The 288358-nt window shown below is 40.2% G+C and overlaps 2 protein-coding genes across 4 annotated transcripts; one reads left to right on the top strand and one right to left on the bottom strand.

Annotated features, from left to right (window-relative positions):
- Window positions 1–13705: 13705 nt before the first annotated feature.
- Window positions 13706–243350, top strand: GRIA4 (glutamate ionotropic receptor AMPA type subunit 4; the record flags this gene model as incomplete). 3 transcript variants are annotated; one of them, XM_084274676.1, is made up of 16 exons in its annotated part: window positions 13706–13793; window positions 14991–15149; window positions 87320–87559; window positions 143711–143895; window positions 161584–161637; window positions 163618–163776; window positions 165587–165754; window positions 169527–169631; window positions 179487–179597; window positions 187951–188157; window positions 195258–195628; window positions 196976–197174; window positions 202253–202500; window positions 227160–227274; window positions 236546–236680; window positions 243186–243350. In XM_084274676.1, 16 exons carry the CDS (start codon window positions 13706–13708, stop codon window positions 243348–243350), a joined length of 2709 nt encoding a protein of 902 aa, XP_084130802.1. The 3 variants fall into 3 exon arrangements, with proteins under 3 accessions (XP_084130802.1, XP_084130801.1, XP_084130803.1); XM_084274675.1 differs by lacking the exon at window positions 227160–227274 and adding an exon at window positions 234196–234310; XM_084274677.1 differs by lacking the exons at window positions 187951–188157; window positions 195258–195628; window positions 196976–197174; ... (2 more) ...; window positions 236546–236680; window positions 243186–243350 and adding an exon at window positions 180841–180873.
- Window positions 243351–273557: 30207 nt separating this feature from the next.
- On the bottom strand, window positions 273558–276632 carry MSANTD4 (Myb/SANT DNA binding domain containing 4 with coiled-coils). The gene is made up of 2 exons (XM_084269188.1): window positions 276167–276632; window positions 273558–274529 (listed from the first exon to the last, which is right to left on the bottom strand). Exons 1-2 carry the CDS (start codon window positions 276626–276628, stop codon window positions 273954–273956), a joined length of 1038 nt encoding a protein of 345 aa, XP_084125314.1. The 5' UTR covers window positions 276629–276632; the 3' UTR covers window positions 273558–273953.
- Window positions 276633–288358: the final 11726 nt, after the last annotated feature.

Genomic DNA, 288358 nt, shown 5'->3' on the forward strand with positions numbered 1-288358 from the left:
TAAGGTAACACCATTTCCCTACTCAGAAATCATCCTCAAAAATCTATTTCTTTAGTTTAGTCAGGACTCACCATGTCCTACAAAAACTGGGTTTCTGAGCCTTTTCATAAGTTCCCATTAGCAGAGCAAATTTCATCTTCAGTAAAAATTTCCAAAGATTTTGTGTGAGAACCTGTTAATTCGTGAGTTTGCTCTTACTAGACACTGAGTTTTCAAGCAGCTTTCCATAGAAATGCATTTGTGCATGCCAAAAAAAGGAACATACATTTCTTATGTCAGGTCTCACACTTAAAGATAAACCTGTTTATAAGATCAGAAGTTTCTTGTCTTAAAAAAAAAGTGTTTGTTTTAGGGGGTTTTATTGTTGTTTTTACTGTTTTGTTAAACATTAATTGTGTTACCGGTTTTGGTTGATATTGAAAGATATGTTTTCCCACACCAGTAGATATAAATGTGTTCAAAAGGCACTATGAGGAAAATTTAAGAAAATACAAATACCATTTCTAATACAATTTTGCAGTAAGCAATAATGAGGCTTGAGATACGTTTTTTCTCAGTTTGACAGTCTGCAGTTACCCTGTTGGAGCAGCTTTTTTACTTCCATCTAAGCATTATGCTATACGAGAAGAAAAAGCCCTACAATAGTAAGCAGCTAAAATAGTAAAATCAAGTACTTAGGACTATGAAAATCAAGGAACTGGTACTGCACTTGTCATTTTAAATTTGTTCCTTTTCAGGCATATATTATTTAGCATAAACTGTGATTACACAACTACTTTGAACATTTTCCACATAACTCTGACTCAGTATGCATTTATTACTCAAGTGAGTAAATATTTAGTGGCCAACTTCAACTTATGTTTACTTACAAGAACCTTTATGGAAATGGAGAGATCTGAAGAATATACTAAAACGACACATTGGCTAATAACATTAGGAAAGACTGAATTTTAAATGTTCCCCTGCATTAATTCCTTCCAAGTACATATTACACTTTTTTATGTGACCAATCAAGCATCTTTTCTATAGGGCTGCCATTTCTCCTTATAGATTGTAGCCGAAATTGCAAAGATGTCAAAAAATATTGAACACAGAAGTCAGCACTGCTCGGTGCTCCTGGTAGCCTTAGGACTGTGAGGCAGTCTGTTATGGATGGAAATGAAGGAGGCATTTCATCTTGTGCACATGGAATGGCAGTAATTGTCGTGATGGATGAGGAAAAGAAGTGAAAAAACAGCCCTGTAGACACCAAGGTCAGTGAAGAAGGAGCGGAAGAGGTGCTCCAGGCACCAGAGCAGGGATTCTCCTGCAGCCCCTAGAGAAGACCATTGTGGAGAATACTCCCATGCTGCAGCCATACAGTACCCCCTGCCACAGCAGACGGACATTTCCTGAAGAAAGCTGACACCATGAAAAGCCCACATGGAAAAGTGTGAGGATGACACTCCTCTCCCCCCCCCATTCCTCTAAAAAAAGTAACATTTTAAAACTTAGACAAAAAGGAAATCAAAAAGCAAATAATTTTTTGAAACTTTGGCACATTCTTGCCTTTCTTGATTATCTCTCAAGACACGATTATGAAGAAAACCATGTAAGTCTCAATCTGTCTACACTGCTATCATAGAAACTTCTGATCTGGGCTGGATGCTACAGTGAACTACTCTTGGCACCTTTGATTTAGTAAATCCTGCTTTTCTTATCCCATTCAAAGCTCTCCCTGTGCTTCATGCTAAGTATCAGGCTACTTACACTGTATTTTAAAATTAACTGGTATCTCTCACCTACACCAGCATCGCAGAAATAACTGTCACCTAGACCTACTTACAGATGATTTGGTTGCATACAACATGACAGCTGCTGTTGATTTCATCTTAATATCATTAACCTATGAGAATACATTCAACATAACTGCAGCCTGCCATGCTGAACTTCATAAAGTAGTTCAAATCATTGTTTGCTGCAGGTCATTAAGAAACTAGTAAACAGACTATTTAACAATGATGCTAATGTAAATTTTCCATGACAGCAGTCACTGGTATCCTGCTGACAAATGATAATGTCATTGCAACGTGTCCTTAGAGCTCAGTAATTACTTCTGTATTCATAAGTGTATTTGGCTGGAAGTTTACCTGATCTGAATGTAAAAACTCTCAGTAAAGTTTACACATGCTAGGTATATTGGGTGCATGTACGACATGAATGTGTTCAAAATACCTCTAAAGAAAGAATTTGTTCACCTGGGGCATTATACTGTCTTCTTCCCACTATTCAAGATTCCTCCTGAAATACTGCATTATTAAACTATTTCTTTAGCTCCTTACTAACCTTACTAACATCATTTGAAAAATAGTTTTATGATGGTGATTCCGTCAAGCTACTTTTCAGCCTTCTAAACTATTTGAAGGACATCCGAATTTTGGTAGCTACAATATGTAATATTTCTAAATTAGTTTTATCTATTAAAATGTCCACAACATGATTAAATTTACCTCTGAGTGCATAAAGTCATAAATTACACTGTATTGGAAGCATCAGTGATTACATGTAAAAAGTCACATTAGATGGGGATAGTCTCAGAAAATGAGAAACCATCTATCTTTAAAAAAGGAGTAATGGCGAATTCAAAGAAAATAGAACACTCTGCCTAACTACAGACTACAGAGAAATGGAACAGATGTGTAAATGCTGAACTTACAAGCACCTGAAGAGTAATAAAAACAGTGAATATGGATTTTTCAAGAACAAACTATGTCAAGCCAAGCTAATCTCCTTCTTGGACAGAATAACTATAATGCTGGTTAAGAAGAGCAATTTTGCAGTACCCTGAGTACAGTAAGACTTTAACTATTTTTTCCATATTAAATACTCACAGGAAAATGAAGAAATATTATCCAAAAGAAAAAAATAACCCAACCATAAAGACACTGTGCAACTTCTTGAAAAATTCTTGTCAAAGAATTTATCAGTATCTGAACCAAACAGGGATTTCCTTTCAGTCTGGTTCCCTCAGAGATTCCAGGCCCAACTGTGTTCAATATTTTCATTACAAATATGCACTATAAAGTAAATTGATAGAATTTGTAGATAAAACTAGGATGTATTAGGGTTACAGAAGACTGGGGAGGAACTTCAGATTCAAAATTTCCATAATAAAGGGATAATTTGGAATGTAAATAAATAAATAAATCTCAAAGCACAGTAACTAGTAAGGAGAAACAAACACCCAAAATTCCAAATAAGGAAAAAGGATTTTGGAGTTTAAAGGCATTACAAATGACCAGTACAGAAATTAACAATGCAGTATTACTGCAAAGGAAGGAAAGGGAAAATCTCCTGCTGTGAACAACTTTGCAGGTAATATATGGGTGGGGATCTTTTTCTTCTACTTGTTTCCAGAGAGAATGCAGCTGAAGTAGTGCAAGCAGTCTTCAGCGCCATACTCCAAAACACGTGTAGTCACTCTGGAAAGAATGCAGCAGAAAACAGCAAGAGAGAGATGAGGGCTGAGAACACATCCATCTGAAACGGGCTGCCCAGAGAGGGGTGGTTGATGCCCCATCCCTGGAGGTGTTCAAGGCCAGGTTGGATGGGACTCTGAGCAACCTTGTCTTTGTCATGCCTGGAGGTTGGAGGCCTTGCCTGTGGTGGGGGGGCTGCAACTCTATGATCCTTGGGGTCCCTTCCAACCTAGACCACTTTATGATTCTATGATTCAGGAAGCCTGCAGGAAAAGAGTTCTTTTAGTCTAGGCAGGCAAAGATAAATCTCCCAAGATATGGAAGTTTGTTAATAGGGAAGACAGTGATCGATTGTTACCAAGTAATTGTTCACCAGAAAGGAAGACAAAAAGAAAACAGTGTAACTTGCAGTAAAGACTATATAGGTCATAGATTTAGGAAAAAAAAAAATATCAGAGGAAACAAAGCTTGAACAGGACACTCTCAGAAAGTCTTTTGGCAGAAATTCTAAAAAAACCTACCAGATAAAAATCTCTGTGGGAAGCCATAGCTTATTTGATCCTTCCGCAGCACCAGAGGACTGGACTATGTAACCTTTGGAAATCTATTCCATCCCTGCATTTCTAATTCAATGACCACATGATGTGCTTTAGCAAGGACCATTTATGGATTTTTTTTAAAAGAGGTCTCTAAGTGACATAAGGTTAGATAATTTCACCCTTTTGCAGAGCAGTATTTTCTTCTCCAAAAGGCACTCTTGTTTCCCTTGCAGTTACTCACAGATTACAGTGCTATTCGGCAGAGAGTGGAAGTTGCTATAAGATGTATTTTGGATAATTTTTATAAATACATGAACAGGAATGATTAGGAAAACACCTGATCTCTTTTAAAAGGTGCTTCACAAATAAAATTTCTGTGAATAATCACAAGCTTCTCAGAGTATGAATCACTGTGTATTAAATATTAAAATAATCAGCAGCTTTAAAATTAATTGCTTTTAAGGGATGTTAGAGTTAGATGACATCATTACAGCACTAATTTGCTTCATGTCGCTACACCTAGTAATGTAGCAGACAAACCCACCTGGATGTTGGCTAAGATAACTCATCTTCACTATACATTTTCAAAAGACGAAATAACTGGAGAAAACCAGACGTGTCTTGACTACCAGAACACTTGTAGGAACATACACTTTTGAATAAATAGCAGGCATGCTTACAGCACTTAAGGCATCAAAGACTGAGCTGGTTTTCTAGGAAAACAGATTCTAGTTCTACAAACACATAGCACGCGGCTACAGCTGAACGGCAGCAATTATCCCATTTGCCGCCTTTGCAGTGTGGGGGACGGGCGCTGGAAGTGAGCTGAGCTGAGGCAAACAGACAGATTTATTTGAGATAAACTTTAACCCCCACGGCAGAGATAATAATACAAGCTTGAATACAAAAAGGCCAAAACTGTGGGCTGAAGAAGCATCTTCTAATGTAGGCAATACTGTATAAGCTCTAATTAATGTGAAAATTAAGCAGAAAATAGAGTGTCTGTGTGTGTGATAAGCAAAGCATTAGATTGCTTGATTCATTCCTTTTTTTTCCCAGATCTGAGAAATAGTTTCACTTAAGTAACTAGCGCTTTGATATAAAAGCATAGGCATTATGCAGGCAGCAGATTTATAACAGAGAGATGCAGATACAGGTCTGGCATTAACTGGGAAAGGTAAGATCAGCTCACAGGACTCAATGAAAGGAATTGTTAACACTGGCAATAAACCTCTCTAAAACTAATTTTTACAAACAATTCAGAGCATCAAACCAGAGTTTCTTTCATTAATTACGATTTTGTAGAAACAGGATCGAAAGTTTCTTGGTGATTATGTTTGAAATATTTTTTTATCGAATTCTCTTCACTTCATGAGTTAAAAAGACAAAGTGGAGGTTTCTTCTCAGAAATTTCATCATCTCCTCTCTCCCCCTGGATCTAGAGTTCAGACTTGACCTTTTTGCTCAGCCAGCGTCACTGAGGCTTCTGCAGCTGGAGCTGATGTGGTGATTCTGTGATGGTGATGTGCACAAGCCCCAGAGAAACCAGCTCACCCCTTCCACACGGGTGGCAGAGAGAGGGCAGTGAACAACAGAAATGAGCTAAAAAAGTGACAGCTTCAGGCAAAAGTGAACTTTGGGGTTTTTTACAGGAAATGACAATTAGGTCAATCCAGCAAACTGCTCTGGGTAGTGAACAGATGCCATTCTTTATACTGTTCTGACATCTTCCTTACTCTGCTTCTTCGATTATGTCACAGAGGTTATGGCAAAACATTTTAATGAGAACTAGTAAGAAAATGAAAAATATTTTCCATCAACTGTTGAAAAAAAAAAACCCAAGCAACAAAGCAGTTTGGGGAGAAATCTTTCACTTTTTTCATGGAAATAGTGGGCTGTTTTGACATGTTTTGGTTTTTTCCCTCAGTAGAACCCAAGGAAACTTTTTCATTCAGAGGAAACCAATTTTATTCATAATCATTCACATTCCAAATATCTGTAATTATCTACCCTGAGTTTCTGTCTCCTGATGATTTTCTTCTGTTTTCTTCACGTTATTCCACACTGAAAGTTTTTGACTGCTTGGGGGCAGTTTTGTTGTTACTGTGGCTGTTGTTTGCTTAGACAATGTAGAATCAACATCCTACTCCCAGTTTAAAAAGGCAATATTTATGTACTGCATGATTCAGAAGGGCCATATGCATGTATGCAATGCATAGTAAAGGGACATATGGGTAAATAGCCCTCATTGCCTAACCTGTACCCTCCCCTTCAGGGAATGACCATGTTGGCCAGACTTTGCAGTGTGGGTGATTTCCAGCCAGAGGCCTCAGATACACCCAGGGGTGTATCTTCCTTTGCTATTTTAGAAAATTACTCAAATGAGTAAGTACAAAACAAGGAACAAAATACACTTACTTTAAATACTATTTCATGTAACCTTACTGACAGTTGGTCTAACTCATACCATCAATAACTCACTTCGAAGTCAGGAATTGCGATAAGTGACAGGGAGAAGAAAGCACTAGCAAAAGATGATCTTTTTTTCACTCTATAACAAAGACCAGATGGGCTCAGGTGGAATGCATTGAAGCTGGTGCACTTCCCCCACATGCACATGTCTAATTGATGAGGAAATTGCCCCATCCTTCAGAATTGTCTGGCATTTACTACTGCAATAACCTGTACTTAGGAAAGAAACATTGCTTCAAACTTTCATACTTTCTCAGGTACATCCCATGATGCAGCCCAGGTTATAAATCTAGGCCAGAAGAAACGTATTACACCATTAAAAATGTAACGAAGATGAGATCGAATTTAAAGGGCATAGATTCCAATTTTGCTCTTGTATCGAATTCTCAGGGACTTAGGCTGTCTGGGAAGTATTGCAGAAGAATCTCACAATACTAATTGATTGAGCAATAAAATGGCAGATGAAATTTTGTATCAAAAAATGCTAAGCAGTGCACATGGGAAAGATAATCTTAGCTATACATACACAGTGGTACGCTATTACCTCTCAGGAAAGAGATCTTGAGGGCTTTGTGGATAGTTTCCTGAAAACATTGTCTGCATGCTCAGAGGGAAATGGCATTTTAGGAATGATTAGGAAAGGAAATGAGTAAAAAACAAGCCAGTTTTACACCTGGGAAAATGCATCGTATTCTGTGCATCCTATTTTTCAGAAAGCCATGAGAAGCAGCAGAGAATAGTGAGAAAGAGTACTGATATATAATATAGATAGAGGACAACAGACTAGGTGGAGTAGGATTCTTCACATCTGAAGAGGTGACTGAAGGGTGATATTATAAAAGTATACAAAACTATGGATGATATGGTAAACGATTTTTACTGCTTTTTTCCTCAGAGAAGTGTCAGGCATAATTCAATATAAAATAAGGTTTAAAAGAAACTAAATAAACTACTTTGAATGGGATTATAGATCTCATTTGCATAGGATGCTGCGGATGCTGGAAGTAGATGTATGGAAATTAAAACTGTAGGCAATTCTTCAACACAAGGATCTCAATGAAACCTTCAGTTTAGAAACCTTAAAGCCCTGGCTCTCCAGAAGTAAGAGCACTCAGCAAGGAAGAACCTCTCCAAAGTCCCTTCAAATTTAAATGAAGGACTGCTCCGTTTTCTCAATACTCTTCCTTAATAAAACACTATCAGTTAATGTTAGACATATGATACTGTTCTAAATGGATATTAAGTCTAACTTAATATGGCAGTTCTTAATTTTATTGGTGTTACTACATTTTCTTTAAACTGAAATAGTCCTCACCAATGATACACCGCACAAGCTTTCTTCGGGATGACCACAATAACCTCTCCTTTCGTGGTCAAGGGCTCGTACCATATCGCTTTAATTTCTGAAGGTCAGTAAGTCTGCAAAGACTGATGTCAGCATACAGCATGGTGGAAAGGAGTAGGATGAATTTACTCAAAGTTAAATGCAGTGTACCACACTTGCTTCAGTATCAACATAACACTTTTAATGAGAAGCACTATTAAAAAGTCACCTGCTCTGCCTGCCCTCGAATGGAGATGAATGGAAAATAGGTCGGTAAGAACAAAAGTGCAAGAAAACGCTGTAAAGCATTTTCCTGAGAAGGAGTTCTGCTACTGAACGGAAACTCTGTTTTGTTCTGGTGCCCTCCTAATCTTTTCAGTACTGCTGGTATCACTTCAAAAGGTGATGTGAGACCATGCCAAAGGGTAAGAAATTCTACATAGATGATTTGTATTTTATTTACTTTTTATCGCCGAGAAGTGCTAAGCACTTCACAAAAGACATAGCCTTGTCCCAGAGTTTACAGTCTAATGGATCTATTTGACAGATATGTGAGCTACAACATTTCATAAGGCACAAAAGGACTAAGAAAGGACAGGGTGTTGAGTCAATCGTTTTCTCCCATCATTCACTTATTGCTGAAGGATTTCCAGTGACCACACAGTAAAAGCTGCGATGAGAACTGCATTCGAAGCAAGACTAATCTAAATGTTTGGATCCACTTTTGTGACAGAACTCTGAGCCCAGGCAGTTGTGCCATGGGGAGCTTTCATGGTGCTGATGTTTGCTTAATTCAAAGGAGCTCATTTAGCAGCACTGTCACACAGACCAGGGTGAGGATGTTGTGTGTTTTCGTGTTGTTACTGCCTTGGTGCACCCAGAACCTGGCAGGCAGGGCTGGTGGTGGATCATAAGTTGGGTTTCAATTGTGAAATTGCCCTTCTCTTCGCATCTCCTCTCTGCACTCCTAATTGTCTCAGCCAATGCTTGATAATGAGCACAGCTTTACTTTCCCCCTTCCTCAGTAAAGTCCACTTCTCCCTGAAAAAGCTACACGTCTCCAGAAACATAATGGCACGCCTTTTAGATTATGTAGCCAGGAATTGCATTTTGGATGGAAGAACAGACAAATATGAATCAAAGTTGTTACTTCAGCATGTGGGTATTTACCAGTACTTACACATCACAAACTCTGTCCCTGCTGCAAAGTGTCTGTCTCCTTCATATCCTTCTCATCCCCTGGGATTCCCATAAGGTGAATGCCTCTGGTATCTTCCCCGCAGTTTCATTCCTTCTGGCTAACATGCAGCCTTCATTTCTTCTTAGCACACATCTTCTCATATTTCTCCTGTTCCTGCAGGGTCTTTTCATAAATGTATTTAGACCCAGTACAGGACTATCTGATCAAGAAAATAGCCAAAAGTTTCCAATTCTTGCCAGGGGGAGAAGCAGCATCATATTCGTGCATCCTCTGCAGCAGGATTCGTTCAGGTGCTGCAGCAAACCACCAGCCTCTCAGCTGATGCTCTAAAGAGTGATTTTCCTCTTGTGGTGGCCTCCAGGCAAAGCCAAGATGAGTGGCTATGTTCCCCAAGGCAAAGCAAGCGTTCACCACTGACAACCAGTAGTCCCTCTCCAGACTCTCCCTAATCTGTCCCCTTCATACTCCACAAATTCAATGAAACACTTTTCAATTATCTCTTGATTTTGCTGATATTTTATCGCAGAACTCAGAGATCTGTCCATCTTTCTCTTCATTACCTACCACAACCTTCACAGTCTGCCTGAGGGGAACTGGGGGGAGGCAGGGACCCCAGTTCAGAAGTGACTCCGTGCAGCACCTCTCTGGCAGCCACCAGGAAAACACACAAGGTCTCCCTTCTGGTCTCCTCTTGCTTGGCAGTGTACAGCTGTGTTGGGTTTACGTAGCATGTTTTGGGGGGTGAGGGGCTGCAGGGTTGGCCTCTGTGAGAAGACACCCTCACAGAGGGTGCCTCCTTGTCAGACAGAGCCAGTTTCATCCAGCTCCAAAACTGACCCACTGCTGCCCAAAGCTGAGCCCATCAGTGATGCTGGTAGCACTCCTGTGATGACACAGTTAAGAAAGGGTAAAAAAACACTGCACAGCGACTGCATGAGAGAGGAGTGAGAGAAATGGGAAACAGCCCTGCAGACACCAAGGTCAGTGAAGGAGGAGGGGGAGGAGCTGGTCCAGGTGCTGGATCAGAGATTTCCCTGCAGCCCCTGGAGAAGACTCTGGTGGAGTAGGTATGACACTGCAGGCTGTGGGCGACCCCACCTTGCAGCAGGTGGAGATGCCTGAAGGAAGCTGCAGCCCCCGGAGAGCCCACACAGGAGCTTTCTGTCAGGAACTGCAGCGTGTAGACCACCTACGCTGGGGCAGTGTGGTCTGCTACTGAAGGACTTGTACCCCTTGGGAAGGACACACACTGGAGCGGGGGAAACGTTACAGGACAAAGGAAGAGCAGAGATAAAGTGTTATGGGCTGACCAGAACTCCCATTCCTCACGCCCCCGGCATTCCTTGAGGGGAGGAGGGAGAAGAGTTGTGAAGGGTGAAGTGAAGTTGAGCCCGGTAAGAGGTGTGTGTGGAAAGAGTTTCAGAGTTTTGTCTTTGCTTCTTACCACCATACTCTATTCTTAATTGGCAAAAAAATTGAATTAATTTTTCCCAAGTCTGTTTTGCCTGTGATAGTGACTGGTGAGTGATTTCTCTGTCCTTATCACAACCCATGAGCTTTATCATCTTATTTTCTCATCCTGTCCTGTCAGGAGTGAGAGAGCAGCTTGGTGGGCACTTGGCAGCCAGCCAAGTTAACCCCCCTGAGCAACAGTGAGTCTGTAAACTTGTCTTTTGCTCCTTCCAGCCTTAATCTTGATTAAATTCCTGTTACTTTCCCATTTCAGGTTTTCTGTAAAATAAATTGTGTAATCAATTACTTGATCATCTGCCACTCACTTCTCGCAACTTACCAAAACAGGATTTTGATACTGCAACTTTCTTTTCTCCTTGTGTCTTTTAGACAAAACCACTATGGTGGCTCCTTCTCTTCTCTTTCCTCTGCCTTCCATAGCTGCAAAAATGATCCTGAGATGTCTAAGCAGGGGAGTGTCAAGCAGAGGATGGGATTATTCCAGGAACAGCACTGAGTAGTACCATTACAGGAATACTGGATTCATCTTTGATAATCAACACTAGAAACCAAAGCTAGACAAATGCAGGTTTTAACAAATGAGAGCAGGTAACAACTTACACAGGAAAGTGATGGATTTCCTGTCTCTTGAAGTATTTAAATCAAGGTTGGATGTTTTACTAAAGTCTCTGTTCCAACTCCAACAGAAATTACAGACTTGATGGAGGAACTGCTGGGTGAGACTCTTGGTCAGATCAAAGCAGACCACCATGAAATGGTGCCTTGTGGACTCCAAAGTTAAATTTAAGATCTCTTACTACCATTCCATTTGAAAAAGACCAAAGCATATTCCTTAGCTTAGCTGGTAGGCAGTAACTTGCTGTGGCACTGTAATGAACATATATCTAAACTCTTAATCATTTATGCACATTTGGCATGAATTCACAAGAGTATGTGTCACAAATTAACTAAATGTTTCACCTGTTTCAATGTTCACTTGCTCCTCGTGGTGAAGGACCACCCAACCATTAAGGAATGGAAATATTATTCCATTTTCATTACGTTTTACTTTGATTTACAAGGTCAAAAAAGTTAAATGCTAAAGGGCGGAAGAAAGGAGGAACACAAATTTGGGAAGGATTTAAAGAGATGAAGGAGGCAAGGGCAGGAAGAGGAAAAGAAAGACAAGTAAGAGCAAAAGCAGAGGTCACAAAAAGCCACGGGTAAATAAGGTGAAGCACAAGTCTCTAGATTCAGAGGAAGGATGGGAATACGTGGAGGGAAAGTAAAGGGAAGTAGCAGACAGGAAAAAAAAAGAAGAAATGAGTATTCTGAAATGCAGGCGAAGTCTGTTTGCAAAGAAACCTCTCAAAGAGTCATTTATTTACAGAACTCCACACTCTCAAACACACACACACACACAGAGTCATGCAGTCACACATGCCCATGCAGATAAGTATATATATATCTATCTATCTGTTTTCACAGTTCTTTGCTTGCTCTTCGGGGTATGTGGTTGGTGCTAGGGAACTCAGATGCTTCAGAAATCACTGTCATCCTCTGCAGCAATTAAAGGTGATGCCTTCATCCCAAAACAAGAGAGCTTGGGGACACAGGGTATAGTAATAAATTAAGAATGCAAACCTGAGTCAGACGAGGTGAAACTCTGGTCTTGGAGAAATGTGTGCGTTTGAACACAGAGCCACACGGTTCACCTTAAAAATCAATATTCTTTCATATTACCAATTAATATTTTATAATTAATTTATTGGATCTCCAATCATTCCCTGTGACTGACAGAAATCTCACTGCAAAGCCACATATAAAACTAGAAGCTGCCTTCTCTGACATACAGCTATTGTTGGATGATTTCATTAGCTATCATTTATTATATATATCTTTTAAATATTAACTGCAATATCCCCAGACCTCTGGCAGCCGCTCTGGGGAACCTCCAAGGATTGGGAGGAAAAATCCAAAGACACTAAAAGGAAGGGGCTAGACAGAAAAAAAGCACCGTTATTATTCTCACTTTAAAAAAATATATCTATAAAGGGAAAAAAATAAAAAAGGCGGCATAGGGGCCCGAAGTTTTCCTTTCATTTGCTGTCATTCCTTTTGGCGTGAGTGCCCACAAGCGCTGAGCGCTTCCCTGCGCTCGTCCCTTTGCTCTATCCTCTGCCGCAAACCCCGGCGGCGAGAAGGGAGTCCCGCTCCTCCCGTGTGGAGCGGAGCGCGCAGGGCGCGCAGCCCTCCGCCTTGCCCGTCCACCGGAGCGTTCCCTCCGCTCCATTCCCGGGATGGGGGGCGGGCAGGCATGCCCAGCCGCGTCCCCCCGCTCCGCAGCTGCTCCGCACATGCAGATACGCCCTGCCACCTTCATTAATAATAATTGGTACTTAACAGCAGCAGCCCCGGCCGCGCAATGGGGACTGCAGCGGCCGCGGCTCCCCCGCTTCGCGCAAAGCCCGGGGCAGTGACCTTGCCTGGCCTTCTCACCCTACGCACAAACTTCCGCGCCCGCGGATGTGGGAACGGCAGGGGAACAAAAACCAAAGCCATGACACCACCACCACCACCACACACACAAACCCCACAAGCGTCTCTCGCAGCGGCTGTGCCCGCCGGCGCTGCAGCGCTCGCCCGAAGCCGCGGGCGGTTCCGCGGAGCGGCGCGGAACGGGAGAACGCGCTGGCGCTCCCCGCCCGTAGCGGTGCGGGCGGCGGCGACGGGGTGGGGGGGGGAGAGAGGGGGGAAGAGGGAGGGAGGGATGGGATGAGGGGGGGGGGGCGCACGGCGCATGTCCGCCCGCGCCGCGCCGCGCCGCCACTAGACGTTCCCCCCCGCCGCCAAACTCACCACCATCTTCTGCATGTGCAACATTTGCAGCCGGACAGAAACCGCTCCCCGGCGATGGAGACTGCGGGAAAAATCCGGCGCGGCGGGATGGCTTGCTGAAACGGCAGCGGCACCGGGAGAGCGGCGGGGCGCGGGCGGGAGAGAATAGCCAGCTAACGCTACAGCAAAGCCAACCGCGAAAAAACAAAAGAGAAAAAGAAAAATTAAAAAAAAAAAGAAAAAGAAAGGAGGAAACCTCTCTTTTTCTTACCTTTCCCTCTTTTTGCTCTTTTTTTTTTTGTTTGGTTTTTTTTTTTTTTTAATTCTTGATTTTGTTTGTAGCCCCCTCGTCCTCAATGCCTCTCTGAGCAGCATCGAGCGAGCGAGCGGAAGAAGGCGAGACAGAGAGGCAAAAGAGAAGATGAGGATAATTTGCAGACAGCTTGTCTTGTTGTTTTCTGGCTTTTGGGGACTAGCGATGGGAGCTTTTCCTAGCAGCGTGCAAATAGGTAAGCGCTGCATTGGGCTGTGTGCGTGTGTCCAGGGGTTCAATCCTGTGCGAAGTGAGTTGGAAAGGAGGCTTGGAAGGCAGTTTGCAGATTCCTTCTCCGCCACTCATCCCATTTCCCTGCCTTCAGGAAAAATCCGCGTGTATTTGTGTACGTATGGCTCCGTGTGTGTGTGTGTGTGTATCCATACATATCCCTGTGTGTTCGCGTGTGGTAGGGAAGATGCTGGTCTTTTGCGGAACCCGTCCCAGCTCCGGGGTGTATAGGATCAGTAGGGGATGAAGGGGCTCGGGGCTGATGCCCGTGGGCTGCTTCGTCCCCCTCCGGCACCCCCCGCTTTTGCCTGGCTCCCGAAGGGATGGCGAGTTACGGGCACCGGAGGTTGCGGTAGCCGGCAGGGGTGGGGGGTGAAAGGTAGCGCTGCCCTTCTTTCCCTTCTCACAGTTGGAAAGTTTGGGATTTTGTAGGGCTCTCCGTGTGGTCCTGTGCCCCCTCCTCACCCCTTTCCCATTGCCTCCAGCTTCCCTCCTTTCGGACGTGTTTCAGATGGGACGCAGCTATCTGAATTCTTTCCAGCTCAGCTCCATCACTGCATCATTTCTCGTGGACTTGTAAAGATGCTGCTAATAAGGCTGAGCTGCTCCCTGCCTGCACATGTCTGCAGAGGAGCAAAGTTCATTATATTCCTGGTCAGTGCAGATTATCCTGCACTGAGTTGGTATTTTCTCTCTTTCTGGTGGTTTCATTTTTTGGGGGGTGGTGGGTTTTGGTTGGGTTGGTTTTTTTTGTTTAATCCGGAAAGCATCGTTCCCCTTAATCAGCCCACCACTTAATGTAAGAGGCTGTTGAGTAGCTGATTTACCAGTGTGTTCAGTATCAGGGAGATGGAGGCAAAACACTTTCAAAGGTCACTGTAATCATGACAAATCTAGGTATTTATGTATGAAAGGCTGGAAACTGAGAAGTCAGAAAAGAAGCGTGAATGCATCAGGGAGGTTAAAATCGATTGAGGACAGTGATTTAAAGGCAGCGGTTGTGATTACGAATATGATTAGTTCCTTATCCATTAAAGTCTTAGGACTTGCCTTGCTGTGCAGCTTTGGGAGAGACAGTTGCTTAGTGTTGCAAGATAGTAAGTAGCTTACAAATAATTCATCCTCCTTCCTTTGCTTTTTGCTTTTCTTCTGTTTTTTGTAGGTGGTCTCTTCATCAGGAACACAGATCAGGAATATACTGCTTTTCGATTAGCAATTTTTCTTCATAACACCAGCCCCAATGCATCCGAAGCACCTTTTAATTTGGTTCCTCATGTAGACAACATTGAAACAGCTAACAGCTTCGCTGTAACAAATGCCTGTAAGTAAACATGCCATTGATCTGACCACCTTTACGAGTAAATTGCAGTGGAAATAGCAGGAACCCAGGTCATTATCTTGCATTGGAGATACATCAGTAAGTCTGCCTTCAGTGTAGATACCCTTTGCAGAAGAGTGAAAGGGGCAACAGTCCTCATTAGTTCCTAACTGGAGCAAAAACCCCACTCCTGCCTTCTGCTGACTAACCTGATGTGACATTTACTTTAGTGTTATTACTGTAGTTTCTTGCTTCTCGGTTTCTATGGAGATGAATTTTGTTGTTGTAAAAAAAAATTATGAATGTCTCGATCGGTCCGTAAACCCCACAGTTACTCTTGTTCGCTTTGGGTATGGCGTGCCTGGTGTGTATTTGAAAATATATGATGATTATTTGTGCTCACAATTGCTTTTCTCATGGCTGGAAAGGAGATAGGGAAGCAGTGGTGTGCAGGATAATATATCTGAGTTGGTTGACGCTGCAGTTGATCTGGTGATGTCACTTGAGGCAGCCCTGCTCTTATATTCTAGGTTGTAAATGTCTCTTATCATCTCGCAATGCATACATCCTGTGGATATGTCTCTATGCATCCATACATTGGTGCCAAATCAAGTTAGTATCTGATCTACTTGATTTCACAGACCACCTCAACTGGAACAAATACTCACATTCTACTATATATTTTATACACACACACGCGTGCGTGCACACACACACACACGCACACACGCACACACACACACACTCAAGCACATACACCAGGAGAGGAAATCAGAGAAAGAAATGCCCTAACCAAAGGAGGTAATTTTTTTTGTTTGTTTGTTTTTAAAGCAGAGTATAATTAGTTGAACTTCTGACATTTAGAACATGTCAGGGTCTTCAGCCTTGGTTAAAACACATGCTGCGTTCTGCTTAATCTCTGCAAGTGGCAAAGTGTTATTTCTATTTATCTTCATGTATGTCAGGCTTAGAAAAAAGAATTCATGTTATTATATAAGACACTGGGATACCGTGTGGCAAAGCTGAAGACTGTAGTAGCATTACTACTTTGATGTCCGTATTTCAGGATTCTATAGGTTTTCCTCTGTGGCCTTTAAGTTTCCTAATCCCTCCTCTTCATTCAAGAGTGAATTGCCTCTGGAAGTAGATGCCCTAAGCAACATTGCTGAGCGAGTTTAAAATAGAAACATGCTGGAGAAGGTCTTACTCTTCATCGTGCCTTTGAAATAAGTACTACATTTCTCTCCACTTTCTCACAGCCATCTCTGTGGCAGTTTTAAAATATGTAAACGTACGATGTACCACGCAGTTCTGTTGTATAATTTATTGAATGATCATTACATTTATTTTTACAAGTCTTTGGTACTTCCAAGTTTCAGATGACCTTGCCACCTTATTTACCAGGAAAAGCTGCTGAGCTGCCAAAATGGCTCCATTCATTTTATGCAGGAAAGATTGATGTCCCATTAAGTGTGAATTCTATATTAAGCAATGTATTAGTTGTGTTTAGTGTGAAAATCGATATCAAATTGCATGAGGAGAAAACATTTCAAATGGTGCTTTGAAACTGGAAGGAATCAGCTCTATGCAGGTGTAGTTCATTGAGAAGATATTACAATGCATGTCAACTTTTGCAGGCACTGATTATATATTCCATGAAGACAAATGACATGGTAGCTTTTTTAAACTTTCAATTTTTTTTTGTGAAAGAGGACGGGACTAAAATTTTTATGTGTCACAATCAGTAATTTTAGGTGAAGTCAATTATTTTAGATTCTGCCTGCGCATCCACTTGTACCAAATAATTTCTGAGGCTATTGTCACTTTTTGGATTAAGGGTACCACACGGTATTTCCGTTCAAACACAAGTGAATTAATTCTGATTTGCATAAATTTAAACTTGTCTAAAATTGAGCCACTTCTCTTGTGTAACACCAACACTGTAGATTCAAAAAGATTTTGCCCAAAACTTTTCTGTTCGCATCAGATTCTTCTCTGTCATGCCAGCCACCTTAAGTTATGTTTACCTTGCTTTGTTTACAGTGAGGAAAACCTGTCCCCTTGCATTTGCTGTTTTATAGAAAGAACGATTCATAACCTGATCCTTTTGGTTTTTTAAACTGAACCCAGTTATAGTTCCAAAGAGTTTAATGACTCAGAGGTGATGAATCTTTACAGTATGGGGAGGGGAGGACCACAGAGAGAGAGGGGCAAAGTAAGTCTGTATGTTTACATGTGTATATGCTCTTATAATTCTGTACCTGTCTGTAGTAAACAGGCATAATCCTACAGGCCTTATTTACATCTGTAATTCCCACTTAAACCAACATGTATTTTTGCATTAGTCCAGGTTTGGATTTATTTCACGTTTCGGAGTCCTGTGCCAGCAATCCGACTGCTTCTTCTCTTTTAAACATTTTAAAACCAAAGAATATTTTTTAAACAAGAAACCTCCTAATGAAACGTAGGCAAACTGACTGACAACTGAATGAACATACTGCATGTCCCTTAAGCTAAATATGAGCAGAATCCTGCAAAAATCAATTGTCTGATAGCTGGAGGACACCGGCTTCCATGTGATTGAATTTGCTGGCTTGACAGAGGCTTCTAAAGCGCAGATGTGTGAGATTTTCTAACCTAATTAAAGAACCCCCACCATCAGCTCTGAATTAAGTGATTTCGTGGCAATATGAAATGATAACTCTTTGCTGAACCGCTGTGAAACAGTGGCTTTAGATCTTGCTATTTGTGTCGAAATTACTCAGCACCCGTGTCCTCAAATATACAGTACAAAAGCCTTAGAGCTGCTGGACTGAAATGAATATTCATGTGAGTTCAAGCATAAAGCTCTGAGGCATGACCGGTTACCTCTATTTATGTTTCCGTGTGCTGCAGAGGTTACTTGCAAAGAGCCAGGGCCTGGCCCCGTCCATGTGCTAGGAACAGCAAACAGACTATATTTCAAAGGGTAACGGATGACATACCAGTAGGTAACTCACTGCAACATCAAGAAAACTTGGATATTTTTTCCTTTCTTTTCACTGCATAGTAGCACACAGTCAAACGTTTGCCCAGGAGTACTTTTGGTACCGGAATAATTTTGTACATTCGGTTTAATATCTACCTTCTAGTGGTTATCTTAGGCATTTTTGTTGTCTTCAAACAAGCCCAGAACATCAGCCTTTCTGTTCCAAATTGGGAATGCATATGAAACAGGTTACCTACCCAGACAGACTCTGTTGTAAGTTTGCAAAATTGATCCAATCTGTATCAGGTTGGAGATAGCCCCTCATCCTTCCCCCTTCTCATTTGGGTATTTTATTTAAACTCTGTTCATTTCTTTTGCTCTACATCCATTATTCAGAGAATCTCTCTTACTGACAGAGAGAGATTAAATTATTGCAAAACATGAATAGTACAAGATCCTTACTCATCAGAACACAATACACCAGAGCTGAACCATTTGAGTATTGCCATACGTCGCTTTGCACGTTACAAGCAGGAAATTTTGCTCGTGATTGGAAATCTACCTGCAGCTTGATTTCAGATGTTAGAGCAATGCACTGATTTTTGTAGAGGATTTTATGTATTTATTCTTTAGCAAAATAATTTTCTCCACTGTGCACCATGTATATTACATTAGTATATCAGCAACACAGTCAACTTTAAATCTGCTTGCAGGCTTTCGAGAGGTAGCTCTGTAATTTTACAACGAACCATTTGCCTTCCAGCTCGTGTCTTGTGATTATGAATTTCTGTTGAAGTTTCAAAAATCCTTAACGTATAACCAGTCTTGCAGTTCTTGTACAGGACTAGGGTAAATGGGGAAGAAAAGAGAGCAATTGAAGCCTTTCATCAGTGCTTTGTGCTAGAAGTAAAGCCTTTCCCCTAGACTCTGACTTCATAGGTATTCTGAGATTAATATATTCCTAATAAGTGTAATTTGGGGTAAATCAGGCACCTATCATGTTTCATCTTTTGTACAATTCAGTTTTTAAGAGATTTTAATCCCAATAGATACAAAACCTAGAAAAAATTATACCTTTGTTTATTATGTGCCACATGGATCAGAAGAAGAAAGCCCACTGGAATTAAAAACCTTGTATCTTGGAATAACTTTCCTCTTTTTCCAGGAGTTAGTATGTTTGACTTTTATGCCCTCTGGACTAACACAGGGTTGATGACCTGAAATTGGAGGGGCTGATTCTGCCTCACCAGATGAATGCAATTTCTGGATGAGATCCAGTGAGGTCGAAGGCAGCCCTGAGGACAGACAGGGACCTCCCTCATCACCCTGTCCTCTCTACGGGTCTGTCCCTGTGCTTGTCCCAGCTAGTGAGGGAAAGGCAATGTCATTTTGGGGTTAATTTTTCTGCTGAGATATCCCTGAAGGTGAGGAAATAGTCTGAAGTGTAGTATTGCCTTTATATTGCAACTATCTGTCATCTTACAGCAGTTTCATCTTTGATTTGCTAAGCTGCATCATTATGGGATTTTCATTAAATTTGGTTATTAATTCTACTTTATAATTATGACTTAATTTAGCAATAGGACTATGACCTTAGTTTAATAATCAGTGTTATTTAAAACCATGGTGTTCTTTATTTAGAAAGTGAGGTTTCATACAGCTAAACGGTATTTTGCTGTCAAGAGCAGTACAGTATTTCCAGGGATGCAGCTTGGAGTATACTGAGAGTTACCATAAAGGGTACCATACGGTCAGGTTTGAACTGCAAAAGTAAATAGTGTGCCAGTTGGCTAGAAGAATGGATCTGGATTAGATTGTACCCTTCTAAAATAGGATCAATTACAAAAACCCATTTGAAGTGAGTGTTTTGCTTTAATACACAGAGTTCAGCTCAAGCTAGACTCCAGTTATTGAAAACAATTTCTCTTAACATTTCTATTATTAGCACTTGCTGATGGAATCAAAGAATATATAGGTACTTGGTTGTCATTTGCTCTAAGGGGGCTTCTGTATATTTTTAAGATATAAGATACATATTCAAAGAGTTTGATAGCTCTAAATGTGATACTTGTAAATAGCTGTGCAGCAGAGAGAAAACCAACCATCAATAGCTCCAATCCATCAGAGTCTGGATTTAATTTTCAAGGTTATTGCTGGGAAAATAAATGATGGGCCTTTGCTGAAATATAGGCAAGTTTCTTCAGTGAAAATTCAGAACATGCATTTCCCTGGCATGAAATAAGACTTCCGTCCTAGCATGTTGCTGGACTGGCTTAAACTGTAAACTCAAGAGCTTTATTTTAGGCTACAGAAATAATTTAATCTTCATTTCAGAGGATTAATAGCAGCAATTGTGTTCCTTCATTCCTCCTGCAGAAGCCAACACAATGCAGTACTTCTTGTGCAGGACAAAGTACTTAAGCAAGTAAATTAAATTGATTAACTTCAGCTTTATCATTGCAGTCTAAGTTTGTATGCTAGTCAAAATAGCTCATGCATTTCATTTTTAGGTCTTGATTGTTTTGAGACCTGCTTGTTCATGAGAGAGGAAGCCGTCTGCTTTGATTTCTTAATGATTTTAGATCCTACGATGAATTGTGCAAATTCAGATTTTGAGCAGGTGAAGTTCTTTGGGTTTAAATGTGTTGGACCAAATAATCTTTTCTCATACTTCTTATTCCCTAACATATGACTGATTTAAAGGGGATGAAATTTGTTCTATCGCAGAAGTGAAGAACTCTGTATGATTGCACGAGTCAAATTAAAAGGAAAAATTGAAAAATTTGCCCCTTCTCTGGATTTCCATTCCTTTGGGTAGTTGGCTTGAGGTAAGATTTTGGACTAGTATAGCACCAAATCTGCTTGTGCAACTTAGGGGGGCATGCCCATACTGACATTATATGTCAGGACATAAAGTCAAACTAGGTAATTTAGTCATGAGTAAATCCAGAATTGTCCTGAATTTGGGAAAATACATTTGCTCGAGTACCTGATCACAGCATCTTGCTTGAAAATTTAGGTGTTGCTTTACTTTTAGCCATTTCTCAGAGGTTTTGCTATCTTTCTCTATCTAGTTCAGGTTCTTACATAGCTTTTTATTTTTATATTATTTTATTTTTTAAGATCTTACTGGCTTTTAACAATGCTGGTATGGATTCATTTGTTTGTCAGTGGAATTACAGGATGAGTACTCTTAAATATTCTATATCAGCAATGTCGCTTTTCAGGGACTCACATTCAAATGGAGAGGTTATCTTACATTTTGGCACTCTGAGACCTTCTAGTATTTTCCAGAGTGTTCAGTATCACCTACCTTCCCAATAGGAAATACTTACTGCTGAGGACTTTGGAAAATCTGTCCTTGTCTGTGTGGTAACACTCAGGTCAGCTGTCTTGTCTCTTCTTCTTGTGAGGACTTTGTTTATTCCGGGTTCTTTTTCCCATGGTGCTGATGAAACATCCACCTGCCTTGTTCAGATAATTCCAGCTGTTTCTTGGAACCAGAGGATCACATACACATCACGTTTGTCTTGGCAATGCCAGCCCATCCTTCCTCTTTACCGGGTTCCTCAGAAGCTGTTTATAGATGAGCTTTCTTTGGACTCAAGGGGGAATACCTGGATACTTATAAACAGGCTACTGTTCTTGCTGGGTTTGGGGCGGCTATGCTAACATTAACAAATTCCAGTTCAAATATTGTCCCTTGTCCTGCAGTTCTTTCCCTGGGCAGAGCTGTCTGTGCTTTAAGCAGGGGCTCTGCCTGAGCAGGAATTGCAGACTGAAGCCTTTTATACAGAAGGAACAATAGGAATCAGGTTTTCTGCAAAGTGAAAGCTTATTCCTCAGCTTGATTTTTATAAAGGTGTGAAATCGATTAATTCTTGTTACTTAAAAAAAACCCACCCCACAACACTTGTTGAGGGATGGGACGCCTGGCACATAATTGCCTATTTTAAAAGAATGTCATTTCGGCTACTGTTTTGTTGTGTTCTACTGGCTATTTTGGTGGTGCTTTTATAGGCAACCATTGCTCCTGAAAAATGTGGTTTTGTGCAATACCTTTCTATATTCTAATGTCCTGGACAATATGGGCATGACTACAGTTTTTTTTTTTTCTGTAAATACAAATGGAGCACAAGAGCAAAAAATATGCACTGAAAATTTAAACAGCTTATTTATTAGATTTATTGGAAGGAAAGGCTTTAAACACATTTTGAAGACTGATATTAAAATCAGCTTTTAGGTATCCATAACAATTCATCTGTTTCTCACTTGCAGACCCTCTGTGGAATAGACACTGTGCCTTTTCTGCACGTGCACTCTTCCAGCGGCTTTTGTGATATATTTGCATAGTACTTTCTCAATCTCATACAATTTGAACTTCATTCTTATTTGCACATCACCTTTTTGTATAATTCAGGTATGCCCAATGAATACCCATCAAAGAGGTGTTTCAGGAAAAAGTTCACAGGTAGTGAGAGTTAATTGCTGAAAAGAATCAACACTTTTATGCTTTGTTTGCCTCAGTTTTCAAATCCATTTCTAAATGGATGTAGAATTTACATTTTCACACTGTAGTGCAAAAGGCAATGCATTTGTTTGTATTTGAAGTTACTGTGCAAAATCATTAGGAATTATTGTAGGAGATATTCTGGTTTTGTTACTTTCTTTCACAGCTATCTATTATGCTTCATTTCCTTTTGTTAATGTTTTCACTGATACCACCTGGTTGGTTTTTTTCGTTTCAGTGTCAGGGTCAGATCGCTTTCCTCAGTGGGTAAAATGATTTGTGTAATACATATTCAAGGTAGAGGCAGGGGAAAGAGAGAAAATTCCCATAGAGCAAAGAGAGTACAAAATGTACCAAATTTGTCTGTAAAAGCTTCCTGTTCTTCTTTAATATTCCTGAGGTACAGTAGCCGTATTTCACACTACTGGGTGATGTGAGGTATGGGTCTGGATGGTGCTGTGTTCAGGTCTGGAAAATGTTATTGAGTATAAGTGAAAAATACTTCCTAAAGCATGGATACGTTCATGTAAAATTCAGGAGTAAAAAGCTATTATATTTTTAAAAAAGAGCATGCACAGCAGCACACTTAGTCTTTTACTTCCTCACCTAAGCTGATGGGGGAAAGAGGATCAAAACTTCACAGACCCACAGTCCCATCAGAGTTGTGTGGGACCTTATAGTAATGATTTCCTCTAGGTTTACTCTGTGGATTTGTCCTGGAGGGGCTTGCTAATGAAGGCCTTCTGCCTTGGTCATTTCCATCTGTTTAATCTGAGAAGAGTGTTTAAGAACGGACTTTTCAAAAACACTGCCGCTGGGAGGATCATTTCCTTTGAAAATCAATAGTCATGTGCTCCTGACTGACTGAAGGGTTTTTTTCCTTTCTACTCCAAGTAGAAAGCCCAAGCCAGGTAAAAAGCTGGCTCTTGGGGGTCTAGCTGTTTGTGTGGCCTCTGGTTGAGAGGATTTTTTTCCTTTCTTAGGTTCATTTTTTTTTTAAAGTCGGTATCTTTCTTCAGTGCTTCTCTAGAGTGGTAAAAGCAATGGGGTAATACTTTAAAGTGAAAGATGATTATATAGAAACATGAGTATATAGATTTCCAGGGGAAATCATGCTTGACCTGTTTGATAGCCTTCTATAATGGCATGATTGGCTGTGTGGGTGTGAGGAAGCAGTAGATGTTGTCTATCTTGACTTCAGCAAGGCTTTTAACAGTCTTCTCTCACAATATCCTTCTAAGCAAACTTGGGAAGTGTGGGTTGGATGAATGGACAGTGAGGTGGGCTGAGAACTGGCTGAGTTTAGCCCAGAGGGTTGTGGTAAGGGGCACAGAGTCCAGTTGGAGGCCTGTAGCCAGTGGTGACTAAGGGTCAGTGCTTGGTCCAGTCTTATTGAGCATATTCACCAATGACCGGTACGAGGGAACAGAGTTTACCATCAGCAGATTTGCTGATGAAGGAAAACTGGGACAAGTGGCTGACAGGCCAGCCAGAAGGCTGTGCTGCCATTCAGAGAGGTCTGGAAAGACCAGAGAACTGAGGAAAGAGGAATCTAAGGGAACTCGATAAGGGCAAGAGTAGGTTCCTGCACCTAGGGAAGAGCAGCCCCATGAACCAGTATAGGTTAGGGCTGACTTGCTGGGAAGCAGTGCTGCAGTAAAGGACCTGGGAGTCCTGGTGGACAACAAACTCTCCATGAGCCAGCAATGTGTCCCTCTGGCCAGTAATAGATTCAATTGTATCCTGGGGTGCATTAAGAAAACCATGGCCAGCAGGTTGAGGGAGGTTCTCCTCCCCCTCTGCTCTGCCAGCAGGTCAAGGGAGATTATCCTCCCCCTTTACTCTGCCCTGGTGAGGCTACATTTGAAGTTCTGTGTCCAATTTTGGGCTCCCAAGTTCACGGCAGACTATAGAGAGTCCAGAGGAGGGCTACAAAATGACGTGGGGACTGGAGCATCTCTTATGAGGAAAGGCTGAGAGACCTGGGTTTGTTTAGCCTGGAGAAGGCAGAGGGGATCTGATCAACACTTACAAATTCCTCAAGGGTGGATGTTAAGAGAATGGGACCAGACTCTTTTCAGTGGTGTCCAGTGACAGTAGAAGGTTCAATGGGCACAAACTGGAACATTTCTCAACATGAGAAAAAACTTCTTTACTGTGAAGGTGACAGAGCCATGGACCAGGCTGTCCAGAGAGGTTGTGGAATCTCCTTCTCTGGAGATATTCAAAACCTGCCTGGATGTAATCCTGTGCAACCTGCTGTAGATGATGCTGCTTTAGCAGAAGGATTGGACTAGATGATTTCCAGAGGTCCCTTCCAACCCTTTTCCTGTCATTCTGTGAATCTGTGAATTGGACTTGCTGTCTGGAGGCACTAAGAAATGTCCAAGCAAAAGTGCACAAGGGGACATTGGTGTATTTTGAGGACATACTTCTGCATCTGTTTCAGGTTTACATATGCCCCATGAAAGTGTCTGGCTGACAGGTCAGGAGCAGTGCCATAAGTAAGGGAGCTGTGTTACAAATCCTTATGTATGATACAGAATAGATGTGAAAGCAGTCTGGCAGATGAAATGATGTCTAATGGCTATGAACATCAGTGCTTCAAAGAAGAAAACATAAAGAGGGTTACCAAAATAAATGGGAGAGTGGACAGCATGTAATAGTGTTCACCAATTACTGTGTTTCAAGGCTGGATGGGACCATTTTGATCACCCATTCTGACCAGAGATCTGACAGTCAGCCAGCCTCAATTAATTTTGCTATCAAACCCATAATTCTTTACTTGTTGGCTATCTGCTTTTTCTAAATAAATTCATTGTTGAATTAATGACTGAAAGAATTGTAAGTAAATGTACATGTCATCAACACATGATTTGAACATGCCACTTGCTGTCTTTGTCTATGTTGAATGTAAGAGTCATACAGAGTAGGCAAGCAGAAAAAAATAAATAATAATTGCCTACTGGATTTGTTGTTGGCCTTTCATTTAGAGCTACCATAAGCAGCATGATTTGCATCCAGTCATCACAGCTCCCTGAGGTTTGTTCTGGCAGCTTGGTACCGTGTCTTGCCTGTGCAGAAGGGCAGTGTGGGACACCCTTAGTAGCAAGGCTTATGCCACGGCAGGACACCTAAGGACCTACTGGGGACTATTTCAACTTCCCTTGAAAAATGATTGCAGTGGACACAAACAGGGGGCTGTTTTCCTCTCCTGAGGAAGAACATCTTCTAACCCCACAGCAGGGAGTATAGCTTGAAGCAATAGCAATATAAGCCTGGTAAATATGTTCAAAGCCCATATGGTCTGTTTTTGCTAGCAAATGTAGGGTAACCCCTGTTATTTGTATTCCCATATTCGTCTACCTACAAATATAACTTAATAGTCATGTATGTTACATATATTTCACTTCCTATGAGCCATGGAGGATGTGAATCTATTATTGCTTTCACCTGGAGGATTTGGGCTGTTAGCTTACAATACCAAGAGTTATCAATTTAGCTTTGGAAGTCCCTGGTTTCATCTGCTTTGTCTGTCAGAGGAGATGGCAGCCCAAACACAAACATGATGATGAATGAGATTTAATGCACAGGAATATTTGCAGAAAGCAAAAGCCTGAATAAAGAAATACAAGAAGCATTCCCATAGCTGTCTTTGATGATCTTTTTTGCTGTTCTGAATAGAAAATGTATATGGAAGGAGGAAAAAAAAGGACAAACCTTTTATTTTCTTATACCACAAGTCATTAAAACAGGGAGAAAGACTAACAGGAGACCTTAGCAATTAATTATGGTATACTAATAGCTGTACTTGCGGCGTCCTGTTTACCACCATTTCATCCGTTAAATGGTTTGCTTAAATGATTTATTATACAGTTATTATTAAAATCAGCTGGAAAATGACAAGGTGTTTTTAGATAACTAACTTAGAAAAAGAACAGGCACGGTTAATGTCTGTGTTAATGTGCAGTGTATAATTGGTGAGGTTAGGCCAGGCGTCGTGTGCAGTGATTTGAGCCCAGGCAGGAGGTGGATCTGCCCCTGTCCTTTGGGGACCCTTGTGGGCTCAGAAGCGACATATTTCTTAGAGCAAGGAGTCAAACAAGATTGAGACTTCGCACCCGAAGTTGCCCTTTGCCCTCCGTTCAACTTCAGTTGGGTGAGAGAAGGGGTTCAAGATAAGCAGGAGCATTATTCAGTGTTGGGATAAAGGTTTCTGAGAGCAGATGATGGACTGATGTGCAGTGCTGCTCGCTGTGTGGGGCATTCTCTGCTTCTGAAGACAGAGCAGGAAGGTGTGGCTGATGCTGCGAGCTGACATGACTTTGAAAAACTTTTAAGGTCAACATGTGGTTGTGCCAAGCAGAAAACAGTACAGAGGGGGAAGTAACCAATAGTCCATGTGCCCAGTGGCATACAATAGGAGTTAACAGACATGGAAGACTGTAAGACTAAAAAATACTCTTCAAAGACTCAGAGGTAGAATTCTGTTCTCTCCTGTCAGCCATCCTCCTCTCCCTCTGTGCTTTTCATAGTTACGTCTCCCATTGTTTCACAATGAAATGGGAACAGTCTGCAAGAAGCACCTCCAGTGGAAATGGTGCTTCCCAAGCTCTGCAGCGCTGGAGGAGCGCTCCTGGACCACAGGCAGTGGCCAGCATCCCAGGCATGTCACCCATCTCCATCCTGCCTCAAGCCGCTACAGCTTCTGGATTCAGCAGGTGTTACTACCTCCTGTAACATATCGATTACAAATAGCCACCAGCTTAACCACTGCAGGGAAAGGAAGGGAAGGGATAGAGCATAAAACATTTGTTTCTTGGTTATGAGCAGAAAAGACACTGTATCCTTATACAACCTCAGGAAAACCGTGCCTGTTTCAGTCTCTGTGCTACTCCCCGCAACCTGCCATAGACTCCATCATGGTCAATACTTTAATATTTTAAGGGAGTGAATGGAAGGAGGGAGTGGTGGAGTTGTACCACAAAAGACAGTTTATACAGATGAATTGGATTGCTTTCCTCCATTCTTCTCTGGGCCTCTGACAGATGTTGGACTCCTGTATTTTTATTTCCTGGTGAAAGCCCCAGAAAGCCCATCATTCTTTCAGTTACTGTTTATGATGGGAATCTTTTGCACTTCAGTACAGCTGGCAGGCACCAGAGCTTCACACCTTAATCACATTTTCTTTGTCAGCCTTTCACATACTATGCTAAATGGGAGACTAGCAGAAAATCCTTTGAGCAATTACAATAATAGGATAATAATAATTATTGCAGTTCCCTGCTCTTATATAGTGTCTGTGAGATTAAAGTGAGATTCAGCATAAAATTACCCCTTTTGAAAAGGTGTGGATATCCCCTGCCAGTGGCATTGCCTTGGGAAACTGTTCTCCATGCCCTCACCTTCTTGCTCCCTTAGGCTTGGTATGGTCAAGCAAGGCTGCAACCTTCCTGTTCACATCTTGAGCAACTGATGGCACAAATAAAGTCATTAACGAGAACCTGAATGAGGGGAATCAGCAGTGTGGAGGAGGTTTTTTTCCCTGCATGTGACTAGAAAACCCATGAGAATGTTAAAGGGTAAAGTCTGTCCAGTTCAGAGGCATTTTCCTTTCTTGACTGCACATGATGTAGATCATAGGAGTGTCAGTGAGAGTTAAATGTGTGCAAACAAAAATGTAACACAAGGGTGTAGCTTTAAGTCTGTTGGTTTCTTAAGCTATGTATTAAGATACTTAAGGAAGGTACTTACACTACCTTCCAATCTGGTCCTGTCTGTAAATGTGTTGTCTGCAAACTGTTGGATTATTGGTACGGTGAGATAGCAGGTTCTATCTACTGAAATAAAATCCGTTGGGGCCTTTTCCTGGCCCAAAAAAAATGTGTTTCACACTTAATTAAAATTAAGACGTTCAACGTCAATCTTTCCAAATGTTATACCTATTGTTAGTGCTGTGATGATAAGTTCCTTAAGGATGTATGTGACCATAATAAGCTGGTGCCATAGTTTTTTCACTGAGACAAAAATAGCGAAGTGATTTAAAATCCTAGATATTTTTTTTTAGTGGTGCTGCCTGTAACTTTCCGTGTTAAGAATATAGAACAACTCCAGCATTTCGTGGGAGTCTGCCCCTTTTTCTCACTTGTCACAGTAGGTCCAAACAGAGATGGAAGCATCCAAAACCATCAGAAGATGGTAACGCAGCAGACTATCTCCCTGCATCTGTGACATGGGTGACTGAAGAAGCTTTGTTCATCACCTCGGTTGATGTGCCTGTCCTGATGCTTGACTTCAAGAGAGCAAATAATGGCTCAGACTTCCTAAAATCCGTGGTGTGCCACAATTCTGTCATCATGTACAACCAGTTGTAACCTATGGTAGATCTCCATGGAGGCCAGCCTGGATGTGACCATTCCCAGTATCCTTACTGGGTGAAATGCCTTTATCTGCAGCCAGTCATTCCTCATGCAAGAAGACAAACCTCAGAGGGTTTACTGTAATACTTATCACTCTTTTCTGTGGTCATCTTGACCAGCCCAATATGCTTTGGTTCCTGATGTCTGGATTCAGTCCCCTGAAAGTGGTAACACTTCACAGTTGTCCCAAAATACTGCAGGCAGAGGTTTGATGGAATTATGTTTCAGCCACTCCACCATCTACCTTGGTAATTCCAACTCTGGCTGTGCTGAGGGCATGAGGAGTAAACAGATGATGGCTGACAGTCCTCACCTTCCTAGGGCCTTTTTGTCCTACATCTACAGCCCACCCAGGAGAGCTCCTACCCAGAAAGGGCACTGATCTTTGCTCCCTTTTGCCAAATGAGGAAAACATGGGTGAGACTTACATTCTTGTCCTTTGGGAAGCTCCTGTACATATTTATGACTTATGTCTTGCCCTGGCTTTTTCACACATATCTGCAAGAGAATTTGAGCAACAGTTTAATTTCTGGAGCTCAAACGTTTTAATTCCTGGGATTGCTACAAATTATGCACTTGGTTGACATTTCCACCAAGAAGGGAAGATTGGGATGATAGGGACAGGTCACGGAGGCTGCGCTACAGCATGTAGAGGTGGTGTCTTAGGTTGAGCTGTAGAGTCAGAAATATGTGAAAACAAACATCTTTCTTCCATGTGTGTGTAAAGAAAGCTTAACAAAACATTTAAATACCTTTAAAACTCTGTATTTTGGCTTCACATTAGACAAATGTAATCATTTATGAGATGCTTTCCAGGAGAGATTTTAAGAGACTTGATGTATCGCACATCCTGGCAGGGCAAATGCCACTACTCCATTGGAAACACGGGTGGGAGTTAACGTACTTGAACCAAGTTTTCATTTCTGGTTGAAACTGTTGCCCAGAAGTCTGTGTAAATGTGTACAGCTAACAGAGACCTGTCCTTCTGTATGTGTTTTTAGATTTCTTTCAGCTAATTCAGTGATTGAAATCCTAAATCTAGCACTTGGGCAGCTTTTGGATTTATGACAGTCCCTGAAGGACTTTGACTTACAGTTATTCATATAGGTAGTTTTTAAAATTTATGACAGAAATAATAACTCTGTGATAATATTCGTCCTATAGCTTATGTAGAGCACCGTGTGTGAGAACAAAAAAAAATGAGCAGCAGGAAATTCCTGGGGCGAAGCTTTGACTCAGTGCTCTGCTGTCCCTCACAGGGTGTGGAGGCCAGAGACATTTCAGAGACTTTAGATACTTCTCAGAATTTTCAGAAGTGTAAAATAGAAGTGAAATTTGGCCCAGAGCAGCAACTGGTATATGTAACTGTATTTTAGATGCTCTGCTTATTTCTTTCCACTTAATTATTGTTTTCTGCTCTTCAGGGATGTGGGTGTGCACTGTAGAAGCATTTAACAGGTCATCTCTGTCCCACTGCACATCCTCACAGGATGATGGTGACCTTCAGCAGTTTGTTCTGCCCCTCTTGCTGCTCTGTTGTCAGCCAAGGTATTTCCCAGAGCATGCTCTGGGTCTTGAAAGGTTACAGCAGATCTCAAGGGTCTAGGCAGTAACTAGGGCATCCTGGAAAAATGAGACTGGACAGCTGGAGACGAGCAGAGTCATCTCAACCGCCTCATATGGTGTTGCCCTGCCTGCTCCCTTCCTCTGTGACCGTCACATTCACCAAGCTTTATGAGGGGAACTTAACAGTACTGTTTAATCTATTGATACCAGGATGATTTGGGTTTTGTTTGAGGATTTTTGGCGTACCCGCAATCTGTGTTTTCCATATTCCTGTGATTATCTACTGGAAGTGTGATTTCTTCCAGTACCTGGGAATGGGGAGAAGTATTTCCTGGGAGGAAGTGGGAAATGAAAACCAGGTCTCTTCTGCACCTGTCCTGAGGGGGAACAGAAATTAATTGAGGCTGAGGTCATGTTTTCACTGGAAATGTGTGAAAAATGAAACTTTTCCAAGAAACAAACTTTGGTGTAAACCTGTGACACCAAAGGGCTTTCTCATAAGGGGAAGGGCTGCCATAGTTACCAGGGTTTGTTTTAATTTGTGACTAGGGAAATCTTTGTTCAGATAGACAAAGTGTGACTTGAAGGAAGCCCTTCTGTAGTGGGGCAGAAAATGTCTTTAAAATACTGTTGTTCTAACATTTGTGCCTATGTAAGAAGAGGGTTAGTGATGTGATCAGGTGTTAGCGTGTTGACTGGTTTTCAGATAAGGATCATGGCTTTGCTTTCTTGCTGTTTGTTATTGTTTCTTGTTTTGTTTCGGTTTCTCTCACACATAAACCCAAGACCTCAAATATAAATTCTACAAATCTTAAAAATGTAAAACTCCAAAGTGGGTGAAGATGGGCACAGATGGTGCTTTCCACTTCAGCAAGGCATACCAAGGTGGCTGTTGTGTTGGATTAATGCTGTTTCATGGGCCATTAACAACCTGCGGAGCTGCTGCCACCTCACTGTCACCCTGAAAATGTGGCAGTGCTCCTGTTCAGGGCGTGTGGCATCCCTCGCTGCAGGGTGCCAGTGTCCCCACCACCACCATCCCAGCCCAGCTTGGCCGCAGGAAGGGACTTGCACCACCCTGGGTAACAGACAGGACTGCTTTTAGGATGGGGACAGGGTTGAGCTGGCAGGTTGAGCCACGGGAGGGCTGCAGCTGTTTGAGAACATTGGAGCAAACTTGCATTAAGCACAAGGACATGCCGCTGCTGCCCATGCTGAGCAGTGCCCACCTCTGGCTGGCCACAGGGGCTGGGGTCCAGACGAGTTGCTGCCTGGTGCCTGGACACCCGTGTCCGGGCAGGGGAGGGGGTTGAGCAGCCAGCCTGGAGAGGACATCAGCTGTTCTTCCATAGAGGTAGGAGCCTATAAACACTGATTATCAGCCTCGGGCTTACTGCAGTGAGCACTGTCATTAAAAGCTCAATTACAACCCCTAAGGTGAATATAAGTGACTCCAAAAATAGTTGCTTTCAGAGGGAAACTTTTAGACCTTTTAATAAGCAAAACAGCTAGTGCTTGTTTGTATGCTTTGAAATTATGTGGGGATTTTTTCTTGCTCCTTAGGGTTAATACACTGTGATCATGTCGTAAGAGCATGTCTGCTAAGTGTTTCTAGCAAGCCTTCTTGAAATGCTGCCAGAAGACCTGGAGAGCTGCATACCTTGTTTTTAACACAGAGCGACAGCTTTGCATCACACATCGTGCCACTGCATAGCCGGGACTGTAAATACCGAATTTTAATTATCAAGTGTATTTATAATTCATTATTAGGAGATAGACAAATAGACTGGGCTGGCTTTGTGGTGCAAGAAAGACAAATGGAAGATGATGCGTAGATAATAGATGCTGGAGTAAGATGTGTGGAATTTTTCTTTTCTCCATTTTGCTTTGCTGCAGTTATTGTGCTTGAGCTCTCAAAGTTGTTCCAGGAAGAGGGACTGGAAATAGGACAAATGTACATCCATCACAAATGTTCAGAATTGTGAAACTGAGCCTGAAGTACAATGTGAACTGCTGAACACAAAACCTGAAGGAACAGCTATAACGTTTTCTTATATTCTGGGGCAAATACCTCTCTAGTTATTTTAATGGCTCCCATTTAAACTTTGTGTGTATTGAACAATATATTTCTTAACCATGTCCTTTCCAGTTGTTCTTGAATATAAAAGTTTACTTGACTTGATGCTAAATATTACAGAAACTGAGCTGCTTATCAATTTGGGTGGTATGATAGATGATATGTCATTGATTTAATGACATAAAACCTTGCTTAGGTAATGAACTTTTCAGTCTTTCTCTTGTAAACATGTAATTATCTACTTCAACAATTCTTTTTCAGGATAAATTAAAAGTAGCATGTGAGAACTGTAATGTATATACAATATATCACATACTCAGCTGTAACGTGAGCAGAGTATGCTATTGCCTAACCATCAGGCTGGCTTCAGAGGAGTAATCAGATGTATGAAAATGATGAGTTCCTAATTCGGTACCATCGGAGATAATTATTATAACTGGGAATGCTTTTAACCTAAAGGTGAATAAATTGCACCTGTACAATATATATGTCCATAGTTTGAAATACCAGTTTAAATGAGAGGTGTAGTGAGACATAGAAAATGGAAATTTTCAGTTTGTTCCTGATGTCATTTTATTCTTGTCAAGGTGTCTTTTAATACAACGTCAAATTTATATTGTGTAGGCTTAGTTGGAGACGTTTTAGTGGGCTTCTACATGTGGTGGTTCTCTGACTGTCTGGACCAGGTCTTGACCAGAAGGCGCCTTGGCCTCACCAGACTGTGCCTGGGCATTGAGAGGGTCTAAGAGAGCATGAACCTTTGTGGGGGAGTTTAAATACACACACACACACACACACACACACACACACACACACACACACACACACACTGGTTTGTTTTACTTAATCTACATCACTGTACACACTTACTCTACACTGTAGATGGGAACATAATTCATGAATGGGAAGGGGCATTTTTGCATGGAAAAGGTTCTTGTCATTTTAAATAGTCAAAGCCATAAGATACCTGGTTCCTAGTGGAAGCTGGACACCCTATTGCCTACTGTGAACACAGCTGCCTATAGAATGATGTTCAGAAGCTTTGCTTAGTCTTTTCCTTACAGCTGATGCTTCCCCCCCTGCCTCCACTTCCCAACCCCCCACCCCTCCCAGATGAGAAAGAAAAAAAAAGCAAAAGAAGCTTTTGGCTTCCTCAGTGTCTTTCAGCTGGGAATTTCAGATGTCAGATTGCCCATTAATTTCCTGAATGTTTCATGATTTATGTGGAATACGTAAAGATTATTTCAGTTGCTGTTCAGATACCTTTGATTTCTGTGTGCTGTAATGGGTCAGGAGAACTGAGCAGAGAAGAGATCCGGAGCAAGGCTGGTGTCCTCCATCACGGGTGGTCCGTGTAGGCAGTGGGAAGAGGAAAGTCTCTAATTCTTAACACCAGGCAAAGTTCAGCAGTTAGAGTCCGTGAGGAGAGCCCCCCATCGCTGCTGCCACAGAGAACAGAAATGATCTGGGCGATTTTCTACTGATCAGGCATTTGGGACGTGATTTCCAGCAGTGGTGTTCCGAGGACACCCACTGCTCCAGCAGCCGGAAAGCTAATGGAAGATGCTGTTGCTCACTTTTCTAAAAAATAGGGCTCAATTTTTCTCCTGATTGAGTCACTGTATGTCAAAGGTAGTTTATTTTGTCTGGAGAAAAAAGTCAGAAGGATTTCTGCTGGAGCATATACGTGGCTTCACCCAATTACAGTTTCAGTAATTACGTGAAGTGACTTTAACTATCAACTTCTGTTTCAATTTCAGTTTGCAAAATGAATAGAATCAGCCAAAATCCCCTTCTTTTTTAGTTTCTAGGACAGCTGGAAATTTCAGAAAGATTCAGTGCCCAGCTATATATGCTGTGTGTGCAATAGCATCTCCTACATACATATGTATGACAAAGTGATTCTAGGTCCAGCTTCTGATAGTTTGATCATCTATGTTCCAGAGACAGGAATTTAATTCTATTTAGATGTCCTTATCAGCAATGATATTTTAATAGCTGTAAACACACAAAAAGCTGAAGAAAAGGGAATCAATGGTATAAACTATTCAGTGCCAAATTATTTCAGGGCATGTTTCTACTCCCCATTTTCACGAGTGTAAGGGGACATCTTTATACCTCAGATTAGCTGAAGAATACCTTCAAAGCATTTCAGGGCTCTTCAGGCCAAAGCACACATATTTTACAAATGCGGAAACAAAAGTGAATTTTTTCCTTGAGGCCAGGGAACAAGTTAAGAGCTGGATTGGAAGGAAATAAATTCCCTGACTAGCTTCTTGACAGCTGGAGCACAATTTAAGAGCCATTTACATATTTAGATGTAGGTGTAAGGAACTTCATGATGGTTGTGTTTTATGGTTGTCTTTATTCTCTGGAAATGCTCTGTCTGAAAAATAGAAATTCTTTTAAATAGCAAATAAACTATTACATGACAATATATTACTAGTATAAAAATAAATAGAAATTTATGCATATTTTCTTGGTTTTGTCTTATAGTGTTGTCATGATCAAGTTTATAGCCTTAGCAATATGTTTCATTTTCCCTAGTACCATTAAAGCTGTCATTTAATTTTAGTGTGTGGTGTGCAATTGCTTCTCAGTTTATCATCAAGTTTAAGATGGTATATTCCTGGAGCATGGAGAACACTTTTTACTAGCCAAATTAATTCCCTGATTGTAAAGGGCAAGAACAGTCGCTGAGCTATTGTTTTACTATTCCGTTTTTAATTTTTGCTTTAATAATTTATTAAATATGTAGTCTAAGCTTCTCACACATTAGTTTTTGCCTGAAAAAAACTATGAAAATAATTCCTCTGTTGTTATGCTGTTGTTTAAAGGAAATTTATATGCATGCTGGCTTTTTAATAACAACTGAAGTATGGTAACAATTGTTTCCTGAGAAGAGGGATGACATTTCTAGGGGTTTAGAAATACTAGTGTGAATTAAAAGTAATTTATTATTTCATACATTTTTACTGTATTTCCCCAACAACGTTTCCACGCAGCAGGTTCAAAACAAACAAACAGATGTGATTTTTGCATGTTGAGTGGCAGACCTGTTGGACTCTTCTCTGAATAAAACTGGTGATGCAAGGATTGCATGGATTCAGGTACAGATTAGCTGTGTACTGGGGGAAGAGATACATGAGGCCAAACCACTTTGAGAACACCCAGGAGCTGTAAAAAGTTGAATGCCTGGAGAATATCCAGGGGAAATACTCACTTCTAGCCACTGCTGGAGATAGGTAGACCCATTGCCTGAGTTACCTTTCCTATTTTGGGGCATATTTCTGAAGCCCTTAGAGTTATACACTCTTTATGTAATACTCTGCTGACGTATAAACAGGCTGGACGTGATGGCAAACTGATACCTTTGGACTGGTGAAACTGAGGCTGAGTGTGGTTTGCCAGAGGCATGGACCCTGCAGAGTGCTGCTTATGCTGCTCAGCGTCAGCCTTGTGAAGGCGTAAGCGGCGGCACGAGATGCAAAGGCAGGAGAGGCTCAGACCCAGCAAAGCAATTATGTGTTCGGGGCACACGCTAGCGCTAACGAAAGCCTCACAGGTATTTCCAGAGGAGAATGTACTCTCTAGCTACTCTGAAACATCAAAGGATCTGTAGGGTTACTGATTAGGAACTGCGGCTTCTTTTACTTAAGGAAGGCATGGATAATTAATGATTTTGCGTTCTGATTAGAAAATTAACATTGCTAATGCTGTTACTAGATAACTGAAGTTTGGTATTATAAAAGCCTTTTGAAATGCAATTTGACAGAGCATATATCAGATTAAATCGGATTGATTATGGGAGTTTTGAAGTTGTTGATTTCTTTGAGAGCTCCGTTAAGGAAGCTGTACCTTGTAACAGAACCCATTAACAGCACTGTTCTACTTAGCTAACAGCCCATCACCCTCCATAGGTAATAAAGCACGTTCACGAGGTGCCACAGCGAGCAGGGTTGGATGGGGTTCTCCACTAAGCCCACCCACTATTGATCTGAAGGTACAGTTCTAATTTCTGTATTGAGGGGTCTTGTTTTCACCATAAGCTTGGGCTGGTAATAGGGAGTCCCACAAACCACTGTCATGAAGCAAGACCATAGGTTTGCATTTTCTGTTGACATCAGAGACTACTGGGAACTAGCGAAAAGAACTGACACACTGCGACATGCACGGTCTCTCTCTCAAAGTGGCAAGGAGATAATTACCTGCATGTGATTTCCCTCAGTTTCTTTCAGGCGAGGTACTTTTCTGCTTAGAGGCCACCGTGTTGTTGTCTGGGGTAGCTTGCAAAAAAATGAAAATGTCTGTTCAATAATGAAATACAGAAGCTGGCCTCAAAACTAGAAGTAACTAGAAATTTCCATTGCCTACCAGAAGCTCTTTCTAATTCTTTTACAAAATTCCTTGCTTTGAATCTTGGCCAAAACAAAGAGGAAAAACCTTGGCATCTCATGTTGGTGCAGTATCTGTGGAGTTCATTGTCACCTTCCCCTGTGTTACTCTAATGGTCCCATTAAAGGCAATGGGCAGTGCCGACATGCGACTCAAGAATATAATCCAAAGTACAACAGTGCATAGATACGAAAAAGTTATTTTTCATCTTCTGAGCTTTTTGATAATAATGGTGATGCAGAAAAAGATATTTGCACAGCTGGCAGCTGAAAACTGCACCTTCTGAGGTCAGAAAGATAGGAGGTCAAAGAATAATAAAACCCGCGGTGCTATCTGTTGTTACTTTTTGCAGTGAAATTGCCCTTAATGTGGACTGTTGCAAGTCCCACAGATACCTTCTGTGGTTGTCCAAGAGCCCTGAAAAAGAACCATTGTGCAGGGCAAACAACTAATATTGGAGATATATCTATTATACTACAGTTCTGTGGCTGCTTTAGCATGTGAGCCGTACTTCCTTGTGCTTAGGAGAAAAGATCAATTTTTTATTCTGTGGGGAGATTTTTTAGGGTGGCAGGAAGAGTAGGGATATGAGAAATGTACTTTCTGGAGGTTTCTCTTTATTTACTTGCTCCAGGCATCCCTGTGTGATCTTGACTGTAAGAGGCAAAATCAGGGCTCAGTAGAGGTTAACAGGTCTGAGAGTAATAACCCAAGTAAACCTGAACACTCCTGTCAAACACTGATAAGAGTGTGGGTCTATTGGCTGCCCTTATTGAAAGAATCTGCATTTCTCAAGTTCCGCAATTGTGTCAGCCCAATTTCCTCTCTATTTTATTACTTTGCAGCAACACAAAATTCTTAGGAGTGGCTGGTGACTTACAACTCCCTCTAAATATAATCCAGATTATTTGCCACCGGAACTGCCTTCACAGCCTGGGACATTAAAATTCTGCTTGCACTGCAGAGTGGAGGCAGTAGCTAATTTTTAATTTATTTTTTTAAAGCCCCAATAAAAACAAAAGAAACAAGATGCAACACTGCTCGCCTTTGATGTTAGACTCCTCTTTTTTAGACTAAGGGGTTTTTGGAATGAAAAAGGCTTTACATGGATGTAATTAGACTGAGTTCATTTGCATTCATCTGAATTTACATTCACTCTTGTCTCCTTTCTCTTACCAAGTTTTCATTTTCAGTAGTTTGTATTTCATTTTAAAAAGTGGTCGCAATGCCCAAGTTGAAGGGTGGTGGAGCAGAGCCTAGAATCAAGTAATATTTTAGTTTCATTTTGAGGAAAATACCTCAAAGCCAAAATGAAAACAGGTTTCTTAATAAAGAAGGCATTTGTACTGCTCCAGTTAAAAATTAAAAAGAAAAAATTAATTTGGGGCAAGTGAAACACGGAGATGAAAAAATGGTTTAAAGGAAAGGGCCAGCAGATGTTGGTGAGGGTGAAAAACACGTTTTTAGTGTGGTCTCTTTCAATCAAGAAAACAAAAGAGAACAAAAAAGCAGATGGAAAGGATTCACTGTCAGGAGTCAAATTGGAAAATGTGAAAAGCAATTCTAGAGCCCTGCGATGTGAGAATACTTGTGCAACATGGACCAAACTCCCTCTAAGTGCCATTCTGCCTCTACCAATTGCTACTGGAGAATATTTATAGAAAAACAAAAGGCCTGTGCAGGACAATCATTGCTCTGTGACCTGTGCAATTTCTGGCAGAGCGTAGAGATTTCTGGAGCCAGTGTATATATCCATGCCATGGTAACTTATTCTGCCAGTTTATCTATCCTTCATGACTTTGACTAATCCCTTTCTGAATTTGTGCACCTTCCTGAAACTCACAGCATCCTGGGGTGTGAAAGGGGTAGAGGGACATCATATTCCTGACCTACAGTGTTATTCCTTCTCTGAGTTACCAAATGAGTGGGAAGGAGACAAGTCTTCAGCTACTGGCAGTTGCTTTTCCAGAATTTATGCAGACAGAGATGTCAAGCTGACTGATTAAACTAGACAAAATGTTTTCTCCAAAATATCATTTATCCAAACACACAGATTTGTTGATATTGAGACATTTCATTAATCCATTTAGATTTTGCGCATACGTTTGGCAGCTTGCTCTCTCCCTGTCTTTCTTTTCCCATCTCCTTAGGAATTGTAATAGTCAACTCAGATATACTTAAATACCAATTTTCAGTTTTAGTTTTTGATTTTTTTAATTGACATTCAGTGTAAAACTCTGAACCTTCAAAATTACTCAAACCCAAAAGGAGATTTTTTCAATTTCAGATATATTTCTGACTTCCATTGTCAAAAAAAAAAAAAAAGATTTTCATCTCCATCTACAACAAATGTTGATTTTATTTTCTGAATTGTGAGCACACTGAAAAATAAGTTATTCAGACATTTTTTCCTCCTGCATCTTCAGAAGTTAGCTTAAGTTTTATTTTGTTTCAGAAGTCTCAGATGACAACATTTATCTTGTAGTACTCATTGGTCTATTCCAGTCTTGAAAATAATCAAAATATGAAGCACATATGCTGTTGTTACATGGAATGGAGTGATCCAAGCAGTAGCAGTACAAGACTTAGTCATACTAAATTAAAAATAAAAAAACAACATAAAACCAGTTTGGTATTAAAAATTATATTCTTTACCAGCTATGAAGTTGCTGCAGTACTCTTTGTCTCCATATGATGTTTGTGACTTCTTGGTCAAGCAAAAACAACTAGTTCTTGAGAAGACTCTGGAGTTGTCAGAGTCCTTTGGAGATCTTTTTAAGAATAAGATCAAAATGATACAGTAAAATAATCTGCAATTTCTGTGACTTCTTGAAACCACCACACTAAAATTTTGAAACATAAGAAGAGGTTGAGGACTTCCTTTTGGAAACTATACTTTTATGATGAGGAAGCCCAGAACAATTTTAAAGGATATTACCATGTCTGCATGAATGTTCAAAAAATGTGAATGATGATTTAATAAATGGGCACAGTATTTTATGGTATGTCAGCGAAGCGAGACAGCACAGTAAACAGGGACAGCACTGAGATGTGGAAGTCTACCCTGTACTGTGAACTAGTTAGCTGATCTCTACCAGAGTTACTAGGACTCTACTTTTCTTGAGAAATAGCAGAAATCCCTTTAATCTCAACCTTATAAGACACTTAATAGAGAACAAGAAATAATTCTGATGACAGTATAATTAGATCATTTAGATTTTATTTCTCTACATTTTATTTCACTCTGTATTTTATCACTGTCTTCTTCATTAGGAAGATATCTGTGATAGGTGAGAAAATTGCTTGGATACGGGGGACCTTTTGTTGGTTTATTTTGAAGCCGCAGTGAACAACTAGCATGACCATGAATGTTCATATTCAGTACTAAATATCAAGCTAATTAATGTTTAACAGTAATTTATTTTGTAAAAACCATTTAGAAAAAAAAAAAGCCCCACAACCATACCAAATAAGACAAGGAGAGAACTTCTGCTAATGTAAATCAGTACAAAGCCAACTCTTAGGTTTTAAAGGTGTTATGTATGTCATATAAGAAAATCTACTAGGATGTGCAGTTCTTTCTCTCTTTCCCTCCTCTTTTTTCTCTTTACCAAGCTAGCACACATCCCTTAGTGGAGTTTTAGTTTTCAGAATTACATGTGGCAATCGAGGTATTGAATTACCACTACAGATTACAAATATGGCACAACAGACCACTCGCATCCTTTCCTCATTACCAACTAGGATCTTTCAAAACAGGATTTGTTTTCCCGATTGGACTGCCTTTCTGGTTGTGCAGGCAGTGGGTGAGCCTGATTTCACATCAATATTCTCAGTAAAATTAGACAGATGTATTAGTAATCTTGCTCCAGTCTGTGTGCTGACAAGCAGTGCATGAGTAATGAAGAGGTCTTTCCAATGTGACCCTACTGCAGAGCACTAATGAACAGGGATGTGCGTTATTAGTTGATAGTACATACCAGAATTAGAACAAAGAAGTGTAGTTTAAGGTGCTGCTTACATATGTAATCTTCTTGCTGCTTTATTTTAGGGAACAGTAAAGGAGTGAGACTTCTGTGCTGAACCTGTATAGCTGATGTTTTCCTTGTTTTTTGAAGAAATTAATGTTTTTACACGAAAAAAGTGGAAAGCCTCAAAAAATTATTTTTCCTAGCTTTACAGTCAAAAAATGGACTATATGACCTGTAAAAATATTCCATTTACATTACTGTGTGGTTGAACAGATAAATGTGTAAAAAATGAACAACCACGTTCAGTTAAAGGGAATGAGCATTTTACCTAAAAATGCAAATACATTTTTGATTTAGGTTCTGTCATCTGCTGCTACCTCAGAATTAACAGGCAAACAAACAAACTGGTTTTTGTCATCTTCTCTAACCTATGCTAGCAGACCCTATGTGCTTCCTTTTTGGTGATTTGGTGATAGTGAGCTATAGTGCTTTATAAAATGAATTTTATTTTTGCATATTTTAGACTTCAAATCCTTCTTATGTTTTAAAATTTCAATCAGTTCCATAAAAAGAGGTTATGGGATAAAATATCAGCTGAGACACTGCAATCCATAGGAAGTCATTCAGCAAGATGATTGTCATGGGAAGCTGTCATAGGTCTGTGGATTCAAATTATGATGGTATATTGCACTAGTTTGGCAGTACTGACAGGGACACTTATGTCTGCAAAGTTAACGTCCACGACACAGCCATGAGCTCGTTGGAGGTGCTGCTCACTGCCCAATGCAGACACAATTGTTTCCTGCAGTATAGTGTCTGATGAGATGGATTTCCCACTCTACTCCTACGGACATCCTGCACACAGGTTTTCACCACGTGGTCACCCAGAGAATAGGTGAGAAAGGAGAGGTGAGAGGAGATGACAGCTGGAAGTGGTGTGTGGCAGGGGAAATAGTTGGTGCCATGTTCACTCAAGGAGTCTTTGGCCCTTGGAGCAAAGCTGTGTAAAGACAGAGCTCAAATGACATCTAAAGAGATTGCAAAGTATGTCGTAAGCCATGCTATTGTGGACAGAAGTTCATCCCTCTCAAATTTTAAATTAAAAATAGGTGAGAATAATAGTTTAAAGGATGGTGCTTACTGCTCTTTTGAGCTGTCAACTTTATTCTAAATATTTCTTTGCCCCAGAACAACTGGAAACTTTGGGGCAGTTCAATAAACCTTTCTGGATTAAATTTCTAGTGCTTATTGTTTCACTTTCCAAAGAGAAAACGCAAATTTCTGTCTGTAAATGCTGGCTTCATAATTCATTTAATCACCAACATAGGGCTTTCCATGTTACAGTTTTATTGGTTTAGAGTTTTATAAGTTTCCAAATAAGTTACAATGGTTTGTTAAGTTTCTTCAAAGAAATACTATTTTAAAAATCACTTTATAAAATGAATTTATTTTTTGCTGTTATTGAATGATATATGTTTAGGATAAGGGACACCTAGTTACTAAGAGAGCGTGAAATCATCAATCAATTTCAGTTGACCAGCTAATTTGAAGAAACATCTGGTCTGTGGTCTGCATGTCCCTCAGATGACTGAGAAAGCCAAGAAAAAGTGCTTGGAAGACAAGCAGTCTTCCCAGTCCAGTACAGGCCAAAGGCATGTGCTTTGTTCCATTGAGAACAACAGCAGCTTGGTCTACCAGATTGCGTCCAAAGTAGTTATGTTCAGGTTGCACAGGTATGTGAGGAAGCTCAGGGCTTATATTTGGACACAGAACAGTCTCAAATCTAATCCTCACAACAAAATAGTATATTTAAATGCCTTTCATTAAGAATAAACAAATCCTGTGAAGGTGTGGAAATATTATTTAAGGCAAGTCATTCTTTTTCTTGCTGTGCTTTTTAATTTATGTGTTCTGATTTCAGTGAGAATTGGCTTGATTATTTGCTGTTATATTCCAGTGAGACTAGTGCTAAGGAATGGATACATTCTGGATGTGTTGAGGTTTCTTCCAATTTATGTAAGAGTTTATCTCATATTTCTGCCTGTATTTTTACAGGGTTTGTATTTGATGCTTCAAGAGTTCAATTTCAGACAAGTATTTCTGTGTTTTTTCTCAGATATTTAGAGGAATTCATTATTTATACTACTGCAGTGTAGAGAACAGTCAATAGGTGGAAAAGTCATCTAGCTGAGACACACTGGATACCCTTTTTCACTACTTTGGCAATGTCTTTTCGGAGTAATGTCCCTCTCTGTCTATTGAAAATCTTCATGAATTACAGCAACATGTGCATATACATCTATATCTATACACATGCATATGTGAATACGTTACATTTAAGTTCTTAAGCAAGTCTGGCACATTCAGTGGTCTCTTTGGGAAAACAAAGACTCCTAAGGTTAATAAAGGCCATGTGCAGGGTGTACTCCTTTTGTTTATGCTCACAAAGGTCAGCATGTTTGTGGGAACATTTACACAGACCAAAATAGCCAGGCATGAATCTCCTCTGGCCTTAAACCATTTACTTGTGGCCAGGTAGATGTGCTAGAGCTGGGGAGCTGTGGGACTGTAGGTCCCTTTGCCCTTAAAAGTTCTGGGCACTGGAGGAGTTAATCCATGCTCTGATCCAGAAGTCAAAGACAGAAGAATGAAAGAAGTAGCCCCTTGGTGTGGACAGTACCTTTCTTTGAGATACACAACCTCACGCCATGCAGAGTATTCTGGACATCCAAAGTGTGGATGGAAATTAAAGGATTCTCCTGGATCTCTCCATATCGTAGCACCGCCAGGACTAAGGAGCTTGTGCAAAGTGAATGCCTTCGGCTCTTTGCGATAGGAAATTTTCATGCTAGGAGGGGTTGTGTTACTGCTGCTGGTTGGTACTCCTGGACTGGCTTCGAGATATGTAACACTCAGGATACGCCCTCGTGAGGCCCCATCTGGAGTCCTGTGTCCAGATCTGGGGCTCTCAGTACAAGAAGGATGTGGAACTGTTGGAGAGGGTTCAGAGGAGGGCCACAAGGATGATTAGAGGGCTGGAGCACCTGCCCTACAAAGAGAGGCTGAGAGAGCTGGGCTTGTTCAGCCTGGAGAAGAGAAGGCTGCGGGGGGACCTCATTGCAGCCTTCCAGTACCTGAAGGGAGCTTATAGGCAGGAGGGGATTTGACTTTTTAAAAGAGCAGATAATGGCAGGACAAGGGGGAATGGACTAAAGCTAAAGGAGGGAAGGTTTAGATTAGATATTAGGGGGAAGTTTTTTACGGAAAGAGTGGTGAGGTGCTGGAACAGGCTGCCCAGAGAGGTAGTGGATTCCCCGTCCCTGGAAGTGTTCAAGGCCAGGTTGGATGGGGCCCTGGGCAACCTTGTGTAGATCCAGGCCTGGAGGTTGGTGTCGCTGCCTGTGGCAGGGGGGTTGGAGCTCTATGATCCTTGGGGTCCCTTCCAACCCAGACCATTCTATGATTCTATGATAAAGCCACACTTCCCCTGTACTTTCCGGACCTGTAATCCTGAGTGTCAGTCAGGAAACATACCCCCTCACAGTAAAATGGTGAGGAAATTCCACCTCCTGTTTCATACATACTTTTCCTTGTTTTGATTCATTATGTTTGACACACATACATCTGACATGCTCCAGGACATGTCCCCGGGAAACACAGATTTTCTGCTGTTTTGAAAGTCCCTCAGAGTTTCTGGATGGTCTCTGCTTGGACCCCATAACACAGCTAATAAGAACAGTGGAAGTCTCTCTGGAAAAGTCATCTTTTGACGTAGGAAAATTAATGGGAAAACCTTAAGGCTTCTCTGATGGGAAACGTAGCACGTTGTCTCTCTGACCCTGCCCAAGTACCAGCTCCCACCTGTGGCAGCTGAGCAAGTTGTCAGTCCTGCTCTTTGACTGAACTATTCATGTGCTTAAAGTAATTCAGGGTCTTGAAATATGTATGCAAAAAGTATGTTTTCATGGTAGAAAACCAATGCAAATATATTTGTGTTTTAGTTGAACAGACTTTGTATAGGTTTTCCCGTGTGATTGTGATATGTGATTGAGCTCTATAAATATTTTGACAGTAATCTGAACAAGTGACGTCTTTAATTAGTAGGCATTGTTTAAAAGAACAAATAAAACTGTAGTATCTTATATTTTCGTTTCGCAGACTGGAAAACATCAACAATGTTTTTAGAGCGTTATGAACTGATTGTGATTGCTGACTGCACACAAGCAGTTTCAACAGTCAAGAGTGCTCTACTATCCCACATGCTGAGTTTCATGTAATTTACCATTATGCATCGTGAGTTTTGTAGGATGGACATTAAAGCTTTGCCTCATGCTTTGTTAGAGTCACAGTGGTTATACACTAAGGATTTGTCATGCCTGACAAATCAACTCACAAGTCAAATAATAGGTTCTCATGGACTGGGACCAGTGCCGACCAATATACTGCAAATTAAGCCATGAGGGGCATGCTTAATCATATTGATTAGGTGAGTATCGTTAGACATAAGGAAGAAATTCAAGTTGAGTAAAACTCACAGGAAAAAAAAATAGCTGAAAAAGGGCAGTTTTGAACTGCAAATGTTGTGTCTGGTAAATGCCTCTGCAAAGCTCTGATCCCTGTGTTTGCAGAAAGGGCAGCGTTAGGGTATATGGTGGAGATGCGTGTCTGTCTCTGTCCTGCCAGCATAGCCCAGCTCTGTGCTGATGGAGCTTCTGGGTGCAGTGACTGTGGCTTATGTGAGCTCCTACCACTGCACTAGAGTCAGTGCAAAGCAATGCTGCAGCTCATAGAATCACAGACTGGTTTGGGTTGGAAGGGAACTCAAAGACCACCTAGCTCCAGCCCCCTTGCCATGGGTAGGGACACCCTCCACTAGACCACATTGCCCAAGGTCCCATCCAACCTGGCCTTGAACACTGACAGGGATTGATCAGCCACAGCTTCTCTGGGCAGCCTGTGCCAGGGCCTCACAGCCCTCACAGGGAAGGATTTCTTCCTTATACCTAATTTAAACCTGCACTGTTTTAGTTAAAATCCATTACCTCTTGTCCTGTCACTACACTCTCTGATAAACAGCCTCTCTCCAGCTTTCCTGTAGGCCCTTTAAGGTATTTGAAGGCTGCTCTAAGGTCTCCCTGGAGCCTGTCTTCATAGGAAAGGTGCTCCTGCCCACTGATCATCTTTGTGACCTTTCTCTGGACTCACTCCAATAGCTCCATGTCCTTATGTTGGGCCACCCACAGCTGGATGCAGTACTCCAGATGGGGTCTCACCAGATCAGAATAGAGGGGCAGAATCGCCTCCCTTGACCAGCTGGTCATGCTCCTTCTGATGCAGTCCAGCATACAGTTGGTTTTCTGGGCTGCAAGAGCACATTGCTTGCTCATGTTGAGCTTTACATCAATCAACACCCCCAAGGCTGTTCTCTGCCCAGCCTGTAGCAATGCTTGGGTTTGCCCTGACCCATGTGCAGGATCTTGCACTTGGCCATGTCGAGCTTCTTAAAATTAGAATTATTCTGTAACTCATACAGGACCTTTTTAAAAGGTGGTTGTCATATGCTATTAAAGATTGCATCTCTTTGTGCTCTATTGGCTAAAAATTATAATTTAAACCTCTAAAATATACATCACAGTGTCTGTAGACTACAACGGTAACAAGCTTGTACTATGCCAGGTTGACTGACAAGATAATATATATTTAAATAAAAAATGACAGTGGGGCCCCACCAGATTTCCCTGGAATTCAAGCAGCAATTAAACATTAGTCAGTCTTCTTTGTACCACAAATTAATGAAGAGATACAACAATCAGCGAGGAAGCTCACAGCCAGAAAATACCATTTCCGTAGAGTGATCATTAATAGGAAGTCAACATTTACTGCACCGTAAACACACAGTCCTTTCTTTTTTAAAAAAGTCAGATACAGGGCTGTGGTACGTGTAATTTCTCTACAGTGATGACTACTGTAGCTGCAAACAGCTATCAAATAAATATACTGCCAAACGCTATTAGTACTTGTGCTTGCCATGGAAATTAGAAAAGCTTACATACAGTTCTTAAATGAGGGCAGCATAAGTAGCTCTGGGCAATAATTCAGACTGTCCGATCGTGTCAGTTTTACAAGAGGACCATGACTAACAATAGCTCTCAAGTACCAGGAATAGTGAGAGCAGTTTGGGACGGAATGCTGGATGTGGAAATTCAGGGTATGGACTATCTCAGTGCTGCTACGTCAGGCGGAAGCGTCTTGCTTTTTATAGTATTAATTGCAGACGCAGGATCCCGTTGGAGGCAGCTAAGCCTAGGCAGGGGCGTGGAGCTCAGTGTAATGTTTAAGAATAAAGACCTGAATATGCATACAAGTGTTTCTTGCGTGTAGTGACATAACTGCAAGGGCTCAGACCTTGCGGACTCTTGAAAGGAATCTGTTACTTCAGGATGCTGGGTTAGATTTGCAGGATGCAGTGAAGACCACATACGACAATGGTAACCAGCGTAGGTGGCAGTAAGTGTGGCATTGCTGCTGAATAATGCCAAGAATTCACCATTGAAGGAAAGTCATACCTCAGAATTAAAATTGATGATGGATTTTAAATAGCATGAAATTAGTTGAATAAAATAACAACTTTAATGACAGTATTTTTAAAAAAACAATTGTGTTCCTATCAATATACTGGAACAAGGACAAAATCTCATTAACATAAAATATAACAGAACTTTTTCATTCAGTTCCAAGGTGGAACTGTTTGACAGCTTGTTTCCTCAGTCCAGTAAAACACATGGTGGACTTTGCAAAGGCTAATCTAAATAAATCACTGTCTAAACCTAAATTCATTAAACTCTTGGAGTGGTAGCCATGTACTTAAGGTTTCATTGCCAGATTCAGACTCATAAAATATTGTTATAGCCAAGTAGTAATGCTGAAATGCCAGTCATGTTTTTATTCAGGCAATGTTAAAAGCAATTAATGCATTGATTCATTATAATCAATATAAACTGGGTTACGATTTCAGATATCCTAGCATTTGCCTGAACCGGAGGTGGCTTCTTTTTGAAGTTCGAATAAACTCTTGACAACCTTGAGGTTTCCAAGTGTGGAAACAGTGGGAGGTTTTCACTTAGAATAATGGATGGAAACGTTTTTTTTACAGATACCGCTAAACGAGAGCTTAATTTTCAGTCTTTATATTTAACATGCATAGTATATTCTTGAATGAAGAAATATGTGAGCTGGCTTGCTTGGAGAGTATTTTAATTAATACAAGTACTGTTTAAACCAGATGGAAGTCAGAAGGTGATCTGTGAATTCAGGGTTATCACAGAATCACAGAATTACAAGGTTGGAAAAGACCTTTAAGATCATTGAGTCCAACCGTTCCCATCCTATGCTAAACCATATCCCTAAATGCCTCATCTACCCTTTTTTTAAACACACCCAGGGATAGTGACTCAACCACCTCCCTGGGCAGCCTGTTCCAAGTCCCGACAATTCTTTGAGTGAAAATTTTTTTTCTACCATCTAATCTGAACCTGCCCTGGTGCAGCTTAGTGCCATTTCCCCTTGGCCTATCTCCTGTCATCTGCCTGAAGAGATCACCTCCCACTTCTCTACAACCTCCTGTGGTAAGGGTTCTAGTGTTGCTGCTGAAAGAAGTGTGCATGTGTTTCAAAGTGAACAAATTTACATTTTATATAATTAGCTTTGCAGTAGAGGTTTCAAGGGAGTATTAATTAATATGTAATTAATATGTGTCAGGTTTTTTTGTAATGAGAGTTTCTAGAAAAGGGAGATACTTTTCCAAATACTTTATTTTTGACAGGAGACCTTTAGAACAAAATGCATATTTTTTCAAGGAATTTCTGTGGACTGTTTTGAAAAAATGAACAAAATTAAAACCTTCAACTAAAATTGATGGATTTTATTTTGGATTAATAAAATGGGGTTTCACTTTCATCCTTTGGAGCTGAAAAATATATTTTCAAATACTATTTTAAAGAAAGAAGGAAAAGGAAATGCATGTTTCTCTACTGAACTCAGCAAGATTTTCTTCCAAATTTTTTTTTTAAATATCTGCTTTTTCTAACCTGCTTTATGCTCTTTATGTCCTAGTAGGAGAATCACTTTAAGATAGCACAGCTAGACTCTAATAACAATTTTCTCAGTATCACTCTCATAAAGATTAATATTTTCTTGTGGCAAGGGAAGGTAATCATATTTGCAATTAAATAAAATCCATGTTCAGGCTGGAGAAACAAATGCATTATCAAAGAAAATGCCTTTATGAGTTGGGTAAAACCAAGATACTATTAAAGTTCCTTTGCCTTTTGAAATTTCTATTATATATACTCTGCAGAGAGACAGTCACAGGTTCCCGGGCACACTATTCAGCAATATGCCTAGGCTTTTCAATATCTTTTGTCCTCCTCTGTATTTTGAATAGATGCGATGTTGGGTTGTTTGGTGTTAGGGAACCATCATTATTTAGTTACAGAAAGTAGGGATAATATTAAAAGTGGAATATTATGTCCTCTGAAGGTACATAAAAGTGACACTGTGCTGTAGTTTTTGAGGAATGATACAAACTGGATGACTCTTGTGTCCACTATTGATTTGATTTAATCTAATTAAAAGCTAAATGAAATGGTCTCTGCTGAAATGCAGATGAGCAAGGACTCGCTGTTTTGGCCTCACAGTTCTTTGTCAGCAATGGCTTGCTTAGCAGTTAGGAGAGTTCGAAAATCTTCTTAATACCTGATGTGCTCCCTCGTCTCCTGGTAGAAGCCACTTACAATGTGTTTGCAGGTGCCAGCCCCAGGCCTTGCTGGGTTGGGTTGTCTGGCTTCAGTGTGAGCCAGAAATGTACTTTCCCAGTTCAAGTCCTAAAATATCCTGATGTGCCATCTTGGCACGTCACCTCAGATCCTCATCAGGCTGTACTGCTTTCATTGCCATACACAGACATGAAGGGCAAGCTTCTGCACTGCTCTGTACAAGGCGGCTATAAAGCACTGTCAGAGCCACTTCAGTGGTATGCAATACTTTCTAATAGCAGTTGGTTGTTTTGGGTTGTTTTGTTGGGGTTTTTTTTGCCAAATACGAGTGCCTGTAAGAAGTGTGAGGCAGAGGGCTGCCAGTTGAATTTCTGGTATAGAGACTGTATGATGAGACCTTGGTCCTTACTGTTTTGACAGAGAGCCTGTCCGGGTGCTGGTAAATGTATCTGAGTAAGCTTATGTGGTTCAAATTGTTATATAGTTTGATTAGTTATATTTATTGCAGTAGTAGCCATCAACACTTACTTTGCATGCAGCAAGCAAGATTTTTATTGGGGGGAGGGGAATGGAGAAACTGATGCTTGGTTTGGGTTTTTTTTTTGCTAGATCCCAACAGAGTCTTGAGAGCTAGAGGATTAATTCCTAGAAATCAAATCTGTGTGGTAGTGAACTGGAAGGAAAATCTTTCTTATACTGGGATTTCTGTTTTGTTTATACCGTCTTTGTGAGTATTGCTGTGACTGTACTTGGTAGCTCTTGGTCTGTGTGTGCTTTGGAGTTTTGGTAGCATGGATGCATTGTGCAAATCATTATCCTAAAAAAACATTAACGTATGTAAGGAGATTTTACTTCTTCATTGTCTGTTTGCCTTGTGTATTTTTCTCTTTGGATACTAAGGAACTGGAACCATCACATAGATTTATGACTGACTTGGAGGATTTAGAACAGCTCAACAAGTTTTTTTATGTGCCCATTCACCATCTATTTTAAGTGGACTTGGTAGATACCTTTTATACCTGAGTTAGTGTGTAAATTCCTGATGATTATTCATACATAAATTCTGCTTTGAAAGAATACAATTTATCATGCATTCAACTTTTGTGTCAAACAGAAGTGTAAAGTTAATATTAAGTGTTGATTTAGTATAAAAATACTGAACATTGAGTATATAAAATACTGAGTTTAGAATATGAAGTATACAGAAAAGTAAATAGCTGAGAGCTGCTCATGTGAGTCATCAAAGAAGATTTAGACTGCGAGGTGTGATTTCATGATTTTGTCACACTCTCATTTTCTTGTTCAGTTGTTCACTACCAAAAATTCAGTCTGATGGAAGCATTTCATTTCAGCAAACCACAGTTCGTGGTCACCGTGTGTACTGTTCATTATTACTGTCTGTGTTTATAATTTGAAGGTGGTAAGATCTGAGACACACTGTGCTAAGCACTATAGCAGTATAAAGAAGCCAGTCTCTGCCCATGGCAAGTTGTAAGCTATAACATGAGATGATTGATGAAGAGATTAGGAGTTCCAAAAAGAAGGAATAAATCAACAGTGCTCATGTGGGCAGGTATTGGTAAGGTGGTAGTAGCACCATACTGTATGGTATTTATGGATGCAACAGTCATACTAGTATGAGAAAGGAAGAAAATAAGAAATATTTTAAACTAAATTTTCAACTGCAGGTGTCAGGTATCAACTATTTAAATTAATAGCTTGGGAAATGTGAGAATTTCTTACCATTCCTACTGAAATTAACTGGTGTAGAGGCCTGAGGGCAGCTCTGACAAGGAAACCTGACTTTATGAATTCATATTTGGACTTGTTGGCCTTTCTATCCTTATCTGTAAGCATTTTTCTTAGTAGTTTGCATTCAGAAATTTCTTGGAAAACTTTATTTACTACATAATGATAATTTTAGCAATTTCTCATGTTTCTAAGGGTGTAGTAGGAAGGCCATGTAGGATGAATGAGATCATGGAGGACAGACCTGTACAAATCCACAAATAGAAGTTAAACAGCTCAGCTTTGCCAGAGGCATGAATACGTAAACCCTACACAAAAATCTGCAACATACTCTGTCATTGTGTTCTTGTTTAAGGGCAAAAACCTTGGTTTCTAGGAACTGACCTAAAGACCAGCTTTCTGGTATTTCTGATGTAGTTGTGTTGAGGACTTGATGCTCTCAGGAATGAAAACCTGTCGGCTGTCCATTTTTCTGAAGGATGCACTGGGAATTGCTCTATAGCACCTACAGAGAAGGCAAATCAAGACAGACATAAGTATACTTGGATAGAAACTGCTTTCAATACTGTTAGCAAAGCTGCACCCTTCTCATTTTTTTGTGTGTCCTCTTTCTTTCTGCCTCTCCACACAGCTTTCTTTCATGCATTGATTAAATATTAATTAGATGGTAATGTACTCTATTAAATTACAGGAAACATTCCTATGATTTTATCCTTTGAGTTTTACAAAATCAGTAAGGAAATACATTAAAACACTAGTACGGCTCTGGTGTAGATATAGTCACTTCTGCCATGTAAGTCTGAACTGGATTTGCATCATTGTCATAAAATCCCTAGAAAATTGACATTTTTGCACAATTGCAACAATAAACAACAGAGTTGTGACAAAATGGAAGCACTTGTTCTTTCTGCCTTCTTAAGTAAGTCACCATTGGAGGGTGTGAAATATCTCAGCAATTGAAAGATAAATGTAAACAAAATAAAATAATATAAATAAAGTTTCAAGGTTGAGTACATGTTTACAGATCTAATCTAGCCACCTTGGCACCTCCCATGTGCCTGAGGGTGGTAGATCACTGGAACAGGTTGCCCAGAGACATGGTGGACGCCCCAACCCTGGAAGTAGTAAAGGTCAGGCTTGATGTGGCTCTGAGCAACCTGATCTAGTGAAGATGACCCTTCTAACAGCAGAGGGGTTGGACTAGATGACCTCTAAAGGTCCCTTCCAACCTTACACATTCTATGGTTTTATGATTCTGTGATTCTGTGATAAGCTGTCTGCATCAGAACTTGCTGAAAAACAGCTGGAAACACTTCAGCTTTGTGCTGACGTGTGCTGATGCGTAATATGTGATAATGTTCTGGAAAGTCCTTAGATGGTTTCTTATGCTGTGGTTGATATTTGTGCCAGCTACAATGACTGTGTCTGGGTTGTTGGACCTCAAGATGTTTACTACTTCTAAGGTCTGGCTGTATATCCCACCTCTGCCTCAAATCCATACTCCAACACAAACTCATTTGTAAAATTGTATGCTTGTGTGTTCCTGACTTTAATTTCTAACCATAATTGCAGATAGCATTCAAGTCAGATGATAGGTAGGTTGAACTCACTCTAGGTAAACAGTGAGATACAGAATGGTGCAAACACGCTGAGAATTTTCATGTTCCTTAGCAAGTCTTTGGTAATGGCAGATAGGTAAATCAGCTAATTGATAGCTCAGTGGAACAAGATTTCGAAGACTTGGCATTCAGTAGAGAATAGAAACAGACACTCTTTCAGAGTGCCTTCTGTGCACCACACTTTTTTCCATGCCAGTGCTCTGAAGGCAGTCTCAACCTCTTACCTTGTCATCTGGATTATGTGCTTCCTTAGGTCATTCTCCCCACAGGACAGTCCTTCCTTCTGTATTCCCTTCCTTGGCAGTTTGAAATTTTTGAGTTGTTTGCACAGGTCTTTCATTTCATATCTTCAGTACGTCTTTGCGCCCTCTGAGGCCTCCTGCCTTCTTTACCTACATCAGTAGATCTTCACCTTCCTGAGTAGTTTTATAGAGAACTTGTGGCATAAAGAGATTCTGGCAAATCCGCTGCCTTGCAGGTTTGGCATCCTGTCTGTTCTGTCTGTAGAAGATACTTATATGAAGACAGCTGCAAGAGTGTGTCCCATTCTCAGATGTTTCACAACTTATTTAGGAAAGTGCCCATAGAGAATAAAGTGCTTATATTTGTTGTGGCATTGTTGCTGTTTTATCCATTGTTAATTTAGAGGATGCTTGCCATAAAAACTATGCTCATTTGAAGCATAAGGGCATATTATTTGCTTGAACAGTTACAATATCCCTTCTGTCATATATACAGGTTACTAAAAATGTTAGTTCAGTTTTTCATTACTTACTCGTTGTGCAGCTGCTAAAGCAAAAGCATTGTCATAATGCTGCCTACACAAGTTTCTGACATAGAAGAGAATGAGTAAAGGTATTGTTAGGATGCCAAAAAAAAAAGAGTCCAGTGTCCGTTTTGGACTGCCTTAATCATAAACTCTAAATCCAGAACACAGACCCTTCTTCATGAACTCAGTTCTGTAGCCCCCTACGAAGTTGTTTTCTCTGTAGCCTTGCATAAATGTGTTTTCTTTTGTGTACAGCTTTTTTTCTGCTTATTTTAAGGGTTAGTGTAATGTGTGTGCAATCTGAAAGAAAAAATGCTGTCCTGCACTTACAAGCTGAACGTGATACAGAATTGGGGAGCAACAGTTCTGCAGAAAACAGAAATACTACTGAGTTGCATTATATCCTGTGTGACATTAGTGAGCATATAAATTGGTCTGATATTACTTTTTCTCCTCATTGTCACCAGATGGATCACCACATTTATATCACACCAGTCATCTGTCTTATTTCTGGTTTATATTATCCAGTGTGAAGTAAACAGCACTAAATAAACAGCAGAATGGTTCAATACCCTGTGCTGATTTATGAACTCATGCAATACAGCAATGAAATTAGAAGCAATTGCAGTATAAAAGAAAAAATATACGTAATTTTTGTGTACACCAGGAAACCTGAAATTGTGTGGCCAGTTTGGAGTACATGTTCAGTGAAGCACTTTCTCACAAGAGGACTTTAGTATCTAATTAACAGCACCATTTCATGCTCTGATTTGGACTCCTACCCCAAATGAAATAGTAGGTATGCTACGTGCTTGCTTGAGGGAGCAAAGACTGGTCTTGTCAGCGGTTCACCAGCATCACTTTTACACTTCCCTGACGGAGTGTGCGGGGCCCATTTCGTCTCTTGCCTTCTGTAAGGGGAAAGGCATGGAGTATCTCCTGCTTAGGATGCACGTACTTAACTCCTGTTAATCCTTTTGGGAGTTACACTGTAGTATCAAAGTAAGTATATACTTTTAATCTCTAAAGCAGCCCTCTAAGAGGTAACGGGAATTTATAGGTCTTATCAATTTGCAGCAGTGCAGGTGAATAGAGTCTTTAAAATAAAGCAACTGCTGACTCAGCTTGGGAGTAAAACTGAAAATTCAGCAGTGCTAGTCCCTCCTCATCTATCAGCTGACTGAAAGTATTACCCTTTTCCTGCTAATCCTCAGAGACTGGTGTAATGTAAAGAATTGGAGATATGGGTGTCTAAATAACAGGAGATCACTAGAGTTTGGAGACCCGTTAAAGGGTAGCTCCTCAGGGTATCCTCCCACAGCTGACGGGGAGAAACTGAAAATACTGAGGTGTACTTTAGATCTGAAAGCTAACAAAACTGAGTAAATTCAGTAGAGCTCACTAACATGGAGACGGTTCAGCTAGACTTCCTTCGCTATCAGAAAGTGATAGGAGCATCTGCACTTGCTCACTTTTATATTTTGATTACTTGAGACAATTAAGGTTCGATAGTCATCCTAATTGGAGTACTGGCTATCCAAATAGCTTGCTGCCAATATGTGTTGAATAACAGTATCATTGTGTAACATCAGATTTATGTAATATGCTATTGTCAGATGACAGATAATAGAAATGCAAGTTTGTTGTATGGTATTGGGATGAGCACATTTTTAATCCACATTTGAGGGCCAACCTTAATTAAATGAAAGATCACTTCAACCCACAAATAATTATGTTACCCTTACGATCGTCCAAATGGCTCAAATGTCTGCTTAATGATTGTGAATATGTTGAAATATAGATCCAAACATGCAATTTCAGAATGAACAACAATCTCGGAGATGATGTTCCTGCTGATAATTTAAAATCAACATACTTTCGGACAGTTGTGTTTATTCCCTTAGATTCTGGTGATACGATGAGTACTAGGAAAAAGTACAATGGAGTAAGAGGATTGATAGATAGATAATGAATATTATTTCATTACAGTTAATAAAAAAGAACAATGGTGTCTTTAAAAGCTGGAAGTGTTCAGTGGGGTTTCTGATATCACGTCGTCAATTAATTCCTAATATCTGGTGCTTGACTATTTCTAGCAAATAATGGTATTATAGTTGTGTCATTTAATATTTTTTCTTTCTAGTGGTCTAAAACCGTTCTCAGTGTCAGACATTGCTCACGGTGCTTTAAGAACCAGAAGCTTGTTCTTAGTTGTGAGGCAAGGCTTTTTTCAGCTACCAGAAGTGTTACTCCCTGGGTGAAACGAACTACTTTGTATGACCACATTGCAACCAACTTCTTAGTTTTAAAATTATAAAGAACATTTAATGTTATATTTTAAGGATGCAGACATTCCAGTATTTCAGGGTTTTATTCTCGTAGTGCGTTACACGTTGCTTTTGAATAAAATGTATGCCTTCCTAATAAATGCTTACTTCACCATGTAGAATGCAAGGAACAAGCACTATGAACAGAATTCCACAAAGTAAGTATCGCCTGTAGTTGGAGATAGGGATGCATTTTGAAATTGCAAAGGCAGCGAAGAAAAATGCAAATAAAAAAACTTCGTACTTGCTGATATTTATGGAGAAATTTCCTGGATCATTCAATGCCTCTTTTCATTCATAATATGGAAACGTAGCAAGATGCACCTGGCATTTCTGATGAAAGAAATCACACTCAATTTTTTAAACTTCCTGAAATTTAACATATCCACGTTCTGAATAACAGCTTTTACAACAAAAAGCTTTATGGGTTTGTACTGAAGGCTGATAACATGAGACAAAATACCACAACAGAAATCCGGATAACAACAGGAGAGAAGACTTTAAAAATCTTGATGAACCAGGGACACATTTTGATTACTGTTCAATATACAGAGAAAATACTGTTGTAAGAACTCATGATTTCTGCAGTTAAATTAGAAAAAAAGATGACATTACACAAAATGAAGAAACGTAAATCTGAGGTTTATGTTCATGACTTCAAAGTCTGTGTTTCATTTCAGAACTGAAACAAAAGCTGAACCTTAAATCAGCTGCTACTTGTTCTAAGTTACACACATGTATTTAATTAGAAGTGAATTAAATGGTAGAAAAAGATGACAGTTTAGTGTCCTTTCTGAAAGAATTGTCTGTAAACATTTTGTGTCTTAACTTACGGTTGATATCTTTCAAGGACTAGAAATTGCAAAGTAGGTCCTGGCATGGGTCAGGAAGCCTCACTAGAACATTGCTCATGTGTAGCTTTGGAAAGTTTTGGACTCTGATTGGAGTTAAGTGAATTCCCCAGCAACAGCAGCTGTTTTTTGGTGGAGCTAGCTGCCAGTGTTTTTAATACTCGGAACCCAACTCCAGACTGCTGCCATACAGTCAGGGGATGACTGCTGCCTTCCCAATTCCCCTGACCTTTTCCTTGTTTGAGTGTGGAGTCAACCATTTTAGATTGAAATGCCGTCACTGTTGATTTAAGATTAAAAAAAAGACGATTTTGCACTGGGGCATTGAGTTTAGGAAGCACTCGTGGGCTCCATTTAGTTCGCTTCACTGTTGTCATGGTGATCTCCAACATGGAGGTGGTAAAAAATGGCCTGAGGTAATAACATTTGCAGCTCTTCCAGCTGCCTGCAAAGTAAATGTGTGTCTGTGACCTTAGATTTTAGGATGTAGTTTTTTAATAAGTAGTGGATTTCAGTTCCTAAAATAAATGTAAATTTTAAAAAATTAACCCTTTGAAATGTATATTTATTTAAGCCTCTGGGACCATATTTTAGTTCTGGTGTAGGTAATGGTATTAAATGCAATTGCATGTTCATGCTTTGACTAGTTCTCAGTTCTTAACTAATATGTCAGTTCTTAACTTTCCACAGGCAGACTCTAAGATTCTGTAATCCTCCCAGGTCCAGAAGTAGAGGCCGTCTTGTAAACATGAGAGTTGTCTCCATAAAACTCTTCTTGAAAAATAAATGTGTGCAATTAGCCTCCTGTCCCTCTGTTCAGCACTTATTCCTGCAAACATAATGTTTCACTATTCAGTGGGTCTAATTTAGATAAGTCTTCAGATCAGGGATGTAATTCTCTGTTTATATCTCTGGTGCTATTTAAAGATGTCATATTATTGACCTAAATCATAAGTTACCAGACAATTATTTGTCACATAGGGATCAGCAAGGCTGATTGCAAGGTGAATGGAATGGGGAGAAAAAAGTACGTTGCAGGGGGAGCAAGAGAGCTTTTTCCAGTCGTTGCATTTTCTGAGATGCTGTGTGAGGAAACTGAAGGGTAAAGGAATCATGTAGTGTGTCCAGGTCCTCCATTTTCTTTTGGAATGCCTTAAAAAAGTGTGAAAAAAATGGACCATTTCCCAAGGTCCCTTCTGTTTTAGAGCTATGCTGAAGGGCTCTTGGAAGAATCTTCTGTTTGTATCCAGGTACCCAGACAGCAGGGGACTCCTCCAACAGGTCCCTGATTTCCTTTGTGCCTGCTTATGTTGCTACTTAGGCACATGAAATGACCTAGGAGTGTGCATGGCAAACAAGATGCCTTGTGGCAACGTCCACTGGGATCTAGAGTCATATCTGGCACTGTGCATTGCACTGCAGCTCAGAAAAATCTCCTCTTGCAGCTCAGAATAATGAGGTGATATTTCTATCTTTATCTAGCTGTTCCTACATGACTTCACTCTTCTTATACTATGAAATATGTTCCTTCAGCACTAGAAGACGACCTGCAAATGTATCTTATCACTGGCCCCAATGCAACCTGTGGGAAGGCAGCAGGCAGGTTGCTGCAGAACTGTCCCAGCAGTTAAATCTGCATGTGTCAAAGCTGATGTTCCATTTTTCTACACATTTCTCCATCCAGATCTCCAAACTTGGAAGCTGACTCTTAGAGTTACACAAGTCTGTGATCACAGTTTCATACTTCAGGCCTGAAAGCTTGGGACAATTCTGGACTAGGCTTTCATCTAGGCAGGCTGTATCCAAGTCTTAGCCTGCATGTCTAGGTGTGACTCCTATCTATAGTGCTCGCACAGCCAGCAAAGCTGGAACACGTTCTAGTTAGTGATCACTGAGTAGATTTACGTACAGAACTTCCTATACAGACAAGAAGTAGGTTTTAGCTATACTCATACATATATGTAAGTAAGCTGAAATTTTATCACTTATGAACTGAGCCAACTTAATTGAAGAAGTTATATGGGAAGATACAACATAGCTGCTGTCATTTGATTTTGATGCAAGACAGAGGCTCTCAGCATGCATAGCATTTGTGTGGTAAAGATGGAAGTTTGTTGAGTGCAATATGTGGAATTTCGTGGCAAGAGATGTTCCTGAAGTTATGCTCAAAGGGTTCCCGTAGAGCATACGAGTGTGAGGGTGGGTAGGTGAGCTAGTCTTGGTATACATAGCTCAGAGAGCTAAAAAGCCAATGGAAGTGCTTTAGAATAATACAGAGGGAAATAGAATTAATTAAGGTATATAGCTTAAGATGCCTTACAAGCATTTAAATATCTTCCTGCAAAAAACATCACCGAGCAGAGTTTTGGAGTTTCTCTTGTTTGTTTGAGAAAGCCATAACAGCATCTGTGGACTTCTATGACTTGAACTCACACGGGAGGACTAGAGGGCAGAGCCAGGCAGTTGTTTGGTATGCATTTACAAGCTCAGTTCCAGGCTGGTCTTAAAATAAAGATGCAGCTAGGCGCACTTAACCATACATCAGTGCCTCTATGGGCAATAAACAGGATGGCAGAGATCTGGCATTTAACAAAATACCTTTTTTTCAGCAGAGCCTTTCTGGGCGAAGGCTTGTGTTTGAAATATCTGCTGCCGTTTTATTCATACTTTCCCCTGGTGTGAAAATTGTGAAGGGGGGAGGTGGGAGAAGCTACATTTTTAATTGTCCCAAACAAAATTGAAGCGTTAACCAGATTAAACTATTTCATCATTATAACCGGTGCAAACATGTAAGAAGTTTGTTTTCCACTATTTTTTGTACCTTGGTAATTATAAAACCAATATTATTGATGATGGCTTTAAATCAGGAATGTACACTAGTTTATTTAGCATCTCTTCCTTTTTCTTTAAGATGCCTTAAGCTACTAGAAAAATTATTTATTATGTCACAAAATTTCCTGCCTTATTAGTTAAAGGAAAATACTTCCCTACAGATATTTTCAGATGTAATGCTATTTCCCATATTTCACAAGCTGTTTGCAGTTTAAACTTAATCATATCTGCCTCTCCATCACTAAGGCTTTTTAGAATTACCTTAGAGATCTAGATCTTATTTGGATATTTATAGCGTAATTAGGTTTGACGTATCATACTTTGTTTATCTCAGTTAATGCCTAAAGGCTTGATTCTGATCTGAGATCTGCAGCATAGCACCAAAATTGGAATAAAGTGTGTATCAGAGATGCTAATAGCAGCCCCTGTCCAAAACAGTTACTCTGCTCTCCTCTTGTCTCCTGAAATGTGTTAGGCTGGAAAGATGTATTTGTGTTCGGTTTAGAATGAGGTAATGGCGGCAAGCAGAGCGCCTCTGCAGGATTTTAGTCTTTTGTCCTGGTGCTCTCCAGATATATTTTTTATACCTAACATATGAACATGTTTGATTTACTGGAGTACATATGGTTTTGAGGCTTCAAGTATATTCTCCCACAAAAAGACTTGATCACTTGTAATTTTGCTTTGTAATTTTTGTCTCTATTTTTATTAATCCAGAGATCTAGATAAAAAATTCAGTGTTCCTGGAAAGTCACTCTTGTCCCCAGAGAACTCGATTCTCATGAATTAATGAATTAATCATCACCCAGTATTTGTAGTTTACCCCCGGTAAATGAAAAATTTTTTTTGTTATCTTTCTTAAAATGCATTCTCCAAGGATAACCCTAGGCATGTGACTGCAATGAATTCACCTTTCTTTGCTTTAAAATAGTTTGGTATGGTCATACCAGGTTGTAGATAGTCCCCGTAGCACTATGGTTAGTGCTGTGGTACTAGAAGGAGTCTTGCAGTATGTATCAATTTGTGTATATTGCGATATGCATCACTTCTTATTTGTGTTTTGGAGAGCACATATTTTCATCAAGGTATTTGGTAATGTGCTACTGTCACCAAGCTGGTTTACCACGTTGGATGTGAAAGAAGGAACACTTAGTTGACTTACTATGGTTTTCCCACATTGAGTAAAAAGCCAGGGGAACCTTCCTGTGTTCTCAGCTCTTGGAATAGAGTATCCAACAGGAAAACCCTGGTGTAAATAGGTTCACTTATGTACTGCTCTTGGTAGAAACCCTGAAGTATATTTGCCAGAAAATCAGAGCTGGTACTCCAGCTCAGAGCTGGGCTGCTTTGTACTCTAGACAGGCTTTACTCTCCCCTGATTTGGGTGTTGTGCAGTGCAACCTTGTTCTGGTTCTCGCCAGGCCAGAGTTAACCTTCCCAAGCAGTCAGCACAGGTGAGCTGACCTGCAGACTTCAGTTGTTAGGAAATCTATTTCAACTTCCTAAGCATCCATTTGTGGCACTTGAACCCTCATCAAAGTAAATTAAACTCAGTGGCCATGTTCAGAGTTCACGGGTGCTAGCACTTTTGGGAAAGTCGACTTCCAAAAATGTGTCAGACTCACCAAATGTTTATGTATAGACAGATTCTTTAAAGGCACATAATACTGCTGTGGATTTCCTGAATGAGATAAAGTAAGGGAGAGGTGTTTGTGAATTACCTGTTTTAACAAATCGAAATTTTGCGATTGTGCTTCAAAGGTTATTTATACTGTTGTGGGTTTTATGGAAAAACAATATGCTAAATTAAAGTTTGCTGACATGCAATAATGCTTTTGGTTACACAGAAAAAGAACAATATACATAAAATATCGTGCAATTCTCATAAAAATACAGGCACACAGACTGATTTTTCTGGCCTAACCTTTGGATGCGGAATGGTGGTTTAGTATTCATAAGGCAGAGGGTAATGTCTTGCTTTTTGAGTTTGGGTGCACTGTAGAAAAAATGGATAGTGCTGAAGATTACTGTTTGTACAGAATTTAATTTCTTACTGGACTGTTTGTATGATTGCAGAGAAATACGGCTTTGTTAAGAAAAGACAAATTAATATCCTTTACTCATTATTCAGTTGTTCTGCTTACACTAATTAGTACTGTGTTATTTCGTGGATTTTCAAATTATAGTGTACAAATAAATTTTAATTGCTAATTATTTATACAAAAGTTATTAATTTCATTATTACTGAATGTTGATACTGTGGAAAAATATTAATGCAGTAAGTATTTTAGACAGGACTAGGGCAATAATTATTGTTACCGCTAGTATTCCAGTATTATCCAAAATTTACTGACCCCTTTAGAAATGCAGAAGACAGCGCAGCCTGCATCTTAAAAAATGCATAAAGCACTGAGAACAGATGTAATATGCAGAGAGTCAGATCCATGCTAGGCAAATGTCTCATTATTTACAGGTTTGCTCCTTTCTCAGTCTAAATTTAACATGCATGGTATTTACACTGTTGCTGTCTGCCCCAATCCATCTAAGTCAGGAGTGACCAACCTGTGGTTCCTGGGTAGCCTACACAGAGCCCCCTGCCAAGGTTGTATGCAGGACCGTGGTGAGGCTGCCTGTCACACACGTCGCTGGGTAAATAAACCCCATGGCTGCGGGAGCTAGAGGATGATGCCAAGGCCAGCCGGGCACCCCAGGGCCATGCTCACACCCAGCCCCGGAAGGTCTGGGATTGGTAACATTCCTATGCTGTCCTTTGGGTATGAACTTTACACCTGCTTCTCTGCTCTGCTGCCTCCTAGCCCCATGCTGCCTTCCTCTTTGACCCTCATGAAGCTCCGGTTACGTTACACATAGCGTTAAGGTCTTGGACTGCTTCTAGCCTTTTTCCTTCAACAGTTCTGGCTTAGGTGAATGTGGACTTTGTACCTGTGCCCCTACCAAGCCTATTGAGAGCTGCCTTAGGGAAGAGGAGTGCCTCCAGGAGAGACCTGCCAGGGCCTGAAGAGCTTTTCCAAACATTTCAGAGTGGGTGATCTCACTGGAGGGAAGTGAGGGTATTATCAGTGAGAAATTTAACAAATGAGGTGTGAATAATGCCTTCATGAACATTTTGCTTTTAGTTTCCTGCAGCTGGAGATCTCAGAAATAAGGCTGATGAGAGCTCAGAGGTGAGGCTGTGAGGAAAAGCAAGGAAGACCCTATCAGAGATGACTCTTGTGTGGAGCAGAAGGGAACGAGTGCGATCTGTGTTAGGCCAGTGTGCAAGCATCTCTGTGAATCGCATCGGTGAAGGTGCCATGAGAGGGTAAAGAAAGGAAAACATCTTAGATGTAATGTGAGAAAGGAAGTAGTAAGTATCAGACATGACTTGTGTGGGTGAGGTTGGTGAGCAAGAGGGGCCAAAACTACTTTGGGCTCTGTCAGAGCTGTGCAGAAAAACCCAAGCAATGCTGGCCATAACAGGAGAGCTCTGCTTTGCCATGGTGAATTCGGGAGGATACTGGGAAGTTATGAATTAGATTGATTTATGGAACTGAATAAATAGAAATGGGTCATCACTAAAAAAACCAGCTTTGCTTTGAGTAACATATACAACACTATTACCTTACAGTGTTTGAACAAGCAAAGTTGCAAAATATGAGAGAAAGGCAGCTTTGAGAGGTGTAATTTAAGAAAAAATCATATGGGTGTTGCAGAAGAAAGAGGTAGACAACTGCATTTGACTGAGACAAAGACCATTCTTACTGTTTTCCAGTTTGTCAGGTAAATTAACATATGTCAATTGGTTTGAATTTATAACAGCTGAAAAATCAGACATTCAATACTGAAACAGGGCAGCATATGTAAAATGGACAGAGAGAGACACAATAAATAACTTATTTGACCTTTATATATTATTTATAAAGGGCTATGCATGAAAAGTGCTATGTACCTTCCATTTTCAATAACTAGCCTGCAGGAGCTACTCATAAAAGCATTGCTTCGGTCTAGCAAGGAAGGAAGCTCAGTTAATCTGAAGATTTACCCCAGTCAGTAGGGTATGGTGCATTTGGTTGCCTTATTAACGTGAACCAGCTTTGTAGTGATACCCAAGGGGAGATTTTAAATAAATCAGTGCAAAAAGAAATTGTGCCTGTATGGAGCTGGTGGCAGATGAATTTAAATATGATTTATGTTTAGGACTGTGTATGTGATACTGAAAAAAAAAAGCCCCAAACCCCCAATTGTAAAACAGATGAAGCTGAAGTTGCAATCTGTGTTAAACTGAGATTGGGCCATCTAGGAAATGCATTGTAGGTCAAGCAATTATTTATAAAAGGTACCACATTCACACCAAAGAGCAACATCAAATGGAAGCTGTTGCAGTTGCGTAATTCCTCACGGGAAAAGGGTTTACAGTCACGGTCAGGATTTGCAGGATTCTACGCTGGTTCATTTATGCTCAGGTTCCCCAAAGCCTATGGGCTAAGTGCTGCAGACTGTGCCGTGGATCAATAAAAGTGTCTGTTCCCAGAAGCTATGACTCTGGTATGTGTTATTTTAAATGTAGTTTTGGAAACGAGAAAGACCTCCATAGTTTTATAGCCCATTCTTTCTCTGAAAACACAACCCGTTTGTTGCAAATATACCTGCTTAGCTTTCTCAGGTTTGATTGCACTGACCTCATCCTTACAATTCAAAATCAAAGCCAAAACAACCCCTTTTATTTAAAATAAAAATCTTTTAAAATTTAATCAAACAGAATAAATTAGTTTAAGGTGGGCAAATAAAATACTGTACCTTACATCATGGAGGCACTTAAACAGGATCTTTGTGTGGTTTCTTCTGATCTAACAATCTGAATATCCAGGGCATCACGGTAGGACAGTTGATAGCAAAAGCTCTTACTTCCGTGTAAATCTATGTGGCATTGGCTAGATGAAGAGTAGCTCATCTCTTAGATGGGCAGATGCAAATGTCTCCTGCTGGAAGAAGGTAGTATTCACCTACAGTGTTTGGCCCTTTTAAGAGTGGCAGAGCATTAATTGCTCTGCTTTACTATTAATTACTATAAGCTTTACTATTGTTGTAAATCGTTTATATTGGGGGTTAGGTGGATTTCCTCTCAAAATCATGTTTCTTGACCAAGTGACTTAAAAGTGTGCTTTTTTTCTCTGAAACATTAACCAATATTTTTGTCTTCATGAATTTTACTTATACTGAAATAACTCAGTTTAACTGCCCTTACAAATCAGAGGTTTTGTTGCAGTGCAGAGAATAACTCATGGCATATGAGGAGCTTTTCAACCTTAATGTTGTGGGATGCATTCACACAAATTGGGTCTTCCAGTGTATTTTCATGTGGATGTTGTTTATCCCCTACCTTGAAGTTCAGGTTTCCCACCTTTTAGGGGACTGCCCCCCCACTCCCACCCCGTGTCCGGGGATTGCCCAGACACCTATGTCAGTGTGTCTGAGGAAGAGGAGCTGTTGTTAATGACAGCATAGGTCCTTCATATTCTTCTGAAATGATGCCTTGCCTTCATTCAGTCCCACTCAGTTGTACAATTTATGCAAGTCTAGGTATCTTTTCTACCCTTCTATTATTTAAGTATATGCAGACTAGCAGCTGTTACTTTTCCATCTTTTATAAATGTTTTTCTCATTGGATACTCTTTGAGGAAGCAAATTTAAAATTAATTTTTCTTTGGAGTTTTCTTTCTCCTCTCCCTTTCCTTCTTCCCTTTGTATATTTGTCTTGGGGTTTTTTGTTTGGTTGTTTTTTTGTTAAAATTCACTAAAAAAAATCTCATGAAGAGTGCTGTGGATTGACCTTGGCTAAGGACCAAATGCCCACAAGCAACTCTTACTCCATAGCCCCCCAACAGATTAGCAGGAGAAAACAGAGTTTAAAAGTTTCCGGGTTGGGATAAGGAGAGAGAAGGATCCCTTGCCAGTTACTGTGATAAGCAAAACAGACTTGACTTAGTGAAGCACCTTTCCCCAAGCTCAATGTCACACAATTCAGTGAAAACATTCAAATGAGTATTTTTCTTTCCAGCCCCAGGTACCTTTTCTTCATTCTGTTTTCCAGCAGTTCTGGACTAAAGCTGATTCCTCTGTGGATGTGTGGGTGTGTGTATCAAAGCTCAGCCTCTCTTTATATAAATAAAGTTGGTATTTTTCAAATTATGTTATTTGATTCCTAAACTGCTGCTGCTTCTTGCTCAGGTTTCTTAGACACACACACAAACACCCCATACCCCCCAGCCCCACAATCAATCCTTAAGTAAGATTTACTGTTCCAGATTTGACAGAATAATTCTGCCTTTTGCTGGATTGTTAACTGGATTTCCTACAGCTATTGTTAAATGTAAAGGGCTAGTGGGTGTCACTGGGCCCACTCACTTTCTCTCCTCACATTTTAACAAACCTGGTTGATGCCCAAGACCTGTCCCGATCCCTGTTGCAGCCTCTCTTCTCTTTCAGACAGCACTGCCAATTCCAGCAAGGTTGTTTTCTTCAGCCTCAGGCATTTGATTGTACATTGACATAGCTACACCACCTACTTCACATTTTGCTTTTTTAGATGAATATTTGCATCTTACAGTTCTTGCCAAATAAATAGGTATAGCATTTATACATTATCTGTTACTGTATATATCAACATTTCTTTTCCTTCTACTTTAACCACATCTATAAATGGTTTAACTACGTAAAATGCCTTTTGCAGACTGTGGCACTGCATTCTTGATTGAAAATCATAAATGTTTCTCCTTACTACATGAGCTATCCTGTATTTTGATGATTTCAACCTTTCCCTCTTTCACAGCTACATACCATTTAATTACTGGGGTAATTTGTCAATAGAACTATTGAGACTGAAAAAGAAAATAGTTAGGCTCTCAAAGTAAATTTGAGGAGGGAGCTAGTTGGGCTTCCCTGATCTGAGGGAAGCCTAACAAAATAAATGATGCTACTGTATCTTTCTAGAGTCCATCTCTGGGCAGTGTGTGAGCTGCACGTACACTGAGCTGTGAATACCTGCTTTCAGTGTAATGAAATGTTATCTTCCAGAATCTAAAAATATGATCACTTCAGGGCTGTATTTAACAAGTTGTTCAAAACCTGAGTCACTGAAGCTTAATTAGAGAACAACTGGTATTTTGTGAAATCCAAGTCAACTGTATTTGTCATAAAAAAACCCCAAAACTCAAAAAACTTCATATTGGCATCCTTTGAAAATTACACTATATTTTGATGCATCTTGAAGATGATGAAGTTATATATATTATTTATGATTGCTGAATTCATGTCAGTTTTTATCAGTAGCACTAGTGTAAGTTATGGCTAAGCCATATGTCAAAAAAATCTGCCTTCTTCATAGAGGTTTTTATATCTATACAGCATTATGTGAGTACACTAATCATTGTAGCTATGATGAAGAATAAATAATTGCATTATATACCATATGCTTAAATCTCTTACTAATAACTTGAGCTGGAAAAGGAAAAAGATTGATTCTGCTGTTCCTCCTCTTCTCTATGCTGACTGCAGCTCTTGTAATGATTCTGGTGAAGAGGCCAGGGAAAATGTTGTGCTCCATCACGGGAAATGTAGTCTGCCCAGAGAGCTCTGTCCCTGTGGAGAATGAAAAATTGTCTGAAGAAGGAAATGACTAAGGATGTGCAATTCTAAACCAAACTTGAAATGTAAAAATTTGTGTTGATTTTTCTGATGAAATAATGGAAATGTTCTGGTAATTGGAGTGGTTGGCTGACACTTTTAGTTTTATAGAAATTATGTTTTTCTGATAATATTCCTATTTAGGAGATGTGAAAGAGCTTTCTTTCCATCACCACACTGTCCATTGTGACATTTCCTAGAACCATTAATCCTCATTAATATTTTTTTTGTTTTGATATTACTTAGTACTCCTTGTTCTTCATCTCAAGAGCTGAACAGACCAAAATTACAGATAATAAAGTCAGTAAGTAATCATCTGTGCAATCAAAAAAACCTTGATGCTGTTTCAAAATCCAACCCAGACAAATGCCACCATATCTAATACCTTGTATCTCATGTTAAACATACAGAAAAAATATGATTCCAGCAGATAAAATGAATTTATATATATATATACACACCTTTTAACCTCACTATATCGCAGTATCTTATTATGAATTTTCACTATTGTATGTCTAAAAATGTACCTAATGTTGTAAATATAGTTTAAAGACAGTAGTCTCAGAAAAGAGAGAGAAGTTACGTTGTTTTTGTCCACGTGATGCAGTAAATACAATAGTAGAAGGAGAAAAAACTGTCAGGATTTTGGGTAAGAGATTGCCCTCAGTATCAGAGACTGCTTAAGGCATATCTCACTAGCTGCCTGATTTCTTGATTGCTCAGCATTTTGCAGAAGATTAGAATTAGACTAAAAGCAAACTTAAGTGTTTTGTACAAATTGCTCACAATTTCTTCTGCAGGGCTAATGCAGGAAACAACATTCACTTTTTTGGTTTTTTTTTTTTTTTTTTGCAGAGGAGCTTTTATAATCAAAAAGGCAATGATAGCCTTGCTTCACTCAACCAGACGAGTTTAAATTGAAACACTGTGCTCAGTGCTAAACACCCAGTCTCAGAGAAAACTTGAGCATCATGACGAGTCTAAAGTGCTGGTGATTTCCTCAGTAACAGTCAGTTCATTTCTTTATTTCCAAGGAAAAGCATTTCTATCCATCACACACCTCATGGAGAAGTGCTCGGTGCTGGTGGAGTCTTATCCTTCATGGAAATACTTCAGAGTTAAAAAAAAGCCACTCTTCCATTTCTTCTGTTAGTGAATGTAAACTTCTCTTAAATCTTACATACATCTTTGTGATACTCCTTGAGTGCTAAATTGATGTATATTTCAAAGACCTTGTATCTGTTTTTTCCCAGTCTTGCCATTAACTTATAGAAGTGAGCCCTATGTCTGCATGGCCTCCTATGATTGATAATGAAGGGGTCTGCTCTGCCTGTGCAGGAACTGATTTCCACAAGTATTCTGTTACAGCCTTGTTTCACTGTTTGCTTTCCTGAGGTGATATGAAGGTGTGACAGCAAATAGACAATAGTACGACAGGATGAAATACAACCTCTAGAGCAAGCCCCTAGCCCTACTCTGACATGTCTAGACTTACGCCTTGGGCTGTGTAGGCTGTCAAATAGTCATAGAATCATAGAACCATTTATGTTGGAAAAGACTTTTAAGACCAGCGACTCCAACTGTTAACCATCAAATTGTGTTTTTTAAAATACTCATTAATATATGTTGGTTTATATTCTGATGCTGAGGGATGACTTGAGGCTAGGTTTTTCCTTTGCGTGTACACAAGCAATTCCCACTGACTTTGAAACAAGGTGACTCCACATGGGAGCGGGATATTGTCCCTCAGCCTTTATGGCATTGCAATTATTTAATCAATTGGAGTTGTGTTTTTGTGACACCTCGTAATGCACCAAATCAATAATGAATGATCAGTCGGTATTTCTGGTTTTAGTAAGTGATTTGGAATAAAACATGTTCCTCATTGTGTTAACAACATTATGTCATAAGCTCATCCATGCAAAAGCAGGCATGACTTTGATTTTGGTTCCTACAAAACCTTACTCCTGGTCAAAATTTGGCATGATATAGAAGACTATGATTATCAGGTGCAAATACTATGGACAGTCAAGCCCATATTTTCAGAAGTATATGTGCATTAGTGTTTATTGACATTACCATTGAAAACTGAGGCTTTTGAGATTTTAAAGGTTTTAGGTTTGTTCTTTTGCTAATATGCTGACCTTGTTCATTGTAGTTAATTGCTGCTCGCAACGCACAATGAAGATTTTTGACATCTCGCAAGTAGGATCTAGAGGAGGGCTTATTAACTGATATTTGCCAACATTACCTTGAGTTGTATGAATAATGGCAGAACCAGTAGATCAGGGGAAGTTATTGCTTGCCTTAATACTGCCCCTGTGAGGAGAGGCTGGAGGAGCTGGGCTTGTTCAGCCAGCAACAGACAGCTTCAGAAGGACCACATGGCAGCCCCAGTGTCTATAGGGAGGTCATCTAGGAGATGCAACTAGGCTCACTGAAATGGGGCAGGATGAGAATATGAGAGATAATTAAAATAAACTGAAATGAGAGGTTCAGACTGGATTTTTTTTTTTTTTTTTTAATGCCCTCATGAGGACAGCCAGGTAGTGGTACAAGATGCCCATAGATGTGGTACGGTCTCTGTCCATGGAGGGTTTTTAATCTTGACAAGGTGAAGCCCTGATCAGCCTGGTCTGACCTCAAAGCTGACCCTGCTGTGAGCAGGAGGATGAACCCTTTGAGGTCCCTCCCAGAGGGAGCCATACTGTGACACTGCCTCTACCCTCCAGCCACATCACTTGGACTCTCTGTTTGCTTTTTCTGAAATTTAGTCTCAGTGAAACTAAAGGATAAAATGTAGCAAGGTAAGGAAATCCTGTAGGATTTTGCTGATTTTATCAGCACCCAGGTCAGAGCATTGAGACAAGGGACATGATGCTGGAGAAGAGTCCTTTAAGCTTCTAGTGCAGTGCTGCCTGTTCTCACGGGGCACCACCTAGCAGGCCATCACTCTTTTCTTCAGTCTAGAGGAAATGAGACAAATTAAGCAACTAGCTTGTTTAAACTATCTCTTGGTAGTATTGTATTTGTAGATAGGGGACGAATTATCCACGAAAACATGGATGCGGAGTACATGATCTGGCTTTTGAAAGTCAAGAAAATACAAGAAGTATAATAATAGGACTGGATTTTTTGCAGCTCCTCAGCATGATATCAGTGAGACACACATTAAACCTAGTAAAACCTAGAAGGAAGTAAAACGACCCTATGTAGGTTATATTTGATTTATGGCAGAGGAATGAGTAGTTGGTGCATCTCTCTCTTCTCCGAGCTGTGTAGGTACAGAAGAGTAAGTGTTGTGGAAATGCCACAAAAACAGACTAAGAAAGAGACTTTAGAGAAAGGAAGGTTTTAAAGACAAGTTTTCTGTGCTTCTAAGTATTATTTCGTTTTCCCAGCATGCCTTCCACTTCAAGTCAAGCTGTGAAAAATATTTGATTCTGTAGCTTTAGTAGCATCTATGTTCCTTTGTGTACCCATAAACAAAACAAATTAATCAGGCTAAGGGTAGTCAGTTTGATTCTGCATAGCTGTACAGGAGAGAAAAATACTTTATTCTGTACATTGTTCCTGTCTGATTGAGCTTAGGTATGTGATGTCAACATTTCATCTAAACTTTTGGTTGGCTGAATCACAGAATCACAGAATCACAGAATCAAAGAATCGTAGGGGTTGGAAGGGACCTTGAGAGATCATCGGGTTCAACGCCCCTGCCAAAGCAGACTCCCTAGCTCTTATTGCACAGATAGGCATCCAGACAGGTCTTGAATATCTCCAGAGATGGAGACTCCACAACCTCCATGGGCAGCCTGTCCCAGGGCTCTGGCACCCTCACTGTGAAAAAGTTTCCGCATGTTGGTGCGGATCTTCCTATGCTCCAACTTGCAGCCATTGCCCCTTGTCCTGTCTCCACAGACCACTGAAAAGTGGCTGGCCATTTCCCCCTGCATCCCATACTTAAGATACTTATAAACATTAATAAGGTCCCCCCTTAGTCTTCTTCTCTCCGGGCCGAACAGCTCCAGCTCACTCAGCCTTTCCTCATAGGGGAGATGTTCCAGGCCCTTAATCATCTTTGTAGCTCCTCTCTGCACTCTCTCCAGGAGATCCCTGTGTTTTTTATAGCAGGGAGCCCAGAACTGGACACAATACTCCAGGTGGGGCCTGACCAGGGCAGAGTAGAGGGGGAGGATCACCTTCTTTGACCTGCTGGCCACACTCCTACTGATGCCCCCCAGGATCCCATTGGCCCTCTTAGCCACCAGGGCACACTGCTGGCTCATGGCCAATCTGTCATCAACCAGGACTCCCAGATCCTTCTCCACAGAGCTCTTCTCCAGCAGGTCATCCCCCAGCCTGTACTGATACAAACGGTTGTTCCTTCTCAGGTGCAAGACTTTACACTTGCTTTTGTTGAACCTCATTTTGTTTCTCCCTGCCCAGCTCTCCAGCCTGTCCAGGTCTTGCTGAATGGCAGCACAGTGTCCCTGCGTGTCAGCCACTCCTCCCAGCTTTGTATGAACAAGCATGATAAGTGTTTTTTAGAGGTGAAGAAAAGTTATTTACAGAAACTGATTTTGGCCAGTAATTGCATATTTGTATAATAAAACTGCTGTGGTACCTAATAACTAATGAGTTTTCTGTATGTTAGAAATTAAAAGACCATCAAACATTTTCAAGACAAATATAATGTGAAGCTTAAGAACAAGGACATGTTGTCTTAGCTTTGGGCTACAAGAAATTAGTAGTTTTTAATGGCAGAGGTACTTCTAATAAGTATGTTAGTATATATGCATTTAAAATATGTTGCGAACCTTTTTCAGGAAAAAATTCCAATTCTGTTGGTGAAATTTTTCCTGAAACAGAACACAGATTAAGCAAGACCGGCTCAGAGAGACATGAAGAACTTGCTATATAATAAGTATTTTGAGTAGATCTTGCTGGAATAATTAAAACTGGGGAAACTGGTTTTAACATTTTCTAAACCTAATTTTATAAGGAAAAAAATTTAGAAAACATAGTTTTCTTAAAAACTTTAACTACAGCAGCCTGTTTTTCTCTGATGTGCCTATAAGCAACACGAATCCATTATCCTAAGGCAGTCGGATTGATCCTGCAGAGCACTGCGGAGAAAAGCAACTCGTACAGCAGCATTCCTGCACTTCAGTGTTTCACGTGATTGATTTGGTTTGGGTGCACGTCACCACAGGCACATTTCACCCACCAACTCTTCAGCCACTGCCAATGATTTTTTTTTTTTGGTCAGGTTTCTTTTTTTGTATATAGCAACAGACTGTCTGGGAACTATGAATGAATATGTGCTAATTAAGACAATAAAGTAGTATAAAGATACACAAATGTTAATAGGATTTGAAATAAGAGGTAGCTTGAGGCCTCTGCTGTAACTAACAGGCCATTTAAAAATTATTAGCATCAGGCCCAGTGGACCAGTAGTAAAGTACAGCTGCCTTTTTAGTACAGTATCAGAGCTAGCAGCCCCTGGACCCTGAGCTTTACTCCAGTGATCACAGCTGGGAACTGTGCTGAACTAATTTTGCTTACTCCTGCAACTGCCAGCATAGAAACTACTAGCCTTACATAATGCCTGGGGTGTTATATACAATATTTTGTTATTTGTAAAGCAGTCTTTACGGCAAATTAATTTAAGTACATCAACGAAGACAAGTTCTTGTATTATTTACGTCATGCTGTTAAATGTTTTATTAATTTTTAGTGGTCTTTTTTGTAGACTAAGATTGATAGTTGAAAGACCGTGGAGTATATTGTTCCCTTTCTTGATCGAACAGTTCAGCGATGTGAAGGATTTTGCTTTGGTCTGTCCTAAAGTCCAAAAATAAAATGAAAACCAGGAGTTTCATTAAAGGCTACTGCTTGAACAGCAAAAAGAGTTTGCATAAGGTGACAGCTACATTAAATCTCCTGTGATAACCATGATAAAGAAAAATATTTTTAATGACAAATTCTGTTTGACAGAATGCCTCCTTTTCCCCCAGACACCACAGTACACCTGCCTCTGGTCCATTCACAGAGATAACAGGGTGCCAGCCAACCAATCACAGCTCCCTTCTTATCTGCCTTCTTTTTGAAAACTATCACCAGCACATTTCCCAGCTCTGTAGAAATCCCAATTATAGATAGTCCATTTCAGAATGCCTTACGGATGAAGCCCCATTCCTGCCAAAGATATGAGAGAACAAAATGAGAGGGCTTGTGCTCCTGTTTTAAATTAGTGAAGTTAGGGAAATACTTAAAACAGTGCCTGTAACCTGGCTTAGAGGGAAAAGGGATTAGCTGAAAAGTCAAGAAGAAATGAAGATAACTGAAAAATATGGTTTTGTTGCTGCTTTCTGTTTGCTGGGTAGTTTCCAAGAAGAGAAATCATGATCTCTACCTTCAGAATGTAATTTTTGGGGGGAAATGAAGAAAAATCATTGCATGTAGTAAGATGTGAAGCAGTGCGTAAACCTGAATATTAACAGCTGTATTAGGCTTTGACCATCAATGCCCTCTCACTTAAGTCATTCTGAATACATTTTCCCATCTTTTTATTATGCTTTACAGATTACTGTTCTCATTTATAAGCTCACAATCTGACAGTGCCAGAGGAAGAGAGATGGAAACAGCATTTTTGATTGTTGATCTAAGAGCAGGATAGGAACACTAATACTGTATCACAGTACATGTAAGGAGAAGAATGCAGTTGAATTTCTTTGGGTTCATGATTTTAAGTCTGTAGGTGGTACATCCATCTCTCTGTGTGTTGGGAAATGCCATGAAAAAGTTTGCAAGAAAGATTCTGGCATTGCTATAGCCAACAATGCAATACTGCAGTCCAGTGACATCAGCTGACTGGAATTCAAGCTAGAAATTTTGCTCTTATGGGAGACTATAAGATATGCTAAGCAATTCCTGCCTATTTTAACATTATGTTGGGTTTCAGAATGGCTACTTGACTGAAGGGACATAGGTCACGACAATCATTAAGAAACTTTGCCTACGTTCTGCAGGCTGTTCTTAGTCTGGTAGCCATTAGGAGTTCCAGTTTTGGATAAACACACCACTTTGTTAGAAGTTTTACAAATACAGAGTTAGAAAAGACATGTTAATTCGTGCAGAACTTAAAATGCAATTATTTCATGTGACACAATGTATTGTGGGCGGTAACTATGCTGTATGAGACAATGTAAACATTCTCCCTCATCTTCAGTTAGCTTCTCAGAAAATAGCGCATTAATTTCCTAAGTATCTCCTTCCTCAGAATTTCTGCAAGGCCTTTGACATGGTCCCTCACAACATCCTTCTCTCTAAGTTGGATAGACTCTCTCAGTTCATGAACTGTTCAGTGGATAAGGAATTGGATGGATTTTTGCATTCAGAGGGTGGTGGTCAGTGGCTCAAAGTCCAGATAAAAGATGGTGACAAGTGGTGTTCCTTAAGGGTCCGTGCTGGGACCACTGCTGTTTAATATCTTTCTTAATGACATTGACAGTGGGATTTGAGTGCACCCTCAGCAGGTTTGCTGATGACACCAAGCTGGGTGGTGCAGTTATGCTGGAGGGACAGGATGCCATTCAGAGGGACCTGGACAGGCTGGAGAAGTGGGCCCAGGTGAACCTCATGAGGTTCAACAAAACCAAGTACAGGGTCCTGCACCTGGGTTGGGACAATTCCTGTTATCTATACTGGTTAGGAGATGATGTACTTGAAAGCAGCCCTGAGGAAAAGAACTTGGGAGTACTCGTGAATGAGAAGCTGAACATGAACCACCAAAGTGCCTCTGCAGCCCAGAAAGGCAACCGCATCCTGGGCTGCATCAAAAGAAGTGTGGCCAGCAGATCGAGAGAGGTGATTCTGCCCCTCTGCTCTGCTCTGGTGAGACCTCAGCTGGAGTACTGTGTCCAGCTTTGGAGCTCTCAACACAAGAAGGACATAGACCTGTTTGAGTGCATCCAGAATCACATAATCACAGAATTGTTGGGCTTGGAAGGGACCTCCAGAGATTGTCAAGTCAAACCCCCCTGCCAAAGCAGGTTCCCTAGGACTCCACAACCCCCCTGCGCAGCCTATTCCAGTGCTCTGTCACCCTCACTGTGAAAAAGTTCTTCCGCATATTGGTGCGGAACTTCCTGTGCTCCAACTTGCAGCCATTGCCCCTTGTCCTCTCTCCACAGACTGTTGGAAAGAGGCTGGCTATTTCCCCTTGTGTCCCATACTTGAGATATTTATAAACATTGATCAGATCCCCTCTTAACCTTCTTTTCTCGAGGCTGAACAGTCCCAGTTCCTTCAGCCTTTCCTCGAAGGGGAGATGCTCCAGTCCTTTAATCATCTTCATAGCCCTGTGCTGGACTCTTTCCAGAGGAGGGCCACAAAAATGATCAAAGGGCTGGAGTATCTCTCCTATGAAGACAGGCTGAGAGAGTTGGGAATTGGACTTGTTCAACTTGGAGAAGAGAAGGCTCTGAGAGAACCTTTATAGCGGCCTTCCAGTACTTGAAAGGTGCCTATAAGAAAGCTGGGGAAAAACTGTTCATGAGAGCATGTAGTAGTAGGACAAGAGGTAATGGTTTTTAAACTCAAAAAGCGGAGATTTAGATTGGATATTAGGAAAAAAGTCCTTCTTATGAGGGTGGTAGATCATTAGAACAGGTTGCCCAGAGAGGTAGTGTAGGCCCCATCCCTGAAGATATTCAAGGTCAGGCTTGATGGGGCTCTTGAGCGACCTAATCTAGTGAGCATCCCTGCTCACTATAGGGGGCCTGGACTAGATTTCCTTTAAAGGGCCTTTCCAATCTTTGTACAATACATTGTACAATTCTATGATTCTGTGATACTCTTCTTGTTAAACTAAACATGGAGAATTATTTAAGTAGGATGAGTATGTTATCCAGAGTTACTAACTCGTATACTTTTATTTGGCTTGTCTGCATATTTTGTTTTAAAGATCCCTAAGCTAACATCTATGCCACTTTATATTAAGAGATGTATATGTGTTTAGTATAAAGAGCTGTACAGTTTGCATTAGAATAAAAGAATTTGTGATCAACAGAAATAGAAAACATGCATACATATTCTTAAAATGTATACACGGAGGTATTTATGTAAGTATTAAACTTCTGTTCTTAAGTCTTGTTTTACCTGAAAGGAATTATTTAGAAAGTGTAATATATTCACAGCATTTGACACTGAAACCTGCCTTTCATATCAAGCAGTTAGGGCTTGAAGTCATTAAACACCGGGACATGACCAGAGTCCATCTTGTGCTCAGATCTGATGAGGCTGGTCTTCCATTTAGAAGGTGAATGGCTTTCACTCTAAACAACCTTGTTCAAACATTATTTTTAATAGGTATTTTATTCATTATTTTTGTTATTACGTGAGATCCACAGCTATTTAGAAATGTGTTTTGTACATAAAGAAACAGAAAGATTAGGTTTTCAGAGAAAGAAACAGCTCAGTAACAAAAAAAGGGAAGACAGTGGAAGATGCATTTCCAGTAATCTATGCCAAGCATTTGATTTTAAAACCACCCAACTGTATTGTGGTTAATTCCCACTGGCATAATTGTAGGAGGCTAAGAAGCAGCTCTCTCTTAAAATTAATAGCGAAGAAACTGCAAGGCACACAGGGGAAAAAGGGTGAGGGGGCGAGGTGAAGAAAAGAGATAGCTCAGTGTTTCTTAAGCTTTGGACTTTTTGCCCTCCACAGACAGTAATTCCCTAATGTCATTTTGACACGGCATGTCCATAGTAAGTAGGATCTACAGCTGAAAAATCCCTTAGCTATGATCACTCCATTATCTGGGGGAAACAGGAAAGCTACAAGATGCTAAAAAACCTTCTGTGCAGCAAGATGATCAAAACAACACGGCAACATAAAGGAACAAGTACAAGTAATGAAAACACAATCTGTTTGAGATGTCGGTGTGAGATGTCTTAAGTAACCATAATTCCCAGATATATCTAGTCACTTAAATGGGCCAAATTTCTTGGAAGAGCAGGAAAGAAAATCTCTTGGTATGGTTTTGGTGTTGTGAAGTTAAGAGTAATAATGCCAGGGATGTTTGAGGTATGAAGTACAGAACAATTAAACAAATCTGAGAGAATTGTTGGTGAATGGGCCAGTGATGGATAATAGGAGTATCTACAGTCATCTTAGCAAATCTTTGAAAAGATTTTATCCATGTGAAGAACTTAAATGATTGAATCTTTGGTTTTCAGATTGGAAAACTTAAAAAAGCTAAGTGCTGTGTCTACAACCAGTGGAAATTAAACAGAGTGTGAAAATTTGCCAACTCCTTGTCTTCCACTTAAACTACATCTATCTCTCCACATGCCATTTGCCAGTTCATTAGATGGAGGCTAGGAAAAACAGTAAAGACAATAAGATAACACAATTTATGGGGTAATTCTATGCTGTCAGAGGCACTTACATGTTCTGGGAGAGCCATCATTTCCAGTGGTGATGCTTAAGAAACAACCCAAACAATCAAGAAGTACATTTTGGATGTGCATTAAAGGCTAAATTTCATATTATTTTCTAAAATTTATTTACTCATCAGAACATACTTGCATTAACACAGAAGAGAAATCATGGAAGCATTGAAATCTGTTATCCACCATAAATAAACCCACGGTCTTCACATGTGAAAAGCCATACTCTGTGGCTCCACCTCTTGTATGTCTTACGAAATTCAGTTCAAACCTGTCAATGACAGTTTTGCTGACAGAGTAATGAAAAATTAACATGTATTTCTCCAAAATGAAGAAAAAATTATTGCTGCTATTTTTTTTCCAAAAACTACAAATAGTTCTTCTTTTGCATAAGAAAAAATGGTGTTTATGTAGCTATGTATACAAAGATATGTTTATGTAATGAACTGCATATTTTATAACTTAAACTCCTATTGAAAACTGTATTGATTTTTTTTCAGTTCTTTTTCTTCTGGAAAGGAAAAAGTCTGTTTGACTGTGCCTATCTTCTCCATTTTTAAGAGAAGAAAAAAAAGGTTAATGTAGAGAATTGGGCCATCGAAGGATTACTTTTTAAATTCAGACTTCTTTTTGTTATGTTTTGTTAAAATGCGATATGGGGACAGGGTTTGTAAAATCTTATGTTTTCGGGGAAAAACAAGCTGCAAAGAATATTTTTTTTTCTTTAAAAAGGAATGTTTGGATGATGTTCAAATTTGAACTGAAAGAAATCATATGTCTCACACGGAAATGATTTAATCCAAAACCAGCAAAAGTGTTTAAACACAGAAGGAAAAAATGTTCGATCACACAGATGATCTAGATAAGTTATAAAGCATAATTTCTCTAGATATTAATCTAGTAAAGATGAGCTTTTCCTCAACTAGAAAACTGAAGAGGTGATGTGATTTCACAAGGTCTTACTACCACTTGAGTATCTGAGTTGAAATGTTAACCTCAAGCAACTTGGAGTTTTAACATTGATTCCATAAACCAGTGTTTTACTGTAATTCAGTCTAATTTCCATGCAATCTGTTACGTGTCTCTAAGATTCTATCCTGAAGGGGAAAAAAAACAGATTAAAAAACCCCACAAAACATAGGTATTTTTTCTTTGAGAAAATCTGCTGGTTTCCTGGGAACTTTCTACCAAACCCTTCATCTTTAAAAAAAAAACTTCTACAGTTTTGCGAAACCTGGCAGTGTCACACGGTGCTGATATTTTTGTTAGGTTTTTTATAAAAAAAAATCTATAAAAGAACTCTTGTGCCAATGTGGGTTCTCTTTCGTATGACTATGAAAGGTAAATGCTGCATGTGAATTCTCTATGGGAGAGTAAGTTCAAAGAGAAAGTTTTGGCAGAGGTAGGGAAATACACGTGTATGTGCACTGCCAGCCAGCTATAAATACCAGATACATGGAGTGGTCAGGACTGGAGGACAAAGGCACAAAGACCGGATAATTTATTGCAGAGAGAGCTGTAAAATACTTCCTCTAAAAACAAGAAAAGATTTGTTAGCATTCAGCAAATGGGAAATTCATGAGGGGAGTTCTATCAAAGAGATTAGCCAAGGCAGAGCTGAAATAAAAATTTTTATAAATGTGGAAAATGTTTTCTTGTTGTGTAAAAATATTCCATTGGATTTAAATTATTTGAAACTATATATTAAAGAAAATAAAGTACCTTAGTGTTGGAGAAGGTTTTTCGGACAGAAAGTACTTCAAGATTAAAGCATTTTTCCTCATCAAAATTTATGAAAGGCCAAGCAACTTTGTGTTCTCCATCAAGAAATGAAAGCCTTCAGCCCTTTTCAGGAAAATAGAGATACATGGTCTGTTTCTGAGAAGTACCTGCAACCCCTGGCTGGAAGAGATCTGTGCCCACTGTATGAGAAGGGCCTCAGAAAAGGACATGTTCCAAATTGCATTGAACATAGGGAGGTACATTTCCTAAAGTGAAATTTAAATCTAAATGTAGGTGCCAAGTCTTTCATAGCAGCATAATCTTCTTTCACAGCCAAAAGACTGAATGAATCACTACACTTAATTTATCACTCATCTTAAACTGGGATGATCTGTCTTCTGAATATGTCTCCTGAATATATCTTTTTCTGGTTTAGAGACAGGAAAAAAAGGAAAAAATATTTAAATCCCTACCTTTCAGGTGATAGGGGATAGGTGAAACAGGACTCTCCACTCTCCCTGCATGCACATATACATACAAAGATACACACACTCCTTTCACAAATTCATTTGGGATTGGTTTGGAGGAAACTTTAATCAGTCTATTAATTTGTGAAGAGTAAATCTTGCTCCATATGGAACAGAGTTCAGTAGTTGGATCTACAAGTCAGTCTTGTCTGATCCTCTCTCAGGGTAATGTCTTGAAGTTAATGTTCTGTAACAGTGATCTGTTGGTATAAGATCTTAGCACAAAATGCTATATTACAATGTTCAAATTGATTTTAAAAGAAGAAAATACTATGCATGTTAATTAAGCTAATTCAATTCAATTTTCCATTCAATAGGCAAGAAATGCACAATCAGGAATTGACTTTGAGCAGAAATAGTCTTTTAGAGAAAATTCAGAAAAATTGTTTCTGGAAACTAAATTATTAATTAAAAAATGTAGCAATTTTGTATTTTGCTTTGCAATATGTTCTCACATCTGCAGTTGCACAAACAAAACTGCTTTTCCTAAATTACCATTTGATCTAGCACTTTAAACCAAGGTTTTCATTGTTCCTAGGAGAGTTTTTTTAAATGAGCTAGCAAGTCACTTATAAAGTACTAGAAGCAACCCACTGCTGTGGATTAAATGTAAAGGACATGAATTTTCTGTCCCTTAAGTTTGATGGATCCATCTGTTGATCTCCACATAAACACTCCTGCACACTCGTTAGTATGTGCTTGTTTTATGCATGCGACTGACCTTTGGGACAAGTGCTTATGTGATTTTAGGGTTCCAGAATTTACTATAGAATTGCAAGATAAAGGTCCATTAGGTGCAACGTTTATACACATTGAAGTAGCACTCAAAAGACACAGCTGACAGTTGGACCATTGTGATAAACTTTTTACAGACATCTGAGATTGGCCTTCCTGTCAAGTGCTTATAATCCAAAATAGACCAGACAGTTGAAATGTTGAGAACTGAGGCATGGGAATGTGAAGTGATTTGCTCCAGAGTATGAATTTAGTTTTAGAACTTTAGTGGCCAACATAGCAGACTTCTCATTAGGCAGTTACATATACATGTTTGAGAGGAATAAATATTTGAGAGGGTAATTCTTGTGATTCTTTTTTCCTTTTTTTTTAAACTGTAAAAATGTTATTTTTCTCTCTTTTTGTTCACCTTCATCATTAATACTGTATTAAATTGAAGAGCAATGAATTGATTTTATTTAAAGTAATGATGAGTTATTACTACCAGTTATTATGCTTTAGGCATGATGCTGCCCAAAACATGATACATGCCTCCTGGATGGAGAGGAAGATCAAAAAAATCTAATAATGTAATGTGTAAGAAGCTCCTTGTTTCCCTTGTCCTCTTTTTTGGGTAGCAGTATTTAGAAATTTCGTTTTCTACTCAAGATAGTTTTTAAGATAGAAGTAAACTGGTTATAATACATCTATACTGCTTTTCATCTACCCACTTTATGTAACATTGTTTTCTCTTTTATAATTCTATTTGTCATCTTATGTCAGTGATTTAATTGATGAAGGTAGCTCATTAAGTTGGTCTCAGTGCTGGGAATTTTTCTTAATGCAACAGCATAATTTAGTATAAAATCTGCAGTCTCAAACAGAACCCAGAGAAAGAGCGTATTTGTATCAGATTTTTTACTGGATTGTAATACTAGAGACCTGTCTGGCCTTGTATCCTCTTCCAGGAGGTGAAGGTCAATGGAGTGATCAGAAGGACGTGGATCAGGGAGAACAAAATGAGTATCAGGATGCTCTGTGCAAAATTAAAAGAAACGTGTTTTGACATTTTAACAGGGAACACTAATCTCAAAGCTGTTTTAGAAATACTACTTAATTTCATCTCAAGCGTTGGAGCTTTCACACATCTAAGTTGATAAATCATTTGACCTTGGGAGGCAGGTCCTTATTTAGATGAAATGTATCTCCCTTCTGTGCTTCATCTCACTTGAAGAGCTTGTATCTCCATATGGCTAGGCTGTTTCTCTGGGAAGATGGCCTCAACTCTTTAGGTTGAGAAAAACTGCCCAGTACTTTTGTATCAGTGCTAGCAAATGCAGGTACACGGCAGCTGAATGAAACATTTCATGTACTACTGTGGTGGAAAAGAAATATAACTCCTTATATACATTTTTGAAGTTTTTGCTGTCTGGATTTTACCAGTGTATTGACTTTTGCTTGTGTGGAGGGTACAGGGGTGGCCTCCTTGAGAAGACATCAGGGGTCACCTCCATGTTGGACAGAGACAGTTTTCAGCTAGCTCTAAAATGGACCCACCACTGACTGAAGATGAGCGCATCAGCGATACTGTGATGATAAAATACTTATTAAAGGGTAAAAACCACTGTATATGAGCAAAAAACCCTGCAAACACCAAGGTGGGTGAAGAAGGAGGGAGAGGAGGAACCGCTGCAGGTGCTGGAGTGAGAGAATCTCTACAGCTCCTGGTGAGGTAGGCTGTTGCCCTGAATCCCATGGAGGGCCATGGTGGAACTGGCAAGCACCCTGCAGCCCATGGAGGACCCTGTGCTGCAGCATGTAGATGTGTCCTTAAGGAAGCTGTAGCCTGTGGAGTGCCCACACCAGAGCAGGCCTATGGCAGGAGCTGTGGTCCATAGAGAGGAGCCCACACAGGAGCATGTTTTCTGGCAGGGCTTGTGACCCCATGGGGTACATACTGGAGCAGTCTGGTCCTGAAGGTCTGTACCCCATGGAAGGCACCCACACTGGGGCTGTTCACAAAGAATGGCCCAGGTTGAAGCAGTTCAGGAAGGACTGTGTCTCATGACGGGACCTCACACTTAGGTTTAGTGAGAGGGACAGTGTGAGGAGGAAGGAGTGGCAGAGATGTTATGAACTGACTACAAGCCCCAATCCTGGTGTGGCTTTCCAAAGCACAGGAGGATATGAGGAGACAGCAATGCAAGACTGTCCTCATACCTGGAAAACTTCTGTAACAGAAACAGCTCTGATTCTTTCAGTTTTGGTGCTTCTACATTTTATGAGTTTATGGCAGATTGGTGGACCTGTTGAGGTATCTGTAACAGCCAGCTGGGCCGGGGCTTCCCACACAGGAGCCTAAAACCTAGGCAAAAGCATTTTAAAGTCGTTGTTCCAGAGCTTGTGTCCTGGAAGACTGACAACCTGTGAGTCATGGCTCTGAAGCAGGATCTACCATGTTCCTTCTGTGCCAGACTTAGTTTTCTAGATTCCTACCTGTATGGTATAGGTACCAAACAGGATGCCAAGCAGAGCTTCTGCTGTTGGCAGACCAGATTATCAGGATTAATTTTGTAAGTATATTGTTAGGGTAGTGTTTTATTTGTCTCTATAAGAAATTATAAAACTTTTGGATGTGACCAAAAAATAAAACAAGACTAGAATCATGAAAATATTTGTGCAGGTATGCATATGTAGGTGTATTTGTACATACACATCTCTCAGATTTTCCCTTGACCTCTTCTGTGTCATCTTCATGGTTATGGTTGCAGCTGTATTTTGAATTCTGACTTCCCCTGTGCCTGTTTAGAGAATTTGAACTATGCGGGTATAATGCCTGGAAATCAGTGAATAAGAAGTTGGGATTTTTTTCTACAATAGAACATATATAATTTATATTACAGCTACTGCAATAACATAATCATGTCACTTAAGGGGCATTGCAACATCTTTTCTGGAGGCTGACCTCCACATTCATTTTACGTCTGCTGAGACCAATGTCATTGCAAAATTTGCAGAAGAAAATCATATGGGTAATTCTGGAATTAAGTTGTCAGCTCTGAAGAGATATTTGGTATAAAGACAAATTATTATTCAGTCTATTTCAAAGTATTCTAATGAATGTGTTTTTGTCAATGTTTTGTATTTATGAGGGGAAAAAAATCTTGAACAAAATTTTCTTCGAATGCTAATAGGAGACTGTGTTTTAGCAAGCGTAATTTAGGCCATTTTTATAAGTAAAATGCTTGTAGAAGTATAAGAGAAATGGATAAAGAATTGGGAAATCCAGGTAGTCATGTTTGCCTGGAGGCATTTTCTGAGAACAGTAGTGAGTCAGAATGCAAATCCTCTTGGCTTTGCTGATTTTTGTGGTCGCTGCTGATTACTGTAAAATTGATTCAGGAGCATTGCAGCATCTCTGCATATGTTTAAGCCTAATCTCCATAGTGTCACAGGCATTTTTTCCTCTCTGTGGGTATTGCACTGAGTAAGAAAAAATTCTCATGACCTTCATCTTAGCATTTTTTCTTATCAAGGAGCAAAGAAGGACACTATTCAGTAGCTTCCCTGTCTTGACCTCAAGTATAGCAGCACAACGTTTTGTGGATTGTTTATTTCAGGACTTTAATGACTGTCAGATAATGTTTTATTGCATTTGGATTTAGGCTGTGACAAGGATAGTTTCCTTTGAAAACATGAAGAATTATTATTCTGCTACTTTTAGTTAAAAGTATTTCAAGGGTCGTATCATGTTATTTAATGAAATGTCAAGTGTGATTTTTTTTTCTTCCTTGTTCTCATCCTAAGAATGAATTTGAGCTTTAATTCCACTAAGTGTACAATTTCATAGCTTGACATTGTTTTCAATTTTGGCATCATGTAGAATCCTACTGCATGGACCATGTGTTATGAAAAGTACACTTTGCCCACATAGAACTGCAAAGTAGGAAGGCAATGCAGGACCTAAACAAGGGGTTTCTCTAAACAGAAAACACATTAAGTAACTACCAGTTATGTACACAAGGTTTACATTCAACTATTTCAGTTGGCAAAGTTAATTGGACTGTGTTTAAAAGTAGAGAAGGCCTGACATTTCATCACAGCAACACTTGTAAAACACTGAGGAATCCTTCTGTGAGGGAAAGCAACATGCAGGATGTGACTCCAGAAGTGAATGAATGATTATACAAGAAAGATATTTAAAAAAAAAGTGTTTAAAAAAAAGTGTTTAAAAAGTGTTATTAGTAAGAAAGATTGTGTTGAAGTTAGAAGGCATAGAGAACATTTGTTACAGAAATGAGAGCCTACGTTAGCGCTGCCACTGAAACTTGAAACTTGTCAAAAACATTAAAATAACAGTAGAAGGTCATTTACATCTTTAAATACAAGGACAGGAAATAGGAAAGTAATTAAAGATGTTCTATTTTGATGATGGGACAGAAAAAACAGTAAAATCTGCTTAGAGACATAGAACTAATAGATGCATCACATTGATTTTCACTCAAGGAGGACATTGACCTTAAAAGAAGCGTGATGGCTAATGGGAATAGGGAAATCACCACTTTCTTCCATGGTTCTTAAATAATTGGTTTACTGAAGGATGGATGCAATAACAAGTGCTTCTTAGTAAAGCTGTTAAATGAGTTGTGATACATGTGATGAGTGATTAGAAAAACATAGTACCTATTTTTAAAAGGGGACATAGAACCTGGCAGACATGGATCTAGCAGGTTAATGTCAGTAGACTGCAAAGGTATAGAATATATATTTTAATGGAAATAAAGCTTTAAAATATCTCTATAGAGAGAAAATGGCATAAAGGATATTATTAAGATAGAAAGTATGTGATTAATCCATATCTTCCAATTGTCAAGAGAATGAAGCAAAACAGACGTGCTCCTCAGAGAAGTGATTTATGAAAATACAAGAGGTAAAAGGTGAGCATGAAACTGGAAGATGGCAAAAAATGCTGGTAGAAGAGGAGATTTCAGCCTGGAGAAGCATAGCTCCAGGTGGAAGATACTAGAAGAGTGACTTTACAGTAGACACAAAGATAAAAGTCAGAGCACCTTGATGGAATTTGCTGATGGGGCAGATAAAGACATCGATAGAAGTTCAGAGCAGTCTATGACTGTAACTGGAAGTAAAAATTTGAAGAGTACAGTAATAGATGTGACATAAAGGAAAATGAATAATAGTGACTAATAAAAATATTATGCCATAAGCAGAAACTTATCATTTGGAAATGGCTCATAAGGAAGAAGGAACAGAACTTTTATCCTGTGATGATAAATCAGCAGATTTGGAAAATCACAATGTGATCTTAGGGTATGTCAGCAGAAGTATTTTACAGTAGAGATGGAGAAGCAGAAACCAACTAACCTTCCTAACCCTACAATTCTGTGATTCTGTGATTCTGAATTGCTAGAAAGACAGTTTTTCCTCAAGAAAATACCATTATGCCTGCATAGATATACATAGATCAGTAAGGCCCTTATCCAGTCTGTTGAAAGCAATAAAAGTCTTTCTCTATTTTTTAAATGAGTCCAAGAACAAATCAAAACTCAGAATATATATTCAGGTCATTTGTTTTCTGGTTTTGAGGTTGACACAGAGTAGAAATAAAAGCTTTGGGGCAAAAGTCCGCTCACATTGACTTACTATGTTTTCCTTCAACTGCTCTCTTAAAGTGAAGGAGATTATTCATGAAGCAGATTTTTACTCAGTGTCTGTAGTAGAGTTTTAATGTAGCACATGGGCTTCCTGCTTAAAAGGAAGTTTAAGTTCTACATTGTTACAGTGCAAAATGTCTCGTTTCCACTTAGGAGGTCAGTAACATTTTTCATTATAATTTTCACAATTTAAAATGTGAACACTTTTCTGTTGAAGGTAATCACAATGATCAATGCCTTAAATACAAGCAGAGCTGTGGTTAAAACAATGTATGTTGACTTTTCACTGGTTTGCCAAACCACATTATTTATTTTATATTTTATTCTAGAGTGAAAACACTACAGATAGTGTAATAGTCTACGAATAGGATCCAAAAGTGGCAAAATGTTATTTAGCAATTTATTTATTGGTTTGCAGAATGAAACAAGTGTGAAAAGTGTGTGTAGTTAAATACAGGCAGAAAGGTGTATCTTCAAATTAAAAATTTCAGGATGTTAGAATGTGCAAGTACGCATTTACAGGTTGTGTCACCTGCTGAACTCTTGGGTTTTGTTTTGTTTTTTCTTCCAGTCTGCTCCCAGTATTCTAGAGGAGTTTTTGCCATTTTTGGACTATATGATAAGAGATCAGTACATACCTTGACCTCATTCTGCAGCGCCTTGCACATCTCCCTCATTACGCCGAGTTTCCCCACGGAGGGTGAGAGTCAGTTTGTGCTGCAGCTGCGGCCATCGCTGCGGGGAGCCCTCTTGAGCTTGTTGGATCATTATGAATGGAACCGCTTTGTCTTCCTGTATGACACAGATCGAGGTGAGTTGTGACCCAGCTTTCTTATCTTTTTAGTTCAAATGACTTTGGCAAGAACCATGCTTTTTTGCATCATGTTGAGAGCTTGGGGAGTCAAATTTTAAAGGGTCTTTGCTGCGAAATGCCTCTGAAGAATTCCTTCATCTGCAAATGTTGGATATAGGCTGCAAATACTATGTAATCGCCCAGCCAAAGCCTGTGCTTTAAGTCTAGAATACTAAACCACTTTAACTAATTGTGGTGAAACAAAGGCACAGTCCAATGAGCAGAATTTTACAGCTCTGCTCACTTTTCAACACACTTCGTAAGTGACAGTGGTACAAAGAAGTAGAGGACTGACCACTTCTCAGCACCTGTGCTGGTGTCAGATGAGATGTTGCAAACCCTTTGGGGCTTCCATGCTTGGGAAGGTCAAGGTTCACTCAGTGTGAGGCCCTCAGTGTACAGCAGAGTAGAGGTAAGAGGCAATACCTGCCAGGCAAGACATATCTACAGGCAGCAGAGAGAAAGAACGTTGCAGTAGCCCATATTCTACTCCCTTCATCTGGAGTTACCTCTGTGGTCTACTACGCTTTTCTAAAATGCTTAGTACATTGCACAAAAGGTTACGCTTTCTACCATGTTCTTCACTCCACATCCAAGAGCTTCTCAGAACCTTTTAAGTGGTAAAACACTCCAAGCGCATCACTGTGCCTCAGCACTCGGTGCTGAATCAAGAAGTAAAATCTCCTGTTCTCCATGTTGTGTGTTCATTCTGCTGGCAAAGCCCTTTGCCTCTGTTTATGGAGTAGAACTGAGCCAACGTGGCTAAGCTTCTGTGAAAGAGGCAAGATTTTTATGTTGATGGCTTGCTTTCAGAGGGGAAGCAAGCGGCATAGCTGTAGTCAAATAATTATTTTACTACAGCTGTTTCAATATAGCTCCCCATGTGGACAGTCTATTCCGGAATTAAAGTGGCTTTATTCCAGTATAATTACTCTGCAGTAGAAATAGGGAATTATACGGACCTAACTAAATCTGTTTAATTATTTGATTATGGCTATAGAAGTCAATTTTCTCATATATACAAGCACTAAATTTTAGTGAGTTTTAGCTTGATATACTGCCTAAATACCTGAATTTAAATCAAAATGAGTAATGGAACACAATGAAAGGGCTTGTATTGTTCCATAATTGTTGAGGATTTTCAAATAAAGATGTGTTTTTATGCTTCTTGGACCCACAAAAGAAGTTCTAGGAAACATTATGGAATGTATTAGATGAATGGAAAAATTAAAATAAATAGTATTCTTAGTCAAGGCATAGTAATAGGTAAGAGGAAAATAAGCACATAATTACAGTTGTGATCCTACAAGTTCAAAAAATCGTTAAGAGAAGAAGTGCACAACCTGCAGTCACCTTTCTCATCTAAATTCACATGCTTAATTAGATTGAGACATCATTTTTAAGCACGCAATATCACACCAAGGGCAGTGTCAGAACATCATCTATTACAGTGTGGTTAATAAACGATTCTTATAGTACTTAACTCAGCAACTCTAAACTCATTGGTGTGTCTTTGATGAAGAGATGACATTTGCCAGCTTGGATTCAGGGGCTGCTGTGTTAGAAAGTCTCTCAAATTCTGAGTACATCTTGTAGTGCAATTTAAGGCAGAAGAAAAATAAGTTAGGTATTAAGATGACTGCAAAGATGTAGCATTGCTGAATGATTTTTACTACTGTTCCACAAAAGAAATTTTTGATGTGGAGCTAAGATGTGATAAGAAAAAAAGTAGTAAGTAAGTATTGTCTTTTACTACCAATGTAACTGGAAAAACATAAACAAGTCGTTGACACCGAGTCACAGGGTCTCTCTGGAAGTGAGGCCAGAACTTAACCTTGTCTATATTTTTGCCAAAGATCCTTCCTTTACATTCCAGATAATTCCCTGTCTCTCTGAGCAGCCCCATCCAAGCAAACTGAAGGAAGGGAAAGCCCCTTAGCCTTTTGGGTTTGATACAGGGCCTGCAAGTTGATCTTCACAGCTTAACCAGGAAGCCATAAATAAACTTTTATGGGGGAAGGTAAAAGCATAAGCATGAATTCAAACCAGACACGGTAGCTGTGAAGAAGGCAGCATTTAGCAGCTATCAGCACTGTAAAAGGCAGATGTCCTTGGCAGAAGGTGGTTTGACAGAATAAACTTAGGCAAACCTTCAGCCTATTAAATTAAATCCTATTATTAAGGTAGGTTCCTCTGTTGTATCACTCCATTCATCTCTTCAACAGCCTCTTGGTTGTCTGAGAACCCCAGTCACTTTGCTGCTGGGGACATCTATGTTTGCATTTCAGTTCTGGTCAGGAATGCACTCTTGTTGCATCACTTGGGTTTGCGCCATGGAATAGTCTTGGAGCTCACAAACTCTGATGAGGTGATGGCTTCAGCTATTATGTTAAACCTTCCTTTCTGATGTTCTGCCAGACTTGCAGTCTGGAAAATCACTGTCCTGTGACAGAATGAAGATACTAGGAAGAATGGCAAAGATACAAAATAAATTTGCCCTAGCAGGGGACGTTACAGGAAAGGAGAACAGGTTTTGCGAAAGGCATTAGACGTAAGAGAAAGATGAAGGAAAATTCAGCTTATTATTTAAGAAGGGAAGTGAAAAAGTAAAGAGTAACACAGAAGGCTAAAGCCTTAAGGGTCCTTTTTTTCCCATGCATTGTCCTTCCTCTTACCCTCCTTCCATTAAAAGGTTTAATTATGACCTGTTTTAGTACAATTAATATTAAGAGCAAAGTGCCAGGAACACACACAGGACAGGGAAAAAGCAGGCTGAAGAACATTTACCTGGTTTGCACAAAGCATAGTGGGAAAGGGTTCGATTATAAGCCATAACTCCTTGAGATACTCAGAGGAAAGCGAAGCCCAGTGGGGCTGAAGTGCTCTGTTAATAGTTGATGTCACCTCTAGAGGGACTTGAGTCAGTGAATCAAATGGGTAGACCAGAAGACCATTTAGCTTTTATATATTATTTTATTGAGAGGTATTTCTTTTAAAAACAGGCATACAGTGGAGCTGTTCATCAGCAAATCCATGGGATTTTTTGACCTAGCATGTGAATGCCTACAGTATGATTTTGCTAGTTGACAAATAGTGTTTTCTAGCACCAGAAAGGTTGGACCTTGAAATCATATGAGACTGGAGGGTTTTTTCTGAGGTTTGAGAAACTGTTTAAGAATAGAATTGTAGAATCATTCAGGTTGGAAAGGATCTTTAAGATCATTGTGTCCAACCATCAGTCTAGCACTGCCAAGTCCACAACTAAATTGTGCCCCTAAGCACCACATCTACATGCCTTTTAAATACCTCCAGGGATGGTATTCCACATTGTGTGCAACCTTAGTGGGAGCTGGAATGGCTAAAGTTGCTAGTAAAACTGGAGGGATTACCAAGAACTAAGAGTCCCAGGGTGGAGAGCAGTAGAGAAGCTGCAGAGCAGTGTGAAACACCAGGGAGGATGGCAGCCAGCAGGCTGGAAACTGCTTTCACAAAAGTTCAGCAGCCATTTGAATTCAACCGTGTTTCGCAGCAAGAGTTTTCAGTCCCTCACTGTGACTAAAGAGCGGTAGCAGGAGGGGTAGAGCTACCAGCTGGCCTAGCAGTTGGCTCACCAGAGGCGAGGACTGTAAAATAGTTATAGTTCTCTAGAAATTAGGCATCGTATGTGAGCCTGTTTATGTACCTTGTTGATGCTTTTTTTTTCCCTTTGCTCCTTATAATTACATATTGTTCATTAAACCAACTCAGTCATGGTTGCAGGTGAGGAAAATCAGCTTGCTGTGTACAAGATACATTTAATTTTACCACATTTCTGGATAGTGTTTTTATAGCAATGCTGTGAAGGTTGAAACCATTCCTGTTTATTACAATCTAAACCTGGCAGAAAGGTTACCCAAGACCTGACAGCCCATTTCAATTAATCCTACAGTACATAGAGTAGCAACCTCCAAGCTTTTGTCTTAAGGACTTGTGAAGGATAGGTGAGTCCTAGATATTTGGAGAAGACAAAGGAAGCTACAGAAAATGTATAATTCTCCCTATTATTTTCAGGGAGATTATGGAATTGGTTGTTTCCCATCAGTTTATTATCCTTTGACAAAATGCCTGACCCAGCAGTAAGCAGTAGGTTTGGTGTATCCTTGTTTAGTAACTCCAGTGAAATTGCCTCATTCCTGACATGGACCAATAGAGTGGTGGTGAATGGAGTTAAGTCCAGCTGTCGGCCAGTCACCAGTGGTGTTCCTCAGGGCTCTGTGCAGAGACCAGTTTTCTTTAGTATCTTTTTTAATGACCTGGATGAGGGGATCGAGTGCACCCTCAGTAAGTTCGCAAGTGACACTAAGTTAGGTGGGAGTGTTGATCTGCTTGGTGGTAGGAACACCCTAAGAAGTGATCTGGACAGGCTGGATCGATGGGCCAAGGCCAATGGCATGAGGTTCAACAAAGCCAAGTTTCAGGTCTTGCAGTTGGGTCATAATAACCCCAAGCAGTGCCTGGGGAAGAGTAGCTGGAAAGCTGTCTGTCAGAGAAAGACCTGGGAGTCTTGGTTGACTGCCTACTGAATATGAATCAGCAGTGTGCCCAGATGTCCAAACAGCATCCTGGCCTGTGTCAGGAACAGTGTGCTGAGTAGGACAAGGAAGTAATTGTCCCCCTATACTCAGTGCTGGTGAGGTCCCTCCTTGAGTACTGCATTCAGTTTTGGGCCCCTCACTACAGAAGAGACACTGAGGTGCTGGAGTTTGCCCAGAGAAGGATGACGAGGCTGGTGAGGGGACTGGAGAATAAATGATATGAGGAGTGTCTGAGGGAACTGGGGTTGTTTAGTGTGGAGAAAATGAAGTTGAAGGGAGACCTAATTGTGCTCTACAATTACCTGAAAGGAGGTTGAGAGGTGGGGGCTGACCTTTTCTCCCTAGCAACAAGTGATAAGAGGAAATGGCATCAGTTTATGCCAGGGGAGGTTTAGATTGGGTATTAGGAAGAACTTCTTTACAGAGAGGGTCGTTAGGCATTGCAACAGGCTGCCTAGGGAAGTGGTGGAGTCTCCATCCATAGGGGTATTTAAAAGACGGTTAGATATGGTCCTTATGCACATGGTTTAGTGGTGGTTGGCAGGTTAGGGTGGTGATTGGACTTGATGATCTAAAGGGTCCCTTTCAACCAAGGCAATTGAATGATGCTATGATTCTCCCAGAAATAATAGAAAATAGAGATTGACTATAGCATGTCATCTTGTAAGTTAGAAACCATAGCCCCAAAATTATTAATGAGGTGTTTTAAAGGTAAGAGAAGGTCTCAGGTGAGGTGCAAGGCATTTGTCTTTGCTCTGGTCTAGTGAACACCTAGTATGACTTTGCGTGATAGCAGAGAACAGTTTTGGTATCCAGCCTGCCCAAGCTAAGCATGACACAAGACAGGTTCAGAGTTCAAAGTGATCTTGCTAAATACATCGATCAAGGAAGTGAAATGTGATAAAGGTGGTATAAAGACAAAACTTAGAGGGGAAGAATCAAAGAGGCAAACACAAAGTTCAGAGTAACTGGCTCTGCAGTAAGTGCAGAGTAAACTGGCACAGCACGAGTACCGTGGGAAATGTTTCAGGAGTTGTGGTGAATGTAAAAGTAGAATCATAAAATTGTAGAATAATAGATTACTTTGTGTTCAAAGGGACCTCAGAGATCATCTAGTTCCAACAACCCTGCCATGGGCAGGGACACACTCACCAGACCAGGTTGCCCAATGCCTCATCTAACCTGGCCTTAAACAGTTCCAGGCATGGGGATTACACAACCTCTCTGGGCAACCTGTTCCAGTGCCTTACCATCCTCGTAGTAAAGAAATTCTTCCTAACATGTAACCTAAAGCTACCCTCTTTCAGCTTGAAGCCATTGCCCCTTGTCTTATCACTCCCTGGTGAACAGTCCCTCTCCCGCTTTCCGGTAGGACCCCTTTAAGTATTGGTACATTGCAATTAGGTCACCCCGGAGCCTTCTTTTCTCCAGGCTGGACAAGCCCAACTCATAGAAGAGATGTTCCAGCACTTTGATCATCTTTATCACCTCCTCTGGGCTCACTCCAGAAGCTCCATTTCTTTCCTGTACTGAGGAACCCCAGAGCTGGAAGCAGTACTCCAGGTGGGGTGTCACCAAAGCGAAGTAGGGGAGAGTAATATAAGTTAAGCAAGCCATACTATTCCAATAAAGTAAATATTATTTTGAAATTCAGGAAAAAGAATGATGCATGTGAGAAATGAATGCCAAATGTTGCTCTCTCCCAGCTGCTGTGCTGTTGTGTCACCTGTTGGGACTTCCATTGCAATAAGAAAGACAAAAATTTTCCAGGGAGCTGAGGAAGTGGAGTGAGATCATGTGGATAAGGCACATAGAGCACCTAATAGCAGCAGCAGTGTCCCACCACTTTTTCCTTGCTCTTTGAAAGCAGTGAGGTACTGTTCACAGCTATATGAAAGGCCTTCAGTATGAACATAGCACAAGCATTGAGTATCTGTTGGTGTAATGGCTCTATGGTCATTGACCACCACATACAGGTATCACATATATAACTTTCATGGGTCCAGAGGAGAGTAAGAATATGGAAAGAAGAAAATCATGGCCTGTGCGAAATAGCTTTAGGAATTGAGACTTAATCTACATCTGTTAAGGACCAAGACCAACTATTCTTTGTACCCACTGAAATCAAGGTGAGAATGAGAATTATTTTGCAGGAAGGCATATTTAAGGAAAAAATGTTTCAATAAGGTTAGAATAATCTGAGGAGACTGTGGGAATTCTTACTGCTAGAGGTTTTAAAGAGGGTAGAAAATGCCTGCGGTGATTTGCTTTGATACCACCTCAGTGATATCACCTCGGTGCAGTGATACCACCTCAGATGATCTCTTATGTCTCCTCAGGATTTCTATGTATGTAATTTTCATGATTCCTCTAGGAAACTGGGAATGACTTCTTCACAGTTCTTTAGACACAGAAAAGATGATTTTCTATTACAGGGCAACTTTTAATAATACATTACTGCTATTCAATTATATATAGCCTTTGTAAAAACATTTAGTATATTCTATTGTTCAAAAATCAGATAAAAAACAGTCTAAATGACTTAAATAAAAACACTGTAAAATTGGGTTGAAGGACTATAATTATAATATGATACTTAATAAGTTAAGTTATCATTAGCTGGGCATTTAGAAACTGCAAAAATTGACCCTACTTCAAACTTTATATTTTTTATTGCACTTCTGAACAAATTTGTCAATGTCTTAATAATGAAAAGAATAATAATATAATAGCAAGTCAGAAAGTTATTTCAGTAGCTAGCTCAATTGAAAGAGCTAGACATACTAAATCAATTAGCAATATAGAAAGAGAGCCTGCATGCTTATCTGCATAAAAAAATCTGAGTCCAGGCACTTACTCGTGAAATAAATTCAAATAAACAAATGTTGCTAATAAACAGCAAATTGCAGATGAACTTAACATCATACTACTGCCAAAAAAAAATGGGAAGGGGGGGGTTTGCCACTAATTGCTGTTTCATTATTAATTTTATTCTGCATCACAGTTTTAAGAACGGACCTGCATCTCTCTTACCTTAAACTCCTAGAATGTCACAGGGTGCTTTAGGTATGGCTGAGAAACAACAGTTATGTGATGGATCATAGAAGAGATTATGTTGGAAATCTGACTTTGTCCAGTTGCAGTGAACCACCTTGGGCCCTTTTTTCATTTTGATTGTCCGGAAGAATCAGGAAGGGTTCCCATATGAAGCAGTTCTCATCCTACTGACCTGTGGCAAAATGTCCAAGAATAAAAGAGAAACAGAAGTTCATGACTGTGCCCACTAACAACAAAAGCTTCTTACCTGTATCATGCAGTTCAGTACCAAACTTTTGTGAAACAAAGATCAACACTGTCATGACATTGCAGAAAAATTGACATTATGTATCCAGAAAACAAACAGCATCGGATAACCTGGTCTCTTAATGTTTTTTAGACTACTCTAACATCTGTAGGTTTGGATTTTTCCATATTTTGTATCTTTACAATAGCTGAGAAAAAAACATCAGTGCTTTCACCATGTCGGCCATTACCTATTTCAGAGTAGTTCCATCAAATCCAATGGTCAAACTGGTTTTGGGTTTCGGCAGCCCAAGTATGTTCACAGAATCACAGAATCACAAGGTTGGAAGAGACCTTTGAAGATCATCAAGTCCAACCATTCCCATCCTATGCTAAACCATATCCCTAAGTACCTCATCAACCCTTTTTTTGAACACAACCAGGGAAGGTGACGCAACCACCTCCCTGGGCAGCCTGTTCCAGGCCCTGACAACTCTTTTAGTAAAAAATTTTTTTCTGATATCCAATCTAAACCTGCCCTGGCACAGCTTCATGCCATTTCCCCTTGTCCTATCTCCTGTCACCTGGCTGAAGAGACCATCACCCACCTCTCTACAACCTCCCTTCAGGTAGTTGTAGGTGGTGATAAGGTCTCCCCTCAGCCTCCTCTTCTCCAAGCTAAACAGCCCCAGCTCCCTCAGCCGCTCCTCATAGGATTTGCACTCCAGCCCTTTCAGCAGCCTGGTTGTCCTTCTGTGCACTTGCTGGAAGACCATAATGTCCTTCTTATGGTGAGGAGCCCAGAACTGGACACAGTACTCGAGGTGTGGCCTCACCAATGCCGAGTACAGGGGCACAATTACTTCCTTAGTCCTACTGGCCATACTGGTTTTGATACAAGCCAAGTTGTCATTGACCTTTCTGGCCACCTGGGCACACTGCTGGCTCATATTCAGCCTGCTGTCAACCAGCACCCCCAGGTCCTTCTCTTCCTGACACCTCTCCAGCCAGTCTCCCCCAAGCCTGTACCACTGCATGGGGTTCCCATGTGCAGCACTCTACACTTGGCCTTGTTAAACTTCATCCCATTGGTCTCAGCCCATCAGTCCAGTCTGTTCAGATACCTCTTTTCAGATAGTCATCAGTCCAGTCTGTTCAGATAGCCTCCCTACCCTCAGGTAGATCAACAGTTCCTCCCAGCTTAGCATCATCTGCAAACTTACTGAGGGAGCATTCAATCCCTTTATCCAGGTCATTGATAAAGATGTTGAACAAGACTGGACCCAGGACTGAGCCTCCAGCTGGATTTGGTTCCATTCACCACCACCCTTTGAACCCGTCCACCCAGCCAGTTTTTAACCCAGTTGAGGGTCCACCTGTCAAGGCCAGTTGCAGCCAGTTTCTCAGTCAGAATGCTGTGAGAAACCATGTCAAAGGCTTTACTGAAGTCCAGGTAGACACAGCCACAGCCTTCCCTTTGCCTATTAAGCAGGTCACCTTGTCATAGAAGGTGATCAGGTTACTTTGGCAGGATCTGTCTTTTGTAAACCCATGTTGACTAGGCCTGATCCCCTGGCCATCACGCATGTGCTGCATGATAGCTCCCAAGATGACCCTCTCCATGATCTTCCCCGGGACTGAGGTCAGACTGACAGCCCTGTAGTTCCCCGGATCCTCCTTCTGGTCCTTCTTATATATGGGTGTCACATCTGCCAGCCTCTAGTCTAGTGGAACTTCCCCAGTCTGACAGGACTGCTGGTAGATGATGGAAAGGGGTTTGACTAGCACATCTGACAGCTCAGCACCCTCAGGTGGATCCCATCTGGCCCCATTGACTTGTGGGTATCTAATTGGCCAAGTAGGTCACTAATCAATTCCTCCTGAACCATGGGAGCTTTATTATTCTTCTGTCCCTGTCAGACAGTTTCTGAGGATGAGTACTCAGGGAATACCCATCTTTACTATTCCAGGAACTGGATGGCACTTATGCTAGGTGAACTGAAGGAAATCCTCACTACGTTTGACAAAAAACCCTGTTTGTCTTCTGCAAACACTGTACACGGGCAGTGAATCATGTCATACATAATGGGATCCTACCATAATGGGACTACAGTGATTTTTCTTTATCAAAGTTGTATTGTCATTTCGTGCAGCCCAATCTGAATCTGATACACAAAACATATAGAGAAAAGGCTGTTTTATCAAATATTAATGAGCATGCAAACTGTAGAATGTTTGTCAACCTCCTTCATGTGATCTGCTTCTGTTTATACTCCATAAAAGTAAATTCCATGTTTTTAATGGAATACACCGATCTCCTTTATCCATTGATAATTAGTTTGCTGCAAAATTTGTTTTGCCAGTGTTTGCTCATTAATAATTATGTCAACAACATGCCAGCTTGTCCTCATCTTCTCAGCAGGCAATAACAGCTTGAAAGTACAGGTAGTAAGTGCACATGTGAAACTAAGATGCAGCTAGATCCTAACATCAGCATCAGTAAAGATGCTGTGACTTTCCACTTTTCCCTTGTCTTTCCACCAAAGGGAAGCAATAATGATAAGCCAACATGATCATCATGTACTGAGCTCAGAAGTCACTACAGTGAACATCTTTCAAAAGCTCTCAGATTGCTTCATTAAATAAAAGCACTCCTCTCCTTTGGTTGAAAGGATTGAACATCAGACCAAGGTTGAAATTAACAGAGAATACAGATACAGAAATAAAAAGCTGATCAAAAGTGGATCGAACAAAGCTACATCAGAAGTTTTCTGGGTGTTCTAGTCATATAGCTAAACATTCGGACTCTGCAGCACAGCCTAATATGCAAGTGCCATAGAAATAAATCAGAAAGCTGCTCGATATATTACTGATCTGAAGAATTCGATTTCCTTTATTCTGGGTTAGTGGATGCCATAGAGAAGACAAGAGACTTGTGAAAATTTAAAATATCGCTTTTGAGGTTGTCATGCCAGTGAATCAGCTTTGCCATTTTTAATGATTCATTTGTGACAGTATTGCAGAATCCTTAAAGCTTCATTCTTCTCTCAGTACCATTTATCTCAGGTTTGCACATGTATAACTCAAGAGCATGCCCATAACCTCTATATGCTTTTATATTCCAACATCCTACTGCAAATAGCATTGCTACTTCTGATGGCTTGTTCTAATAATATCAACATCAATTGCATTTACAGAACCTGGCACAGTTATTTGCTGTTACCTGCACATGTAACACATTCTACTGAATGGAAGCATGTCTTTTTTAGCTGTTTCTTACACAAGTTCTCTACTTACTTGAGAGTGGGACATTGGATCTTTAATTTGGAATATCAATTTCCATTTATTTAAGAGCTTTTAAATACAGGAAAAGAAGTTGAGAAAGGAAGTGGCTTTATAGTATAGCAGGTTTTCTGGAAAAATATCTTCTGCACTGGCTTTTTAACTCTGGATTGTCTTCATAGTAAAGTTAAGTTCAGTTGCTCTTATGATTTCTGAGTATGATTTATGAGCATGTTTCTACACACTGCACCTGAGTGTGTGAGTACATGTTGCTCTGAGTAGCAATTTTAGTCCGGTGCCCCATACAGATAAGCCATAATGAAAGATCTGCATACTGTATGCTAAGTACTGCATGCTATAAAAATTAGTCTTGTGATTATTTGATCCCAAATAGGAGGAGGTGTTTTATACTTGCTAATGGTACATACATTCATCTTTTCCATGGATTAAGTAAATTACTTCCAGAGAAACAAGTTTTAAGCAGAAATTAATGTTGTGGCTTACTGATACCTAACTTTCCTGTTAATCTTTAGGATAGAGTCTTCCCTTCCTTACATATATTTGTATCGGTGGTATCATGATTAACAAAGCCTTCAAAAAAAAAAGTCTTAGTGAAGGGACTGTGGTAGCCTTACACCAGAATAACCAAGAGCATCTTTTCTAAGTATGAGTCTGTCCTATGTTACCACTACACATTGGTCAGTAGTAACACTGCACACAGTTGATCCATACAACATCCAGCAATGTGGACCTCCAAAGAAGGCCTTAAAAAGACACAGTCAAGGAAGCCAGCCACACATCCAAATGCTTATGCTTTAGAAATTTATTTCAGCGTGGACATCTGAGTCCCGCAGCTGCTGTACATAGCCTTTTATATGGCCACAGGTGTTGGCTCCAGTGCTGGAGCACAGCATGGTAGCAAACAAAGGGGTGTATAGTCGATGCTGCCAGAGACCAGACATAGTGCCAATTTAATACTGAATGTAAAACAAATACTTGTGCCAATTTGTTGCTAAATGCATTTTTAGTTAGAAAAATTAGCTTGTCTTTTGAGAGCGTTATCTATGTATGGTTAAATGTTCCAAGTTTTAATACAGTATAAAGCAGGCTTTTTAAAAATCAAAATAAATAAACAAAATATACACTTAGAAATATCAAAGCCTACTATTCTATTGTTTATGTTCTTATTGTTTAAAAAAAAACAAACTGTATTAGACTAATTTAAATCTTTGCCATCACTCCTTGGTATATTTTATATGACAGATTTATCCCTTATATATTATGAATTACTTCTCTGGAGTTGCAGCAGAAAGTAAAAGTAATCCAGTGTTTGTATTCAAGGGCATTGCTGGAGTTGCAGATTCCTAATTCAGCTGATTGAACTGACATTGTATCATCTCTGCAATCTATAATGTTAGGGCTACATTTTCTGCCTCTGTGAACAATCGTATTCCAAAGTATTCAGATTGTCACTATTTTGAGATGCATTTTGCCTGTAAATGGAGTACATTTCTGCATTTCCCTCATTAATTACAACTGAATCCTATTTGCATACATATTTCTACAAATAATTTGTCTTTGGTGGAATCCGAAAGGAGAGGTGGAAGTGTAGAGATCCTTTTAAAATGATTGACTACTTATCACAGTACTACAGATGCTATTTCTGCCTCTGTACAGGGAATTTCCTGCACTAGTATTTACAGATAATAGCATTAACAGCTGCTTCTGTTACCAAAATTGCAGTGAATGTTTGAGGTATTTAGCATTTTGCAATTGGAAAGAGTGTTACCAAAGGGTCCTTCAATCTTAAGGACTCAAAATCCCTCTTTTGTACTACTACCTTGGTGGGTTTTAATATTAATGCACACCTGGATGCTGCAGGAAGTTTTCCTGTGAGTAAAGGACATACATTTTGTTCCAGTTTGACTTGGAATGCAAGTGGTAAACAGAGCATTTAATGTAGTTTTGAAGATCTGGGCATAATAAATGAAAAAAGTGTCACCAAAGAGAGGAGGAATGAATGCAAAACTGTGGTTGATAGTCTAGATCTCTGGAATAAATATGTGTTTTATGTTAAGACGTCACTGGGGGAAAAAAAAGAAGGAAACGTTCCTGGGAGTGAGGTCTTTCCTCTTCTAATCAGTGTGGGACAGTCATTACTCTGGAAAGTCCTGTATTGACACTTTGTTTCATAAAAGCTATTTGAGCTAATTTTCCTCTGTAGGGAGTTCAGAATAAGAAAACTAAGCAACATGCAGCAGGTGTAGGTACAACTTGACAATTTGCAAAAAATGGACAGAAATAAACAAGTCTTGAACACATGAAGATTATCCAGATTTTTTAATGTGGGCTATTCAAAGAAGTTCATAACAGAATGTGCTTGCAGATGCTGGTTATGAAATAGTTTTGATTTCTATGAATGACATCGAGTGGAAAGAAAGCAGTTTGCTTTGTTGGTAAACTTGATAAAAGAACGGCATTAAGATATCTCTTTATTCAAATAAATCCTTCCTGTGAAAAAACAAAGTACTGTATTTAATGGAACAAGGGTAGTTTCAAATAGGTCTAAAGCATTCAAAATACTCTTAAGAAACTTTAATTATTGGTAATGAAATAGTGCTGCTTTGCCAAACTTGCAATGCAAACAGAGTTTACGTTTAAGAGTAATTAATAGTAATGTTATCTGACTTTAAATTGTTCTGTGTCTGTGGCTCCTGTGGGGGAAAAAGTGTTATTTTGTTTCCATGGTAAGCAAATAATTACCAATATATTTTAATGCATCAAAACTCTTGTTTGAATGAAACTAAAGGCAGTAAAAAAACCCCAAACAAACCGGAAAACCAGTTAGTGATTTATTCTTGTTCTAAATCAGTTTAGAAAGGGGAAGAATTCAAGTTTTGATTTACTTGCTTTATTGCTGCTAAAAATGTGTACAGGCTTCACGTGCGTGTATTGCCAAACGGCAAAAAGAGAGGTTCACCAAGTGCTTTATTTGTATCCTCAAATGCACTTCCAGGCTACCAGACAGGAGTGATAATGGGAGATGCATAGAGGTGCAGTATTTCGTCTGCACCAAGAGCTGAATTCACAAGTAGCTTAAGCGCCAAATTACATAATTTCTCCTCCCGCAAGTCGGGCACGTTGCGGTGGCCACCGCACAGCTGCTGGCCTGGACAGCATCCAGGCAGACACAGTCACAATTGTCCCTTTCCATCTGGGTCATTCTGAATTCCCTCAACAGGAAATGGAACACAAGCAGAAAAGTTTTAAAAACATCCCAGACATGAATCAACAAAAACCCCGAACATCTGCTCATCAAAGCTCATCAGAAAACAGTGTATTTTATTTACACTACTCTTCTGGATCTACTGAGAATGCCTAATGAGGTTAGAGATCATTGGAAAATATTGCTGGTATGAAGCGTCCATATTACTCTGTACATTACTGTCCTAAAATACCCAAAATATGTGAAATTTAATGTATCATATTCACAGCCTTTGCAATGTTGGTATTTATTTAACATAAAGTGATGCAGGTTTATTGAATCTGCAGTTCACATCAAACTCCAGCTGGCCAAAAAATAAAGTACAATATTTTAATCAATATTGCAATTTCTTTTGAAGATAAAATGTTGTTAGCAAATGTGAAAACCAGGATCATAGACAGTGCAGTTAATGTAAGTGGATTCAGGGGAGGGGTTGGGAATGGAACGCTTCCACACATAAGGACATGCAGGTTCAGGTCCTCAGATAAAGCAGCTCAGCATAACCTATTGACTGCATCCTGCATCCAGGATGCTGTGTTTAAATGTCAAACTTTACTTCGGTTTTGTGATCCACAGGACAGACCCCATACTCTGTCCTCATTCAGGATTTATGAATCCATGTGTCTTTAGTAGAAGTCATTACCAGGTCAAGCCTAATTTCAGCATTGTCCACACAAAGAGCTCACATACTTCACCCTTTTTTCTTGCAGTTGATAGTTTTGTAGAGCTATATTCAAGGTGCTACACGGGGAAGTGTGTAGCTCAAAGGCAGATGCTGAGTTAACTGAGATATTTCAGTTGTTTCAGGGAAAGGTTGACCTCAGCTACACTGGGGAAACACTGGCTTTGGTGGTGACCTTGTCCTTGCAGATGTCCTCATGTTTCTCTTTGCATATGAGAAGGGAAACAAAATCTTTGCAGGAGCAAAATTTGTTGGTGAGTGAAGGGTATGTTTTAATTTTACTTGCCCACTGATTCTTGTTTTTTTCAGGCTTTTTAAATGCCGTGTATCATCTTAACATCAAAACAACACAGGATTTTCTCTGAGGCTTTTCTGTTTGTGTTCATAAGAAAGCATCTTCCTTATCAATGAGTGCTTTTAAAGGAAGCCAGTGTAGCACCCTGGTCAGTCTCTTAAAGAGTCAGCTTGGAGATTATGCAATTTACTCAGTAAATTCTAGAAGTAATACTTTCATAATGTTGGTTTGGAGAAAGAGGACAACAGCATTGATGAATGACTAGAGCAGCTGTAAGTCACATAAGGGGTAATTATTTTTTGCAAGTGTGGAAAGGAATTTTATTCTGCATGTCCGCTGTGTTCCTACAAAATATTGCTGTCAATGCCAAAAAGGATAAACACCTGCTAAAAGAACTGTGGAGAGGATTATCTCTCTTTCTTACACTTTACACTTACGAAATACGTACTACACATTGGACCACCTCCAGGTTTTTTCTCTGTCTCTCAGCATTTTTTCTAGCTGTTGAATCAATTGTTCATCCTCTCTGCCTAACCTGTGAAAAGGACATATGTTGTGTAGAGAGGCCAAATACCAGCATATGATATGCTTCGTTGCCTTGTCTCAACCTGCTAGGACTGAACGCCTGAATGTTTTTTAACCCACCTGCTTTTGAGTTCCGTTGCGTGGTTTCGTCGCTGGGACATGGGACCAGTACTCTCTCCTGCTCCTTATCCCTCCTCACCAGGCTGGAAAAAGCTACTTGCTGACTTCTTCCCACCTGTGCAGCTGTAGCCATGCTCTGCCAGCAATGCTAATGCTCCCTTGCCAGCTTTTAAACATTCTGCCAAGTAGAGAGAATTAATAACAAGATCTGAATCATCTCAAAAGTAACCCAAATGCCCCTGTGTCCTATTCCTCCAGCATTATGTCATTTTTCAGCTCCTGTTCAGGATAATGAAAAGGATATCTTATACCCCCACGGCTGAGAAGTGTGTCAGGGCAGGCCACACCATTTATTCAGGCTACCCTTTTGCCTTTGTGGCTTTAAACATTTAAAAACCTTTAAGCCAGATTTTACAGTCCACGTTGTGCTGCTCAGCTCGTGCAAAGTGGATGGACTCCAGCCAGAGCTGGCGAGTGGCCACAGCCTTCCCCTCGTGCCCATGAAGGCAGCTGGGAAAGGGCAGCGTGGTTCATGTCCTCACAGCCCCTCCGTGGTGTTGCACACAAGGCAGCCCAGCCCCAGGCCCAGGACCCTGCCACCCTCTGATGGCAGCCCTGGCCTGGGCTGAGACCTGTGTCTGTGTGTTCTGGGCGGAATAGCTGATGTTGCTTTCTCTGAGGACATCCATGTTTAGAGTGGAGTTTTTTATTTTTAGACTGGAAAACAGAAGAGTTAAAACAATTTGAGGGTTTGAGTGGAGGTTAAACCATTAGGGAGAAGCTGCTAAACCTGAAAAATGTCTTCAAAATACGTGCCTACTATAACTTCAGCAGCTGCTTCCCACTGCGATGTGGGCTTATCTTCTCTGATTCTCTTTCTTTCATATTGTTTCATCCTTTTTGCTCAAACATCTTAAAGCATTGAGATGAACTGTCAAAAATGAATAGTGGAAGATACTTTGGGATGGCCGTGCTCAGTTAGTATCATACCTTTAAGAAGCACTGCCAAGCATTCCTCTTAGGTTTAAAAAAGAAGCTTTTGTTCAAATAGGAAAGTTTGGCCTTTAGTCTCCAGAGACCTGCAAGCTGCATGGTGCTGTGCAGACCAGGGGAAAAGGAGTCATCTTGTCCCAGGCAGCTGTGGTGCCCATTTCTGCTGATAGCATCATTTATTTCAGTGTCAGCTACTGGTGGCCTGCTTTGGCTGGGTGTCATGCTTTCCTTCCCTATGCTCTGGGGAACATCTGCGTAATCTGGGACACTCTGAGCTTCTCCCTTCCCTTCTGTCCTGTCTCTCTTCTAGCTCACATGTCAGTCATGAACTTTACTTCGTATTTGGATGGCATCCTTTCTTATTTTCAGCTCTCTGCAGTGCATTTGGTTTTCCTCTGGACATGAAGCCTTTAAATCAGCAGTTCTGCAGCTTTATTTCTAATTCTGCAGCCTACATCTTCAGTCCACTATCTGGAAAAAAGGACACCACCACCTGCCTGTGAGGGCATCCCTAAATACCATTGTGGAGATTCTGAGAGAGCTTGTACTGTTCATATAGCAAAAGGCAAAAGCCTGTTCTAACACTTTGCCATCCACCTGTCAGTGGCCAATGCATTGGCCTTGTCCTACCCTGATCATGTGAGTTGCATATATACACACCACATGGTGTTCCCTTTTATCATATAATATACCCACTGCTTTAATTAAAAAGGGGTTATTCCACAGTGGCTGTGGTAGAAACAGAGGGGTCAGTGGTAATGAACTGAATAAAGCCCTGATGGGAGGTGTGAGAGAAAGAAAATGTTTTAGATAATGTACTGCATGCCACCTTTGTCATGGCCAAAATGGGCACCTGGCTCGATACACCCATCAAAAGAATCTTATTTTTTTCCAGGACCATCTTCCATCTGCTTCACAGTTAATACCGTAGTATGACAAAATAGGATGTCTGAAAGAGCTACTTCATACAAACCTCTAAATTCCTGCTGGTTCTCTGCTCCATTTCTAGTAAAGGGGCAGTTTTTGAAGGCCTAAAAAGTTATCTGCCTTGTGAAGAAAAATCCAACCTCTGGCAGAGACAGGAGTTATAAAATTTGACCTACTTAACAAAAAATCCTATTAGATGGATTTACCCATGGCTTCTTGAGATCAGACTGTCCAATAAGAAGAATAGGACCTGAAGCCTTTTAAGCTGTGTAATGCTGTCAGGTATTTTTTCCGGATTACTTTTCCTTGCTTCTTTCAGATTCTGGTATAAAAAACAATGCAAAGTATAGTCTGATCCATATAGAACTTACGGTTTGGAATATCATTGTGCCCAAGCACTAAATCTGTTACATTACAATTTGATAAACAGCATTGCTGTAAACAAGAAAAAAGACCCTTTAATCTCTTCTTGCCACAACTAGTTACATGGCATGTAAAGATGGGCCTCCTTGGAGCTTTGAAATAGTCAGTTCTCATTTTAGCTTGCTGTAGTCAAAACTGCTTTTTCTTGACTTCATACTGCTTCATCTCATCCCATGCTGCAAAGCCACATGACTCTATTGCAAAACTAACAGTATTGAGTGGTTTTTTTCCCTGAGTCTCTTGCTTGAAGAGTCAGGTGGGGTTGTGAGGTTCTCAGCACGCCTTTGTATCCAAAAAAAGGATATATAGAAAAGGAAATTTCTGTCCCCTTTATTGCCCCAGACACTACAGTGACTCAGAAACTAGGGGAAAAAAGAAATATCCAGGTATATTTTGTTATCTTTAAATATGTAAATTTTGTATTACTCATGTAGTTTTAATTTTTTTTTTTTTCAATTTGAAGTAATGATTTTGAAAGTTTTCTTAGCCAAACTTTGGTTAACAAATTCCTAACAAAAGACCCCACCAAACCAACCCAAAACCCTGCAAAAGATCCAATGAAATCTACAGTTGCTAATTGTGCTATTCACTGGGATCATCCCCTTCTCCCATATTCGCTTTGACTTTCTGTCTTTTAGATAACAAGGTTCCTGTAAGTGGGACATGGGTTTGCCAGAATCGTGGTACCTCCTTTACCATAGCTGTCATGTTTTTCATAACCTGGGCAGAAGCAGCCCATGCCAGCCTGGCATCACTAGTGAATTTACTCACTGCATTCCCAGCCAGAGGTACTCAGAGAGTCACCCTTGGTAAAACTTGGAAAGATACTTTCTGTATAAAGTCTCAGGAATGGTATTTCTGGGCTCTGAGCAAACACCTTTTTCTCTAGCATCCTATAACCTATAACCAAGGAGAGGACATTACTGTCTTGGGCATATTGAGTTCTTGCTGGTTATGAGTGATATTGGTACAAAGTGTATTGCAAAACAGAATACCTTACTTTCTAGGTAATAAAGTAAGAATTTCAATTCAGCATTGTCATTTCTTATATACTTTATATGAGAGCTTATGGGGAGTCTTTGACAGAAAAGACATATATTTTTTAGAAATCTGTAGTAATAAATATGTACTGACCATAGCAGTAAACTTTCTCCATCCTTTAGCTTTTAAAAATGTCTGTGAATAACTCAATAAGCGGAGTAGATTCCCAGCTGTCATCAAAAGCAACAAAAGAGGCATTTATGCATTTATCCTCTGAAGGCTGGTTCCCAAGGCCCCCTTCTGACATGACTACTGTGCCAGGAGCTCACAGCTTTTTCTAACCTCAAGCTAGGGAATCCCCATCGAGGGAAGGCTGGTTTCACAGAGTTAGGATACAGTCCAGGGACTCTTTCACCTACCATTAAAAAAGTGTGTGTACATGTCTGTGTATGCATAAGTAGGTATGTGCATACATTATGTGTGCACGTGCATGTGCTTTAGATTTTATTTTGCCCTATATCTGCCAACCGAAATACTCCTTAGAATTTCACCTCAGGTTAGTTTGACTTTGCTAACTCAGGCTGAGAACACACCTCTTTTCCATATGATGTTTTAGTCTCCATAGACCTGAACAGTAATTCACAGAACAGTTGGGGTTGGAAGGGACCTCTGCTGATCATGTAGTCCTAATCCCCTGCTAAAGCAGCATCACCTACAGCAGGTTGCACAGGATCACATCCAAGTGGGTTATGAATATCTCCAGAAAAGGAGACACCACAGACTCTCTGGGCAACCTGGCCCAGTGCTCTGTCACCCTCACAGTGAAGAAGTTTTTCCTCATGTCCAGGTGGAACTTCCTGTGTTCCAGTTTGTGCCCATTGCCCCTTGTCCTATCACTGGGCACCACTGAGAAGAGTCTGGCCCCTTCCTCCTTACATCCACCCTTCAGATATTTATAAGTGTTTATGAGATGCCCTCTCAGTCTTCCTCAATTATATCTATTAGAACAAGTGCAAAAGGAAGGTTTAATATTATTGGTCTGAATTCAAACACTTTTCACTCGTTCTGCATTTAGTTGTCATAAATAGTCATGAAAATACAAGGCCTTATATATCCATTTGTCAGTCTTTAGCCCGTTGAGGTTTATAGTACATTTGGCAAGTGGGTATTGACCTTCATATGATGGTCGTTCAATGTTATCTCTTAAAACACTAAAATCTTAATCTCATCTAAACAGAAGTGGATATTACTATCTCTCCTTTTTTCCCACATGGTTTATTATATTATAAATGACAATATATTAATTTAACTTGGCTTTACTTGGAATCATACTTCTACTTGAATTTTCAAGTAAGGTATTTGAAATGAAAATAATGTATTAAAGATCTCTGTTGAGACTTAATGGATTTACAAAAATAGAAAACTGCAAGTACAAACACATAAATATTTAAGGTGAAATTTCTTATCCCTGTTTACATTTTGTGTAGCATAATCTTTCTGTCATAGGATTAGGCTTTCTCTATCTCTGGTTTATGTGACAGGATATTTAGAGCATCTCATATCAATCAACATAAAATACTGTATGTAATGAGTTAATATCAGCACTACAAATGATAAAAGTTTTTTACTGCATAACTAATGTATGTGCATGCTTTGTCTTTCTGAATTAAAAAGACCATTTGAGGCTAAAAAAAAAATCCTAGCTGAATTGTTTTTCAATTAATGAAATAAGAGGAACAAAGCTTTTAAAACACTTTGTGATTCATAGATACACTTCATAGAGTGCACACAGCAGTGGCTGTCCCTTCAGCCTGATTCTGCTTTCACTGACAGTGATGAAAATCAGGAGTAACTCCAGCAAAGTCAGCGGAGCTACACAGGGTAAGATGAGAACAACATGAGGAATTTATTGTCACAGCTGTGGAGCAAATATATAGCAGTGATGGATTATTTCTTTATGGACTATGACACAGCTTGAACAAAGAAAAAATAGTAGTGGCCTATAAACAATTGATTTTTCTTTTTCCAGTGCTCGGATGCAGGTAGAGCCATTGTTCAGCTCTGCTTTTATGCAGAGAAACAACTGGAAAAGTGCAAAGGAATTGTACTGGATGTGAAGATCTTTTACAAATATATTTCCAGTTTAATGATTGGCACACAGTAGTTTGCCTTTTTATAAAGGAAGCTATATGTCTCTGAAACTGCTGGCAAAGTCTGGCTGATAGCAAATTGGAGAAATGTATGCCAGAGACTTACTGAAATATTCTTCATTTGCAGCTAGTCAACTCTGGGAAGTTCAGACTCACTCAAATTAAGATATTTTATTGCATGTCAGTTTGAACTGTTGCATCTTTCAACAACTAGTAACATGCTTCATTTTTTACTTAATAGGTGATGGAATAATTTGGGTTAAACAGATCAATCTAAGTCTTAATTTCTGATGTTCCCTGTTCCCACGGGTTGGTACAATGGTTATGTATGCTTCATAGTGAACATTGCAAGTTACTTTCTGGTGCTAGTAACATTCAATAATCCATTTTGTTTATCTTTTCCTTGCTGTCTCTGCAAATGATGTAACACTTGGATGTGATACTTAACAGGAAAAAAAAAAAGCAACTATATTTCTTTTCTAATGGATTAGATAATAAAGAGTGCAAACTAAGGGCTTAAAATGTGGAGGGCAGAAGTTCCACTCAAGGATAGAATGTTAATAGCCAAAGGACTTCAATAAATTAAGTGAAAGGAAAGTTAAAGGATGTCATACTATTACTTTTATTTGGTAACAAGATCAAAAAAGAGCTACTAACAAGATGAGGAATTTAAGAATCAAAAACTCCTGAAGAAAATTACTTAGAACAATATTTTAAAGTGCAAAAAAAGTAATAAAAATCAAGGACTAGAGCCCTAGACTCAGAAAATGCCTAGAAAACCTAATCCACATACTGGTAAATGTAAGACATTAAAACTACAGGACTATCGGGGTTTCATGGAGGGAAAGGAAGCTACAGAGGGAATCCCTAGGGATAGACTGCTTTAGATTTTGTTCAATGGCTTTGAAATGATTCAGGGGAAATTCAGAATAAAGATAATAAATAAGCCTATTGTTAAAAGAGGCCATGTGTTCGCTTTCTCCACGTGAGTGCATATAGACAGAGGTACATAGATCCATATGTATTGTAGATTGAAAAGGACAAAGAAATGTTGCCATTTCAAAACTCATGAAGAATTTTGTTTACAGTTTTTAAATTATACTATGAAAATGCCACTTATTGCTGAAGGCAGGATATTGCTGCAGGCAGGACTACAGCATTCTTCAGTTATCAATTTGCGGCTGCTATGAGTAACGATATCTTAGGTTATACTAGTAAAGCCAGAGAAGAACTATTACAAGGAAGACAACAGCTCATGTTAGATTTTAAGCCAGTATCTGAGTGGGTATAATAAAAATGACAGAGAGTGTAATATGTATCAACTGCTTTTTGGCCTTTTTGTGAAGCAGCTGGTGCTGCATATGGTAAGAGGTAGGGTACTGGATGGATTGGACTTTGTTTTGTTCAGTGTCAAAAATTATATGCTGTAAAGTAAAAATAATGGAAACGACTCTCAAATAAAATGACATAAAGCCTGTCTCTCAAAATTCTGTGGCCAGATTTTCTCATGGATAATTTGTCCAATTGCATTCACTGTGGTAGGACTGTGGTAATTTATCCCAGGTGACAGTAGGCCTTAGAGCTTTAAGATAAGCTATAAAAAGAAGATATTTCAGCAAAACAAACACTGAGAAGTAATCAGTCTTTAACTCTGTAATGAAAAACTACCATAAAGCTAATAAATTGTTCTTAAAATTAATAACAACATAAAGTGAAAATCTAGTTTTTGAGAGGAACCAACATTTCATTATGATTCTCAAGTTGAATCACATAAATTTTCCTCACAGGGAGCAGCTCCAGTGTTCCCTGCTGTTAGCTTGTAAAACTCCCCTTCAGGTGATGCCATTGAGCTAGTACAGCTGGCTAATGTTTGCATGGAAAATTGAAACACTCAAATGCTTGAAGCTAAATATTAAGCTACTTTTTGAACAGTGAAAATTATTGGGTTTGGGAGCAATAAAATTGTAAATGATGGAATGGTAGAAAGAGAGGTGTGGATATTTCTGTGTCATTTGTTGTTACGTTGCCTAAGTGGTAACAGTGAAAAAGACTTTGTATATTGATGCTCCAGCAGTCTTAAGTTACTGCAAATTCTTTTACAATGGAGTGAAAAAGTTATTCAAATATGTAGGGAAAAAAATGTTAGTATCCACATTGTAGTAAACACTGTTGGGGTTTCTTCCATGATCAATCAGGATGTCCACCAAAACCACAAAGAAATAGGATCTTATTTTCTGAACTACAGCAATAAAAGTTCTGTGAGTACTGTAACAAACGCTTAAAGCGTCTAATGAAAAAAACAAAACAGGGAGACAAATTACTCTCTTTCTGGTAGCTGAAAAAAAAAGGCCATATTTCAAACGTAACAAGACATAAACATAGAGAAATAAGGAAATGAGCCTAAAAATCTAAAATCACTTTCAATGAAGTTGTAAAACAGAGTTTCATAGATCTCAGATGTTTTTATCAGGTCTTACATATCTGTATGGCTTAGCAAAGAGTATCTGTGTTATAATCTTAGCAGTTATCTAAAAGGCCAATATTTGTGATATACTGGCAATTTCTACATTGCTTTTAAGACAGATCTGGAAGAAACCTATTTAAAGGTATTTGAATTACAAAATTTTAAGAAATTACAGGACTATTACCATGTGGTATTTGCACATGATAGACTGGACATTTTCTCATCTTCTACTAAAATGAGAAGTAAAGAATTTTCCATTCAGAAGTCTTCAAAACATGTATCAACCCATTATCTACTGGGTTCACCTGTATTCCCAGTCCACATTTCATGGAATATAAAGTTATCAGCCACAGATCTTTTTCTCCCAGTTCTTACCATTGCTTTCTGCAATTTTGGAAGGGTGACTAGAGCCCTTAACAGTGAAGACTGAGGCGAAGAAGTTGTTGAGCACCTCAGCTTTCTCCACATGCCTCATGACCAAGTTGCTAATGTATTCGTAGAAACAGTTTTTACTGTCTTTTACATCAGTAACCAGCTAATGTTCTAGTTGGGCTTTGTCCCTTCTAATTTACTCCCTGTATAACCTCACAGCAGCCTGCCCTTTCTTCCAAATATTATAAATTCTCAATTTTTTCCCGAGTCTCAGCCAAAGCTCTCTGTTCAGCCATTCCAGTTGTATTTCCCACTGGCCCATCTTTCAGCAGATGTGAATAGCTTACTCCTGCACCTTTAAGAATTCCTTCTTGAAGAATGTCCAGATTTCCCAGGCTCGTTTGCCCTTCATGACTCCCTCCCAAGGAACTCTGTCAACCAGGCTCCTAAACAGGCCAAAGTCTATTTTTTGGAAGTTTATTTGGAATTGTAATTTCAGGCTTTCTGTGTCACAACAGAGTACTTTGTAGCAACAACGTAGTAACAAATAATGCAATTATGAGCAATCATAACAACCAAAGCAGTTGTTCACATCAAAAACCTACAAACAGTTGCTAGATATAAGACATTTATTGGCTAGAAAGAAGACAATTATTTGAGAACATGATCATGTTTACATTGTGAGAGTTCATCAAAGAACCTGTATCTCAGTTAAAGGAAGTATAATTCTCCTTTAGGCTGATTCTTAACTTGAGACCAGCCTGTCCCAGTTGTAGTTTTAAAATGAGAAACTGGGATTAAGAATACCCAACAAAACAACCACAAAACCAAATCCACAAATGAATGATCAAAAAGTCCTGTTTGGTTGCAGATTCTCTTGAAGGCTTCAGTTACTATACAAGAGAAAACTTCTATCTTCATTGAGAAGATACTATAGCTCCTGGACTTTTTATCTTGGATTGTTTGTTTAGGCATTCTGTCTTTATTTATATGAGTTTCTTTCCTTCATCAAACTTGATATAGTTTTAAAAACCAGGACCACAGATAAAAAGAGAGGAAGAGAAACTGTGTTACTAGCCAGGGACAGAAAGTCTGACATAACATTCTTTCTCTCTCCGGTTCCCTCCTCCCTTTTCTTTCAATTACCACTGTAAAGCAGCATGTTTCTGACTGATAGCACATAAATGCTGAAGAAATGAGGCACCTCCTACCATTCCTGTCAGTCTGACTCAATGAGTGCTGAGGGGTTATAAGGCCAGATGGATTGACTGTGTTCATCTACCTGGGCATTCTGCCATACATGGAGCGTAGATTTTCTGCTCTTTGCATGTAACCAAGGGTACTTGTAGTTAAGCATCTCTTTTCACACATGCATACTAAACAAAGGCATGGTTTACCAGGCACAGAACACAAATTTCTGTCAAAGAAATAAGCTCAGCAGAAGTTTTATCCAACAGATTTCTGTTTGATCGAAAACTTTTGCTAAAGCCATATTTTAGTCTGCATATCCAGCATATCGTCTCACCAATGATAAGTAAAAGTCTGTCCATGCTTAGATGGCTTTTCTGAAGATAATTTACCCAAACCCCATAGGGAGGCCGTAGTCTGGAGTCACAGAGGCTTAGCTGGCATGATACAAAGAGTGAGGCTGGTGAGTAGTTTTCCACCGAGGGCAGCGCCAGATTGAAATGCACATTTGAGTCAATAAATAACCAGACCATAGCCCTGATAAAATCATAGAATCACAATTTGTGTTGGAAGGTACCTCTGGATGTCATCTAACTAAACTCCTTCCTGAATGTAAGGGACAACTTCAGCGTTAGAGAAGGTTGCTCAAACCCTTGTCTAATCAGATTTTTAGCATCTCCAAGGCTGGGGATCCCAGATCTGCTCTGAGACACCTCTTCTGATCACTTTTATTGTTAGAATTGTAATTTCTGTGTTTGGGCCTCTCTTCCTTTTACTGTGCACAACCAGTTACAAAGGTTATATCTCCTCTATACCCTCCAATTATGTAGTTGAAGAGAGCAGTAAGATCACCCTTAGCTTTTTCTTCTGTTGCTGCCTTCTGTCTTGTGTGGGCCCTGTGAAAGATGCAGTTCTCTCAGTTTAAATTGAACTTTGTGAACCAAAAAAGGCTTTGGCCCAATATATTTAGCCTCAGGTAGGCGAAGCAATTATTCCTCAAAGAGTTAATATCCTTCCGGTACTGCATTTTGAATAGCAATTTGAAAAGAGTAAGGAACCTTATTTGGAGTCATTTACGCCAGTTATAGCCTTTTTCAATCTTAGTTATGGTGTCAGTGGTATAATATTATAATAAGAAGATTTCTTTCCTCTGCCTTAAGGTAAAACTAACTGCAGACAGAAAATGCGCATTGTAGGTTAGATTCTTCTGGTTATATGCCCTCTTAACAGGGGGAAAAACAAGCTGTGATATTGCTCCATTATGTATTCTGTAGATTATCATCTCCCCTCTACCTCACCCCATCCTTTTCTGGGACACTCAATGCAGAGACAGTTCTTGGAAACCGATGAGTGTCAGGACTGATTTTTTTTTACTTCAGTGGGTAGCACATGAGAAATCGGTCACACTAGGAGTAGGGATAATCTAATTGCATGGAAATATCCCCCTTCTTAGATATGCAAATACACAATGCCAAGGGCTGCATTTTTTGCCTCAGTGCATCTGAAGATGGGGGCACAACATAAGGCTGATTTTATTGCTGGCGCTAGCCATGGGGAAAAAAGAGCAGCCACCTTTGAGGTACTATTTCCCCAGTCTGCTGCAGCTATGCGAGCTAATGGAGGAACATGAAAGGAGGCAGAAATTAGGGACCACTGTGACTCTGACCCCCAACACTCTCCTCACAGCAGCTGGGCTGTCAGGAGGGTATGTGTGTACCCCCTGGTGCATGCTGGGCTCTGGCTGCTCCCACTGCAAGCAGGAAGCAGGGGACTGAAATGAGACTTTCTGGGTCACTGTGCACACCCAGATCTGCCCCTGAGCTATGCAATTACACATTTTCCTTATTCAGGGTTCATGCTGACTATGTGATCAAAATAAATTTCAAAGCTTCTATTCATGTGACTGTGATTAGATAAGGTGGCACAATGGCAGGTTTTACACAACTGCAATGAACTCTGTGTGTACAGGGCATAGTGAAATGCTGAAAGGAAAATTCTGAAATAGTACTTTCTTCAACTTAAATTTGTTTTTCAAGTTATTAAAGGAGAGGTATTTCTGAAAAGGTTTTAACTGGATATTTTTCTCTCCTGGGGGATGTGTGCAAGGCTCTTTTCCCCACAGATAAGGCAGTGACAAAGCTAGATTTGATGCATTAAATGTCATACATCTGCATTTTCTGGTGGGCATGCATTGTAATGGTGTTTACAACATGAATCAGCATAATCGTTCCTGGCAGGTTACTTGTATCGTTTTATCTTCCCTCCAACAGAGACAGCCCTTTACTACTTTTGCTCGAAATGTTGAGTATCTCTTGTACAGCATAAGACTTCATAACTGAATTTAATGTTTTTATAAGCTAACACAAATACCTTTTATTTTCTTTGTTCCTGATGAAATTATTATGCAGGATGAACATTTTTTGATCTTAGTGTGGTTTCTCTGAACCATAAATATATTAATGCAAAACATCCAACATCAGACGATTATAAATGTACAGATGTCAGAAAATATGAAGTTACTGTTCCCACACAAGTTGTAATTTCTTTTTGCTGGGTATATGCAGTACTTAGTATTTCTCAGTAATGCTTTATTCTACTTAATTTTTATTTCATAGCCACCTTATGCATGATTTATGACTGCAGGAGTTATTCAGATTTTGCAGGGTTTGTATGTTTACACTATACATTTTTCCACTGTATATTTTTCCAGTATGTTGTGTATGGAAAGGGGTTGGAGGTCATTATTCGGGGAGGAAGGAAGAATCAGATGAAAGTAAGGAAAGAAGGGAAGATAATTAGATGACAGCGTAGATTCCTGAAAGATACCACGTAACTGCATCAGAACTCTACCTCTGAAATGATGCTTCATTCAGGCCCTGCACTGTAACTGAGTCAACATCTGATTTTGATGTATTTTTATTGTGATTGCAAATATGCACATTATGATGAGATGGTGTAATGAGAAGTAGAAGTACTTGTAGCCACTGAAATCGCTCCTTGCCACTGCTTGTGTGAAGCTGTTGTCTGTAAAGACTGACAATTCTGTGAACTCAACATGAAAGCAGTGAAAGGAATGGAAGAACATCTACATTGTCAACAACAGCCAGGCATCCATTTTTTAAAAGTTAAAAAGTGAAAAGTGAGGGATATTGAGAAGTAGCAGTGTCATTCTGACTCCTTTCTGGAAATAGGCTAATGAAAGTGCATCCTGAAGTGTGTCAGTCTGGTCTATTGCAGTGCTATTCCGCATGCTATGGAAATGCAAGCAACAACACTGCAGAATCAGAAAGGGATAAACATTATTAAATTGTTTAAAATAACAAAAATTCATAAATATCTTAATCAAGAAAACTGAAAAATACCAAGCAAGAAGTTTTGCGTGGCTTTGGAAAAATAAATGACAGAATGTGAATATAAAAAAAAATAATTATGATATTGGTGTGGTTTATACAGAACTTTGGTTCAGCATTTTTTAGCAGTGGTCAAATTATCATGACCCTGTAGAGAGGGATTATATTTGTGAGCAGTCAATGGAAACCTTTGTATCCCTCACAGAATTAGAGTAGCATATGCTATCCAGTAGGGCTCAGTAATGCCACAACAAAGTGTATTCATCATTTTCTACTCATTAATTCTATTTATTAATAATTCTCTACTATTTAGAAAAAAAAATATATATATATATTTCATTCTAACTATCCTTGAATCACTGAAATACAAAATCTCTATGTGCTTGTCACGGACCAGGCCTTGATATTGAGCCACATAGTCAGAAGCTTTATATTACATGAAGTTCTTTGTCTGTACAGTCGGGATAATATCTGGTCTCTGTTGCAAAACCAGGCACAGTAAAGTACATTTTTGAGATGTGGTGCTACACAGGGATACTAGAAGCTACTTGAATGCTAACAAAAAGGAGTCTAAAGGTTAAAAGAGAAGTGATAACAGAAAATATACTTTTTCTTTTATTTTTCTTTTTTTTTTTTTCTATTTTAATTTGTCAAATCATATGACCAGGAGCTTTTTCTTTATGGAGAGAATAAAATCAGTATGTCATCAATCATATTTGTGGAGCAGGCAGCAACCAGTGGAGCAGCCAGCAGACAGTTTATCTCATAAACTGACACTTCTTTTTTGCTTTTTGAACTATTCATTATGCTGTAAGACTTCACATTTTTAATTAAAAAAAACCACCCAAAATTAATTAAGTGATGGCAACTACATGTAAAAGGTCAAAAACACCAACTGCTGATGATTCCACTTCAAAATCTGTCAAGTATAATTTTCCAAAGCATGGAAAAGGCAACATACCCAACAACCCTCCAGCAGCTCTTTGGAAACATGTTTCATAAATGACATGCAAATATATATAGAGATGAGAATACGGGGACATCCTACTTTGGTTTCTGTATCCAGTATTTGGCTTTTCGGGTTCTTCACTTTCACAGCTCTGTGCATTAGTAAATGAACAGCAGTGGTATTCTTTCCCATTTCCTTTCTTTTTCAAACCTTTCTAGTTATCACTGTACTGTAGCATACAGCTTGATCTCTTTTAAAAGCTTCATATGACTGCAGAGATGTCTAATGGAATCTAGGTGAAATCTCGAAAAGTTGGCAACAACAAGCCCCAGACACAAAACAGCTGAGGACCACTGCACAGAGCTCTGATTTTTTGCTACTCTGTAGAAAAGCGTTTGATCCCCGAAATGGAACTCACTTACAAATGGCAGAATTTCTGAAGGGATTTGTGTGGGAGTGTGACATAGTCATGACTTTTTTTTGCCTCCAGTAGGACGGAAGAACTACTTACAAAATATACAGGTGATCGTTTCAGCTAGTGTTTTTCAAAACCATTGGTTGAGAGCCTCCAACTTTTCAGATACAGAATTCTTGGTTTGCATAGCGACCTGAAAAGTGATTCATTAGACATAATGAGAAATGAGTCAAGACAATGTGGGCTATGCCTACTCTTCATGTTACGTTCTGCTAAGGAGCCTTGCTTTTTGGGCTTCCTGAACTGCTGTTTCCAGGACCAAATTACCATCTTTGGCATATTGCTTGCAGGTTTTCTGGCTGCACAAGAAACATTCCAAAAATAGATCTTCCTCAACAACCTTAATGGCTTAATAGCATGACAATTTTAGAACAGAATTAACGAAACTACCCAAGGGCAAACTGTACCACCAAAATGGAAGCAGGATGTTCATTTGAGTATTATTTGTTGCTATCGTCATAGCACTTGAGAACTGTAGTAAGAGAAAATTACTTACACACATGAGTACAAAAGAGATCATCATTGCCTTGGGCAAGTGCATCTACCTATCAAGCAGGACAGCAAAAGGAGAGCAAAAGAGAGGAGACTTAATCATATAGGGAGACATAAAAAGTACTCTTAACATTGTGTCAGTCTAATCATTGTCAAGCCTTCTTGCAGGTGTTACGGAAAAGCAGTATTTGAGGGAGGATAATGAGGTGACTAAGCAAATACTTGCAGTGATCCTCTGCTCAGATTGCAGAAGCACAAAGGAGAAAGCAGAGTTGAATGCTGGATGATCTAGGAAGTGGGCATGTAATTAGCATTGTTGATCATCAGCATCTCTAAAATAAATGCTGATATGGCAGAGGTAGGTCAGGAAGGGCCTAGAAAGTGGGTAGAAATATTTACAGTGGATGCAAAGATGAAAGAGGAACAGGGTAATGGAATACAAAGAAAAGGACATCATCACCAGAACAGTGAGTTAAAAGACACTTATTGAGTAACATTATGGATGGATATAAGTGAGGAAGAATAACATGTCAGAAATTAATAAAATAATGTTGAAATAGCTTAGAAAAAGGATGGAAACTATTGAGTTCACACTGCAGGATACAGGAGGCTGAACATTAAGGAATTTAAGCAGCAAAGATAAGCAAGATTCTACAGTAGCATGTTTAATGTGATAACATGCTAAACAATTTTGATGTGTAGGTTAAAAGCCTGCCTTATAAATAGTAGTGTTTTGATTATTACAGTATTTAAGAAAGTTAATAGGCAGTTCAAGAAGGAAAATTATTCATGTTGATCTGCAATTCATGAAGAAACAGTAAAAAGACATGGGACAAGTTTCAGCCCGTCAAAGAGACAGGCTGGAATAGTAAATGTTTATGTTACATAGATCAATACAGATAGCAAAACATCTAGGAAAGTAGACTGATGCACGCAGGGATATAGCAAAGCAGGCAAGATGATCTGAGAGGGACCTGGCAAAAAAGTACACTTAAAGGGGTTAAAAGCAATGGATTCAGAGAGCTTAGAGAAAAAGGAGAATTGAGTAGTAATTCCAAAGGCAGGTGGAACTAGAATTGGTACAAATTCAAGCCTTGATTGAGAGAAAAGGATCATAACTTATGTGTGTGTTAGAGTCTATGCCTGTATATTTATTTGTGTAAGCTAAGAAAATAAAGTCTACACTCCAAAGGAAACACCATTACTTTGGGGTTTTTTTCACTGTAGCTGCATCGCCACTTTATTTTTATAGGAAGCATGTGGGTTGCTTTTAGAATTTAGAAATTTCTTGAAAGTAAAAAGGGCATAACACTGACTTAATTTATAAAGGGTCTGTATTAAATTGTTCCATTAAGAGCTTTGTTCCACTAATTATATAGGTAAGTGCTAATATAGCTGGTTTATATTACATTTAGAGTATAATATGCAAGAGGACGAATGTTGCTTTTCTAAACCTCCTTTGTTGCAGAAAAAGATAATGAGAGCTATATAAAGTCCTGAAATCATAGCCAATTTATCAGACCCACTATGTGAGCTAATGCAAGACTAGAGACATACTGCATTGACTGCTGATCATTTTATAGCACTTTTAATGCCTTGAAATGAAAAGAGAGAAATTAATGGGGAAATAAAGAGAGAAAATGGAATATAAATAATGTATTTTTTGACATTTTGAATCTTACCCTATTATTAGTCTTTTTTATGGGAAAAAATCCAATCAAATCAGACAAGTATTCAGATTTTCTGCTTTATCCCATATACAGGGATTATAGAGGATACTCAAAGAAGTGTTGCAAAATAATATATTTTTGATAAGGATCTAAAGTGAACAATGAATGGGAACTAACACAAATATAGTCTTCCTAGCTATGATGCTTCATTATACCATTACTATTTGTTGTTTACACTACAATAGTTCATGTTTTGTCAGCATTTCTTTCATAATACTATTATTAGAAGTCTAAAATTTACTTATAAGGCTTTGCTTTAGTCTAAGAATTGATTTCTAAAATGTAAGCTAAATCGTCTCAGCCTTTTTTATCCATGTCCTCCTTCCATTAGTTAATAAAGAGCAAAGGTAAGCATTTCAAGCACATTTCCATGCCTGAAATACGATGCCTGACCTGAACTGTTGCATTTAGACCTAAAAGTCAAAGTTGTCTGGATACCTCTTTATTTAGGATGATGTCAGAAGATTTGACCTAGTGGGAAAGGGAGGCCATGATGAAGCACGTGGCGAACAGTGACCAAAGAGGTTCTCATGCTCTACTGTGGTGAAGATGCTGTGACAATAGTCCAGTCCCAAGTTTCTGTGATTGAATGCAGGCAGCATGAGGAATAAGCAATGGGATTAGGTGTCCCTGCGCAGCCACCAAATTAGGATCTTGTGTGGGGTTACAGAGGGGAGTGGGATGACTCACAGGATAGGAGTGCTGAAGGGATGCAGGAGATGGACACGGGCTCTCCAGGAAAGGTAGGCTGGGAAGGGGAGGAGCAGCAGCTGCTCTGTGCAAAAGGGCAGCTGCAATGAGCAAGAAGTTGCCCACAGGACAAGCTTGCCTAGATGAGCATGGGAGTCAGGAGCAGAGGACAAATAAGCAGGGATGGTGTGGTGGTACACCTGCTACATGCTGGCTGGTCAAGAAGTGAAGGCAGAGGAAACCTTTAGACAGGTGGAAGAAGCCTCAAAACTGCATGCACTAGTAATCTTAGGGAACTTCAGCTGCCCTGATATCTGGCCAGAAAGCAACAGGGCAGAGTGCAAGTAACACAAGAGATTTCCAGAAAGCATCCAGATGATTTCTTGAAGTGGGTGATGGAGATAACTAGGACAGACCTATTGGACCTGCAGTTGCAAGTAAAGAAGAGTAAGGCTGGAAATGAGCAGGGTGATGGCAGCCTTGTCAGTAGCAGTTATGAGATTCAGAAGTTAAAAACAGAGCAAGACAAATAGCAGAATCACAGCCCTGATCTTAAGGAGAGCAACCATTTATGGATCTACTTGGTATGATCCAACAGACTTCTTTACACTGGAGAGCAAGGCATCCAGAAAGCCAGTTGATCTTCCAGGACTGTTTCCTCAAAGCACCAAGATGGTCCATTCTGATGTACAGCAAGCTAAACAAACATGGGAACTCCTGACTGAGCTCAAATGCAAAAAGGAGGCCCAGTGAAGATGGAAGCAGGGACAAGCTACCTGGTGGATTACAGAAGCATGGCTTAACCACGCAGATATGGAGTAAAATGAAAACCAACAAGGGCTGTGAGTAGATTCTGAAAGTGCATTGATAGCAAAATGAGGAGTAAAACCCTGAGTCCATTGCTCACTGGGAAGTGAAAGTAATAGCCAAGGACACAGAAGTTTCAATGCATTTTTATCTTGATTTCTATTGGCAAGATCTTCACTCAGACATTCTAAATCACTGAGAAAAGATTGGCAGAATTGGAGTCAAGAAGGACTAAGTCAGAAACCTTTGAAGCCAAAGATGGGATTCATCCAAGGGTGCTGAAGGAACCAGCTGACATAATTTAAGGCTGGTCTCTGTCATCTTCAAAAAATTTTGTTGTTCAAGGGGCGATTCATGATAACTGGGAAAAGGAAAGTTTCATGCCCATCTTCAAGCACGGGAAGAAAGAGAATTTGGGGAAGTCCAGGCTAGTCAGCTTCAACTCAGTCTACGAGAGGATTATGGAGCAAATCCATTTCTACCTATATGAAAATCATGGAGGTGACTTGGAATAGCCAGCATGGATTTACCAGGGTAAGACTCTGCCTGGCCAACTTGTTGGCTTTCTACAATCGAAATACTGGCTTTGCAGACAAGGAAAAAGAGTAGATGTTGTTTGGTTTGACTTTTAGCAAGACATTTGACTACTTCCTATGCTGTTGGCATCTGAGATACAGTTTTGGTGTGTGAGTGAAAAGGTGGGTGTAATATTGGCTACATTGTTATGCTGAAAATGTTGTGATTAGCTGTACAAAACCCAATTTTCAGCCAAGTATTGGTGGTGTGCCTCAGAGGTCAATCAGGGAATTAATAATCTCTATCAACTCTATTAATGACTTGAACACTGTGGCAAACTACATGCCTGGGTAGGTTTGCAGATGATACCAAACTGGGCAACATGATTGATATGCTGGAAATAAATAAATTCAGCAAGCACAGGCATTTCACCTGGGACAAGATAACCTCAGCAGTAAGTGCTGGAGGCTGATGAGGATAGAAACCAGCTTTGCAGAAAAAGACCTGAAGTCCTAATGAGTTGAACATGAGTCAGCAGTGCTCTGGGTTTGTTCAGCCTTCAGTAGAGAAGGCTCTAGGACCTCTCACTGCAGTCTTCAACTGCCTGATGGGACAGTGCAGAAGGAGACAAACTCTTCCTCATAGTGCTGAACAAAGGCAGAGGAGACAGTGTTCAAAAGCTGCATTGAAGGAGTTTATGGTTCGATGTTAGGAAAAATGCTTCATGGCAAAAGTGATGAAGAACTAAAATAGGTTGCCTAGAGTGTTCCTGGATTCTCCATCCAAATTCAGATGTTCAGAGTTCAAATAGACATTCCTTGAGCAGCATGCTGTAACTAACCCTGCTTTGAGCAGGAAATGAAATCAGATGTCCTCCAGAGGTCCCTTCCAGCCACAATTATTCTAACATGCACTGAATGTGACAACAAATATGCACAAAATTCTTCCTAACAGTACCAGACATGAGCTAAAGGCCAAGGTCCCATGTGAACTGTATTGATCTAGCTTTAACTTTGTCAGTACCTATGGTGATTAAACAAGGTATGGAGCAAAAAGATGAAGAACTGGGATGTACTAGGAGATGGAGGTTGAAGTAATTTTCTGTGTAATTCCCCATAGGTTTCCACAAAAACAGCTTCCCACTAGGAAAATTGTATGGTTGATTTTGGTCAGCGTGGTTTGCAAAACCATTTCAATGTAATTCCCTTTGTTTTCCACAGGATCTAATACTTTGTGGTTCTGGTCTTTACATTCTAAGAGGTCTTTTCAAGAACTTGTTGTGGTGTTACCCCACACAGATGCTCACTCACTGTCCCCCAGAGCAGGGAATCAACTACACTACGCAGCTTGGTGTCATCTGCAAACTTGATGAGGATGAACACAGTTCCACACCTATGTCAATACTGAAGATATTAAATAGTATTAGTCCCAGTAAAACCCTTAATGGATGCCACTCATTACTGGATTTCATTTGGACATTGAGCCGTTGACTGTCAATCTTTTGATGTAGCCACCCAGCCAATTCCTTACCCTGCTAACAGTTCATCCATCAAATGCTTATCTCTCCAATTTAGACATAAGAACATTGTGGAGAACTGTATCAAAGGCCTTACAGAAGTCCATGTAATAGTTACCTTTTTAACCATTTAGAATTAGGGAGACAGAGAAAGGGGCACATGAAGTACCAGTAATGAGATCGTGTATTATTAGCATTACCGTTTTAATTCCTCTTCTTCCCCAGAGAACTGCAGACTGGAATAGTTCATATGAAACGCACTAAAATAATTTTCCTGTGTTGTAATTAACCTATTAGTTTACAAATGTGCACATTTCCTGTTTAAGTCTCTTTTAAATAATTGTTTTTACATTTTGCTCTCCTTTCCATGCCTTTTGTTGCTTTTTCTCAAAACACAAATGAAGGAGTAAACTATTTGGCAATAGTAAGTTTATTTTGAGCTTGTATGAAATCTTACAAGTTTCAGTCTCTAAATTAGATGAAGTTTTATGGTGTGGGTAAGGAATATTAAAGACCTGACAGTCATGTGGAAATGTTTCTCATGCATGAGTTGTCCCTTTCCCTACCCCCCACTAAAAATGCTAAGTGGATTTTTATATCCATTTGTCATTACTAAACATTTTAAAGAGTGGCAGATTTCGGTGCATGACTTACTATGTTCATTGATTCATTGGAAAGTACTGTTCTGCTTTCTGAGCTCCATGTTTCATCTTTCTTCTTCTTAAGTACCAGGGGTTTTTCATATATAAGGGTTTTTTCATGTATTAGAGATTTTTCAAACAGCACTGAGACAAGTCTCAGAGGAATTAGTCCTCATGAGATAGTCATAGCTCTAGAGAACTGAATTTACTTGGCTACCACTCTTGATTCAAGGTGCTGTATGATATGATTATCTCATGAGGTTTCATGCTCTTATATTAAGTAGCTTAGGCATTTCCTAGGACTTGTTAATGGTTTGGTATTTCTTCCCAGACTTACAACTAAAGAAAATGATGATTCTTGTCTTATTGTTAGTTTTTCTGCGGGTGTTTTGTCAGGAAATGAAAGTTCTTTTTAGTGTTTTAAAAAAAATAAGAAAATATGTGTTGTTATAATATCATGTGCTTCCTAGTATATTGTTTCTCTATCAGCTTTTTAAAATGCTTTTATACCCTTCTGGGAAAGATATCATTCCCAGCCGTATATGGACAAGGGAGAGAGATCTTTGGAAATTTCTAAATGAATAATGGTAATTTTTAGGGGCATCAAAACCACTTTTTAACTTCAACCCTGTAGTAATGATAAATACTAGAAAAAGCTTTTAAATGACTAGAGAGGATAAATCAAGCAACTCCACAGTACTGATAATGAAAAACTGGAACTTTTGCTGGTTTACAATTATCAAACGTTTTTCCCCAGTCCCAAGCTTTGTATTGTCTTACTTTTGCAAATGTCAATGCCATTAAGGAAAACCAACTTCATCTCAATAGTCCAAGAAGAGTCCAAGATAAACATAAAGTGATGCTGTTTAAATTCTCTGTGAACATCTAGGATTTGATTTTGTAAGCCGAGGGTCAGTAATATTGTCTGTCTAGAAAGACCACTGAGGTAAAGAAAGATCAGGCTGCTGAAAAGACAAAAACCAAGAACTGTCAGGAGTTTGTGTACTTCTCAAGAAAAAGTAAGTTTCTGCAAATGAGTCATCTGACCATTTCATACAGTTTGTCCCTCTGTTTCTTATTATATCTCACTGTCTAGAGGGGAGTTCTGCCTGCTGGGGTCAAGTAACTCCTCTCTTTTATTAGATATACCAGTCTTTGACAGGGCTTTTAGGAAATGGATTAATTTCCCTTTGGATTTCATCCCATCCCCAATACCTAACCAATATTTTCAGGAAGACCTTTTCTTCTCTTGCTGTTCCTCAGGGGTGTTATATTTGGCTTGTCAGATTAAAAAAATCCTGAGATTTTGACCAGCAAAACATGTCAGCTGCTAGAATAAAAAACCCTAAACTGTTAATCAGCAAAAGCCCCTTCTACCTTAGTGATTCTGTTTATTATCATATAATTGACTGAACTCCCTGGTAGATTACTGTAAATACTCTAGCTTTGATTTTGTATGCATACAAAAAAGAACCCCAAACCTGCTTTTAGGTTCAGATTTCTTCATCCGTAGTGTCGCAGGGTTCATATACCCTACTGGGATGGTGAGGGGGTACAAAAACCTGCTTTCAGGGAAATTCTGGAGAGGACGTAGCAGTCACCCAGGGACACTTGCCTCACAGGATTGGGCCTATCTGCTTACTGATGTTGGAAACAAGCCCTCCATGTTTGTTTGTCAGATTGCAAGCAAAAGCACCAGATGAAAATCTGTATTGAATTAAAAAAGAAGTGGGATTAGAGTAGTTTAAAAAGGGTTACGCCTCTTTTCATAATTCAGCATATTTGACTGTATCCAAGAACAACAGCAATGCTAGAGAATTGGAGGAGGTTTTAACTCAAGGTAATATACCTGCTCCACATAATGAGGAGCAGTCGCAGTTTTTGCATGATTATTGTCAGTATCTTTGCGCTTGATTACTTCAGTCTTTAGCTAATTCTTAATCTCAACCTTGGAGTGGGTAGCCACTTCAAGTATCTTGACACTGGTGAAAAATGAGGAAGAAATTACTGAATGTGATTGTGAGTGTCTTTACCCTATTGTACAGAAATAGAATGTAGGGTTATTTCCTTAGCTATTGGGCACATTCAACTAATTTTTATCTTTTGATGTGGACACGCTACATTTGTGTTTTAAGTTTTGGTTTTGTTAAAGAGTTCTCTAGTTAAGAGAAGCCTTTAAATTAAAAAAAAAACAAACCAAAAAAAACCCAAACAAACAAAAAAAAAACCCCATAGAACAGGTCATCAGATGTAACAAGTCTATAAATCTGGATTACTGTCATGTCACAGAGGTGTATATACGGTCCTGTAAATAAAATACGTTCTAACGCTGTGTGGATTCAGTATTCAAGTCCAATATGAAGATAGCTTGCAAATGCTTTTGAAAAGACAAAAGGAGTGATACTAGGAAAAGAAAATCCCATGATGCATATATATAGCATGTGCCCACTATTGCCTGCTCTTTCAAATGGTTTTTCCTGTTAAATTTTCTATTTTATTGGCAAATCCAGACATTTTGCAAACACACAGAGTACCAATCTGGTATAAAATTTATTTTTAAGTGTATTTGGGTATCCCAAGTGACTGACAGTGACTTATAAAGAATGAACGTAGAAGATAAACCTTATAAATTTATCCCATACAGGTGGCTTGTTCTGCAAGTTATATTGTTGTGGGATTTGTCATGTGATATTTATGGCAATTTCCATTTAGACATGTCTGCTATTATTAGGGTTTCTGTACAAAAGCAGATTCTCAGGAGCCTTTCCAAGAAGGTGGAAGTTCTCAAGGCCTTCTTAACATAGGAACATTAGGTATTTTACAACATTTTAATTATAAATCTTAAATGCATCAGGCAAGATATCTCTAGCTGGCTTTGTAAAACTTTAATTGTGATAAGTCTGTACCACAGGAAACCTTTGGGGTGCTAAAGTTACAGTGTAATGGAGAAGTGAGGTTTTTAGGTAAGAATGTGCAATAAGATAAAGAGTTATTTAAAGAACAGTGTAGCTTTCGGATTTGAGTATTACTGTCTTGCAGCATGAAGACCTTTTCTCGTATGAGTTTTGAGTGGCATGAGACCACAAGTTCAATTCCTTATGGGATTCAGTAGACATGCAAGCCTGAAGCATGCCTGGAGCAAGTTACTGTACCAACAAAGAAAGTTGCTATTCAAACTGAGCGGTGAAATGTCAGCTTGCTGCAAGTTATCCTTAATAAATACTAACATCTCCCTGGTAAATGTTTTGTAGTGTTTGTCAGCATGGTAGGGATTTTTAAGTTTCTTTCCTACTCAAATATTGACTGTCTTGGCTATTAAGTGACTGAGATCATTCCAGGGCAGAAAAGGGCTTTTGCTATTGCAGCCTGTTGAATATGTGATACGCTTCACCCACATAGATCTGCTCTGCCAGGAAGTAGCTAATGTTGACAGGGAGGCACACTGGCAACAAACTGTCAAAAATGTCATGAGTTCTAAAGAGAAAAACCTAGGCTTAATCTATGGTAGACATGTTTGGTCATGTTATAAGTGTTCAGTTTGGAAATAAGGCATTTTCATTTAAAATTAAAAATCTAAGGCTACATACATTTTGTAAATGGTCATAAAACATATGCAGTAGCTTTTTAAACCATACTGTTGATGTGCCCAAACTTTGCTGAACACGTTGTGACCATCCTAAGGTAGTGAAACCATGTGTATGTGAAAGATACACAGGAGAAAGTTCCACAGAAGAGGAACATTCAGTGTAAAAGTGAAAAAGATCCATTTCTGGAAAATAGTCTATCAAGATAAGATTCAGCATAAGGACACAAGATCAGCCAGACTGTGTTTGGTCAATTACATTTTCACCTGGCACAGAATTAGTTGTTGTACACTTAAAGTCCAGTGAATGCACAAAACAGCTTGTGGAATTAAATGCACTCCAATTTTAATTGCATCAGATTTCAAATATTGGACCAATTTCTTCTCCCATGAGTAGTTCCAACTAAAGTCAATATGAATATTTTATGAGTTATGCAACAGGATTTGTCCTACCTTTTATAAGTAATCCTAGAAAAGCAGCATTTATAGTGTTTCTCTAGTTCTTATTCTGTAAAAATGCAAATTAAAATATGGACGGGACAGTGAATCATCTGTAATGTTGCAAAAGAATGACAGAATGGAAAATGCCAAGTAAATTAGCTAAATCATTTACTTCTAAGTAGATTTTAAATGAAAATATATTAATATAAATAAAAATTCAACAATACATATTCAAATACATATAATTCATAATATATTATCAATTTTAATCATATTTTTAAATTACTGAATATGCACGCAAAAGCAACGTATTTTATTTACAGGACCATATAGGCACCTCTGTGACGTGACAGTAATCCAGATTAATGGGCATGAAAAATGCTTTTGAAATGTCCTGTTGATCTAGTTAAAAACAAAAGTAGGAATAAACAATTTGCCCTACCTCCAAGCCTATTTGGTTTCCAAAGACTTTTCTGAGACTTTTTCTGGATGCATACTTTGCCCACTACCTAGGACAATGAGGCCTTTGAGCACAACATTATTTATGTAAATACAAACAATTATTCCTAGCAGTGTGCCTAAAATTTTATCCACATTCTCTACAATATAGTGCATTGTATAGGCCTATACCATATTTCCTGACAGTTGTCTCAGGAGCAGAATAACCTTTTAATCACAGAACTCAATTAATACCAGAGTCTTGCTGAAAAAGGACTTGCTCATTTAAACTAGTGTGAAGATGAAAGCTAAATAGTGAATATTAACATTTTCAGATGGAGATAAAACCTTAGAGAAATACCTATCAAGTAATTACAACTCTCTCTCTTGCACAAAATACTAAATTAAGCTACTATGGGTTTGTTTTTTTTTTTTAAAGTGTTCATTCAGTGATGCATAAGTCAAGATGTCAGCATCAATAGAATGCTAAATGTAAGTAAAACTCTGCTGTGGTTTTAACCCAACTGGCGATTGAGGACCCTGCAGTCACTCACTCGCTCCCCTCAAGAGGTATGGGGAGAGACTCATAAGAGTGAAAGTGAGAAAATGAGATTAAGAGTTTAATAAGTAAAGCAAAAGTCACACTTGCATGCAAACAAATCAAGAAATTAATTCACCATTTCCCATGGGCAGGCAGGTGTCCCAGGAAAGCAGGGCTCCATAACATGTCAGGTTACTTAGGAAGATAAACTGAACACTTCTGCTCCCATTCTTCCTCTTCCCCAGCCCTTTATAAGCTGAGCACAATGTAATATGCTATGGAATATCCCTTTGGTCAGTTGGGTTAGCTGCCTTGGCTGTGTCCCCTCCTTGTGCAGCCCCAGCCTGCTCGCTGGTGGGGTGGGGTGAGGAGCAGAAAAGGCCTTGGCTCTGTGTAAGCCCTGCTGAGCAATAACAAAAGCATCTCTGTGTTATCAACACTGCTTTCCAGACAAACCCTAAGCACAGCCCTATACTATCTACTATGAAGAAGATTATCTCAGCTGAAACCAGGACAAACTAAGTATTCCTCCATGAATACGTTTTAGGTCTGCTCTTTATATTAATTTCTTCTTTGTGTCTGTTGTGAACAACCTCAGGATCCAAAGTGGCACTTGAGAGTAGCCCCAGCCCATGGAGGCAACCTGGCCCTGGGACAGAGGTCTCTCTGGGGGGGAAACACCACACATGAGGGCTTTGCAAGTTCACACCCTTTTCCCCACTGCAGCAAGGGCTACTTACAACTTCTCACAAGGTTGTTTGGTGTAAGCGTCCTGCAGTGTGTAAATGCTGAGATTGTTGTCCTTGTATCATCTCCACTGTTAACAGCTCAGCGGGGAAACTCCTGCTGCTGCTTCTGTCTCTGCAAATTGTCTCTCATAAAACCATCTCATAAGAGACATAGACAGATACCCAGTTTCTGTAATGGTGATGTGTGTTTATTTGTAATTAATTAGCTTGAGATGTTGCTCAATGATTTTGAACCTGATTTAGCAGGGAACTTTAGCAAGAGGAATGAGGTCACCCTGTCTCTCATACCTTGAGAGATCATACCATGTACATCCCAGCCTGGAATCACAGCCCAAAACTGCCATGTGGGAGTTCCTTCAGGGTGCCAGTAGGCATAATAACATCAGTAACACAAACAAAGTACAATGTGCTTAAGGAATTATATGCAGTTTTACAGCTGTAGCCTGGTCTCCTGGAGACACTTAAGGATCCCCAGCAAAGGAGCTGGGTGTGGTGTCTGATCCTTTCCACTCTGCTTCCAGACAAAATGCCCTAAAGTATTAATTGTGGCCCACTGACCTTTTTGGAATAATGTTTCAGCCCTCAGGTTGAAAAGGCTGGACATTTCTGCGTTAAGCAGACTGGAAAATTCAAATCTGCATTGTATCTCTAGAGGAAAATAAGGCAGTTGAGGTAATTTATAGTGTTTAAGATGCTCTGTTATGAAATAATATCTGGTCAGTCACATTGAAAAGGGCAGTGGAAGCAGAAGCCAAAGCATATTAAAAAGTATTAGTAGACAGTAGGTTTTTCACAGTAGCTTTAGAGCAACAGGCACAGAGTTTTTTCCAGGCAGCAGTTCGTGAGACAAATCAAGGAAACTTAAATAATGATATATACTTACATGAATTATGATCTCCTATAGAATTTTCAGAAATAGATTTTAATTTCCAAGTACAGCAGTGGAAACCTCAAAAATTTTGTGAAAGTGGGATTTTTCTGGTTTCACAGTAGTACAGCTGAAATCAGACCCTATTTACTATTTTGTTTTCAACTTCAGTTACAGTCTAAAATGCCAAAGGTATGTTCTAGAACTTCTAAAGTATTTTATAGCTACTGAGCAGTTAGCAGAATCTCACTTCTCATTCCTTCAGGTACCTCTGTTGTTTTCCTTTTGCACCTTCGTAAGCCTTTGCAGCCAATCCCCACATCCTCTGCAGCTTTTTTTGGATATCGTTTTCTAAACTACTTAGCCACTGAAGCAAAGATTGCAATAAAAGTTTCCTACCTCACTGATAAATATTCTCTATACCATGTAGCAGAGTAATTTTCTCTGTCTTTCTCTGCCTTGGTGAATATCTCAGCATTATTTTGATGATGCGGAGCTGCTCCAGATGGAGAGATGAAGGTTAAACCACTCAGGACACTCACAGTCCTAATGATCATGACACAGTGGACTCTGGGGCATCCAGTGACACATGCACAGTCCTGTGCTCTCTTGGGTGAGGAGGGGAGGCTATGGTTTCCTGGGTTAACAGTTATCCAGATACAAAAGCATGTCTTTTGTTTCTATTCATGGAGGTGCCCTAAAGGGAAATATATAAGAAATGTACATTTTTATTGGAAGTTGTTTCCACTTTTTTGAAACCTTTGTCAATTTTTCTTCTGGCCAGTCCTGTGCAGAAATACTCACTCATGTTCGTTAAGACTTTGGGATGTCACCAGAGTGCACTTACTTGTGAATAAACAGCTGTTCAGGGGAAGAAAAATACCCAGCGATAAAATGAACAAAGTTCTCAAGACCATTTGCTTTCAAAATGGTCAGTGCAAGTGCCATTGTATAATGAAATGTCACAGGCACTTAACTTTTATGGAGCAGTTATTGACTGGTCACTGTGTTCATTTTCAGACATTAAAGCCAAGGTCAGTTAAAACGAATCAAAGTCCTGATCAACATATATTTAATACAAGAAACTTGCTAAGATTTTGCCACAGTTTTCTATCCTGGCCTGTTTTCAGACAGCTTTTAATGTCTGTATTCTTTCACCTGTTATCTTTTCATTATACCTTGCCCATTTCCATGTTTTCCACTAAATGTCAATTCCTACAGCTGAAATTTAATTTGAAGTGTTAAATATATTCATTCTACCAGAGCTTTGAACATGAGTTTATGATTACTTCTTGGAATATAGCTTCCCTCAGTGGGACATAATAAATTAGTCTAATCATATGGTGAGTACTTACTTCATCCTGTGTTTGTTCCTGCTAGGAACTGAAATTGTCTCTGTAATTGTATGCAAATCCCTTCACCAGACTAATCAAAGGAAACCTATGTGTAGCTGCTGCCCTTCCTCCACAAGAGAAGCACAGAAGTAAACCAACTTTAAATTCTCATGAAATGAGAGGTTGTATCTGCATCTGGTAAACGTAGATACAAAATAGAAGAACTTAAAAGGGATGTGGGTAGCAAACAGATACTTTGTTAATATTTAAGGCTGCTTTAGTCCTGCCTTTTTACATCTGCCCAGTGCTGTGCTGATAGTGCTCATGACATTGAACCTGAGAAATAATAATATTGGTTGTTTTTTTTTTTTTATTTTAAACTCGGGGGAATTTCTTCTCCCCTTGAAAATACATGAGATAGATGATAAGAAGTTTTATTAAATGCCTTTGGAGGGTGCCTCTTTCCCTCCACTGCCTGAGGAAGGAGTCTGAGGTAACAAGCCCAGACTAAGCCATGAGACTTTCAGTTAAGATAAATTCTCTTGCAACTAACTCTCTTAGTCAAAGACATGTTTTATATATATTGGCCTCAAATCATTCTGATTTGCTTCTTTGAACTCTGTCAAATATTTCAGCATTGTTTTTTTAGAAGTGGACACCAGAAAGAGATTTAATCTTGTAGGAGTTGTCCAGTGTCCTCTGTGAAGATCGTATCATTCTAGCCCTCCTTTTCCCTGTTTCTCTGTTCAGGTATCCAGAAGTTACATTAGCTGTCTTACTCATAGCATCACTGGAAAAGAGCACTCCTGCATATCTAGGACTCTGATAACAAAGTTTGTGAAGACACTCAAATAAGGCAAGGTTATTAAGTGTCTTTTGCACCAACAGTTCTTTTCAGAGGAGGAGGAAAGGGAGAAGAGACTAGAAGGAGCTGAAATAATCTCTATTTGTTAATTTCTTCCTTCAAAAATTCTGTAACTTCTTCGCATGCTATTGTGCACTGATACATATGAAGTATCTACATATATGCATACATGTGTACTTACTTGTGTGTACATATATGTGTATGCTTGTAATTTCTTGGAGAATTTAGAAGAACTTACTAAAATGCTTTTCCACATTTCTTTTTCTTGTAAGATTTTTTCTTTTTAAAAACCTCAGATTCTAAGCTATTTCCAGGATTTAGTTCAGAGTGATACTTGCAGTGCTTCAGATGAAGTGCCTGGGAGGTGCAAGATTATTCAGTGTCATTACACTTCAATTAAAGCCACTATATGAAATCTTCAGATGTTTCCCAAATTGTTGCTCCAGTCCAAAAGGAAAGAATAACATCTTAATTCTGGTCTACATCTGAAGAGCAAAGAGTTAGCTTTAAGAACTGGAAGAAAATCTTAGATCTTCAAGTTTATCTCCAAGTTGTTATCTGTTTGTTAGGGCGGGGTGGGGGGAAAGTAATCAACTGTTCACAAATTTGCAGTCTGTGACTTATGATAAGTCTAAGACTCATTTCAGACTCGTTTTAATCAAAAGCTAACCGTATTCAAATTGTAGCATCCAAGTTTTGAAGCCTGTCTTCCCAGGACATGTTACATTTTTCTGAAAAAGTTAAGTACTTGAGAATATAGATTTTTTAAAAAGTCTTAACACAACTGAAATTTAAAATCAGAAATTAAATGTCTGGGATAATAAATATGGACATTGCCACATGTACATGAGCATAGAGGTAGAATTAAGATTGCGACCCTCTTAAAATGAATATTCTTCTGTGTGAATTTCTCTTTCAGTCTGAAGATAGGTCTTGCATTTCTTTCTCATGTATCTATTAGAAATGACATTACATTAATGCCGATAGGCAGAGATTGTCAGATATTTTATAGTAATAGACTAGTCTTCTAACAAATCCCTATAGAAGGGAGGCAGAAGTTGTGACATCAATATCCTCATTGAGTAACCACAGTCAGCTCTGTCCTAGGGCACAGGTAACTTATGCACAGACTGACGCGGATGCCTTGGGGGGAAAAATAGAATATGACAATATAATTAAAGACAGCCCCATAATACATTAATTAGAATACATTAGGGTATTGCTAATTTAAGATACACCAGCTCATGAGTGCTATAGCTTCCAGTCTTAATATTCCTTGGCATGGTTCTTTCAGGATGTTGTTTACATAAAGGTCTACATACAGTTGTATACTATCACAGGGCAAACAAAATCCTATTGAACTGAGACTAGAGAGGTAAGCAGTTGGGAAGCCAGGAAAATCTGGAAAGTAGTTTTGCATCATTTCAGATATTGTGTAAGAAAGATAATTTCACAGAATCACAGAATCACTAGGTTGGAAAAGACCTTTGAGATCATCAAGTCCAACCATATCCGTCCTCTACTAAACCATATCCGTAAGCACCTTGTCTACCCATCTTTCAAATACATCTGGGCAGCCTGTTTTAATGCCTGATAACCCTTTTGGTGAAGAACTTTTTCCTGATGTCTAATCTGATCATGCCCTGGCAAAGCTTGAGGCTGTTCCCCCTCATCCATCACCTGTCACTCGGGCGAAGAGACGAACACCCACCTCTCTGCAAACTCCTTTCATGTAATTGTAGGCAGTGATAAGGTTTCCCCTCAGCCTTCTCTTCTCCAATCTAGACAACCCGAGTTCCCTCAGCCGCTCCTCATAAGGTTTGCCCTCCAGCCCCTTCACCAGCCTGGTTGCCCTTCTCTGGACACACTCCAAGACCTTGATGGAAAATTATTAGTACCAATGTTACAGACTATAGGTTTTATTGAGATGAAGAAATTTGGCTTTAAGGCATTGCATTAAATAATAGGAGTTTAAACTACAATGTATAACAGCAAGGACTATTTACAACTAAGCTGGATATTTGTCAAATTAATAGTTCTGATAACACTGTAATTACATACAGGTTCTGATTTAGCATTTAAAGTTCAAAGAATTTGCAAAAATTTACTAATAATGTGGTTCAGTGCTGCTTGTGAACTTCAGGGGAGAAAAAGCTTCTCACCTGAGTCAGTTCTAGCTGAACCCTGTGTTATAGCTAAATAATAGACAAAGAAAAGAAAGTATAAAACATGAACAAGGTACATAAATGTACTTTTGGTGTATATCTGTAAGCACATTTGGATGTATTCATCTCTGCACATATGACATAAGAAAGGTTACAGGACTTTGACATTAGTTTGAAGTGGGAAGGGCAATGGTATCTGAGAACTGTAAAAGCATGAGCAAAATGTGTTAGACCACCTTCAAAAACAGGGGTTTCTTCAGTCCCTCTCAAGTTTCCACTCAGCTTTATCACTTGGCATTTTGATGAGACACCTTCACAGTGTATTTCATATGAATGTTGCAGACTATGAGATGCAAAGGAGAAAATTTTTGCTTCAGAGTGGGTGTAGCATAAATGGTACCTGACACAGCCTGAATCTTTGATCAGTTCCCATTGTGGGGTAAGCCAAACCTCCTCCCATATGCTCACTGAAAGCACAGGCCGTTTGTGGTGGGTTGACCCAGGCTGGAGCCCAGGTGCCCTCCAAAGCTGCTCTATCCCTGCCCTCCTCAGCTGAACAGGGGAGAGAAGATACAACAAAAGCCTACTGGGTTGAGATAAGGACAGGGAGAGATTACTCACCAGTTACTGTCACAGGTAAAACAGACTCAACTTGGGAAAATCAATTTAATTTATTACCAATGAAATCAAAGTAGAGTAATGAGAAATAAAACCAAATCTTAAAACGCCTTCCCCCCACACTCCCCTTCTTCCCAAGCTTAACTTTAAAGACCCCTTCCAATCCAAACTATTCTGTGATTCTATGAAAATTATCCTGGTCATTGATACTATAGATGACTTAATTCACAGACTATATCACAAGAGATATATTTGAAAATACATTGAATTTGGAAAGCCAAGTAAACCTAACCATGGACTTTTCAGGAATAAATCATGTGGAGAGAAAGCAAATTCCCTTGTATTACAATATGATATTTCTTTTTAGACATTCAGAAAATAATAGTTGTCCTATTCTAATAGGATGTTTTGCACAGTATGCATGAAATGTTGCTAAATGAGCTAAATCTAGAAGATTTGTAAAACACTAGTCACACACTTGAACTCAGAAAGCAGTATATGAGGTTTACAATGAAATAAGGAGGCATTAACTAGTGGTCCATACTGGTTGCAGTTTTTCCCAGTATTTCTGTTGATGACTTGGATGAAGAAGTATAGAATACATTTGTTAAACTTGCAGATGATAAAAAATTGAAAGGGCTGTGTGTACTTTGGAATACATTTTAAAAATACATTGCATTTTCACCAATGCGCTTCAGGAAATACTTGGATCACTTGCAATATATCCAGAGGAAAGCAAGGAAAATTGTCAGAATCTAGACTAAAGCATGTTCCACAAGGAAAACCTGAGAGAATCATGTTTCAGCAAAAGAAGTGCAGACAGAAAAGAAATGAAACTTCAGTTTTTTATGTAAAGGATTGCTTTAAAGAAGGGAACAAAGTGTTCTCCAGGTCTACAAGGGATAGGGCAAGAATGAGTGGCTTTAAATTGTACCAGGGGAGACTTAGGTTAGACTTTAGGAAACATCTCCTAATGATAAGGATAATTAAGCAATGAATATATTACCTAGGAAGTTACAGAATCCTCTTCAGAGATTTTTAAGGACAAAGAATGATATGTGTCTAGAACAACTTAAATATAATGTATCTGTCTTGGGGGATGGAGGGATACATAGGAAGTGTTGATCTGCCTGAGGGTAGGGAGGCTCTTCAGAGGGATCTGGACAGACTGGACCGATGGGCTGGGACCAATGGGATGAAGTTTAACATGGCCAAGTGTAGAATGATGCACATGGGACATAACAACCCCATGCAACACTACAGACTTGGAGGAGGTTGGCTGAAGAGCTGTCAGGAAGAGAAGGACATGGGGGTGTTGGTTGACAGCAGGCTGAATATGAGCCAGCAGCGTGCCTGGGCAGCCAAGAAGGCCAATGACTTCTTGGCTTGTATCAAAAAGAGTGTGGCCAGTAGGTCTAGGGAGGTAATTGTGCCCCTGTACTCAGCATTGGTGAGGCCACACCTTGAGTACTGTGTGCAGTTCTGGGCTCCTCACCAGAAAAAGGACATTGAGGTCCTTGAGCGAGTGCAGAGAAGGGCAACCAGGCTGGTGAAGGGGCTGGAGGGCAAATCATATGAGGAACGGCTGAGGGAGCTGGGGCTGTTTAGCCTGGAGAAGAGAAGGCTGAGGGGAACCTTATCACCACCTACAACTACCTGAAGGGAGGTTGTAGAGAGGTGGGCGATGGTCTCTTCAGCAGGGTGACAGAAGATAGGACAAGGGGAAATGGCATGAAGCTGTGCCAGGGCAGGGACAGATTGGTCATTAGAAAAAAAATTTTTCCTGAAAGAGTTGTCAGAGCCTGGAACAGGCTGCCCAGGGAGGTGGTTGAGTCACCTTCCCTGGATGTGTTCAACAAAAGGGTAGATGAGGTACTTAGGGATATGGTTTAACACAGAATGGGAATGGTTGGACTTGATGATCTTCAAAGGACTCGTCCAACTTTGTGATTCTGTGATTCTGTGTGATTCTATAATAGATGGCATTATTTCTCGAGCTCTCTTTCTTATGTTCCATTCTGTGCATCATTTCTGTGACTTAGTCTCAGGAAGGACTTAGAACACACCTGTTGTCTAAACTGACCAGTTTTTATGTACTTTCTGTTGAATGGTTTGGCTCCAATTCCAAATGTGGAGAAAATTGGGCATGTGAATGAGTTATCATATGTCAAACGTTTTATGATAGAGCTTATAAATATCACTGGCTGTGTTCAAGTTCTGGAAGCTGTAAAGTGACCAGAAATTTAAGGCAAAAATCACATGTTATTAAAAAGCAATTAATCACAATGAAGAAAATTAAAATATGCTTGGGTTTGAGTATTTGTAGCTATTGATGGAATGTACAGTCCTGCATCACTCACACTATAAATTTCCTGTATGGTTTTCATCACTCTAGTGTCTGGATTCATCTCACCAAGATTTGACTAGATAAATGATAGGTATTTTCACTAAGCCTCATGTCTAGACTCCTTCAGTATTCACTGGAGAAAGAAAAAACACCTCTGAGATAGATATCTAAGACCAAAAAAGTGCTTTTTTATGGGATATATGTCTCTCCTTTGAAAGCTTGGATGATTAACTTAGACAACTACTTTATAGACAGATGGAGTTAAGTGACATGAATCCAATCCTGAATGTCAAATATATTGGCTTATCCATACCAGATGATTTGATCATTTATTCTTCACTTCTGCTGTGTGCTGGATTTACAACAAATTTATTTCTTCTACTGATTCTAATATGAATTCCAATAGATGGAAAGTAGCTTTCATAAAATAGCTCCAGCATTTCAGTATCTGTGGCTGTTGGGATCATAGCTAATCTGGGGAATGGGACCAGTTCCTGTTTGAGTGTTGATCAGAAAGAGAATAAAATTAATTTGCATTTTAGTAACGGGCAGTATATGATGCCCATCTTTTCCAAAGATCCATGCTCATCAGAGATATTTTCTACTCCTGGAATCATAACAGCAATGTATTTCCTGTGCTGTTTCCAGGTCTATTAACCCGTTAACATGTGTCATTCAGTATTTCAGTCTGCTAGCCAGAGTAAAATACAGTAGCAATATGTAAACATTGCATCATCTTCATCACAGAAAAACTAATCATAAGTAACTTCCTGAGCAATAGTTCCAAAATGAGAATTATTGCTGGGGGTGCTACTGTTTGGAGCAAGCAGCCACCTTGCTATCTTTCTCCTGGCAAGACCATCAGGAATGATTGCATGCACTTGGAGGGGTGGCGGAAATGGTTTCCCAGAATGAAAAGGCTGCTGGAAGATGAAAGTTGTTGAAATTTAATTATAACTCTGTAATTGATCACTGAAATACTTCTGGTGAAAGCAAGCAAGAAGAATAAGGGGGGGGGGGGGGGAAGAAAGAAAGAAATAGAAGGAGAGGGAAAAAGCTAGCCAAGTGCATTCCAGCAGAAAAAATAAGTCAAGAAAATGCTTGTCTGATCTCTTTAGTTTATTCTAAACACACTGAAGAGATTTAGATATCAGATTTTACTTTTCATTTCAATGGTAATAAATGAAATTAAATCACTGCCTGCTGAAACAGAATTGGATCGGGGAAAGCCTGGCTGGTACAGCAGAAGACAAATACGAAAGCCCGAAGGGCCACTGAACTTTTGATATCAGGAAAATCACTCATGATTTGAGCTACATGGGTGGTTGTGTCGGGGCTTCAATCACACCAGTGCTGTAATGATTAGGAAGAATCCTGGACTAACGAACTCCTGTTCTTGCAGTGTGTTCTTAAATATAAAAATTGCTTGTGTTTTACACATTTTGGCCTCCATAAGATGTCTCAGTCTCTCTGAACAAGTACTAATTTCTCTCTAAAGTGATATAACACCAGGTGCACATCTGGCATTGTTTTTGTGTAGCTGATGCATTTTGTATTGGAAAAATGACTGTGGAGTGTGTAATGAGGGAAGCAGGGTTAAAACAAATCTGAGATTTTGTTTATAAGGTACTTAGGTGAAGTATCAACCCAATATGTAGGTTTTCTGCAGTAGTAACTCTCAAGTTTGTGTGGGTTTCTTACCCAGTGTGATGACTGTGTGATATTTTTTTGGGGAAAAAGAAGTATGTTAGTTCAGCTCAATTCCACCTGACCAGAGAACAGAAAATCAAGGAGAGAAGGGATAAAAAAAACCCAAGAAATAAATTTGTAGAATTTCCCTGTCTCTGGTTTGATTCCAGTGTATTGAGGTGGAAGTGGTATTAATGGTCCTTATGCAATTGTCAACCTTCTCATCCCAGCTCATTTGATGCAAATTCACCATAATCATAGTCCCATCAAGAAGAAAAAGAAGCCATTTTTGCATATACCGTCCTTGGGTTTCAGAAGGACTTACCTGAATTTCCAGGTAGTTGTATTCATGTTTTATCTTGTTCACAGATTTCCTAATTAGAAACAAAACAAAACAAAAGCAAACAAAAAACCCAAACAAACTAAACCAAACCAAAACAAAAATCCTCACAAAAAACAGTGTCCAGGAAGGATCAGGAGCTTGTCGATACAGACCTCCAAGTTTTAACCAGTTATGTTTGGGCACAATAATTTGTATTTTCTGATAAATAAGTTATCTGAATTTCATGGTTGAATTAGGTGGTGAGGAAAGGTTACTATATACACTTGTGAGAACTATCCTTTTATTGGCAGAGTCCTAAATGGTTTTTTTGAAATGTTTTGATTCTATAGCTCAGCTGATATGACTTAGCCTGGTGTTGTGGGTTTTTTTTAGTTTGCTTTTATGCAACAAATAATATTCCACAATATATAGGACGGAATATATTCCAGAAAATGAATCACTGATCTGTCTGTAGCATAACTGAGAATAAACAGCATATAACCGTAAAATAAATACCTTTTAGATGACAGCTGTAAGACTCACGCCTGCTGTCTTTACTTGGGCAAACATCTTTCAGGAGTGTAAGAAATTTATCTAAATAGAGGTTCTGCACTGACAGTTTTGAGAATTATCCCAGGTTACTTTCAAGGATTTTGCCTTATAAAATGTTTGCAGCACTACATGCAACTTCCCCCCCCCCAACCCGCCCCGTTAGCTGGAGCCAATTATTTTGAACAAATAAGCATTCTCCTCAGCATGTCTAATTTCTGTGCCAACTGAGCCTGTGAAAGCCTTCATTCAGTCTGTGTTAACTCCACCCTTGTTGATCTGTTATATTAAAAATTGCTCCGGCACACTGAGTAGATGTCTTTGCCACTGATCACTTGCACAAGAATTCTGGACTCTCCCAATGGAGACGTTGCACCATATCCAGTAACTAAGCTTTTAGCTATATTACACTCCATGTGAAAGACAGGCTAACATGAAAACCCGCATGAGAGTGCCAGTTAATGACAAGAAGCTACTACAGAAGCTTCAAATGTCTAAATGAAGGCAGTCGCTAACGAGATGTGGCAAGTCAAACCTTGATCCAAGGTAGAAGAAAAACTTTTCAATGTGTTTGTTGGGTATTTGACATGCTTTATGTTGGGATAAATTCCCAGTTTGATCAAAACACATTTTAGCACAGTTGTCCAAGAGAAATACAAAAGGGCTGAGCAAACATCAATTGCTGTTTCAAACACCATTCATTCTGAATCAAAGAAAATGTTAATCTGTGTCAGGAAGCTGAATTAAGTAAATGTTGACTGCCTTTGTAGCAAAGATCAAGTCAAAGTTACAGTGTAAATGAGGCAGGAACCCCTGGAACACTGGAGTAGTCTTAATGTATGTCTATATATGGAAATGAACAGGAAATGAAGCAAGAAATACAATGTTTGGGAAAGAATCTTGTCATGATTTGCAGAGATAATTACAGGCAAAAAGGAGATTGAATATAGCAACAGGAAAAGCAGAATAATTATGCAGCAATTAACAGGAAAGCTGTATGGTTCTTTGAAAAAAAATAACTGTCATTGGGTTAAAAATATATGCTGAGTACAAAAATGTTTTAATACTCAATACATCAAACATTTTAATTCATTTCCTAAGATAAAATACTGTTTCATAAAACTAAAATGTAATTTATACACTAAAATGTTAGGCATTTTATGTATTCATTATAAATGTTTGTATTTTTATCTTGAATATGTCATCTGAACTGGAGAAAAAAACTAGTGAACATCCACTTCAATGTGGTGGTAAATATTGTCATACTTATTAGAAGGTGTAGTTTTTAAGTCAGCAAATGTCGTAGGAGTCATTAGAATGGCTAATCCTAGATTTCCAAGAGAAATAGTTTCTTGTCGGTCCCAAAATCTTCATATTCTGATAAATCTGTTGTCTACTTTTATTGTGCTGGGGGCAAACTTGGGGTTTGGTGGTTTTGTAGATTTTCTGGTAATTAGTCAGCAACAGCACCCTCAAAATATACCTATATATATATATATATATATACTATATATATACCTCTATGTATATATACTATATATATATATAGTATATCAACACAAACCCTTTCTGAAATGTCACTTACAGAGATTCTTCTTGCAATCCATGGGAATGTCTGAAAGTGCTTTTTATAGGGAATCTCTCATGCAGTGGCATCTTCAACATCTTCAGTGACAGACAGGGGTCACTGCACTCAGGTATGGGACCTTCTAGTGAAAGAGAGAAAAGAACCACTACTGTGCTGTCCCATCACTAAAGGGTAGTTTTCCAGAGGTGAAATCTTTCATTTAAAGCTAGTGGAGAGAATTCAGCAAGACAATGAGGAAAAAGCCACAATGCTTTGTGTAGTGGCTCTAGACAGGGGGATCGTCTCCGTGTTGTATCATTTGTGTTATGTTATTGACAAGCATATCTACCCTCTTTGTCTTTAACACTAACTCTGGGTCTGAGATGTGCAGTCTTTGTTGCTTTAAACAAATTCACCATTTACTCTAAATAAAAGATGGAATGGTACATGTTTCCTACTTCAGGGTCTGGTTGTGACTTACAAGCTCTCCTAAGATACATCACAAGCTCCTCTCCTGCCTCTGTACTGTGCATCCCCAGCTAGAAAAAAATGAGAAGGACAAAGGCAAAGCGGTGGCAGGCAAAGGAACGTTCAGACTGGGGGCAGAGAGCCTGCCCTTCAGGTTCAGGTGGAGACCTCAGAGAGGATGCCGACTTTCCTTTCTGTGAATAGGTTCAAAGATGACAAAGAGGGCATCAAATGCTGGTAATGATAAAAATCAATAATACTGCTTCTATAGTGCCCTTCATTCATTGAGCACTAAACAATTTACATGTATCGATTAAAGCTGTATAGGAAATATGAAATAGATAAGTATCATTTTTGTTCACACATTTATACTGGCTTATCTAAATGCATAAATAAATAAAAAAAAACTTATTAAAAAGGATTAAAAACTGCTTGGATTATATGTTGTCCAAAAAAACCCCAACCCAACAACAAATGAAGCAAATTATTTGAATGTCTAACTTACTGCTTACGTAGTATATAAATTCGGGTGAATGAGTAGGCTCAGATTTTTTCTTCTGTGTCATGAAATGCCTGGATATAGAAACATGTCCAAAACCAATTTGAGACACTGAATATTCTACTGGAAGAGTTTGTGTCTATAAATCATATGAAAATTATCCATAAAGCGGAGGATCACTTCAAGGATTTTGATCACAGCAATAGTAATTGTCATTAATTGCATACAGTGCAGTGATTATGGCTAACAGCATAGGTAGGGATACAGCCCTTTTCCTGCAAGAGCAAATATTAACATACCTAATATTGATTAAGGATGATTCCTATTCAAAAACCGCAGTGATTGTGTTACTAGTGTATTGTATCCTTTTCTTTTAGGTTATTCAATACTTCAAGCTATTATGGAAAAAGCGGGACAAAATAGCTGGCAAGTCAGTGCCATCTGCGTGGAGAATTTTAACGATGCTAGCTACAGGCGGCTTTTAGAAGACCTGGACCGAAGGCAAGAAAAGAAATTTGTAATAGACTGTGAAATAGAGAGGCTTCAGAATCTCTTAGAACAGGTAATACCTGCTTTTAATGTCACTGTAAGTACATTACTGAAACTCCAGATGAGATACCATTGTGCATTGCGTTTCATTTATTTTCTTGATGGAAATGAGATTGCTTGCCCTTTATTTTTGTTTTTCTTCATGGGCCTATATTTGCACGTCCACTTGCCTGCTCCATTTCCTTTTCCTATATAATTCTTCTTGTAACAGCAAAGTGAGCCCCCCCTTTCCCTCTCAGTGGGTTGTGGGTGAAGGAAGGGTGCTGCAAGTAAGGGCAGCTGCACATTTGGCCTTGCATCTCAGCACCTCCACATCTGGTACATCTTGCCTCAGGGTCGGTCTTAGGGCTGGCGGAACAACATGGTATAGCTTAATTACAAGGTGCCCTCAGTCTGTACCTTCATGGCAATAAAGCTTGGTTTTGTTTGAAGGGGAAAAAAAGCAGCTTATTTGAATCTAGCATAAATACCTAATGTATTTCTTGCCTTTAAAATGATTATTACACATATTCGAACTGATAGTTTTATTACCTCAGCAGAATATTTATTAATACAAACAACAGTAGAATAAAGGTACATTGTACTAGAAAGGAAGGCCAGGGTTTTCCATCAGTAATTCATAGAAAGCTAGTATTTCATAAAAAATAATACTCAGCCAGACAGACTGACTTGTACTGGGTAGTACCTATACCAGTGTCTAAAGTGAATATAAAATCTTGCTCTTCTGACGTGGCAGATCTGGCTCTGTGTAGTGCTTCTGTATGAATTCTTTCTTAAATGATGGGAAAATAAAATAATGGTTTGAAAGAAGCATTTTGTCAAATGACGGGAAAATTACTTAGGGTTAACTGCTTCTCGCATGATCCCCCATGTGATGCTGATGTGGTACACGGTTCGGGCCCTGCTGCTGCAGAAGCGCAGGCGATGAATGCCATCTTCTGGTGGCACATCCTCGGCTCCCCCGCTGCTGCTCTGCCAGCGCGTTAGGGAAGTTTGAAGAGTCTGTTGCAAAAACGTTCCCGATGCATCTGCCTCTGAAGTCGCAGAAGTTATGTAATGCTGTTTGTGATGCAGAAGTGCATCAAGTGCTACTTGTAGAAATACAAACGTCAGTTTTGCTTTCACTGGCTGAAGATAAGGGGGGAAACTGAGAATTAATAGTATGGCTGATTTAACAAGCAGCTTTTCTGTGGCTGTTGCCATGAGAAGAATAGATGATGCCATATTGCTATAGATAGTCATTTGGCCTTTTTTATTTTATTCTGAATGCCGTTATGTTTTAACACATGCTTTCTGTAGCTTATAATGAAATCCTCCCCCGATCAAGCCTATGGTGTAGTAAAACAAAACAGCCATCTGAGCGTCTTTTAAAATACATTTGGAAAAATATATTCTCTCTCTCCTCCGTGTGTGTGCTTGTGTGTATGTACCTGCTCTCTCTAACATGGCATGCAAATGTGACTTAGATAACGTGTGCTGTATTGCCAGAAGTCTTGAAGTACACCCACCATTCCGCGTAGGTGTATCTATTGAGTATCCACTCATATTCAAAGCAAAATGAAGTCATCCAGTGCACGTTTGGATCTCACTGATCTCACGTGTACATTTTATTTGCTTCTAGGAGCTGCTACTCATTTTCCTTCCAGATTGGCACCGGCACAGTCAGCTCCTTTTTAGGAACGTAACCTGTGCTCTTTGTTCAGGTCCTGCAGAACTGAAATGGATATTGATTTTAATGTGATTAGGTTTTGACCTCCTTTGACTTCATACAGATCTGGATTTTTCATGCCTAAAATAAGTACTTAAAGCAGGCATGGTAAGTCATAAAAATGAAGTGCCTGGCCTCAACAGACAGAATCAGATGCAGTGAGTTTAGCTACCCTCTCCAGGGCAAGCCCAGAAGCTATGGGAGTCCTCTTTCCATTAACTGCACAGGAAAAGGGGAGGGTAAGAGCTAACACCTAATTTGCAACATACCTGTGTGTTGGTCAGTTATACAAGCCCTTCTAGGAAGGAATTCATCTGGTTATTGTCCAATTTTGTGGGGGGTGAATTTTACCCGTTAAAGGAGCTCTTCCGTACTTGTGTATTCACACCTAAGTGTAAAGCCTTTTCCCTTAAGTCTCATCTGATGAAGTGAGACAGATTGGGTTTTGGGCATATGTTTTTTTTTTCCTTTTCTCAGTAGTGGCTGCCCATATATATATGTATACATATATATATATTATTTTTTTACAATTGATCTAATTAAATAGGAATTCAGATATTTTAGAACATTTCTGTTATTTTCCCAGATCGTACAAATTCTCTTCCCCCTTAACATTCCTGTCAATTTTCTCCATCCTTCCAAAGGAAGGTGACTCTACAAGCAAGGTGCTTACCTTTCTATGTGTTGCCAGGCTAGTCAAGGTATGCACAAGAGTTGCAGCTTTACTGTCCATTGCAAAGGTCCTGGTGTTCCTAGACAGGCTTATCTGCAAGGAGACCTGGAGTGCTGGTTTGGGCCTCCAAGATGAACACACTTTGCCTTCAGACATCAAGTGCTGCTTAAGGATGGGCAATCAGAAACAGTCTTGGACACAAAAACATTTAGTATGCCAAAAATGGGATTGAAGCAGAAACAGTCTAGCCCCGATGTAGAAAATGCAAAATGACAGACATTATAATGTATCAGCTGGTGTTTTTTTCCCTGAGCATGAAGGCTTTAATGACCTGTAGCAGACAGGTAAGGTGGCTTCACAAGTGGACTGAAAGTTGGCATACTCTTCCCCACATACACAGAGGAATTGATTAAGCTTCAGTGACTCTAATTAACTCAACTTCTTTCCTGCCTAGTTCTCCTGTAATTGAGAGCCTAAGTTGTGACTATACTGTAATACTTTGCAATATACAAGTAAATGTTCTGCAGAACATTTAGGAAAAGTAATTAAATCTCAGTAATGAGACCGTAACTCAAAGTGCCTTGCCCTTAAATCTATGCTAATGAAGGGAGAGAAACTGGCTTGTGGGCTTGTGCGTTTCTTCTCAAGTGACTGCCCATATATGCCTGTGGACCTCAAGCAATGAAGACTGGAGACTTGATTGCTGGCTGTGTTCAAATACTGAGCTCATTCACTGCTCTCCTAACCATACCTGGTACATACTTACCTGACCTTGTATTATCTGCTCACTGTCCTCTCCCAGCTGCCCAGCTCTGAAAATTAGCATCTTGCTGTTTCCTCACTTCTTGTGCAACTTCAACCATTTTCTTTTTTTCCCCCCCTTATATATTTTTCTTAGTTCATTAGTTTTATTTATTTTTTCCTCTCTATGTGCACTGATGTGTGTGGAAGCTGCCTCCACACGCCATACCTGAGGCCTGTCTTCAGAGACAATTTCTCTCATGGAACCCAACAACGTATCTGATATCCAGAGTCCCCCTGTACACAACCCATGATGTGCATTTTTCACCATATGATCTTCCTTCCCTGGGGAGCCTGCTCTAGTGCTCAACCACCCTCTCAGTAAAGAACCTCTTGCTGATATCCAAACTAAACCTCCCCTGTCGCAGCTTCATACTGTTCCCTTGGGTTCTATCACTGGTCACCAAAGAGAAGAGATTGATGCCTGCCCCTTGCTCCCTCTCGTCAGGAAGTCACAGACCGCAATGTGGTCTCCCCTCAGCTCTGTCTTCTACTGGCGAGCAAACCAAGGGACTTCAGCCTCTCCTCATAAGACTTCCCCTCCTGACCCTTCCCCATCCTCGTTGCCCTCCTCTGGACACTCTCCAATAGTTTTCTGTCCCTCTTATACCATGGCACCCAAAACTGCACCCAGTACTCGAGGTGAGGCTGCACCAGCGCAGTGTAGAGCAGGACAATCCCCTTTCTGGAGAGGCTGGCCGTGCCGGGCTTGATGCACCCCTTGATACAGTTGGCCCTCCTGGCTGCCTGGGCACACTGCTGGCTCATGTTGAACTTGCTGTCGACCAAGAACCCCAAATCCCTCTCAGCACGGCTGACTTCTAGCATCTGATTCCCCAGTCTGGATGTGCAGCCAGGTGCAGAATCTGGCACTCGCTCTTATTAAACTTTATGCTGGTGGTGATTGCCCAGTTCCACTTTCACGTTTCCATTCTAGAAAGGAAGAGTAGGGACAACATTAAATTCAGGAAATGCATTCAGCCTGCACACAAGTGTTTATAGCAAATTTGCTTGGATTGTCTACTATCTCAGCCTCAGAAGAGTTTTCAAATCATAGCTCTCAAGGCTATGCCAAGACTTACAAGATACTGATGGTTTTCTTAATGAAGCTATGTTTCTCTTTGGCTGTTCTCAGCCATACAAAACCATACAATCTCCAGTAGTATCTGGAGATATTTGGGGGTGATTGAAAAGGTTTTGCTTGCTTTATCAGCACTAGTTGTCATGGCTCAGCTCAAAGCCCTTTTTAAGCAGAACATTGGAGCAAGACAGCCATTTCTGCAGGGTCACAGAGATGTTGCTTCAATTCATCAGTAAGATAGACAGCATCTTCAGCCTGTCTGAGTCAGTAGATCTCCACCTACTCGAGAGAATCTGCTGTAACTTCAGCATACCAAGATAATTTTAGCTCTTTTTTAGACATCATTCTCAGGATGGTGAAAGAATGCCCTACCTACTTAATATCTTATAACAGCAGTAACCAGGAAACCCTTTTTGTCATCTGTGAGTGAAAATCCTCCTTTTCCCTCCTCTGGCAGACCTTGTGATCTGGCAATCCCAGGTTCTGAAAGACAGTCTACAAACGTCAAGACTTTTGCTGTAAGCATTTTCTTTATTTGCCTGCTTTAAGTGGTGGGCATGGTTTGCCTTTGGGGAGTGCAAGGATGTCCTGACCCACATTAATTTACCAGGGTAGGCATGTGTCTCTGGGCATGGGCAGCTCCCTCACCATGGCCTCTCAGAGAGGCCATGTCTGTCCTGATGCTTTGGGCAGCTGCACAGTGCTTGACACAAGGGGATGCACTGCTTGACATCATCACTGCTGCTCACCCCCAGAAATCACCACAAACCTGTGTGCTTCAGTGCTGCGCAGGAGCAGCTGAAACAGTAAAATATAGATCAGCAGTGTCCCTGCCCATGGCAGAATGGTTGGAACCAGGTGATCTTTAACATCCTTTCCACCTCAAGCCATTCTGTGATTCTGTGATTTTATGAAGATCTATTTCATGTCAGTTTCCCCCAGAACTTCTAGCAAGAGTGTGTCCCTCTTGGAGAAAGCACATCTAGTCTTAAGGGTTACGCAGGACTCTCTATGCATAACAATGTTTTCTAGAACCTTGCTAAATCTGATGAAGTGTCTGCCCAGTTTACTTGCCTTGCACTTCGTTTCATCTGTTTATACACAGCCACAATAAAAACATGCCACGAGATTTTAATTTTTATAAATAAACTATGGTAGTTCTTTATAGTGCATAAGTGAAATTGGGAACAAAGCCCCGTTTTCCTGCAAGCATGAAATCAGAGATTGTTTTTACTGTTACCTCTCCAGCTTACCAGAACAAGAAAAAAAAAGGAGCTAAAACAAAGACACATAAAGATAAAATTATATCACCACAGATTTATATAAGGGATGTAGCTGATACAGCAGAATGCATTTGCAGTGATTCATATTCTTCTGTCAAGGCCCGTTATGTCCTTGTTTGTCAACATCCCTTTTTGTCATGACACTTTCAGCAGGTGGTCTTTTAAGAGCACAAACATACTCTGTTTGAATCAAAGGATGAAAGTTAGTGAGAGGCAGAAAATTCTCTATTTATGTATCTCTTCTTTCCAAATTGCATTTCTAAAGTGGTCTCCTGAATTTAATACAAAGAACTTTTTGTCTTAAATGAAATTAAGACTTAAAACACATTGTAACATTGTGATTTCCATTTCCTAACAACTGATACTGGCAGCAAGCAGTACAGCATCTGAACAATCCAGGCCAAAGTAGTCATTTACTGCATATGACACAGCGAGAATCAGGCCCATGTGTTTCTCTCACTTTCTGCTAGTAGTTTTCTTTCTTTTCTTACTCCTTCTTTTCAATTTTATTCACTGAAAATCACAAGTCCAGTCAGTCTATAGATAAAGGGTGCATCTACCAACATTAGAAAATCATTACTTTAGTCCTATTATGTATTTACTGCATTTCTATTTCAAATACCAAACTCATGTTTCAAAATAAATATGCCTACAAACAAAGTATGTTTCTATTTATTACTGAGAAAGCCCAAAGTTAATACAGAATGCCTATTCAAGCTGAACTTATGAAATCCCAAGTCAGGCTTCCCAGTCTAACAAAATTATTATTATTTTTATTTATTCTCTTTTTTTTTCTCATTTTGTTCCATTGATATTTAATAATTTCTTACTTTTTATCAGTACAATTTGAATCAAGCCAGAAGCTGCATATAGCAGAATGAAGCAGTGTTTAGAATACCTAAAACATTAAAAAGTAAGGACTGATACCCCTTTGTTTCTTGTGGGCTTTTTCTTTAGACCACCATTGCCACCTGCACCATAAAAAGCTTCTTCTCAAATAAGTACTGAGAAAGCAAGAAATAACACTTACTGTGGCTAATCAGGAAATATGTGCAAGTTAACAGTTCCCATGTGCTGACTAGTAGCTGTCAGACAGGATGTTCAGTGTCTGGCTGCTTCTTATCGCTTTGGTTGCGAAAGCATATGGGTCTCTGTTCCCCACCCAGCAGCCACTGTTAACAAGGACTCTACAGAGTTAATGTCTGGGTCTGTCTGAGGTGGAGTTGATTTTCCCCACAACAGCCCCCACAGCACTGTGCTGTGTATCAGCAGCCAGGAAGGTGTTGGTAACACACTGGTGTTGTGGTTACTGCTGAGCTGTGCTGGCACGCAGCAAGACTGTCTCTCCAGCATGTCTCCCCCTCAGTAGTAGTTTGGGAGTGGGCAAGATCGTGGGAGGTGACACAGCCAGGACAGCTGACCCCAAGATATCAAAGGGATCTTCCATACCATGTGATGTCTGCTCAGCAATAAAAGCTGAGAGACTGGGGGAAGAAGTAGGGGCGATGTTTTTTTATGACATTTGTCTCCTGGAGCAACCCCCAACATGTACTGAAGCCCTGCTTGCCAGGAAGTGGCCTGACGTCACCTGCTGATGGGAAATAGAGAATAAATGCTTTTGTAGGTAGCCTTTTTGCTCAATGAAACTGCCTTTGTTTTCACCCACAAGTTTTTGTTCCATCCTGGTTTAGCCCTATCTCCATCCTGCTGAGGAGGGGAGTGACAGAGCAGTTTGGTGGGCACCTGGTGTCCAACCAAGATCAACTAGCCACAATGTCATTTAAGACATCTTGTCCTCCTTTCAAATATAGCTGAAATTGCCAAATGTATTAAAATGTATTTTGCTGGAAAATTGATAGACCCACAGACAGCTCAGTAGCACAAATATGGTTTCCTTAGGAGAGAGGACTGAGATATATATAGCGAACCACACAAATTTAAGGAAATGTCACATCACTCTCTTCAGTTTTACTTGCATTTAGTTGGTCAGAATAATTTATCTTCAATAAATACATGTCAGAGTTTTCTTTTGTTATTTCTTTGTTTGCTAACTTGCAAGCAAGGATGAAGTGTAATAAAGCCATGAAATTGTGGTCAGATTTGAAGAATACCACAGAAAATCATTCTGAAGATTTCAATGAAAACACACGTTATTTTTCCATCCATCGTATTTGTTCTTTTTACTTCTTCAGACCCTAATAACACTTATTACTAGAGAAGCAGGCTGTCATTTGCTCAGCCATAGCTGATCTCAAGGCTATTACTTACAGTTTGTTCAGTGCTCAGATATACAATGAAGTCAATGCTTCAAATAGATTTTACAGTTAAGCTGAGAAGTGTAATATAAGAATCATTTAGCTCGTGATGGATAGTTTTGTTAACTGTAAATACTTCTTTTGGCCTTTCTATTTTTTTTTCTTTTCCTGTAAATCTGTATCAAAAGGGCATTTAAAATTATGTAAGAAAATTTTAAAAAAGCATGACATGCTAAAGTTGGAAGTTAACACTTATGGTCCTGAATTTATTTCTTTGAACAATTCTTATTGTCAGCACATATTAAACACTTCAGAGCAAACAATGTACCAGTACTACTCCAGGCTGGAGTAGGAGAGCTCTGAGATTTGGTTTTAGGCAAATTTCAGACCTGGACTGTGAAGTAGTGACGTGAACAGCTGTATTCTACAAACAGAGCAACAGAATAATTGCCGTTGGAAGTACCTCTGAAGGTCATCTGGACACTCCAGCTGCTCAAGGGGGCAAACTTAGATCAGTTTACTCATCCAGTCAGATACATCTAATGATGGAGATCCCACAACTCCTTTATCCCCTGTTTTAGTACTTGTTTTAGTACTTTTAGTGTTTATTATAAATAAATTAATTAATATCTTCATACCTAGCTGGAGCTTCTTGTGTTGCAACCAGTGCCCTTTGTCTTTTACCCTATTGTTGTGCACCTTCAGGAATAGTCTTTCTTACATCATTCCATCACATGGAAATTTATACATATTACTAATGTCTACCTGAACCTTCTCTTCTCCAGGCTGAACAGCTCCAGCTTTCTCAGTTTCTCCACGTATGACAGGTGCTTCAAGCTCTCAACCACCTTTGTGGCCCTTCTTTGGTCTTACTCCAGTATGCCCATGTCTCGTACTGGGCAGCCCAGCACTGGACCCAGTAGTCTAGATGTGTCACACCAGAACTGAGCAGAGGGAAGGATCACCTCCTTCAGCCTGCTGGCCATGCATCCCACGAGGTTGTTGGCTTTCTTTGCCATGAGGCTCCATGATTGGATCATGGTGAACTTGTCCCCCAGGAGCTTTCCCACAAAGCTTGTTCCCATCCAGAGCATACCCGGCCTGTCCTGCTGTGTTTATTGTGTCACACTGAGAGTCAGGCCAAAACATAAGGCACAGATCTACACAGAGGTCATTTGTTTCTTGTTACTGTTTGCACACCTGTATGTAGCTTTTGAGATAAAATTGCCTTATGAACAGGTGAACTGTGTCATCTTGTCTTGACCTTTGCAAACCCATAATGTGCTTGCATCATAAACAGCTAGAAAGAGTGATCAGATCAACCTCTGTGCTACCTTAAGTGGCCACATCTAAGAAGATCCTTGACAAAGCCCTGCAGCATGCTTCTCCACCTTTTGATTCCTCATTTCTCTGCTACTAAATACCCTGCTACTTCTTCCTAATTTCAGGTAGTCCTCTTGGGCAGACTTTGATGAGGATTTGAATTTAACTATGTCTCCATAATAATCTTCACACAAAGCTTGGCAAAGTAAACCCAAAGATACACACTAACTGTAATTGCATTTGCCAAGGACCTTTATGTTTACTTCTTTCTGAAAGACCATATTGCTACTCCTACTTTCCTGCTTTCTCAGGCGGTTTCACATGCAGTAACATTTGCAGTGTTAATTTCTATATTTATAGACACAGATACATGCATAAAAACCGGAATGTGGACACAGAGAGGTGCTATTCAGCAAAAGTGTTTCTCCATTGCACAAGAACAGCAATGGATTTCCTTTCTTTTTCCATCTGTAGCAGCTCCATCTTTTCCCACCCATCTCCACCAGTACAAAGTTCAACCCTCAGCAGTCTGTTAGATGTTTTCCAAGGTGTCTGCTGTAAGCAGCTTTTTTCTTCTGAATTTTGCATAGTCAATCGGTTTTGCTGTCAGAGATCATCAGTCTGGCTCCTGAGCTACCAGCCTGGCTGATTCCAGACTCTTTTCATGCTCCTTGCCTTCCCCTTCCTGATGAGAACTAAACAGGATGTTTCACAGTAGATGGGCACCACTTTTCTCAGCTCTATCAGTGCTCTGTATCAGCAAGATCAAGCCTTGCTGCTCACCCAGGGCTGTGTTTGCCTTTAAACACAGAGGTGAAACTGCTGTGCAGCATCTGGCGCATATTTAATGGTTCATCGTACACAGCTGAATTGATACATGATAATAAAAATCATGTACATTGTACTTTGTGATGTTAAAAATTAAACACGGATGTAAAGCTGTCACATAGCAAAGTGTTAGTATCATTTATCTTGTAAAAATTACAATATAATTTAATAAAAGCTAACAATACTTAGTAACAACCATGGTAGGGAAGAAGCTACAGTGTCTTGGACACAGTTCATAGCTGCCTAACTCAGTTTTCCAGTGTGTTGTTTGACATCACTGATCCCCTAGCTGAAAGCTACCGTGTATGTGTAGGCAATGAAAACCAAATCTCTTTGATGTGTAAAATGGAGGAGGCTGTCACAGAATAATGCTGATAATGATTATTATTATTGCCATCAAAATAAAAGTAAATAAATGAGTGGAGAAAAAGTACAAAGCTGACATATTCTACTCCTTGGTCTGCTCTTCATATTTTGCCACAGGAGTGCTAAACCCAAAAAACATAATGCTTGACTGCTGAATTTCTCTGAAACAATCAAGCTGTAAATTTTGCTGCTTTTTAAAAAGGTGTTTTTTCTCATCGTAACTTCCAGTGTGTCTGCTAACTGGAGCTAGCAACTGGCATTTTTGCAAATGATATTTAGATCACCGGCATAATTAATTTGAGATAATAATAAATTAAAACATAATACTTTAATAAATTGCAACATAATGCTTACAAGAAGGCAGAAATTAACGAAGCACGTTAATTAATTAGAGTATTAGCTCAGTCATTCCTCCACAATTTATTCTGTTTTTCATGAACTCAGCAGCACACTGACACAGAGAATCACTGGCACACCACAGGTAAGTATGGACTTGCATCTTCTCTCAGTCTCCAGGTTTCCTCTGTATCTTTTTCCATTACCATGAACAAAATGCAGGCTTAGTTCTCCTTACCTAAAACCACAGGAGCAAACCATTAGCCAAAGAATTTGATATGTGCACAGCACATGGTAATTCAGGCTGGTAGCAGTATTGTTGGACTTAATGCTCCTTCGGGGGCATCGTAGCAGTATCTCTTCTTAGTCCCAGGGGAGTTGGCAGATTCATAAAATGCTTTTTCCTCATCATTCCTTTCTCTCCATGTGTTTGTGGTTTTTTTCTTCCCTAGAGATCTATGGAGTTGCTTCTAAGCAACACTCTAGTATCAATGCAAACTGATAGCTCTTCTCCATGAGGGAACTAGCTGCTGGCACTGCCACCAGCATCTTCCTCACCCCCACAGAGCCAGGAGGGGCTTTCTGCATAGGCTCATTTTCTGTAAGGCAGCTGTGATTTTGCACACAATAATAGTCCTGCGCTGCACAGTAATAAAACCACATTTTGTCACTGCATCACACAACTGATGAGGGTTAGACTAGAGATATGAGCTGTTTCAGTCACTGAAAGAACAAATAGGTGGCAGAAGACAAAAGATGAATACAAATGTTTCGGGGAATTTCTAGTGACCTTCTTTTTGTACCGTTTCTCTCTTTGCTCAGCTCCATTTTCCCTACAAGTCTTTATTTCCCATTTAGCTCACTCAGGAGTAGTCTCTGAATGCAAGCGGCTTCAGCAGCACCGGAAAGTGGCCAGCCATGCTCAGGGCACTGATGAATGCCCTTTGAGCCACCACTCCAGGTTTCCTTCCCCAGCAGCTACCCATCCACACAGGGCTCTGTGCTGCCTTCTGGTCGTGGGCTCAGGGGCTGTGTGGGATGCACCCTTCCCCTCAGCTGCGCATGGGGCAGGTATGCTCAGTGCTGTGCTGGCTCAGCGCCTGCCTTCACAGCAGAGAAAGAAATACCAGTTTGTAAGGAGCCACTTGTGCTTTGTTTGATGCCTCCTTTAACATCCTCTCTGCTGCTTGTCAGCTGTTAATATCCCACCCTTTCCACAACAGCAGTGCCCTTTCACGAGCGCTAGCTGTTAAAATTAAGCTTGTTTCTCAATTGCTTTTTTATGGCTTTGTAAAAGATTTATCCTTACTTCAGATATTGTATAAAATCCCATTTCAGTTTTGGTTTATATCATCGCCATTTCTGCCACAGTATTTCAGGTCAGGTCTCAATCTCCCATCTTTAACAAGTCTTTGCACTTTTTATATTGTGTTAGAGAGACTTCATTTTATTGCAGGTGTTCTTTTTCTTAAGGCACCGGATTGTGACACAATAGCAAAGAGGAAAACCTTTGTTAGAGTCCCATTGGTAATGCACAGCTATCATCCTTTGAAGAGATTTAACTGAAAATAAGTCCTTTTCACTCCAGTCGTACTGACCTCCATCTTCTGGAAATCATAACAAGGGACATTTCCTGCTACAGAAGTTAAACATTCTTTTAAAATGAGTTATATGCAATATCCATTTCATAGTAGTGGAGAACAGAGGATGACTTGGGTTCTGATTTCTCTGTTCAGGTGCTGATGTAAGTCTGGAAATGGTTTTATCAAAGTCAGTTTTATCATTCAATGGCAAAGAAGTCACCATTCCTGGGAAAGAAAAAAAAAAAAAGAAAAGAATCAAAGCAGACACTGGTAGCTCTTCTTTTCGATAGTGGAATAGTTTCTGAATTTCCTAAGCCAGGCTATTGTTCAGCTAAATGGAAAGAACAGTATTGTATGATAAAGTCAGAAAGTTCAGAGTTGTGTCTAAAGCCTAAGCTGGATTCAGATCTCCCTGGCCCTGCTTGTACCACACTTTAAAGTCAGGGGTATAATTCTAGTTACTTTTGATTACCACTGGAATCACTGAAAATCAGAATAAGGATAAGGTATTTTCTTAATTACAGTATGGTAGATCAGCAACGAAAAATTCTCACAATGTCCTGTTCTTTTCTGTTTCCTATAGATAAATGCATTTGGTAAAGTGAATAGAGCCCAAGGCTGAATGTTTTCCCCCCCAAAGTTCACCTTTCTGAGGACATTCAGATACAGAATGGTATTTGGAAAAAAATGCTGCACTGGAGTCCAAAACAACCTTGATAGTCTAATGGCCTTGATATTTCACTTTCTTTGATTCTATCCTGTTGCATTTACTGAAATGAAATATTCACTAATAGCGTGACTGTCGAGTAATACATGGAGTGGTTCTTGTTTTTCCTGTTAATGGCAGTTTCAGAAGCAGATTTTATTTTCTTATTCATTCTTCTTCAAAAGAGAGTTGATTATTCAATAATTTCTTCAGCCATTGAACTGCAATGTGCAAATCAACATACAGTGAAGCATCCTGCTTTCCCCCGCTCTCTCATCTTTCCCCAAAGAAGTCACACATCAGTTCAACTTTCCCAACACCTTCTGCCCAAAATCTCTCCGAGCAAGCTGAGGTCACCTTAAAATCATGTAACAAAATGGTGCAATATCTGTGTGTAGTGTTTAAAGAGAAGTCAGAGTGGGAGTACAGAGCAAAAACATATGTTTAGAAGCTGTGAATGAAGAAGTCCAGCATCAGGAGGAGGAATGGTTCTAATCCCACTCGCTCTGGTTGCCAGCACTAGTTTTGAATCAGAACATCCTGAAATAATGAAAAGGACAGTGACACATGGAGAAGGTCTTCCCTGACCTGCCATTGCCCCGACCTACTACATCATCTGTTTCATGGTGTGTAACTGCTTCTGTGACTGGCAAAGCCCGTCTTTGATGCCTAGCCCTGTCTCAGATTTGGCAACTGCCCAGGGTGAGAGCCAAGCTAGACCCCTGGTTCCCTAAGGAGAGCCACCATGGGTGCCTGAGGCAGTGTCAGCCTCTCCTCAGGGCCTCCCTTTTGAAATGAAAACAGTTTTCACTGTTTAACCTTGTGCTGTACACCTGCCACCTGTTCCATGGGTGGGCTTGTTCAGCCTGGAGAAATGAAGGCTTCAGGGAGACCTAATTACAGCCTACCAATACTTGAAGGGGTCCTACAGGAAAGGGGGAGCAGGACTCTTCATCAGAGAGTGTAGTGATAAGACAAGGAGTAATGTCCTCAAGCTGAAAGAGGACAGGTTTAGATTAGACATTAGGAAGAAATTCTTCCCTGTGAGGGTGGTGAGGCCCTGGCACAGGCTGCCCAGAGAAGCTGTGGCTGCCCCCTCCCTGGCAGTGTTCAAGGCCAGGCTAGATGGGGCTTTGGGCAACTTGATCTAATGGAGGGTGTCCCTGCCCACGGCAGGGTGTTGGAACTGGATGATCCTTGAGGTCCCTTCCAACACAAAGCATTCTACAATTCTAAGCTTAGAGCCAGCCTAAGGGAGTGGGGCCCGCAAGCACACAGAGCATCCTACTTGGTAGCACGAATGTGCTCTTTTGAAGTGAATCTCCTGGTTGCAGCCATTTCTGTGCTGCATTTCACATCAAGGGCAGACTCTAAATACATGAATTGGAGTTTTCATCTCTGTTAAAGCTTTAGTCACTGCTAAGCAGCTAAAGAATAGAGAAGAAAAGTGTGAGAGTTTGCATTCCAGACTGAGTAGCTGTCAGGAACTCCCTTTTATAAGGGAGTTGTAAGACTTAAGTTCATTGCCTCAATTTATCTCAATGCAGAAGCACAGTATAGTGAAAGGTTGTTCTTCAGGTAGGAAGAATTCACATCCTATTTTATAGACCATAAACTGCAGCTTTGAGTATTTGAGAAAGATCACTCTATATATATTTTGAATATTCAGAAGTATAAGATGCTCAAAAGTGCCATTTCACTGAACAAGCACTATTTTGCTAAATCATGAGCAATTCCTGGTTTATAAACTGTGTGTAGTAAGTGACCACAAACATCTTCAATTTCAAAATCAGAATTGTAGCCAATCTAGGTGGAAATACAAGCCGTGTCACATCATTTCTCTTCTCTGTCTGCATGACCAGCATTCCTAGGGTGAAATTTGTATCAGTTAACATTAGGGATATAAAACGTAGGTGTCTACATCAGAGTTCATCATCATCAACTCTTTTTCTAGCCAGTGCAGAAAAATATGCACTTTCAGGGCACAAGCTGTCTAATTAATCTTAGACATGTGCTTTAGGATAAGATGAATCATTTCCTCGAAGTGCCTGATCTTCCGCTGACTGTAAAGGAAATTAAGACAACTAGATGATACATAAATGCATACCTTTATTACTCACCCTAAGAAACAAGTTTTGAGTGAATATACTGGAAAATTCGAATGTATGTTTCAAAAATACTCTGTGTTGTTCACATTACATCAGGAAGGTTGTAGAGAGGTGGGCGATGGTCTCTTCAGCCAGGTGACAGGACATAGGACAAGGGGAAATGGCATGAAGCTGTGCCAGGGCAGGTTTAGATTGGATATTAGAAAAAAACTTTTTACTGAAAGAGTTGTCAGGGCCTGGAACAGGCTGCCCAGGGAGGTGGTTGAGTCACCTTCCCTGGATGTGTTCAACAAAAGGGTAGATGAGGTACTTAGGGATATGGTTTAGCATAGGATGGGAATGGCTGGACTCGATGATCTTCAAAGGTCTCTTCCAATCTTGTGATTCTTGTGAAATCCAGGAATTCCAAAATCATTTCTGTATGCGTTTGCTAGGAGCAACCACAGAAGCAAATTTAGTTGATTGTTTGCAGTATGTACTCATTTTGACTGTGACAGCTATAGACATGTATCTAATGTACCTCAGTGGCTGCAGCTTAATCATGTGCTTTAGTTAACTGATGTGTCCTAATGATTTTCACAGTTTGTGTTATGAAACCAAACCAAGGAACAGATCACTAAGCCAAAGCTACTTCATATTCCAGTATTTCAGAGGGAGCTGTAGTGATTTGCCCAAACTGAGAATCTGATTATCATATCACATACATCTTAAATCACATCAATCCGTTTACATTCAAACCGATACAGTAGTTATTCCAAGATGTGAGTTTTTAATCTATATCAGTTTCCCTATAATGGGGAGGCAAACATATTTTCAATTCCATGTATTGCTGAAAGAGTACAGACGTAGAATCTTTATTGAATGGTCACATCCCTCATTGAAGCCATTGAACTCTTCCGTTGTGCCAACAGGGGTTTGAACCCATTGTACATTGGCAAAGATATCTTGACAGCATCCTCCCCGTGTGTTGGGTTGGTGAAAGGGAAAAGTGTGATTCTCCTGCTGCTGCCCCCAGTAAAATGCTAGCAATGGTATTTAATCACCAATCTTAATGAGAGTTTGACTGAGTCCAAAACAACCAATTCATTTATATGAAGAGTAACAATCTGGTCATGGCTTGAGGAGGGGTGGATGTCTTTTGGGGGTTTTTTTTAAGCTCAGTTTTTACTTTTTAAATATGATCATTTTAGTTGCAGACTATAAATGTGAAATAGAGGTTGGGAAACAAGAATAATGAAAGGATATCAGACAAATTGCTTATTAACTTTATTAATTTAAAATTAGGAAACTAAACCAGTTCTGACAAGATGCTTATGCCACATCATTTTGATTTTCCATTCCACTCCGCTGTAGAAGCGAATTGACTTACTGAAGCAACAGAGCTGGGAATCAGACATTTCCAAGTCTTAGTCCAGATCCTGGATCCTTGAGTATCTTTGGCCAAATTATTTAGCCCTTCAGATACTTGTCTCTTATCTCCAAATCGTGATATTAATTATTTTTTGCTGCTCTGGAAGAAGGAGCTCCATGATTTTGTTTGTTCTGTCTTTTGCACATGAAGTACAATTCATGAAGGCAGGAAGTCTCCAGCTTTTCAGGACAGGGCCCAGATCTAAAATTTCAAAGCACAAAAGGAGGCAGTTCTGTATTACATACTGAGTAACTTGCACCACATCAAAAACTTTTGCCTGTATAGGAGGGAAACTAAAATGATTTGTGGACATGAGTATATGAGGAGAAAAAATAATTTCCATATTTGAGCTGAAAAATGGCTAATATATTAGACTTGTGAATGGAAAACTATCAAAAATAGGACTTTAAAGGACTCTTACTGGTAATAAATGCAATCTGCATATTGCAGGTATTACTGTTAGTTTAGTAAACAACTTTAATCTGCAATGAAATTATTAACCCCATTTTTTTCTACTGACAAAATATTTTCTATTAATTTTTTACTTTCAGTACATTTAATAAGAGGCATTCCATCATAGCAAAGGCAATAATATTGATGCAAGATGTGGGCTGACAGTTTTTGTCTAAACTCTTGTTGATTTTGCCGTATCAGGACTGTAGCAGCTGCCCGTCATGGTTGATCCCTTTTTACATCACTTGATGTTATATTTTGGTTTAATACTCAAGGGCAGCCTTGCTGCCCATTCTTGCGTTGTCCTTGCCAAAGTCTTTAGTGTATTACTAAAATCTGAATAATACTCGTAGTACTTGATGACCTCAAGGGCAAACAGCTTTGTACCTGAGACATGAAAACCCAGTTTGATTCATAAATTCTGCACTTATTTAAGATGAAAAAGTGCATTGGCAAGTAGGATTTCTAGCTAATGCATGACCTCTTTCTCAATTTGTATCCCATAGATAATTGTATTATTTGATAAAAAAAGTATACGACAGTAACATTTTCAATCAAATGGAAGACACTCAGATCACCAGTTCATTACTTTACTCACTTTCATTTTAACTTCTCACCATGATTAAGCACCTGGAAGGTTATAGCTGTCTTATTAGAGAAGGACTCTCAACATTATATTACTGATGTTATATAATTCAGCATTTATATCTATCTGTCTATGAGAGCACTCTTCTAGAGAAAACAATATGACATTGGGATTTTTGTTTTCTTACTTCTCTCCCACAGATTGTGAGCGTGGGAAAGCATGTTAAAGGATACCATTATATTGTTGCCAACCTGGTAAGTTACTTTTCTAGTATTATACCCCTGCTCCATAAGTGAAACACTCAGTTTTGCTTTGAAGTTAGAGCATTTCACACAGCATTTGCCATTTGTCACTGATATGTGGTTGCGCATAATACATTCTTTATGGTGCGTAAAATAACTGGTTTTGTTGTTACAGTCATCTAGACCAGAAGGGCACAATGTTACCCTCTTAAATTTTATTAAAACCAATGTAGCATAAAGGACTTCTAAGTGTATCTTGTGGCTGCATTAGAATTTACAGAACTACACTATGGTTTTTGACTCATCTTTTAAATATTACTAAGATAACAGTTCTTGAGGTATGTTTTTCTACATTCTCCAGGGAACATTCATTTCCCTGTAAGATCACCCAGTTCCAGTCAAATTACTAGTTCACTATTTTGACTGTAAGTGTAAACTGCACATTCACAGAGATAATGTTCAGAGGAGGTCAGGGAAAGAGTAAATGCAACATTTTATTATTAAAATAACCCATTCTTTAAGCTGAAATACCTGCCTAGCCAAGCACAGTGAATGTAGGACAGACTCTAATGCATACTTTAAATAGTTTTCTTTTTACTCTGCCTCAAGGACTTTGAGTTAGTGTGAAGTATTTTATTGTGCTTTGCCATACCTCTACCTTAAGACAACTTCAGATTATTTTTAAGTCCTCAGGCATTTTAAATGAGTCATGTCTATTCTTTTAGGGCTTACAAGTTAGATTTTTAGCATTATAAATTTATAGTTCCCCAAGTAACTTTTCCCATGCAAAATACTCACTGTAAACAAGGATCTGGATGTTGCAGAGAACTGCTAGTGGGATATACAGCAGAGAGACGCATCTCCTCATGTACTTCCATGGAAGCATACATTGCTATTTACTGGCTGTTCAGTAATGTGGGTAGTATGACTTCCTGTTGTCTCACCTTTTATATTTACTGTCAGTATCCTTTAGGACAGGAATCAAATCTGTCTTTAAAAGAGATTTTTTTTTCCCGGGGTTATTGGGTCAGTACCCCACAATTACTTTTTTTTCCTAGATCTTTCTTAAGGTGAGTGTGATAATACACTTCTGTTTGCACCAATCAGTGCTGATCAGATGAATTTAATAAAATAAAAATAAGACACCTCTGAGGTAGCATTAAACACAGTAGCTGGGAAAGGAGCAGAAAGATTAAAGGTTGCCTCTTATCTTACCTTAGCAGTTTTCATTATCCAGTTTCCTAAAGTTCGGTTATGTCTCTAAAGGCAAATTTTACAAAAGAATTTGTCTTTATATGTCCTGAACAGATTAGCCTGAGAAACAAGTAAGGCAGGAAGTATATGTTCTTTATTTTTTCTGTCAGTGTTGGAGTCACTCTAGACTTCCACTGTATAGCAGGTCTGAGAGCTACTACTATCATATTGCACAAAAGTGTGATTCTGAGGAAAGGTTTTCCTTGCACTGACAATGAGATCCTTGTGGACTCTCGAATGTCTATTACGTTATCTCATTATCTCAGACACTTTCAGCCTAAACAATGAATCCTGGAATAAATGTATTTACCAAATAGTGTTGCTCATTTTGAAAACATTCAGAGAAACAGGGATATATTGGTTAAAGCACTAGTACAGTGCTCGTTCAAATCTGCCAACTTTGATGGAAATTGGATCAAAGCTTTAATATTCTGCAGGCACTCTTCAGTTGATTCGCCAACGGCATTTCTTCAAAAACTGTCTGCCATTCCCACAATGTGTTGCTTAGCTGTCAAGAGCACCCTAGCAATAATGTGAGAAATTTATTTTTTGGTTTTGTTTCATTCTTTATTACACAAATGGAAATTATCAAGAACGGTTCAACATTATTCTCTGATTTTAAGTTTTGGCTTGTAAGGGAGACCTGCTGCTGTATACTTTTAGTGCTGCCTTGCTGACATAGAACAGATTGGACCCACAGGGTACAAGGGCAAACAAAATCTTAAATTGATTTTCTAGGGATTCAAAGATATTTCTCTGGAGAGATTTATGCATGGGGGAGCCAATGTGACTGGATTTCAGCTAGTGGATTTCAGTACCCCGATGGTAACTAAGCTGATGCAACGCTGGAAGAAGCTGGACCAGAGAGAATATCCAGGATCTGAGACCCCACCAAAGGTACTAGTTGATCTGAAGTACTAGCAAAGATATCACTTCAGTGTTCTAATTTCTAATTAATATTGTTGAATACATGAATGAAGATCATAATATTTAGGCAGAGAAGGCGGACGTTGGTCTTACTATTACTAGCAGCTAATTATGCCTGTCCTGATTGTATGATAGAAACACAAACTGCAACACATTTCACTGATGTACTTTGATGTACTTTGCCACTTGTTCTCTTGCTTCACCCCTTTAATGACAGGAATTAAAGGTCAAATGCTTAACTGACAACTTAATTTCAACCAATTTTGCATGAATTAGGCTAATTATCTAGATTTACTTAGAGTGCAGAGCTTTCCTGACAGCTGAATATTTCTGTATATGAGATGTAACCACAATTGTAAATTTACTACCCTTAGATTTTCATTTGGAGTTCCCTGTGGAATTCCTATCTACCTCAAAACCTGGTGTAGTAATCACTTTCAGGTATCATCTTACAGTGAAATTACATCCCAGCATTCCTCTATCTTAATCCCTCACAGATGGATAACAAAATATTTCTCTCACCTATAATTTTCTTGGCAGGCAAATCACAGCATAGCTATAAATATGACTTCTCAAAATAGATAGTTCTTTTATTATACATACTAACACATATCAGACCTAGTTGTGACTGGGCTCCTTTGTGCTGGGCACAGTGCAAAGATAAGGAATCAGCTGGCCTTTGGCTGGGAGCTTTTTAGCTTGGCAAAGTCTATGGAAAATATCAACATGAATAATACAAAGCATAACTACATAATTCCTTGGATATTCAAGAAATTAATGTTCTGGGGAAAAAAATAAACAACAATACAACAAAACAAAAAAGCAAACCAAAACAAGGATTCTGTGGTCTGTGGAGTGCAGACATTTGCAGGTGCTGGAGATAGGAATAATTTAACCTATAGGACTCCTTGTCCTTGCCACATGAACAGGATTGTGCTGCCTCCTTCTGAGAAGTCAACATGATTAATCGGAACCCCACATAATTCATCTATGGATGAAGAAAATTTGAGATTATAAAGATAAACCAAGTCCCAAAGAGCTTGTAATAAAAAAGACAAAGGAAGCGAATTAGGCTTGAATTAGTGAATTTAAATTTTGAAAGTGAGAGGGCATATCAATAGCAGTCCTGGGCATGTGAACAGCTTCTCCTGGTGCAGTATGTTCATCAGAAGACCCTACTGAGAAAATGTCCCTTTGTTTTTGTGGCTCCAGGCTAACATCTGTTGAAGACTTGCTTTTCATGTTTCTCATGTTCTCAACCTAAAGCAGTTACAGTAGAAATGCAAACCATTCAGTGCCCTATGTCATTCAGGGAGCCAACATAGCTTTTCTAGTCATTTCAATCATTTCCAGCTCTTGATCATTCTTAACAATTCCAGTAGCCTGGATGTGTGCTCATTAGCCATGCAGTTGTATTTCCCCAGTGAGTTACTCTTTCTTTCTTCCCTTTTGAATAAGTTTGGTTCCCTAATATATATATGACAATTAGAAAAAAAGTTTTAATATCTCCAGTTTAATTTTTTGCTTTTAATAATTCTTCAGAGACAGATTTCACTACCCTTAAGAAGTACAACTTTAAAGCTGGAGCTACTGGAATGTACTCTTCTCAGCCTTGCATTTGTTTCTGAGACAAAATTGCTTTTGATTTTGAGGAGAGGTTTTTTTTTTCTAAATGAAGGTGTAGAGACTGCTGCATAATGAATCAAACTAGAAATATCTAAGACATGATTTTTGTGAAGGTATACAAACTCTGAAGTGGTCTGTTTGTCCATCTGTTTAGTATACATCTGCGTTAACATATGATGGAGTACTTGTGATGGCTGAAACTTTCCGGAATCTTAGAAGACAGAAAATTGATATTTCAAGGAGAGGAAATGCTGGTGATTGTCTTGCTAATCCTGCAGCACCATGGGGTCAAGGAATCGATATGGAAAGGACTTTAAAACAGGTAAGGATAGGCTTTATTCTAGTGATCTTTGTGAATATTGTATTCTAGTTGTACACCACAGGATTTTGAAGATATTATAGACAGAGGTACTAATGGGAGAGGAGAGATTTATTTTTCAGTTGTGGAAACAGCTGGAGCTGTTCTAGTTGTTCTGGTTTATAACTTGGAATAAAGGCAGAGGGGAACTGCTACTATCTGAAACTACTCTTAGTTCTACTAAGAGGGTTGGGAGTTCCTGCACTGAAGTGCTGAGCTCATCTGTTACTTTTACATATAACCTGTGTGTACAGGTACTATTGTTTAAGGAAAAAAGTATAGCTACATAATATAACCTTTCAAATATGTTTCTGTCATCTTGAATAAAAGTAGAATTCTCCCAGGGAAATCGTCTAGGTAGTATTTTTTTTTCTTTAAATAGAAATAACCCAGAGCTCTTGTTCTCTGATGTCAGGATTTCGAATTCCCGATGAATATGGATACCTAGAAAGTTCCAGATCTCTGTCAAGATGATTTAGCCTTTCCTTTGAATGGGACAATAAGAAAATAAAAATCCTACAGTATAATTTAAATCATTGCAAATGAGCCGGCTCCACTCAGGGGAAACTACTGAGGAGAAGTGACTGCTGATAGAGCTGGCAGCTCAGTGCCTGGAAGCCAAGGTTTCAGTCCTGGAGAAAAACTGGCAAAGATAGAAATGGACAGAGGGAAGGAGTAAGAAGTTTAAATCCCAATCCAGACTCTTAGGGATCAAAATTAAGTACTTTGTATCCTTCACATCCTTTGTGCAGATGTACAAATCCCTAACAATTGTGAGAAGCATGAAGTCAGGCTCCTGTGTCAGGGAGAACACCCTGAGCCTTTGAAAAATGGCCATAGAGGTTTGCATGGTCAGCCCCTAATACAATCAAAGCCAAAGCCAGCAGCAACGTAGCATCTTTGAGATGAGGACCACAGTCTGGCTACCCTTTGGTGAGGCAGTAAAGCAATGGAAAAAAAAAAAAAAAAAAAAAAAAAAAAAAAAAAAAAAGAGGGATCTCTTTCAGCTGATGCAGGTGGTGAAAAACTACCACAGCCAGTCTTAACATCTGTCCTTCTACACTCTAAGGCTTTGAAAACACTCTTTTCAGTCCCTACGCATGTCATCTATCTTCATTGATAGTAAATTGCTTTTCTGGGGCTTTATTGTCAGGTTTACTTTGATGAGCAGTATATACTCAATTTAAACATTTAATCCACCACTGTGAACTAAAAAGATGTAGAACATGAGGACAAGCATCCTTTAGGTTTCCTTCATGTGATCCAAAATATTCTGCAGCAATGATGAATATAATAAAAAATGTACTTCTCCAGGCCACATCTGGCAAGTGTTGAGCTTCAGAGCATGAAAGAAGAGAAAGTCTTCTGTCTGTCTTTGTTAGCACTTACCTACTGACATACAGAATCTTAGAATGATAGAGTCATAGAATGGTTTGTGTTGGAAGGGACCTCAAAGACCATCTAGTTCCAGTCCCCTGCAATGGTCAGGAACACCCTCCAATAGACCAGGGTGCCCAAAGCCCCATCCAACCTTTGCACTCCCTGATAAACAGCCCCTCTCCATCTTTCCTGTAGGCCCCTTCAGGTACTAGAAGACTGCTCTAAGGTTTCCCTGGAGCATTCTCTTCTCCAGGCTGAACAAACCCACTTCTCTTCAGTCTGTCTTCATAGGAGGGTGCCTCAGCCCTCTGATAATCTTTGCGACCTTCCTCTGGACTCGATCCAACAGTTCCACATCCTTCTTACGTTGGTGGCCCCAGAGCTGTACACAATATTCCAGGTGGTTTCTCACCAGAGCAGAGTAGATGGGGAGAATCACCTTCCTTGAGCTGCTGGTCACACTTCTGATGCAGCCCAGAATACAGTTGGCTTCCTGGGCTGCAGGTAGATGTTGCTGACTCATGTTGATCTTCTCATCCACCACCACCCCAAGTCCTTCTCCTCAGGGCTGCTCTCAATCCATTCTCCACTCAGACTGTAGTTGTGCTTGGGATTGCCATGTGCAGGACCTTGCACTTGGCCATGTTGAACTTCACGTAGATTGCATGGGCCCACCTCTCAATCCTGTCAAGGATGGAATCCCTTCCCTCCAGCATGTCTACTGTACCACACAGCTTGCTGTCATCGGCAAACTTTCTGAGGGTGCACTTGATACTACTGTCCATGTCTCTGACAAAGATGTTAATCAGTGCTGGTCCCAATACTGGCTCAAGGAATGCCACTTATCATTTGGACATTGGCTTGTTGACCGCACCTCTTTGAGTGTGACCATTCATCCAATTCCTTATCCACTCAGTGGTCCATCTGTCAAATCCATGTCTTTCTAATTTAGAGACAAGGATGTAATGTTGGGCAGTGTCAAATGCTTTGCACAAGTCCAGGTAAACTGCAGCTGTCACCAAAACTGTAACCCTATCATAGAAGGCCACCAAATTTGTTAGGCATGATTTGCCCTTAGTGAAGCCATGTTGGCTGTCACCAATCACCTCTTTACATTTCATCTACCTGAGCAGTCTCCAGGAAGATCTACTCCATGATCTTTCCAGGCACAGAGGTGAGACTGACTGATTTGTAGTTCCCCAGGTCTTCCTTTTTTCCCTTTTTCAAAATGGGGGTTATGTTTCCCCATTTCCAAACAGTGGGATCTTCAGTGGGTTGCCACAACTTCTCAAATATGATGGAGAGTGGCCAAATTAGCAGCTTCATCCGCCAATTTCCTCAGGACTCATGGATCCAACTCATTAGGTCTGATGGATTTGTGCACATTCAGGTTCCTTAGACAGTGTCTTCTACAGCAGACAGTTCTATATTCTCCCAGTCTCTGCCTTTGCCTTCTGCAACTTGGGTGGTACAGCTAGAGCACTTGCCAGTGAAGACAGAGGCAAAAAGGTTAAGCACCTCAGCTTTCGCATATCCTGTGTAACCAAGTCTCCCATGTCATTCTGGAGGGGGCCCACATTTTCCTCGTCTTCCTGATGTACCTATAGAAGCTTTTCTTGTTGCCCTTGATATCCCTTGCCAGATTTCATTCAAAGGCTTTAGCTTTCCTAGGCTGATCCCTGTCTACTCAGACAGTTTCTCTGTATTCCTCCCAGACCTTGTTTCCAGCGTCTGCAGGCTTCCTTGTTCATGCATGTAGGTCTTTGTGAGTTTTTTTATGACTTCCTCATTGCTGGGATGCATTGTTCCTGAGCTTGGAGGTGATCCTTGAATACCAACCAGTCATCTTGGGCCCTTCTTCCCTCCAGGGCTTTGTCCCATGGTACTCTACCAAGCAGATCCCTGAAGAGGCCAAAGTCTGCTCTCCTAAAGTTCAGGGGAGGGACCTTGCTGTGTGCCCTTCTCACTGCCCTGATGATCTTGAACTCAACCATCATCATACTGCAGCCAAGGCTGCCCTTCAGCTTCATGTCCCCTAGCAACCCTTTCCTGTTTGTGAGAACAAGGTCCAGCATGGCACCTCTCCTCACTGGCTTCCCTATCACTAGGAGAAGGAAGTTCTCATCAACGCATTCCAGAAACCTCCTGGAATGCCTATCTAAGCCTATTTTGAGCGTGGTTCTACAGGAAAAAAGAATACAAAAAGAAAAATAGTCAACTTCTTTTTGCTTTTAGTACCCATCTATTCTGAAGTAGTGTTGTTATGGTAATGTAAGGATAACTTCTGCTGATCTGTGAAATTGAGAATAAAGAATATAAGGCTGGGTCCTCATGATGCTTTTTCTTACATTTGTAGGTTCGAATACAAGGATTGACAGGAAATGTTCAGTTTGACCACTATGGTCGCAGAGTCAACTACACCATGGATGTCTTTGAGCTGAAGAACACAGGCCCTCGGAAGGTACGTGCTGGCAATGTTTACTATCCTGATATCATATAAGTGAGTTAGCTGTGATGAAATGATTATGCAAAGTTGCATTAAACTGCACTGCTGTCTTATTTTTAAAAAGATAATAGACTAAGTACACGGATCACATTTCTGCTGAAAGCAGATTTAAACTACATTTTCTACTAGATAATTCCATTCAGTGCAGCAAATTGGGGAACACAAAAACAAGCGTGCATTTTGGAGAGGTGAGATGTCAGTCAGTGAAGCATACTAATGAAAACCAGCTGGGTGGCATGTTGCTGGACTGCTGGGTGATGGAAAATAGAATGCCGAATAGTAGATATTTCTTGTGTCTTATCCAAAGATTTTCATCTTGCAAATTACTGGCATTTTTAGGTGGGGTCATTTGTACATTCGAATTAACCACGAATTATAGGCTGTAAATATCATAGGGCTTTTAAGGGGGAGAGGAGGGGAGAGAAGAGGAAAGGAGAGTGCTCTGAAGATTTATATTTTCTGAAATTAATTCCTCTGTCTAATCCTGTGTGCTTGATTGGTTGCTTGTAAGCAACTTAGGCAAATGGATATTATAAATATATATCTAAGCAGATCCTCCACGTCTAAATGCATTCAGCTCATCACTCAGCCCAATCACTCTGGAAAGATAAGCATGGATACTTTGTTAACCCTTTCTCCTCTGTGCTGAAATTTGTTCATTTTTCATAGTATAAAACAAATAAAGAGGAAAAAAAAACTCAGGCTAAAGGATTTTATTTCCTTTGGAGGCACTGTGGCCTGTTTTGTTTGCAAGGTCATCAAAACAAAATGAGTGAGGAGCTGAAGGTGAATAGGAGAATCATGGCCTCTTGAGTAGAGCTGAGGTAATCAGAATTGAATTAAATAGTCCTCCACTGTTGGGCCAGAGGTGACAAGGCAGATAAATATTACCCCAGGTGAACTGTATCTCCCCAAAGACAGTTATGTGCCACAGTGATGAGGAGCCAAACTACAGACCCAGAGCAGAATTACAGTTTGTGATGACAGTATATATCACAGTGTAGAGCTGTAGGCCAAAGCAAAGCATGTACCTGTGTATGAGGAGTACTGGCACAGCTGCCTTTTGAAAGTATGACAGATGGCTGAACAATAACTTGGGAAAGGTGAGTCTGTCTTCCATGTCTCTTGGGAAGCCCAATGTCTTCTGCCAGGCAGTGTATCTGACCTTGCTGCCACTCCTGCTCCCTGACTGGCTACGGGCTGTACTGTCAGCAGCCAGGTGGATGTATGGGTGGTTGGGGTGCATCAAAGGCAAGTGGTGAAATATGACCTTTCCATCCCCAATTCCCAACTGTACAGAAGGGAAGACAAGGTGGAAAAAATGTGGTTAATTAGGTGAAAACGTCATTAGGGAATTTGCTTGGCAGCAAACTGTAGAAAGTGACTTACTGTTCCTGTTTCAACATTTGCCAACTGTTTTGGGAGTTGTCTGGCTGACACCACTACAGGGGTGTCCCCACCCTCTCTTCTTACCTGCAGTTTGAGGGGTGACTGCAAAAAGAGGAGCTACATCTGTGCTGTGCTAGAGTCCCAAGATGTTTTCTTACCTTTTGAGACATGCCTCTCTGCCCCTTGTAAGCGATTACCTATGTGTGATATAACAAACAGTAACAGCTTTGACAGACCTGGCTACTCACAAGAATTTATTTTCCATGTATTACGTGGCATTTTCTGTGTGGTCATTGGACCAATTCTGTGCTCCAGACTGACAAATCCTATATAATATGTGAGAAATGGCTATACTTAATTGAACTAAGAGGCCTTCACTTTTAATATCTTCTTCTTGTGTTCTACATAAACAAGACTTATGAGCCACCCAGAGATATCTTTTCAGGACTAGACTTTCTAGTCAGAGTAACGCATGCCTCTTATCTTCAGAAAAGTGATTTTTGTTGCCCACAGCTTTAAGGATGTGAACAGAGCATTACAAAATGAGACAGCTAATCGGAATCACAGAATCACAGAATCACAAGGTTGGAAAAGACCTTTGAAGATCATCAAGTCCAACCATTCCCATCCTACGCTAAACCAGATCCCTAAGTACCTCATCTACCCTTTTGTTGAACACATCCAGGGAAGGTGACTCAACCACCTCCCTGGGCAGCCTGTTCCAGGCCCTGACAACTCTTTCAGTAATTTTTTTTTTTTCTAATATCCAATTTGTCCCTGCCATGGCACAGCTTCATGCCATTTCCCCTTCTTCTATCTCCTGTCACCTGGATGAAGAGACCATCCCCTACCTCTCTACAACCTGCCTTCAGGTAGTTGTAGGTGGTGATAAGGTCTCCCCTCAGCCTCCCCTTCTCCAAGCTAAACAGCCCCAGCTCCCTCAACCGTTCCTCATATGATTTGCCCTCCAGCCCCTTCACCAGCCTGGTTGCCCTTCTCTGCACTCGCTCGAGGACCTCAATGTCCTTTTTATGGTGGGGAGCTCAGAACTGCACACAGTACTCAAGGTGTGGCCTCACCAATGCCGAGTACAGGGGCACAATTACCTCCCTAGACCTACTGGCCACACTGTTTTTGATACAAGCCAAGATGCCATTGGCCTTCTTGGCCACCTGGGCACACTGCTGACTCATTCAGCCTGCAGTCAACCAACATCCCCAGGTCCTTCTCTTCCTGACAGCTCTACAGCCAGTCTCCCCCAAGCCTGTAGCGCTGCATGGGGTTGTTATGTCCCATATGCAGCACTCTACACTTGGTGGATGCAGACTTCTGAATAGTTCAGCAAAATGTGAAACAATAACCAATGCTTATCTTAGTTTCATGTAGGAAGCACTTTTTACTTGATTCTCATCTGCAGAACAATAACCTGCTGGTGAAGCAAAAGTGTGTGCAGAAAGGATTGTGGAGATGTAGTAGGATGTCTCCTGTGACTGAAGTGTTGCAGTGGATGGATAAAGGCTCTTTAGGAAGGATGGGCAGGGAAGATGAGAGAGGTAATTGCTCCTTATGTAAGAACAGCTGGAGTTCATGGAGCTTTGCCTGAAGATCAATGGAGAATCCAGATGAGAGTTTATGGATTAGGACAGAGGACAAGTCAAGGTGCCATTATAATGGCTGTCTGCTCTGAGCACCTGACTAGAAAGAGCGAGTACATGAGGCCCTCAATTGACAAATAGGAGGAGCCTCATATTCACAGGCTCAGGTCATCTTGGGGGACTTCTAGAGGGGCAACACAATAAATGCAATAAATGCAGGTGGACACTCAACTGAAAAGCAGCTTGTCAGAAACCAAGCAGCATATGAACCAGAAATGGGCCCTTGCAGCAAAGAAAGCTAATGGTATCCTGGGCTGCATTAGGCAAAGTGTTGGCAGCAAGTCAGGGGGAGGTGATTCTTCCACTTTATTCAGCACTGGTGAGTCCCCACTTAGAAACTGTGTCCAGTTCTGGGTTACTCAATACAAGAGAAACAGGGACATACTGGAGAGAGTCCAGCAAAAGGCCACAAATGTGACTGAGAGATGAGAGCACCTCTTATGTAATGAAAGGCAGAGAGCACTGGGACTGGTCAACCTGGAGAGGAGAAGGCTTAGGGGAATCTTATCAATGTCTGTAAATTCTTGAAGGGAGGTTGGAAAGAGGACAGAGCCAGGCTTTTCTTGACAGGCTGGAAAGATGGGCCCGGGGGAACCTAATGAGGTTCAACACTGCCAAGTGTCAGGTGTTGCACTTGGGACGGAAGAATCCCAGACACAGATACAGACTGGGAGAAGAGCTTCTTGAGAGTAGCCCTGCTGAGAAGGACTTGGGGATTGTGGTGGATGAGAAGCTTGACATGAGCCAGCAGTGTGCTCTTGCAGCTCGCAGGGCCAATGGTATCCTGGGCTCCATCAGAAGAGGAGTGGCCAGCAGGGACAGGGAGGTGATTGTCCCTCTCTACTCTGCCCTCGTGAGGCCCCATCTGGAGTACTGTGTCCAGATCTGGGGCCCCCAATACAAGAAGGATGTGGAACTGTTGGAGAGGGTTCAGAGGAGGGCCACAAGGATGATTAGAGGGCTGGAGCACCTGCCCTACAAAGAGAGGCTGAGGGAACTGGGCTTGTTCAGCCTGGAGAAGAGAAGGCTGCGGGGGGACCTCATTGCAGCCTTCCAGTACCTGAAGGGAGCTTATAGGCAGGAGGGGATTCGACTTTTTAAAAGAGCAGATAATGGCAGGACAAGGGGGAATGGACTAAAGCTAAAGGAGGGAAGGTTTAGATTAGATATTAGGGGGAAGTTTTTTACAGAAAGAGTGGTGAGGTGCTGGAACAGGCTGCCCAGAGAAGTAGTGGATTCCCCGTCCCTGGAGGTGTTCAAGGCCAGGTTGGATGGGGCCCTGGGCAGTCTTGTGTAGATCCAGGCCTGGAGGTTGGTGTCCCTGCCTGTGGCAGGGGGTTTGGAGCTCTATGATCCTTGGGGTCCCTTCCAACCCAGACCATTCTATGATTCTATGATTCTATGATTTTCAGTGGTGCCCAGAGACAGGAACAGAAGCAGTGGGCACAAACTGACACACAAGAGCTTCCCTTCAAACATCAGGAAACACTTTTTTTACTGTGAGGGTGATCAAGAGCAGGCACAGGTTGCCAAAAAGGTTGTGGAATCTCCATTCCTGGAGATACTCCAAAGCCATCCAGACACAATCCTGGACAACTGGCTCTAGATTGAGCAGCTGGGTTGGACCAGATGATTTCAAGAGGTTTCTTCCCATGTCAGTCATTTTGAGATTCTGTCATTCACCATTCATCATGTCACCATGATTATTTTTTAAAAAATTTTTAAAAAGAAGCATTTACGTATACAGGTAAATGCACAAGACTCTAAGATTTGGCTCCTAAATTCTAACTTGGTCAACTAAGAGTTTATGATCAAATATTTTGAGTATTCTGTTACCCTCAGTGATGTGTGGGCTTGGGCACTTCAGTAGTTGCTACAAGGTGCACAGACCTTCAGAAATTACACTATAAATTCAAATAACAAACTAAGTTTGAGGCATAAATTTGCAATATTTTTTCCTAAAAGAGAAATTCAGCTTCTGTATAAGTGGATGCAAATGCCGTAAAGTCCAATTGCAATCCAAATAGAATGGGATGTACTTTAATAGCTGAATTCAATCCTATCCTTTGAGGAATTTATTTTCCTTGGGGACTTGCAGCTTCTATAGGAAAGCATATTGGTTTCAGTGCTCTCATAGTGACAGTGAATCTATATACTTATGGAAATGTCATGATATATATTTATTCAATAATCCAGTTCCAGAGTTACTTTAGTGCAGGTTTGAGATGCATGCATGCAAGCTCACACTCATGCATACCAGCTAACATTCCTTTAAAAAATGCCTTCTACTTTCCTGCCTGCATTTTCATATTGTCCTTAATTGTAATCCTGAATTGTACATCATTCATTTTCTGCTTTCCTGCTGAACTTCCAGCACTGATGAATACACAACGAAAAACAATTGTTCACTATTACAATGAACTTTCCAAACTGCCAGGTTTGGCTATAGATATTCTCTCCTTAACTGGTCACAGTTTTTGACAAGGACTTGACATTTTCAGTTATCAATTTTATCTGTGATTCAGTGGGTCTCTGGATGAAAAAGAATATTTGGTAACAATGCATCCAACTAGGAAGAAATCCTTGCCCTCCACTGTATCAGCAGTGCTGAAGCTTCCTGTTAGCTGCCAACACCTAAATCAAGGCTCTTTTGTTGTAATAGGAATTGCAAAGAGAAAGGAACATTTCAACTAAATATACCATAAGTGCATCGGAAGAGTTTGTGCTTGTTTGTTTCCTAATAGAAAAAAAAAAACAAAAATCACTCCAAATTGTACACCTGTTGATTTATTCACCTATTCAATCACTCCCATTACACTCCTATTCAGTTGGGGTACTCAGGGAGCTGGATGATGTCACTGCAAGACGTCTCTCTGTTTTCAATGTTCTGGGGAATCAGGAGAAGTCCCAGTTGACTGGAAGCTGGAAAAAGTTGTCCAAATTTTCAAGAAGGGTAAGAAAGAACACCCTGGTAATCACAGATCTGTCAGACTCACCTCAGTGCCTGGTAAAATTACGGAGAAAATCATGCTGAGAGACATTGAAAAACACCTACAGGACAACACAGTCACTGCTCACAGCCAACATGGGTTCAGAAGAGGAAGGTCTTGTCTGTCCAATCTGATTTCCTTTTACGACAAGGTCACCCAGCTGGTTGACCAAAGGCAATCAGATGATCTTAGTTTTTTAGATTTCAGTGGGGCTTTTGTCTCACAGTATCTTGCTGGATGAAATATCCAGCATACAACTAGACAAAGACATAATGCATTGGGTGGTAATTGGCTGAAGGGTCAGGCCCATGTGGTTACATCTGGCTGGTGGCCAGCCCCTAGTGGGGTTCCCCAGGGTTCCATTTTAGGTCCAGTTCTTTTTAACACTTTCATAAATTAACTGGACTCAGGACCTGAGGGAGGGGATTGTCCCACTCTACACCGCACTGGTGTGGCCTCACCTTGAGTACTGGGTGCAATTTTGGGTGCCATGGTACAAGAGGGACACAGAACTATTGGAGAGTGTCCAGAGGAGGGCAACAAGGATGGGGAAGGGTCTGGAGGGGAAGTCTTATAGGGAGAGGCTGAAGTCCCCTGGTTTGTTCAGCCAATAGAAGGTGAAGCTGAGGGGAGACCTCATCATGGTCTATGACTTCCTGACAAGCAGGAGCGAAGAGGAAGGTGCTGTTCTCCTCTCTTTGGTGAGCAGTGATAGAACCTAAGGGAACAGTATGAAGCTGAGACAGGGAGAGGTTTAGGCTGGATATCAGGAAGAGGTTCTTTACTGAGCGGGTGGTCGTGCACTGGCACAGGCTCCCCAGGGCAATGGTCACAGCACCGAGCTTGACTGAGTTCAAGAAGCGTCTGGACGATGCCCTCAGTCCCATGCTCTGACTTGGCTGGGCCTGTGTGGAGCCGGGAGTTGGACCCAATGGTCCTTATGGGTCCCTTCCAACTCAGGATATTCTGTGATTCTGTGATTTTATTAATTACTTAATTTATTTATAGCTGTCTCTAATGAGTATGTCTGCACACTGCTCTAGGGACTGCTGAAATTACTTGCCTTTTTTTTTTTTTGGTTTTTTTTTTTCCAAAAGGAAACTAATGAAATATTGAATTGTTCTAGTTTTTGACTAGGCTGTGTCCCCTCCAGACTGGCTGTATCCCCTCCCAGCTTCTGGGAGGGGACACAAACTAACCAAAAGGGTATTCCATACCATGTGACAACATCCTTGGCTTATAAAGGTGGTTGGCTGGGGGGAAACAGAGCTCAGGCTGGGTGTGCAGTCATCAAGAGAACAAATTGCATTGTGAATCACACACTTTTTATATGCTGTTACAAATACTGTTGCTAATTTCCACTTCCTCTGCTGTCCCAGTAAACTGTCTTTATCCCAACCCACAAATTTTATCATTTTCTTCTGATTCTACTCCCCATCCCGCTGTGGGAGAAGGACTGAGTGAGGAGCCACATGTCACTAAGCTGCCAGCTAGGACTAAACCACAGCATCAGTGTAAAAATCAAGAGGAAGGTTGGTGGTTTCAAGAATGTACAAGATTCTTTAATGTGTTTGAGACCAGGAGCCACAAGCACTCCCCTGCACTTCTAGACTTTCATGTCACATCACTGAATTGATCTGAACATGATGTTTCTCCACATCCTGGTGGAAGAATTCTATGTGATGGTGACTTTTAGTCTGGGTTCTACAATAATGTTATAAATAATGTTGGCTGCATAACTGATCTGACCATTAGCCAGTTTCCATCATACTGAACTCTTTTCATCCAAGGCACAGGCTGTCCTTTGGCACTGGCACTTTCACTGAAACTCTGTCTGAAGCCCATTTTCAACTATAATTCTCATTCCTCTTCTGCTAAGATGGACAAGGCGTTCCTGTGTCCCAGCTCTTGGTCTCAAAGTCCTAATTAATCAGAGAAGGGGGATTTGCTGCTGACTGATCCCCAAGTCCTTCTGCAAAGTGAGCTGTGCCAGCTTGAATTGCAGCTCTTTGATATGAATCTTTTAAATTCCCTGTCACTGTCTGCACCTTTCCTGGGAAAAAAGATTACTCTCGTAATTCATTAGGTTCTCAGCAACCTGGAGATCCCCTTTAGGTGGGATTAGAGTAGTGTTCTGCTGATATGTTGTCTGTTTGACACGGAGCTGAGTGCTGTCAGTGCGGAGCCAGAGGAACAGGCACTGAGCCATTCTTCAGCAACTTTGTCAGGGGGTCCCCAAGACATCCATGATCTGCTTGGAATAAAGAGAATGGCAAGAAGGGGGAAAGGAAGAGTGCTTGCTAGTGAGACACATGGTAGATGTGAAAGAGCAGCTTCAGCTAAGGGACCTGTGTCTGATGTGCTGAAAGGACTGGTTGGAAGGTGGAATTTGGTATCACCCAATGAGACAAGAGATCAATGTCACGAACCATTTCCCATATAGATATTCGCCTTGTCTGTGAAAATCCTGCACACAGCATTCCCAGGAAGACCTTTCCTACCTAATGTCGCCCAGGGCATCTTTAAATGCTTGTAAGGAACTCTAAGTGCAGGAATACCACTTGCTGATACAGATACTAAACATGGTGTCACCACATGGAGTGAGGAGATGAGCTTACTGCAAGATTCTGACTGGCCAGGATGTACAAAAACAGTGAAATATTGTTGGTCTCCTATCTCCTTTTGGGGATTTTTGACACTATAAGGGGAGTTTTAAGTGTTCATTGGGCATCTGCCAAATGCATCAATAGAAATTTGGGCTTACCACAAGCATTGCATACCTGGGCCCTCACAAGAAAGGATGTTGACTCAATGTCTTGTGCCCAGCAGCATCACTGCCAATGCACGGGGCACAGCTGCAGGCTGTGCTGGATACCAGAGGTGTGCATGGCAAGGAACAGTGCCTGTATGTAAGGGAAGGTATGGTTGCAGGCATGCTGCTATTTTTTTTTTTTCTCCATGGGGATACACGAACAAGTGATGCAAACCTGGCTCTAGGGCAGCTCATTGCCAGCAATGAACAAAGGCAGCTGTTTCACCTTAAGGCTGCTCTGGGAAGGACTGTGGGAGCAAGCAGAGGAAAACCTGATTATACCACCTCCTGGTAGGCACTTAACCAGCGATAGTTATAGACTGAATTCTCACTCTCAGCATACTTTAGAGTCAGTGGAGACAGCAAGTACTTTTCTAGGGGGGGTTCTTATACTTCATGAGCTACGTCACTGTCTGTCCAGTGAGTGTAAAGAAAGCATTAACAGGGCTTCTAATGTGCATACTTTTTAAAGGTCACTGAAAGAGTTAAGTGGAATGAGTCGGGTACAAGTCCCTGGGTCTGATGCAGGGCCCACGGTGGAGCAGGGAATTGAAATCAGCAATTGAATTGCAAAGCTGTCATCCAGATTTCTTTCACTCCTCCATATAAGACCAGAAGATCTGGTGGATTAGTGAACAAAAATTTTCTTGTGGAGAGCAAAAATTCTTATATCTCATTTATGGCCCAGGAAGGCTTCAAACTGTTGAAAATGGGACTTAATTTGTGGCTCTAATCAAAGTAAGTAGCTGAGATCATTCAGGAACAGCTGAGTGGCAGCAATGCCAGGTCTGACTGGTGGTGCCGGATTGTATGCCCGAAGTGTTAAGACATGTATCACTGTCTATGAATGTGACAGATCTTCCTTTGCTACAAAATTATTTTTATTGTTCCTATAATCATTTATATTTGTAATTATACAGAATGCAGCCTTTTCTACTGTAAACTATATATATTTGTTTTGCAGGTTGGTTACTGGAACGACATGGATAAATTAGTTTTGATTCAGCATGAACCTACACTTGGAAATGATACTTCAGCCATTGAGAATAGAACAGTAGTTGTCACTACAATTTTGGTAAGGTCCTTTTTGTTTTTAAATGCTTATACTGGTGTGTGACACAATCTTATTTCTTGTTAGGGTCTAATTTAGTCTGCCAGTTTCTAAGTTAGTGGGAGGGTTAGCTCTTGTTTCTTAATTATCTTGATTGCCATGTTTATACAGAGGTTTTGATATGCATTTAATATAATGATTCACTTGAAATCACATTTTTAAAATTGAGTTGCAGTTATTTTTTTCCAATTTTTAGTAAAATAAGTCTCAACTTCTAATTGATAAATCTTGGCTCAGACTGGAAGAAAAGGAAAACCCAAAACCTATAAATGATAGAATTGAACAGAGGATATAAAATCAGATGTCTGTAAAGCCAGTGTCCCTTTTTGTTGATAAATTATAAATTCAAAAGAAACATTAGCAAAACCTAAATTCTAAGTAGGATAGTTCAGTCAGCCAATCAGAACTGAATCATGTGCTTTTAATTGTGAATGAAAGAATGAATTTTATAGATGTATTTGAGCATATTTCTTAATGTATTTATTCAGCATCTCAATTAAAAATCCGTTTTAGTAAAGTCTAAATAGTTTTGGGGTTTGATTTTCCAGTGCTATTGGTGTTTTTGAAGAGTGGTTGCAAAGAAGAATGCAGTTGCTTCATTCATTTATATTTTGAATGCATAGTTTTTCAAAACCATTGTTTCATACAAATCTGTATCTTAAAGAAAATATTTAACAGTTTTCCCTCTGAAGTCAGATATGCCCTTTTAAGCTGATGTATGTCAAATCCAACTGGCAAAGGGTGACCTTTACCTGACTGCTTTTAAGATTTTACATGTCGGTTCACTGCCCTTTTCACCCACTTCATTTAGACAAGACATTTTAACCCTTTAGAATAAACTGTGTCTCTGTATGTGTTGTTAAGCAATAGTTTTTCTAACTTAATACAGACTTGAGAGAAGTGTCAAGACATTTTCTTACTCAAAAATGCGGTTAGTTACCAGATTTCCAGCAGTGTGTTTCAACATTTATACATTAAGTATGTCTAACAAATCTCCTGTTGAAGATTATCATTCCAGGATGCAAACCAACCAAACTACTATACAGGAATTCAGAGTGTAACTCCTAACCAAATTGTGTAACTTTTATTTAATTTTATTTTGTGCATGGGACAGTTAAAATATATGTATCTTTTTCCTTAAAAAAAAAAAAAAAAAGGCTTGGTGATGGAAAAAAAAAATACTTCAGTACAGTCCTCCTCTTTTCAGCCTCTGATGAAGAATCCTATTTTAAGAAATTGATCAAGGAAGAAAAGAGTCCCAAGATGCTGCGAACATTCCTAACTAAGGCTCAAGTATTAACCACCAGTCTAGTAGCATTGAGTTAATATTTCCGTATGGATTACTGTTCCTCTGACTGGATGACCAGGCACTGAACCACCAAGAAAAGTTCTGTGACTAATCTGAAATGTCTAGAACAGATGATGTTAACCTTCAACTTTGCCAAGCTGAGAAGAGAACGATGTGAATAACAAGCTTTCAGTCGAAATTTTCCTCTCATACCAATCCTGATAACTTTGACTGAAGCTACCATACATGAATACTGTAATTTCTATAAATAGCTCCAAGTTTAGGAGAAGCAAGTAAAAAGTAATAATGGAAAGTAATATAAAAGGTTCCTGTTTGCCAGCAAGGAAAAAAAAAAGAGGAAAACAAGAAAGCTTTTAAAATGTGTTATCTTGCCTGTCCTGTTTGCATTGAAGCATTTTGATGTGCATAATAAATGTTATCTTCAAAAGAACTTTTCCAGTCCCTGTACTGAAAGGACTGGTGGGATCGTTTTCAAAACCAAAAAGCTGAATTAATATTCCAAAGCATGCCCTATGTTTATGCAGCATGTCATTTTGGGATAAATGCAGTTATTTGAAAGCAACACTGCTTCTTGACCAAAAGCCTCCCCTTTCAATGTTACAAAATCAAAGTGCAAGAGAAATATATCAGAATTTGGTTTGAATAAGAATATATGGTGAATTCTGCCTTATCATGCCATCTCCCATTGACTCCACTGGGAGCTGCAGTCATGATGTCGAAGGCAGATGAGAACCATGATTCTTAATGTTGGCCTGCCAGGGCAATGTATTTATCATCAACAAGCAAATGATCACGCACTCAGAAAAGTGAATCACTTCCAGAATCCTGTTATTTTGCTCTCCTCTGTATTATAGTCATGTTGCAAATGCCAGACTGAGGCTTTTTCACCTCTTCATTGCCCTCTTCACATTGAAGGGAAGTAGAACCATTGCAGATGACACATATAATTTTGGTTGCATGCATATTTTCCAACATCAAACTGAAAAGCTTCTGCAATCAGTACTGTCAGTCTTTTCAGTCTTCAAAGACAGGTCTCATGGCAGCAGCATAAGAAAAGTTTACAAGTTTTTAGCATGGCTTGCTTTAATTTTTGCCTGAAGCCAAATAGCACAAGTTGGTTTGCCCACTGTTTCTTCAGTTTTTATGTGTCTGTGCTTACTTTGCTGTAATGTAGCTGTATGGCTATTGCACAGAAGGTGCATTATAGTGAATTAGCTCTGCACTCTAATAACTTAGTACAGTGATTTCTACTTGGCAGAATGTTATGTTCATTTGTAGCATAGTGAGAACACGTAGAATTTATTTCACAGTTTTGGTTCAGTGCATAAGCACTCAACCTCTCTCTGATTAGCCATGTGGCAAAGGAGCAGCCCAGAGAGGGGTGGGAGTAGGGAAAGCTGATGGGCTTTGCCAGTTGCCTTGCAGTCCTGCTTTTTATAGTCTGTGGGAGAGACCTGTGTCCTGCATGTCATGTGGTACACAGGCTGTTGCACATCTGGCCCTCTTGAAAGGACAGATTTTATACCTGTGTACAGAAGCATTTGCTCCAGGGAGAGCTTTGGGCCTCCAACTGTATGACTGCAGAAGGGATGCCATGTGCACCATCCTCTAACACTAAGATAAAGTGAGTGGCTTACCCAGCTAGGAAGAATGATTGTCTCTCACTTAGCAAGTTGAGAAATACGATGACAAGTTGCTGAGGTAACTACTACTCCAAACTCTCTAATCCATCCTATGATACAGCCAATTCTGTTCCTACCCTCAGACTGCAAAACTCAAAAATGACAAAAATACTTTAGAACCAAATCTCAGTGTACATGAGCTGCATCTGCATTGTGGGTTCTGGCTCAGTATTTTAATGAGGTGGTCATGGGGTTGGCAGATTAAGCTTCAAGGGCAAGATCCAGTTCATGACTGAGTCACTTAACTGTAGATTACTTTTCAAAGGATATTGATTCTGTTGCCCACTCATAAGCAGTCAGTGACATTTCAGATGCTCTAGGATATGCTGCCTAACCCCACTGGAAGGATGGCACTTGCCTTTCTCACACCATATATAAGCACTCCATCTGGATGTCTCAGCTAGTATATGTTGTTTCAGGCATGTGGAATAAATTGTGCCCCCAGTATGTAAATTTTCATCAAAATTCATAAAGATTCAGAAATTGATTCAATATCCCATAGGTGGTTGTCTAACACTGAGGATATCAGACCTATTCATAAAGGGGCAGCACAGAGGGCACACAGAATGGCACTTGGAGGTCAAGCAGGTTACCTTAGGGCTTCCAGATGACAAATAGCCTTCATTAGGTGATGGGATAACCACCCTCATTGTTTTGACTGATATACTCTTGATGGATTCTAACTATGACCTTCTTTCTTATAATAGAAAAATATTTTTTCAATAAAAATTTTATTAGTTAAATTCTCTAGTAGACTGGAGAAAAAACTGAAGTTTGTTGCATGACAATAATAAAGACTTCAAACCGAATCCTGGACACTTTATTCAGAAAAAAAGGAAAAAAAAAACCCACCAAAAACCAACCAAACAAAAGAAAACCCCAACCAACCAACCAAAAAAACACCAAACAATACCCCACAGAACCCAAAACCCCTTCCATTGACATCTACAGAAGTTTCTTTCAGAATAAAGTGTGGTAAAGTATGCCACTCCGGTTCTAAAAATGAGGCATTTCCTTGCACAAATATTTGTCATTTTTACAAAATTATTTTTACAATGTTTAGAGATTTAGAAATGAACTCTAGAATAGGAAAACCAATTATAGATCTGTTTGGTACTTGGGTTAGTTGCTTTCTTCAGCTTCCCAACAGTATGAATCACCAGTTGTGAGCATTTTACTGTACACATGAATTTGTGGCAATGTTGTGGAATGATTTGTTTACATCTATAAAGGTAATTGTTGCAGACATCAACTTGTATTTACAAATGTTAAGTATTGTTATAAATTTGTGAATTATATAAGTAAAGCTTGCACCATTTCAAATATCTGTTCGTGCTAGTCATTGATCATTTCAATGTGGACTTTTCCTTGATTCACTACCCCATAAAATACTATTAAGCAACTGAAATCTTGCAGATATTGCGATGTTAAACCTCATTCATCAGTAAGTCAAACCTGTGTTCTACATCAGTAGGTTAAGAGTTTATAGTTCAAAACGGTATTAAATATGAAGGTTGTGGGGAGAAGTAGCGTTTTTATTAGACAGGATTCTATAACTGGAAACAGTGAAAAATTTTGCCTACTGTTTTCAGCTATTGCAGCTGATCTAAAAGAAGATATTACCTCTCCATAGATACCTTGCATCTCTTACATCTTTAGACTAGCATGGTTCCACTAGCTTTACTAGTAGTCTAGAAAATGCTGTTGTAATAGATTATACAGAAAAAAACCCTTTTTCAGTGCCACAGATAGAAAAGAGCGTCATGATAGGGCTGGGTACCTGCTATTGATCAATTCAGAAATTTCATAATTTTGCAGTGTGACCTTGTAAATTTGTCTGTAAATTGCTTGTTAGCAAACAAGTTAAACTTGCCTTTCAGTGCCCTGATGTTATTACAATAACATCCGCACAACTTATTAGTTTGAAACACCCCTGAAGCTTGAAATGGGCAGAAAGTAAACTAGTGCTACTGTTTGAGGTTTTTTGCAAACAGTCTTTATCAGAAAGCCACATTCAGTCCCATTCACATCACCCAATCAAATTCTAAGTTGAAAACACATCTCTTGTTACTTGGCAGTTGAAGTAGGCACAACAATTGAATAGAATGCTATTTATTCTGTCTAAAACAGGTAGGAGGGAAAGGACAACATAGTAAGAAAAAGGTAGTAGATGTTCCCATTATTTGTAATTGCATTGTTTCACACTGGCATATCTCACTCAATAGCTGCTTCTTTTAAAGCAGTCACAGCAAGAGGTACTACCTTACTCTGTAAAAGAATTGCATTATAAGAGATGTTCCTTGATGTATTTTGCTCTAAATCAGAAAGATCAGAGTGCGTAGAAAGAGAAGTGAATGGGGAGAGATACCAGTGTGATTCCTCCAAGTCACCCAACAGATCTCTGCTGGAACCCAGGTCTTCTGAGTCCTCATTTGGTGGTCCCTCCACTGAATGGGATTGCCACTGCTTACACCTACCAAGGGTGGTATTGGATCCCATGGCATTCCCTCACAGAACCCATGGGGAGAAGGACTGAAGATTATTTAGTCTTTAACAGAAAAAAGTAAGGCATCTCTCGCTTTGCTGTGCAGACGGTGGAAACGTTTTTTGTAGCAGTCCTGTCAGTGATGAGGTGCAGACTAAAGGACAGTGTGTGGGTTTTGGAAGAAAGAGGAGGCTAACCTGCTCTCCTCTGTCTTGTTTGTGTCCCTCTCCAGAATTATTATTTCTGAGTGTGACTTTAATTTTATGCTTTTTGACTTAGGATTTATAAGAAAAGCTGAATCAGAAGAGTCATTAATGCTGGTCTTTGAAAAACAAAGTCACTTTTGAGATGCAGCAAGCAAAGGAGCTGAAGTTGTTAAGGAAACTCCACAAATGCCAGATAGTGGACAAGACTTGATTGTATTTCTAGCTATCAATTGGCTAAATCACCAACAAGAGACATAGTATTTTTTGCCTCTGTTTGTTTTTAACCATTTTTGTGAAATAACATATAGCGAAAAACTCAGATTTTAGCTTTTCCTCTCATGGGAACAAAAAGGAACGTTTTTTTCATCTGCCCAAAATATTTCCCAAAGTCAAGATCTACTTCAAAGAGAGGGATGGACCCCCTTCTCCCTGCATTTCTCCCTCCCTCTCATTGGAAGACATGTGGCTAAGAGGAAGCAGATTTAACTGTGGGTAGGAAAACAAAAAATTGGTGCAGGCTGATGGTAATACTCAGCAGCTTTCTTTGGAAGATACAAGTTCTGCCTTGGGCAGAGGCATTGCACTGTGTCAATGCAGTGATGACGGTGCATAGTGCTGTAGCTCAGAGATCTTCTCCATGCCCAGACCACATGTATCAGGATGGTAACAGCTTGTTTCATTATTGCCCCAGTTTTAGAAGTCCTTGGCGATCATTAGCCATGCAGTGGTCATAGCTATGTGCTCCAGACATGCAACAGTCTTCTGTTGACACCCTGAAATTTCTCTGGGCATTTATACTTACATATATGTCAGTGACCTAGTTAGTCAACAGAGCTGGACTTTGGAAGTGATCATTGTGGACACTTCTCTGCTCTGTGGTTCCTCCGCTGAAGTAATGGACATAATGTGTCAGTGGTCTCCAACACTGAATTACTGCTGAGGGATTGTGGCCCAAAGAGTCATTCTCTGTAGCAGAGAATAAGAAGGAAATGATGGCAGGAGGGGTGTTCTGGGAATACACCTGAGAGTGAAACTTTCCTGCAATGCTTAGGAACCTGACTGTAAAGAAACACAAGCACTTCCCCATTCCAAACTCTGCTGAATATAATGTGGGACCTTTCTCTCACATTGAAGTAAGCAAACTACACAACTTTCCCCACTCACTTTGCACAAAGCGCCATTCTGCCATCCAGAGCTGGGTCCTAGGCTGCATTGCCACAGGGAGTAATCTTGCATAAGTAAAGGGAATAGTGCTTTACATGTATAACCTCTCCCTTTTCTATTTCTCTGCCTTTTCACCTTATAACATTAAATTAAAGATATTGTTCTGACTTGCCTATTAAGTTCTTCTCTTGGGTGTATCCACATCCTGCTAATAGGTCTCCAAAAGGGAAAATTTACCTGACATGCTGAAAAATGTTGAAATTGTTTTATTCCAGTTTGGTCCACCTATTGCTCATGTAATAACATGTATCCTCCAGCATTAAATATCTAACAGTGCTTACAATGTTGCTGATGCTTGTAGCTAATGTTGATGTGTTTTCAATGAAGTAGACATTCTCAAACTACACATTTAGCTTTATTTTTGTATTTGTACTTATTTATGTAGGAAGATGTGAACAGGGCACAGTACTGCCAAGGTTGGTGTCAAAAAAACAACATTCACCAGGGCCAACACAAAGAAAGTTTAAGATCCCAGTATTTTGTGATGTAATTCCAAACACGGGGTGACATTAGTGACAAGTATTTTATGCAGAACTGGCTGTAAATATGAATTATGTGAAGTAATTTTAACTACCACTAGAAAGTATAGTTTTACATAATGATCACTAAGGCCTGAGTCCACACAGGGCATGAAAGGAAAACCGTGACGTTGTATTCCCAATCACATAGCATTCACTACTGTGACTGTCTAGTATGTCAGAGACATAGGCATTAAGAGAAAATATGATCCACTTTTTCAGACATGTTTACTTGTTTTCAATGGCACTCACGAACCCAAAATATTTAGGTTCTTCTTTTACATGTAGCACAGAAAGTCATTGTTAGTTTAATACCATTCTTGTTCACATGTTGCTTAGATTCATTCTAAAAGTCTGGCAGAATCTCCACCAGTTATTTGAAGGGGAAGATAAGTGTTTCCTTGGGAACATATCTCTGTGTTCATACTAAAATGTATGTACCCTAGTAGTAGCTATGCATTCTGAACCCCAAGAAAGCTAGTAATTCAGGCTGTGCATCTGAAATTACATAGACTGTAACCCCACGGATCTGCGTACTTACTGAAGTCATACCTTGCATTGTCCCACAGTCATATGCATTGTATCTAACCTCTATTCACACTTTAAATTTAGCAAATACAGCACTGAGGTCTTTCATTTAAAATAAAGTAAAATTTCTGTGCTTACTTGAACAGCTTTTGTGTTTATAATTTGAAAGGTTGATTCATATTATGAAATGTATAAGCCAAATTACAATGTAAATAGCAAACCTTTCCAGGAGGATTTCTGTTCATAGTGCTAATCCATAAACTTTTTTGGATAAAATGTGCATTTTTCAGTCAGTAGATGAAATGTTACTTTTTGGAGTATTTTCTGTATACTTCTCCTTCACAGTTCTACTTCTTTCATTATAGGAAGCCCCATATGTTATGTTCAAGAAAAACCATGATACGTTTGAAGGGAATGACAAGTTTGAAGGATACTGTGTAGATCTGGCGTCAGAAATTGCAAAACATATTGGTATCAAGTACAAAATTGCCATTGTTCCTGATGGAAAGTATGGAGCAAGGGATCCAGAGACAAAAATCTGGAATGGGATGGTGGGAGAACTTGTTTATGGGGTAAGCATACAAATTTTTGAAGCAGGATTTAATTTATCATAATATTAATTATAAAATAGGAAGTATATGTGCATTTTCTTTAACTTTGAGGTCACAGAAAAGAAACAGAATTCTGTTTCGGATCTCTGTGTTTTCATTTCTTTTCAAGAGAAAAGTAAACAGTTTCATGAAAGTTCTGATGCAACTAGTACCTTAGAACATTGGAACATCCACAGTTTGTACATCCCTTAAAAACTCATTAGAGCTAGAGCTAGAAACCATCTATTTCTGATACATTACAAAACTTAGTTGGAAAGAATATCACTCATTTTCATAGAATAGTGGGCAGAGTTTTTAAAAAAGATAGGACCATTCATCTAGTTTGAGAAATGGAGAATCCACCATCATATATTAAACATTTAACAAACCACTGCAGGCAAGTGCACAGTTAGGTAGTACAGAATTAAAACAGACTTGTAAGATGAACATAAATAATAAAATTTAAGACCAAGCCTGGTAAGTTCAGCAACTAAGAGCATTATGTTATATCTGGAGAAGGATGCTTCAGAATAGCATAGCAATTTGTTTGACACATAAAGTTTAATATTTAATGAAAAAAGTTCCAACAAACCCAAAGAAATATTTACCGTGTCTGGTGTTACCAAAAGTAGCAAAATTCAGAGCTGTGCTTGCTGATGTTGCAACAGATCAGAATTCTTAGAGAAACTTCATTTCAGTGAAGGAATTAAAAAAAAAAATCCTAAAACTATTCAGATGAGAACATTTTCACCAATGAAATCATAACATGCCTCAATATCTCTATAAAAAACTCCACAGTTGCAGTTTTCACAATTTCTATGACAACAAGACCCATGTGTGGGAAAAGCCTGGTGGTTTTTCTAGCAGCTCTGTTTCTATTCTCTTCTGTCAGTTAAGTATAGGTGATAAATGTTGTCAAAGTCCTCTCCATTAACATCAGCTCAAACTACTCTTCAACATGAAATGGGAGTGGGAAGGTTATACCAGCCTGACAAAACCTTGTATACTGTGAGGAACCAACCTCACTTGAGACTTTAAGGGATAGAAAAGCTGAATGATCACCAAGAATGTGTTACCCACTTTAGTGGCTTGGAAGCAGCTCAAGTCTTGGGATTTAAAAAGTCAAGGTTATTTTAGACTTATTTTATCAAAATGGAGGTGACTCCTTGTCTGGCATTTAATCACAGTAGCCATCACATGGATGTCAATGGCTACACTGTTTTACAACAGTAGGGATTTTTTAAACATCTGAGAATTGTGTACTGTGAGAAAATTCCTTTGCCCAGATATTGTTTTAACAGCAGAGTTTCAGTGGTTTATCTTCTAGTTAGATGAAGTATAGAAACTTGAAATTACAGTTTATTTTATGAAATTACTCAGTTTTCAGTTGTTGGGTTTTTTTTTCTTTTTATTTACCTTAAAAAATTTACATCATCAAACCCAAACTGCCCAAGTGCTAGATGGAAATACAAACTGCTGTTAGGAAGCCCACACAGAGGTTTGTGCCAGTACAGGAATGTGACCTGCAGCTGTTTAACATAGCAAAAAGCCACGAAACTCGCAGGCGTAATAAACCTATTGCAGATCACCTGCATCAAGGGGCATCCCAGAGTATGTGGTCGACCCTTCATTTTTTTAGAATGGAAAAGAATGGAAAAGAATGAGGTGAAGGCTCTTTAAATGTTTGATGGACAGTTTTAATAGGTCCTGAACAATTATCCATTTAGGAAGGCTGCAGTCTGATCATGATTCTGGAATTGAGCTCTGGCAATAACCTACAGCAAAGCTTTTGGAGCAGCTTTTTTATTGAAAAAACTAACAGAAGGCTGGCTGTATATTTGCTGTACTGTCCGAAGGCTCCCTCCTGCTCTCTCTATCCCAGTACCAGGGAATGTCCCTGAGCACTGGAACTTGCTTGCCTAATTGTTAAATAGTAGCAATAGTTCCTGCTATATTTTTGGCCAATAATTGCTCTACAAAACAGTTTTGTAGCCCAGATGGGCACTACTGTGGGGGAGAAACCATTCCCTATAAGCAGCTTGAGCATAGCCATTCTGGTTTAGAGGTTAAATAACTTTCATGGTGGCAACACAGACTGTCCTGTGCCATTTGGCCTTAAGGCCAAGAGCTACGCCAAGCATGTTTAATGTACTTTACAGGCACAGCTTTGAAGGAATTCTTTCTTCCTTTTAACTTACAAGTTTGCTGCTTAGAAGATCTCCATAGGAAATCCATGAAGAGCATCCTCCCTGCAACTTCTTTGAGTCCTTGCCAGATGATTTACAGAACATCTGGTTCTCTGGCCTATTCCTATAGAGAAAGCAGAAATATCAGTCAGCCAGAGAGTTTCCTGCAAAGCTATGCTGTAAGGGGACGTTCATCTCCTCTGGTAGATCCCCAAATCATAAACACAAGTACTCTGAGTAGTTGGCTGTGCTTCAAGCAGGGTTTTTTGAATGCAGCCAGGATTGGGACAGAATTTGCAACTGAATTAGCAAGTTAACGAGACAGTCTGTTTGGGAAACATTTTACAGCTTCTAATTCCCAACCATATTAAAGGATTAGCAGACGGTTTTGTCCTAGCCAGTGAGCTTGACCCTTTTCTGTGCTACAAGAAAGTCTCCCACCCTCTCCTGCTCTTTGCACCATGTCCCAATGCCACTTAACCCCATCCATTGGCAAACACATGCCAATTTTATCCCGTCTTCCTTGGAGACCCATGTGCACTGCTGGACACCTTCAGGCACAGCACAGAGCAGCTCAGTTGTCACCTAGTAGTTGATTTTTCCATCGTGTCCCAGGGCAATCAGCGGGCACAGTGCAGTGCCATACAGTTGTGCTACGACTGTACAGAACTTTGTGAGGGAGGGTGCTGTGTGTTTATTTTCCTGTTTATTTTTTTAACAATCTATTAAAAACTACCAGGAAATCTTGGTCATTTGTCCTTGACCTACGCAAATGCCTGCTGCAGTAGTTCATTTGGGGCTCTATAGCCCATGCTATCATCCTCACAGAAGGAACACTGGTTGGGGATGAAATACCATTAAGCGTATGTAGCAGGTGCTTCCAAATGCACTAGCAGTCAGCTCTAATTAAATATTCATTCTCCTGACACAGAATGGAATTCTTTGACTGCTTAACACAAAAGGTCACAGCTCATTTTGTTTAAAACCTGAGAAGCTATGAGCTTCTGAAGTTGAAATCGCTTCCTGCATGATTTTTCTCAGATAGTTTTACCACCTTCATACAACTTGCACCAATGATAGCTTTTATTCACAAGGTTATAATAATATATTCTGGAAGTGTAAAAGTCCCTTACTATCAGACTTAATATTGCTCCATTGTCTAATATTGAAAGGGTCCAGAATCCATCTGGACTTGGTAGTGGTGAAGCCTTGATTGAAATGCTGTTACAGATGCAGTTGCTTCTAGTGCAAAGTATCATTAGCCTTTGTCAAAACAGATTTCACTGGCAACAAAATCATGAATTGTTCGCACTGTTGTTATGGTGTTAATCGTTTAAATCCATAATTATATGGTGTACATTAACTGGGCAAAGCACAAATGCTGATGATTATAATGCACAACTATCATCATTATTTAGCTTTCAACAGTGAAGAATTTATGTAGGTCTTAATGTGTCACACATTGCAAAAATAATAAATAATGTGATCACAGTGGGGAGGCAGCGCTTTTCCCAATTATTTGGCATCGAATTGTGACCTAGCTGTGTCCTGTCCCTCTATATTCATTGGCATGAAACAGGTTTATCTACATTATGAAGAAGCTGACATTAGATCGCTATTGCAATGAAATGGGATAAGTTCCTATTTCTCCTCATTAACTCTTAGTTAACGAGGCAGCTAGCTCAGATGTAGTTCTAATTCAGCATGTACTCTGAAAGTATTTAAATTTCTTAAGATTAATCTTAGCTATTGTTTCACATACAGTATGCAGTGTACAAACTAGGTCTTTGAAATCTCCACAGTTCACACTAAAATGATGCTTTCACTTTTCTACCTCACACTGTAAAAAATAAAAGCCCTCAAGGAACCTTGTTTTAATCCCAGTAGCAGTGTGAAGACACAAAAAATGAAGTGTTATACACTGTTAAAGACCAATGGCCAGGCCTATAATTTACACTGTATTAATGAAAATATCACCATGCGACAAATACAGAGAAGATTAGCAATAATAGATCAGTTACCCTGAGCATTTTGGTTATTTTGTTTCAAGAACTTTACACTTGGCATTCACAGTAGTTGAAATTTAGGAATATAAAAGAAATCGATTCTGAGGGAGCAAGCCATCCTTTTATAAAAAAAGGAATTTATGAGTGAGATGGAGTACAAGAATACACAGCGATGCCAGTAGCCCAAATCATCCTAAAATCCTTAGTCTACAGAAACCAGATTTACTTTACAATTTTTAGGATATTTAAAAATATATTTTAGACACATTATTTTTCTTCTGGTAATGCCTGTCCTCAAAAAATATCTGTGTCAGTCAGAAATACATTATCACAAGACCTCAGGAAACCGATTTTTTTAAAATGCCTTACATTATAAAATTTGCATTAAAATTCAGAGTATTAGCAATATGATAATAACATTTACCCAAGACATTAGCATCATAGGTAATATGCTTACAAAATTATTGTTTTATTTCTGTTGATTAAACTATAGTAACTTTACACAAAATTAGGATCGTAAGATTTTGCATCACAACTATTTCAGAATGACAGATATAATCTGATGATTAATATATAGAAATTTTATCACAAATATGCGGTTTTGAGCCACTTCAATGAAATGAGTCAGTTCTTTTGAATTATTCAAAATTTTACAACTACTAAAATAGGTTAAAATTTTAGCTACATGAAATTAGTTTTACAATAAATCCCATAAAATATATGCAACTCTGTATAACTTCATGAGTAAAATAATGAAAGCATATTACTTAAAATGTATTTATCAGTTTCAAAGTTGTGAAGTGATAAAAAAGGCTACATTTTGACTTCTATTCTTCTGTATCACATAAACTATTTACGTAACACTTGGATTAAACTGTCTAAGCACATCCTTAATTTTCAGCATGTTTTAATCTCATTGAAAGTGATTGGATTTAAATATATCCTTGTATATTTTACTGAGCATCTATGTCCCTAAGAACATCCTAAAACACAAATGTGCTTAAATGCTTTCCTAAACTATGGACTATTTACTATACCTGAAGATGCTGCCCCACGAGGTGAATCTGGGCCAACTAAATATTTAGAAAATAAAACTACACCATTTCTATCATGAGATTTATCAAAAGCTTTCAGTCTTTCCTATGAAGATGACTGGGCCTGGGGTGGTGTAAAAACTGGCAGATTATCTCATATATTGAGGCCTGAAGCTAAGTAATGCCACTGCAGAAGGCAGGTTCTGAGTCTACGTCATGGTTTTTCCCCATCTGGCAGCTGGGCAGCCACTTGCTTGCTCCTCACCACAAAAAGGGATGGTGGGGAGAGTGGAGAAAAAACAAACTCATGGGTTGAGATTAAGACAGTTTAATAGGGTAACAAAAGAAGAGAATGATAACATCAATACTAATACAAGGGATGCACAAATACACTTATTCACCACATGCAAAAGGAAAATAAAACAATCCAACACCCAGCCTGTTTCCAGGAAGCAAATCTGCCTCCTGGCTGGCTATGCAGAGCATGATGTTCTCTGGCAGGGAATATCCCTTTGGCCAGCCTGGGTCAGCTGTTGTGGCTGTGCTCTCACAGCTTCTTGTGCACCCAGCAGGGCATGAGAAGCTGAAAAGTCCTTGACTTGGAAACACTACAACTACCCAGCAACAGCTAAAACATCAATGTGTTATCAATATTATTCTCATACTAAATCCAGAACACAGCTCTATAACAACTACTAGAAAGAAAAATTATGTCAGCTGAAACTAGGATAGTCTGTCTACCTTATTTGCAGCCAACACCAAGTGTTCTCAAAATATACTCAACCCTCCTTAGCCCATAAAATGTTTAGAAGTCCATGCTGTTCACAGAGCACAATCTCTGCTCTGTGAATCCACCTAGATACAGAATTATGATGATGAACGGGAGAAAGGTTTCAGCAACTTCTGCATCTGTTCCCCTCCCATCTTTATTCCCAGCTCTGCTTACAATTCCCACTTTAAGTATTGCTGTATTGACAGCTTTGGTGTGCAATGCAAGTCAAGGAGTAATGTAATGTAATTAACATAATGTTGAGTGCCTAATGATAGAAATGACCAATAGCACAGCTGAAATACCTTGTAGTTAATGCAGACATTATCATTAGCAGCCATAATCACTGTCATCATCAATAATGATTCATTCAAGTCTGGCATCATCATTCTAAGAACATATTAGAGAAACATATTAAAAATTATTCCTCTGTCTAATGAGAATGAACTCAGCACATTTCTTATCTTTTTACTGCATGATTTTTCTTAGTTGTTTTCTGTAAACTTACCTTTTTTGCACTGTTTACAATCTGATTCATTCCTATTGAACTATCCTCCGAGACAACTCTGTGCAGTTTTGTGGTTTCACGACAATAGTTAAACACCTTTGCAGCTTCATGCTATTTCAGACTTCCTCTATGAGCTGACTTCCCTTGAAGAATGATTGCTTATTATGAAAATATACTAATAAATGACTGTTTCTGAGATCTTATTAAAAAAAAATAATTCTCTGGGTTCAGTGACAATAGGGTCATTGTCAGGTTTTGTTCTTTGAATTCCTTTAAATTGATACCTAAAATGATCTACCTACACTGCTGCCCACCTTTATAATGTTAAAGTGCTGCCTTCTTAGCAGAAAAATTAAGTATTTTTATAATTCTCTAAAAGAAAAACACTGCTTTATGTATGTTTTACTAAAAACATATTGAGTAAATATAGACTGATGGAAAGGAACAGAAAGATGGTAGAAAGAACATTTTAGCCACACTGTTCTGATGTTGACATACCTTTGGAATTAGCTTCTTAGCTGAGTGTTCAAGCCAACTCTAATTAATCTATACATCTATATTTCTTTTTTTTCTTTATAGAAAGCAGAGATTGCTGTTGCGCCTCTGACCATCACTTTGGTACGAGAAGAGGTCATTGATTTTTCTAAGCCTTTTATGAGTTTGGGGATATCCATTATGATCAAAAAGCCCCAGAAATCTAAACCAGGAGTGTTTTCCTTCTTGGACCCTTTGGCGTATGAGATCTGGATGTGCATAGTCTTTGCCTACATTGGTGTCAGTGTGGTCCTGTTCCTAGTTAGCAGGTTTAGCCCATATGAGTGGCACACAGAAGAACCAGAGGATGGGAAAGAAGGACCCAGTGACCAGCCTCCCAATGAGTTTGGCATATTCAACAGCCTCTGGTTTTCCCTGGGTGCCTTTATGCAACAAGGATGTGATATTTCCCCAAGGTTTGTGTCAAATCTTTTTACATTTGCATTTTATCTTCAACACCAAAGCATAAAATCTTCCTTCATTTATTTTCCTGGCAGTGTTTTGAAGTTCATTCTTTAGGAAGCCTTTTTAATAGCTATGATAAGGGCAACAGAGAATCTGCTTTGAATTTCAGTCATCACTATTATTTTAAGTATGTCAATGTTCATAAACCACAAACAGTCTAAGAAACAGCAGGAGAACAGAGAGGCAATTCCACCAAGTTGACTACAGAGGAACTGTACTGCTGCTGAATTAGTTCCATTGTTTTACAGTTGTGAAATGAACACTGTCATACTGACTGTTTGCCTTGCGTGAATGAATGTCCCGTCTCTGTTCCCTATCAAGTTCTACAGCGCTGCTTCCAGAATATCGCTGTGTATGAGAGAGGGAATATTTGACCATCTGTTTGTGAGCAGCCAGGCTGTATGGCTAAGCTCTGTCTTACTGAGTGAGTGCCTCCGGTGCATTATATGATCCCAGTCCTGAATTTCTCAACCATTTTAGATGTTCTGGAACTTTAGTGTGCAGTAACTATAACTTCTTAATTAAACATAATGACCCAGTCATTCAAACTTGAATTGCTTCACTTTAGCCATTAAGAGTAAGATTTTGAGAGTGTTCAACATTGGCCTAACTCTGCTGTTATTCAAGGTAGCAATAAAACTGCTACAGGTTAAGACTGGATGTAACATTACTCCTCAGCCTGCTCATCAATTACAGGCATTGAAATGAAAATTATGCTTTTACTTAACATAAATATCCCTGTTACCATGAAATGCTTGTTTCTTAATTTATTTTTTTTTTAAATGAACATCAAATGATTACAGCGGCTTGTAGAGTGTTTGATAAATTTGGCTGACAGGAACATTTAAATCCTAAAGCAAACATAATCCATGGTCTTCTAAAGAGGAAACAGAGAAAGCTACTGATTTGCAACTATCATGCTTTACTTTTGTCTCCAAAAAGAGATTACCTTTTCAGAATTTTTGACAAAAGTTTTGCTATGTTAGGCATGTCCTGAAATAATACCACTTGAATTACTGTTCAGGAGAATTCAAAATTCTGTATGTGCATGATACGTATTAATAGAGTCTGTACTTTAGGTATTAAGATTCAAGAGAAAAAATATTTCATTTATTATTTTATTTAATTTATTATATTTCATAACAATATTTCATTTATTAGTATTTAAAATTCAAATTATCTCCCTCCCATTGTCTGCTATTTAATGACACATATACAGCAATAATGGTGCCTTTTCTCTTTATCTCTTCGCTTGGTGTAAGAGACAGGAAAATGTGCATTATCTTATTCATGTTTAGATCCCTCTCAGGTCGCATTGTTGGAGGTGTCTGGTGGTTCTTCACGCTCATCATTATTTCATCCTACACTGCTAACCTCGCTGCTTTCTTGACTGTTGAGCGAATGGTCTCGCCCATAGAAAGTGCAGAAGACCTTGCCAAACAAACCGAAATTGCTTATGGGACACTGGACTCAGGGTCAACCAAAGAGTTCTTCAGAGTAAGTTGGCATGTCCGTTAGAGCAGCTCTCCCTACTGACTGATCTTTTAAGATTCTTGGAGGGGTCAGATAATGTTACTTTGCCATTATATGTGATGTAGTTTGTAACTCCTGCAATATTTCAGCTGCATTTTACCCCCCACAACACCATTTGCTGGAGTTTTCAGTCACTTTTATTTGTGGAAAGCGTATTGATCCTGTCACGTTGGGCAAAAGAGGTGCCCCTGGGAATGCTGAAACCAATGGTAATTAAAAGCAGCATTGCACTATTGATTCATCTGAAGCTACAGTACTGAAATGATGTGTGGCATTGAAAGCCTATGACGATAACGTGGAGTCTTGCAGGTTTTGTTTCTACTTATGGATTTGGCTGTGTGCATTTTGCTTTAGGGTTTTGGGTGGTGGGCAGGAAATGCATTTTTTAATTTGCTGACTTTCAGATGAATAATAAAAAGAAAATATATCTCCGGGGGGGATGTGGTTGGAGCATTAGGAAATAGCCCAAATAGCCATTCATATGTCTGTGCTGTCTGTATTGATTACTTCATTTTCATTTGCTTTCCTGTGTTAGTGTGGTTGGTATGTAATCCTTATTGTTTGCCAGCTGGAAAACAGGGAGCCTGGACATCACAAGGAGTACATAATAAACAGTCCCTCCTGCTTTATTTCATGTCTCTAGCAGATGAAAGTTAAGCCTAGCTGTCTGAATGCTTGTGAGTTTAGTGTTTGAACATGGCTCTGAATAAATGCTGTGAGCCAGTAATCCTTCCTGGGAAATTACACAGTTTAGGGGCGTCATTTATCTGAAAGGTGCATTTGAAGGTATTTTTAGAAGAAAGGAAGGATGAAGTGATAATTTCTTCTTACCGTCAAATTGAAAGGGCACTGATCTGTTTTAAGTACTGCCAGGCACCTTGCCTGCTTTCAGTTTGGCCAAACTGAATTCAGGGAATCATTTGAAAAATTATGGACGGGATTTGTGAACTATAGACAGTATCAAATCAAGGGCAGCTGCTTAGTGACCCCCAAAAGATCTGTAGTGAAATAACCTTTTCATTGCAAGCGATATCTCCATAGAAGAACTTAACAAATAATTTCTATTATCTGTAAAAAGGTGATGCCTTCTAAGATATACATGGCACTTAACCAACACACGGTGGTTGAGCCTTCACATAATAAAGCTGTCCAAAGAGTTTTGCCTAGTTTTCTAGCTTGCTTCTGTAGACACTGGAAGAAAAAACACCCCTGTGCATCCTGTATGGGACAAGTGTGTTATATTGAAAGAAATCACCCTTTAAAGCTTCTTCCTCTTTTCATCAATCCCAGAGGGATCCCAAAAAAATTACTACAATGCTTGTTATCTCTTTTTTTAATGGATACCATTCCATGACGGTTTTCTAATTACACCTGTTTTCTATAGTCAGATTGTTGATATACACCTGAATATGACAGTGGAGATGCTCTCTGGGAGCCTTATTTTTTACCCCAGATGCTAAATACTCAGTTTGTGATCCCTAGAAGCCCTGATTTCATATCAGATATCTACAAAAAAGGTGGCATTAAGTTGTAAGAGGCGTGTCTGAGAATTGAAATGTTTTGATCCTGAGATGGCAGATTTCCTATTTTCTTGAACAGAGTATAATTTCTCAGTACTCATTATTTACATTCATCTATGCTTAACCCATAGAATCTTCTTTAGCTAAATTTGTGGAACATTAGGTATTTAATTCTGAGAATTCCAGTTTCAGCCCATCACAAGCTGAGGTGGTAACCACAATATGTTTATAAGAATAGTTCTTTCAACTAGAGTGAAGATGTAGTGATAGTTAAAAACATAATGCTGAGGAACAGGAAGATTTATTTAGCTTCAGTTTATTAACTTGTTGTATTTTGTGCTTGCAATGTTTTTAGGTGATGATGCAAAAATCAATTCCCAAGGAAATAGAAAAGAAGAAAGGAATGGGGTGTTTTCTAAAGAGTTTCAAAACACCTGCACAAACCATTGTTCTGAAGTAATGAGATCAGGTCTTTTGACATAAAAGCAGTTTGGTCACAAAAATGTCATGGTTCTTTTAAATTGTCCTGTAAACACATATACTTTTTTGTTTGAATCAATATTTCATGTGAGATCTGTCCTCAAAGAGAATGTTCTTTGTCCCTTTGTAATGATAGCTATTCTTTTACTCTAAACCTTGAAGGATTAAGAGAAAAAAGAAGGAAAACTGATGTTCTTTTTGTATTTTTTCCTTTATTTCAAAATACAAAGACATGAAAAGTAACTACAGATACTAAATAAAGTACCATATGCAAAATTTGAAGCTTTGACAAGATTTAGACTGTGTTGATCCCCTTTTTCTAAAAAACAGTGCATTGAGGCCCTGTTACCAAATGATTTCTAATCTCTGCAATAGCATAGTGATTGTTGATGATATTGTATGTGCAATGTCTAAAAATATTTTTAACAAAACAGGGGCAAAGATGCAATATCACTGACAGACAATAATTTCACAGACACTGTTTGCATAATACATAAATTAAGACCTAGCCTGAAGCAATAGTACAAGAAGACTTGTTTGATAAGTAAAACACTTTGCATGGTTGGAAGCAAACATCATCAGTGTGGGGATTAGAGTCATGTAACCTTTCTGTCAGGACATCTTCTTATCAATTGATCATTTCCTATCAAAATGTCAGAAAATCTGGGTAGCTATTCAGTCTGCTTTGATTCTGGATTGAAAACAGAGAAGGGGGAAAGTTAATTTAAAGACAACGTAAAGAAAAAGTAGATTTTGATAGCATTAGCTACAAACTCTTATTTTCTTTTTTTTTGACATGGAGTGTTGCATTTTCCAAGCTCCTTGCTCAAGAGGGAAAGAACTTAGTTTTATCAGTCCTACTCAAAAAAAAAACCCAAACCCTAAATGAAAATTATCCTAGCCTGGCTGACTGCAGGGGAAATCTGCAGTGTTTTCCTGATATGATAATAAGGAATATCTGTTGGTTTGTTCTTCAGTTTTCACTCTGAGTTGACATGTTGAAATTTAAAGTTAACAAATGAAAGTTTAGGAGGATAAAGTATTCCTAGAGAGCAGATGCCTTAAATAGCCTTTCCATATTATTTGATCTCTTGCTGTGCGAAAGAAACTAGATCCTAAAAAAATAGATGTAAATGCAACCTTTTTCAAGTGATTTAGAGCATTGTTTCCTCTTACTAATAGAGCTAGTTTGTGTTATGTGTTTCTTGTTTTGAAAAAAGTGACCTATTATACATTCACTTTATAAAGAATCTTATGATATGGATGTTAAGATGTAAGAAATTTTTGGAATTGAAGGCAGACAAAGGCAAGCAGATGTTCTTGAAAAGATGCCTGATCCATTACCTCTCCTTTCCCTTTATTTTCTTTCTGTAAATTTAAAGCCATGAAATTCCATCAGTGCAAAGCAAAAAGAATGCATGGGTGGCTTAGCTTACACTCTGCTCTTAGCCACTATTATGTAAAGTAGCTGTGACTACAGTGGAAAGAGAGGGTGACAAGGTAAGATGTAATTATGGACATGCACAGATTTTGCTAATTTAAATATTGTTATATTTGACAGCAAGATAAAATTATTCATATAGACAAGCTAAAAAAGCGAGGATAATTTATAACATTCTGCTGTAGAGTATTTTTATGGAACATTTCTAGTTAAATGTCACTTACTTTCCAGTTAGACCTACCTCCCTAACAAATTATTCTCTAAGTAATAATGCAATCATTCAATAATTGGTGAAAAGATGTGCTTTGAGGAAATTTCTCTTACCTACACAAAGGTTCAGTTGCAGGCTTTGTAAAGCCATTGTCAATTTCAGTAATACCAAGATTATAGGATATTTGTTTTAATATTCCATAACCCTTTGTTTCAAGGCTTATAGTAATGACTATTTTCCTGGAGTGCTCAGCGCAGTGTAGGAATGGACTCATAAACCAAATCGTGCTTAGCCAGAAACTCCTGTTGACTCAAACAAAACCTGAATTTGAGCATTGGGTTACAAAGTCCTCTTTGCAGCACACATAAGAGAAAACAAGTGCCATCTGTTATTAAATAAAAACACCGTATAGTGTTCAGTTGACGCACTGCTGGTTTGCATGTATGTATCCCTGTTAATGAGTTGTTGAGTGAGTCTAATGAGCATGGGGAGCTTCTCAGCCTGACAGCATTTCCATGCTTCCTTTCAATGGAAATTGTTGTTTCCGTTTCTTTTTAATTAAGTTTTATTTTTGCTTAAGTCTTTACTTGTGGTTACACCATGCATTCCCAGACAGAAAATTTCCAACTAATGCACTCTAAGCCATGAATTCTTGCACATTCTTTGAGCAAATACATTTCTTAATTGCTGGCAGGATCAGTGTCTTTAAAATACATTGACGTATACTGTAGTTCTAAAAACATGCCTAATACTTCTTTTAGAAAAATACTTAGGGCATTTTATTTCCTGTAATATTATATTTGGTCCAATTTGCTGTTTCCGTCTTTTATTGTGGACCATGTCTTGAAATGGTGTCTGGCCCTTCTGAATGTAAATGGAATGAATTCTGGACTCTTACATATGAAAGCAGAAATCTTCCTTGTGCTATGGTGGTTTTGGTAGTGTAAGAAGTGGATATTAGAGCTAAGAAATGCTTCAAGATTCATCCCAGTATTTATGGGGAGATTATTTTGTTGTTTCTCATTCCCATACAGGTTTATTGCGAATATGTATGTCATATACTATTCCCTAAAACACACTTTATAACACTTTAACTGTGTGAACTGCCTTTATCTAACAGTAAATTCAGGTATTAAATTTGCAGTTATTTTATCGTGACTGCTAGAGGTTAACTGGGCATGGAAATAATATCTGATGTTATAATACTGGTATTGTTATTTCTTGTTACTTTTAAAATAATCATGGAATTAAAAGCAAATCCTTGTCCAAGTATGATTTTTCCCAGCCCCAATTGCTTGAAAAATTAAGTATGATTGACTTTATTTTGAACAGTGCCATTCTGAAATGTTGCAAAGTTCTCTTGTTCTAACTTGTTTTTAATTTTCTCCAGAGATCAAAAATAGCAGTGTATGAAAAGATGTGGACCTACATGAAGTCAGCTGAGCCATCAGTGTTCACTAGGACTACTGCAGAGGGAGTAGCTCGTGTCCGCAAATCCAAGGGCAAATTTGCCTTCCTGCTGGAGTCCACCATGAACGAATACATTGAGCAACGAAAGCCATGTGACACCATGAAAGTGGGAGGAAATCTGGATTCGAAAGGCTATGGCGTAGCCACACCGAAGGGTTCTCCATTAAGGTGGGTGGAATAGTATAACAATATAAAACGTGTTGTTATAGTATTCCACCTTCCCTGATGTCCCTGATATAGCTCTTTTTGTTTTGTGTGTGAACATGGTATGTTATTTTTCTTTTCTTCCATTTCATATTTTTTTGATCAACAAAGGTAATCATTTCTAATTACAATATGGATTTAGCAGCTGTAGTTGGCATATCTTTCAAGGCCATATAAAAACCAAACTGGTTGAACACTAGCTACTTGAAGTCAGCCTCGATAGAGTTAACATCAGCTATTCTATTTCATCAGCTTTTTTTTCACCAAATTCAAGCCTTTTATAGCAGTATTATGCCTACATTATCTGCATCAGTATCTGCATCAATAATATGCCTACATTTTATGTTTTGTTTCTTGATCTTGGCTGCTAATTTCTGAATAAGAAGCTGCTTGCAGTATCTTTTTTTCAAATGTCATCACTTGGAGGAAATTAGTCCTTCATTAAAGCAACCTCATTCATGTACATTTTACTAAAGCACCTTCTTATTTAGGAACAAAAACAAAGTTTGTGTTTCTAGCATTATGCATTTCAGTACTGCCTTCAAACTCACCAGTATTTTCTTTATCATGATATCAAACGCATTCAGACAAGTAGGAGAGTTTTTGATTCGCAGGCAGAACATCATTTGCTTTTCATTCAAATTTTCAGGGGAAACAGAAGTGAAGGCACTAGTTCTGCCTTAAAATTGGCAGTATTTACCATTGTGTTGTCTTTAATGTTTAAGGCGAACACGACTTGCCTTTTCCCACTGGTAGACTTGCCAATTTTCTTCAGATCAAAAGAGGAACTGCTGGATTGAGGGAGTGTGGCCTGTGGAGTCACACAGCATTAGGGCGCATGTAGTTGCAGAGAGGGAATGGCCTGCGGAGGAACCACCACCCCACTTCTCAAATGTCACCTGTCTGCTCGGGATAAGGGTTACAACGGGCTCTGATGAAATAGATCCACAAAGAAGATTAACTAAATTGTAGGAAGGAGTTTCAAGTGCAGAGGGAGCAGTAGTTCTGTGCAGGAAATAATAACTAAGGAGATACCTGTCTACATTCATGGCCGCAGAGGAGACATCATTACCACTATGCAGATAACTAGATTCACTTTTAACTCAGCAATTTAAGCTGCACATAGTAGCTCAGTGCCTTAACTGTATTACATGGATGGGAATATGAGTATGATAAGAGCCATTTCCATCCACAGCAAAGGAAGATTTGTTTGTGCAGGGAGAAATCAGGACAGTTATTTCAACGAATGAATATGAATTTTTGGTCCTTAAATTTCAATACCTCTCAGATTTAAAAACTGCCACCTTCACCACTAAATAAAGTAGTAAGAGAACATAAAGAGGTGAGAAAGGGAAAAAGACGACCATAAAAATATTTAATATAAAGAAAAGCATGTCTGTAATTCATAGGATTCATAGAAGGCAGCAGATAATAGCAAAGGCTGATTTTAAAAGCACTTTTTTTTTTATATAGTTCTAATATATTGCTGTCTTGTCCTCAGTGTTTCAGACAACTTAGAAGTGGTAGACAGCACTGCAGTTTAGTAAAGATGTTTTCCCATAGTAAGGAAATGCCCATTGATGACACCATGATGCTTTGCTGTGCAAAGCTAAGGAAAACTTTCTATGAGTCAATTTAGCTACTGTCATTTATATTCTAGCAAGGGGCTGTTTTCTCTAAGCATGCTTTATGGTGCTCTTTAGTCCCTCTCACTTTTTTCTGCAAAGTATCCAATGCCTACAAGAAGAGACAGCCTGTTATAATTAGTGCTGGTAGCCAGTGAAAGTTGGTTTGTGTCAAATTTGGGCTTATTTCAGGTTTGTTCAGTTGTCTAGATAAAAATATCTAGGAGTAATGGGGATGAGACATAAAGCAGTTAGAAGGAGGAGGGCCTAGTGAGACGGTTTAATAAGAACAGAAGGGAAGAGCACAAAATTATCACAAGGATCAATTGTGAAATCCTGGTTCCATCCCAGCTAAAGACCAAGCTCCCCTATCTTTCAGTAAGAGCACTGGTCAATCTGGGGGTCAGCAACTATTGTTAGGACAATGTGATCAAAAGCATTTATTTTTTCACATCCTACCTTCAAATGTGTGACAAAAAGGGGAATAGGAGAAATCCTACCCAACCTGAAAATTGGACCGAATCTTCTTTCAAGCTGTCTCGACTGGCTACCCATGCCCATGCCTTTCCCGAGCCTTTCTTTCACATGTGCTAAGATGCTTGTTCTCCTGCTGTACCCCATTTCCTCTCCAGCCCCAGTGACAAACCTCAGGCAACACATCAGTGCTGCTTACCTATCAAAAACATTAAGCAACACACTTAATGTTCTGGACGAAAAAACCCAAAGAACAAGCAATACCTCACATTTGTACCACCTCTTCCGTGTACATCTGTAGACAGAAGTGCTTACTGAAGAGGGGAAAAGCTTCCTACCCCTGTGCTTCTGAACAGCAAAGACTCAGCTGTAAATTTTAACTGCATGCTTCAGTATTTTCTGACTTGTTTGGAATTGTAGAATACGCTGCTTTTGCTATTTTGACTGCATCCCACATGGCAGTGGTTCTGTTGCCGATCAGATGCCTTACGTAACTGCTGCCTGCACAGATCATTGTGAATATTGAACATGCAGTTTGAAATCCATGAAGGGCAGACTAGCTAAGCTCATTACATAAATTAGTCAAAAGACATAATTTGCTATGGGAGTTGTAAATTCTATATTTTATTTGATAATCATAATTTCCTAGCTGAGTTACGTGTAGACCACAAATAGCTTGATCTAGTTCACAAATAATTGCAATTAGCATATATAACATTCACACTCTATTATCAGGCTGTTCAGGACTAGGGAGAAATACCAATTTTTTTCAAATTAATTATTCACTAAACTCTTTGAACACCTATTTCACTAGAGATATTTCGGTCTTAATTCTCTTGCAGTGATTATTAGTCTGGATTTTTTTCACTGAAAATATAGTAACAGCTGCATAAAATTTATGTGACTGTACAGAGAGTGACACCATGTATTTTCACTCATCTAACATGGATAGAAAGAGGGGTAATCTAATTCAGACTTCATCCCGTACCACAGGACTAAGGATGGTTCCCTGCCATCACATCACGGGGTTCATGTTCATTACAGAGCACATACTCATCACTTCACTCATGCAGATGAAATCCACTATCAGAGTGTCCAGGGACTGGTCTCTCTGTTGCTCATGACCCTACACATGAGCACTGTAGTGGATTTTAATTTGAAACTCTTCCTTATTGGGTTCCATGATACACTCCTGCAGTGTTCAACCAGTACCTATTGGCTAATTGGAATGATTTATTCTCAGTGCTGGTGCAGTGTTAGGATTCATACATATCACTGGATGGAGGAGAATGGGAAATGCCTGATGTGTGTTCCTTTTATGCCCACCAGGCAGTACCACATCATGTGTGTCTCCTTCCTTCCTTCCTTTTCAGTGATATCCATTTCTGTATAATGATGTGAAAGACTGACATATTTGAGAAGAAACATGAGATTGAGGGCAATGGCTCTCATTACAGAAAGATTAAGTTTCTCTCATGGTACTACCTAGCTGTCCTTACTGTTTCCACCTCCTACCACGGTAGGTATCCTTCCAAAACTACTGCGTAGTAATCAGTGTGAATTAATGAGTTTTTTTCTTCAAAGGTGGTGTTTTCAAAGGTGGCTAAGAGAGTGCTGCTTGTCTGCTTAGCAAGACCTGCCTTTGCGTATGTGCTGTCAGTAGAAGGCGTTCTTATGGCCAGACTTCTGGCCACTGTGGATCACCCCTGGCTCATCTGCCTTGCCACTTGCAGTGATCTGTGTTTCTAGAGGGCAGCACCCGGATACCCTGTACCATGCAAATCCTATGCCTTGCATACCCCTGCTTTTCTGGTTTAGATATGTAGGCATCATAAACAAGCTTGAATAGTGATGAAAGAGTTCTCCACTTTAAAAGGTAATGAAAAAGGAAGTAGGGGCAATATTGTCTTAAAGGTACACTAAAAGCTTTTTCTACTTTTTGTACCTTGAAGCAGTTTGATACAAAGGTGGATGAAGAATTGGGCTAAATAATGAGAAGCTTTTTTCATTGTGTCTGTGACTGTTTTAACTAAGGATGTTTGGTTGTCCTGCAGCTGACAGTGTGCAATGTGGATGAGTGAAACCTGCTCAGGTGATGAGCATCTGCTGAGATGCTTTAAGTCCAGCCAGATGAGAATGGCAGGATTAGATCTAGCTAAATAATTAAAAAAAAACCCTGTTGTGAATAGGTATGTTGACGTATTTTAGCAATTGGTGTTGGTTGTTCACCAACCTGATGAAATCCAGAGCTGCATTAAGTTCCTGTGATTTCAGTTACGGTTGATGTTTATAGATAGGAATCTGGGATTCTATACTTCATTATTCAAGTCTCCTTTTTTTATGTACGTCCTGGTTCTGGCCAAGACAGAGTTAACTTCCCCAAACAGACTAGGCTAGCTCAGCTCACCTGTGATAGCTGCTTGGGGAGTGAACTCCATCCTGTCCAGAACTAGGACAGTGTAGTAAATAAATAACTCCAGTTTGACTTCAGGAGGAATTCTTTATGTTCTGGATAGGGAGGCAGAACAGGTCACATGGTGATATCTGCTGATTCTTTGCAGTGTGACAGCTGGTGACATGAATTGACTCTTTACACCGATTAAGGGGCCAGTTCTTTATCCATTCTTTACTGTGTTTGCATTAACATGAGGTGAGAAATGTGAGAAGTGAAGCAGATGATGCGATGTAATTCTCTGCCCATTCTAGCAACTTGTGTGAGGTGCAAAGTACAACATATGTAAGCTATGGGGTTTAAATTCCATCCCTTGCAAGGGATGAGTGCCCTGGAGAGTGCTTGCAGTGCAAAAGGTCCCAACAATGCCCTGTCAACATTGTTTGGATTCTCCTGTTTTATATAGTTGTGTAATACCTGAAAGAGATGTACCCTTGAAGTGAGGGAATTTATTCTTGATGAAACATGTAAGTTTGAAAACTACCAACCACTGTTGATCTCAGTGACTTCATCTAGTCCTTGTTTTCTTGAGGTAGATCTATAAAAGTGCTGTTCTTTCATCATTTCAGTGTGGTACTACAGCTAACAATGTTACCTTTGCTTTTCAAGGATATACCCAGTATAGTCCCTTAGAAATGCAGTATCAAAGGAAAACTTATTTTGGTAATGCATGCTTCTTCATAGAAAAGTTGGCAGACCTTGCATAGGATGATAAATTCCCTATTATTCTTTTAGACATATTTTTCATTGACCTGAAACAAGCTTGGGAAAATAAGGGTAAATCTGATAGTATAATTTCTGCCAGTGGGACCATTAAACTTCTTACCAAGTTATGTCCTTGATGTTTTTGAAGACTGGAGTATGTGAGCTTATTGTGGAAGGAGTTCCCAGAACAGATTTGACAGGTTCACTGTCAAAGCTGTTTATTGTGAACTTACTCTGAAACTTTCTCTTTTTAGCCTGGTTTTGTAGATCAGTGAACTGATAATTCATACCAAGGGAAATGAAACAGACAGTAGTCACCTACAAGGACAGACAAATGTTTCCACCAAAAACCTCTTGCTTTATCTGTTTTCTTACATTTTCTATAAAATTGCATTTGTGTTTATTAAAATGGGTGCAATATCCACAGATTCTCTCCGAATAAGAGGAAAACTAGGAAAAAAAAAATTTAAGCTAACCACCCAAATTACTTAGAGTCAAAATTTATTTACTACAGAGGTCTGCTTCCACTGGTGCTTTGCAAAGGTTCTGTACTGTGGAAATCCACAAATCTTTGCAAAAAATATACTTTTCCCATGAGTGAAGCTTCCTTGTGTGAGTTATGTTGCATAACTTACTTAAAGTAAGCTTTTCCCTGAGCCACTTTTCTCTTCAGTGTACCCTTGTATTGTTCAGTTTTCAAAGGACTTCATAGATTTAGTTTATTTTTATACCAACATCACTGTTATAAATTCTAGTTTGTGGTATTTCTGTGTATCTGGGTGCATTGTTTATGCGATGGTGTGTTCCTGTTTCTAGAAAAGTACAGAAATAGGAGAAGATAATGTACACTTGGGTCACCATGGTGAGGTCTGTGCCCTGTGTGCTTTTCTGGAAATTCGGAGAGAAGAATGGGCATTGCCTCTGCTGTCTAGCTGTCCTCCAGCTGGCAACACTGGCATTCCAAAGACCTCCCCAAGTCGTTCTGAAGACAAGTGACCTTGACAGTGAGGAGAGATGCAGAGGGAACAGGTTCTATTTTTTTCCCTGTTTCTCTTCTCCTGCCAGAATGGCTGGTCTTGCCCATAATCGGTGTATTTCCACTGAGGCAATCATTTCCACAAAACACTACAGGAGCTAGAAACTGGTGTTATTTATGTTTGTTGTACGGAAGATATAGAGACAACTGGTGAGTAATGGAGGTTTGAGGATAAAAAGAAGTGATGTGAAATTACTGTGTTTGACCTCTATTCTTTTAAAGCAAGGTGCAATGGAGGAAACAAAAATCCCTGCATAGTTCTGTTGATAGCTACAAGAACAGGGGTTTAGTCAGGAGTTTCACTTACCAAGATTTTACAAGGTCATTTCTTTCCGTGATACAAAATGTTTTGAAAAGTAGAACGTGATCTATAACGCTTTATGCATATTGCAGACATTATCCTATTTGACTGATGGTGTAGACCATACTGTATGACTTTGCATAGTATTCTTCCCTTCACTGCAGGCATAACAAGGCTTGAATTACCACCCCATTACCCATTCAGTGTCAGAGCTAATAGCCTGGATATTTCTCAAGCAGGTCAGATCCTTCAGAGCTTGTTGGGTTTTCTGTCAACTAGAAATAACATTTACTAGGTGAAGGCAGGGAGCGGGCCACTGCTTAGCAGGGAATGTAAAAGTCAGGGGTCAAAAGAAGATCAGTGAAGAGAGAGCCTAGCAAAGAATGTTAGCAAGTTGTTCTTTTAGCTGAGCCTGGGAGGCATACTTAGTTTCAGTTACCTGTACTATTTCTGTCTAAAAACAGAATATCTGTTTTAATGTACAAGAGAGAAAAAAAAAAAAAGCCTTGAGAAGAGATCAGAATCCCAGTTTACTCTGTTTAGCTGTGTTTCTTCTTCTTGGATTAATTTTTTTATTTTAATCAAGATAAAGGCCTTCCCCATACAAAAAGAGTGCAATTAAAAAAATAGAAAAAGAAAATTTGATGATGGCTAATAAGCTCCGTTGCATTATGTACAAGCATACATATTTAAGAAATATCTCCTCCTTGGAGGAGTTTCTTGCAGTTTTTACATGTAGAGGCACAAAATTGTAATAGCCCTGGTTAAGTCACCAAATTGCAGTGAAGACCACTGTTACTGAATTTCTGATATTTGTATCTGTAGAAGAAAACAACTCATTAGTGCCCATGCTGCTGCACTCCCCAAATTTTCTGTCCTGGCAAAACAGCCCAAACATCAGTCTATCTTTCAAGTACTTCAAAGAGACATCTCTGATCTACCTTTGGCAACGGAGCCTATTTCTTCATTGCTGCTTGCAGGAAGTTTTCACCCTGAGGCTTCAGAGGGGGATTCATAACCGAACAAAGCTCTTTGTGGCCTGGAGGAGAGAGCAAAAGTCACAGGAGTCTGTTTTGTTGCCATTTCTCTTTTCCTGGGCTATAGATGACATTATAAGGAACTGATGTAAGGCAAAGCTCTTCCAAGAAGCCCAGCTCCCATTTTGGTCTCACAGTAACATTTCTGTATCTCTCTGCTAATGCCATACTGCTCCTTATTCCAGGGAAGGTCCTAGCATTTTAGTAGGAATTGTTGTGAAATTAGTTGCTTCTGAGCAGGAATGAAAAGACAGAGCATGAAAATAGCAATAAACCTATTGACGAGCAAGTTTTTTATCTAAAAACATAGCATGGCCATACATATTTTATATTAGCAGTATAATCAGTACAAAACCATGAAACTACCATTCTGCCTTTTCAGCTTTAGCATTGGCTTAACAGAACAATTAGGCTTTTTTTTCCCCCTTATTTCCAGGATATTTAAGCAAGAGCTTTGTCCTTCTGATATTTAGTGATTGCTAAAGGTGAAATTTCTGTGCTGTCTTATAGAAGCATTGCTTTGCCCAGTCCATGGTAGTTAGAACCAGAACAAGTTTTATATCAAAAAAACAGGCTAGTTTTCTACAATCAGAAAGAAATTAATGCATTTAAAAAACAAACAAAAAACCCACAAAAAAACCCATAATTCTTTGTGTATGTGTGTGTGTGTGTGTGTGTGTGTGTGTGTGTGTGTGTGTGATTGTGTGTGTTTTCTGCTTCAGAAATATTTGAATGAAAAAAGAATAGGAGCTTCATGATAGCAAATGTTTCCAAATTAAATTTATCAGGCTGTTCACTTCTCTGCCAGGTAAAAAGTTGCACATATTTAACTATAACCAATGAACTTTTCTAAAACTGTGAGCAAAGACCAGAATGTGTCAAAAATACTGATGCCTCCGCTGTGCACAGGTCTTACTGACTTTCTGGACATTTACCGAGGTTTGATAATCGTTACTGCCCAGAGTGTGCCAGTGGAATACGAAAGGTTGATCATTGTTTCCAATCTACAGATCCTCCGAGGAACAAACTCTGCTACTTGGCACTTCAGAAATGAATTTCTCCTGCCCTTTTCCCTGCCATTTTCCCAATCCCTCCTAAAGCAGCTCAGCAGAGGGCAAGATGTAGCCCATTATATTTTAACAATGCAGCTCGTTATTATTTCTCTCTTTTCTTTTCATTACAACTCTCTGGCTGTTTAGGTGTCAATTACCAGGAAACTGCCAGGCTTCAGAATATGTGTTCATTAAGGGCACAAGCCAGCTACCCTTTGAAGCTGATGGTACAGTTCCCACCAAGTAAAAGGTCTATCCCACTAAGATAATAATTGTCCAGGTAAATTGCAGGTAGACTAAAGCAAAGGAGCAGACCACTGAAAGGCATCTCAGCAGCTCATAACAATACCTCTCTGTGGAACTGACATTTGGGGAACAAATAGCATCTGAAAAACAGTTTGCCATTAATCTGTGTGGTAGTTGCAAAACTGCCCACTTCCAATTGACAGTAAGTACTAGATGGACTCCCAAGAGACACAAAATGTCCATTTAGTCTTTACACAGCCTTGGCTCTTCTGAGAAATCCCGAACCAAAAGTAGGGGAAAAAAACTTATTTTCTTTCTCATTGTTTCTTTGAACTGAGAACAGTATCTTAGTCTGGCACACTGTGTGACAGAGTAGGGATTATGGAGGGCGTGAACATCTCAGGGCAAAAGGTGCAAAGATGTTGCCAATGAAAAATAAATAAATAAATAAATGAGATTTAGAAGTTCTAATATACAGTTTAAGCTGTTCTGTGTCTTGTCATGACACATCTGAAATACAGGTATTTCCCAACATCAGTGGGATGCTCCCAATGTGCTCAGGTTCCAGATAAAAATGTCCATATGTGCATCTCACTGAACCACATGAGTTTTAAAGATTGTATGACAAAAAGGTGACTTGCAGACATTCAGTATTTCTCTGAACTGGTCTACCTTGTGCGTGGCAGGATGTAGAGTCAAAACTCTACTCTTTTCCTTAACTATTGCTAGGCATCCTTCACTTGAGTCTTTCTGTATTTTCTAGAGTTAGAAGGCTTACTACAATTTTCTGCTTTCCTTCCTCTGCTTCCAAGTCCAATTAAGTCACAAAGTAAGAGCTTGAATCAAAGCTGAAAAAGGACTTGGGTCTTATTTAGCCTTATATTTTAGCAAATCATGATGTCGAACAACACTGTGTGCTCTTTTGTTGAGCGAGACTCTCTTCTAACAGTTTTTGGCAGGATTGGCAGTTTTCTGTAGTCAGTTTGACTACAGTTTTCCCTGCACTTTTTCAAAGCCAAAGTCAACTGGATGAAAGTGGTCCAAGCCTGACCTTATACAGAGACCTATTTTATTGTTACACTTCAGTTATTTGTTTCTACTCTAAAAGAACACATAAAAAGCGTAATCTGCCTCCAGGACCCAGAGAAGTCAGAGCTGGCTTATTTTTTTCTTCCCACCCCCACCCCTGCATGTGGCAGTAGTAGCATGTGTAGGGAGGAAGATCCAGATCCTTTGCACCTTCCATAGCAGCAGGGATGAATGCGACCTGCAGGTGAGAGCAGCCCCAACATCTGGCAGCCCATCTGTTACTTCCAGAATAGGCTTTCTCTGCCCGTAATTACACATTAGGCTCATTCCAGTCTATTGCTTATATGGTTGCATTTAGTGCAGCCAAAAACTGCAACTGTGTCTTAAGAGAGGGTTTTACATTTCGAACGAGATCTTTGGCTTCCTTGGTATGGCTGTGGGCAGCTGATGTTGCACACAGCAGTGTGGAAATGCTTTTTATAGCATTTCATGCTGGGTCTTTTGTGTGGTTCAGACCTATTTTGGATATTAAAACTTTGAGTCTACAGAAAACCTCATCAGACCTGGTTGGAAATTGCACATTGTTTAGAGGTTTTCGAGATAAATCACCCAAATGTCTAAATGCAAACATTACTAGGCAATTTTTTAGTTTTACATTTTCAACAAAAATTGTGAATTTGAAGGTTTCCATAGAAAAATTTTATACTGGTTGCAAGACAAAACAGTGAGAGCCAGGATGTATACTGATGCTCATTTCTTTGTTGGTTTTAATTAAAAATATGATGACCTTCTGTGTGCAAGGCTGTGGAACCAGCTTACATTTATATACTCTGCACTTACCTCAGATTTTAATCAGTATATGTTGTTATTTTAATTATATTCTTTCTTTACTGGGTAATGATTTATTTTTTTTTCATTTAAGATCCACATGAACACTTGACAATTAGTTCTCATTGTGCAGAATTTAAATAATGCGAACTCAGGCTATGAAAATGTAGCTGAAAGTGAACAGAAAGTCATCACAATTTCTTGAGGATTTAGGAATTATTCCTATCACAGCAAAATTAAAAATAAAAAACCTTTTGGCATCTCTTTTAGATAGTGGGCAATTATCCAAGGCAGTTTCCAATTAGAGTGCTTTTAGTTCATTCAATTTGGAGGCTGCAAGAGAAGATATTGTAGCATCAAATAAAATAATTGCAAACATTCAGACCACATCTAGAATACTGCATCCTTTTTTGGCCTCCAAATTCAAGAAAAACATCAATAGCAATTGAAGCAATTTCAGAGGAAGGTGATCAAGATGGAGCTGGAGCTGGAGCACCTGCCCAGAGGGAGAGGCTAAGGTAACTGGGCTTGTTCAGCCTGGAGCTCAGACGGCTTTGGGGGTTCCTAAAAGCAGCCCTACTGCCTCTGAGGGAGTCTTCAAGGAGATGGAGGTTGGCTCTTCACAGCAGTACAGGGCAGACAGTGAGACAATGGGCATAAACTGAAACAGGAGAAGTTCAGTCTAGATGTAAGAAGTTATTTCCTGACTGCCTGAAAACAGTCTGATAGTGACACTGATTGCCCAGAGAGGCTGTGCAGTCTCCATCCTTGGACGTTTTTGAACCATGACTGGATGAAGTCCTGAAAAATTCGGTGTGACCTCAGAGCTGACTCTTGTGTGAGCAGGAGACTGCACCAAACACCTCCTGAGGTTCCTTCCAGAGTACTGCGATCCTCTGCTGACAATTATGGATGGAAAAGGTTGTTTTCAGACATCACATTTAATCCCCTAGAATTACAGGAATATTTGGGAAATCGTAGGACCTTGCAGAGAGGGATGTTGTAAGCTTTCTGTGTAGTAGAAGGTCTTCTCCCCAGTTTGTACAAAAGTATCTTCTGACCACTAGTCGTTCACATTGTTCTTATCCAAACTGCATTCTCAAACTGGAAAAGCAAAAGAGAGTGAGCCTGTCTGAATTCAGTGAAATAAGTGGCAGTGCTTCGCATCTCTGCTTTGCTAGGGCAAAAGGAGCCCTTTACTTTCCAAGCAGCATTACATAGCTGCTGAGTGACTGGCAGCATGGACCCTTGTGGAATCCCTAAGAGTAGGGTCAAAAGGTGGAAGAGCTTTTAGTTACAGGAGTCAGACCACCCAGGTTGGCAGTCTCTCACTTCTGGCAGAAAAATGAGGAGCATCTCCTGGTTAAAGACTGAGTTAAAGGAATTTTCACAGAAGTTTAAGTGGAAGCAATTCCCATTGGGAACCCAGAAGGATAAATTGTGTATGAACACTTGCTTTAAAAGGCCCAAAGATTTCTGAGCAGCAGTGAAGTGTGGTTGACTGAGAATGAGGCTGGAAATCCTGTTGTGCTTATGAGCTTAAATATGATTCTGCCCCGATTTCCTGGGAGTCTTGGTGTGGTCAGTTCACCTCCTGGCTTCAGTTTCAACTTTGCAAATTGAGGATAATGACAATTACCCATCAACCTCAGCAGGGTAGTGAAGATTAATAGCGTAGCGTTGACTGGGATGTGAATATGTAAAATCCGTTCCTATTTCTGATGATTGCATGATTTTTTCAAATCTGGGGAGGAACAAACTCTGCAGTAGATTTCTCAATGTCTTTGATCAAATAAACTGTTTTGGAGGCAAAACAATAAGGAATATGTTAAGTTCAGCTAATAGTGTCTTTAACAGTCTAAGACCACATGTTGTTCTGTGTTCCCTTCACAAGGCATCAGCAGAAATCTCCACCACCAGTGGACTTTACTCCCTCCAACTTTTTTTTATTAAAAGAAGCACATGGACATGAGTTCAGAACAATAGTACTTATGTTAGCTGAATCTCCACATCCCCTGCAGAGATCTAATAGCAATTTCTATACCTTGTTTTCTCTATGGCTTGGTTACTTGTGTTTGAAACATTACAAGCTCGAGCATTACTGAATTGATGTGACTCTGCGTGGTCTAACTGGCATGAGTGCTGGTGTATTTGCACTTGTGCTGTGTAACTTGCTCTGCTGATGGTGGCAACATTATATAGCCAGAGGGACTGAATTGGCCTTGTCTGATAATTACACCTGATCTTGGACTGATGTTCATCTGGCTTGAGGGCATTTTAATTATCAGCACACTGGCTATTGGACCGACCATCTCGTCCGGTTGCTGGCATCATTTATGTTTGTCTCAGCCTATCAGATCTTCCTCATTAACTTCTGCAATAATATTCAGACAGAAAGTCCTAGGAACTCTTCCAGCTAATCCCCATTTTGGCTGCTGACCAAATAAGGCTTTATATGACACAACTGTAATTGCTTCATTTGTATGGTATTGATCTGCCATTAGGCAAAACACAAGCCAGCATCTCACTAAGGCTCAAGTTATGCAGTATTATTTATTGTTTGCATTGCAGTTGCAGATAGAATTCCCACCTGGGGAATGGACCCCCTGTTTTCTCTCTCAGTCTCAGTTCCTAATTAAAATAAAGAACTTCAAAGTGTCTGCCTTATGATTTGACCAAAGCTTAAGAAACCATATTTTAGCAGGAAGTTGCCTTCCTTCTAATCCTTCTTTCTAAAGTATGGAGTCACAGAGTTACAGAAATCTCCCATATCTCTTCTTTGTCTCATTTTAGATCTGATAACAATGTATCAGCTGTGCAGATCTTAAGAATTAGCCATTTGTTTCCAGCAGCAGTAAAAATCAAGCATCCATCCTGATCTCTCAGTGTTGCCAGTAGCTTTGACATGGAGTCCATATTAGGTTACACCTTTGTGGGCATTGATGCTAGTGAATGAATCCCCTCAGAAGCAAACTCCATTTTTGCCCTATAGCTTTCCCATGATGGGTTACTTTCCACAGTAGGAAAAAATAATGGATCAGCAGACTGCATGTATTGTAGCAGTTTCAGAACCGTGCAGTATATTGATGGCATTTGGCTTTTGCAGACATTTCAGACTTCATTTTCACTGAGGTGGGACTGGGACTTGGTGAGAGATGGTGACTGAAAGTCTAATCGGATACACAAAAGATTGGTGCTCATTGGGAACAGCACCTAAAACAGTGGGTTTGGTTTCTAAAGTAAAAATACATTCAGTTGGATCTGGTTACTCCGCGAATTGCTGAGAACAGTAATAGCAAAAAGTCTTTCTTTCTTTTTTTTCTTTCCCAGTTATATCAGCTACTGACAATATGGCAGAAGGTCTTTTCTCTCACTGTGGCTCTTGCCACAGACACCTGTCTGTGTCACCCTGAGACTAGGTAAATGCAACTTACTTTGTATGAATCTTCTCTTGAGGACACCTCAGAAAATTAGTCAGGACAAAGGACTTCTGTCAACTTCTGTGGAGTGTTTAAAATCTGAGGGTGGGGTAGTTTGAGAAAAAAGACATGTACAGATGCTCAGTTGAGCATCTTTACTTGTAGAAGTCACTCATTCCTGATTTTTTTTTAACCATTTCTTAATCTAACACTGACAAATTAATCAGTTGCTGTTAGGAGGTCTTGCTGTTTGCAAGAAAATGTAGCAACATACCGTAAGGAGTAGAATAACAGCAGAATACCATGTCAAATGTAGTCCCTCTTACCCATCTTACCATTACATGTTCATAAAGGGCATAAATGAAAAATTGGAGAAGTCTGATTGTGCAGTCACTTCAAACATCACCACTTTTCACCCAGTCTCCAAAAATGCCAGATATGTTCAACTTTGCATTAAGAAAGATCTTGGGTTTATTGTATTAGCTATCCTGCTGCCCACTGAATAGAACATACATTTGTATAGCACATTGAGACATAGGATGAGTTAACAGTCAGAAAAGCCAATTTTTGCAGTGAGGCCAACAAGATATTTTACTTTCCAGGATTCATAGCAAGAAACAGCAATGAATCCTGACTGATTTTGGAGGTCACAGTAACATTTCTTCTGGGATAGGTGATTCAGCCTAGGGCTGGGTCTTCCTGTGGATGAAAGCTGTGAAGTGCTCAGTGTGAGGCACAATATTTCTGCCACTGCTGAGACGTGTTGAATGGAGTGAAAAATTGGAAGTTGCCGAAACAGCTGCCACCTGCTTTGTGCTGGAAGATTTTGATGTAGTAAAATACTTCTTCTGTGGAGGGTGGATGGAGACTGTGATCTTAATAGGCTGTCTAGTAATCTGTCAGTGATATCAAACAGATTTAGATGCATAAAAAGAAGGAACCATTTTCTAATGTACAAGGAACCACACCCTGTTTCTGTTCAATAAACATGGAATTGCACCCAAAGGAGATGCATTTTTCCTAGCCTCATTCTGTGGCATTCAGAAGCATAAATCTAAAATGCCTTACAAATATGGCTAAGGTTTTATGCAAAAGATATTTAAATCTACTGGCCAACATCAGTAATGATGAGTAATGTTTTCAATCCTGTTAAATCATCCATTTGAAAACCAAATAGATCATTTGTGCAGACAGTAAACTGCAGTGTTTGGCTTTGTTTTGTGTATGGAGTGGCATAAGGATATTGGACAACGTAGGTCTAGATGGTGTAATATCATGTCACTTGAAGAGACCTGCACTAATGCAGTCTAGGTAGGAGAAGAGAGGGGCAGCATGAGACCTGGTAGAGTTTCACTGCTGTGGCCACCACCACAAGCCATTACTCCCTGTCTTTTGGCAGTGCTAATCCAACACTGACCTCTGCCTGGCACTGAGGCACATCCTGTGCCCCACCATGAGTCCCCAACCTGTAAGTGCCAATACTACCATTTTCTCTCAGTTTGGGGGCCCCTAAATTTAGGAGTTACCGGAGAGGTGGGTGAAACAGCATCCAAACACCCTGCTGTGACAAGACCATGAGTCAAGATCTGCTTCACCTGAGGTGTAAAAAGGCAAAAAGCTTTCTGCCAGCTGTGCCAGAGCTGAATATTTCCCCTTTTGAAAGCATAAAGGGTTTTGGGGATGTATGTTAAAAAAATACTCATTTCACACATTTCCCACTTCAAAATATTGTAAACGCTTTCAGCAACATAAAAATGCATAAACAAAGTAAAGGGCTCGGGATCCCTGATGGTTCTGAGGTGAGAGAGAGTTTCAAGACAGTTGGCAATGGGCTGAGCTGTTTCTTACAACCCCAGAGCCATTCTTGCAGCGCAGAGGGAGGGTTACACCAGTGCTGAGGCGCTTCTGAAAAATCCCCCTCAAGCCTTTGAAGCAAGGTGCTCTGAGCTGCAGCGGCCTAACCGCGTAAGCCAGCCTCTGCTGCAACCAGTTCAATAAGAGGCTCAATAAGAACAGGATTAGGTAGTCATAGCGAAAATTAAAATAGCTCAGAGTTGAAAGAAACTCGTGTTTCTACTAAAGACTGTATACTGAACCAATATAAACAGTTACTCTCGGGACAACTTTATGTGCTTTTTATTTACAGCAAAGCTTTGTGTAAAGCAGAGAAACAAGCTGAGTTGTCTCCCCAGGTCAACTGCTGTTGTTTTTACACAAGCAAAATATATATTTAATTGCTGTTGCCAAGAAGTGTTTGCATACTGTAATTGGAATATCTTGCTGCAAAACAGCTTTCAATTTCTATAAATATTTTAAACTACAGTCATCAGACCTCTAGCTGGTGCAAATTGTCAGAACTTCTTTGAATTCAAAGTAGCTGTGGCAATTTTTAGCAGCAGTAGGTCTCCCATTAATTGGAGCTCCTGCTGATCCTCAAGGTGTCGGTTTGGCTCGTATTTGTTTACAAAGCTCAGTTCGAGTAACCAAGCTGCCTGCATAGGATATACAGAGAAGCTGTAAGTACTCAGTGCCCCATCTTATTTGGATGGCAAAATGAAGAGCATTAGGCTTATTTTAATTACCCACAATTTAAAAGTACTTGAGCACTGCTTTAAATTTCCCATCTCTAAACAAAAAAAATAACAATACTTACAGAGTCTTGTAAAGATACTTAATTCTTCCTGTTTGTAGAATAATTTGATAGATTGTTCTCGAAGAGAAAAATGCAATTGGAGAGGGGATTTTTAAATAACATTTATAAAAATGTGTTCACTTCTGATGCAGCACACAACCTGCCCATAGCATTTTCGCAAGACTTGTGGTTTTCTACAGGCTAGTCAGTTCCTCAGGGATGTGTGGATTTTGCAAGATGGAATGCAAGACACACTCCCTGTCCTGGTGGATCTTCAGTTGGGCCTGGGAACTTGACTGAGATGGATGATCACGTCCTTTCCCCAATAACCATGCATATAGCAATAGAAGAGTTTAGCAGGAAAGCCTGAAAGACCCACTGCAGAGGAGGCAGCCTTGTTTTTGAGGCTCACAACTTGAATACTAGTAGTTCTTTATTTAATACACATGCTGTGCAAGCTACCAGAAGAAGAGCCAAGGACACCGTTTTGTTTGAACTACCAAGTACATGTGAAAACATCTTGAGACGTGCTGTGCTTCAGCATTTGAATACAACTTTTCCATACAAATAGCATTACAGAATGCAAAACTTTGTAAATCCCAGTACAAAATTTATTCCTATAAATTTTTGAGTGTGTTTAAAAAAACATGATTTCAAAGTGGGCCCTTTGTGACTAAAATTCAGGTTGTTTTTCTTGTAAAAATCTCCCTTAATTAGCTCTCTCTTAATATTTTCATTATTAACCCTTCAAGCCTTCTGAGTATAGAATGATGTAAGATTTGGCTACATCTTCCTCATTAATGGACTGCTTGTTTCAGTCCTAATTTATTAAACATATTCAGCCAGTGCCATGCAGCTTTACATTTCTCTTGATGAACAAGCACCCTTAAACTGCACTGCATAGTGTCACACTATGCTCTGCCATCAGCACTTTTCAAAAAATGGTTAAAATAAACAGCTCAGAAGCCGGGCAGGTTTTAATTTTTTGCTTGGTAAAGCTGTATTTTAATTTTTCCCATTTAAAGTCATCTGAGCAGATGACATGAACAAGCCATAAAAATGCACCCGCTTGTGTTTAACAAAATATGTCTGAGACAGATCCTCAGCTGCCTCTGGGAAGCACTGGGTTGTGTGGCAAGGGGAGGCCCTCGGGCAGCTGTGGCCTCCTCTTCCTGAACCACCTGGGCTGGATAGAGATTAGGTCATGAGAGAATAACTGCAATTCACATCATTGAAATAAGGTCACTGAACTCAGCTTCACTGGGCTCACTATCTCCGCCTTCTCCCAGGGGAGAACCCCCTCCAGCCTGTGCCAGGAATGTCGAGGTGCATGCCTGGGAGTTGGCTGCATCAGCAGGTATCTGCAGGGAGGGACATCCAATGTGCGAGGAAGAAATCGAGCTTTGAGTTGCTTGGGACACGTCATCAGTTGCTGACATGTCGCGGGCTGTGACATTGCGGTCTTGGGAAGGCTTGTTCCTTCAGTGAGCTCCTCCCATGGGTGCATCACCACACCCATGACTTCGCATCCCATTGGTAGTATACTGATCCCCACTTCTTTCCAGGCAATTGCTTTTTATATATACAACAGTCTTCTGTGGCACAGTAGTTCTGGATTTTACTGGAATAAAAAGCAGATCCCGATGTTTTACCGGTTGGCCCGTACCTTGTGCATGGCCCACCTATGGTGCTTTGATCATTTAACATTCAGGTACACTTTGAAGTTTGCTGTACGTTCCAAGAAGCTGAGGTTAAACAGAGGTGGCATGCCTCCACACGATGTGATTTCTAGGTGACTGAGCAATTTCTGAGGCTTTCAAATCCTTGTGGGAAGGATTTGTGAAAAGCCTTTTAGAGGTTCAGGGTCTCTGCTTCTGCTCAGTAACTGCGGTGGTGGCACCAGGGCTTCTAGGATGATGCACCGTGCAATACAGCTGCAGTTTAAACAAAGCTGTCTCTGTGTGTGTAGAGTCTCATTAGTGAGCCATGTTATTTTTGCATATCCTGCCTGTTCATTATTTCAAGTGAACAATGTCCCCAACGCTAAGCAGTGAAACAACAGTGCCGCCATCTGTAAAGATAATGGAAGGATTTCAGCAAAAATCTGCCCAGGATTCAGGGAAGTATTCTGCTATCTAATGTTCCAGCTGCTCAAAATTTCTGCGACTTAGTTCAGGAAAGGGACTTAGGAAGGTATCAACACTGTTTACATAGCTAAGGCATGAAGCCAGGTTGGATGAGGCTTTGGGCAACCCACTAATGGAGGGTGTCCCATGGGAGGGGGGTTTGAATTAGATGGTCTTTGAGGTCTGTCTGTGATTCAAGTTTTTCTGGCAAAACTCTACCAACTGCCTAAAAGATTATTAAATGCACCCAGCACCCTTTGTTGTAGTTAGTACTTAGGGACCTGTGTCTGTCTTTATGCTAATCAGTATTTAAAACCAAATATTCTGAGACCTGACTTCATGGAGGAGGTCTCCTTTGCTACGTGTGCTTGGGACCGGGCTGACTGAGTTGTATTTACAGATGGTACTGAGCAGTGCTGACCATAAACCACTGTGCATCCAGAGACTTTGGGAGCTGAAAGACAATAAAACAGCTGTGGCTGAGACTGTGGATACTTACTCAAGTCTAATCAGGCTGGAGAGAGCCTTTCTACATGTTGTTTGTATTCGATCTCTGGGCAATAGGCTGTTGAAAAAAGGCTTAGTCTTACCACACGAGATGCATTTCATGGGTTAGTTTGTGGTTTCTTGGAGATGCTGAGTTGCTGTACTGAAATAGATGCTTGAAATCTTGCATTAGGCAGTTTGGTGCCCCCACCCATGCTGTTCCCCCTGTGGCTGTCTCAGATTTCCAGCAGTGCTCATGTTGTTGGCTGTCGCAGTCCCCAGGCTGAGCCTCTGCCTCATTCCCTCGTGGTACAGGAAAGTTTGACCAGGAACCGCTGTGCGTCCAGAGACTTTGTGTGTCTCTGTCAGCCTTGGAAATGCCCTTCCTGTGGTTCAGCATGTAATTGCAGGGTACCACACAGTGTAACAACCATTGCTGTGACCCAATGCCACTGAAAGTCAAAGCAGACCTCTCTGTCAGCTTCCCTGGGCTTTGGGCAAGCACCTTACTCCAGTTCCTTCTGGTAGCAGGTGAGGTATCCCTGGCTGAGGTCTCAGCTAGTATGTTGCTAAGGACCGAGTAGGTGCACCGTCATCTGTGCAGTTCTATCTTGCTGACTGTGGAAAGCACAGCTGCAGTTGGCACAAGTAGCCTCTCTAAAAGAAAGAAGTGACACTGATTAATGTTTTACACTGCTACACTGCTTATTACTATTAATCTATGGGGAGGAGGAAAGTAATTTTAAATGAGTGAGAATGATACAATTATCAAGGTTGTCATACTGTAATTCTATAGGCAGCTTAAACTGTGATCCATATATTGAAATCACTGTCCTTGCACTCAAGTAATCATGAGGTGAGGCATCACTGTAATGCAAGGGCTGCAGTTTTGGCTGAACTGGCTTGACTATTGTATAGAAGGACTCTATTTTCTCCTGAGTAATGGAAAAGGCAGGATTGTGCAGTGGCAGCAAGGATTAATAGTCAAATATTAAAGCATATTCCTGCTTTCTGCAGTTAAACCCTTACTCTTGCAAAGATTTCAGTTCCTTTATTGAGGAACTCATTGTTCTTCAGTGGGAGTTTTGACTAAGTGTTGAATTGATGATGCAGTCCTTTTTTTTAATGATGAAAGAACAGTTTCTGCCATAAATACTCAGGTTTCAGAATGCTTTCCTCTGTGGTAGAATGAAGTGCTATCTACAATGAGTATGAGTGATCTAGTTTATGTCCAAGATCTCAGGTAGATAATTTTCAATGTAGTCACCGTTGCACCTATCGAGATCTCGGTGACATTTCTGTGGGAGACACAGCAGTGCTGAGCAAAGGTTCTCTGTGTTTTGCTGACCAGAAGGAAGTGATTTATTTCCATATGTTGAGGTGGACCTGGAAAACAATGCAACAGAGAAAGCAGTGTGAAACTAACCTGGTTTTACATGGCCTAGTAGACATGATGAGGACAATAATGTGTTACACTTATAAACAATACAGTTTAATTTCAGAGCAATAATTGCAGCTTAAATCCACATTTACTTCTTCATCCTTTTTATTTCCATTTCTCTATTGTGCTGTGAAACTGTCTGTGGATATGGCTAATAACCCAGCTAAATAACCCTCTCATGAACGGGTTGCATTTATTTATTTATTACTGTAGGATTACTATCAACCAGCTGCAGCGTCTCTAAATGACTGTGGGAAAGTTTTCCTTGACAATCTTTAATGCTTTGAAAGATAAATTTGAACATTTGGCAAGTGATAAAGTTCTTTCCCTTCATCATGGAAATTAAACATGAAAACTTATAGTAGTTGTCCAAAAAAAAAAAAAACTCCTAGTTATTTTTAATTTCTTAGAATATCCAGATAAAATGTCTACGTAGATATTAACTTTGCAAGCTTGAAAACAAAGTAGTAATTTATCAGATAAAATCTTCACCCAAGATAAGATAAAGACCAAAAAAGAAACCTTTCTAAGGATTTTAGCATAAGGACTTTGTCTAATTCAGTGAGCTTTAGTGTTCATGCTTGAGAAGACTACAGCTTAGAGCGAATAGTATGAAGACACTTTTTACAGATAGACTGATTGATAGGACTTTCCATCTGCTTTAAAATAAGACTGTGCTTAAGTGGCTCGTTGAATCGAGAGTTAGTTATGTTCTTTGATATATACTTCATTTTTCATGGGAGTGATCACTCCTGCCTGCATCTGTGGGACTGTCAAAGCAGCTGTTTATGTTATTGCTACCCAGTGTGACAATTAGACATAGCAGCATTAAATTAGACCTTGGTTTGGTTCCTGCTGAAGGGAGAAGAAGTTTTGACATTGACTTTGTAGACAGCAGGCTCAAGCTATAGATGTAATCCATTTTCAGAATAAGTAATGCTACTCAGTGTCTAAAAAATAGTGTTTCTGGGATCATCTTTCATTTATGGCTCAGACCCAATGGCCTTACAAAGGTAAAATTTACATTTAGTGTACTGGAAATTTGTCTGTGAAGTGGCAAGGCTGGACACATTTACCTTTCTGAACGGGGCAAACAGGCCAAAAGCGTGGGCTTTGTACTAAAAGCTGAGTAGGAAAAAATCTGTAGTCGATATGACTGGCTTAAAAGTAATTGCTTCCAAGAACAAAAGGGACAAATGAACAATTTCATTCCAATTTTGCAATTGCTCCTCTCCCTCTGGAGTGTGAACCATAATTAGAGCACTTATACAAAATCACATTTGTCAGCTTGGCTGCTAAGTTCCCCTTAAAGCTTTATCCACAAAGAGCAGTCTGTTATCACTCCCACTACAGCCCACAGTTCTCATTTTTGGTTTCAGGGACAGACAAGCAATTACTTTATCTGTATTGCAAATCTCATGTAAATGTAGCTACAGTGAAGCTAGGCAAAGTCAGATCTACCCACAAGCAGTTCCCAAGCTTCATGACCAGCCAGCAAAGACCTCTCACAGTTCCAGCAGGAGCTATATGAAAAGCTGCTCCTGGAAGACAGTGAAGGTGTGGTCTAAAGCTGACATCTGTCCCACAAACTGGCCAATATTGCAAGGAACACTCTATAAACTGTCAAGTACCGTTGTCTGTACCTGTCTGCCAGGAACAGAGAAACCCTAATGAGGGAGAAAAAAATTTCTGTTTGAAGACCAGAGGGGACCCCCCAGAGACCGGCCATCTCTAGAGAGGGTGAATGACATGGCCCAGTGGCTTCTGGTGCCATATGATCTGATGGAACCTTGCCATGAGAGGATCACTCTTCCACAACCCTTGTCCCAGTGTTCTGAAGGTGTTGCATCCTCTCATAATTGGTGAGGGAAGGATGCCATTGACAGACATAGGTCTTGCCAAATCCCACTCAGCCCTGACAGATAGATCTTGACAGCATTATACATCTTTCTCAACTGCATATTGTCCCCAAAGAGCAGTACTTAAGCTACTGGCACCTCACAGATACGTCTCAAGGTGCTTCAAGGATGTGATGCCACTGCTCTACATGCCTCTGCAGATCTGCAAGCAAGCCTGGGCAGACACCCACCAGAAAGAGTGAACGTGTTTGATAGGCATGGATACAGTAGGGACCTCTGAATGTGAAGAGAGGAAGAGAAAAGTTTGCTATTATGAATTACAGATGAACATTGAGGTAGTTATGTACCATTAGGATAGGTGACTGTTCAGGCTTTTACTAAGAAAGATAAGAAGCTATACACTTAAACAAGTGCAAAGGTTCCTCAGGAGGTGATGAAGGCTGTGTAAATGCCTCGGCAGATTAGTTATCAATTGATTTTAAAATGTTGTATAGCAACTGTAGTTCTTATCATAAATCCAGGTGCTTTACACTTGGGTCTGTGTGGCAATCTGATCTGTCTACCCTCTGCCATCCAGTCCTAAAAAGGAAGACCTCTGAGCATGCACAGAAGCAATTCCATCCTAGGACTGGCTGTGTCTTTTTCTTACCTGAGTTTCAGTGCAGTCCCAGCAGCCTTAAGTTCACACATAAGTGGCAATTCTCCACTTTAGCCTTCATGTTGGCAACCTACATCTGCCTGCACAGTTCCAAAGTATTTTTCAGGTACTTCTCTCACCTGAAAAGAGAGTACTAAACATGAGATAGGGGACACTGGGTTTCTTGGAGCCCCTTTCCATCTGTTGTGCCTATGCCACTGCTCATATCACATCCTGTGATCCAGGATTCATCTTTCATCCAGTGGTAGCATACCATGTATAAATGCTCCAAGGAGAAGTCCTCAGGACATTCCAACTACCTGCTGATATCTCAGCACCCAGACAGATGGGCTTGAGCTTCTGCTTGGCTGCACTGTCCCCAGGTTTCCCAAGAGAGGAAACCCTCCGCCACCACTTTCCTTTTGGACACTGTATGTGACCTTCAGGCTGGGAGACAGAATGCTTTTCCAGGCTAGCAGGGTGGTCTCTGAAGTCACAGAGACCCTCGGTCTTGCATTTCAGCTAAGGTTCTACTGTGCAAAGGGAGCTGGACTCTTGTAGACCCTGCATCCCAAAAGTATGGGTGTGCCTACAGCAGGTGATGGACCTTCAGACGGACAGGACTCCCAGCACCTCTTGGTGCATCATTTCCTTTTGACTGGATCCAGACAGCATCATAGTCAGCGTGCAAGCTGTTAGCGCTCTTCTTCAGCTGTGCCTCACGCTGCCTATGTCTGGAGCCTGAGCCCACAGCTTGTGAGGGCTCTCTGATGTGCTACACGTCAAAGCTGTATGTGACACAGTGACTGGCAGCGTCTAGCAAAGGCCATCTGGATCTTGCCTCTTTAGTATATGGGAATACGTTTTCCCATCTACTTGAAAAATCAGCCTGGGCCTACCATGAACAGGTACTCTAAATATAGATTCAAATAAACCTGTGTGAATCATTTATAATTCCAGGCTGAGTTTTTATCATCATTTTGCAAAAATTGTTTTGGTTGGTTGATAGAATTTTCTTGTTAAAATCCAAGCCATTCTGAAAATCATTTCCACACTGGAAACATATTTTTCACATTTGAAAGTAACTATGTTTATTTGTGCTGCCAAGGGTGTTGAAATATGAAAATGAGAGGTTTATTTAGTGTGTGGATCAAGCTTATAAACAGCTTAAGTCCTCATTCCTTCTAACATCTTAACAGCTGTGCAGTTTCTTACAAAATATGTTTTATCGTTTCAAGAAATGCTGTTAACCTCGCAGTTTTAAAACTGAATGAACAAGGCCTCTTGGACAAATTGAAAAACAAATGGTGGTACGACAAAGGAGAATGTGGCAGCGGGGGAGGTGACTCCAAGGTTAGCCTCAATGTCACCAAAAGCGGGTAAACAGTATGTAAAGTAATTGGTGCATCTGCTGGGGTTTTACCTGCAAGGAAACAGCTTCACCAGTAGCACAGCACTGCTGGTACCTGCAGCTGAAATCTAGGTGTATGCAATTACTGTCAAAGCAAAAATATTTGCATTTGTTTAAGCATCCCAAAGGAAACTCGTAAGCAGCCTCTGGTGTGAGATCTGCAACCAGATTTCAGAAGCTTCTGAAACCGCAATGAGCCTTTTTCAAGCTTTTTCTTGCAAACATTCAAGAGCCAACACCAGCTCAGATTGTACTACCCAAAATAATTTTTCAGTGACAGTAAAGGAAAAGGGTGCAAATTGGTGTGACTGCCTCCTAGCAGTAGTCTCATGCATGGTCCAGGCTTAGGAAACCACTATTGACACAAACAATACTGGTACAAATTACAATCTTCACATGAGTATCCAAAAGAGGAGGACAAATTTCAGCTAAAATGTCTTCACGCTCACATTTTATGAAATCTTACCAGCAAACTGAAATCCACAGCGGTTCCCTAGACAGAACGTATCAGAATCTATTAGGCAGGAATTTTAGGTCGAATTTTAGGCAGAGTTTCTTAATCTTCCTGCATTTCCACAGTCTGCACGTGGCCAGTGGTGCTCCCTCCTTGCCTCCTCACAGGTTCCTTTTGGGAAACTGCCTTGTGCTGAAAACAAAAGTGGAATTGGAGGATGATGGAGACATTAAAAATACCCCTTTGGTGCCAGGCAGCATGTAAAAATACTTATTTATGTGCTTGTGTGTGAACAATATATAAGAGAATGCCCCACAGGTAACTGCAGGCACAGAGCTGAGTCAGATATAGATGAATGAATTTGATTGACTTGTCATACTCAGTAGCTTTTCTTTACAGTTGCCTACATATATATTTTTTCTTACTATTTTCTATCCTCCTTTAGTCCTCCTGCTCTTTCATGCTGTGTCCTTGCTTCAGGGACCACCCCTTGGGCTGTTCTGCACTCACCCAGAACTGATGTCCTAATCCTCTTCACTTTGCCTTCAGTCCTGCTGCTCTACCTGTTCTTCCCCCACCGCTCTGCTCGCCAGCAGTCACAGTTTCAAAAATGGTCTCTATTTTCTCTTCCAAATTGCTTAGGCATATTCAGCTTGTTTGAACTTACCTGCAAGTGGAGCAGATACCAACTTGTAAGAAAGTGAACCATAAATCTCCCACATTGCTACTATTATATGCTCCACCCAAGTCTGAAATTTTCAATTACTGAGAAGGGCTGTTTATTTAATTTATTTTTTTTTTTAAAGTCACAGGCATCATGTCACATCATTAAAATAGCTCCATTTTCTTAAAATACTTAAAACACTCCTCAGAAACCTGCTGTTGTTGAAAGTTGAAATACAGGCTAGAGAGCAAACTAAAGATGCTTTTAACTTACTGTTCCAAGTTACCAGCCACTGGTGCTTTGAGTCACAAAGCAGGGACAGGGGAGCAGCTCATGGTAGAGGGAAGGGCTTCACTAGGGAGATGACTGGAAGTGCTGAAGGAGCAAGTTTGGTGTGATGGCAAGTGGCTGAAAAAGGATGACAGGGGTAAAATAGAAAAGAAAGGCAAGGAGTGTAGTCCATGCAGGAATAGGGAGGGTCTGTGAATGCAAGAGGGAGGTAGGAGCACATTGCCAATGGAAATTAAAAATAGGTGAGACAAGCAGTTCAGGATGCAGTAGAAAATAGGAGTGGCCAGGATATGGATAAGAAAAGCATAGGGAACATGATGGAGCTCAACCTGTAGTCATAGGACTGAATATAGCCTGCCAGGACCATTCATCTGACCTTAGGCCTGTTTCTTGCCATGCTTTTTCCCAGACACAGCTGAGTGAGGAGGCAGTACCTCTGCTTAAGCACTGTACATGTAGAGAGGAACCTTGGTGCTTCTGGGAAGCCCCATGTTCAGTAGGACCAAGCACATTGTGGAGTTGAGTGGGCATTACCATATTTCTTAAATCATGCACTGCACTAGCATCTGGTCTTTTTTTTTTTAAACTATAGATACTTGACTGCCCAAAGTGTAAGTTAGCCATTTATCATTTACAAAATCCATTTCCTTGCTCAGGAACAGTCTTGTAGGATCTGATCAATTAAAGTCAATAAGAACTTTTCTATTGAATAAATAGAGCTCTAAATAGGTACATTTTATACCCTAGCAAATGATTGTTAGTGGAATAACCAGGACTCCATGCACAGTTGTTATAAACCTAACAGCTACCGAGAAGTCCTGAATTAAGCTCTTAAGCATCTCTAACTAACACTCATTTCCATTGTATGAATTTAAAAAAATACAAACCCTGACCTTTGTTAGCAGCTCCAGTCCAAACTACAGGGCTTCCTAATGTCATGGGCAGAAATAGGAACATCTCTCTTCTCCTGAAAGAACTACAGCACTTGAGTCTTGACTGATAACTGTGCTGTTATCTGAGATTCACTGGTCAGAATATGAGAGTCTGAACCCAGATAAACACTTCATGATAGTACAGAGGACTACAGAAATCAGGGAGTTTCATGAGAGTTCTCCAATGGTTTATGTTGCTCTCTATGACAAGATTTCTCCTACCTCCATTCTGTGCTCTTAAAAGGTCATATCTAGCCCCCACATTTATTGTTCCCTTTAAGGAACAATCTTCCAAAACTCATAAAGGTGGTTCAGAGACTTGCCCTGTGTGAACCACCCATGGTTTGGTGGCCTCAGTAATTAAGTCATGTTTGAAGAGTAACTTGAGGTTCACAAGTCTTTTGAGTACTTTTTAAGGTATTACCCCTGATCTTAATTGTATCCCATCATCATTTCATGCAGTGTGTGCAAAGGTATTTAAACACAGTCTCTGCCACTCTGCTCCATTGCTTTTATGAAAGGGAGAGTGGAAGGAGGCTGTACCGATGGAGTTCTCCTCCGATCTCTGCTGCAGCCCTAAGGAGAACACAGTGGCCCTTGTTTATCATTCAGTGGATGAGACTGACCTTACACTTAATTAATGGCTCAGCCATGAGTGGGTAATGAAAATCCTCATAAAACATACTAGAGATTGCATTTTTAAAATCCCTGTCTACCAAAATTCTGTATGGGTTTCAGAATGGCTCAGTATTTTAATTTAAATGCTATAATTGCCCATTTGTTGTCCTGAACACAACAAAGTCAGAACTTCATTAATGCTGTTTAAGGCGCTGTGATTTTGCTGATGTTGCTGGCACAAGATCCAGACTGAGGCTCTTAAAAAACAGCCCTTCCAGCAGCAAGTGATTGATGACAGGGTAGGAGGAAATGAGAGAGAAGCTGAGAGAGGAGGTAAAAGGGATGAGAATGTGACGAAAAGGAAGGAAGCCAGTGTCCCCATGCCCAGGTGGTGCTGCACCACTGCTGACTTTAGCATGTGGGGAAGAGCGGGGTCTCCTGTGCTGACACAGTCATTTTGCACTGTAGCTACATGAGACACATCCATAAATAATGGTAAATTCTAGTTGTTATTTTTCATGTATTAAAGGCAGATGAAGCCTGCTTATATATTACAAGGGAGAATCTCAGCAGCTGTACCTTGGAAAAACCACTGGTCTTCACAAGCTCCACCCGTTAGTTGAAGATTTAGCACAAAATTAGTAATTCAAAAATCACTAAACAGCTTATAAGAAAAAAATCTGTTGTAATTTTCCATTGTGCTACTGACTATACAAGACTGAACTTGATGGAAAATTTAATTCTAAATGCTGGATTTATCCTCTGTATATGACTAAAGTACATAACTCTTGCTCATGTAGAGCAGACTGTGCTGACTTTTAGTTCCTGCCTCTTTAATGTCAGCAGGACTATTCACCAGCCGATTGTGTAAGCAGTGTAGTGATTAGTGGTAGTATCTGAATTTGAGTCTGAATTTGTGACTGGCGAAGTCAAAGTGATGCTTATTTGGAGAGGATATTTCCAAAGAAATTAAAGATACCTAGATGTGCAGCTTGCCCCGAGAGCCAAGGTGATTTGGGCATTCATCTCTCATGGGAGCTGCTGAAAATCTTCTGCTAAAATGACAAAACAGACAAAACAAAGTCTAAAATACACAAAAAGCCGCTACACTTGCAGTCACATCCTGTGACTGCAAACAGGTATATATTGAAAAGCGTAAGCAAAAATGTTCCTTTTCCCCTGTGTAGCCCCTCAGTCTGGGCTTCTCATATTGGACTCCGTACATTCCCCATCACAGCTGGCTGACCTAAAGTGGGACAAAAATCCTGTTCTGAAAGCATAAAATATTTTAAAATTTATTTCAAAGTGCTAAGACTGACTGAGAGGACACATAAAGGACAATAGTGGAGAGGAGAAAACAAGGGCTGGCCTCGGACACATCCCTGGCTGTATTTCAGTGAAAATCGGGAATCGCCTCTCCTCTGCTGGCCACTGCCCTTGCGTTCCATTCTGTATTGAGGACAGCATGGCAGCATGGCAATTTTAAGCGTGAAATTGATTGCTTTTCCCTAAGGAAAACCTGAGAGCTTCCTCACAGAGACAATGCAGGAAGCATGGAGTTCAAAGGACTATAGCTGCAAATAAGAAAAAAATCCCTGCCTATATCAGGCTTTGTGTATCCAAACTGTTAGTGCTGGAACACAAGCTAGGGACTGGGACACATCTGTTTCCTGACTTGTCCCAGCTTGCGGCTGGTCTTGATAGTTCATATAGAGTCCTAATTATCACTTTAATCAGTTTAATCTCCACAGGCTTCTGATTTTCCATGTGAGAGCAGTACCTGGATGTCCCTTATCTATGCCATCACCAGCCTCGTTACACTGCTGGGATTTGGGAGCACTGAAATGTGGCTCAGTGCCAAAGCATGGCATGTTACAGATGATGGCTACCCAAATAATAATAATTATTTTCACTTGTACTAGAAGCAAACAGAGGATCATATTGACAGGCAACTTGCCAGCATCCCAAACTGCTACCCACTCATTTCACAGCTGTGGGACTCTTGTATTTCACTATCAACCTGCACTACCTGCTGCCAGGAAGACAAACATAAGTTTGAATACTGAAACACATCAAGAAACAGACCCTTTCTGGTTTTGGAACACAGCATCCCATAGGAATTATATGTGTGGGATTTGGAAAGTGGATGAAGCATTTTCTTTACATAAAGGGATCGGTTGAGAGTACCTGAGAATCCTCTCACCCAACTGTAGCTGTCAAAAATTGTCATTTCACAGAGGCACCAAGGCTTCCTCTGTAATAAATGAAGAGTGATGGGCAATAGGCATCTTGAAAGCATGCTTCATCCTTTGTTAAAACTAGTATCTAAGCCCACCTTTTGCTGGTACCTAACTTCTTCCCTTAACAGCAGGAAGGCCTAGACAAGCAGCCAAAGCTGTGCATGAAAAAACTGAGGTGTGTCCACCCCCTTATGTATATATACAAGGACTAATCAGGATACATGAAAAGACAGGATCCCTAAAGCTGAGAGTAGCATGTGAGGTTCAGGAGCTGTCATTTGTAAATTGAATATATACACAAACATGTACAAATATATGCACACATAGGCGTTTTGGGATTTCCAGTTAAACCAGTTGCTGAGTAGAACTACAAGTCCCTTTTCTCTTTCATAGTAAATATTTTACCAGGTTCACTTACACTATACTGATTAATGCTTGCACTGGTTTATTTGTTTATTAAGCCTTGAATTAATGAACTACCATTTTAGCAATATATGGATTATGGTGAATTATGAGAGATTAATTTTGCCACAGAAATCCGCTGACACACACAGGATCACTCCCTGTATTGTATAACATCACCAGGGGGACATGTGTCATGTGCCATTTCTGTTTGTCTACCTCCTTCTCTGGTATATATTGTATTTGCATCCACACCTGCACATAAATAGGTATCTATATGCCTAGCACACTAAGAACTGGACAGTCAATGACTCAAAGTGGAAAGTATATAAGATGAGTCTGTTAAGCATTTCATAGGTTTTATTAGAAAATAAACTGGTGCAATGACATGAAGTGGGGCATTACCGTAATACTCTGAGATCATTCTCTGAGTTTAAGTTACTTCAGTGTAAACCCATGGTGGTTCATGACTTTGAGGCATCAGATTAGGTTTCATTTCCATATTAAACTTCATTATGTCACCCACAGCAAATCCCACAAGTAAGAGAAGATATGCCAAGTGGCAATTTATCATCAGCCTGGGACCCCTGAAAGACTTATTTGCATAAGTGAGATTTAAGGAAAAACTTTGAATTTGAAAATCACACTGAAGCAGGAAATGCAAACGAGAGATTGACTGTCAGGTTCTCTGTAGCTGAGGATAAAGGCATCGTAGTCCCCCCTTCCCTGAGCTCTCTGATGGAGACCTGATGCCTGCAGCGCTCTGCACTGAATGCACAGGTCTGTGTCAAGGGGTCATGGGCAGCAAACTGCACAAAGCAGCTCCTTTCCCTGACCAGGATAATTTTGAGGGCAGTAAATGAAATAGCTATAGCCAAGTCATTATTGGTTGGTATGCTTGCAAACTGAAAATAGATTGAAAGCAAGGAACACAAATGAATATGTTTCGTAAGTCGTATATCCAGTTGTATTATATATGTCTCTGAAGAGTATGTTGTTAATGTGTCTAAGCCAATAGTTTTGGGTTCACAGTAATTGCATACTATTTATTTACAAATCTTCCCCAGCAGTATGTGCCTGTTACCTAAAGCGATGGAGCAGGTCCCGGTTGTATGTCTGTCTCTAAACCTGGGCCAACAGTACATGACATAGCACCCACTGTGGCCTCTGCTCTGTCACTTTGCAATGCGATTCTATGTAGTTTTACTTGAATAACATAAAATAACATATATAATGTTATTTATGTTATTTTCCACGTGAAGAACTCCTGTAAACCTTGCCGTTTTGAAACTCAGTGAGGCAGGCGTCTTAGACAAGCTGAAAAACAAATGGTGGTACGATAAAGGTGAATGTGGACCCAAGGACTCTGGAAGTAAGGTCAGTCGCTGCAGTTCGGGACCTACTATCGTGTTCACAAAGCAGTAAAGGAAGTAATAATCAAAATGACTTAGAAATAAAATAAGCAGCTTTAGACGCAGAACGAATCAGCTTCCCCCCGCCTTGATGGGGGTCACAGTTTCATTTAAAGAAGCACTATTGCCTTTTAATGTCTTCAGTGATATAAATCACCAAACGTCATCCTACCCATTCAGGGCATCTGTTGGAAAGCTACAAGGCAGTTTTTGGTTTTGGGGGAGGCAGGTTGGGACAGTTGTTTCCTTCATGCCTGGGGGGTGGACTTTCCCCGTTAACTTAGGAAATGTCCACTCCACTTATGCCTTCTCCTTTTGGAGCTGGCTTCCCTCGGTGGTTTTCTGGAATGGAGGAGCATGAGCAGGAAGGATTGTGTTTTCTCACTGCACAGGGTGGCTCTGCCTAGCTTCCTCTGGGAAGGTCCTTGGCTGCTTGAGGAGCCCAAACTTAACTTGAGGTTCAAAGTGAGAGCCTTTGATAATAAATAGATTTTTACAGCTCCCAATGTTTCCCCATGTCTGTTCCCAAACAGTAACCCTGACAGCCCCAGGGAGCGGTGCCTTCACTGCTTCTCTCTGCTGGGACAAACACAGAAGTGGGCATTTTCTGAAGGCTGGGAGGCACCGCAGCCGGTGCCAGCCCTGCATTTGGAGAGTCCGAAATCTCTTCTCAGTCAGTGCCTGTCCCTATGCCAGGAGCTGAAGGGAAAGCGTGCCAGGCAGTGGCTGCCTGCGTGCCCTGAGAGTTACCCTGCCCCACAGCAAGTAAAGTCACCCTGCGAAACTAACTTCCAACACATTTGCTGTTTCTGGCACATGCTTCAGAGAAAGGAGTGAACACCAGCTGAGAGGATGGCAGAGTACCTGTAAATGACAACCAAGAGAGCCTCGACCCACTGCGTAATTTAGGTCAGGTCTTTCTCAGTCCTGTCGCCTCCTCATTTGCAAGCACCATGTAGGCAATTGCCACCAGAGGAGCACAGCCACCTCCACGATGTTCGTTCATCTTAGACAGCTAAAAAGAGACAGATGAAGCAGAACCCGTCTGTAAGCCCCAAACACCTCTCTAAGACTGTGGGAGTCATTACTGTGCTAATCTACTGATTGCACAATAAATAGTGCCTCTTTAAATTAAACATCCAAATATTTTGCGTTCTTCGTAAGTTAAAATTTCATAGAGATTACAATCAGAAGTTAAGTACTCTCCTTAATTTAGGTAAAAAATCATGTAGTCTGCGTAAGAATAAAGCTTTATTAAGTATCTTAAGGCGCATGATGTAGTATATGGAAGTCAATCCTGAGAGAGTTCCTTGAGAACTGCAAAAATGCACATGGATTTCAATTGAAAAAGTATGATTCATAACATAAGCAGTGAAGTATAGATAAATGTAGAATAGTTATTTACTAGAGTACATCCAAGAAGGTGATTGTTTATAAAATTATGTATATTTAATAATTTGCTAAAGTTCTCTCTACTGTCTAAATTATGAATAATATGTAAAGTTTTATAAATTGATATTTAGAATTATACTGTTACTAAGCCTTAGTAGTCCATGGGCATGTTCCAGAGCTGTATCTATAATAAGATAGAAACAAAATGCAATGATCGGTAAGAGGCAAATATATCATGATGTGTATGGTACAGTGTGCACTTTCAAAGGAAGTGTTTGTTCAAAGAAATAACTTAAGCCTCACGTTATTTTCACCTGTCATTTAAGTACCAGAAGCTCAGTCTGGATCTTATTAAATTAACAGCAGTACCTACCACAAGTACAATTACTGTTTTTGTAAAGATCAAGCAGAGTCTTGTCTGATGTAAATGGATTTCTGGATTTCAAAGCTTTTAAAGAGCTTTACGTAAAAGCAGTTTTGTGTCAGTGTTAAAATGTCCCCCAAAGAGAACTAGACATGTTATTGTTTAATTCTCCACTTAGTGGAAGTAATGGTTTGCCGTAGGCAAGCAATGATATCCTGGTATGTTGGCAATATACTGATCTATTCTATGCCGGCCAGGAAAATTAGGCACTTACAATATATTGTATAGATCCAGATAGGTCAAATTTTGTGAGGAGTATGTAAATGACTGTCATTTAGTTTCAGCTAAACATTGTTATTTATTTCTATTTCCAATGTTTTAACGTGTAGTTTATGCTCCTGGGGGTGGTTTCTGGGCTTAACTGTGTCGCTTCTGTTTCCCCAGGACAAGACGAGTGCCTTGAGTCTCAGCAACGTTGCTGGAGTCTTCTACATTCTGGTTGGAGGCTTGGGCTTGGCAATGCTGGTGGCTTTGATAGAGTTCTGTTACAAGTCCAGGGCAGAGGCGAAACGAATGAAGGTGGCAAAGAGTGCACAGACTTTTAACCCAACTTCCTCGCAGAATACCCAGAATTTAGCAACTTATAGAGAAGGTTACAACGTATATGGAACCGAAAGTATTAAAATTTAGGGGTAGGACTTAGGGCCTACTACAGTGAGTGGGTGATGCATCTTGTAACGCAGTGTTGTGACATGTCTGTCTAGTGGTGCTTGCTTCTGAACAGAGCTTTATAATTTGAAAAACTTCAGTGCAAAGTGGTTCAGTTTTTTTGGCTGCAGATGTACAGTATACTATTCTATGTTGCTAATAGACATCTGCATTGCAAGTAATTTTAATACAAAAAAAACCATTTTTAACAACTTAAAGTTGTTGAATCAGTTGGGAGATGAAAACTATCTGAAATCAAAAAATATATATTCAGAGGGCCAGTGTTTAATTCCTTGATTGGCCAGTCTACTTTCCTAAAGGTTTGCACTCTGCTAGTGACAAATTGCTGTAAGCCTTTATTATTTGATATTGGCCCTAACTGGGACCTTGTTATAACCAAGATTTAGGATAGGCAACGTCACTGAACCATAGTTAACCTAAAGGAAGAAAAGGCACTGTTACAAGAAGTCTAAATGTTGTTTTCCCTTCTCTCCCTCCTCCCCACCTATTCCTTCATCCTCCCTCTGATCCATGTTTTATGCTAATTGTGTGGCATTTTTTTCACGATATCCAGCTTCAGGTCAACATTTGCCCACTATAATAACCACAAAAAATCACTAACCAGTGAACAGACCTAGGTTACCGTCCTCAGCTTTCAGTAACACACCCCCTTATCTAGCCCAGGACTAGTGTATTCTAGATGTTCACGCAGTGATGTCAGATACTGAACCTCTGATGCTGCTGAGCTGCATCCCACCTACTCCCCTGAGTACAGGGGTGGTTTACTAATGTACTTGCTCTCATCCGTTCAGTATCTTGCCAACTAATCATTAGTCAAATCAACTCTGACCTTTGGAAAAGGCACGTAACAGCAAACTGCACTTCTAAATAGAACTTTTACATAGCTCCCAAGCTATGCTGGCTGCTTTACAAGTGAAGGTGCATCTAGGACCCTTCCCTTTCATGCTACCTCAAGCTCCCTTGCCCTCACAAAATAGCAAGCCACACATCTCCTCTGTTAACAAAAACCTTGAGCTACATTTTCCTGCAATCACTGAGCCATCCCTGTAGTGGAAAGCAAGAAATAAAAATTTAGGTATAGGAGATGAAGAATATAATTTTTATGTTGCCACCTAGAAAAAAATTTTGGAGGAAACAACTGGAGCTACAATTATTATTTTTTTATTTATTATTTATATAGCGCTGGAGTTCACGGCGCTGTACAATAGGTGAAGTGTGCCAAACACATAACAGGTCCCTGTCCCGAGGAGCTTACAGTCTAAAGGCACAGCCGGTACAGTACCGAACCATACAGTACAGAGCAAACACAGAGTGAGCAGAGAATGGTGTTTGAGCATGGTAGCTGGAGCGCTGCAAGGAATAGGTGGGTTCTCGGCGGGCGAGGGAGGGGGCTTGGCATACGCTGGCTGGGAAACTATCCCAAACATTGTTGCTGTGTAGTTTTGTTTTACTCCCTGTTGTACAAGAAGACACTGGGTATATTTTAATTGTAACAGAGCTGCCTCATTTCCCCATCTTAAAAAACAAACAAACAAAAAAACAAATAAAAGCTGTGCACTTAGTGCACAAATGAAAAAGTGAGGCACAGTAGATGTCAGAGGGACTCTGAGAGTATAGGAATCCAGACTTCCATATTCTAATCTCCCCAATTCACTGCCTGCTGTCAGTAATAAGGGTCTTAAAAAGAAATAATCTTGCGCAAGCAGCTGGGTAACATGCAGGTGAAGAGAACTCTTTAAATTCTTGAGTGATGTTGCCACAGCTGAGACCATTCCCAAGCTGGTATAACACCCCTGAAGACATATTTCTTGACAAGTTTACAGGGTACAATGCATCCAAAGCATAGTCTTAAAGAAAGTAAACGAAAACCCAAATTCAAATACTTTAATTCAAATACTGTCCTGACCCAAACTGGCATGGTATGCTAAGCATGGCATGACTGCTCTGTGATCTAATGCAGCAAACACCTTACTGTTCTATTGAAATAAAAATTTCCCCTGAGTTTTATTTTTAATTAAAGATAGTAGGTAGCTTTGTCTAAAGTTTGGATTTTTGTGGGACAAGTTGCAACACAGAGATGAATTCTTGTATTAAAGAATATATTAGAAATGCCTACATTGCATTTTAATTCATGATTGGGTCAGTCAAAATTTATGAAAATCTCTTAAAAACATTTTAGGGTGCAGACATTTAAAACTTCACAAAAAAAAAACCCTCAAAATAACTAGGACTTTGAGCAAATATTCATAGACTTCTGAAATTCCTCATTCTACTCATCTGTTGTAATACCTATTTGAGAACTTTTGTACATGTGTTCGTACACATGCTAATCGCAAACCCTGTTAGCTGGCAGTAGTACAGAGCCCCCGACACTGGTTACACTCTCTTCAGAAATGGGTCTGCATTTGAAAACCTTGGATAGGTTTATTTATCCAAGGAGTAAAGGGATCATGTTGGGACTAAAAATTGCTAATATGGAAGTGTGCTTGGCAGTTCTAACCTGCATGAGTAACCAACACGCTGACATTTTAAGCTAACCTCAAATAGTTTAAATACTATGTTTTTTAAACTAATATAAAATAGCTTAAATAACCCACTTAACAATTAATATTCATTATTGTGTTTTTTCCTTTTAGTTTAATCCAGTGAAAAGTGAGTTGCCTCAGGGAAATTCACCTGCCTGTGTGGCAGCAGAGACAGAAAAGTAGGACTGGCCTGTATGTGTGGACTAGTCTGTATGATAAAGGCCTAGTGCATGGAATAAAGACATTCAGAAGGGATGACAGCTGGTTGCATCTGCAAAATGCAGGCAGGGAAGTGTCCTTTAAGGAGGGAACAATCCCTCCCTCTTCCCCTGGGCAGTTGTGTCTGCAGCATATTGAACTGCAAACCTTTCTCTGGCTTTGTGCTGGCAGACTCGTGCCAGCATTTTACTTTTTTCTTCTTCCCAGAGAGGCTGTGGAAGCCCTATATAGAAGCCTTCAAGGCCAGGTTGGATAAGGCTCTGGGCAACCTGGTCTAGTGGAGGGTGTCCCTTCCAACCCAAACCATTCTGGGATTCTGTGATTTTTGTGTATCAGTACTAAACTCTTTGTACACTAGTTGAGCCAGTGCCCTAAGAACAGCATGGAGCCTAACAGCCCTCTCTCCAGCTGCTTGAGGGAAAAGCCCAGCTGAGTTCTTCACCCCCAGCCCACTGGCTTTGTAAGGGATTGTCACAGTATCCAGCCAGCCGCCAACCACTGCCTCTCCATGGCCACTGTCAGTGGGCCATGAAACTCACAAACCAGCTTCCTGTTCAGATGCCTTCTCTTGCTCTCCTGTCCCATGCTGGTGTTTGTAATTAATTAATTATCAGCAAAGCTAGAAAACAGCAATGAAAAAATGATGAAATTAATTACAAAAAGGTGAAGTGCTGCAGGATGGCTCAGTAAATGTGCAAAGCACTTTTTTGACTTTCATACCTCCAATTTCATATTCAATAGAGAAAAATTCATTAAAAGTTCATCATAAACATTTGTGCCAAAAATATCCCCATGTGACCCAGGTACGAGAGGAGCCTGAACAATAAAAGAACCCACACAGGCTAGGATATTTGTACTGTACAGACTGAGGATATCATTTTCCTAAATTCCTATTTCCCAGTAGGAACAGGGCAGTCAGTGTTTTCACGTGACTAATTCCACAACTAATTTAATCAAAACTAATGACAAAATTGAAAATCTATTTTTTTTCTATTAACTGCATCTATTCAGCTCACAGAGACTTTTGCAAGTTTATTAATATCACAGAAAATACCAAAACTTTTCCCTCTCATCCCAGCCTCTCCTGAAACTTTCTGCAGCCAGGACATAAATCTGAAACCGTAGCGGTGCAGTTAAGCAGAGAGTGAGTCTGGCTTATTACCTATAGTGCAGTCTAAGATACAACACAGAAGCTCCACAGAAGTTACATGGCTTTGTGACACCTTCCCAAGTCTGACCTGCTCCTCCTGGCTGTGTTCACTGTCCGGGTTGTTTCTGTGGTGTGTTGCTGAGTTGTTGTTAATCTCTGCTGTGACAAGAAAGGAGTTGTTCTATTGCAGCTTTTTCTGTTATTCTGTGGAAGGCTGCTGAGAAATGGTTTTTTATTCTCATTTGATTTTTTTTTTTGGTGGATCCCCTTTTGCTGTCTTTCTGTTCTGAGTGTATTGTCAATGGCCAGAAAGTTATATAGACTGAGCTGCAGAACCATGTATATATAGCTTATCTAGCCTGTATAAATGTGAGTTCCCTCTCAGATTTCCCAGTGGCAAACCCTGAGTGGCCATGAACAGAGAACTAGTCAAGGGAAATTTAGCATTATCTGGAGTAAGCTGACACTTTTTCACCAAAGTTTGCGTTTTAATCTGGGTTGGAGTCTCCTCCTTCCCCAAAATCCTGGCTGAAGCACCTTTATTTTTTCTTGCCATTGACCAAAACATGTTCCATGCATTTCTGCAGGCAGTTCTCAGTCCTTGACATCCATTTGCAACAGGACTCTGGACACACATTACGTGGAACTACACCACGTTGCATTGTGCCTGCACTTTGCAAATGCATAGATTTTTATTTGCTGCTGGGGAGCAGTTGAGGGTTTGGGTACTGTACAGGCCCAGGTCCCTGCTCCACCATTACCTCTGTCTCTCTTTCTATATCTAGCTGCTGATTTAATACGGGACATGCAAGGTAACAGTCCCTGTCAGAGCACTTTTCAGAGGGTGACTCTGGACATTGCAGTTGGTGATTATCAAAACCAAGCTGTTATATCATAGGGAGAACTTTATAATGCCCTCTGCAAGCTGAACCCTCTTCTCAAACTCAGCTGCATGTGAGGGCTGAGGAATTTAGGGTAACTGATTTGGAAAGCTGCTTTTATATCCCAGCTCTGGAGAACTCTTTTTGAGTAAGCTACTGATAGCAGCACAATATTAGACAGGTGCATTTTCATAGACATGCACCCAGAAACTGTGGAAATTTTGGGGAGTTTTGAGAAACCTCCCTCACCCCTATCCACACACACTAATCCGTAAAATTAACTTCAGTTAATTTCACTGCTAACTCAGAAGGAGAAACTGGGCTAAGAGGGACAAAGTTTTAAATGCAGAGATCAGTAATAAGGCAAATAAAATGATCTTATGATGTTTGTCATCCCTTTGCTCCTATGTGAATGCGTGCTCTCGTCTTGCCAATTGGTATTTCAGATTGCATCCCTGCACACCCATTACATGAGTTAGTTGAATAGCCCTAGAGTTTATGCTGACTAGAAAGCAGATTTCCCCACTAATTAATATCTTAATATGGTATCTTTGAAATCTGTTTCAGTGTTGCATAGTTTGGGTGCCTGTTCTAGTTGTCCTTGCTTAATTGGTTGATCTTAGGCACCTCCCCTAATTTTAGTCATCTGGAAATCATTCAGCCAAAACTAGGCAACTTGGCTTTTTATCACAAGAGATCTCTTTCAGATTAGGTTATTGATTTCTGGATGACTAAAGTTAGATGGCATATCTACAAATGTGGGCGGGGGAAGGGGGGCAACAAATCCAAGGGGGTTTTTTTCCTCATCAATTAGTCCCTAAACAAGCCCTTTTGTTCTGATTTTCCTGAAAGTAAAGATTTTGAGATAACAAAAGTTTAAACATTCTTGTGAAAAATTTACACCTTGTGTAGAAAACTGGAAGATTTTGTTTTCCCTCAACAAACTACATTTCCTTTGAAAGTTCCCACCTTCTCTAATTGTAGAAAAATATGCATACGAAAAGAGATTTGAGGACAATTCTCAGATTTAGTCATACAAATTTGTGTTCATTGTGAAAGGAAGTAATTTCTTTAGATTGATCCATGGAATTCTCACAAAGATACAGCTAATGCAACTTAAAAAAAAATTTCAGTAGTGATACTTTATGTTGACATTCCTAGTTGAAGTTCTATGCCTATAAACACCTGTGCATGACTTTATTCACAGATGCTAATGGTTTCAGGATCATAAAACCTGATTCTTGATTCTCATTTCACTATATATAAATGTAGCTTGAAGCAGTTTAGTTTATTGCCTCTTTTGCGAATTCCTTACCAAATTTGGATTTTATATTTAAATCAATAATTACTTATTTTAATTAAATTTACCCTCAGAATTGATAGTCTTTTCCCCCTTAGTAGACTTAAGTGCTATGTATTATATTCATGACGACAATGATGATTATATTTAATGTTAACATGAAGAAATGCAGATGTCTAAAATCGAATATTTTGGTGTTTGTTGTGTCCTGCTTTTTTGAAGGACAGAAAGCATTGTAACACTTTCCTGTTTTCTCTTTTTCTTTTTTTCTCAAACCTAGCTTACCTTTTCTGAAGCCATAAGAAACAAAGCCAGATTATCCATCACAGGGAGTGTGGGAGAAAATGGACGTGTATTGACTCCCGACTGCCCGAAGACCATGCATACTGGAACTGCAATTAGACAAAGTTCAGGATTGGCTGTAATTGCATCGGACCTACCATAAAAACCAAAAAAATAATTGAGTGCCTTAATCAAACTGTGTTGGTGACTGATGGGAACACAGCACAGACTGTCACGACATGGGAGTGTCATTGATGAACTAATAATTTGGCTGAGAAAGGGAAGTACGTCCAAATGCGCCAGACATCATCAGCAACAATGTGTGCATGAGCTCAGCTCGGAAACCCAAACTCAGATTTTATATCAGGAAAATTCATAATTTAGTTTTGTTGGGGGGAGGGGGCTGGGAAGGGTGTATTAACAGCAACAAATTTCACTTGAGTGGACTTAAAACTAATAAGACTTGCCAATTTAGCGCATTAAACTGTGAAGAACACGCTCAGAAAGGACAACATACTGGTCTTTGTCTTGACAAAGAAAGAAAAATAGCTATAGAAGTCAATGAACATGCTAACCTGTGTCTCCAGAACATCAATATATACAATGGAAGAATACTCAGCTGTTCAGCTGTAGAAATGAATCACTAAACTGTGATAAGAAAATAATAAATATGTAAATCCTGTGAAAAATAAAGAAATTATTTACATTTTCTTTGAAAAAAAGAGGAATATTGAAACATGCTTGCTTTTTAACTGATGTAAATTCGGTAGAGGACAACACAATTCTTTTTTCTAACCATCTTAGGGAACAATTCATTGCAATAATTGATATAAAATGCCATCACTGTAATAAAATTCAGAGACTTTTTTTTATAAAAGTTGTTGGTCATCCTCTTGTTTGCTGTTACCTTCATTCTGTTCCATCATTCCGTGTTCCACAGATTTGCATCTGTCTAATACAAGAAACAAAATGATAAAATGTTTAGAGTATGTCATCAGTCTGCAGTGTAGAATCAAAAGAGACTACGGGTCACTCATGTTGCAGATATTATTTATAATCTTGTTCTGTGTAAGAAACTGTGGTTTTTGTACCCACCAAAAAGAATAAAACAACAAACGTTCTTATAATATCGACAGAGCTTGAGTTGTTTTCTGATCATTAGGGATGTCACCTACAAAATGTAATAAGGTGGTTCATTTCTTACTGCAGGATGCAGGACCTTATTGGAGACAGATGGAGTCCCTGCATGTTTATGAAGTGCTTTTAATGCTTAAATAGGAGGAACGTGAAGCCGTCCCAATTATTGTCATGATTATTTACTGGGCATCGTAGTGCTAGTCAGCAAAACCCTTTCTGAGAGGTTAGGGAGCCATTAGTGTCAGGATTTGATCCCCAGATAGTTCAAGGGATGAGACCCTAGGCTTCAGGAGGCTGAGTGACCATCTTCCAGGCTGATACAACAGATAGTGTGTTGGTAGGTAGGTTTTGATCAGCCTTTCAGTGAGATGCCAGGGAAAGGCAGCAAGCACCATTTGAATAAAAGCCAAATGTCGACAGCAGCAGGAACATCTATGGATGCAAAGTGTACAAAGTCTTTTCTTCTGTGATGGTCATTCTCTGTGGACACTCTAGACACTGCAGTGGTCTCTTGATTCCAAAGCATCACCACCATTGTAATGGCTCCATGCCAAGCCCAGACTGCAAATCAGTTTAAACTTGGGTTAATCATAGCTTCTGATGCCCTTGTAATTTTGCCAGGCTCATGAGGGGTCATGTTCTCATGGCTTAAATTTCATCAAGGCCTCTGTGGCCAGTGCTTCTCTAAGTCCCAAGGACTCCAGACCTTCACAAAGAGGAGCGTAGGCACAGTGAAGCCTAAGGCTGCCAAACTGCAGCAAAGGACAAACAAAAATCTCTGCTGAGGTGATACTCACCATACGTGATGCAAACATCTAGGAAGCAGCAAAGCAGGTGTGAGCTTCAGTTGAGGTGTTGACAATATAAATACTAATTTCTTACCTCAGATGCTCTAGACACCCTTTATAGTCGCTGGAGGGGAAAAAAAAATCAATGGGACTGAATGACTTCATCTTAAAGTAGACATTAGAACATCAGACCCCTGAATCATGGCAGCAGGAGCCTCTCACTTTCCACTTACTACAATCTAGGCAGAGGGCAAGTGGTTCTCAGGCGGAGATTAACAGTGCAGAGGACAACAAGATGTGGCAGAGTGTGCAGGGGTCTTAGGGGAAAGGACACATAACGCTACAATGAATCACTGTGACTGAATTTACTTTATATCCTTGTTTTGCTGGCATGTTTAGCTCACCCATGAGTTACTGTGAACTGTCTGTGTTTCTGTGACTGGAATGGTGAGTTGTCCAGTTTTTCTCCAGTTTGAGTAAAGCCGTGAGCTCTCTCTCAGACTTCTTTTTACAGCTGAATTGAAAAAGCAGCTTTGGTTTTGTTGGTGCTTGGTTTGGGGTTTTTTTAAAGAAAAAAAACCTGAACAAACAGAAAGGTCTGTCTTGCTTTTTGGTGAAGTAACATATTAGAGGCTGAACAGATTGGGAGACTGTGAAGGATGCTGTTTTGTTCTGCTGTATTTGTCTGTTTTTCCAGGAGCTTGTCTTCATCCTTTCCTCATTCAGGACTGTAAGCAGTACCAGTACAATTTTACCATCTTCCAGTGTTACTTCTCTTACACAGTCCCCTGTCTCTTTAATGCATTACGTTTATTTTTCATCTTCATTTTACAGCCCGTTGCTGCAGTTAGGAATGTCACTCCATGGAGGCCATTTGTAAGTTGACTTTCCACTTGGCAACAAGAGTCCCAGGTCCCTTGAGATGCCTTGTCAGTAATTACCAAGGATCTGCACTGCAAAGATTGACAATCGAGCAGCACAGCCGCAGAGTGGCACGACCCAGCGAGGGCACGGGGCCAGCGGCCATAGGGAGGAATCGTCACATCACCACTTCCAAACCTTGTCCTGGGCAAGGGAACTCTTTGCTCAGAGACATCATGGTCAGATGTGGGTAAGAGGAGATTGTGACTTTGACCAATGCCTGTCATAAAATACCACATATAAAATAGAAAAAAAAAAAAGAAAAAAAAAACACCAACCAAAAAACACTGCAGCAGAGAGAGTTGACTGGAATTCAAGTCTCTGAGAAATCAATCTCAGGGTACCAGTCTAGTGTCTCTGCAGTAGCTTCTCTCTTGTCTTATTCCAAGAGGCTAACCGCTGCATGACTCTATGACCATCTTCACATACCTATCTTTGCTGCCCCTCAGACACTTTTGCTTTTCCTCTTTCTCCTGAAACACTCACTTCTTACTCCTCTCTATAACTTCCCACCACCACCATACTTTTGAAGATCAGTGCCACAGGTCAACCTCTCCCAGGAACACCATGATCTCCAGTCCTCTGGAGGGTCTGAGACTACCTTTAGGTCAGGGCTGCTCCAAGGTGCTGAGAACAGCAATGTAGATCCTGGCAGCTGCTGAGCTGCACCCTGCCCTGCCAGCTCAGCAGTCTCAGCTCTTCTCCATCCCCCTGCCTTCTCTGTCTTTGGCTACCTCCCTCTAGCAGCTTCATAGCAATCACTGGCCCAAAGGCAAACAAAATAAACAAAGGAGGTTAGTAATTAAAAGAGACTATTAATACCGAGGCATTAACTTAAATATCATCCATATTTTTCCCTCAAAAAGATCTTGCCCTCAAAAACAATACAGACAACAGAACCTGACGCATTTTCCTTCACAATGGATCTGGTGCCAGTTGGTATGTCTCAGGCCATGCAGCCTGGCCTCCAGCTACAAGTTCAGAAATTGTCTTATTGATCTTAAGTCCTAACTGCCAATTCCAGAGGTATCTTTATCACCATGAAGAATCAGAAAGTGGACAGGATATCCATATGTGGGCAGATGAATTGAACCTAATCAAAAGAATTACTATGATCAACCAAAGTCTCATTTCTTCTGAATAAACCTAGACATTTAGGGTAACAAGATGCATTCAAGTATCCAACCTGGCCTCCTAGTGTAAGTCCAGAAAAGCACGAGTCTCCTGAAGATCCTGGTTCAGACCTAAGAACCTTGTACAGATGTCTTAGATGGCCTAAAGCATCTCAAATGGTAACAGGTACCTGTGGGACAGTAACTGAATTGTGTTCTATAGTCTGTTCAGCTGAGTTGTTTTCAAGCCTCTCTTGACTAGATGGCCATGGAGTATGAAAACACCTTAGCCACTAATTTTTCCTATAGATACTGACATTGGGCTATCTTAATCTTGAACTGAATGCTGTATGCATTTACCTGCCTCTAAAATAATTTCAATTTTGATGTAATCAAGTGCACCTATTAACATTAATACTTGCAGCAATGTAAGACTTGTCTGTAAAATAAGCGTCCTCAGAGCTGGTGTGAATCATGCTGTAGGACAAGCCTGCTTTGATGTTCAGTGTTATATTAGTTGGTTTTCATTCTACACATTCAAACTTCCCACACTGGTGGTGTATTCTATTAAACACCTATTAAATTCAAAATCAGTACAGACTTGTTGGGTTGTCTGAGGAGCTCACGCACAGAATTAGTCTTACACAACCACTTATTATTGCTGAATTTCACCTAGGGACTATCCTGGAAGCTGAATGCACATGTTCTGAGTTGAATTTTCCTCAATGCAATTGAGAACAGAGCTTGGGGAAAGGAGTATGTAGCTTTATACAACTGGTTGTAATCATTCTATATGGTGGAGGAAGATAATTGTACCTGTTCACATCTGTACTGGCTTCTGCCCCAATAAGATTTAAGAATGAAGAGCAAATAATCTTTAATTTGGTGTAGAAACTGGTGTTTTTCTGCCATTTCAAACTCTGATCAGACCTTCATCCAAGACAGCAGAAGGGAGCTCCTAAATCTCTCAGCTGGCAGAACATACCTACTACACTAACGTTAAAAGCAAGAAAAGAAAGGCAGCCTGCAAGGAGCTATAGAGATTTGTAGACATGGATTAATTAACACTGTTACAACAAAATGTGCAATTGGCATGTGACAGCCAGTTAAACTTCAGTTGGAAAGTCTAAAGGTAAGAAGTAATTAGTGGAATTATACATTTAGAGTCACTTTTTCAAATGAGAGGAGGGACACAGATCCCAAATAAGTTACTGATTTCATAACAATCGCATTGAATGTAAGGCCAGGCAAGCTGAAACTAGTAAATAAGTGTCATAGAAAAGGGATGTCTGGAGGTCATCTGCTTCAAACCTCTATTTAAAGCCTGTTCAGTATCGAAGTTGGATCTAACTTCAACATTTGAGAGGCTTCTCAGTCCTATCAAAATTCTAATATATTCAATGCTGAGATTGTGTAACTGCTCTGGGCAACGCCTTCCAAGTTCTGAACATCCTCAATATTTTCCTAAGTTCAAAAGTTTCTTTTTCTTTTTTTTTGTTTTGCATTGAGAGTGCATTCAAACATAGCAACATGTATTCTGAGATGCTTACTTAAATGCAAACATGTATCATTATTTATGTAGCCAAGAATCTGGACAGATCTGTTAGATTGGACTAAGGCACGCTGTCATCACACTTCAGGGGAGGGTGCACTGCTGTCAGCCTTTCCTTATGGATAAGAAAGAGGATTCACTCTCCTAGAACACCAATCCATCATCTTCCATTAACACCAAACATTAAACAGTCATAAAGTCCATACCCTGAATGTCTTTTTAAAGTAATATATCTCTCATAGGTCTAAAATCCTTTAGGAATGCTAAACTGTCAAAGTGGACTTTAAGGTGATTTATGATTAATTGTATATTTTCCTAATATTTTCTAAAAATTATAAGACTTTTCAAGTAATTAAATACTTTAGCTATTCCTGCAAGGATTCCAGTACCAGCAGTTTAAATCCAGTAGTTCAGTTCAAAGAGTCTTTTTACAAATGTGGTGGTTTAGCCCTGGCTGGAGGCCAGACACCCACAAAAGTCAGTCTATTACTCCCCTTCTTAGTTGGACAGGGGAGAAAATATATACTAAGAGGCTCAGAAGTCAAAATAAGGACAGGGAGAGATCATTCTGTCATTGACGACATGGGCAAAACAAACTCAACACAGAGTGAAGAAGAGAAAGCTATCTAATTTATTACACTACACTAAAAAGAACAGTGAAAACTGGAGTTGGGAGTGGGACCAAATCTTAAAACAAATGCAACCAGATCTTAAAACACTTTCCCCCCACCATTCCCTTCTTAGCAGACTTTAGTCAGGATTATGCTCCCTTCTTCCCCCCGGTTCGCAGCATGGAGGGGGCAGGGACTGGGGAAAATGGGGTTCTCAGTAGCACCTTCCCCCCACCACTCCATTCTAAGCAGACTTCCCTTTAGTCATGATCTTGCTCCCTTCTTCCCCCTGCTCACAGTACAGGGGGGCAGGGACTGGGAAAAAATGGGGTTCTTGGTTACTTCTTCATGAGCTGTTTTCCTTTTCCAGATCTTAAAACACCTCTACCTCCCCCATGCGCTCCCTTCTTAGCAGACTTCACTCTAGTCATGATTTCACTCCCTTCTTCCCCCCGATCGCAGCACAGGGGGGCAGGGACTGGGAGATGGGGGCTTCGGTCAGTCCCTTGCAAGTTGGTTTCCTTCTCGGCCGGGGGGAGGGGGGGGGCATTCATTCCACACCCTCCCCCTGCTGCACCATCGGGTCTCACCCATGGGAGACAGTCCTCCATGAACTTCTCCAATGTGAATCCTTTCCCCAGGGCTTTATCTCTTTATCACAATGTCTCTCAGTCCCAGTCCTCCATGGGGTTATAAGCCTCCCCCAGCAAACCTGTTCCAACACAAAATTCTCTCTCGCTCATCTCTGTGTCTCTGTTTCTCCTCATGGCTGCAAGTGCTGGCAGGGGCTTGTTCCAAGGTAGGGTCGCTGCGTCTTCTCTGTGTCTCCACCTGCTCCATCCAGCGTGGAGCCTCTCCACAGGCTGCAGGTAGAGTCTCGGCCTTTTCCATGGATTTTTCCAAGGGCTACAAGGGGCATCTTTCTCTTTGGCACCTGGGCCGCCTCCTCCCCTGCCCTTTCCCGGCCTTGGTGTCTGCACAGCTCATTATATCTCTTCACTCCCTTCTCTGGTGGCAAAATGCAGCTACTTCTGGGTTGTTTTCTCCTATATGTGATTCTCAGAGGTGCTCGACTATCTCTCGGGCAGCAACTTTTGGCTTTGAATTGCCTGATGTTTACAGTTAGGCTGGCAGAAAACTGTAACTGCTGCTTACAAAAACCATCTCAGCGGCACAGCTACACAAAACTACAACAACAAATTATAGTAGTCATCACGTCCATAACAATGTAAAAGAGGTGGTGCCTTCCTTTCTTCCACCATGCCAAGGTATGGGAGACTTTCCATGCTTTGGTGATCAGGCTGCAATACTGCAAAGATTAATTTTTTTGCCTGTATTGGAAAAGGAACACCGTTGTATTCTGGTTCCCTGCAATACTGCTTATTGCTAGAATTTCCCTAACCCTGGATTCTAAAACAGCTGTAAGAAAAAAAAAGATCCTTTTTTTGGCTAAAGGGCAGGATCAATATTCTTTAAAACATTCATCTGTTGTGGTTTAACCCAGCAGGCAGGCAGACAAAACAGCCACCACACAGCCATTCACTCACACACACAGTGGGATGGAGGAGAGAAAAAAACATATAAGTTTAGGGTTGAGATAAAAGCAGTTAAACAGGACATAATAATAATAATAATAATAATAATAATAATAATAATAATAATAATAATAATAATAATAATAATAATAATAATAATAATAATACGTACATACGTACATACAAAGCAAGTGATGCATAGCACATTGCTCACAACCTGCTGACTGATGCTCACCTAGTTCCTGAACCACATAACTCACTAGCCAGCTTCCCCCAGCTTATATACTGAAGATGACATCATAGGGTATGGAATATCCCTTTAGCCACTTTGGGTCAGTAGTCCTGGTTGTTTTTGCTCCCAGCTTCTTGTGTACCTCCTGCACACGCCTCATGCCCGTTTCCTGGCAGGGCCTAGAGGCCTGGGAAGCTGAAGGGTCCTTGACTTAACTGGAAACACTGCTTAACCACAGCTGAAACATCAGTGTGGTTAAGCAGTGTTTTCATCCTAAATCCAAAGCACAGAACTATATCAGCTACTATGAAGAAAATTAACTCTATTCCAGCCAAAACCCAGACAAAGCTCCATCACAAAGATTAAGAAATAACTGATGGAAAGACTAAAGAAAATTTGATGGCAGTCTCAGAACATCTGATGTTATTTGGAGTGACACTCACTAACTTTAGACATCTCCAATGTAACTATATAGGAATTTGTAGGATGCAGCATATCTGACTGATTTTAGATGACTGCTTGTGGGTGAGATAGTCACGCCTTACCAATCTTTTCTGGGGTTTTTTGGTGAAAAAACCAAAGGTGACTAATTCAAATACATTGCAGATGTCTTCACTTGGCCAGATGACTCCTATGTGTGGTGGTCTAAATCCCACCATCACATTGTGAAATAGACCAGCTCTGATTGCAGCACCAATCAGACAAGGAGAAAAAGACAGAGTTTCTACCATCACCTTCAAAGTGTATGTTTACAGTCTTTAGCTTCTTGGTATCTGATGTCTGGAGGTTGCTTGTCTGCCTCTTTCTGTGTAAACACACTGCTTTGGACTCCTTGCTGTTCTTTCTTATAGTTGCTTTTATCTCAGCCCCTAGAGATGACTGCTTTCCCTCGACTCCAAATGTTATGCTGGTTGGTACACATTTAATTAAAATTACCATTTAATTAATATAAGACACTGGTGAGCTGGTGAGAATCCTTGTTCCAACAGTAGCTGGATGGCTTGAAATCTGAATTCTCGAAGTAGAGGTGAAAGGACACATCTCTCTGCTGTATCTCCAGCACACCTCAGGCATGACTCTAGATCAAGAGAGCTGAAGGCAGGTCAGAGCAGTCATCTTGAGGACCCCTGAAGGTACAAGGCAAGTCTATGCATTTAATGAGGTAAATTTGCATTACAGCAGGAATTTGAACCTGTACGTACCTCAAATGAGTTGGCAATACAGAAATTTCCATGTTCATGTTACTCTATTAGAACTTAATTCTTCCCACCAACTGGAATGTCTACAGAAGAAACCCCAGTTAAGGGCAGGCAAATTTAACTCCTCATAACTGGAATTATTCCATGGATCATACTCAAGATGGTAACAAATAAATCCAAAATACATTAAAATTAGATCATTTCTATGAATATTAGGTGCAAGTGTTCACTTAATTTCTTAGTATAGGGACTATTTAAAACTAATTCAAATACAAAGTTACAAAAAGGCCACTGAATGAACCATTGAATTGCATTATTCCCAAAGAAAAATGTATCAAAAAAGCTTCATTTTTAAAGAAGCAATTATCGCTCTGAATAACGCTAAGAAGGAATGCCTGCTGTTTCTCCAGAGACATTTCTGAGTACAAGGGAGCTGTAGCAACCCTCAGGAAGGAGGCCACCAGACAGGTTGAGTTACACTGATAGCCATGTCAGATTGAGTTAGGGTTGATATTTTCCAAGTGTGCGGTCAGTCGCTGAAGGCTTTGAAGTGGCAAGTGTGATGCAATTGAGTCTGAAATTTCCACGGAGCTCCTGAGCAGAAGGGGAGGTTTCTTTCTTAAACATCCAGGCCATCTCCTTTTACTCAGGAGAGAGGGTGCAGTTAAGGTCACTGCTTTCAGACGGATTTCTCTGTGCTCAGAAGACAAGAGCTGATGTGGAAATGCTGCTGCTTCCTTCTGCTTCCATTTTATTTGGTCACAGGGGACATGCAAAGCCTGCAAGAAGGCCGTAAGACATCTGATCCATTAGCACATAGAGTTGAGAGGATTTGGTCCACTGTGATTACCTACTCTTCTTTCCATTCAGACCTGACCACCTGATTCCCACACCCTCTGTGAGGACTTGAAAACCAGGAGTTGCTGTGACATTAAATTAACCAAGGAAAATAATCTGCAAGAATTTAACTCATCCTTCTACTTCTGGCAAATTCTGTGGCATGTCAGCATTGTTGTCACTGTGTTGTTTTCTGAAGACCACTGAAGCTTTTTGTGACTGTGTACAGCATTAACAATTTGTGATCAACTTAAAAAAAGGGTCTCTGGAGGTTTAACATTCCCATGGGGCAAGAGAGACCAGTCAGTGTTGTGAAAGTGAATTCCAGAGTCACATTATCTCGTCTCCTTGCAAGTCTCAGTAACGGTCACACAACCCACACACAAATCACTTGGTGTCATGTTCAACTGACCGCTTGTGGATCAGGAAACCAGAGGAGCAGAAAGCTCTTTTCTCTGGTGCTTTGCTCTGTCTCCTGATTCAGGTCCCATCCTTTCTCGTCCTCCCTCCCTCCTGGATTACTCTGGCCCTTTTCCCTGTGATAGGTGTCCTGCCCTGACAGGCATCAATGGACTATAAGTAGAGGAGGAAAGGGATTGATGAAAATGGAAATTTGAATGGGCATGTGGTGGACCTGTTCTACTGGTCACTCTCTGGCTGCCTTTCCCACTTGCAGCTCTCCTGCTGTCCCACACACCCTCTCAGCTCCCTTTCCTCTTTTCAAGTCTCACAGCAGCTCTGGTCTCTGGTGTTTTCCTCCCAGAGCTCTCTCTCTCAAAGTCCAGCTTGCCCTTCTGTCACAAATTTCCTTCCACACCCCAAGGTTTTCCACCTTTTCTCTTCCACACCAAACTGCAAGTCTTTCTCCCAGCCACTGGGTTTTCTTCAACTGCTAAAACAGCTTGAATAGCTTCTGAGTGCCAAGGTGCTGTGTATCATCCCCTTCAAAGGATGTGATCTTGTCATCACCCAGGCCACATTTTTCAGACAATGGGATCCTAGGGTGCATCCGGAGGAGGTGCATGTCAAAGGAGGTGATCCTCCCCCTCTACTCTGCTCTGGTCAGGCCCCACCTGGAGTATTGTGTCCAGTTCTGGGCTCCTTGGTATAAGAAGGACAGGGATCTCCTAGTCCAGAGAAGGGCTACGAAGATGATTGAGGGCCTGGAGCATCTCCCCTATGAGGAAAGGCTGAGTAAGTTGGGACTGTTCAGCCTTGAGAAGAGAAGACTAAGGGGGGACCTAATTAAAGTCTATAATTATCTTAAGCATGGAATGCAGGGGGAATCAGCCAGCCCCTTTTCAGTGGTCTGTGGGGATAGGACAAGGGGCAATGGCTGCAAGTTGGAGCACAGGAAGTTCTGCACCAACATGCGGAAGAACTTTTTCACAGTGAGGGTGCCAGAGCCCTGGGACAGGCTGCCCAGGGAGGTGGTGGAGTCTCCATCTCTGGAGATATTCAAGACCCGTCTGGACGCCTATCCGAGTGATATGTCCTAGGGAGCTGCTTTGGCAGGGGGGTTGGACCCAATGATCTCTCGAGGTCCCTTCCAACCCCTACAATTCTATGATTCTATGATCATTTTTGCAGCAGATGATGCCTCTTTAACTATATGTTTTTATATTTGTCCATCTTAATTTGCATTCATTTCTTTCCATACTATTTAGCCAATAGGTTAGCTCCATATAAATTTTTTCAACATTTTATACTATACAGAAAAGAATAAGGGGAAAAAGGGAGGACAGAACGTGTTTTAATACTGAGAAATATTTCCTTATGACTAATTACTAGCTGCAGTATGATTAATATTTAATACAGCTGATTCATTTTCAAAAGTTTTCTTGTTAAAATGGTGATTTCCTGCAAAACATATTGCAGAAAGGCTGCATTTATAGTCATCACTTCAGTTATTTTCAAAATTATGGTAATTCAATGTTTTCCTGACATTAGCAACAGACAAAGTTAGGTCATTACAGTGACAGAAGTGATGTGATGACTTCATGGAAGGGAGTGACATTACAGTGACAGTTTGGGAGCAGTTGCTTCATTTATGAGCCTGGCTCTGAAGAAAAAAAGACATGAGGATTTGTAAATCTAAAGCTTCTTTGTGTAGAAAATGCCAAATAACCTAACTTCCCTCTGACTAAATCTATGGCTGAAAGCCGATACATATTTCAACAGGACTTTCTCAGGCCCATTTCCTGTAATATCCATTAGGAAAATAAGACTTATATCCATAGATTAAATTTATAACATGCGATAAACACCACAGTTTGTTAAAAGTGATATATATGGAGGGTTTCCCACTAGGTGGAAAGCAGAAGAAACAATTTCTAGGCAGGAGAACATGGTTTTGTTTTCTGTTAAGGTATGAAGTCATCAACCAGAAAACTTTCTCTTCTGCTTTTTAATCAATCCTCTTAGATAAATGCTAAAGTTAACTTTAATATATATTTAAATATTATTCAATAAAAGGATGCTAAGACAAAAGATGTCCCTTTCTAGAACATCCTTTCTTACGCTCTTTGTCAGAAGGAAGAAAAGGAAATAAAAAGTTTTGTACATTTTCCAACAGTGGTGTTGAAAATTTATACAGGGCATCAGCACATGAATAAATGCCACTGAGCAACATTTCAGTCAGTGTGAATACTGGTGTCAGCCCTCAATAAGAATAATGAAAAAATGCCAAAGTCTACAGTTCCAGCTACCATTACTGTCAAACAGAAAGATGCTCAAATGAAACGGGAACAAAGAAACAAGTACAGCAGCATTCATGGAAGTGGACAGTACTTGGACAAAGTCCTTGGGATGAGGTGCAGGAGGCCAAATCTTTTGTACTGAACTGACTCATGGTCAATCAGAAATTGAAACATCTTGTTAGAATGAATCCAATAGAAGACCTTTCCAAGGCAATCGCAGTGTCTCCAGAAACACCAAGTCACCAGTTGCATACAAAGACTTGAAGGGGACGTACCCGCAGTGGAAGGGCAGGGTGCAGTGGACAGAAGTTGCAACAGCAGGAATTGTAGATAGTCATTTGGAAACAACATTTTCACAGGGAGATTGGCCAAACATGGAGATGGGCTGCTCAAAGGGGCTGTGGGTCTTCCAATCTCATAGATACTTAGAAGTTGCTGGACACTGTCTTGAGCAACCTGATGTAACATGTAAGTGGGATGTCCCAGCTTTGAGTGGAGGATGGTATAGAAACTTGCAATGGCCTTAAGCTTCTTGCAAGTTAAACACTATTCTGAAAACATTATTCAGGAGAGGACTGTTTCCTTCCTGGACACTGGCTCTGCAACTAGCATTGTTGATAGATTGGACAACCAAGAGGAGATAGAAACATTTTTTTGGTGGTCAAGCAGCTCCTACATAGTGAACCAAAGAGAAAAAGGAAGCACAACTGTCTGATATGAGACTTCAGGTCTGCTCTAAAAGTATATTGGATGAGCACAATTTTCTGACTTTCAAACTACTTGTGGTCAATGTGGCAGCAATGACTCAGAACAATGAGGGAAGAAACAAGTTCCCTGGAACAGAAGGAGCAGGTTGCTGAGCAGGATGTTCATGCTAAGCAAATGGTGCATCTGGGAGATGATGTGAAGGGCGCGATTTAAGGTGCTAATCGTCACACCCACAGATCCTGACACACCTATCCCAATGGGCACCTGACATTCTTACCAAGGATTATTCATGTCTAGTAAATGAATAGCATTAAAAGGATTATACTATCTATTAAACCCTTGCTCCTTATAATGCCCTATTTTCCCATAGCATCCTTGCTCCCGTCCACTCCTTTAATGACCAGGCACTGCATATTTCCCAAATCCTCTCCACTAGGAGACTCCCCATTTTGCAAGATGCACTTGCAGTTGCATGAACTTCTACTGTCTGTAGGCACACAGTTCCTTATACTGGGTTTGTTCAGCCAGGAGAAGAGAAGGCTGCTGGGGGACCTCGTTGCAGCCTTCCAGTACCTGAATGGAGCATATAAACAGGAGGGGAATCAACTTTTTAAAAGGGTAGATAATGGCAGAACAAGGGGGAATGGATTGAAGCTGAATGAGGTAAGGTTTAGATTAGATATTAGGGGGAAGTTTTTTACAGAGAGAGTGGTAAGGTGCTGGAACAGGCTGTCCAGAGAAGTGTTGGATGCCCCATCCCTGGAGGTGTTCAAGGGCAGGTTTTACGGAGCCCTGGGCAACTTTGTCTACATCATGCCTGGAGGTTGGTGGCCCTGCATGTGGCAGGGGGTTGTAACTCTATGATCCTTGGGGTCCCTTCCAACCCAGATGTTTCTATGATTCTATACATAAGAAAATAGATATTATCATCTCTAAAAAAGATTTTAGGTAAAAGAACCAAAGGAATAGTGAGAGCATCTATAGCAAAGTCCACACAGAGAAAAGGAGATGTAGGTAGAAAGTGCTGGGGTGTTTATCCTTGATGGTGGGAGTGAACATTTGTAGCAGTATAAATGCAAACTGTTGCTAATGAATCATAGAATCATTTAGGTTGTAAAAAACTTTTAACATCATCAAGTCCAACTGTAAACCTGACATCTGTGATGTCCACCACTAAACCATGAAACCCAAGGAGTTGCTTGTTTCTGGAGTTTATTTTGAAAAAAGACCAAAAAATGGCAGGATAACAAGGAGACAATGAGCATCTATCAACTTCTAATGTTATTTATGTAATATAAAGATGATAGAGCAAACACTGATGGCAATGGATACACCTACATTGAGGCGTAGGCTTGTCGTTTGGTTTCACAAGTTAATCTTTGTGTAGTGCACACTGATTCCCATCTCACAATACCCACCTACCTCCTGGGTGTTTATTTTCCTCAGGAACTCAGGCTGTGAACATTTATTAGCACAGATAGTTTGGGCAATCCCTTGCTCTTTTCAGAAACTCACAGGTCAATAGTCCAGAAGGGAAAATTACAGACTGAAAGGGACATATGCCACAGCCCCTGTGCTGGTGTTGGGCTTTCAATGCCACTCAGAACTCAAAAGATGTCAAGTGAAAGAAAAATCTAGATCCCTAGTTGTTTTGTTGTGATCCCTCAGGGGTGAAAAGTATCTTTTTCAAGGTCAAGCACAGCTATTTTCTGCATCCAGGAATTTGATTGTGTCATTTTGCCTTTATCTGCTACAGCATTTTACCCTCAGAAATCTCCCATGTAGATATCTCTAGACCTTAATCAAGCTATGTCGTCATGACCTGTTCCCTCAGATAAAATAAATTGATTTATTATTTAAATGTCTTATTGTACAGTAACTCTTGATCTATGTATCCTTGGGCTGTCAACAAAGCACTTTAGTCAGTCAGGTTTCATCAAGCTAAGACCACTTTGGCATGAAGGACGGAATCCTCACTGCAGCCCTGTGAAATCTGTTCAGACTGTGCAGGTGAGGACAGAAAACTCCTCTGCCTTGCCTTTTATTCAGCTTGTTTCTCTCTTTGGAGATGTGACAGGTTTTCTGTCCCAGCTGTAACCTGAATGAAGGGATGCTCCCATCTGCCACTACATTTCCCTCAGGAAGCAGTCACTGAGGGCATCTCCCAGGCACTTCCATGACCACTAGACTTGGCTGGACACTCAGGAAAGAGAAGAATGAAGCCACATTCTCCACCCAGGAGCACTGGGACAGCTTTTCTTGCCAGAGTTTAACCTGGAGCAACATGGCCACCCAAATCCAGGGCAGCCACAGACTGTTGGAGGGAGGACAAGGTGGGATGAGAGCCCAACCACGCTCAGCAGTGAGTTATTATCACATGCTGCAGAGAACATGTGGTGGCTTTTTCCCTGCCTACTCCTCACAGGCCTACGACCTTATTCTGTTAATTTCAGTGGGAAATGTGATGAGTAGGTGAATATGTCCTCTGAATTGGTATTTCAGGCATAAAAGATTAATTTATGTATATTTGATAATTGGTGATGCATTCCTTAATTTGATTTCTTTTGGATGATTTCCTATATACCCACACAAGCACAAAAAATAAAAGGACAAAAAGTTTTTTGGCAGCTGTACTTTGTATATATCAGTAGCATGGTACACGGCTTGGTGGGGTTTTGTTGGGTTATTTTTGCAGAATATGTGAGAGTGACAAAACTTATGATACAGACTCTCTTTGAAACTGAAATTTCTTGTGTAACCCTGGGAGAAGTGTTGCACAGACAATAGTACTGCTGGCTACCCCCAGATCACACCAGTAAGTCGTGGCATCAGCCTTTATATGCAAAAAAAACCCCATTATCTTTCAGTCTTTCCTGCCTCCCTTGTGCTTCCAGAGGTGAACTGCCTGGCATTTTTGTGATGAAGCTGTCTGTCCATTTGTAACCCTGTTGAGTCAGTTTGGCAATATGGTCAAACTTGGGTGCAGATGTATACAAAGCCATGGAAGGGGAGCATGCTGATAACTTATTACAGCCATTCTCTCTGCTGCCGATATAAATATGCTCAGCTCTTGCAGAACTGTTTGTCCCTGAAGATTCCCACCAGCCATGAAACCATATCTCACAGGGTTGCAGAGGTTCACAGTAGTGCCAGTGAAGGTCAGATTTCAGTAAGGAACAAGCCAAAAAAGCTAAATTTATATATCCAGACTTTGGAGGCATTTGGGTTTAGTTCTCACAGAAGTCTTGCTATTCTTTCCTTTAATACTTGTTTAAAACAAGTTCCTACCATTTCTTCCTCTTTGCTCAGTCCCTGTTATTTTAATTCCTTCTCCAGTATAAAAAACCCTTGTAGTATTGTGGGCAGAAATTATCAGGCAGACATTGTACCTGAGGTTTCGGAAATCTGAACAGGACACTTCAGTTTTACTCCCTCTCTCACTACGCTGATTTATAAAAGAATTTTAAAGTACACTTAGAACTCCCGGTTGATTAAATTTTCTCTAACAATGACAAAGGAGCAGAGATAAGGCTAGAACAAATATGTCCAATGAAAATGCAACATTAGAAAGATCAGCACAGAACTTACATTAGGAGAAAACAAAGACACTGTCAGAAAACAAGTTTTGTTGGGAAGAAATTGGTTCACCTGACAATACCTGTAGAACTGATGTTTGCTTTCTGGTATCCATTTTTAGCTTTCAAATTAAAATTAACTCTAAACAATAACACTAGCATTTGTGCCACATAAACTGTATCTGCTGCAGGTCTGGACCTGCTCACCTGTCTCAGACAAGACATTCCAGGACAGCCCCATATCCCAGGCCTTTGACAACAAAATCTGGCAGGGAAATGTGCTTGCAAGTAACCTGGTTTTGACTGGGATACAATTCATGTTCTTCACAGTAGCTGGTACAGGGATGTGGTTTGTGTTTGTGCTGACAACCATGTTTATAACACAGGGATGTTTTTGTTACTGCTGAGCAGTGTTAGCACAGAGCTAAGAGCAAGCAGGCTGGGGATGTGCAAGAAGTTTGGAGGGTCAGCTGACCCCAACTGACCATACCTTATGATGCCGTGCTCAGCATATAAAGCTGGGGGAAGAGGAAGGAGGAAGATATTTGGAGTGACGGAATTTGTCTTCCCAAATCTCTGTTACATGTGATGGAGCCCTGTTTTCCTGGAGATGCATGAACACCTGCCTGCCCATGGCCTTGCTTTGCTTGAATGTGTGGTTTTTGTTTACCTATTAAACTGTCTTTCTCGCAAACCATAGGTTTTCTCACTTTTACTCTTCTGATTCTCTCCCCCATCCTGCCAGGGAGGAGTGAGCGGGCGGCTGCATGGTTCTTAGTTGCCAGCTGGGGTTAAAACATGGCACCTGAGCACTTCCATCCCACCCTTCCAGCTGCAAAATTTCCTTTTCCTTGGCTGCACCCCTAGTTTTCTGAGTTTCACCAGGAAAGTCTTGGAGAAGTTATTTCAGCCTAAAATCTATTTAGTTCAGTCTCATCCAACCAGTTTGAATAACTGGTACAAACACTCTTAACAAAGGACATAATTTCTTAATTTCTTTTTTCAGGCTTTTTCTTTTTCCTCTTAGAATACTTTGAATCACTGTCCATTATGTCCTCTCAGTTGCTAGGTAGGGGTGAGCTCTTTAAACTTCCTTAGGACTTGCTATCATTGTTAATTTTGTCTCTTTTTGAGATTATCTCTGAATTCTTCACCTGTTCTTGCCCTCCTCCCCTTCCTTTTCCTCCTGCCCCAGTCCACAATGTTGTGGCATCACAGGAGGGGAGGCTGTGCAGCAGATGGGAGACCCCTGCCAGAGGTCCCAGATTGCTTCTGCAACACAGGGCAAGGCTTATTAAGCAAAATGAACACCTCCTTCCCACTGATGAATATTACCCAACTAAAACTGTCATGTGCCATTCGTAGTATGAGCTTGGATAAGAGGACATCAGCTCGCTGGAGAAGTGTTCATCTGCATCACCTGAGGGCTTGAGGCAGCTCTTAGCCCAGGGAACATGGGTCCCATCTCCATCAGAGTCTGTGCTACCCTAAACCTCCTCTGAGTTATACATGCATGGACACACACACGTACATCTTTCTGTTCAGACCTCCGCCAACCAAAGAGCAGTAGAGACACTGCTGAGGACCTTGAGCTTCCTCTGTTTCAGGCAACAATGAGCATGTTAGCACAGTGTGGGTCGGGGCAGGACCAGTGCCCTACCACCATGTACAGGGTCCTGGTAACCCCAAGGGACAGTGGCAGACCAAGTCTGTCTGGAGGTTGCTCACTTCCCTTTGGCAAGGGGAAGAGAGGGTCAGGGTGAGACTTTTCAAAGCCTGCTCCACTTTCACTGTTTTTGTGTTTCCCCTAACCTCTTCCTGAACTCTTGGATGAAAAGCTGTGAACTGAAGCTCACAGAGCTCGATGTCTTTCCCACAAAGACTTCTGTTCTACAGGAAATAACTTTTCCACAAAAAGAATAAACATATGAACTACTCAGGCTTAACAATGCTCATATATCAAAAGGGACAGTGTGAAGAGGGCACGAGGGTCTGAATGGGTTTGCTCATCCTGAATAAAATCTGGCATCTTCTAACAGACTAGTTTTTTTTTTCATAGACTAGTCCAGCTAAAATGACAAGTTTCTGAGTACAGCCCCCTAAATAAACAGCTTTGTCTCCTCGTTACAGAAACAGTGCAATTATTATAAATACTGCAGATGAAGAAACAATTTGAAGGAAGGGAAGCTGGCAGACTCCAGGAAGGAGGAGCCAGCATGTCCACTTTGATTCACAGGAAGGGTCCTTTTGCAATAAAAATGAAGTAGGTCAAGTACTTGTGTTCACTTCTGTATCTGAAAGAGCTTCTTACAGAAAATATTTTGCTATCAAGGTGACCTATAGTGAAAAATTTAGATTATCTAGATCTTTATATATAAAGCCAAATACAAGTCCATTCTTAGAGGAGTATGCGACGATACATATCTGACTTGATAGAAATGCTCATCCTTTCAGTCTGAGACAGCTCAGAGGTAGGTGACAACCCTTAGCTTGTCCCTTAGCTCTTGTAAGAGCTTTCCTGGATACCATCCTGGATTAGCCCAGAATTGATCCTCTCCATTTCCAGGCCAAAATATCTCCCAAGCCCCAACTTGTAAAATAAACAGTGCTGGTTCCTTTAGGTACACTCTGGTCTGAGCGATTTAGAAAGCCATTAGTGCACCAGTCACCATCCCCAGAGCAGATGGTGTGCCAGTGCTCTGGGAGATAACTGTGGGGAGGTCTGCACACACCTAAAAGCAGCTGTACTCCTGCCCACTCCCCGAGCAGGTCTTTAAAAGCAGCAGAAACACCAATACAGTCAAACAACAACATCAGATTTTTTATGCTCTTGAGAGACTGTTCCATTTCTGTCTCCCGACCTTAGTTATAACACTTTTTTCTCTGCTAAAAAGAATACGAAAAAGTAATACCTCTTATGCCTGTGTATCCTCCCTGCCTCGTGTCTTTTCTGTCTTTTGTGCACTTGGAAGGGGACAGCCACAGCTCAGGGGGGACACTTCTCACACCTCTTTCTTCAGCTGCTCCAACTCAGACATGGACTGGCCCCTGGGATCGCAGGGGAAAATGACCCTAATCCTTGTCAGGTCTCTGTGCCACCATTGGCTACTGGCCTGCTCTGAGTTCTTGGGTCCTCTCCAGAAATCCTGTGGCATATTCCCCGGGGAGGGATCACCAAGGAGCCCTCAGGTCTGCCTTGAGCCTCAGAGTGCTCAAGGTGTCAGTGGGCTAAAATTCTGATCTTGCCAAATATGTCTGAACCCAGGCATAGGAAAGTTAACAATTCATCTCTTCACCTCCGTACATTGTTTCCCCACTTTTTGTGCTGTGTTTTTACTTTCGTAATTGCTACTTTCTGCAATAATGCAAAAATATGCATACCAGAAATGGGGTGACTGATCAAAGGGGGCTTATAAGAAACATGGGGACAGACTTTTTAGCAGGTCCTGTTGCAACAGGACAAGGGGCAATAGTCTTAAACCAAAAGAGGGTAGATTCAGACTAGATATGAGGAAGATATTTTTTACGATGAGGGTGATGAAACACTAGAACAGAGAAGAAGGCAAGAAGGTAAATCTCTTTGTTGAACCAAAGAAATAGCCCACCTGGCCAGCAATTCTGTCCCTGAAATTGGTGGCTCGTGTTGCACACTTTGACCCCATACTTGTGCACTTCCCATATTCTATGACTATTTGAAAGTTGACTGACACTTCAGAGGACAGCTTGACTCACAAACACTCCTAAGACTGACCAGAAAACCTTTGGATTTTTTTTTTCCTCACAAGCCCAGTACAAAGCAGTTGTAGTAACTAAGATCATCAGCTCATTTCACATAATCCTTGGAATAGTTATGAGAAGCGGGTAATGGTTTTCTCCAGTACATTACACAGGTGACTAAAAGATTTGCGCTCCATGAACAGAGCAATCTGCAATAGCTTTCCCTGGAAGCACGTCTAATTTATATCTTTCTTGTTTTGCAAACCCCAAACTTTAGAAAATGCTTCTCAAACTTCACTTCTCTCTTCTAAGTTCTCCTTTCTATAATCTCTTCCTATCTCAGCGAGATAAATATTGGTCTGAAAAGCAGTGTTCAAGTACTTAAGTTGACAGAGGAGCAAAATTCAAATTTTGCTTCTTCCTTTAACTCTTCTGCGCTCCGTGATGGGGCTATCCATCAAGCATGAGCTATCTCAGGATGGATCACAAGTCTGGCACAATGTAATTACTGAACCAGAAGCATTGTATTATACAGCATGAAATGAAATAGCAACTTTGCCTTCCACATTATGAACCAGTTGACTAATGATGGAGTGTGGCAATTAGAAAATAAGGAAGTAACAAGGCACAGTATTCCACTGTCTGCTAATGTGCAGAATAAAACTACTGATAGTGTGAAGTAGGGAAATTAAAAACAGTAAAAGTGTAACAGAAAATAACAATGGTATTCTTAATAAACTGTAAAAGGAGAGGATGTGATTGTCCTCTAAAGTAGGTCAAGTTTGAAAGGATTATGCGCAGTGCATGAAAAGGGCTGCTTCTGGTCTTGTGTCAGTGGACCTTTTCTTTTTCTAATATGTTTTCTGATGGATGAGAACTGCTGTATTCATTGTCACGTTTACCGTGACCTAGTATCTGGAGATTTTGCTTTAAGAGATCAGGAAAGAAAAACAATGAGTCAGGGGCAAGAGCTGTCACAGTCATGTCAATCAGTGCTCCCTCCTCCTGTCCCATTTCATGCTGTGTGAGTGACAAATGGCTGGATCCCAGCATTGCTGCAAGAGCGCCTGATGGTACCAAGCCAAAAGCACTGGTGGCATAACTAGTGGTTTGAAAAAATCATCACTTTGGTAGAAATTAGCCAAAACCAAATAAACACAAAAAAAGAGGAAATGATGACATATTATAAACTGCCTCAGGTCAGTGCTGAAGGTGTTCTTCCCTGCCCTCCTCCTCTTATTCGCCTGGAGCACGTGGCTTCAAATAAGTCAATTACCTGGAAACAAAAAAATTAGGCATTTATTTTAAAATGCAATCTTCTTTTTTTCTAAGCCTGGATTAAAATCTTTCTGTAGTCCTGATACCAGCTACAAACATTCTGAGTCACTGATGCGAAACTAACCCACTAACATATGGAGGAATCTGGCCCACTTATATTTTATCTTAATGTTAGCTGCAAACTTCAACAGTGCCTGAGTGATGCAGGGATTTAGACTTCCAGTCAGAGGCCATAGCTGCTGCTGCTCTCACTGCTAATTTTTTAAATCAGGTTTATTTGCCTCATACATAGGTACTTGCTTGCCTTGTGCAGCTCCATGTTTGACGGGTGAGGTGGCCATGGCACTGAAAGACCTCCTTGCAGTAGCCATGCCACTGGAGGGTCTGCTTGTCTGTCATTTTTAGCCCCTGGTAAGAAATATGGGGAAAAAAAGCCCCAAGATTTAGACTATGTTCTTACATGCATGATGGAAAAGATTAGTAAAAAGAGTGTCAGGCCACAGCTTGTAGCACTAGATACTACTTGAACACCATAGGCAACAGCACACTGTGTTATTGAGAACCAGTCCTGGGACTGATGGTCTTTTTTGCTCATCCTGGGCTGTGTGACTGGCTGTGACCTTGGAGAGGCAGGTTTTCCAGTCTGGACCTTTACGGGGTGCATGGACATGGCAGATGGCACAAATCTGGCAGAGAAATGCTGAGCTGTGAAAGAGCTACAAGGTGTTTCCAGAGGACAGAAGCTGATGGGGACACAGCTGAACTGCCACCCTGGCACGCCTCCCTGTGCCACACACATGATGCCCAAGCCTTGAGCAGAATGGCCGTGCTGCCTCTTCATAGCGTCCTGGGAACAGCCCTCCCCAGCCCTCTCCACTTACGGGCGATGCGCTCAAACAATGCCCTGGAGCTGGCTGAGCCTAGGGAATAACTGCAGGCCAGATCTCATGTCCACACTGCATCACTGACTTCTTTCCACAAGACCAAACTTCAAGGGAAGCGTGCAGCCTGCAACCTGATGGCAGGGAGAAACAGGAAAGGTAGGCAGGAAGCAGTGACTACTCTTGCCGCTCCTGTTCGCGGTGTCAGGAAAGCTGCCAGTGGAGGACAGTAACTGCACCAAGCTTCATGTTTGCCAGGCATATTTTTAAAACTGCTGAACAATGAAGACCATACAGCTTCCCCAGGCGTCCAGACCAGTCCTTCACACCCTGACCTGTTTTTCTCCTCATGGCTAGTCCAGGTAGCCACAGCAGCAATCTTGGCTTATTCTTCCATGTCTCATTGGTAGTGGGCACAAAAACCAGACTGTTTCCTGTGGGTTTACATGTATTTGAAAGCTATTGTACCTCCCATCATTCTCCCTTGACTAGGTAATCATTGTAGGTGATGTTTTAACACTTGTCATTCTACTTTCTCACACTGGGAGAGTGTGAGAGCACCTTATCTTTACTGCTCCACAGAAGGAAAAGAGAGGAGAATATATCACCACCAGGTCTCTTTGGAAAGTCAGAAAGAGTCAGACAGTGACAAGGGACTCCATTTTAATAGCCAAATCAGTGTCATGTGAACAGATAGATATCAAAATTGAAGAGAGAGCAAATCAACATCATGTGGATGTATGGACATCAAAGTGACAAGTGACCCAGAAATTTCTGAGCTTCATGAAGGCACAGAAGTGTAAGACCAGGAACATGCAAGGCAGCAGGGTGACAGCCTGGAGAACGGTGGACCAGGGAAAAACAGTCTGAACAATCAGGTAAGGGGCCACATCACCTGGCCTAGCATTTCCAGTCCTGAGTGGGACACTAGAGCTTGAGCTGAGCTTGGGTCATGTTTCAAAGCACTCTGAGGACTGGAGGAATGGGGTGATAGTTTTTGTAAGAAGTCATGGGGCCAGTGTCCTAAGTCAACAAGGGAGAAAGCCTGTGAGATGAAACCCTACACAGGGCCTTAAGCAATCATTTGTATGAAGTCAAGCTTTGGTCATTTATCAGATTGCAAGGTTATTGCATTCAACTCAAAAAAAGAAATGGAAAAGGAAAGAAGAAGGAAAGGGGAAAAGGAGGAAAGAAGCAGAGAAAAAAGAAGAGAAAGAGAACATGAGGGACAAGGAGGAAGGGAAGGGGGAAAAGGGAAAAAAAGAAGAAAAAGAAAAGAAAAAAAGAAGAAAAAGAAAAGGAAAAAGAAGAAAAGTGAAAGATAGAAAGAGAAAAAGAAAAAAGCATTTGGTGGCATTTTCTGACACCCTCTGGCTTAAATTCACTAATTTATTTCAGCAACAATTGAGAAAAGCCAGTCTTTCCTCCTCCCTCTTCTCCCACCTATCACTTCTGTCAAGGCTCCTGACTGACATGGAGTAGGATTTTTGAGGGTATTTTTGTGGTGTAAAATATCAGTTCTGGATCTGACTCCGTCTCCTTGGAGCACTCTGTGCCTTTCTGAGGGGGGCTTCTGGGGGTGTGTGAGCTGGAGAAGTGCTGATGCTCTTTTATGACAACTGCATCTGAAGTTCCATGAGAAGCCAAAGAAATCCGAGTTACCAGCCTCTGCTTCCTGTTGTGCGGGTGGGGGGTTAATCTGATAGATTTAGGGGTTCTTGATGTGAAATAGAGTATGAACATAATTCAGTTACATTTTGAAAGGGCACCTAACAGATGGTTGCCCATTTCAAAATGATACATACAAATGACACACAGTCCTGGGTTATCCAAAGGCCTGGCGCAGAAGCAGTGGTTTGGGCAACTTTTACCACCAGGTGACTGGTAAATGTAACTGAGAGCCTTGTGCTCTATTTGGGTAAGTTCACAGGAAGGCCAGATCTGATATTGTCTTCTTCTTGGGACCATCATGGTATTTCATAGAGCTGTCAGTGACCAAGATGTTTTTTCCAACACCTGGAACAGCTCAAGGATACTGGCTTTGCCTCTTTTTCTTTTTTTTTTTTTCTTACCCTGTCTTGTTATTATCCTGAAGACAGCAACAGAAGTAACATCCAGAACACCATCCCCCAGTCACCTCTTATCTCCACAGGTGGGGCTGGTGAACTGCTTCACTCACTGCAGGTTGGTGTGACTAGTACCATCACTACATCACTGCCCAGAGAGGTGGCAGATGCCCCATCCCTGGAGGTGTTCAAGGCCAGGTTGGATGGGGCCCTGGACAATCTTGTGTAGATCCAGGCCTGGAGGTTGGTGGCCCTGCCTGTGGCAGGGGGTTGGAACTCTATGATCCTTGGGATCCCTTCCAACCCAGACCATTCTATGATTCTAAGATACGTAAGACCTCCTGGACCATTATTGGGTGGGTCCAATCAATGCTGCAGGTTAACATGTAGTCTCCCCACCACATCTTTAAATCCATCCTGGCTGCTTCATCTTGGCTTACACTGATGGGAAAATCACAAAGTGTTGAGAAAAAGCTCAAAATGTTTGTAGAGAAGAGGCAAGCAAAATAATGTAAAACTACAGATGGAGGTGGGATTGTTGAGATAGGTGTCAGTAGCACTTTGAGTATTTAAGAGGAAAAAAAAAAACAACCTACTAACATGAAAAGATTAAGAAATACCAAAGGAAAAAAAAGAAAAAACCTCTCAGAAGATGGCAACTTGGCACCATCAAAGAACTAACCCAGGGACCACTGGAGAAGAACCCCACTCTTCTGCCTGATGCCTGCCTGGTTAGCAAAGATGCCTTGAGGTGATGAGGATACTACTGCTTTGTCTCAGAGCTTATTAGATACTAACCAATTTTTCTTTGTCTTAATAAGTATTTCCTAAGTACAACCTTACCCTATGAGCTTCTCTGGCTGTTGTTAGGATAGTGTTAGGCATTAGCCAGTCCGTCTCCAAATCACATTGTGAAAACACCTGGATGCACTCTGCTTCTCTCCAGTAATGTCTTAGCCAGTGCTGTGGATGGAGTGACAAGAGCAAAGCAGCGATGCATTTTATTGATCAAAGTGAGTTAGCAAAGTTCAATGGCAAATGCAACAGTGGTTTAACAAGATTTGATGGCAAGGTACGCTTGGTTATTTACTGCATGGAGAACAGGGGCAGACAAAACTGTCAGGGATGCCCTCCTGTTGAGTGCTAAGGTTCAGAGAGGACCCTCCCCTCCCTTGCTTTCTAAACTCCTACTCTGAGGAGTCTAGGTGTGGATGGATTTGACTTGGTCAATGGTTTATGTCTGAAGGATTATAGGTGCACAGTCAGTCCCTTACATCTCCTAGCTAAGATGTTCAAGGTTTCAGTTCACTTACTTCCAATTCACTTACTGAATATCTGACATGATAAGGATTTTCTCAACCTGGAGGAGTAACATGGGGAAGTGTCCCTACTCAAGGGGAGGTCCTGGTGTGAAGCCTGCTTCTGTGCAGGAGAGCTCAAAGGGCTCTCAGGCTGCTCACTGTTTATGGGGGTAAGATGGTTGACTAATAGTCTTATCTGCACACTGACCACAGATATTAGTTTCTTCCAAACATGGCTTGAGTTGGACATTGAACAGCAGTTCGTTTGGTGGACACATTGCTCAAATTAGCCCTTGGCTACTGTGTCATTATCTGTCTCTGAATCCACTTGGAGCTGGATGCAGGCATCACGAGCAGGCGCAGCCATTGCCATCGCCGCTGGCAGTTATCGCTGGAGCAGGGTTATAGGAAATAAAAGTCAGGTTGGGAAGGGGGAGCACACTGTCACTGCCAGGCACTAATTAGTGGGATCCATTACTAAGAAAGCAAGAAACTGTTTGAAGTAGCCTTTATTTACCTTTGTTATTTGGTCTTCTGGCCCTAAAACAGCCAGCTAAAGCTCCTTCATGGAGCAGTGGACATACGGGCACTTAGGAAGGCGCAGGTGCATGTTCCCGCCGCAGCACAGGGAAGCACATGGCATGCACAGAGTGCATGAGGCTGCGAATTGCCTGATGCAGGCTCTGCTTTGCTCCTTGCCTTCCTCATTCATACATTCCCATGAGGTTCCAGAGCCATGAGATCTGACCTCTGTCCACCAGATACACCCTTGATAAAACAGTCTGCAGTGACCACTGCGGGTACTTCCAGTACTCTCTTTTATCTAGCACCAGTTTCACCAGCCCTCCCTCTTAAAAAATGTTTCATCTTTGCAACTCTCCTTTTCTCCAAACACTTGCCTCTTCCTCCAGGTGTAAGTGGTTTCCCCCTTGTCTTAAAACTCTTCCATGTCTGGAAATGTCGCTCATTACTCTCAATCACAGGCCCAAGATCTCAGTGTCCAAGATCTCTCCCTCTCTAACAAGAGGAACTGAGTTCATATATATGTCCTGACTTGGGTGACATTTACACAGTCCAAATCTTGTCCTTAGTCTTTGCTGTCAGGATCCCAGGCTGGTAAATCAAGTAATTAAGGTTTATGAGATTGCAGAGTAGTACTTAAAAATATGACATTTAAATTCAAATTACCACAAAATGACTGCAATTTTGGTAGGAAAAAAAGCAAGCTATAAAAATTGATGTATTAAACTGTAATTTTATCTAAATTTTATGTTGAAATTGTATTTTCAATGATTTATGACGATACATAATTTCCTCATTCAGTATTTTCCAAAACATTTGCACAACCAAAGGATGCATCATTTCCCTGCAAGGATGAACAGTTGTTAGAAGCAATAATTGCTTACATACAGCTCTATTCACATTTGGAGAAGTGTTCAAATTTTTTAAACAATTCAGAATCCAGAAATTATTCAGATTTACTTTTCCCCCCAAAAAACCCTTTAATGCTCTTGGGGTGCAATTCCCAAGATGTCCAGGTTTTGTAAAATACAAACTATTATCCTGATGGTGAAATCATTCAACTGCAGTAAAATATAAAGGTGCTGGCATCAAGCAGTACCATCAAAACTGAGCCAGTTTCTGCATCTGCTCCTTCCCAGCCAAGTACTTCTTGCAGACAAAACCATAGGAAGGTTCTCTGCCCCGGCTTGGTCCTTCTGGTCACTACCTCTTGCATGGCTGGCTGTCTTGCCCCTTGTTCCCATTCCCCCCGTTTGGCAGTCAGAATACTTACCTAGAAAGTTGGTCACCTCAGGGTACAGTGATTAGGAAATCCCAGTTATCCAACTGTCTGTAATTGTTCTACATACCAGGCAATGCTGACAAACTTCCCGAGATCTGCCCCTCATGTTTTAAAAGGGAGGAGTAGGTCATTTCTCCAAATCAAAGGAAAATGGAAATGGGCACAGAAACTTATTCTTAATACGAATTCGTTTGATACGTATATGGGAGCTGAAAATTTGTCTCTTTATTTCAGTGAATTGGGTTTGTATTGCAAGGTTATGGTAGCAGGGGGGCTACCTCTGTGAGAAGCTGCTCTTCCCCGTAACCAATGGAGCCAATGCCAGCTGGCTCCAAGATGGACCCAATGCTGGCCAAGACTGAGCCCTTCAGTAACAGTGCCAACATCTCTGTGGTAACAGATTTTTTAAGGGGAAAATAACCCACCAGGAGGAATTGCAGCAAGAGGAGTATGAAGATGTGAGAGGAACAGCTCTGCAGGCCCTCAAGTCAGTGAAGGGAGAGGAGCTGCTCCAGGCGCTGGAGCAGAGATTCCCCTGCAGACCATGGAGAAGACCATGGCGAGGCAGGTTTTGGAGATCATGGAGGTTCATGATTCCACCTGCAGCCCATGGATGACCCCATGCCAGAGCAGGTGGAAGCACCTGAAGGAGGCAGAGACACCATGGGAAACCAATGCTGGAGCAGGCTCCTGCCAGGACCTGTGGCCTCATGAGAGAGGGGTTCACACCAGAGCTGGTTTGCGGTCAGGACCTGTGACTCTACAGAGGACCCACACTGGAGCAGCCCATGGGAAGGACTTAGGTTGGTGGAGGACTGTCTCCCATGGGAAAGACCTCACACTGGAGCAGTGGCAGAGTGTGAGTCTTCCTCTCCCTGAGGAGGGAGTGGCAGAGACAGTGTGATGAACTGACTCCAACCACCATCCCCTGTCCCCCTGTGCCACTGGCAGGGAAGGATGGAGAGAAATCGTGAAGGAATTCCCAGGATGAAGTGAGGGATGGTGGGGAGTAGTTTATGAGGTGTTAATTGGTTTTCTCATTACACAACTCTTGATTTTTTTGGTAGTAAATTAATTTCCCCCAGGTGTTTTGCCCATGACAGTAACTGATGAGTGATCTCTCCCTGTCCTTACCTCAACCCAGGAGTCTTTTGCTGTATCTCCTCTCCCCAGTCGAGGAGGGCAGGGATAAAGCAGCTTTGAGGGGCACCTGGCCTCCATCCTGGGTCAACAAACCAGTCAGGTAAAAGAATTTCAGATAAAACTTCCCCTAGGGAATTTCTATCCAGCTGGTTTGTGTCTCCTTCCTTTCTCAAGTAAGCACTGGCTGGTCTGACTCAGAGGCACCTCTCTGATGTACTACAGCAGGAACGCAGGCACCAGCAACTCCAGCTGCTGCAGTGTTGAACATCCAAGTTCCTCCTCACATGTACCCCTTTTTCTCTGCGAATAAACAGTCTCGAGAGCGATTCTGCATTGTAGTAGTCAAATTTATTTCCACTGTAGAAGCACACTTGTTTCAGTAATAAAAAAATAACATTTTTATTTGCAGAATAAAAGTAATCCTGTATTGGTATAAATATATTCACTTGCACAAGAATCCATGTAAGTCACTCAACATATACTCAGATTTACTATTCCCATAGTCCTAAATTTCAAATGGAACCAACAAGTGATAGCTGCATAGAACTGAGAAATGTGAACCCTGGCTCAGTTGAGATTTAAACATATATGAAACAATAGAAACTATTGTTGGGTTTGTTATTTTAAGTGAATGCACTGCTTATGAAAAACAGCCCTCAGCACTGACCATTTCTTCTTGCTCCATTAATACATCCCATATGTCAGTCATAGAAGCCTCTTCTGGCTGCCTCACAGACATGAGCCCAGCGCTGGCCAGGCAGAACCAACACCAAGTGTTCAAGCTCAGTGCTCCATAGTCTGTGCTGAGCCTATGCATCTCCACTCCCGAGATTCCCATCACCAGCTACTGTCTTTAAAAGAACAAACCAGGTCTAGCAATTTCCTAGATCATCACAGGGATCATCACAGACCTACCAGAGAGCATGTGTGATCAATGAACACGTCCGATCAATCAGCAAGTCCCAATGTCACACTAAGGCAAGTACTACTGTCTGCAGCATTATTAATGACCTGGTGCAACCAGCAGTCCAGCTTACAGCAGGTGGTTGATGTGTAACTGTAGCTAGTACGAGCACTTCATGCAAAAGGAAGAATGCCATTTTCTGCACTTGCCTTCAATTCAAGCCATGGAACAACAGTAAACACAACCACAGTGAATTTCACTTGTACATCAACTTTTAGTTAATGCTTGAACTCTTTTTCCAGTTGTGGGGGCGGTAAAAAACCCAAACATACAGGGGAAATTATGTTTAATGAATGATGACTCTGTTAATGTGTTCTAACTTAAACATATGTCCATTTATTCTGATCCTTCCTTACTGTTAATACAGAGAAAAGAAATAAAATACAAGGTTCAGCCTTGATTCTTCTCAATGTGTACGAGAAGAGGACACCAAACTAATACAACACAATACTGAAGACAAGAGAACATAACACTTAAGTTCTGATACACTGAAAAGCAATCTCACACGTAAGCTCATTTATGTAGGCACACTGACATATCGAGCACCTTTTTTTTTTTCCTTTTCTTTTTTCTTTCTTTCTCAGATTAACATCAACATTCAACTCTGAACAGAAGAATGTTAAGCCTCTAGGACAGTTTCAGTATTAAGGACTACCCCTATTTTACAAACATCAAAACACTAGTGTTGACACTGCAGTCCAGAAGTTCACTGCAAGTGACCCTCTCTCTGAATCCGAAGGCGCTCCTTCTCCACTTGCAAACGTTCCTTCTCAATCTGCAGCTTCTCCGACTCAAACTTCAGGAACTGCAGCCTCTCCTTCTCTAACTGCAAACGTTCTTTTTCAAGTTTCAACTTTTCAGTTTCTAGATCCAGAGGCTGCATGATGGGTTTTTCTGTTTGGGTGAGGTCATTTTCCAGGGCAGGCTTTTCAGCATGCAGAGTCTCCAGCCTGAGTTTCTCCCACTCAATCTGAAGTCGTTCCTTCTCAATCTGAAGTCTTTCACGCTCCAAGTCAACGTGCCGCAACCGCTCCTTTTCAATTTGCAGGCGCTCCTTCTCCACTTGCAGCCTCTCAGCTTCAATGTCTAGTCGCTGCTTCTCCAGCTCCACCTTCTGCTTCTCCAGATTTATAAGCAAGTGAGAATCTTCATAGGCTAGCCTAGCTTGAGCAGAGCTTAGATTTCCAAACTCTTCGATGTGGGGGAAGTCTGGGAGATCATTTTCCTTTTTTGAATCTGGCAAAACCGATGATAATATTTCTTCTTCTTCCTCAATAGGGAACTGCAGAGAGGAATGTGACAGACAAGAATTACATTGCAGCCTTTATGCCAGAATGAATATGTTGTACACATCCTTACTGAAAAATAACATATTGGGTTTTTTAAAATCTTAAAAGCTACTCAGAAGTGTTTAGCTTACATGCTGAGAAATACCCATGTTAGATCAAAAAGCTGTTTTCTGCCATTACACAATCATGCTTCATCTATCAATTAATGAAGAACAGAAAGTCAGTTTATCAGTGGACATCCAAGAACACAGAGAAAATACTGCATTATAGCTGTTAAAAAGCATTAAGAGCCACTGACAGAAAATTTGATCTGAAAAAGCATATGCTGTATTTTATTTCAAATAGCTGAGTGACATTTATGTAAGCCACTAGGAACTGGCTGTGACTATTTATCAGAGCAGCTGGATCCACAGGCTATGTGGTACGTGAGCTAACCCTGCCTTTGCCAACCTGAGGCTGCTGTTTCTAAAAAACCTCTTAACACTGACATTTTTAACATGCTCCTAACCCTCCCAACTGTATTGAATGGGTCAATTAACAGGATTTATTTTAACCAATTCTGTATCACCACATTTGCTGAGAAGCTATTTATGATGCAGATGAGTAGTTGATTAGGACCACTGCTCTTTGCCAAATGTCACTGTACAGGATTGCAGCCCTTATGTGCTACAAAATCATAGTATACAGGGGAAAACTGTCTCACACTAAGTGTTCTGCAAAAGAAAGGCAAACTGAGGAAGATATGGGTTCAGAAAAGCTGAAAAAGAGAGCCACTGCCAGTCCACTAGCACTAAAGCAAACACTGTTCTTCAGCAGCTGTCAGACAGTACTCACACTACCATTTAACAGCTTATGCTGATTTTCCTCCCAGCAAGCATCTCAACTGAGATAAGACAGGAGTTGCTTGTCCTCCACCCGTCCCACCCAAAAAAAACCCCAAACCAAAACTATCTGAGTACCTCTTTTTGAAGAGGGAACTATGTATTCATACAGGCAGAAGAAAACCCTCCAAACATTTTACCTCAGTCTAGCTGGCTGCCTATTTCAGGACAGTCACAGTACTACTAGGAGTAATGTAATAGCCTGTCTACAGGATCCATGGCTGCTTGTCAAATTCACACAAAACTTCTGACAGAGGTACAGCCAACTTATTCAAAAAGTATTTTCATCTCCTGTGGGTTCATTTTAAGAAATGCAAACAGTGCTCTATTTCTTTCTGCACCTGCAAGTAACATATACTGTCATTTGTTAGAGGTGCACATCTCTTCTCTGTTCATCCACCCAGACAGTCTATGTATTAAAATAACCAGCTTCCTTCACCAGCGTATTTTCATCCTACTCACTGAACTACTTATCTGTGGCACATACAAATGTTTCCATTTGGAAACATATGGGCAAATACATATTTAAAGTTGAGGGATATCAATTTAATAATCAACATCTGAGACCTCACAAGTTGATAGATTTGAATACCATCTCTCCAAAACATATTTGTTTCTACAGTTTCTTTAATTCACACATTCAGAAAAAAAAATGGAAACAGATGCTATGAAGAAACACAGCAAAAAGCCTTCTGCTGCAATGAAACGAAGGCCATATTGCATATAGCTAATGTATGGCAATCACTCACTTCAAAATTCTGTGGATCCTCCTCTTCCTCTTCTACTTTGATTTCTGTTAAAGATCCACCGGCTTCTCTGAAGTCAGTGATATTTTGCCATTCAAAACTAGATTCAATTGAAAATCCCATTTTCTCATCCATGTCTTCATTGAGAGAGTCATCTAAATTGGATGAAGGAAGGTGAAACCCAGCACCTACTACTTTGATGTTTGCATTCAGACGTTTTCTCTTCATGAGTGCTCTCCAGTCAAGGTATCGCCTTTTCACTTCTGTCCCTGTCCTCTGCTCTCCTTCACCTACAGCGTTTACACACTCCGCTATTTCCTCCCAAGCTTTCCGTTTCATCTCATTAATGGTCGTGTTAAGTTGCTTTGAAAAGAGTACTTCTCTCCTTTTTCGGATTTCCTTAAGGAGAGTTTGAGTTTCCTGAACGCTAAAGTTGCTTTTTCTTTTTCTTTTTAATTGTTTCATTTTTTCCAGCTTTAACCTAATAATTCCACCACAGTAGGCTACAGAGGTGATCTGACACTGATCAGTTACTAATACAAATAAAGTGTAAAAGCCAATGAAAGCAGAGCTCAGTTCTTGTGAAGTGAATTTTCTCTTCACTTTGTAGTATTTTCCTATTTCTCAGGCTTCCTAAGAGAAAAAGAGCAAACAACATAAATCTCCAAGGTATACACTGTATATATTCATTTAATGAACTAAACTCCAAAGTCATCATTTAAGGAATGTGTATGTTGAACTGATCCTTCATTTGACAGAAGAAAACCATTTTGTTAAACTCTGAATATGAAGTAGCTATAGATACCATCTCTAATCTTATATGAATTATACATCCATTAATGTATCCATGTCACGAACCGTTAAGGTTGACTTGATATTTCCATTACAAAAATACAGCTATTTTCCTTCAACTCTTAAGAGTTTTGCCAGTTGGGATTTGCTTAAGGCTGAAATTTGACATATACATGCTAAATTATTTCCAAAAGAAGCTAAAATTGGTATATCATTACTTCAAAGACACGGAATGTTTAAGGGACTGAAATTTCTGAGACATTTTAAATGAGATACCATTCAAAAAAAAAAAAGTAGATTAATATGAAAAGTTGAAGTTCTGGAGGCTCTTCTGACTTATTTTATCACAAAACAACAACAAAACCAACCAAAAATGAACTGGAACAATTCTGTTGAACGTCAGAAAGTAACTATTGGTTCAAACAAATGCATTAGAGAGATTTTAAAGGGAAATAGATTCAGGAATCAGTCATTACATGCCCATAGTAAAGCCCTCCTCTATCCTTCTCATACTGCAAGACACCTCATGTCAGACGAGATGACAGGTTGAAAGCATGTCCAGTCCTCTACCCTCAACAATGGTCCTGTTACCGATGCTGAAGGAAGCTAAACCGGATAATGCACCTGGCACATTGAGCACAACTCTTTACAAATCTAGAGAAAGCGGAAAGTCTGAGTGGGAGAAATGGGACAATTAATAGAGCGATGGATACATCATAGACTTTATTACTAGAAAAACTTCCATAAAATTAAAAGCAGAGACTGAGAATAAGAAACGGTTCTTCATCAGACTGCCCAGTAATGGTCCAAGCTAGGATATCTTCTGAACTTTTACGCCATGCATGTTACCTACCATTTTAGGTAGGTTTAAAAGGCTTTAAACCAAGCAGGCCAACAATTCACTATACAGTACTTACAGTTTCAAGCTGTTATGTTTGTTCACTATTAATCTAGCATAGACTTTTTGTCTACCTGAAGCAAATGGCTCACAGATTATATATCTGACTGCTACTGACTAATGGATTTAATCCCTAAATAATTCACTCAGCTACACAGGATTCTTAACTTACTAAGTATTTTTTCTCCTGTTATTCCCCCAAAGGTGGTTAAAACATACCTATCTGCACATTGCACAAAACCTCCTTGTTCAGGGAATAAAGCACATAACAGTTTCGGAGTAGTTCTTCATCTCCTGTGTGCTACTGACTGCAAGTAAGGTTCACTTGCAAAGCTTACCACATCAAGCAATGTTCTTTCATACCCAACAAGTAAGCATACTGGCATCAAGTATTTTTAAAAACACTGCATTTAGGAAACTGGCTTGCTACTTTTCCTCATTAAAATATTGTCCTCACTGCGAATCCATTTACTTCTGACTGTTACTGGCTAGGAAACATGCAAAACCAAGTCCCAATAAGAAATCTACTGCATAAAGCATGAGCATGTATCAGCACAGAGCACTCCACAGTTCAGTTACCCAGCACTTAAGCTCAGATTCAAGTTGGAAGCCACATGTTTCTATTTAAGACACACGAAACTTCATGCCCTTCTGAAAATTAAATACCAATTGGTTTTGAGAAAAGGGAATAATTTAAAAAATAATATAACCTACTGTTTTAATGTAGACCCTCAACACAACCACTATAAAATACCAAAATGCTGCAGTTTAAGAAGTCAGATTTAGAGAGCACAACACTACCTACTAGAATTACACAATTGTTTTTCAGATACTTCTTATCTGATGTTTAAGCATCTCCCTTAACTTTCCTTATTTTAAGTTTACCATGAAAAGGTACTTGGGCTTTCAAGGAAGAAGCACCATATTTACTTATCTGGCAGTAAATCAATTTATTTGGTACCTGCTGTGCTTTTCAAATGCAAATTACAGCATTAGTGCTTTTCTATTATTATGGCAATTGAATTTCTTGACCTGTGTATCAATTCTAAGTTTATCTTGTGCATGGGGTCATTTTTTTTAAAACTTTTAAAGTCACCAAGCAAGTACACTCTTCAGAAAAGTTACCTGCACACACAACAGCTTAAGAGCATTTTCAGAAGCTTCACTGTTAATAATGCAATTATTCTGGACTGATCAATACCCAGATCAAGCTGTGATTTCTGGTTACTGGGGAATGACCAAGTATTCGTACCTTCACTCTGGTTTTGGAAAGACACACATTCGCACTTACCACTTTTCAGGGTGGGAAGTGCGTGCCAAAAATTCAGATGTATCCAATCTAAGCTGGTCTTCCAAAAAGTAAAAAGAATTGCACAGAGTTCTTATGTACAGTATCAGTTTCACAAGCACCACAGCAGTCCTGACTTACCATTAGCAAGACACTGAACCTGTGTTTATGCAGTCACATTTTTATTGACATCAGTAGGATTTCACGTTTGCTTTTAAGCATGTACTTCAGTAAAGATTCAAGTACTTTTTGGAAAGTAAGACCCATTTTTCTGTATTTATCAAATTATTTGCCAATTGGAGATGTCAAGCTCTTGAAAGGAGTAGTAGATACCTGTCTCTTAAGGTACCTAAATATCAGACTTCTGCTGAACCACAGCCATTTTTGTGTCAAGATATGCACTGGCTTGGTCCTTTACAGCTAGGATGCACAAGGTCATTCCCCAGTAACAGGGAACCACAGGGTTTTAGAGACCCGTGTGGTATCTCTATTTACCCTGGCACTCCCTATTCTCAGTGCTAGTGCAGCAGGATAAACTAGGCACAATCACGGGAAAAACAACAACAACAAAAAAGGGGGTTTCAAATCAAATTTTCACCAGCATTATTTTCTAAATATAAATCTACATGAAAGTGGAAGTCACAGATAACCAGGCTTTCACCTTAGCTCCAGAGAAGGCTGAGAGTTAAAACACACAAATGTCAGGTTACCCTGCGGGTCAGTCTCGCTGCTCCTTGTGCAGGTGCTGTGCGTCACCTGTCAGATCCCCACAGCCGCTCTTCCTGAAGTACCTAACCTTGGGTTTGGATCTTACAACATAAGCCAAGCACATAACCTTTAAGAACTGTAATACTAACTCAGAAACTATGGGCATCCAATTCCTTTATTAGGTAGTTTTTAGAATTTATTTTTTGTGTACAACATGCCCAATACAATCCCCTTAATTTCCTAATAAACCACCAGCAAATCAACGATTTTAAAGCTCATGTCTATTAACTTCCAATTGGTAAGGACATTTTACCTTTTTCTTTTTCCTTTTTGAAAGCCTACTGCCTCACTAAAGACAATTCATTTTGTATTAATATAAATGAGTGCTAATGAATTGTCTTAACAGTATATTGATGTCCAGAATTAGATCAACTTCACAGTGAAGCTGTTTACCTTTCTGATATATTAATTTAAAAGCATTATTGTCTAACTAAAGCTGAGGTTTTGGATATTGTTTTCTGACACTGCTACATGATCTCCACGATATTACTTATTAACACAGAAAAACTACCTTTTTTATATGTTCAAAGAATACATGGGTCACAACTGATAACAGGGTAGCATTTGTATGCATTCTAGATAGTTACAGAAAAAAACCCAAACAAACCTATCACCATTTTGAAAAGCATAATTTTAAAAAACATGACATAAAGCATGTTTATGTTTTGCTGTGATATGAACTCTAAAGTGTGACATGTATACATTTAAAAAAACCCTCACAGATAGGTATTAGAGTTTTTTTCAAAATCAGAACTGTAACTGCTCTACATTTTAGTGACTTTGGCAGAGGATTCCAGTGCAAATAATATTTGCTGGGGCATCAGTTGGGAAGATGGGTGGTTCAGTCAGAAAGATAAGAGCAGACATGAAAAAAAGATCTTTTAGTCAGATAAGCTTCTTACACCACTATGAAGGGAAGAGAAGAAAGCTACAAAAGAAAAATTCCTTCTCAATTATATGATCAAAGGTACTTCTGCTACATTAACTAAAGATGCCAGTCACCTGACAAGGGATAGCTGCAGTCTGGTCTAGCAACAGAGCTTCTTGGGAAGCAACAGAAGATGCAAAAAGCCCATTACATGACCAAACACACACATCATACGGCATGGTGCTAGCTGCAAATGAAGTATGTGTATTTTCACAGTTTGGGAAGAAAAGCTAAGTAATCGCTTTAAAAAAACCCTCAACAAAATAAACACCACACACACAAAGAAAAACCCAACTCTGATCATACTATAACAGAACAATTACAAGGTTCTTCTAGAAGAGATGGCAACATTGAACTATGAGCTTGACGCCACCCTGTTAGGCCAGAGGCAACTTATGGCCATGAAAAGTATTGTAAAAATAAACTGAACAGTCCATAAACACACAGATCACATATACACTGAATATTTTTGATGTACTTAATGACAGGGGCGTCCACGTTCTGCCTCTGTCTTTGTGTCTCCTTTGCTCTCCACTTACTGTGCAAACACGTGCTAGGCCAACAAAAAAACAAACCCCATACACACAAAACAAGCAAGTAAACAGAAATATCCATGCATTCACTAGTACAGAAGGACTGTTGCTAGCATCACACTTGAATTATATTTCAGAAAAGTCATTACTTTTTTTTAAAATGATGATGTTTTGATAGGTTGCCTTTTAATTTTGTCAAGCTTTCAGTGCTTATGAGTGAAGAAAAAAGCTCTTCAAATCAAGAGGACCTGCCACCTACTTATTTAATTTTTAATAAAATTGGAGAGTGAGGATCTTTAGGTGATATTAAAGCCTGGGGCTTTCTGGACAGCACCTTTGTATGATTCATAGTAGAAGGCTAAATTGGCTTGGAACAACTTACGCTTTTGTCCTAAGAAAGGCGTTGGTACAGGGACCTGGGGCTGCCGAACGCATCACCGGACACTCCTCCCTGCAGTGTGAACAGACGAAAAGGCAAGCACTAAAGGGAGCCAACACCACCCGAACGCATAATGTAACGCAGCAGAGAGGAGACAGGGAGGATGGAAAGCAGCTGGGGCCGCTGAATCCACACATTAATCAGTCAGAAGTTCCTCTCCCCGTGAGACAGCAATGGCCACGAACGGGAGAGAACCTGCCTCCGAGCAGAGCGCGTTTAGGGGCGCCGGAGGCGGGCACGGCCCCCAGGCCCGAGGCGGCACCGAGCTCGCCGTCAGCCCGGAGACGCGCGGGGCCGGAGTGGTCCCGCCAGGAGGCGCACGAAGCCCTCCAGGGAGGCCAAGGCAGGCAACAAAGGGAGGCGAGGGTACGGCCGGCTGGCCAGCCCGGCCCCGAGCCCCGCTGAGCCTGTTCCAAGGAGGCACTGCCGCGGCCTCGGGGCCCCGGCCGCGCTGAGCCCCAGGAAGCAAATGGGCCTGCGGCCCACACAGGCCAGTGCCCCCCGCCCAAGTGACCAGGGAGCTGTCCGGCGGGGCCCTGCGCCCCTCCCGGGAGGGGGAGGAAGAGGGGGAGGAGGAAGAGAAGGGGGCCTCCCGCTGAGGAAAACGGTGGGACACCGCCTCAGCTCCCTCAGGGGTTGAGGGCGACAGAGCCCCAACGCTCTCCCCCACAAAGGGGCTAGGGGTACCTGCACCCCGCACCGGCAGCAGCCGCGTAGGGGGAATGGTTACCTCAGCCCCGCTGCGGGCCGGAACTCAGCCAGGACCGAGACCGGTCGCGCCCCCAGCCCCACTCGAGTCCCCGGGGAGCCGCGCCAACTACTCACCTGCGCCCAACTCTGTCCTGCGGGTCGCCGGCCCTTTAACAGCCACCGCCCTCCCATTGGGCGAGCCGCGTGCCTATCAGCCCTCTCCGCACGCCTATTGGCGCTCCGCATCCGCCACTTTTTCGGCGCACCGCCCAGGCGCGCCGGGCGGGCCGGAATCCCCCACACGCGCCCGGAGCGCTGCAACTCGTCTCCCAGCAAGGCGGCTGCCGCCGTACGCAGACCCCAAGCTGCATTGGCTAGGCTCGCTGCTTGTTTTCCCAGAGCCTGCCGATAATTGGGTAACTGCTCCTTAAGGCCCGCCTCCCCGCTCAATGAGCTTCCGGCGGCGGGCATCAGGCCGGGTTGTGAGGGAGCCAGACAGGGCGGTCCCAGTGTTGCGCCCGCCTGCCTTGCCTAAGGGGGCGGTGCCCGGCGGCGCTCTGCGGCTGCCCGTAAGGGATGGGGAAGCTTGCGGGGCGGTCGGAGATCCGCGCCGGGGCGAGGGTTTGCCCCAGGGGGCGGTGCCGTCACCGGGGGGCCTGGCAGGGCGGGGAGGGGCCGCGGAGCCAGCCCGTGGTGATTAGCGTTTCTTCAGGGACCGCGTGTCGCGGGGCTCGCGATTGAGGCCGCGAAGTGGCGGCTGCAGAGGCGCTGTGATGAGCGGGGCTCTCCCGGAAAGCGCCGCTTGCGTGAGCTGCCGTGTCGTTCCCGTGAGGGCCCGTGCGGGGCTCCGCGCACCGGGCCCTCGCTCTCAGCGTTCCATCCCGCTCCATGGTGACGCCACCTGCGCGCAGCCTGAGAGCGCTGCTCGCCGGTAGGCAGGTCGGGCTGTGTCCCCGAAGCTTGTTACCTCAGTTCTGCCTTACTCGCTGCGTGGTGCCCTTGCTGTTCCGCGTGTTTATTAAACAACTACTCGCTCCATCCTTTCAAATCCACGTTGCGGCCTGTGTTCTGTATTTGGACTCCAGCGTTTTCCCTGGAAGGACAGGTTATTTCATTACTGTAGTGTCTAGTGACTGTCATCGTGATGGGGAAACCACAGATCTTGGTATCAAACAGTATTTTCCCGTTTTGGTCAACAGTACTGGCAGTGAAATTCCAAAAACTAACCATGGGAAAGGATGTTTATTTATCAGCTTACTTCCATTAACGGCAGCTTGCCACATTTGCCCACTGCAAGCTAAATACCATGGCAATTTTAAAAGGAAAACAGTGAGGAGCAGGGTAGCGAGGCCGTGCCGCACTGCTGGCAATGTATTAAACAGGGATATTTCTTACTTCTGTATGAACTTGGCTTCATTTTACATTACTACCAGTGTTTTGACACTGCTCAGGAATAAAATAAAGGTCTCACAAGCTAGTTCACACTAGATTTGGGTGCAAGTAGATGGAAAAATGAAAGTCATTAAAAATCTGAATCTCTGTCAGTCTGCAAAAATAATCAGTGCTAGTTACACCTCACTTAGTATCCTGTTACTGTGAAGCACAAAACCACTAAATATAATTAGTGTCCATTAGAATAATTTGGACTAGGAAGATTGTAATTTCCTAGGGTAGCTCTGCACATCATTTTAAATAGCTCTTCTTTCTCCCCCTATTGTTCCTCTACTGTTAGAGAGGCTATTAACCACAGGTCATACATGTTGGTATATACCAACTTCCCCCAACAAAATTCAGAATCACAGAATCTCTTGAGTTGGAAGTTACCCATAAGGATCATTGAGACCAACTGCTGGCTCCACACAGGGCCAGCCAAGTCAGAGCTGTTCAGCTGTTGTTTCACCAAACAATTTTGGTGTCTATAATCTTCTTGTACTTTCATAGCTACTAACATATATTTGCAGGTATTTTTATTTATCTAGAAGTTTCATCTACTCCGAGGTTTTACCAAACTACATCTTTGTACCTTGGACCTCCTTTGTTCATGTGAACTGTCCTCCATTTATGTGTAATTTATCCATTAAATCCAGACTCTGCTTCCTTGCTTTCATCGCAGTGAGAAGAGCCCCGCTATACAGTCTACTTCAGGTACAAACTCTGCAAGTCCCGGGTGAATACCCTGGATCTGTGGTACGTGCATACACCATTTTCTTTGGATTGCACGCAGCTACACACCTGCAGCTCTCAAGTTTGGGTGTGTCAATCCCTTCATTGTTCCATGTAACCTTTTAACATCATGAATACTGTTGGAACAGTTTGTACGTGGCTCCAAATGGCTTTTGCTAGCTGTGGGGCAAAGGCCTGGGACCGCTGGGAGGTGAATTTTTGTTGCTGTAGCTCTAGTTTATCTATACACAGGTTTGAAGGTCACAGAATTTTAAATTCTGGAAGAATGAAAGGCAACACAGGGCTCCCTCACTTTGTATTAATGCCGTTTCTTCACCTTCTGCACATGAATTTTAGACCTTATTTAAAGCCACTTCTAAATAGCATGGAAGCCCCTTTCAGTCAAAACAAATACCACATCATTACAATACGTAAACTGTTAAAACCCCCTATATATCAATCCAAACCAGGTGAATCAAATAAGAAAATACACCAATTCAAATGAGTACAAAGGTGAACTTACAGCTTTTCAGCAGACTAAATAAAATTTAGTGTGGAAGCAGCAGATTGATACAGAGAGGATGCACAGATACAAGGTCCAAGGGTAATTAAAAAGCCTCTTACACCGCAGCTTTCATGCATGCTGTGTTCTTGTAACCTAACTCAAAAATGTTCTCCAGCTGAAAAATAAAAGGGAAAATAAGTGTTTATCCTCCCTCATTAGAAACATTGCGGAATCCCTGTGTTTTGAAACTCCCTGAAAAAAAAACACAACACAGACCTGAGAGGATTCAGTTGCTCAATGCTTTTATTTCACAAAAGAATGAACATCTCAGCAAACATGTAGCATCATACTTCCCACATACCAGCAGAGCCCAGGCAGCAGCACAATGTTACTGATCTCTATGCTTCACTGGATGTTAGAAGGGGAAAAAAGTAAATTGAGCCTAATGTTCAGCTGAAAATACTGTAAACTATGTCCTGGTGTCAGTCTGTTTTAATTAAAATAGATGTTTTGCTGCCTCCTGTTGGTCACCTACAAACTGAAACACCTAAAATGAGACTCCACGTTGCGAACCATAGACAGCACATCCTGCAGCCTCTACCTTACCTGTTACTAATCAGAGGAGGTATACAGCTTGCTTCGTGGTGTAGTACCAGAAATAAACCTGACCCAATAAATCTACTCCCTTTTGTGAATATAATGAATTTTTAACAGCAGTAAATTGGCTTGCTACAAATGTATTTAGAATATAGAAAATAAATTCATTAGTACATAAATAATAGAGTAATCATCAGGTCTGTGCAAACTTAATCAATATAAACACCTGAATAATTGATATTTATAATAACAACTAAACCATTACCAAAGTGCCATAATGTTTTGATAGCGTTCTTTAAAAATTAATATTATCCAATATAATAATTTACTGGATATTTAAATCCCACATACAATATATATTATCTTCATGTATATTATACTGGTCATGCTTACAATGTGTTCTGTGACACAGAATAGAATACTATTAGAAATGTTTTGGTTACATCATTTAAGTGCAAATAGTAGATGATAACTTTACATGCAATTTTGTATCTTTTAAACGTACTATATTTCAATGAGAACACAGGTAATCATTAATCTAGTCATTGACTATTTTTAGTGGAAGGTACTTTTTCTTAAAGTATTGTGAGCTTTGAGAAGTCAGAAAAGATGTAGAAAAATTCGCTTTGCAGCAATTCTGTGGCTTTTTAAAAACTGCCTAACAGCTGCGTAAAGTAGACTGAAAAATCTATTTGATCCAGACCCAGAGCAGTTACTCATGCAAGTAATCAATATTCTTCTGAGGAGTGTACTTGACTTCACTGAGATTTCTTACATCATTAGCGATTAATTACAGGATTTGGAACATCGGCCCTTAATTCTATTACAAAGCCTTGGTTTTAGCCTTGGCTTTCTAACACGGCTTCTTCTGCACTCGGTTCTGCTGTCAGATTTAACCCTCTGTATGTGGAATTGTGACAAACGACCTTTTTTCCTCTGTGAGAGTTGCAGTACAGGATTACCTACATAACTGAGGAAAATCTGTACTATTTCACAGTAACTTTTCTGCAAGCAATGGCATACAGTAACTGACACTACTGCATTATGTTCAACTGATCTGTTGAGTGAGAGAGCTCAACTCTATTAGAAACCCATGAATGATTTGTCAAACTGGGAACTGACATTAGTTCCTGTGCAAATGTAGCATATGGTAGTAAAGCAGCATGTCTTATTTCCCAAATTAACCTTCAGTTTTCACTGTATGTACTGAGTAACTTACCACATACGTCATTACTCTATCTGATGTCATATGCAATATTATACATGAAGCAAGTAGCTGGATGGAAGACTGCCAAAACAAAAAAAATGCTCAAAGGAAAAACTTATGAGGAAGTAACATCACCTAAATTACTCTTTATGTGACCCAGCAATTTGGTTGTGACAGTGGAAATTAAAAAGCCCCTTGCAGTTCTCTAGTCTCTTCCAATTTGCATAGCTGTTTGTACCCATGTACTATGGGAATGTTACTCTTCTCTCTGCATAAACTACATGCTCTTATTTAGGTATAAAAACAACACAAAAACACAAGCAGAGGAGAGCCAGACCTTTCTTTTCTGATGAAATGATGAGCTGCAATTAATGATTAACGAAGTCTCTACACTACCCTGGCTAGCCTTACTAATGCTAAAACTACTGTTCTCCTACATATATATATTTGTCTATTTATTTTTCTCTTAGTTTCAGTAAGCAGGAATATTATTTTCCATCTCTCCTAAACTATTCAATATATTTGCATTGCACTAATAAAAAGTAGTTGTGTTCCAGTATAAAAATGCTTGCATTTTAGTACAGTGATTGTAAAGGTTACCTGGCTAAGTGTAGTTGGAATATGATTTGGTGACTTACTATGGAAAGAATAAAATAAATAAATACAGAAGTTGTCTGAAATACCGTTATAACAAAACTATTTACTTCTACAGAACTCACACGCATCTTAATACAAATAAATTAATGAGTGGGAAGGTTCCACTCTCTTAATATGTCCTCCAAATGTGCATAATTTTCATTTACACCCTTATGAAAATACTTACGATGTTATCTAAATTTATAGAGATCTGATAACGAATTATGGAGTCAATCACAGAATCAGAACTTTCCATTGTTTTCTCAGACATACGTTGCTAGGCAATATTAAGCATTAATATTAAGCATTAATATTGAGCTTGAGTTTTGCAAGAAGTTCATGCAGTAGTGATGTGATAATGAGCTTACGCGGTCATCTCAAGCCATATGAAGGAACTTTTAGATGTTTCACTAAATTTTGTTGTCTGGAAAAGATGGGCTTAGATGTTTAGAACCATCCTGCCTGGCGTAAGACAACCAACCGTATCGCTTAATGATACTCAGATGGAACACAAGGGCTCCTGATTCCTTATTCAGATAGCTGGTAAGAAAGAAAATTCTCAGGCTGTGGAGGATTATAAATGAATGTATAAAACCCAGCTAATTTCAGTGTCCTGTTAGACACGGGTCCCACCTGGTATGCGTGAGATCAGATCTACTTCACAATGTATGGCCCAGACTAATACTAAAACCCCATTACAACTTTAACATTATAATAGATGACTATTGAAAGTTTATCAAGCTATATATCG

Source organism: Gallinula chloropus (genome assembly GCF_964237585.1).
Source record: "Gallinula chloropus genome assembly, chromosome: 1".
Classification (NCBI taxonomy): Eukaryota; Metazoa; Chordata; class Aves; order Gruiformes; family Rallidae; genus Gallinula; species Gallinula chloropus.

What these genes read in the sequence shown, in the direction of transcription:
- MSANTD4 (XM_084269188.1), bottom strand. Translation starts at nt 276,628, where the DNA reads ATGAAACAATTAAAAAGAAAAAGAAAAAGCAACTTTAGCGTTCAGGAA. An exon ending in AGGATCCACAGAATTTTGAA is followed by an intron (nt 274,530 to 276,166) that starts GTGAGTGATTGC and finishes TCCTCTCTGCAG; the next exon opens with TTCCCTATTGAGGAAGAAGA.